This window comes from Uranotaenia lowii, chromosome 3 (assembly GCF_029784155.1).
Source record: "Uranotaenia lowii strain MFRU-FL chromosome 3, ASM2978415v1, whole genome shotgun sequence".
In the NCBI taxonomy this organism is placed as follows: Eukaryota; Metazoa; Arthropoda; class Insecta; order Diptera; family Culicidae; genus Uranotaenia; species Uranotaenia lowii.
This window is the reverse complement of record NC_073693.1, coordinates 336,430,794-336,680,055: the sequence shown is the minus strand read 5'-3', so window position 1 is coordinate 336,680,055 and position 249,262 is coordinate 336,430,794. Positions and strand designations below refer to the sequence as shown.

Here is a 249,262-nt window from a genome sequence, read left to right as displayed (position 1 = left end):
TATGGCAAAGTCCGAATATTTACATTGGAATTGCACGGTCTTCAGGGTTGCAGCTGCTCAAACAAAGCACGGGAGATCAAACAAAAAATCCCACAAGAAAGCTCGTCCAAATTTATCTTGTATACCGAAAGGCTCGAAACACTATGTAGGTATAGAGCAAGAATGAATCTTCCTGTCCCGTCCGAATGACAGGTAAGTCGGTGACGAACGAAGAAGAGAGCATGTTTGTTTGCAAACTTGGTGATGTTTGTTGACCTGATATCACCAGAATCACACATTGGGCTCAATTCAGCTCAGCTCAACATCATCATCGTTGTCTTGTACGGCCATCAACATTAGTCGCAACATAATTATAGGCATTGTCATTTTCGGCGCACACCTTCTTCGATCAATTTGATTTGGCGTCTCGATTTCAGTATCGATGCATTAGTTGAATAAAAGCTGGTTGCATATCTTTGAATGATGTTTGATGAGCGTTAAAACAATAAGTAGACACTTTTGAGATCCAATCCTCAGTTATTTCTCCAGTGGTTGTGAAAACTGGATCATTGTTCTTTATTTTATTATTGACAGTTTTTTAACATATTTTGACGGTCGCCATAGAAAAAAAGTGAATCGCGTTTCATTACAATTTTAATTTTCATTTTCATTCCAAAGGTGTGGTGTTCCAAGCAAGATAAAAACGAATGCATGGAGAAACGCATAGCTGAATTAACGTGAGTTTGTAAAACGGCTACAGTAACTATTAAAATAATTCAGGTTCAAGTTAATTCAGCTGTTCCACTAGAATGTTTAGTCTAGTCAACCAAGTATATGATATTTTAAAACTTGCGTGCACTTTTCGTACATTACAGGAATTGATCATCTAATGTTCAGACTGTCTTTAACCCTTTAATGCATAGTGTTGTTTTAAAACAACACTAACCAAAATCCTAATATCTCGGAAACGCGAAGATAGTTTTGAGTGATATATTCACACAAAATAATTTTGAGATTAAAAGAAATCAGCCGATGGTATTTTTTATTACGATATTTTAATGTATGTGAGAGATATTGAACAAAGTATGTGGGAAAAATGTAAAAATCAAATTTATTAATTTAAAAAAAAAAATACTTTTTAGAAAAATGCTACTTTTTCTTCAAATTTGCAAATTCTAACAAATTTTTGTCATCTTAACCAATCACAAACACCTTCTTGCACTTAATTAACAAGGTTTTGAAGAAATTTGCAACATCGTAATGAAATGAATCAAGAATTTCAAAAATTATTTTTCAATTTTGAAGGGCCATTACTTTTATAATACTAAAAACAACGACTCCAAACCTGTACAGTTAAGTTAGGAAAAATACTCCCGGCACATGAAAACTTTTTAAGTAAATTGCCTTAATAAAAGCCTTTGTAAATTAAAAAAAATAACCTGTACAGTAGGGTGGCCCAAAATTGGACTTTGTCTGGGATTTTGGGGGCTCATGCTCCAAATGATAGCTTAGGGTGTAAGAAACAATATTTTATATGGCGGCGACTCAGAAAAATGATGTTTAGAGGTCGCACTGGTTCGATTTTTGGAAAAAGGCAATTTTTTCGACATTTTGTCCTAATTACATTTTCAGATCTTCAAAACGTATCAAACATGTGTCTCTAATATTTTTCAAATTTTCTTTATAATATAAGCTTTAAAGTAAAAATTAATTGGGACTGTTTTGGACACTCAATTTGTATGAATGGTTTTTTAAATTACTCAATACTATGAATTTTTGTGAAAAAAAAATTTCAATCCACAAAAAAGTGTACTTTGGATTAACATTTTCAATCAACATTAAATTCAAAAGATGCGCAACGTTATGATGTGCAACTTTGCAGAAGAAAATGTATAGCTATTACTTGTCGATAAAAAGTTATTCAAGTTTTTCTGAGTGGAAAAGTCACTTATCTCAAACGTTTGCTAAGAATTGCTCTATATTATGATGTGGATGAGTTTCGAACAATCTAAACTTCTGATATCAAACTTTTTCACCCTTTTATCGATCCTTCAATCAGCAGTAACAATCATAACTAATTTCTACATTTTTATTTTAAATTTATTTAGTGTGGTTGTAGCCATAACACATTCACCAAACCGTCACACGAACTTCAATCAATAAAATATCAAGAAACTTGGAATGGTTCTTTATGGTGATTTAAGGATCGATAAAAGGATGAAAAAAATTGATATCAGGAATTTATTTGGTTCTTAGATTGCTCGAAATTCATCCACATCATAATATAAGCAATTCTTAGCTCTGTGTTCTTAGCAAAAATTTGAAAATTGTGACTTTTTCCACAGTGAAACTTGAATAACTTTGAAACGACAAGTCAAAGCTATACATTTTCTTCTGCAAAGTTGCACATCATAACGTCGCGCATCATTTGAATTCAATATAGATTAAAAACCTTAATCCAAAGAACACTTTTTTGTTTATTTTACCAATTTTTTTTACAAAAAATCATAGTATTGCGTAATTTAAAAAAAATTATACATACAAATTGAGAGTCCAAAACAGTCTAAATAAATTTTTATTTTAAAACATATATTAAAAAGAAAATTTAAAAAAATATAAGAGACATATGTTTGATATTTTTCAAGATCTGAAAATGTAATTGAGACAAAATGTCGAAAAAAGGGCCTTTTTCCCAAAATCGAACCAGTGCGACCTCTAAACATCATTTTTTTGAGTCGCCGCCATATAAAATATTATTTCTTACACCCTAAGCTATCATTTGAAGCTTGAGTTCTCAAAATCCCAGACAAAGTTCCATTTTGGGCCACCCAACTGTACAGTAATAAAAATCATGTTTAAAAGTTCCGCAAACGCAATTTTTGAAGAAAGAACACTTTTTAAAGATTTGATTTTAAATCAATCACGGGTCCAAACATTTTCACTAAACTTATACATCTATACATTAATAACTACACGTAAAAAAAAATAATCACTTTTGGATCAAAATTTGAAATCAGCAAGCTATTTTCAGAAAAGAAATTTTTTATATCCAAAAATTTTGTATTCAACTGACTAAAATGTGTACCTAGCGTAAGTTTTTTTGAAAATCAATGCCATTAAAAGATGCGGATTTTTGTGCACTTAAACTCTGCTGAACAAAGTATGTTATTTGTATCATTGTGTGAAGAGCTACTGACGGTTCAATCCTTATTAAAAATTATTATTTCATTTTCAATTTTTACTTCTTAAATACCTACTTGAAAATCAAAACATTTGCAAAAAAATACTAAGATGATTTTTATGGAATCATCAAAAATCATATGCCACATTTGAGTTGAATCTGATAACGGGAAGGGACTGCACTGAATCTCAAGTGTGAAAGGGATTCGAAGACATTATGTTCTGAAAAAGCATAAAATACTGGTTTTTCATCAAATACTTTTTCTTTACCAATCGATTCCTTGTTTATGTTAATTTCATTAAAATTAAAACCAAGACTAACATTTCATCTGAAAATTGAAACTCGATTGGACTTAAAACAAAAAAGTTATGGTGGTTCAAAGATTGTGTTTTGGTCGTAAATTGTCATATGAAACACAATGAGTAAAATGTACTCATTGCGTGATGTTTCACATCCTAATCTATCATTTGAAGGGTGAGCCCCCAGATTTCCATACATTATGCAATTTTGGGACACCCTACTGTACAGTTCTGTTATTCGAATTAAAATATTGTTATTACGCTGAATCAATAACTGCTATTCTCTTAAAAAAAAAGTCATGCATTAAAGGGTTAAAGTTGGTGTGTACTTATGCTGAACTGAAAACTGGGAAAATATCCACTTGTAAAATCCATACGAGATACGCAGATACATTGATGGAGACACAGATACAGATAAGTATACTTTTTATTTCGGGAGCATGATAAGGGTGAATATCCTCCACACAGTAACTTATTAATTAAGAAATTCTTCAACTTAAAAACTGTACAATAAATATCAAAAATTAGTTCATTTTAGCGTTCATCATCGACTCAAATCAGTATATAGTATTTCGCTTTGCAGAGAAGATGCTGACAAAATATGGCTATTGTGTGATGGACGACGAAACGTATATAAAAGTCGATTTTAAAATTCCGAGGTTGGAGTTTTTCACAGGCAAGAGCAAGTTCGATGTGGACGACAAACTTATGAAGAAGAAAATGTTGAAGTTCAGCTCTATCTCGTTTGGCTGGCCATCTGCTCTAGCGGACTGACAAGCAGTGATGCTACATAAAAATCGGTATTTCCAAGCCCTAAAAAATCGATATTCGGTAAAAATATTCAAAAATCGGTGTTTTCGGTAATACCATTTATTTTCGAAGCTTTTGAATCGAGTTTAAGACATGGTTCTGAAGTCTTTGCCAATCGTGTCAGTGAACCAGTTTGACCTTCTAAGTGACAATGAATCCGAAGGGGAGGATCCATGTGAAGGAACATCAACTGGGCCATTTTCCAAAAATAATGTTTCACAGGCTCCAAAAAGGAAACGCATCACTAAAACACAAACCAGAGTAGCTGCCAGCACACTTAATACCAGGGTTGGCATAATTCAACGGTCAACGGTAAAATGGTCCTTCAAACTCATTTGACTGTTCCTTAACGACCAGTCACTTCTTTTGCCAGTCATTCATTCCACAGTCATTTGAAGCTAAAATAATAACCTAGTCAAGCAATCACATTTCAACGAACGATGACGAAAAAGAAACGCATTTATTATTATTGTTACTCCTGCCAGCAAGCCCGTTTTCAGTTTTTTATTGCTATTGTTGCTCTCTGTCAGCAAGTCGTTCAATTAGTTGTACCTGCCGGCAGCAGCCGATCGAGAATGTGTAGGAGCTTCGCCAGTCGCATGACGGAGAAATGTTGATTGTTGTCGTGCTTTATCCGTCATGCGAGTAGTGAGGCTCCGTCAATTGAGTAAGGTGCCGGTCGTTTGATGAAAAAAAAACTAGTCGGGTCAAGCGTGACGGGCGAAATTTACCAACCCTGGATATCACCTAGAAACCTTACAGGGTCCGGTGATTGAACTGCTACATTACTTCAACAGTAATTATTTTGTTGCACATGATACAGTATTAAACGACCCCTCGTTTCTTTGTTTACATTAAGTCTTTTTTTACATTTGTGATCAGGTGTTATCGAAAAAAAGGATCTCAAACAGAAACGTAGCGCTGTGGTTCCTTGTACCTAGCTGGCAAACGGCAGAAGGACATAGTTCGTGAGCAGTCCGATATAAGTGTGTGCAGAAGTTTTGTATACCGTACAGTTAAAAGATAGCTGGAGACCAGAAGTGCCAAAAAACGGTACGGTTGGTGACGCCGACCTGCCATGGCGAAGATCGTCAAGAAGCGCCTTAAGAGAAATTCTCGTCGTAGTGCCACTAAATTGGCAGAGGATTTCAACATATCGGGTCGAAGTCTCCGTCGGATCCTGAAAGATTAACTTCAGACCAAGCCCTACAAGATCCAAAAGGTTCAAAACCTTACGGTGAAGTAGAAACAAGAACGGGTAAAAAGAGCGAAGGCGCTGCTGAAGAGGGCCGCGGAAGGAAGGTTGAAGAATATCGTGTTTACCGGCGAGAAACTCTTCACCGTACAGCAGTTCGTGAATAAGCAGAACGACAGATTTTGGTTGTCAGACAGATCACGAAGCCGTGCCGACTTGCTGACGGCCACCCGGTGACAGAAACAGCATCGGCGATGGTTGGGCCGGAATCACCCGTGATGGCCGGACTCCGCTGGTTTTTGTCCCTGAAGGAGTGAAGATCAACCAAAATACATCTCGGGAACTAGTTCTACAGTATGTCGTCAAACCGTGGGCACGTCGACATTTTGGTTCCAGAGACTGGGTTTTTCAACAGTACTCAGCGCTCGGCTCACAAAGCGAAGAAAACCCAACTTTGGATTGCGCAACATTATCCAGGGTTCATTTCGAGCTCCGAGTGGCCGGCGAGCTCGCCAGACCTGAACCCTATGGACTTCGCTGTTTGGAGCATGTTGGAGGCTGAAGTCTGCTCTAAGAAACATGAAGGTTTGGAGGTCCTGAAGCGACATCTCGTGGCAGCCTGGGATAAAATACCACAATAACACATGCGGGCCTCATACGATGCGTTCCTCGACCCTCTGCGGCATGTAGTTAAACTCAAGGGCGAACAAGTCGAACTTTACCAGTGACTTTTGAAAAAGTAAATTGTTTTCAAGAGAAATTTAATGAATTTGAAATAAAAAGTTGTTGTTTTGATAAATTTATATGTTAATTTCAATGTAGCACTTCAATTGCCGGACCCTGTATATTTGGTTCATGTATGAGGAAAGATATGAATTTCTTCGCGGTTTATACACTTTTTTCCCCATTGTTCAATGTATGCGTCAATATTCCTATTTCACGATCCAACGTTAGACACCAGAAATCCAACTCCCGTCTCATGAAAAATCCTGGTGCAAATTTTCATCTCAATCCGATTAAAAGAACGCCAATATCACGAAAACTGTGAACAGTTAAAATGAACGACCCCTCTTGGCGACCCAAAATTTGATAGCCGAAAACAATTGCCCATCCCTCCAAACCCCCATGCGCAAATTTTCACCTCAATCAGATTGTCAAAATTATTAAAGTTGTCAAAATTGTCATAATTGTCAAAGTTGTAAAAATTGTCAAAATAGTCAAAATTGACAAAATTGTCAAAATTGTCAAAATTGTCAAAATTGTCAAAAATGTCAAAATTGTCAAAATTGTCAAAATTGTCAAAATTGTCAAAATTGTCAAAATTGTCAAAATTGTCAAAATTGTCAAAATTGTCAAAATTGTCAAAATTGTCAAAATTGTCAAAATTGTCAAAATTGTCAAAATTGTCAAAATTGTCGAAATTGTCAGAATTGTCGAAATTTTCAAAATTGTCAAAATTGTCAAAATTGTCAAAATTGTCAAAATTGTCAAAATTGTCAAAATTGTCAAAATTGTCAAAATTGTCAAAATTGTCAAAATTGTCAAAATTGTCAAAATTGTCGAAATTTTCAAAATTGTCAAAATTGTCAAAATTGTCAAAATTGTCAAAATTGTCAAAATTGTCAAAATTGTCAAAATTGTCAAAATTGTCAAAATTGTCAAAATTGTCAAAATTGTCAAAATTGTCAAAATTGTCAAAATTGTCAAAATTGTCAAAATTGTCAAAATTGTCAAAATTGTCAAAATTGTCAAAATTGTCAAAATTGTCAAAATTGTCAAAATTGTCAAAATTGTCAAAATTGTCAAAATTGTCAAAATTGTCAAAATTGTCAAAATTGTCAAAATTGTCAAAATTGTCAAAATTGTCAAAATTGTCGAAATTTTCAAAATTGTCAAAATTGTCAAAATTGTCAAAATTGTCAAAATTGTCAAAATTGTCAAAATTGTCAAAATTGTCAAAATTGTCAAAATTGTCAAAATTGTCAAAATTGTAAAAATTGTCAAAATTGTCAAAATTGTCAAAATTGTCAAAATTGTCAAAATTGTCAAAATTGTCAAAATTGTCAAAATTGTCAAAATTGTCAAAATTGTCAAAATTGTCAAAATTGTCAAAATTGTCAAAATTGTCAAAATTGTCAAAATTGTCAAAATTGTCAAAATTGTCAAAATTGTCAAAATTGTCAAAATTGTCAAAATTGTCAAAATTGTCAAAATTGTCAAAATTGTCAAAATTGTCAAAATTGTCAAAATTGTCAAAATTGTCAAAATTGTCAAAATTGTCAAAATTGTCAAAATTGTCAAAATTGTCAAAATTGTCAAAATTGTCAAAATTGTCAAAATTGTCAAAATTGTCAAAATTGTCAAAATTGTCAAAATTGTCAAAATTGTCAAAATTGTCAAAATTGTCGAAATTGTCAGAATTGTCGAAATTTTCAAAATTGTCAAAATTGTCAAAATTGTCAAAATTTTCAAAATTTTCAAAATTGTCAAAATTGTCAAAATTGTCAAAATTGTCAAAATTGTCAAAATTGTCAAAATTGTCGAAATTTTCGAAATTTTCAAAATTGTCAAAATTGTCAAAATTGTCAAAATTGTCAAAATTGTCAAAATTGTCAAAATTGTCAAAATTGTCAAAATTGTCAAAATTGTCAAAATTGTCAAAATTGTCAAAATTGTCAAAATTGTCAAAATTGTCAAAATTGTCAAAATTGTCAAAATTGTCAAAATTGTCAAAATTGTCAAAATTGTCAAAATTGTCAAAATTGTCAAAATTGTCAAAATTGTCCAAATTGTCAAAATTGTCAAAATTGTCAAAATTGTCAAAATTGTCAAAATTGTCAAAATTGTCAAAATTGTCGAAATTTTCAAAATTGTCAAAATTGTCAAAATTGTCAAAATTGTCAAAATTGTCAAAATTGTCAAAATTGTCAAAATTGTCAAAATTGTCAAAATTGTCAAAATTGTCAAAATTGTCAAAATTGTCAAAATTGTCAAAATTGTCAAAATTGTCAAAATTGTCAAAATTGTCAAAATTGTCAAAATTGTCAAAATTGTCAAAATTGTCAAAATTGTCAAAATTGTCAAAATTGTCAAAATTGTCAAAATTGCCAAAATTGTCAAAATTGTCAAAATTGTCAAAATTGTCAAAATTGTCAAAATTGTCAAAATTGTCAAAATTGTCAAAATTGTCAAAATTGTCAAAATTGTCAAAATTGTCAAAATTGTCAAAATTGTCAAAATTGTCAAAATTGTCAAAATTGTCAAAATTGTCAAAATTGTCAAAATTGTCAAAATTGTCAAAATTGTCAAAATTGTCAAAATTGTCAAAATTGTCAAAATTGTCAAAATTGTCAAAATTGTCAAAATTGTCAAAATTGTCAAAATTGTCAAAATTGTCAAAATTGTCAAAATTGTCAAAATTGTCAAAATTGTCAAAATTGTCAAAATTGTCAAAATTGTCAAAATTGTCGAAATTGTCAGAATTGTCGAAATTTTCAAAATTGTCAAAATTGTCAAAATTTTCAAAATTGTCAAAATTGTCAAAATTGTCAAAATTGTCAAAATTGTCAAAATTGTCAAAATTGTCAAAATTGTCAAAATTGTCAAAATTGTCAAAATTGTCAAAATTGTCAAAATTGTCAAAATTGTCGAAATTTTCGAAATTTTCGAAATTGTCAAAATTGTCAAAATTGTCAAAATTGTCAAAATTGTCAAAATTGTCAAAATTGTCAAAATTGTCAAAATTGTCAAAATTGTCAAAATTGTCAAAATTGTCAAAATTGTCAAAATTGTCAAAATTGTCAAAATTGTCAAAATTGTCAAAATTGTCAAAATTGTCAAAATTGTCAAAATTGTCAAAATTGTCAAAATTGTCAAAATTGTCAAAATTGTCAAAATTGTCAAAATTGTCAAAATTGTCAAAATTGTCAAAATTGTCAAAATTGTCAAAATTGTCAAAATTGTCAAAATTGTCAAAATTGTCAAAATTGTCAAAATTGTCCAAATTGTCAAAATTGTCAAAATTGTCAAAATTGTCAAAATTGTCAAAATTGTCAAAATTGTCAAAATTGTCAAAATTGTCAAAATTGTCGAAATTTTCAAAATTGTCAAAATTGTCAAAATTGTCAAAATTGTCAAAATTGTCAAAATTGTCAAAATTGTCAAAATTGTCAAAATTGTCAAAATTGTCAAAATTGTCGAAATTTTCAAAATTGTCAAAATTGTCAAAATTGTCAAAATTGTCAAAATTGTCAAAATTGTCAAAATTGTCAAAATTGTCAAAATTGTCAAAATTGTCAAAATTGTCAAAATTGTCAAAATTGTCAAAATTGTCAAAATTGTCAAAATTGTCAAAATTGTCAAAATTGTCAAAATTGTCAAAATTGTCAAAATTGTCAAAATTGTCAAAATTGTCAAAATTGTCAAAATTGTCAAAATTGTCAAAATTGTCAAAATTGTCAAAATTGTCAAAATTGTCAAAATTGTCAAAATTGTCAAAATTGTCAAAATTGTCAAAATTGTCAAAATTGTCAAAATTGTCAAAATTGTCAAAATTGTCAAAATTGTCAAAATTGTCAAAATTGTCAAAATTGTCAAAATTGTCAAAATTGTCAAAATTGTCAAAATTGTCAAAATTGTCAAAATTGTCAAAATTGTCAAAATTGTCAAAATTGTCAAAATTGTCAAAATTGTCAAAATTGTCAAAATTGTCAAAATTGTCAAAATTGTCAAAATTGTCAAAATTGTCAAAATTGTCAAAATTGTCAAAATTGTCAAAATTGTCAAAATTGTCAAAATTTTTAAAATTGTCAAAATTGTCAAAATTGTCAAAATTGTCAAAATTGTCAAAATTGTCAAAATTGTCAAAATTGTCAAAATTGTCAAAATTGTCAAAATTGTCAAAATTGTCAAAATTGTCAAAATTGTTAAAATTGTCAAATTGTCTAAAATGTCAAAATTGTCAAAATTGTCAAAATTGTCAAAATTGTCAAAATTGTCAAAATTGTCAAATTTGTCAAAATTGTCAAAATTGTCAAAATTGTCAAAATTGTCAAAATTGTCAAAATTGTCAAAATTGTCAAAATTGTCAAAATTGTCAAAATTGTCAAAATTGTCAAAATTGTCAAAATTGTCAAAATTGTCAAAATTGTCAAAATTGTCAAAATTGTCAAAATTGTCAAAATTGTCAAAATTGTCAAAATTGTCAAAATTGTCAAAATTGTCAAAATTGTCAAAATTGTCAAAATTGTCAAAATTGTCAAAATTGTCAAAATTGTCAAAATTGTCAAAATTGTCAAAATTGTCAAAATTGTCAAAATTGTCAAAATTGTCAAAATTGTCAAAATTGTCAAAATTGTCAAAATTGTCAAAATTGTCAAAATTGTCAAAATTGTCAAAATTGTCAAAATTGTCAAAATTGTCAAAATTGTCAAAATTGTCAAAATTGTCAAAATTGTCAAAATTGTCAAAATTGTCAAAATTGTCAAAATTGTCAAAATTGTCAAAATTGTCAAAATTGTCAAAATTGTCAAAATTGTCAAAATTGTCAAAATTGTCAAAATTGTCAAAATTGTCAAAATTGTCAAAATTGTTAAAATTGTCAAAATTGTCTAAAATGTCAAAATTGTCAAAATTGTCAAAATTGTCAAATTTGTCAAAATTGTCAAAATTGTCAAAATTGTCAAATTTGTCAAAATTGTCAAAATTGTCAAAATTGTCAAAATTGTCAAAATTGTCAAAATTGTCAAAATTGTCAAAATTGTCAAAATTGTCAAAATTGTCAAAATTGTCAAAATTGTCAAAATTGTCAAAATTGTCAAAATTGTCAAAATTGTCAAAATTGTCAAAATTGTCAAAATTGTCAAAATTGTCAAAATTGTCAAAATTGTCAAAATTGTCAAAATTGTCAAAATTGTCAAAATTGTCAAAATTGTCAAAATTGTCAAAATTGTCAAAATTGTCAAAATTGTCAAAATTGTCAAAATTGTCAAAATTGTCAAAATTGTCAAAATTGTCAAAATTGTCAAAATTGTCAAAATTGTCAAAATTGTCAAAATTGTCAAAATTGTCAAAATTGTCAAAATTGTCAAAATTGTCAAAATTGTCAAAATTGTCAAAATTGTCAAAATTGTCAAAATTGTCAAAATTGTCAAAATTGTCAAAATTGTCAAAATTGTCAGAATTGTCAAAATTGTCAAAATTGTCAAAATTGTCAAAATTTTTAAAATTGTCAAAATTGTCAAAATTGTCAAAATTGTCAAAATTGTCAAAATTGTCAAAATTGTCAAAATTGTCAAAATTGTCAAAATTGTCAAAATTGTCAAAATTGTCAAAATTGTCAAAATTGTCAAAATTGTCAAAATTGTTAAAATTTTCAAAATGTCTAAAATGTCAAAAATTGTCAAAATTGTCAAAATTGTCAAAATTGTCAAAATTGTCAAAATTGTCAAAATTGTCAAAATTGTCAAATTGTCAAAATTGTCAAAATTGTCAAAATTGTCAAAATTGTCAAAATTGTCAAATTGTCAAAATTGTCAAAATTGTCAAAATTGTCAAAATTGTCAAAATTGTCAAAATTGTCAAAATTGTCAAAATTTTTAAATTGTCAAAATTGTCAAAATTGTCAAAATTGTCAAAATTGTCAAAATTGTCAAAATTGTCAAAATTGTCAAAATTGTCAAAATTGTCAAAATTGTTAAAATTGTCAAAATTGTCAAAATTGTCTAAAATGTCAAAATTGTCAAAATTGTCAAAATTGTCAAAATTGTCAAAATTGTCAAAATTGTCAAAATTGTCAAAATTGTCAAAATTGTCAAAATTGTTAAAATTGTCAAATTGTCTAAAATGTCAAAATTGTCAAAATTCTCAAAATTGTCAAAATTGTCAAAATTGTCAAAATTGTCAAAATTGTCAAAATTGTCAAAATTGTCAAAATTGTCAAAATTGTCAAAATTGTCAAAATTGTCAAAATTGTCAAAATTGTCAAAATTGTCAAAATTGTCAGAATTGTCAAAATTGTCAAAATTGTCAAAATTGTCAAAATTTTTAAAATTGTCAAAATTGTCAAAATTGTCAAAATTGTCAAAATTGTCAAAATTGCCAAAATTGTCAAAATTGTCAAAATTGTCAAAATTGTCAAAATTGTCAAAATTGTCCAAATTGTCAAAATTGTCAAAATTGTCAAAATTGTCAAAATTGTCAAAATTGTCAAAATTGTCAAAATTGTCGAAATTTTCAAAATTGTCAAAATTGTCAAAATTGTCAAAATTGTCAAAATTGTCAAAATTGTCAAAATTGTCAAAATTGTCAAAATTGTCAAAATTGTCAAAATTGTCAAAATTGTCAAAATTGTCAAAATTGTCAAAATTTTCAAAATTGTCAAAATTGTCAAAATTGTCAAAATTGTCAAAATTGTCAAAATTGTCAAAATTGTCAAAATTGTCAAAATTGTCAAAATTGTCAAAATTGTCAAAATTGTCAAAATTGTCAAAATTGTCAAAATTGTCAAAATTGTCAAAATTGTCAAAATTGTCAAAATTGTCAAAATTGTCAAAATTGTCAAAATTGTCAAAATTGTCAAAATTGTCAAAATTGTCAAAATTGTCAAAATTGTCAAAATTGTCAAAATTGTCAAAATTGTCAAAATTGTCAAAATTGTCAAAATTGTCAAAATTGTCAAAATTGTCAAAATTGTCAAAATTGTCAAAATTGTCAAAATTGTCAAAATTGTCAAAATTGTCAAAATTGTCAAAATTGTCAAAATTGTCAAAATTGTCAAAATTGTCAAAATTGTCAAAATTGTCAAAATTGTCAAAATTGTCAAAATTGTCAAAATTGTCAAAATTGTCAAAATTGTCAAAATTGTCAAAATTGTCAAAATTGTCAAATTGTCAAAATTGTCAAAATTGTCAAAATTGTCAAAATTGTCAAAATTGTCAAAATTGTCAAAATTGTCAAAATTGTCAAAATTGTCAAAATTGTCAAAATTGTCAAAATTGTCAAAATTGTCAAAATTTTTAAAATTGTCAAAATTGTCAAAATTGTCAAAATTGTCAAAATTGTCAAAATTGTCAAAATTGTCAAAATTGTCAAAATTGTCAAAATTGTCAAAATTGTCAAAATTGTCAAAATTGTCAAAATTGTCAAAATTGTTAAAATTGTCAAAATTGTCTAAAATGTCAAAATTGTCAAAATTGTCAAAATTGTCAAAATTGTCAAAATTGTCAAAATTGTCAAATTGTCAAAATTGTCAAAATTGTCAAAATTGTCAAAATTGTCAAAATTGTCAAATTTGTCAAAATTGTCAAAATTGTCAAAATTGTCAAATTGTCAAAATTGTCAAAATTGTCAAAATTGTCAAAATTGTCAAAATTGTCAAAATTGTCAAAATTGTCAAAATTGTCAAAATTGTCAAAATTGTCAAAATTGTCAAAATTGTCAAAATTGTCAAAATTTTCAAAATTTTCAAAATTGTCAAAATTGTCAAAATTGTCAAAATTGTCAAAATTGTCAAAATTGTCAAAATTGTCAAAATTGTCAAAATTGTCAAAATTGTCAAAATTGTCAAAATTGTCAAAATTGTCAAAATTGTCAAAATTGTCAAAATTGTCAAAATTGTCAAAATTGTCAAAATTGTCAAAATTGTCAAAATTGTCAAAATTGTCAAAATTGTCAAAATTGTCAAAATTGTCAAAATTGTCAAAATTGTCAAAATTGTCAAAATTGTCAAAATTGTCAAAATTGTCAAAATTGTCAAAATTGTCAAAATTGTCAAAATTGTCAAAATTGTCAAAATTGTCAAAATTGTCAAAATTGTCAAAATTGTCAAAATTGTCAAAATTGTCAAAATTGTCAAAATTGTCAAAATTGTCAAAATTGTCAAAATTGTCAAAATTGTCAAAATTGTCAAAATTGTCAAAATTGTCAAAATTGTCAAAATTGTCAAAATTGTCAAAATTGTCAAAATTGTCAAAATTGTCAAAATTGTCAAAATTGTCAAAATTGTCAAAATTGTCAAAATTGTCAAAATTGTCAAAATTGTCAAAATTGTCAAAATTGTCAAAATTGTCAAAATTGTCAAAATTGTCAAAATTGTCAAAATTGTCAAAATTGTCAAAATTGTCAAAATTGTCAAAATTGTCAAAATTGTCAAAATTGTCAAAATTGTCAAAATTGTCAAAATTGTCAAAATTGTCAAAATTGTCAAAATTGTCAAAATTGTCAAAATTGTCAAAATTGTCAAAATTGTCAAAATTGTCAAAATTGTTAAAATTGTCAAAATTGTCTAAAATGTCAAAATTGTCAAAATTGTCAAAATTGTCAAAATTGTCAAAATTGTCAAAATTGTCAAAATTGTCAAAATTGTCAAAATTGTCAAAATTGTCAAAATTGTCAAAATTGTCAAAATTGTCAAAATTGTCAAATTTGTCAAAATTGTCAAAATTGTCAAAATTGTCAAAATTGTCAAAATTGTCAAAATTGTCAAAATTGTCAAAATTGTCAAAATTGTCAAAATTGTCAAAATTGTCAAAATTGTCAAAATTGTCAAAATTGTCAAAATTGTCAAAATTGTCAAAATTGTCAAAATTGTCAAAATTGTCAAAATTGTCAAAATTGTCAAAATTGTCAAAATTGTCAAAATTGTCAAAATTGTCAAAATTGTCAAAATTGTCAAAATTGTCAAAATTGTCAAAATTGTCAAAATTGTCAAAATTGTCAAAATTGTCAAAATTGTCAAAATTGTCAAAATTGTCAAAATTGTCAAAATTGTCAAAATTGTCAAAATTGTCAAAATTGTCAAAATTGTCAAAATTGTCAAAATTGTCAAAATTGTCAAAATTGTCAAAATTGTCAAAATTGTCAAAATTGTCAAAATTGTCAAAATTGTCAAAATTGTCAAAATTGTCAAAATTGTCAAAATTGTCAAAATTTTCAAAATTTTTAAAATTGTCAAAATTGTCAAAATTGTCAAAATTGTCAAAATTGTCAAAATTGTCAAAATTGTCAAAATTGTCAAAATTGTCAAAATTGTCAAAATTGTCAAAATTGTCAAAATTGTCAAAATTGTTAAAATTGTCAAAATTGTCAAAATTGTCAAAATTGTCAAAATTGTTAAAATTGTCAAAATTGTCTAAAATGTCAAAATTGTCAAAATTGTCAAAATTGTCAAAATTGTCAAAATTGTCAAAATTGTCAAAATTGTCAAAATTGTCAAAATTGTCAAAATTGTCAAAATTGTCAAAATTGTCAAAATTGTCAAAATTGTCAAAATTGTCAAAATTGTCAAAATTGTCAAAATTGTCAAAATTGTCAAATTTGTCAAAATTGTCAAAATTGTCAAAATTGTCAAAATTGTCAAAATTGTCAAAATTGTCAAAATTGTCAAAATTGTCAAAATTGTCAAAATTGTCAAAATTGTCAAAATTGTCAAAATTGTCAAAATTGTCAAAATTGTCAAAATTGTCAAAATTGTCAAAATTGTCAAAATTGTCAAAATTGTCAAAATTGTCAAAATTGTCAAAATTGTCAAAATTGTCAAAATTGTCAAAATTGTCAAAATTGTCAAAATTGTCAAAATTGTCAAAATTGTCAAAATTGTCAAAATTGTCAAAATTGTCCAAATTGTCAAAATTGTCAAAATTGTCAAAATTGTCAAAATTGTCAAAATTGTCAAAATTGTCAAAATTGTCAAAATTGTCAAAATTGTCGAAATTTTCAAAATTGTCAAAATTGTCAAAATTGTCAAAATTGTCAAAATTGTCAAAATTGTCAAAATTGTCAAAATTGTCAAAATTGTCAAAATTGTCAAAATTGTCAAAATTGTCAAAATTGTCAAAATTGTCAAAATTGTCAAAATTGTCAAAATTGTCAAAATTGTCAAAATTGTCAAAATTGTCAAAATTGTCAAAATTGTCAAAATTTTTAAAATTGTCAAAATTGTCAAAATTGTCAAAATTGTCAAAATTGTCAAAATTGTCAAAATTGTCAAAATTGTCAAAATTGTCAAAATTGTCAAAATTGTCAAAATTGTCAAAATTGTCAAAATTGTCAAAATTGTTAAAATTGTCAAATTGTCTAAAATGTCAAAATTGTCAAAATTGTCAAAATTGTCAAAATTGTCAAAATTGTCAAAATTGTCAAAATTGTCAAATTGTCAAAATTGTCAAAATTGTCAAAATTGTCAAAATTGTCAAAATTGTCAAAATTGTCAAAATTGTCAAAATTGTCAAAATTGTCAAAATTGTCAAAATTGTCAAAATTGTCAAAATTGTCAAAATTGTCAAAATTGTCAAAATTGTCAAAATTGTCAAAATTGTCAAAATTGTCAAAATTGTCAAAATTGTCAAAATTGTCAAATTGTCAAAATTGTCAAAATTGTCAAAATTGTCAAAATTGTCAAAATTGTCAAAATTGTCAAAATTGTCAAAATTGTCAAAATTGTCAAAATTGTCAAAATTGTCAAAATTGTCAAAATTGTCAAAATTGTCAAAATTGTCAAAATTGTCAAAATTGTCAAAATTGTCAAAATTGTCAAAATTGTCAAAATTGTCAAAATTGTCAAAATTGTCAAAATTGTCAAAATTGTCAAAATTGTCAAAATTGTCAAAATTGTCAAAATTGTCAAAATTGTCAAAATTGTCAAAATTGTCAAAATTGTCAAAATTGTCAAAATTGTCAAAATTGTTAAAATTGTCAAAATTGTCTAAAATGTCAAAATTGTCAAAATTGTCAAAAATTGTCAAATTTGTCAAAATTGTCAAAATTGTCAAATTTGTCAAAATTGTCAAAATTGTCAAAATTGTCAAAATTGTCAAAATTGTCAAAATTGTCAAAATTGTCAAAATTGTCAAAATTGTCAAAATTGTCAAAATTGTCAAAATTGTCAAAATTGTCAAAATTGTCAAAATTGTCAAAATTGTCAAAATTGTCAAAATTGTCAAAATTGTCAAAATTGTCAAAATTGTCAAAATTGTCAAAATTGTCAAAATTGTCAAAATTGTCAAAATTGTCAAAACTGTCAAAATTGTCAAAATTGTCAAAATTGTCAAAATTGTCAAAATTGTCAAAATTGTCAAAATTGTCAAAATTGTCAAAATTGTCAAAATTGTCAAAATTGTCAAAATTGTCAAAATTGTCAAAATTGTCAAAATTGTCAAAATTGTCAAAATTGTCAAAATTGTCAAAATTGTCAAAATTGTCAAAATTGTCAAAATTGTCAAAATTGTCAAAATTGTCAAAATTGTCAAAATTGTCAAAATTGTCAAAATTGTCAAAATTGTCAAAATTGTCAAATTGTCAAAATTGTCAAAATTGTCAAAATTGTCAAAATTGTCAAAATTGTCAAAATTGTCAAAATTGTCAAATTGTCAAAATTGTCAGAATTGTCAAAATTGTCAAAATTGTCAAAATTGTCAAAATTTTTAAAATTGTCAAAATTGTCAAAATTGTCAAAATTGTCAAAATTGTCAAAATTGTCAAAATTGTCAAAATTGTCAAAATTGTCAAAATTGTCAAAATTGTCAAAATTGTCAAAATTGTCAAAATTGTCAAAATTGTCAAAATTGTTAAAATTGTCAAAATGTCTAAAATGTCAAAATTGTCAAAATTGTCAAAATTGTCAAAATTGTCAAAATTGTCAAAATTGTCAAAATTGTCAAAATTGTCAAAATTGTCAAAATTGTCAAAATTGTCAAAATTGTCAAAATTGTCAAAATTGTCAAAATTGTCAAAATTGTCAAAATTGTCAAAATTGTCAAAATTGTCAAAATTGTCAAAATTGTCAAAATTGTCAAAATTTTTAAATTGTCAAAATTGTCAAAATTGTCAAAATTGTCAAAATTGTCAAAATTGTCAAAATTGTCAAAATTGTCAAAATTGTCAAAATTGTCAAAATTGTTAAAATTGTCAAAATTGTCAAAATTGTCTAAAATGTCAAAATTGTCAAAATTGTCAAAATTGTCAAAATTGTCAAAATTGTCAAAATTGTCAAAATTGTCAAAATTGTCAAAATTGTTAAAATTGTCAAAATTGTCTAAAATGTCAAAATTGTCAAAATTCTCAAAATTGTCAAAATTGTCAAAATTGTCAAAATTGTCAAAATTGTCAAAATTGTCAAAATTGTCAAAATTGTCAAAATTGTCAAAATTGTCAAAATTGTCAAAATTGTCAAAATTGTCAAAATTGTCAAAATTGTCAAAATTGTCAAAATTGTCAGAATTGTCAAAATTGTCAAAATTGTCAAAATTGTCAAAATTTTTAAAATTGTCAAAATTGTCAAAATTGTCAAAATTGTCAAAATTGTCAAAATTGCCAAAATTGTCAAAATTGTCAAAATTGTCAAAATTGTCAAAATTGTCAAAATTGTCCAAATTGTCAAAATTGTCAAAATTGTCAAAATTGTCAAAATTGTCAAAATTGTCAAAATTGTCAAAATTGTCAAAATTGTCAAAATTGTCGAAATTTTCAAAATTGTCAAAATTGTCAAAATTGTCAAAATTGTCAAAATTGTCAAAATTGTCAAAATTGTCAAAATTGTCAAAATTGTCAAAATTGTCAAAATTGTCAAAATTGTCAAAATTGTCAAAATTTTCAAAATTGTCAAAATTGTCAAAATTGTCAAAATTGTCAAAATTGTCAAAATTGTCAAAATTGTCAAAATTGTCAAAATTGTCAAAATTGTCAAAATTGTCAAAATTGTCAAAATTGTCAAAATTGTCAAAATTGTCAAAATTGTCAAAATTGTCAAAATTGTCAAAATTGTCAAAATTGTCAAAATTGTCAAAATTGTCAAAATTGTCAAAATTGTCAAAATTGTCAAAATTGTCAAAATTGTCAAAATTGTCAAAATTGTCAAAATTGTCAAATTGTCAAAATTGTCAAAATTGTCAAAATTGTCAAAATTGTCAAAATTGTCAAAATTGTCAAAATTGTCAAAATTGTCAAAATTGTCAAAATTGTCAAAATTGTCAAAATTGTCAAAATTGTCAAAATTGTCAAAATTGTCAAAATTGTCAAAATTGTCAAAATTGTCAAAATTGTCAAAATTGTCAAAATTGTCAAAATTGTCAAAATTGTCAAAATTGTCAAAATTGTCAAAATTGTCAAAATTGTCAAAATTGTCAAAATTGTCAAAATTGTCAAAATTGTCAAAATTGTCAAAATTGTCAAAATTGTCAAAATTGTCAAAATTGTCAAAATTGTCAAAATTTTTAAAATTGTCAAAATTGTCAAAATTGTCAAAATTGTCAAAATTGTCAAAATTGTCAAAATTGTCAAAATTGTCAAAATTGTCAAAATTGTCAAAATTGTCAAAATTGTCAAAATTGTCAAAATTGTCAAAATTGTCAAAATTGTCAAAATTGTTAAAATTGTCAAAATTGTCTAAAATGTCAAAATTGTCAAAATTGTCAAAATTGTCAAAATTGTCAAAATTGTCAAAATTGTCAAAATTGTCAAAATTGTCAAAATTGTCAAAATTGTCAAAATTGTCAAAATTGTCAAATTGTCAAAATTGTCAAAATTGTCAAAATTGTCAAAATTGTCAAAATTGTCAAAATTGTCAAAATTGTCAAAATTGTCAAAATTGTCAAAATTGTCAAAATTGTCAAAATTGTCAAAATTGTCAAAATTGTCAAAATTGTCAAAATTGTCAAATAATTGTCAAAATTGTCAAAATTGTCAAAATTTTCAAAATTGTCAAAATTGTCAAAATTGTCAAAATTGTCAAAATTGTCAAAATTGTCAAAATTGTCAAAATTGTCAAAATTGTCAAAATTGTCAAAATTGTCAAAATTGTCAAAATTGTCAAAATTGTCAAAATTGTCAAAATTGTCAAAATTGTCAAAATTGTCAAAATTGTCAAAATTGTCAAAATTGTCAAAATTGTCAAAATTGTCAAAATTGTCAAAATTGTCAAAATTGTCAAAATTGTCAAAATTGTCAAAATTGTCAAAATTGTCAAAATTGTCAAAATTGTCAAAATTGTCAAAATTGTCAAAATTGTCAAAATTGTCAAATTGTCAAAATTGTCAAAATTGTCAAAATTGTCAAAATTGTCAAAATTGTCAAAATTGTCAAAATTGTCAAAATTGTCAAAATTGTCAAAATTGTCAAAATTGTCAAAATTGTCAAAATTGTCAAAATTGTCAAAATTGTCAAAATTGTCAAAATTGTCAAAATTGTCAAAATTGTCAAAATTGTCAAAATTGTCAAAATTGTCAAAATTGTCAAAATTTTAAAATTGTCAAAATTGTCAAAATTGTCAAAATTGTCAAAATTGTCAAAATTGTCAAAATTGTCAAAATTGTCAAAATTGTCAAAATTGTCAAAATTGTCAAAATTGTCAAAATTGTCAAAATTGTCAAAATTGTCAAAATTGTCAAAATTGTTAAAATTGTCAAAATTGTCTAAAATGTCAAAATTGTCAAAATTGTCAAAATTGTCAAAATTGTCAAAATTGTCAAAATTGTCAAAATTGTCAAAATTGTCAAAATTGTCAAAATTGTCAAAATTGTCAAAATTGTCAAAATTGTCAAAATTGTCAAAATTGTCAAAATTGTCAAATTTGTCAAAATTGTCAAAATTGTCAAAATTGTCAAAATTGTCAAAATTGTCAAAATTGTCAAAATTGTCAAAATTGTCAAAATTGTCAAAATTGTCAAAATTGTCAAAATTGTCAAAATTGTCAAAATTGTCAAAATTGTCAAAATTGTCAAAATTGTCAAAATTGTCAAAATTGTCAAAATTGTCAAAATTGTCAAAATTGTCAAAATTGTCAAAATTGTCAAAATTGTCAAAATTGTCAAAATTGTCAAATTGTCAAAATTGTCAAAATTGTCAAAATTGTCAAAATTGTCAAAATTGTCAAAATTGTCAAAATTGTCAAAATTGTCAAAATTGTCAAAATTGTCAAAATTTTCAAAATTTTTAAAATTGTCAAAATTGTCAAAATTGTCAAAATTGTCAAAATTGTCAAAATTGTCAAAATTGTCAAAATTGTCAAAATTGTCAAAATTGTCAAAATTGTCAAAATTGTTAAAATTGTCAAAATTGTCAAAATTGTCAAAATTGTCAAAATTGTTAAAATTGTTAAAATTGTCAAAATTGTCAAAATTGTCAAAATTGTCAAAATTGTCAAAATTGTCAAAATTGTCAAAATTGTCAAAATTGTCAAAATTGTCAAAATTGTCAAAATTGTCAAAATTGTCAAAATTGTCAAAATTGTCAAAATTGTCAAAATTGTCAAAATTGTCAAAATTGTCAAAATTGTCAAATTTGTCAAAATTGTCAAAATTGTCAAAATTGTCAAAATTGTCAAAATTGTCAAAATTGTCAAAATTGTCAAAATTGTCAAAATTGTCAAAATTGTCAAAATTGTCAAAATTGTCAAAATTGTCAAAATTGTCAAAATTGTCAAAATTGTCAAAATTGTCAAAATTGTCAAAATTGTCAAAATTGTCAAAATTGTCAAAATTGTCAAAATTGTCAAAATTGTCAAAATTGTCAAAATTGTCAAAATTGTCAAAATTGTCAAAATTGTCAAAATTGTCAAAATTGTCAAAATTGTCAAAATTGTCAAAATTGTCAAAATTGTCAAAATTGTCAAAATTGTCAAAATTGTCAAAATTGTCAAAATTGTCAAAATTGTCAAAATTGTCAAAATTGTCAAAATTGTCAAAATTGTCAAAATTGTCAAAATTGTCAAAATTGTCAAAATTGCCAAAATTGTCAAAATTGTCAAAATTGTCAAAATTGTCAAAATTGTCAAAATTGTCAAAATTGTCAAAATTGTCAAAATTGTCAAAATTGTCAAAATTATTGTCAAAATTGTCAAAATTGTCAAAATTGTCAAAATTGTCAAAATTGTCAAAATTGTCAAAATTGTCAAAATTGTCAAAATTGTCAAAATTGTCAGAATTGTCAAAATTGTCAAAATTGTCAAAATTTTTAAAATTGTCAAAATTGTCAAAATTGTCAAAATTGTCAAAATTGTCAAAATTATCAAAATTGTCAAAATTGTCAAAATTGTCAAAATTGTCAAAATTGTCAAAATTGTCAAAATTGTCAAAATTGTCAAAATTGTCAAAATTGTTAAAATTGTCAAAATTGTCTAAAATGTCAAAATTGTCAAAATTGTTAAAATTGTCAAAATTGTCAAAATTGTCAAAATTGTCAAAATTGTCAAAATTGTCAAAATTGTCAAATTTGTCAAAATTGTCAAAATTGTCAAAATTGTCAAAATTGTCAAAATTGTCAAAATTGTCAAAATTGTCAAAATTGTCAAAATTGTCAAAATTGTCAAAATTGTCAAAATTGTCAAAATTGTCAAAATTGTCAAAATTGTCAAAATTGTCAAAATTGTCAAAATTGTCAAAATTGTCAAAATTTTTAAAATTGTCAAAGTTGTCAAAATTGTCAAAATTGTCAAAATTGTCGAAGTTGTCAATAGCGCGTTTATTGTACAGAATTTTGAAACAGACATTGGACTTTTGCAACCACTTATATGGGTGTACTCTAAAGATTTTTCACCTGCCTACATTCATCAGTTTTACAAAACCTTTATTTGGAGATTAAGGTCCCATCGGATTCAATGAATTGAGGCAACTGTTAGATCACATACAAACGGACCGTACTGTCTTTTTTGAGCCAGAACGTCACTTCCCCTTTGATTTCAATGGATTTTTGGTACCAAAACGTAAGTTTGGTACTAAAATGTCAGTATGGAAATTTTATTCTTTTTCAGCTCTAGGATCGCCACCGTATTTCTACGCCTCTGTTCTAATTCGCTTTTCTCCTCGGTTGATTCCCGACAACAATCAGTGCGCCCTCGAGTTCTTCAACCCTTTATCATTTCGAAGGAACCACAAGAGAAGCAGAAAAAAAATCCGTTGCCAACCAGCACCGGGAAAGGATTTGAACTTATCCTTCAGCAGCAGCACCTTTTCATCCGCAGTTTGATTTAATCCCTCCCGAAATGTGCCCCTCGGGCTATTTGGTTGGGCAACACCGCGCGTCAATAGTTAGCTAGTTGGTCCCGGGAGTTTTCCCGGGATGGCGCAACCAAAGCGCTTCTAAGTACCACACCCACTCTCTTCTTTGGATCATCTTTAAGCTGGACCAGAAAAGTAAGGGGGAATGAACATTTGGGAAGGAACGGGTTTGTTGGGTTGTGATTAGAGGAAGCCCGTTTCCGGGCAAATACATCGCATCGAATTCGGTGAACGGATATGCCCTCCGGTGGTATTTAGTAGATGTGCTATTTGGAGGATCGGAAATTTGTTAATCTTTAATGAAAGTCACACAAATACGGCGTTGAGGGAGACAGCTTTTGGTAGGAACCTGAACGGGAAAACTTAATTGGCCCGTGATTGATGCTTAAATATTTTACTCAACTCTATTAACTTTTCTGTTAATTTTCACTGGTTCAGACAAAAATTTAAATTTATCATCTGATTTTGATGATACACAAATTATAAAGGAAACGTCATTTTTAATTTCAGCAAATGTCCAGCATAATGGAGAAAATGATCATTTAATTTTGGCAATTATTAAACCACAAACAATGCCCATTAAATAACTGTTGCCGGACACATATCCGCTTGAAATTAACGAAAAAAGCGCTCCAATATTGAACATTAAAAATATACCCATGAAAGAAAACGACAATCGGATGAGTCCGGCCGACGATGATCCGCGTGGGTTTTTTAATTGTCAGTTCATTGTGCTTGTTGTCCTTCCACACTGTTTCAAACTTAATGGTTCTCATTTTATTCTGTGTACACATCCGATGGACCAAAATGTCAATCAGCATCTGAACAGAGGAAAACCTACACGCCAAACACACTTTAATGAGTTGTACGATACTGGAAAATATTTTGTCTTGTTTTCACATTTTTTGTTTTCTTGTTTTGGACTTTGATTAATATTATTTCAAACAATTTTTATTCTTCAAAATCCTCAACTTTGTTGACTTCATCTTTGTGTGTAAGATTTTCAATTTCGCTAATCACAGTTTAACTTGATGTAACATCCGAAGAAAAAAAAACCGGAACACTTTCAACAATAATTCCAGTAATGCTTGCAATAAAACTCAAGTGCCACAAGTGCTGCAAGCGGAAAAGCGATTCAAACACAAAACATTTCGCAGTCCAGCAAAGGCTGAGTTTTTTGTGGAATCATCAACAGCTGCAAAAAATTCGGGATTGATTCTGGTCGCCGGAAGCATTCTTTTCCCGGAAAAATCTGGCTGATCCCAGCAGATCGTGGAATGATTGGGAAATTAGTTCATCTTCGTTGTGGCACGTAGAGTTCAACATGAAAGAATCTGGTAGTATACATTAATTATACAAGTCGATAAGGTTTGCAGTTAATTTGAGATACACCTTTATGGTTTGAAATAATCTTAACTGTGCAACATATACATAGTTGATTTATTATTTGTATGTTTGTAAAATATTATAGAAAATATGAAAAAAATACTAACATCAAGTTGATTTGTTTATTGAAGTGGTTTCCCTTTTCAACAGATTTGGAATTTAAACAAAATCCTTCTGCATTAGATTTAATCAATTTGGGGTAATTTTTGAATTTCTCAAATCCTAGGGTCTGAAATGCTGCGTTTTGGTTCAAAGCTCAACCATGATTTTTATTTTTTAAATCAAAGGTTTGTTTATTAAAGCATTTTACTTATAAAATATCATTTTGCTCCATGGATGCAAGAAATTGAAGAAAAACTCCACAAACATAAAGGAACCCTGTGTTGGATCCCGGGTCATGTAGGTATCGATGGAAATAGCAAAGCTGACTAATTAGCTGAAAAAGGTAGAAACGGTCCGAAAATGTCAACTGAGACTCCAGCACCCGACATCATTACATGGATAAGATCGGAGATAAGGCTTAAATGGGAAAATGATTGGCTAGGTAACCGGCATCCTTTCTTGAGAAGAATCAAATCTACCACTTTACGCTGGATAGATAGAAACATCCTCCTTGAACAACGTGCTCTGACTAGACTCCGAATTGGACGGAAGGAAGGGGAACGTCTAGGGTTCAACTATCGAAAAAATTTTCATCTAAGTTCGCTGGTGGCTTCCTGTAGCTGAGGTTCCGGTAGCTACTAGGTGATCGTCTTCCTGGCCAGCCTTCTGGTAGAGCTAGTCGGACCCATCGCATGAGAGGGTGCTCTATTAATTAAAGGGTGATACGGTCAAAATTTGGTCAACATCAACTTGAAGTATTTCTTTCAATTTTGCATTTAAAAAACTTGAAACACCCCTCATTTTGAAGGTGTGTGTGTGTGTTGCTCCTATTTTGATTTTGGAATTCACTCTTCAGTTGTCAAAATGCCGTCCTAGGAAGAAGAGCAGCGTATGAAAATTTTGCTCGCGCATCGCGAAAATCCGAGCTACTCGCACGCAAAGCTGGCAAAATCGCTAAAAGTTGCCAAATCAACCGTTACAAATATAATTGAAGTGTTTGGAGAACGTTTGTCGACAGCCAGGAAGTCTGGATCGGGGGGAAATCGAAAACAGGAAGCCGCTGAGACGACTAAGAGAGTTGCCTGTAGTTTCAAGCGAAACCCTAACCTCTCTCTCCGAGATGCCGCAAACAACCGTGCATCGAGCCAAAAACGAGCCGGTCTATCAACTTACAAGAAGGTCGTGACTTCAAATCGCGATGAAAAACAAAATACGACGGCCAAAGCGCGATCCTGGAGGCTGTACACGACGATGCTGACGAAATTTGACTGCGTGGTAATGGACGACGAAACCTACGTCAAAGCCGACTACAAGCAGCTTCCGGGATAGGAGTTTTATACGGCAAAAGGAAGGGGAAAGGTAGCATATATTTTTAAACACATGAAACTGTGAAAGCTCGCGAAGAAATATCTGGTTTGGCAAGCAATCTGTACCTTGTTACGTAGTGGATATTTTACCTCTTTAGTTTCAATAGTCGCGAATATTACTACTAGCACTTTTGCGCCATCTGCGAATGCAGATGTGCTAGCAGCCAAGATACTTTGCCCGGACTCTTACCCCAGGGGGGGACAATTTGTTTTCGCGCTCTACAGAGGGAAGAAGCAAACTGGCAATATCGTTGAGAATAGAGGTCGGCTCTTTGAAAATCAATGCAAGCGCATTTCAATCCCAAAGATCTCAAAGGATTCAATAAAGTACAACGACTTACCAACGAATTGCCAACTACGTCTTCCGGGTGTCCAAACATAGGCCGTCGGATTGCCTCTTCAGTCAGACAGGGGGTTAGTTTTGAGCCACCACACTTCCGTCGACTTCCGACACTTTTACGAAGGCTAACGATTTTCAACTCGAAATGTACTACTGCGACAATTCGAACCACGGCGATTTTCTACTTCGGTTACAACTCCAACTAACTACGACTCTTTAGCAACATCCGTCTCATAACAAGGTTCCAGGGATAGAGAGCTGGCTCATGTCTTGCCAGCTTTCAGGAAAACTTTTTCCACCGCCCTTCTTCTGAGGTTTTTCCTTGAACCCAATGCCCAGACAAATGCAAAAAAGACGCGCGAGTAGTTTAAACATTTTTATTTTTGGTGGTCGTAGTCGACCATCCCTTAGTTAGCCATTGCGCTTTAAGGACGCCCTTTCGATCTTAGGTCAAGAAGCGTCGCTTACACTAAGTAAATCTAGATCTTCAAAAAGTTTCACTAAAATTACTAACGATCTTGCCAATAAGCTTCGGGAGCATTTGTTGCCACGCAACAACCTGTGGCTTGAAAAACAGCATTTTCATAGCTTCCGGGACTTTCAACCAAGAAATTTTCGTGAAAGAGTGTTTGAATAAACGTCTGCTGCCTTTTGGCCGGATTTAGCATCTTGTCATTACGGTAAAAAGGCCATGGAGTGGTACGCCGCCAACAACGTGCGGGTGGTTCCCAAGGACAAGAACCCTCCCAACACGCCAGAGCTCCGCCCAATTGAGAAATACTGGGCTATTGTCAAGCGGAACCTAAAGAAGACCAAAAAAAACTGCTAAGGACGAGTACCAGTTAAAGGCAAACTGGCTTTCTGCGGCAAAGAAGGTGGACAAGGAGGCTGTACAAAATCTGATGACAGGGGTTAAGCGTAAGGCCCGGCAATTTGGATTTGGAAAAACGGAAGCCAAACCTAATATGTTCCTAATTAAGCTTGAAAAAGAAATTTAATTTGATTTTTTAAATAAACTAGCTGACCCGGTAAACTTCGTTTTACCTTCTAAAGTATAAATCGTAATAAATGTTTAATTTCATCTACACGTCCTTAACTGCATTGTGCTCGCCAATAGATTCTTATGGAAATCGTAACAAATAAAGTTTAATTTGTATTGGGACCCCCTATCATCAAAAGTGAGATCCTTGAAACTATTATACAAACCATCTCTGACCCAAAAAACCCTCGGATACCAAATTTCACTTCATTCCGACCGACCATTCATACGTGATGTTATCACAAAGAAAACGCCTCCATTTTTATATATAAGAAGATGTGATGAAGAGATAACTTTGTATGGGGACCCCCCTTTCATAAAAAGGGAGATTCTTGAAAGTATTATACAAACCATCTCTGACCCAAAAAACCCTCGGATACCAAATTTCACTTCATTCCGACCGACCATTCATACGTGATGTTATCACAAAGAAAACGCCTCCATTTTTATATATAAGATGTGAAGAGATAATTTTGTATGGGGACCCCCCTTTCATAAAAAGTGAGATTCTTGAAAGTATTATACAAACCATCTCTGACCCAAAAAACCCTCGGATACCAAATTTCACTTCATTCCGACCGACCATTCATACGTGATGTTATCACAAAGAAAACGCCTCCATTTTTATATATAAGAAGATGTGAAGAAGAGATAACTTTGTATGGGGACCCCCCTATCATAAAAAGTGAGATTCTTGAAAGTATTATACAAACCATCTCTGACCCAAAAAACCCTCGGATACCAAATTTCACTTCATTCCGACCGACCATTCATACGTGATGTTATCACAAAGAAAACGCCTCCATTTTTATATATAAGAAGATGTGAAGAAGAGATAACTTTGTATGGGGACCCCCCTTTCATAAAAAGTGAGATTCTTGAAACTATTATACAAACCATCTCTGACCCAAAAAACCCTCGGATACCAAATTTCACTTCATTCCGACCGACCATTCATACGTGATGTTATCACAAAGAAAACGCCTCCATTTTTATATATAAGAAGATGTGAAGAAGAGATAACTTTGTATGGGGACCCCCCTTTTATAAAAAGTGAGATTCTTGAAAGTATTATACAAACCATCTCTGACCCAAAAAACCCTCGGATACCAAATTTCACTTCATTCCGACCGACCATTCATACGTGATGTTATCACAAAGAAAACGCCTCCATTTTTATATATAAGACAATTTCAGCGATTTGAACGCGTTTCACCTTGACCAAATTTTGACCGTATCACCCATTAATGTTGAAGGGTAAATGCATAAATCAATCGCTGTCAAAAATTTGATAAAAACTTATTTAGTTAAAAATTTAATTATATTATATATATTATTATTTAATTATATGTAATCTAGTTTGTAATCTAATATGATCTATATGTAATCGCACGCTTCATTAAAATGGAGGTTATGGCTTCATTCGAGAGGGAATATAGGGTAAAACCGACCATAATTCCCTTTTCAGATACTCGCGCTGCGTCCAAACAGCCTTCATTCGATTTCTTGAAAAAAAAAGTACGTAAGATAAATCTCAAAGTATCAAAAAGTAGCACACACAACCTTTAATTGATTCCTCGGATAAAAAAATCACACGAGATACGTCATAGTTCCTAGTCCAAATCAGTGTGTTTCTGGATTGTTTACAAAATATAGGAGAATTAGAGTTTTAAAAAGGCACTTAACTTCCGATTTTAAGCTCGTGTGGCGCCTGAAACTTTGTCAAATCGATTCTCTGGACGTTTTTAATAAAGGAAAGTATATTTTCATAGATTTTGGTTGATGTAGGACGGAAGATTTTGAATTTCTTCGCGGTATATATATGGGGAAAATCATTCTGCGATGGTTGAAAATTCAATGTTAACAAATGTGTGATGCGAAACAATTATATTCCAGCATGTGGAAACGAGATTTACTAGGTGCCATTTTGATTTGCGTTTTGTTGCATCTTAACCGAGATAGGTAACTGAAATATGAACCAATTTATTTAAAAGAAATTTGGTTGATGTTTCTAAAAACATCATGTCACGACAGTGTTGGTACTAAAATTTAATAAAACCAATATAAGATTTGAAGGTGATATCGTTAAGCCAATGCGTCATACTAGGTGAAGTTTTTAAAGGCATCGAAAAATGTAAAAATTTAGACATTTTTTATGCTGTAATTTTTTTATGAGAATCAAAAACTTAAGAATACTATCTTAAGATGTGAGTGACTCTATCATCAACCATCACTAGATAATAACTAGATTACATATAATTAATTTGAAAATGGAATGAGAACTGTAGTTTACAAACGTTGCACCCAGCCCTGGTGAAGCATTATTTGACATCATCACGAAAATGGTCTGAATAAAAAAAAATCCAAGGCCATTTACAATTAAAATATATCTCATTGAACTCTAGGGATCATTTGAACCCAAAGATAACATTTTTGAAAATTTGTTCTAAAAAAGATAGTGTTTATCAATGCTCTGAAAATATGACGTTATGAGGTTCCCATTATTCTCCCACAATTGACAAATTTGATTATTTTGTTTATAATTTTATTTGACATGTTCTCCAAAAGGTTTTAGTAATGCAATTGTTCACAGCAAAAGCCATACTTCATGTACGTGCCGTTATTTCTCAAAATTTTAACACCTGCTCGTAAAAAGCGGTTCTTATTTATGTGGCAAAAATAACGAAACTTAAATGACATATAGAAACTACGTATGTATATGTAACATCCCAGAGAAATTATATTTTGCAAATAATATTCACTTTTTAACAAAAAATGGCGATGTGATAGTATTCTAAAAAAAACCCAATTAACGCACAGAAAAATATTCTTTATTAAACATAATTGGAATCACACTCACACAAATTTTGGCAGGCCAGATTTTTCAAATATGAAATAAAAAGGAACCGAACTTCTTTGAGCGAGCGAAATCCTTAAAAGCAACAGGCAGGAGGCGGGAGTTGGGAAACAGCTCATCTCCTTGGGATTAAAATCGGAAGAAATGTTTGATGGGGTCTTGCTTGAGGAGAAACAGGAGGCTCTGGGAGGCTTTCCTTGGAAAAGTAATAAAGGATAAACCCGTCATCGGTCTTCGCTAACGAGCTCTTCCCAAGTCCAAGTTAGAGAGGCCGTCTTGCTCTCGGGCTTGAGCGCTCGAATTGTTGCTGGGATGCGGCCATTTTGCGCTTCGCGTGGGTTGAGTATTTATATTTTGCTGCTGCTTTTGCTTTTCCTAATGATTGGATAAATCGACGTCGTCGTCGTCGTCGTCTTGGTCTTCGGAGGCATAAGTCGATGATGATTATAGATAGAACAACACGATGATTATGATGACTTTAACAACGATGGCGATGGCTGCTTTTTAGTTGAGCTCCTTCCAGTAATGCCGCTCGAGGATTTCAGTCGCGTAAGCTGGTCCACATTTCGGTAATAGCGATGGTTGCCGTTTGGTTCCCCGAAAAAGTCCTCGAAACTATCAAGGGGCTGTGAATGTCAAGAAAAGGAGTGGGATAATGACAAGAATGGAAAACAGATTACATATTTGATACTAAGTCTTGGGTGTTATATTTCAACAAGCGTTGATTTGCGTATTTCATAAACTATTAGAAAATTAAATGAAAACAATTTTTCAAAGCAGAAGAACGCCGAGTTTAGAATAATTAACAAAAATGATAAAAATTACAATAAAGACAAAAATTACAAAAACGACAAAAACGACAAAAATGACAAAAATGACAAAAATGACAAAAATGACAAAAATGACAAAAATGACAAAAATGACAAAAATGACAAAAATGACAAAAATGACAAAAATGACAAAAATGACAAAAATGACAAAAATGACAAAAATGACAAAAATGACAAAAATGACAAAAATGACAAAAATGACAAAAATGACAAAAATGACAAAAATGACAAAAATGACAAAAATGACAAAAATGACAAAAATGACAAAAATGACAAAAATGACAAAAATGACAAAAATGACAAAAATGACAAAAATGACAAAAATGACAAAAATGACAAAAATGACAAAAATGACAAAAATGACAAAAATGACAAAAATGACAAAAATGACAAAAATGACAAAAATGACAAAAATGACAAAAATGACAAAAATGACAAAAATGACAAAAATGACAAAAATGACAAAAATGACAAAAATGACAAAAATGACAAAAATGACAAAAATGACAAAAATGACAAAAATGACAAAAATGACAAAAATGTCAAAAATGACAAAAAATTGACAAAAATGACAAAAATGACAAAAATGACAAAAATGACAAAAATGACAAAAATGACAAAAATGACAAAAATGACAAAAATGACAAAAATGACAAAAATGATAAAAATGACAAAAATGACAAAAATGACAAAAATGACAAAAATGACAAAAATGACAAAAATGACAAAAATGACAAAAATGACAAAAATGACAAAAATGACAAAAATGACAAAAATGACAAAAATGACAAAAATGACAAAAATGACAAAAATGACAAAAATGACAAAAATGACAAAAATGACAAAAATGACAAAAATGACAAAAATGACAAAAATGACAAAAATGACAAAAATGACAAAAATGACAAAAATGACAAAAATTACAAAAATTACAAAAATGACAAAAATGACAAAAATGACAAAAATTACAAAAATGACAAAAATGACAAAAATGACAAAAATTACAAAAATGACAAAAATAACAAAAATTACGAAAATGACAAAAATGACAAAAATGACAATAATGACTATAATGACAATAATGACAAAAAAGACAAAAATGACAAAAATGACAGAAATTACAAAAATGACAAAAATGACAAAAATGACAAAAATGACAAAAATGACAAAAATGACAAAAATGACAAAAATTAAAAAAATTACAAAAATTACATAAATTACAAAAAAAGACAAAAATTACAAAAAATTACAAAAATTACAAAAATTACATAAATTACAAAAAAATACAAAAATTACAAAAAAATACAAAAATTACAAGAATTACAAAAATTATAAAAATGACAAAAATTTCAAAAATGACAAAAATTACAAAAATTACAAAACTTACAAAAATTACAAAAATTACAAAAATTTCAAAAATTACAAAAATTACAAAAATTACAAAAATTACAAAAATTACAAAAATTTCAAAAATTACAAAAATTACAAAAATGACAAAAATTACAAAAATTACAAAAATTTCAAAAATGACAAAAATGACAAAAATGACAAAAATGACAAAAATTACAAAAATTACAAAAATTACAAAAATTACAAAAATTACAAAAATTACAAAAATTACAAAAATTACAAAAATTACAAAAATTACAAAAATTACAAAAATTACAAAAATTATAAAAATTACAAAAATTACAAAAATTACAAAAATTACAGAAATTACATAAATTACAAAAATTACAAAAATTACAAAAATTAAAAAAATTACAAAAATTAATTTTCGCAGATATTTGCCTCATGGAGGTTGAAATTTTCAATTTGATATGTTTTCGAGTAGTTCCTTTTTTCCAATATTTGCTTTGATTCTATAGACCTTAAAGCTTTCAGCTTTCAATTCAGCTTAAAATTCTAGGTGAAAATTTCGGAACCCTCTAAAGCTGTTCGCAAAATGTCCGCTTTTGATGATGAATCATCATCAATTTTACACTACTGACTTGATCTCTCTTGTTTCCCAACCGATTTTATCATAATTCATAGTTATTTAAATCTCATTACGTAACTCGAAAATGTTTTTCAGACAATATTCAGCTACAACACTTCAGTTTTCCATTATTCAATGTCTATAAAAATTAAAAAAAAAACATGCTTCTTAAAAAAAGACTGTAGGTCAGCTAAGGAATACTAAAGAAAAATCACTTAGATTCCAAGAAAGCTGAAGTTAGAAGCTATACGTTGCACACAAGGAAATATTTTTTTGAAATTTTTCAAGATCATGGCCACAAAAAATATGAAAAATTGGTGTAGAAACCGTACTTTTCAATGACCATCTCAGATTTCTCAGATTTTCTCAGGAAAAGTATCGCAGTGCTAATGGATTTACACCATCAGAATTGGTGTGAAATTTCCTTCTTGGAGAATTTAAATTTATTGCTAAAATATTGCGTAAATATACTAAAAAACCAGTGCTAAGTTGAGTTTAAGTGCAAGAATAAATGAGAAATTGCAAATTGACAAAAAGTTCGGGAAACAGCTTCTTTTGTTTGAAAATTCGTCAATCATTCTGTGTTTCGTATTTTAAAAATCAAAAGATGCAAAAATGTGCCATATTTTGTTAATTTTTTGATCCTCCTTTCAAAATTTATCTGGTCTTACTTAAACTTTTTTGACGATTCATTGAAAAGTACGGTTTTAACACCAACTTTTTACATTTTTTATGGTCATGATCTTTAAAAAAAGATCCTTATGTGCAACGTACATATATAGCTCAGCTTATTTGGACACTTAGTGATTTTTTTGAGCATTTCGTAGCTGATCTACATGCCGAAGCATGATTTTTCGGATTTTTTTTTTCTTTGACTTTGAATAGCGGAAAACTGACGTGTTGTAGGTGAATAATGTTTACAAACATATTTGAGTAACATTATGAGGTTTCTAAAACTACATATATTTTTTAATTGGTTGAGAAGCACGAAAGACATAGCGGTTTGAAGCAAGGATTGTCGAATTAACACTCAAGGTGTGATTAGGGATCCTTTTTCCCGAGCATTCAGGGTGCGTCCATAAAAAAGTGATAACGCAAAATTAATGATTTCAAGAATTCATTGAACACAGAAATCAGTGAAAATTTCATCAGCCAAAATAGAGAACATAATACAAAACTTACTGACATTCACAACTGAGTGATTAATGCTAACTATTTGAGATTACTTATAACTAATACACTTATGTATGTCCATCAGTGTATCTATGTCTATTTCGTACTACAAATTATTCCACTTACATTACTGGAAAACTCGTCCCCCGATGGAAACGCACCGGACGGCGGCGTCCAACCGTTACCCCAATCGTTACTGTACGCAGCAGCTACCGGGTAACTTAGAAGGTTACTCAATGCTGTGAAAGAGGTGAATAAAAAATGCGCCTATCGTTATGCAATTGCTCATCTCGAATGAAAACTCACAGCAACTCACCTGCGTGGTAACTGACGAAATTCGCCGGAATGACGTTGAGGGTGCTCGGTTTGAAGCCTCCCTGCAGCTGGGGTGGGCTGAGCCGGTGCCGTGGCGTTCCGTAGCTGGAAACGATGCTGGAAGCTTGGTGTAAACTGACCGGATGTTTGTGGGTCACTGCCAGCGTCGGTTTCAGCTTGCTCCTCAGATTCGAGTAGTCAAAGTTGAACACCGCATGGTTCGGTATCCGGAGTTCCTTAATAACTGGCGCTGCAATTGTGGCTGACGACGTCTGCTGATGCGGATGTGGATGATGTACCGGATATTGATGAAGAAATCCCTGGTGTTTCTCCAGTGGCATCGGAACGACATAGGTGCTGTCTACTGTGGCAATTGAATTGTGACTGAATTCTCCTTCTGGTGACGTATAGCGACCATCAGGTGTTTGGGCCACCAAAAATGTTGGCCTGGCTGATCGATGCGGATGAGGATAGACCTGGTGATGGCGCTGCTCCAGGAGAATTCCATCCGGGACAGCAATCCCATCCTTCTGGAGCCGGTTCAAGGCCAACCGATCGGTGTGGAAAGCCGAATCTGGGATTTTGCCTCCTGCATGAGGCAGGACTTGCTCCCGGAAAAGTTGTCTTTTCTGGGAAGAGAAATTTAAAACGTGGACACGAAATTCAGTGATAAGTAACAGGTTCAAGGCGAGAATTGCGTTACCCTTATTTTATGCGCCATTCCATGGTGTTTACTGAGCACGATCGATATGAGCATCATGTATAAGTAGTGCTTCATTTTGGAGGATTTGTATTAATGCGGCATCGGTAGGTTAGATCAAGTGGTACGTAGCGACTCCGTCTGGAAATAAAAACAGAAAAATGAGCGTCGTGACTACAGCATGGCAATAATTCGCGAAAATATTTTTTTCTGAGCATACTATTTATTCCATTTTCCGCTAATGTATGTAGCACTAGACTGAGTCGATTTGAGGTAAATATTTTAATATCTCAAACCATGGGATCTAATAATCATAGTTTTGGTCCAAAACTTATCCATGATTTTTGCAGAATTTTTAAGTAAGGTCTACATGAGTAAATTTGAACTTTTAGGTTTTTATGCGGAAATTGAAAATTTAATACTGAAAAATCAACATCATCTGGAGCCGAGCCTGCTGATGGTTGTTGTGCCAATTTATAAATTCTCTACAGGAAATTTTCTGCTTAACAACTTTGTCGAAGACCGTAACTTCGTGTCTTATAAAACAAAAAAGTTAATAGGTATTTAATGCTGGTATGTCTTCTGGCAATGAAAAATAATAAATAAAGTTGACATCACTTCTGGGTGCCTAGCGAGATCTTGCATGACTACTTTTCATGCAATATTTCGCTAGGCTCCAGCAGTAATATTAATTGAATTTATTGTTTATCAATGCGAAAAGGCATACCCTGTTAAACAGCTAATTTTATTTTTGTCTTAAAAGATACGAAATTTCGGTCTTCAACAAAGTTGTTCAGCGGAAAATTTCCTTCAGAGTATTTATAAATTGACACAAAAACCATCAGCAGGCTCGGTTTCACAGAAGAAACAGAAATGATGTTAATTTTTCAGAACAATATATTCAATTTTCGCATACAAACCTAAAAGTTCAAGTTTACTCATGTAAACGTTATTATAAAAATCGCCAAAAAATCATGGATGAGATTTTAATAGTGGAAACTTTCAACAAATTTCATATTTTTCATCTTTTATACAACTAATAAATCCTTCTATTAAACATTTCACTACATCTACATCACATCAATCTATTCACTACGCGAAAATTTAGATATGAAAATAACACAAGAGAACATTTTTTTTCTTTCTTAAATAATTGATTTTGGAAGATTTTGATGTCCTGAATTTAAATCATTTGTCAGATTTAGTCTATTATCTCTAGTTATATGACGATGAAAAGTTTTTCAAATAGTCAATTTTAAGTGAAATCAATCACTGAAAACTGATAAACCATTAAACCTACATGAAAAACAAAAACTGATTATAGTTCTTTTTACAATCTTGCAATGAAATTTACATTTCTTTTTAATTTTTAATGATATTATTACAATTATTTCGAACATCACTTAAGAAAATTATGGAGTATGTGAATGGAAAGATATAAATTTAGTTTTGTTTAAGAATGCAGAACTATTTGAATTATATTTGAAAAAAATATTTTGAATTGAATTTCATAAAGAGCTTTTAAATTTCATCAAAATTCCCTTATTTTGCGGAATTAAGGAAATAAACAAAAAAAATCTATATTGATTGTTTTTGATTTTTTTATTGAACTTTTACCTTTTCTTGGAAAATATCTCAATAACAAGAGCTGATAGAAAAAAAAACAAATTGCACACTTCACCCCTATATCAGTGGCATTTTATGACTTGTGCAGTTTATGTCATTTGAATAGATATCAAGTAGGTAGTTTAAAATTATCAGTTTATGAATTATTTAAACAGTCTTATTTTGCCATTATAAATAAAACACTCATTTTGGAAGCAGAAAATGAAAAAGTAAATCGTCAAGTTATCTACAATATTTTTCCAGAGCTTCTCCATATTAGCACGATGCTCACAAAAAAAAGTATTGATTCTGATTCTGCAACTGTAAGTTAGAAAAATCAAACACTTCAAACAATTGTTTGTAAATGAATGATATGAATATAAAACAGATTGTTAAACTCTGATAATTAATCATTTTCTGAATTGTCTGTATTGTGATTCGAAAATATTGTATAATAATATTCAATTCTTTTTTCCATTTTTAAATTAACAAATATGAGTTTATTCTAAAATTAGATTATCGAATATATATTCTGAAGTTAGAAGCGATTGGAACTTTTTTTTTTAATTGTTTTTTGCTTGAACTAAAAGCTGTCATACTAGATTTTGAGTTATGTTTGAACTTAAACGAATGATATAGGAACAATTTGCAACATTCAATTGAAAAAAGTGAAGTGATAAAAGTGAAAACCATTTTTATTTCTTTAAACACGTCATTTTAACATTTGCTGTGGGATTTTTAAATAAAAAAAAAACGGATGAAAGATTCATTCTAAGGATTTTTTGGATTTTCTACTTAAAATCTGAAGCTGGATTTCATCACAAATTTTTGACTATCATTGTGTGGACAAGAAAATTCAAACATCAGCTCATATGGGTATGAAAATGCTTAACACACAATCCTTTCATTTGATTTATTTTTGCTGAATCTGGAAGAAATCTGGAAAAGAATTTTAAAAACTTTACATAATTATTTATATTTGATTTTTGTATAGCAATTTCTATATTTCATGCGGTCATCCATTATATGAATTACTGATGTGATGGATTTAAAACGGAATAAAATCAAGTCGGATCCAAAATTTAAACTATGATTTTTTATTTTAATAATGTTATTTATTTTGAGAACCTTTTTTTCTTAATCAAATCGTAATCGTAATCAAAAATTCTTTGTAAACGCTTGTGAACCAGTTGAAACCATAGTGCACAAATACTCGGAATGTATGAGAGTGAGAGACGCCTGGCTACTAGTTCAAGAAAAAATCAAAACAGAGATCAACAGCTGGACAATCCCACAATTCCATGAGCTTCAAAGACCTGAACTTACAAACACAAATGATCGGAAAAAGCAGTAGTTCTCAAACTGTTTAGTAACTTCGTAAATTTCATCAATCAGTTTTCAGAAGATGTTGATGTAGATGAACTTTCGTTTTATTTAGAAATTGATATGTAATAAGACTATGTAAATACTTCACTATCATTAAACAATAATATAAATTTAAAAAAAATTATAGTATTGCATTAAATGGGTTTTGGTCACCATTTCTTTTATCTTTTCTATTCTCGGCTGATTTTTCTCGGTGATGTTAAAATCCTATACAAAGAATTTTGCCGAAATGTTCGCGAGCCAGGTTTTAGGAATTATTCGATCATGTAGAACTGTTTTTTTTTATTTCCACATCTAATTTTTTTCAAATAACTAAATTAAATATGAAATTTCTGTTTCGGGTCAACTCATAAACTTTGCACGTTATCTAGTCGATTTGGCCCACGTTTCCCCACAGTTTTTCAAAATCCAAAAAAAAATCCTTTTTTAAAACAGCATTAATACATTTTAAAAATCGAAAAAAGTAGTCTTATGATACCTTAAAATTAGATAATTGTTCTCGACTGGTAAAACTGTATGAACGGGAAAATATTTCGGCTTTTTCAGGCAATTCACGGATCCAAAACACCTTCTCTTCTTATTCCAGCGTTTCGTTCTTTATTTGAACTTTTCCACAGGAATCTACAACAAACATTACAATCTCTTAATGAACTAATTGACAACATAGAACAGTAGAAAACTTACAGAAAGTTGTGTTTCTTCATCTGGAGGATCAATTACAATTAAATTCACAAACAATAATTGGACACTTACCTTTAAAATGTAGAAAACCTTTCCATTTTTTTTCTTTTTATCTTTCATAATAAGGACGTTATGAAGCAAAGAAAAAAAAAAGTGGCCCAAAATACCCCACTTTCCCCAACTTAGTTAACATTTTTGTTTTTTTTTTCATTAGAGGATAGAAATTTTTGATGAAAACTTCAAATAAATAGGGTAAATGATCTTGAGCGGAACTAAATGGTTAAATTCGACGCAACTCGGAACAGTTGATCAAGCGATATGGCTATGGGTTATATCCGAACGATTTTTTTTTCAGTTCAGCGGATAGATCTTAGTTTCTGCTTTCTAATGATGATTTTTAGAATATTTTAAAGTAAATCCTAATAACTCTAGAGCTGTTTTACTGAAGTAAGAATTCTGATCTTGAGCGGAACTACGCTGATCTTGAGCGGAACTAAAATATGATCTTTAGCGGAACCATTTTCTTCTCTCAACATCTTTAATAGCTCTAATTCCTAATACTTGTGTAACTGTGACAACTTGAATTAAATTTCATCTTTGAAGATTTTAAAGTTAAAAAATTAATGTTTTTACGTAAAAAAAGATACGTTCAAAAGCTCATTATTCATGATAATTTGGGTCATTTTTATATTTTAGTTGGGAAAAATCAGTTTACGTTGAAAATCTTTTCATTCTTTTCTAATTCAAAGTAAGAAACCTTAATTTTATATTGACAAAAAAAAATATAATTATTGAAATACATTCGGAATTCAAAAATTCTGTGAAATCTGTAAATATTTCAAAATTTCGTGCTCTGTGACACAGATGCTGTGATAAGTTTCCTCAATATTCTGTGAAATAACAGATTTTTCTGTGATTTCGGCACCTAGCTCTAAGCAACTCATTCATAGTATAAAGTTTATTATAAACACCAGTTTCTTATGAATCACGATAAAATTTATTTATATTAAAAATTTATGGAAAGATTTATTATTTAGCTCAATTGATAAAACAATTATTTCTCAAACCGATTTCCAGTTCGAGTTCAAGTGTAAAATCAAAAACAAAGGAATCGGATAGGTTTTCAATACCAGGCCACCAATTGTGGAGTATTATAAAATAACTAACCAGGTGTGCTTTGCTACACTTTGTAAAACTGAAGTAATGTGTGTAAAAAACAATTTGAATTTTTGTTTATAAGTTAGTATATCGTTTTCAATTGGAATTTGAACATCTTAAACAATCTCTTTAAATGCAAGCTATATACTTCTTAAAGTACGAATAGTAATGGTAATGAATATTGATTCTTATTCTGAAATAATGACTTAACTTAATTGGCTTCATTAGTTCACGTATGAAAGCCTTCCTCCTTCTTCCCGTCGTCCCTCTGAAAAAAAAGAATCAATACACATTTCTTGTGCCCCAAAAAATTAAACTTTTTGTGTGCTTTGTTTGGTACGCTGTGACACCAATTAGTTAATTTTTGTTCTATTGGAACATAATTTTACATCTTTTCTTTATCTAAAGCTGATATAATAAGAAATATACAAAAGTGCTGCATACATTCAGGGGTAAAAACCACGTGGGAGACATTAGGTATAAGGCAGCGCACCTAGCGGTTAATTTCGGAAGCTAGTAGTTCCGCTCAAGATCAAAGATGGTTCCACTCAAGATCATATTTTACTTTCAAAAACTACGCCATTAATTGATATTTTGATGGAAAACTTGTTACAAAAACCCGAATAATGCTTTTTTATGAGTTTTTCTACCATTTTATTCATTAAGAATCAGTTTATAACGTTCAAGGGTGACATAAATTGACGTTCAAAGTCAGCGTAGATTGATGAAAATTGCAGCAGAAATGCGTATGTTTTTAAATCTTCTTCTAACATTATTTCAGTTAATAAATTTTAGCCAAAATGTCAATGCTTGTATGAAAAGATCTTGAAAAAGAGTTTTTTCGTCATTTCGATAAGATTCATAAACAATCTTTGCCTAGATCTTAGGAAAAGTAAATGGTTCCGCTCAAGATCAGATTTCGACTAGTTCCGCTCAAGATCATTTACCCTAGGTATAAGAATTATTTTATTGTGATAACGGCTTACAATATAGATACCGTCACCAAGGAAAATATAAATAGAGCTAATTTCTTTTGAAAATGTGCCAAAGTAATCATCTTAACAAGTTTTTTTTTAGTGTGAAAACTTTGTTAATTTTTTGATATTCTAAAGTTTTAATTTTTCTTCTCAATTGAAATCGCCTTGTCAGTTTCGTTTATTTAAATTAGGGACCTGAATGGGCTTTCTGAAACATTCATCAAAAAATAAACCAAGAAATTTGAAATTGAAGATTATTTGAAAATTATCAAAAGGAATGAACAATTTTAAACCTTACAGTTTGAAAATTCTAGTGTTTCTATTTAAATAATTTTACGAGAAATAAAATACACAATCTAAAAAATAAATAAGAAAAAAATTGTCGCTTTTTCTATGTTATACATATGCATCTATGGCAAATTTGTAACCTAATGAATGGAATAATTACAATATTGAAAAGAAAGATTATAAAGTTAAACTGTCAGTGGAAGTTATAAGCTTCTGAAGTGCTAACTGGAAAATCTAACTGCAATTTGAATTTCTCACTATAAAAGCAATTCAACACTTAAAGGCCCATCGAATTTTTTACTTCTTAGAAGGACGAACATATTTTGATCCATTAAAAATGGTAGAAGTTTTTTTTCAATTGAAGAAATTTGCAAATCTCGTGATAGGACCATACCAAGGTTGCGGAGATCACAGATAAATCTATAATTTTATAGAATTTTGAGCTAATTTTCATTACAGAATCTGTGTCATGGAACATAGAGTTTTGGAAATATTCACAGATTTCACAGAATTTTAAAATTTTGGATGTGTTTTTCAAAATTAAAATTTTTGAGTCAAAATAAATTTTGGATTATTATCTTTGAATTTGAAAAATATGATAAAATTGGTAATAATAATTGATTATTCTTAAGTAAAATAAAAAAAAAAGACGCAATTTGAAATGAATTTTGAACAAAACAAATGGAAAAAGCATCACAGAAAACCGTCACAGAATTTTTGGTTGAAACCACAGAAAGTCAGATTTTTTTTTTGCAAGAGTTTTTGGAGTCGGATGGTTTCTAAAATACTTTCAGAGCGCTCCAACTTTAAGGAGGGGGGTGCTCCCATACTAAATTAATAACAATATGACACAATTTGAATATTTTTCATAAACTACTGAACCGATCAACGTGCAATTTAGTGTGCAGCGGTTTTCTTAAAAAAAAAACAAACGAACACACACACATATAGGATCTCAGTGAAACTTCATGATTCTTTGAAGAGATCTAAATTCTACTTAAGACTAAGCGTACATCTTTCAAGCATCTAACTACTGCTAACACCACCAACCCACAGAAAGAGTACTATGTTTGCCGTGATCAAGACTTGATCTCATGACCTCTGGCTTAGAAGACTTGCACGCTATCCTCTAGGCCACGGTCTGCGGTCTACATCTACGTCTTAAGACTGGGAATGGTTTTTATATTACTTTCTAACCTCTTCGAATCCAAAAAGAGGGGGCTCCCATACAAAATCAACAGAAATTTGACAAAATTCAGACAATTTTCGGAAACTACTAAACTGATCAACGTGAAATTTGGTGTGTAGCCGTTTTCAAGACCGAGAACGTGTTTCATACTACTTTCAAACCTCTCCAAATTCGAAAAAAAGGGGCTTCCATACAAAATTAACAGAAATATGACAAATTTCAAACAATTTTCGGAAGCTACTGAACCGACCAACGTGAAATTTGGTGTGTAGCCGTATTCAAGACCGGGAATGGTGTTTATACTACTTTCTAACCTTTTCAAATCCTTCCATACAAAATGAACAGAAATTTGACAAAATTCGGAGAATTTTCGGAAACTACTAAACTGATTAACGTGAAATTTGGTGTGTAGCCGTTTTCAAGACCTGGAATGATTTTGAAAATACTTTCAAACTCTTCAAAAATTCAAAAAGGAGGGGGCTCGCATACAAGATTAACAAATTTTGACAAAGTAAAACAAACGTCGAAGGATTTTTGTGAAAAATTGAAAAACGTAAGCTATTTGACATAATGATAGAATTTAACGAATTGACAAATAAATTTTAACAAAATTTGGTGATATATTGAAATGATAGACGCTTCCTATATTCATTAATGAAAGCTCTTATTTTTAATAAATATAACATACATAGCATCATCAAAACCAAAGTTTAACTGTTTTTTATAAAATTTGGCATACTTTTTAATTTTGTACAAATTTCCTTCTATTGAAATACTCCTCCTACGTCAAAAAGGGGCGTTTTTTTATTTTAAGGGTTTATTTGTTGTATTGATGATCTCTCTTATTTTTTTTCTTAAGGGTGACTCCTGCAATTTACAAAGCTTCAAGTTACGTTGATACTCAAGACATTCTAGAACCTTATATGACATGAAAAATAGTTCGATTTTGAATTATGTTTAAATTTAATTTAAAAAAAGTTTATTTCAATTATAATAATTTTACTGATCCTAATTTTATCCATGAAAGAGTATTGCTAGTGTAAAATAAAAACTCAAAATAACTTGTATTATTTTTAAAATGCTCGTAATTTTTATAAGTTTCATGCGATCTTGATGGTATCTTCAACAAAGTTTCTAATAATAATAAGATTTACAACTTTTGTGAAGACACTAAGTCTCTAAACTAATGATTTTTAGAAATTATTTTTTTATTTCCCTTCCAGATGAAAAATCACTATTACTTTCAAAAATTGTATAGATCATCAAAAAATATGAAAATGTTGAAGACATCAAATGTCAATCGTTTACCGTTTGTAAGCAAATAATTTTGATCGTTTTTTAGGTGCACCCCTGTGTACGGCGGATCGGCGGCAATCTCAGATTTACGAACTTCGACGGCTTTGTGTCGCCTTGCCCCCTCGTTGGTTGCGTCTTTGCCGCAAAATAAAAATATTGTACAAACCCAATATTTGTGGAAAAAAATCTTTTTGTTTTTCAAACTTCAGTTTGGAATAATATATTAAATTAAGTGACAAATTGTTATTTAGGCCAAAACTTTTCAGGGAAATAGTTCATTCTGGTGAAAAATTTTCTGGGAAATGGTTTACCCTGGCGTAAAACTTTCTGGGTTCATTCTGGGGAAAAAATCTGGTAAGGTGGTTTTCTGATGATTGAAATACTGGGCAAACATTTTCGGGGAAATTGAGTAAAACTCTTTTTCTTAATAGAGTGAAAGTTGCTTTTTTTTAATTTAACAATAACTGGTGAAACCAATAATTTTTTGGACTTCCTCAATATGGTGTCCCAACAACTTTAAAACTTTAGATGCACATGCGGTATGATTATCTGTCGACGGACACCCAGTTAGTTTTTAGAATCCATTGAAGGTGAAAAGTGTTGGCAGATGCCCCAGTTGACAGTATCACAAATAAAAATTAAAATTCTCGAAATTTATCACGACGGTAGGTAAAACGATCAAAAAATTTCAATTACCGATATAAAAACCTTCAAAAAAAGAACAGGCTTAAAAGCGGACTAAAATTGTGTGATCTGTGCCACAGAGATTGGTTAACAAGGGTTGGAAGAGCTTGAAGAAAAAAAAATGGACTAACTGAATCTTCTCTGCAAATTCATCAATGTCCAACGATTTTGTCTCGAAAATTAAGGGGACCTATGTAAAAATTGCAACAGTGATGATTTGTTGTAACATTTATCGATGTTTTTCATCATATTTTGTGTTTATTGCATGGAATTGGAGGAAGTGCTTCCATATTCTAATGTCATCTTAACAGGTTTAAAACTTATTTGAAGCTAAAAAATCTCTCGAGGTAGGTGTTTCTAAAATTTTATAAATACAGACCCCGTTCAATTTTGGCAACACGCCCGTACATTTTGTGTTGCCAAAATCGAATGTTGCCAAAATCGATCGGTTTTTTTTCTCATCGTGTATTTCAGTTATTTTTACACAATAACAATTATTATTATCAAAAACGTTGGTTTTAGTCAGTTTCCAACCATTTGTAGTCATTTTTAAATTTTTTCATCATGTTTTTGATTCATTTTGCACTTTTCTAGTTTTGTTTATAATGTTTGTTTTCTTTTGTCATATTTGCTGTTTTTGTCAATCTTCATCATTTTTTAGTTGTTTTTTTATCATATTCGGTCTTTTGTTTGAATTTGTTGTTTAACTTTTTGAATTTTTTATCTTTTTGTCATTTTTGAGTACTTTATCAAATTTAAAAAAAATCTTTGATTTTTAATGTTGCATTTTATCATTATTTCAGAACATAAAAAGGTATTTTGGATGTTTGTCTAAATTAAATTGCGCCTGGCCGAAAACTAAAAAGTATTGTGGTTTTTTTTTTTCAAAACCGTTCGATTTTGGCACATGTGCCAAAATCGGATGTTGTCAAAATCGAATGTTGCCAAAGTCGAAGGTTGCCAAAAACGAACGGGGTCTGTATATACAAGGATCCCCTTACTAAACGAATCAAAGTTCTCCCACTAGAAGGTACCCTTAAATGATTTATTAACTATTTGCTCCTGGTCGAAACTATGTGTTAAATCGTTCTCTTATAGTGAAATTTGGAAAAACAACACTCTAAAAACTCTCTTCAAAATTCCATACGGTAATCTCACAAATGACGTCAGAACAAACGTGTGTAAGCAAAGTTGTAAACTTTGATGTACTACAGCAAAGTCAATGTGTCATTTCACTAATGAAGACAGATGATGGCGCTGAGCTGATATCTCACCCAGCACCAGGGCAGGGACACTCTTCTCCGCAGTTCAATCGACGACGTTGAATGTGTTTTCTATTCCCTTCTCCCCTAAGACTTGGAGAATCGAGTAAGATAATACTTGTGTAACAGAAAGCGTAGCTCTGACTCCTACACTCTATATGGATGGAAGACGAATTAAATCAGCACCGTTAACAAAGACCGAGTGACGAGCTCGCCCTTTCTCTTTTCGCCCATCCAACCCGCCCCCGGAACCGGAAACTGTCCTTTTCAAAATCAACAATTACCGGGACAGGTCTGGGGAGAAGTATCATACAAACATTCCAACCGGAGAGAGTGCTCTTGCCCAAAACAAGTGTAGGACTTCCTCAAAATGTGAATCCAAGTGAAGTCCTCAGAGCGGAAGGGAAAGAGTTGTTCGAGGGAGGACTGTTGTGAGACTGAAGAATAATTGACTTTTGTGATTGCCACTCTGACTTGTTCCCATGCTGATGATTCTTGTTTCTTGTGTTCTTTGCTCTTTCGAATCTCCTGTCCCCCACGATTTCCCCTTTTTGCAAGGATGCTCGAGAAAGCTAGCAAAGCAACAAAACATAACGGAAATGTCCGATGGTAAACTACAAATCCTTAGTAGAACCAGGAAACTGAAAAACTCAAAAGGACTCAACTTATCCACAAAAAGATACCGAAAAAAGGTACCCACATACTCTTGAGAACCCATTTTGGTCAGAAGGACATCATTGGATCGCTGCATACTCTCCATTATAAGGCGCTCTGTGTGCATGTGTGTTGTTTTCTGTATGTGTGTCTGTGCATGGATGTATGTTATCATATGTGTTTTGCTGTTCTTGGTGGTCGCCACGTTGTAATTGAATTTCCTCCCAACCTTTTTTTTTTCTTCTTCATCATGTTACCCAATGACTGTTCCAGAGCAAGGGTTTTTCAGGACAGAATTTAATTATTCACTACACTGAACAAACTCTCTTCGCTCGGTCGAGTGGAGGTGCAAGATGTCCGGGAAACTTGCATCCTTTTTCCCCTTTTTAGTTTTTTTTTCTTCTTTCTGTTGGTTACTCGACGACGACGACGACCCAAGTCCAAGTGCAAGTTTTGTGTCCAACTAGTACCTACACAAAACCCACTTCTGGTGCTCTGAATGGCCTAATTGTGAAGAGTTGTGTGTTGACTCGCATATAAACCTACTTGCTTGCGAGTATTTTGCCTTGAGAACCAAAATCGGACCAAGGATCTGCAACAACCACGAACATTGACGTGTGGAAGCTACCAAGGCTTGTTAGAATGCTGGCTGACAATTTTTGCATCGGTAATTTCCCGGGCAGCGGAGATGTGTTCTAATTTGCCAAATCTCTGGCCTAGAAAATGTGTTCAAGAGTCCAAGTTCCGCCTTGCTGCCTTTATCTTAGTTCACTACACTTTCATATCCTTATTCTAAAATCTAAGTTCCGAATCCTGAGTTCCATGATTTCCACAAATTAACCAATTTGAATACTTCTCGAAGAATTATTTAAGATCATTCTAAAAATTAAATATCACATAGAACTCAAAGTTTATAATCTAAAGCGGAAAAGGCGGCGATACAAATTAAACTGATTTACACTAAGGATCTTAATGGAAAATGAATTTCCTTTTTAGAGATACATGTTTAAGAACAAATTAATAATTTATATAAAAACCAGCTGACCCGGATTGCTTTGCTACACCTTCCGAAAAAATGTAATTTGTAAAAATTTATTCAAATTTTGATTTTTGTATCGATTATTGAACTTCAGCAATATAATTTAGAAGCAACAACTTTAAAATGGTGGCTGCGAATACAACTAGTAGTAATCATAAAGAACGTCCGTTCAATACAACTACAAATATTCAATCAACTGACACTTGTCATTTGTCGTTCTTCGATTTACTTTGAAATATGCCTTTTCGAAACACACGCAAACTAATACAGCTTCTAAATCAGATATGCGTGGATTAACTAATACTGGTATAGTATTACCCTGTAAGCAGATCCCTGCAACGTTACACGATTTGTCTATGTATCGTGTGACCAACATCTTTTAAATATGTGCTCGTGAATCCCGTTTTTAAGCTTTTTTTCCTCAGATTTAAGCTTTTTTTGCCTTGAGAGCATAGGAGACGAAAGCTCAAATCTGAAGAAAAAAGCTTAAATCTGTCAAAAAAGGGGAAATCTGAGGGGAAATCTGAGAGATGTACTCCATACGGTTTGTATAGCATTGCCGGGAAGTGCCTGTAAGCTGTTCCTTGTTATATGTTCAGAGAAACCGTTTATCCGTCTAATTTATTTTTTTATTGTAGCTCTCCAACACAATGATAATAATCAGAATGTATTTTTTTACTCATTTTGTATGCAACCATCTCTTGTTCTCTTCATCCTCTTTCTCGCCTACTCTTAAATTTTTCATTTCTCTACAGAGCTTTAAATATGTTTATCTGTGATTTCTCGACTGAAGTGAATACGCAACGAGCAACGAGAAACCTTCTAATGGCAAATGATTAGGCAGTAGAAAAGGGCCAAACAACATAATCATGATCTATCTAAATCTAATAGCAGACAAGATTTCATATCCACTAGTTGTTCATATTTCTCAACTGTCCATGGTTCGATGTTGAATTCAGGTTTCATGTTTAGCTTCAGATATAATTTTCAAAATAAGGATCAAGGCTCAAGACTTATTTTCAACTTTTAAGTCAGATTATGACTCAATTTCAACATGCGATTTAAGACTTTTCGATTATCGAACTTTCAATTTAATAAGCAGATTGTGAGTGAGGATGCAAATCAAAATTCTGCCTTAAATTCAATTACAACACTCAAGTTTCGAAGTCAGATTTTCATGAAATTTCATCAACGAATTCCTGGATCAGTTCTTGAGAGATAAACAAATTTTCAGCTCAGAATCCTGATTTATGCCCTAAAAATCAAACTTCAAATTAAATAATACTAGCTTATTTTACCCGGCCTTGCTCGGGTTCACAAAAAATATAGATCAAAATGAGTCGTTTGATTTTTCGAAATGTTGGAAGCTTTATATTCATCATTTTAAGAAATTTGGCTCATGTTTGGCCACGTATGTTTTGTAAGTCTTTTGAAAGTTTTTATTGAGATTATTCACAGTGTTTATCGATTTAATTTTTTTTTTTTGAAGAAGCATATAGTTTTGAGGATTATCAATAGCATTTCAAAAAAATTTTCTTTCCCTTTCCCTATCACGAACAACTTTTTTTTAACCCACCTTTTTTCTAAGTAGCTCGATTAGATTTGGCGTTTTATTTTTTTAAATGCATATGATAAAATAATTTTCTATCTTTCCCATCCTCCATTCGATGAAAATCTTTTTTGGAGATTATCCCACTTTTCAAGATGGATTTTCTACTGTACACATTTGTACAATGGTATATTTAAGTTTTATTCACTCAAAAATTTCCAGAAAACACTTTCGAACCTTGTTGAACTATGTTTAAGACTCACTTTGCATGTTTTTAATTGTATGTGTGCTTTTTTCGCTTTTTAATTGAACACTGTTTTATGATTAGTTTTTCTTAAATGTAGAAAGTTTTACTAAAAGTTTCTTGAAGTTATCAAAAATAAATCATCTTTGAACCGAAATTACCATTTAAAGGTTATGGAAATGGTCTTATTTGAGTTCTATTAAAGTTTTTTTTTATCCTCGAACACAATCATTCTATTAATTATTTTGAAGAGTGATCAATGTTAAAATTCTTTGATATCATTTGTTTGAACTCGCATTACTAAACGATTTTTTTTTTCCAAATTGGATGGTAGAATTGAACACATTGATGGCCAAAAATAAATCAAAAGTTATAAATTGGTCCATGAAATAGAATTGTATAAAGCTTAAAACCTCAGATTTAATCATCTAATAAAATTTCTACTCCCCCGTTTAAATTTCCCGGCGGCTATCAAAGCATTGAAATTGCAGCCTTCAACGTATAACTCTGAATCTTATTAATTTTTCTTTCTTTATAAGGAATCCTAAAAATATGAAAATGGTTGGTTCTTAAAGGCTGGGATCTATGAAAACGCTGTTCATTAGTTTTTCAGCCTCCAGTCCAAATAGTTATTCACTGTTCACTTTTCAGTTCACTGTGTATCCTTGTAGACTTTCAAAACCCCCGGGCGGCGGTAGGGAACACTTGAAAACCACTGAAATTCTAGTCAATATATTCCTAAAAGGGTAATTGTATTTTTCAATCCTTAATTAAGGCTCATTATTGCAATCAAATACCTCGTACCAGTACCACGTGCTTAGAACAGAAGAAGGAAAAAAACCCGCCAAAAACTTCGCTATGAATTTTTAAATCGCTAGCAGGCTTTGATTTGCTATCCAGTACACGTGAACTCTGGATGGTCGTTTCTAATGCCCAGCCCATGGTGATTAGACTGGCCCAAATTTGTATTGGATGATTTTTACAACATTTTTTTCAACGCGGCACCCCCTAGAGTGGTGCTTTTAGGTGAAAAAATGACTTTCTGAAAGTTTCAGGTCATTTGGCCTAAGCACGAGCTGGCGCAAAGGACTTGAAATTTGTATGAAGATTTTCGGCAAAATGTATGAAAAATCGACATACCTTCACTCTTTGTATTCTAAAATGTGTTTCCAGTATGCTAGGAAGCTCAGAATTTCAGGAATTGTAGTTCAAACAATGACAAAAAAGTTTGTAAAAGATTGTGACGCGATACGAGTTGACTGTGATGAGTTATCCGCAATTGAATGTGTGATCTTTTTCGCATTTCATCGATATACCGTGAACGGTGTATATGTGGATTATTAGTACTAACTTGATCGCTTTGTCACACAGTGAGAATAACAGATAGAAAGTTTGTATCCTCGACAAAGTTGTAGCTCATTTGATAACAAATATCTTTGCAAAAAGTTAGAAGAAAGGTTTGAAAAACTATGAACTGCTGCATTGTGTGACGATGCTATCAAGTGAGTGCGATTATTAGCCCATACACCGTTAACGATATATCAAAGAAATGCGAAAAAAAAATCACACATTCAATTGGGGATAACTCATTTCAGTCAACTCGTATCGCGTCACAATCTTGTATAAACTTGTTTGTCATTGTTTGAACTACAATTCCTGAAATTCTGAGCTTTCTAGCATACTGGAAACACATTTTAGAATACAAAGAGTTAAGGTATGTCGATTTTTCATACATGTTGCCAAAAATCTTCATACAAATTTCAAGTCTTTTGCGCCAGCTCGTGCTTCGGCCAAATGACCTGAAACTTTCAGAAAGTCATTTTTTCCCCTAAAGGCACCATGCTAAGGGTTGCCGCGTGGAATATAAGGATTTTTTTGGTTATGGGCCAGTCTAATGGTGATGGTGAAAACATCCCCGCCAAAGGAAACGAAAAACGGTTGGCAAAATGGGTGCCATGACTTTTGATTCGTGTGAATAAAAACGAAAGTTGTATGGGAGGGTCCCTTTTCTTAGGTGGGAGGGGCTCAAAACTATTACTAAAACCTTACCATGGTCCAAACACATAACTGTACCAAATTTCAGGCTGATCGGTTAAGCGGTGTGGATTTGTATAAGGTGCATACAAACAAACATATATAGTCCAACTCATCTTTATATATTAGATTTAAAATATAGCTTCAAAACTCAAATCCAATTCGATTTTTTGATTAAGATTTAATGTCAGCATCTGATCATAATACAACATTCAATTTAAAATTTTAAAACCATTAAAATTTCGTTTTCATAAGCAGATTTTCAATCGAAATCCAGTATCAAACCTCTTAATAAAAATCCATTCCTACACTCATCATTGGGCTTGTGATATAGCTCAATTGGCAAGTCAGTTGCTTCCTGAGCCGATGTTCGTGAGTTCGAGCTTAAGAGTAAACATCGATTACAGTTGTACCGGATAAGTTTTCAATGACTGGACGCCAACTACATCGTTGATAAAAGTCGCGAATAACATAAATATGTTAAAACGACTATAACCGAAACAAACGTATAAAAAAAAATTATACTCTCTTATTTTGAGGTCAGATATTCACAAAATTTTATTATCGAAACTCCGGATCGGTTTCAGATAGGCAAACACATTTTAGCTTTGAACTCAAATTTATGACATCATCAAACTTTAAATTTTATCCCTATTTTAATTTTTTTTTTTAATGTAGTAAAAACTCACATCTAATTCACTTCTTTTATAACAATTTCAAATCAAATTTTGATCATATTTCAACATTCAATTTCAGGCTCTCAGACCAAAAACTTACGGTTGAACAAACAGGTTTAAAATTAATAACCAAGATCAAACCTCTGAAACAGAATCAGATAGGCTTCAGGTGTTGTGTCAGATTTCTAGCTCAAAATTCACATTCAGTATCATTTCTGAAATATAATTTAATTCTTATAGTAATACGTTAAATTTAAATTCTGTTAATATTTCAACACCCAGTTTCAAATTTTCAGATCAACAACTTTCTTTTCATAAACACTTTTAATAGATCCAATATCAAACCTCTGTCTATATATCAAATTCAAACTTTCGTCATCGTTTTCATCAAATTTCATCAATGCATACCAAAATTAGTTCCAAGGAGAAAAACCGATTTCTATCAAATTCAAATTTTCGTCATCGTTTACATCAATTCATCATCGAGTTTCAGATGGATGAACAGACTGCTAGCTCAAAATTCAAATTTATGACATAGTCAAACCTCCTTCTAGTTGAAAAAAAAAATTAATTATTGAATCCAAACTAAAATCCAATTCAATGTCGTTTCATTCAATTTCAGACTCTAATATCATCGAACTTTCATTTTCATAAGTAGAACTGTAATCAAGCTCCAATATCAAACCTCTGAACAAAATTCAATTTTTATTTTACAATCATTTTCAGATTTTCATTTAATTTAATCACCAAATTTCAAAAAAATAAATTTTTGTTTGAGAAATAAAAAGATTTTTACTTCAGAATTCAATTAATAACATATACAAACTTGTAACTTTGTGCCGATTTTAATTTTTTTTTTTCAAATGAAGCATCAAATCTCATAAACAATTAAAACTTCATACTCAGATTCAATGTTATATTCTGATCATACAGTGAGCGAAATAAGAATAGCACCACTATGTGTTTTGCTTGTTAAAATATGAATGTTTGAAAATCACCAAAATTTTCTTCTATAAATTGTTTTGAATTGTTTAACGGATAAATCAAGCATAAGTTTACTTTTTTTGGACGTTGCAATTGGCGTTGAGGACCAAAACTATGGAAAAAGGGTGCGAAATAAGAATAGAACCACTTGTGTTTTTTCAACAAAAACAAGATTATTTCTAAAAATTGACTGTGTAAAAGTGAATAATAATGCTTCTACAAATTATCTGAATGGTTTACTGCATTCTAAGGAGTTTTCTAGAATTACAAAGATTTTCGAAGGTTTTAAAATAGTGTTTTAAGAGACGCTCTTCTAAAACTAAGGAATTTGATATTTGAGCTGTAATTCTTTACCAAACTACTTACTTTCTTCATTAAAATGACGTGAAATGATGAATCAAACATGTTCGGTTTATTTTAAATCAGAAAAAAACAGGTTGGTATTCATAAACTTAGATTTTTTTTTCAATAAACATCACTTTTTCCAGTTTCAAGTCATAGATGGCAGCACTATCGTGCCGTTAATACCAAATTAAGTCTCAATATTGATTTTCCAGGTTTATTTAGGCCCATATTCATCATTTCGATGTAGTTTTCCAACACAGTTTTGCTGGAGTTCACGCTGCAGAAATCTTTTCCGGATTTGCAATAACAAACACCAGCACAAGAATATAAAACCGCCAACATTCCTGCACATCTCAACTTCCGATTCAATTTCAAATCATACCAATAATACTGCTAGTTATCTGGTTCATCAAGCTCCATCGGAAAGTACAAAATTATTTTGATTATCGGTCCAAGAAATTCCCTTTTATGGGTTCATGATGAAATTCTTATTTTTTGATATTGTGATCTTAGAATTTCCAAGGCGGTCACACGATACCAAGTACTTATTTCTTGACCAAAATCATCCAGCACACCTGAATTAATCCCAGATATTCAAAAATGAGCATCAATTCGGTTTAATTGCAAGATAGTGCTGCCATCTACGACTTGAAACTAGAGAAATAGCGTTCGACTATTTAAAAACATTAGTATTTTTGAATTTGAAGCCTGTTTTTTTTATTCAAATTCAGCATCAAATCTATGTTTCGTCAATTTGCATCATACTTATGAATGATAATGAAGAAATAAAGCAGTTTGATAAAATATTATAGCTCAAGTATCAAATTCCTAAACGCTAGAGGAGCATCTCTTGAAACCCCCTTTTAAAACCTTTGAAAATCTTCGAAATTCTAGAAAACTCCTTAAAACACAGTTATCTATTCAGATAATTCGTAGAAGCATTATTATTCACTTTTCTACAGTCAATTTTTAGAAATAATCTTGTTTTTGTTGAAAAAACACAAGTGGTTCTATTCTTATTTCGCACCCTTTTTCCATAGTTTTGGTCCTCAACGCCAATTGCAACGTCCAAAAAAAGTAAACTTATGCTTGATTTATCCGTTAAACAATTCAAAACAATTTATAGAACAAAGTTTTGGTGATTTTCAAACATTCATATTTTAACAAGCAAAACACATAGTGGTGCTATTCTTATTTCGCTCACTGTATTCCAATTTCAGACACTTACATCCAGGGCCGTAGGAAGAGCCGACTTATGGGAGGGGTTTGGGTGACTGATTTTTACCTATGATTTTTTGCTCAACAACACACGAATAAAAAAAATTCAAACAAACTATGTTTCTAACTATATGATTATTCATTTCAAAGTAGTATGTATGTATGTATGTATGTAGATAATCCACCATGGGTGCACGGATTCACCGCAGTTTCGCCAACGTATGCGCTAAATTGCATTCTTTAGATTATAAGTTTGACGAATCTCCAATGCAAATTAACACATACCCGACACCATGGCTTCGTGTGAACTGTCATGTAATGAATGTATTTCGTGTATGTGTATGTCTTATTTGTAGAACGAGCAAACAGTTTCGCAACCGTATAAAATTCATAACATTCTCAGTGTTATGAATCTACGACAGGTATTCCGCATGCGTGTAGATACCTCCCCAGCTGGCAACAGATTGAACGGTCTTATATAATATAAACAATCAATTAAATAGTTATACAACAGAATAACCTTACCTTTACACCCATATTACCTCAAGAAAAACTTTAAGCTTACCTTTAGCTGTGACTGACCTTATTCAGTATCATAATCATATCTATTTCCATCTGATATTACCTAATAACCTCACTTTTTCTTTTTTGGATTATTTTTTTTGTACTCGAAGTAGCCCAAGTTGTTTTCCCCCAATCGACTTATCGAACCTAAAGAACCTTGTTCCGAATATTCCCACTTGATGCTATTTTCCTCGTTTTGCACATTTTCCCTTTCTACAGTAGATTCCCAACTCTTAACCCAACCAATTAGAATTTTTCACCAAACTTCATCTCCAGGGACAGATTTTATTTTCACCACTCTCCTCACCCGGTCGCAATCTGCTGGCTCTCTCAGATCTAATAAGGCGCTCTTTTAAATTCCACCTCTCCTCACTCTATTCCCACCCACCCGAATCACCGTTTTCCCACACCATTCTTCTCTCGGCCGATTTTCACTAAACTTCTTCGATCGAAGCAAGCTGGGTTTTCCCTCCACACATTCTCTTTCGCCCACTTCTTTCTGATTCGGCCGGTCGACCATAAACCACTTTTCTCTTGGTCGATTCCCGCTTTCCACTGCATTTTCTCAGTCTCTTTCTCTCTTCCACTTACTTCTTTCCAACCCATTTTAGAACTCCCTATTCACTGCAGGAGAAAACACTTCGATTCCGCGTTGCTTCAGCCTTCTTAATCTTTTTTTGGCTGCGCTAGGCACTTATAATCCACCTCCCGCACCTTTTTAACTCCTAAAACTTATATTTTTCTCAGCATTTTCTATTACATCACCGCTTTTTTCACTTTATCACCTTAAAATTGCATTTGGCCTTGATTATTCATTTCAAAGTAGTCATTATTAAATAGTTTTCGTATGAAATCGTTACTTGAGAGAAGACACGAATGCCACAAGGATGGTAAAGTGCCATTAAAAAACCTTTAAAGAAAAGTTACTTTAGATCATCATTTTTTTTTAATGAAACGTCTAGAAACAAAATATTAAATTTGCTTTTGTCGATGATTGAAATTTTTGAATTTGTTTAAAAGTCTTGTAGATGGAAGTTATTTGATATAAGGAAAAATAAGTTCATTTCAGGGTAACCTTCAATTTCTTAAAAAAAACTTATTCTATACTCAAATCAAACTAGCCCAATCTTCTAAACTCTTTTGCAAATTCCAAGATTCTAACTTTTGATGACAAATTTAACAATAAACAGTTAAAGATAAAAAAAATTGGATCAAATTTGCTTGATGCTAACTTGAACTAAATTTATGATTTTAGTTTGAAGGTTGGCTTAAAAAACAGTAATATTTTTTATGTTAAACCAATAGACCGAGAAAATAAAGAATTTTGTGCAGAATTTTTAGGAGAAGATCAGGTAAATGTTTCAACAGAAAATATTCTTCGTAAAGAATCCGTTCCATAATAAAAATTCTGTGGATGATTTTTTTAAAATACAATTTGGATATTTTGCATGAATCAAAATTTAGAAAATTAACAAAAAATCTTCTTCATATTTGTGATTTTCAGCCTCATTGTGTGTACGAACTAATTCTGATCAAAAATTTGAAATCTTGAAATTGAATTGACAAGCAGATTTTTAAGTTCATGTTCTCTTGAATTTCACAATAAATTTATGTTGATTGAAAAACTCACTAACAAGCTGATCATTTTTTTTTATTTTAAATCTGAATTCAAAAACTGAAAATTGAACTTTGAATCTGTTTTCGAATTTCTAGACGATTTCTGAAAGGTACAAAAATACGATTTCCAAATCTTGATTCCAGATAAGAATTTTATGAGCCAAGTTCAAGAGCCCTCATTCTGTTTAATCACTGGTTTAATCTTAATTCATTATTTCAATTATTTATTTCTAATCTGTTTTCGGAATCTGATTTGAAATGTGAATCTGAATCTGAGTTTTAAATTTTCGATCGCCACTTAGAAGCTTTAAATGTTTATATTTTGTTTTAGAATAAAGTTTAAGAACTTCGAATTTGAATAAAACCAAATTATTCTTTTTTTTAATATTCGGAAAACTATTACCAAAATGAACTGAAATTCAAGAGTTCTAAACTTGATAGCGAATCAGAAATTATTTTCTTAAAAAAAAAATTTTGATTATGGGAATATGAAACCAGAACCTCTAAAATAAGTATAATTTCAAATTTAATATTCTGACCTGAATTTCTACGATAAGGTTGCCAGATTACCCGGTTTAAACCGGATTGGCCCGGATATTTAAAAGAATTTCTATGATATGGTTGCCCGGATTTCATTCAAAAAGCCCGGATTTTGCCCGGGTTTGTTCTCATTCTCATTATTTAATCAAATACAAAAAAAAAAAACAAATTTTGTTGAAATTTTTTTTATTTATTAGTCCAAAATTTTTCAGCAAGTTTCAATAAAATAGTCATGAAAGGTTTTTTTTAAGTTCTTTATTCTAAATTTACCAATTGCCCGGTATTGCCTGGGTTTTGGTCGACAATTTTGAAATCAACTACCCGGATTTTGCCAGGTTTTTATATAAAACAGCCCGTATTTGTCTGGTTGGGATACGTGCTGAATAAAATCTGACAATCTTATTCTGTGAACAAGCGAGAAAATTTTGAAAAACTGTAGCAGAATTTTGAACTTGGGATGAGTTTTTGAGGTTTTTGCATTAGTTTTTAGTCCAGATAATTACTCTTGAATATCTTTGCTCTATTATCATAATTTGATTATAAATTTAAAATTTTGAATGTAGAGTAGCATATCTCGCTTGCTTTTTGGACACTCATGGGGGGAGGGGGGGGTTTAACTACAAACCCCCACCCCCTCCCCGTTCCTACGGCCATGCTCACATCATAAAACTTATATAGGAATAAGCAGATTTATGTTTCAGATCCATATCAAACCTCTTCATCAAATTCTTTTTTTTCACTCAGATCTTATTTTAATCATATTTCCATGTTTCTGTTTCGATTTTTTTTAATCATTTTTGATCTCTTGTTCTCTAAAATAATATTTAACGAAACTTCATCACCAAACTTTATTTTTCAAGATCTGAAATTTGAATTCTGTTTTTAAAGCTCCATGGTTACTTAAATAATGACAAAATTTATAGTTTACTCCTATGGATTCTCCACCATCTCCTAATTCCAAAATGAGAAAGGCTCACGAACTTCCATGAAACATTTGTCACATTTATTTGATAAACTTTCGAGTTGTGTCAACAATTCGTTCGCAAAACCCTCTTTTATAGAATATGGTCCTTCTGTTTTTAAAGTTGTCTTTTCATACAAAAAAAACTTATTTGGGGGCCCGTCCATCTTTTCCTATTCCGTCCCCAACTGTTTGAAGGAGGAAGGCAGATTTACCCGCATCGAGGTTAAATAAATTTTTAAATTGATATAGAAGCTTCTCATAGTGGAATTCATTTCATATTGTACATTATGGAAAAAGAATTTTGAACACCAGTCAATAGGGTAAATTAAAACAATTTTTGGAATATTTTCCTGATATTCTACCTTCCAGTGCCCGAAAAGCTATAGATGGTGTATTTTTTAAGCTGAGAAAATGAGCTGTAGAAATACAAAAAAAAACGTCGAAGAAGATTTTCAATAACCATTTTCAAACAGCCCTTCGAATCAGTTTGAATCAGTTTGAAGTAAAATCATGTTAAAAAATGTTTTGCAATTGGCCAAACTTGCAGATATGAGACAGTACAATTTGAAGTGTTTCCAAAAAGCACTTGTCATGTATGAAAACTGTCGATTTTTACAATGCAAATTTAACTCTATTTTTCTTTATATATTCAAGGAAAAATGCATATACGCTTGGACCCAATGAATCAATCAAACAATCGGTTCTGAAATAAGAATTTTTTTTTTAATTTGATAGTTATTCAACAGAGTCACATAAATTTTCTCTGCTTTGTCGTATAGGACATACATATGTCCATATTTAACTCACTTGCGTTTCCATTCTAAATTAAGTGATATATTTTAAGATTTAAACTTAAGGGCTTTATCTGTTATAATTTTATTTATTGAAAAGCAGATTTTTAGAAATTTAATCTGTTCAGGCTACGATGGATTTATGCATTCATTTTTTTTTGGAATTTTTCATGTGAACATCATTCAAAAGTAAAAAAAAACTTCTTTCTATAGCTAAGTTATTAAAGAAATGGGACAGTTAGGAATGCGTGTATCTGAAAAACCATTTGTTTGATTGAAAAATTGTCTATGAAGAAAATAAAAGTAATCTTATGATAATTCATGAAAAATGTAAAAAAAGCATATTGATCATTTTTTGTAAGAAATTTTTATGCTTTATTCTTAGTATTTCCCATCGGTCGGCAATCTTGGTATTGATTCGATTTTCCCACTTATATTTCGTCAAATTTGTACTTTGGGTGGCTGCATCCTCCTCCTTCAATTTTCTTTAGTTTTTGGGTCAATGCTTTTCTTTTGCACTTAGAACTTTTGTAGACTCAGCTGTTTCAAAATTTAGAAAACTTGATTATTTTTGTGCCTCTAAAAACGTTTCTACTGGAATGTCTGCTGGCAAAATTTGACAAAATCTAAGCAAAACCATCATGAGATTGAACTTCAACTACTTAGAGTATTTTTTTTTAGCTATTAAAACAGCTGAAATCAAAGTTTTTGTTTTGAAAATTGTTGTTTTTTTCTACAGGAGCATAGCCTTGGCAAATCACATATTTTTTTACAAATCAATCAGCAAATACATACTTCAATCTTCATCAGAAAAGTTACATGATTCAACCGATGGAATTTGTTTAAAATAGGGTTTTTCATAAGTTTTGTCGTTCATCAGAAATCACGTGTCTCATTGCCTCAGTACCAGCTATTCAGCTCACGATCTCAGCTTTCATTACGTCGTATAAAACATCTTAGGAATTCACAGAAAACTGCTGCAAAAGTTATCAAAACAACTTCAAAATTTGTATTTCACATATAGAATATGTTGTCCAGGCTACAAATATTCTAAATGGAAAGAAGTTGCCACTAGTTTATGTCAGTTTTTGTATTTTTTTTTCATAAAACTGTTTGTTTATATTTTGTTTCATACGACGTAATGAAAGCTCACGCGAGAAATATAATTACTGCGGACAATTGATACAACTTTTTGCTATGAATATTTTATAAAAACCTTTTGTCATGCATACAGAATATTCTGAAAATAAATTCGTGAACAGCTATTCAGGCATTTCTGAGAAGAAGTCAGATTTAACACCGTTACAGGACAATTTTATTAATACTGAAACTAATAGAATAAGTTAAAGCCCAAATCGAACAACAACTAACGCATGAATGTGACAAAAATATTTGATCTTGCTTTGTTCGTAATGTTTAAGGAATTAATTATTCTTTGAATATTTGATGTAATTTGATTCTGGTATTTTTAACCAGTAGATTTGTTAGTTCATCAGTTTAATTTTGGCAATTCAATTGAGATATGTACTGGCGAGCAAATGCCATTTTCAAATGTCTGCCTTGAAGAAATTTGCAAACCTTCGCGAGTTTGTAAACTCTGTTTGCTCGAGAAGCTGAGTTAAGTACCGACAACTGGTTACACGACGTGTGCCGCTCTAAAGTTGTCGCACCCACAACTTATCAACATTCGCGACGCTGCATCTCGCAAATGTGCCGCTGATGATGATAGCCCATGGCATGTTGTGTTAAATGCAACATGCAGTGTTGCTAGTTTCGAAAACATTGGTAAAATTGACTGTAAGCAATCATTTATTGTTACGAATTCGAATTAGTGTTAACCAAAAGTTTAAACACTGCACAACTTTTTTTTATTCTGAAATATTAAGGTGCTAATTATCCAAAACGGTCTAAACTTTAGCAGCATTGCTTGTCTCGTGCCAAAGCAAGCAGAAGTAGTTTGGCAGTATCTTGGTTAGTAGGTACGTTGTGGAATTACTTGGTGGCACTTTCTGGTTGTCAACAGTCACTCTTCGCTATCTTTCTGTCCCTATTCCTTCTCGCGGGGACTGGCGGATAACATTTGGCCCCTGTTCTCAAGCAACCTCCCGCTAAATGGTGGTAAGTTCAGATATGCATTGTTGGGGAACAATATTTTCCCAACGTGTCAAACAATAAATTAAACTATGTATGTGCAGATCACATGGAAATGTCGTCACTCCATGAAACTGTTTTGTGGGAACGTCTTTTGGTACTAAGTTCATACTTAACTACCTAAGATTACACAACGATCGAGTTTTAAAATGTAATTTCGAACAAATCATTCCTATTTGTAGCGAAAAAATTGTTTGATTGTATTCTTACCCACCACAGAAATAGTTGAATATCAGCTAAAAGTTTGCGAAAATTTTCCTTCGTGAGCAAGACTTGAGCTATAGTATAGTATAGTAGCTAGATTATAGTATAGTATAGTATAGTATAGTATAGTATAGTATAGTATAGTATAGTATAGTATAGTATAGTATAGTATACTATAGTATAGTACGTAATTTACACGAGGATTTATATTTTTCAACTATAAAACTATTCTTTATAATTGTTATAATTCTCCCAATTTCACTGTTTGAAGAAAAAATTACCATTTTCAAATTATGCTATATTTGAAATTGAGAAACATCTCAAATTGAACCCTCATCTCGAGCGTAAGCTTCTTACCTGTTGTTGAGCGTTTGTGAATAATTGGACCCTTGTATCCTAATCCGCTTTGAAGCAATCACAAGGCATCGTTCTTCCGTTCATTGTGTTTTTGAACGATTAGATGCCCAAAATCAGGAAGAATCATCCGAGCTTCTCGTTTGCTTATCACCGAACCAATTGCGCCAAACCCCTCTAGCAGGAGTTATGTTCGTTCTCAGGCCCGGAATTCAGCCTGAGGTCGGTTGAATTCGAACAACCGTTGTTGCCTTCTGAGGGGGTGTTATCTCGACACAAAATACCATTCACTAATTAAACTACAACCCAGGCAGAAAAGAAGGCGATTAAATATCCTCCAATCAAAGTTTATACACCTGTAAAATGAAGTAGCCCCAGTAACGGGATTAATTTTCCACCCCAGCTAACGTGCTAATTAATGAGCCGAAATTGGCGAGGCACGCGGCTGCTGAAAACTTACCTATCAAATGGCCCCTAAATAGCACCCTTTCTCTACCAATATCGAAGTTGATCTTTAAACTTGGCCGATGCTAATTTGCTTGATTATTACGGCATAAAAGAAACACAATTTGTATGTCTAATTCAAGCAGAAATTTCATCTCCGTTCTTGCAGAAGCAAACTGGTGCTTGTCTCTTCCAAAAAATCAAAAAAGAATCTCGAGCGACAAAGGAAATGAAAATCATGACTACTAATACTATGATTTTGCAGATCAGTTGAGTCAGTCCATCAACCGTGTCCTAATACCTCCTTAGAAGGGAGACGAATGCGAGTCGTCCGTGTGCCACTTATCGAGCTTCAGCTCGATGGTTGCTTGCTGATAGTAATTTTTTTCTCCCTCCTGTTGGATTTGTTCTTCCGAATCTGGTCCCTAGTGCCAGAGATAGCAGCAGCAAAACGTCGGTCTGCTGGCTGCCAACAAACAAACATGAACGCCTGAAATTCGGCAACCCACCCACAACTCCACCTGGCAGCACGCACGCACGAATCCCGCAGCAGCACCAGAATTAACCGGAACCCCATCAGCTCGTGTGAGCGAGTTCTTCATTTCCTTCTCATGGGAAAATCATCAGCCGTGCGTTTCTACACCGGTTTGTCTTCATATCAAATCATGTGTGATGGCCTTCCAGGAAGTGAGTGGAAGATGTTGCCTCTAGCTAGGACGTGACGAAGGTGAAAATATCTTAAATTTTCCAGATAATTCAAACATGTTGACAAACATGTTCGAAGAAAAAATACGATTACCATAAATATGCTAAAAAGTGCTATGATTCAATGAAGTTCAATTTCGAAGACTATTTTTCCAAATAACACGTAAGAGCCTGACGTTAAAAAAGATTATTTAAACTTCAAAGATGGTTGAAATTCAAACAACTATTACATGCCAACCTCTGATCCGATTTTTACAAATTCAAACTTGTTTAATTATATGAAATAGGTATCTTGTTTTAACTTGTAGCACTTTATTTTTCTCTACGTTCAAAAGGTTTTGAGAAAACATTATTTACAATATTGAGGCAACTTAAAAAAAATGGCCAGTATTTTATCTCGGTATTTCAACGGTAGAATTTGTCATAAGAAATTGGTTAAAATGCTAAATATGCCTAGAAAATACATACTTTTAAACATGTTTTTTACTATTGAATCTTCAATAGTTCATAAATAAAAAAAACCGATTTAATACTCTCGACAATGAATTGTAGACTTTCTAACAGTTTGTTAATTATGTGTGGATCATCATCAATTAATAAATCATTAAGAAAAAAAGGTAGTTTTCTTAATTCTGAATCATCAAATTATGATTAAAGAATTTCTAACGCAGTAAATCTAAAATTATTTGGAAATATAAAAATTTGAAATTGTATGTCGGATAAAAGTATATGATAATTATCAATAATTTCATATAAATAACTTTAATTGAGACTAATTGATACTTATTAAATTACTGGATCCTGGAATATCCTGTATGATCCCGTTTCTATGATTTTTTTTAAATAGGTATCATCTTAATGAACTCTTTTAAGAATTACGGTTTATGGTACCCTTAAAATAAAAATTAAGAACACAATTGGAAAAAGATGGCCAGTCTTGTACTTCAAATCATTTCGTTTGTCCATCAATGACGTTTGTCCGGATTGATCTCCGAAATGAAATGCACCTACGGCCGTTTGACGAAATGGCTGACAAGACAACATATCTAATCAATGCATTTCGAGGGTGATACGCTTTGAACATAAGGCAAAAAAAAAATTTATGAATTAACAAACTAAAAAAAAAATTAAAAATTCATACAAGCTTTGATACATTTTGATGTAATATTTGCCTTTTAAAAATTATACGAAAAGAAGCTCAAAACAAAAAGTTGGATGGTTTTTGTTTCTTATTCAAATGAACCATAAAAGTAAAACAATTTTCAGCTTTTCTGATGGTTTCATAATGATGGGAAAGTGGAATAAGAGAGTGTTTTTGTATGCCCCCATCATGTTTGTAAAATGCCGCTACCCTTAAATAAAAATTTAAATAGAATAATTATATGATTTTTATCATTAAAACTTTAAATCTAAGCTCTAATTAACATCTTAAGAGCAAATTGAAGATCTCAAAACAGATATGATTAAATTTATCTTAGGAATCAAATTCCTCCATATGATGGCTACCGTAAATTTTGTTTATTCCATAAAGTTATAAAAGACATAGATTTTTATAAAACTTCAGCTTTTGCTTTTGCCAAAAAACAGAAATTTTACCTTAAACATAAATAGGCGCGTTTAGCCCGCACAGTTTGAAAATCGTCAATTTTGACAACAATTATAAAAAAATCAATTTCTCAAAAACGGAAGGAGATTTCAACAAAAAAAAATACTCCAATGTATGGAGAAGAGATGTCTGCTTATGTGTATATAGTTTTTGTACACATATTCGATGTAATGTTTGATTAAATCAGTTTTTTGCTTAATTGGCGCAAATATTCCGCTCCTCCCCTATATTGAAAACATAATTGGGTAAAATGCAACCATTCAGGGTAAAGTAGGGTCCAATAATCAATCGAATTATCAAGTGATTTTTAATATTTTGATAATTTGGCAATGTTGCAAGTTTTGACAATAATCTCATTCTGCCGATTAAAATTTTTTGTCTTAAGTAAAGTTTTCAATTTTGTAATTTTTACCTATTGAAATATTATTGACAAGTATGTCATTTTAAAATTTTATTTCAATTTTATCAGTTTTGTAAACTGCACAGTTTTTTTAAATTGACAAATTTGAAGAAATTGAAACAAAACAAAAAAAAATGTAGAAATAAGCTTAATCGGCAAAAAGATACAAATTTAAAAAAAATCATAAATGACATAAAAACTTACAAATAAAAAATAATGACATAATAGACGAAACTGACAAAATTGAAAAAATTGACAAAATTGACAAAATTGACAAAATTGACAAAATTGACAAAATTGACAAAATTGACAAAATTGACAAAATTGACAAAATTGACAAAATTGACAAAATTGACAAAATTGACAAAATTGACAAAATTGACAAAATTGACAAAATTGACAAAATTGACAAAATTGACAAAATTGACAAAATTGACAAAATTGACAAAATTGACAAAATTGACAAAATTGACAAAATTGACAAAATTGACAAAATTGACAAAATTGACAAAATTGACAAAATTGACGAAATTGACGAAATTGACAAAATTGACAAAATTGACAAAATTAACAAAATTGACAAAATTGACAAAATTGACAAAATTGACAAAATTGACAAAATTGACAAAATTGACAAAATTGACAAAATTGACAAAATTGACAAAATTGACAAAATTGACAAAATTGACAAAATTGACAAAATTGACAAAATTGACAAAATTGACAAAATTGACAAAATTGACAAAATTGACAAAATTGACAAAATTGACAAAATTGACAAAATTGACAAAATTGACAAAATTGACAAAATTGACAAAATTGACAAAATTGTCAAAATTGACAAAATTGACAAAATTGACAAAATTGACAAAATTGACAAAGTTGACAAAATTGACAAAATTGACAAAATTGACAAAATTCACAAAATTGACAAAATTGACAAAACTGACAAAATTGACAAAACTGACAAAATTGACAAAATTGACAAAGTTGACAAAATTGACAAAATTGACAAAATTGACAAAATTGACAAAATTGACAAAATTGACAAAATTGACAAAATTGACAAAATTGACAAAATTGACAAAATTGACAAAATTGACAAAATTGACAAAATTGACAAAATTGACAAAATTGACAAAATTGACAAAATTGACAAAATTGACAAAATTGACAAATTTGATAAAATTGACAAAATTGACAAAATTGACAAAATTGACAAAATTGACAAAATTGACAAAATTGACAAAATTGACAAAATTGACAAAATTGACAAAATTGACAAAATTGACAAAATTGACAAAATTGACAAAATTGACAAAATTGACAAAATTGACAAAATTGACAAAATTGACAAAATTGACAAAATTGACAAAATTGACAAAATTGACAAAATTGACAAAATTGACAAAATTGACAAAATTGACAAAATTGACAAAATTGACAACATTGACAAAATTGACAAAATTGACAAAATTGACAAAATTGACAAAATTGACAAAATTGACAAAATTGACAAAATTGACAAAATTGACAAAATTGACAAAATTGACAAAATTGACAAAATTGACAAAATTGACAAAATTGACAAAATTGACAAAATTGACAACATTGACAAAATTGACAAAATTGACAAAATTGACAAAATTGACAAAATTGACAAAATTGACAAAAGTGACAAAATTGACAAAATTGACAAAATTGACAAAATTCACAAAATTGACAAAATTGACAAAATTGACAAAAGTGACAAAATTGACAAAATTGACAAATATTACAAAATTGACAAAATTGACAAAATTGACAAAATTGACAAAATTGACAAAATTGACAAAATTGACAAAATTGACAAAATTGACAAAATTGACAAAATTGACAAAATTGACAAAATTGACAAAATTGACAAAATTGACAAAATTGACAAAATTGACAAAATTGACAAAATTGACAAAATTGACAAAATTGACAAAATTGACAAAATTGACAAAATTGACAAAATTGACAAAATTGACAAAATTGACAAAATTGACAAAATTGACAAAATTGACAAAATTGACAAAATTGACAAAATTGACAAAATTGACAAAATTGACAAAATTGACAAAATTGAAAAAATTGACAAAATTTGTAAAAATTGACAAATTGACAAAATCGACAAGTTGGAAAAAATTGACAAAATTGACAAAATTGACATAGTTGACAAAATTGACAAAATTGACAAAATTGACAAAATTGACAAAATTAACAAAATTGACAAAATTGACAAAATTGACAAAATTGACAAAATTGACAAAATTGACAAAATTGACAAAATAGACAAAAATGACAAAATTGACAAAACGGACAAAATCGACAAAATCGACATTTTTGTCATTTTTGTCATTTTTGTCATTTTTGTCATTTTTGTAATTTTTGTAATTTTTGTAATTTTTGTCATTTTTGTCATTTTTGTCATTTTTGTCATTTTTGTCATTTTTGTCATTTTTGTCATTTTTGTCATTTTTGTCATTTTTGTCATTTTTTTCATTTTTGTCATTTTTGTCATTTTTGTCATTTTTGTCATTTTTGTCATTTTTGTCATTTTTGTCATTTTTGTCATTTTTGTCATTTTTGTCATTTTTGTCATTTTTGTCATTTTTGTCATTTTTGTCATTTTTGTCATTTTTGTCATTTTTGTCATTTTTGTCATTTTTGTCATTTTTGTCATTTTTGTCATTTTTGTCATTTTTGTCATTTTTGTCATTTTTGTCATTTTTGTCATTTTTGTCATTTTTGTCATTTTTGTCATTTTTGTCATTTTTGTCATTTTTGTCATTTTTGTCATTTTTGTCATTTTGGTCATTTTTGTGAATTCTTTCAATTTTTTTTTTATCAGTTTGTAATGTTCGTCAAATTGTTCTTATTTTTCAAGCATGTCAATTTGGTCAAATTTTCAAATTGTATCTTTTTATTTTTTGCCAGTTTTTTTTTCTTTTTGTTAATTTGTATAATTTTTCCATGCCAGGTCATCGGTCATTTTGTCGGTTCGTTTTTTTTCTCAATTTTTTCTATTGTTAATTTAGTCAATTCCGTAATATTTTTTTTTTTCAATTTTTGTCGATTTTGTCATTTTTCATAATTTTTTAATTTAGTCGATTTCTAGAAATTTGTAAATCTCATATTTTTTTGACAATTTTTCTCATCTTTGTCAAATGTGTTGTTTTTGATGATTTTTTAAAATCTGTCAAGTTTAATAAAAACATCATTGAATTTTTTAGCCTGAGAGTTTATTGACCATTTTGCATTTGAGTGCATTTTGCGTGGGCCTTAACTTTATCAAACAATGCTCGATTCTAGATGCCAGATGAATCTTCGACGTTTTGTAATTACGAAAAAATATTAAATTAAAGGTGAAAGTCTTTGATGAATTTAAATTTTATTTCACTATGACTTTCTCTTTTACAAATCTGTAAAAAAAAACAAGTAGAATCAGTTTTTAGGGCTCCTTCTAGAATATCAAAAAAAAATTTCAGAAAAATAACAATGAGTTTCAAAAACTTGTATTTTTCTTGCCACTGAAAATCCACCTGTTTTCTGTACACTAAAGCAACAAACTTGAAGGTTTTGTCTGGAATCAATATTTGAGCTGTACATTGGACTGGAAAAACGTTAAGAATTATTTAGATTTTTATAGATTAAGTCAAGTGTCGCATTCCATTTATGAAACGGCACTGAAATGTCTGCTCTCATGTAAGAACTGTTTGCACATTTTTCGTAAAATAACTCTCGGGACGAATGAGTAGCATTTGTCCAAATTTTTCCTGACGTTCGTTCTCAGGAAAAAGCTTCCTGAGCACGAACGGCATGTGAAATGATGAGATAGTGAACATCGTCCGGTTTCCGTATCGTTTTCCTCTTCTCAGAGGAAAGATGCGACTTGCAATCGCTATCGTAGCATACAATGTGAGAATCAAGTCGCTATGATTGACTCATTCAACTTCGGGACAGTACCCCTTGGCTGGCTTGGCTGAAAACAAATGAAATGAAAATAAAAGTTCTAATGAAATAATCAAATAATCAGAATTGTCACGATTGTCATCATGTCGAAAGCACCACACCCCTACATCAGTGTGATAGATTGAAGAAAAAAATTCATTTTTTCAATAATGAAAATCAATATAATTGTGCAGCCCAGTTTCGTAAAAACGTCGAGAACAAACGGTACAAAAATTCACACTAATCCACACAAATACACAGAAACTCGTCAAGCTGATTCGATAGGTACCTATAAACAGCCTATCTAAGAGCCATAATAAATGATCTCCCAAATCGACCGATCACTATATCTTTATGTAAAAAAAGGCAACAAAAAATATTTAGCGTTTCAAAGACCTGTTCAAAGAAGTAAAAACTTGATAACTTTGAAATAAAAATTCAGCATCTAAAGGAGATGAAAGAGGTACATGAGAGAGTTTAAAAAAAATCTATTTAGGTTTTGCAACAAAATATTTAAAATACATTATAAGCCAAATCCTATTAAGCTTGGCGACACTTGTCTTTATTGGAAGCTCATAACAAGCTTGTGGCTTTTAATTGTGTAAGGTTTTGAAATTAAAATTGGAAAAACGTTAAATTAGATACTGAAAACGCAGCTGTTTCGAATGGGTTTACAATACTGAACTTTCCGAGCTGATATAAATTTTTCTTGCAGGTGTAGACAAGCATGAATGTAAGCAGTAAGCATAATCAGCTATGCATATTTTAAGTGCATATCAGGTGTACTTTAATGATTTTCAATATTCTTTTTACTGAGAATCAATATTTATGTAATGAAGGAAATAACAATATTTGTTAAAATGAATCTCAGTGGAAGAATATTCCTTTTAAGAGAGCCATTTACTTGTATCAGTGGGAATTTATTATTTCGAATAAAAAAAAAGCTCATATCTCAGGCCGGCCACAGATCAATCTCATCTTTGATGCTTTTAATAAATTTTTAGAAGTAGTTTTGTTCACCCTGATGAGAAAAATATGAAATTTAACTTAACGTGAATTATGATAGAAAAAAATCGTTTTTCTAGGTTGTCACTTAATTTTGGTGAGAATTGCTCAAATTAAAAGAACTTTTTTTTATGTTTTTCATTTATTCTTAATTTGAAAAATAAGTCGCTTACTATTGAAAATGATTGCTTAAAATATTAATACATGATTAGTACATGATCCCAACTTATTTCATTTGTAGGTACTAACAAGATGTAGGAAGCAATTCAAATGACAAATAAACAGCTGCTAGAGTATTTCTCTATCTCAATTACCTCACCGATCTGGTTACAGTTTGAAATGCCTTTCGAGCCAACCGTTTTGAATTACTACATCGTGTAACTCAAGAAAATGTCGGAAGACCGGCCTGCCCCAAAGGCACACCGACACGCCCCGATTTCGATTTGTCAAGCAAGAAAGCCGGCCTCTTCTCTTGGCATAGCAAAAATAAAGCCGTTCAATGATGCTTATCTGAATAGAAGTAGATTCACTGCTCCTCCAAACTCCCCTCCCCATTTCCTTTGGCCTTTTCCAACTAAAAACGAGACGGTTCGATTCAAATCATCCAAAGATAGTATCAGAGCTCGATATTTGCACCGATTTCGGAGGAAATGGATTCGTTACCAGAGACCCGGGAAAGAAATTTATCCCCTCTACCCATCTACCCTTATCCACTCTCGTTTAGACGAGCTATATTGGATTTAGATCATCCCGGAATATTGTTTTAGGTGAAAGGAAATCTACGCATCGCAAATTACCTGAACGGCAGTCGTCGTCGATTGATTGGATGCAGGTCGTCCCTGGCGACTAGAACGATCTCCGGCAAGGTTGATGAACCCAAATTCTGGAAAAAGATAGAAAACTCATCTACTTTAGAAGATTGTCTACTAGCTATTACATTACGTGTAATGTTTACTTCACTTCAGTAGGTACCCTTTATGAAAAATTATATTTCAACTAGCTTACCCGCGAAACTTCGTTTTATCTTTAAATTTATAAATCGTTTTAAATGTTTAACTTCTCTATATGTACTGAGCTTCATCGTGCTCGTGAATCAATTTTAATGGAAATTCTGTTAAAATTGTTCAATTTGTGTCCCATTTTAAGTTGATATTTTATAAAAAAAAACCCCCTTACGATTGTATCCCATTTACCCGAAAACCATTGCCCAGAATGATTTTTTCCCAGAATGACAAATACCCGAAATCAAACCCCAGAATGAACCATTTCCCAGAAAAAAATTCCCCAGAATGCACCATTTACCAGAAATTTTTTTCCCAGAATGGACTATTTCCCAGAATTTTTTTCCCCAGAATGGAACATTTACCAGAATGGCACAAATCCCAGATTTTTTCCCCTAGCATTTTTATTTGTTTTTTTTTCTAATGAATTCTTGTATATTTCATATGATTCGAAATTAATTTTTTCAAAATGATTTTTTAAATGAAACTACGACTTTGAAATTTTTCAACTAAATTTATTTTAGAACCAATATTGTGTTTTGTTTATGGTTTGGGTACTTTAATTGATTCAATGCTTACCATGGTCCTTTAAAAAACCGTTTTGGTATCCGACTCCTCACGCTGCGCGTTCGAACTTGAAAGACGTAGGCTAAGGGATCACCCCTAGCTTTCACGCAGACCTAGGAAGCCCCGGCAGACCTAGACCAATATCTTAGGGCCGCCGCTTCCGACGGCGGGTCGGCGGCCTCCTCGGATTTGGGAGCTTCGGCGGCTTTGTGCCGCCTCAGCCTCTTCATCCTCGTTGGTTGCGGCTTTACCGCAAAAGAATAAAGTTTTGAAACCCCATTTTTTGTAACAATCCCTTTTTTTTAAATAATTTCTAGTAAAGATAAATGTTTTCAATTTTCTGGGAAATGGTTCTTCTGGCGAAAAAAATTCTGGTACATGGTTCATTCTGGTGAAAAAATTTCTGGGAAATGGTACATTCTGGCGAAAATTTTTCTGGGGAATGGTTCGTCTGGGGAAAAAAATTCTGGGGAATGGTTCTTTCTGGCGATTGGAATTCTGGGGATTTTTCATTCTGGGCAATGGTTTTCGGGTAAATGGAGTACAACCCCCCCCCCCCCCCCCCCCCTTACATAAAAAGTAAGATTCTTGAAAGTATTATACAAACCATCTCTGACGCAAAAAATCCTCGGATACCAAATTTCACTTCATTCCGATCGCCTGTCCTGCTAAATAATCGAACATGAGAATCTCGTAAACTTAAATGTCGCAAAACATTTAAAATTCGTTTATTACAGCTCCCACCCAGGCCCGTGCGAAGGATCTGTCCATCGGAGGGGAGGGGGGGGGAGTTCTTTTGAAATTCAAATTTAGCTAGAGATAATAACAATACCAATATGCACACTAAAGTATCAAATTGATTCCTAATAAATCCATTATTTTACTCCAGACCATCACACAAACTTGAAAAAATCATAAATTTTACTGAAACGATTCAAAATAAATCAGAATCAAAGTTCCAAATCGAGTTTTTTCCAGTAAGCTTTCTGAAATGTTCTACATATTCTATTTTATTTTTATATGTTTTAAAAGGATTTTCCTTGTCGTTCGCCCTCTGTATCAAGGAATTGATTACATTTCATTTTAATATTCAAAATTATCCTAGAACTTTCAAAAAAATTTAAGTATATATTTTCGACAAATTTCTCTGTTATATCTTAAAGTTGGAATATTATTGTATTCTGGAACGAATGGAGCACCATGATGCACGCCGAAAATCATCGGCTTTGATGAGTTTTGATTGATTTTTTGATTCTGATTCGATTAACTTTGAGTGAAACCCATTAACTGATCTACAAATCCACAGGAATGGAAAAAACTGGTTCTGAAGTTGTTTATTCAACTTTATTTGATTCAGGAAAAATATTTTAATGATGATGATGAATTATCCAAAAATGTTAAAATTCAAAAGTTTTTGAAAATATGGAAATACAAATATTTCTGAACGAAGTTTCAAGAAAGGTTTAACACAGTTATAAAAATCTGAAAAAACGTTTAGATTTAAAAAAATATATCAAATTCAATTTAGTAAAAGCTTTTTTTAAAAAAAACTTGAAAATAAACTAATGTTTTATAGAATTGGAAAAAGTATACAAATAGATAATTTCTTTAAAATTTTTCGCTGTAATCAAAATTACTTGCGGTCTTGGGGAAAGGTGATAAAAACCTTCATTTTGAAATTTCCTTGATTCACCTTCCCTTTTCCGTTCGCTAAATTTGTTTTCGATCGTTTTGATTAGTAAATTGATTTCGTTCCCTTGGTTACATATCTCAACCGATATTCATGTTTCAGATTAATTGTTTAAGAAATTTATTCAAAATTTTGATTATTTAAAATTTAAATCTTATTGACTTAGCAAATGACCAATAGGAAACTTTTAACAGAAAACCTCCAAAAATAGGCATCATATTGAAATTCCCACATCTGTTGAGTACTGCCTGGCGTATAAAAATTATTTTATAAGTTTTGAAATTAGAAAACAAAACTTCTCAATCAAATTTAAACATTGGACCGCTGCAAAAAATTACTTTTTGCTCCATAGGTTTTTTCGATGCCTTTTGGGTCACCAAGAATCAGTGTAAAATTTGAGATGATTTGCTTTGTTCCTGAGTTAGCTTAACGCGTTTCAATTCTGTATAAAAATTGGTATGGAATGAAAAAATTTTGCACATTAAATCATCCAGAAAATTCAAATAAGCTTAAAATGAAGTTGGTCTTTAACTTTTGGTTTTGACTATTCTTAAGCTTCATTTTTTGCTTACATGAAAAGCAGCTAAGAATTTCATGGAAAAAGTTATAACCATTTCAAAATAAAAAATCTGAATCCATTGAAAAGTATTAAAAAATGGCAGACTTTACTCGCTAGAGCTGTTAATAATTGCATGAAAAGTTTTTGCAAAGGCATTATAAATCCTTAAATTCTCTAGCAATGCAAAGCAGTTTGTTCAGATTTTTTAATTTCATCCTACTGTTACACAGCTTTCAAACAAGCAGTTAAAAAACGATATAATTAATTAAATGAGTTATGAAAGCAAAAATTTTATTTATTATTGAATATCTTTTCTGGGGTACAATTTAGGTTGGTGTTTTATTCACATGAAATGTACTGCAAGAACCAAGGAACATTTTTCATTCAAAGTTATATTTTTTGAAACTTTCAGAACATCTCTGTCGATTTTTGAATGAAAAAATTTGTTTCTCCATACAAATTACCATACAAAATTAAAACTCGTTGCGCTAATTCAGGACTGGATGGATCGCTTCCAAAATTATTATTATTTTTTCTGGGAGCAAAACCAACCGAAAAAAGTTATGGGAGGTGTAAAAATTTAAGAATTTTAAATTTCCATTCAAAGCTTGCAGCGGTCAAATCTGCCCACTCTTTATAACCCAATGATTGATTAAAATTTCTACAATCAATTGATATGCTTTTTATGAGGTTTTTCAAAAATCTGAAGAAACGTTATCCGAATTTACTAAATGACGTCGGAATACTACCAAATTTTCAAACGATTTGTAGCAAGCAAGTTAGCAGCTTCACAACCCCCTGGGAGAACTTATATCGAACAAAATCGATTGCATATGTCGTGCTCTCACTTCCATCTGTACCGTTGAGCCGTCAACACGTACGCCGGAGCATCGTATCGTTGCAGTGTACCTGCAGGAACATTTTACATTATTTATTTTTTCCTTACCTGTATTTCAATCAGCACTTTTCAGTGCTAAAATAATTTTCATTTTCTTTTATTCATATTTTCTCTTTTCTTTCCAGCATGGGGAAGTCATCGGCTGGCTCAAGGGCCGGTAGGAAACGGATTGCCGAACCTAATTCAGGTCCATCGCCCAAAAAAGTTGAAATTTCCAATTCATTCGATGTCCTTCATAACATCGGTGATGAGGAAATATTCATATTTAATTCTGATAAGAGTAATAAGAAAACTTCTTCTTCTTATACTCTTAAAAACGTAAAGATTCCACCAATAACGGTCACGATTCCTAACTTCAATGCCTTTCGAAAAGAAATCGTCACTTCCGTCAAGGATGTGAAGATTTCTTTTCAGATCGGTCGAAGGGGAACTGCTCGTATATTGGCGGAATCTTTTAATGAATTTCAAAAAATTTTAACTTATTTGAATAATAAAAAACACCAATTTTTTACGTTCGACACTAGAAGTGATCGTCCTTTTAAAGTTGAACTTCGGGGTCTCACCGGCGATCAGACACCGGATGAGATCACAAATGAATTAAATTCTTTGTTAGGTTTTTCTCCAATTCAAGTAATTCAAATGAGGAAAAGAACCAACACGAATAATACCAGTAGTGTTGGTTTTGCTCCTGAACTTTATTTAATCCATTTTAAAAAGGATCAGGTTAATAATTTAAAAATTCTGGAAAAGGCTCGTCTTATGTTTCATTGTCGAGTAAAATTTGAACCTTTTCGTAAATCTACTACCAATTTTTTACAAAATATTACGCAATGTCGTCGTTGTCAAGCTTTTTGTCACGGCACTAAAAATTGTAGAATGAATGCCAGATGCATGTTTTGCGGCTCATTCGATCATGAAAAATCTAAATGCCTTTTTGGTGGTGATAAGCCAAAAACAGAATTTTTTAAGTGTGCGAATTGCGCAGGTAATCATTCCTCGAATTCTCTAGACTGTCCCATCAGGGCAAAAATTATTGCTTCTAGGAAAAATCCCAAAGTTTCCAGAAAAGTTTCTTCTCCTCCTTCCTCTTTTTCGTCTTCACACGTCGGGCCGGCAAACAACCTGCCTGTTCGCATTCAGCCTCGGTCTACATTGGAATCACGTCTGGGTAATACCCGAAGTGATTTTAATGTTACCTGTGCTGAATCTGCGCCCCAGACTCGTTGTTTATCGTTCTCAGAGGTGGTTGAAAATGGGTTTCCCTCTTCAGGTTTAACTAATAAAAATGGGAATAAACCAAGTCTCAACGTTCATGCGAAGGCTTGGGAAAATCCCCGAAATTCAAATACTTGTTCTTCTCCTTCATTTTCTGATCCTAACAATTTTGTTGATTTGGGTGAGATAACTGAGGAAAAATTAAAATTTTTGCATCAAAATTTAATGGAAATGATCCAACTTATGTTGAAAGCAAATTCAATGTTTGAAGCTTTTCAAACTTCTTTTAATTATGCTAACAAAATTATTATGACTTTACGATTCCCTCATGGATCCAAATAGATGTTTAAATATTATGAATTGGAACGCTAGATCTTTGCTGGCTAACCAAGATGAATTCTTTTTATTTTTGAAAACTCAAAACATACATATTGCTGCCATCACTGAAACTTTTTTAAAGCCAGACAATAACTTGAAAAGCAATGCTTTCTTTAAAATTTTACGGAATGATCGACTTGATCGACAAGGTGGGGGTGTAGCTATTGTCATTGTACGGACGCAGGCTTCCGTTATTGTTGTCCCAGGAATTGGGTCCCAAACGGCGTCGAAGGATTCGGAATAGCAGGAACAACTTTGGTCATCAACTTGACCAGCGATGGCGGAGCAGAACAAAGGCCGATAAGCGAAGCGAAATTTTCGGTTGGAGACACGTCCGTTCGCGCGAATAGGTTTTGAAAAGTGATCTTTATTGAAGCATAAATACATACATGTCACTTACGAGCTATTGTTTGAATTCACGATTCACTTTTTCGTCAAGATTTTTCTCACTCTTAGAACTATATGGTGTGAGTGTGCAGTGTTGTCAATTCAATGTTTTGTGTTGTGTGTTGTGTGAAATTGTGTTCGGTGAAATTCATGTTTTATGTGTACTATTTACAAGATATTTCTTCCCTTATAACTATTTCACTTAACATTCGTATTTTATAGCGTTTTTTCGTATTTCGTTTGTAATTCATTGATGTCTTCGTATTTTATCGTAATTTATTGTTGTGGACCGCTGTTCATTGTGACTGCGCCGGAACATGCCGCCCCCCTTGTTCATTTCAACAGCATCTCGATTGGAAGGAACGGCTATCACGATGTGTACTGCGATGGAACCCACGATGATTACTCGTCGTTGTCGTCGTCGGAACCAATCTCGCTGTTCGGAGCCAAAAGTTGAGCAGCGGCCGGAAGTATGGATGGAGCCTGAAGATCAATTGTGGGAGATGGTTGGGGAGTGCAGCTCGGAGCGGAAGGCTGACGCTCGGATTCCGTGACTGTGGAGGCTTCGCAATGTGGGAGAGGGCACATTTTGCGGATTGAGCAACGGCGGATTTGGTTTCCATCACACAGCACGTCTGCAACTCTGCCACACGCATCGTCGCCAACAATCGTCTTCAGGACTCGAGCGATGGGCCATTTCGTAGGAGGCAAGTTGTTGTCTTCGACCAGAACCATGTCACCGACGGCTAGATTCGGGTGTTTACCGCCATTTTTGGAGACGCTGTAGAGTGGGCAAGTATTCGACGTACCAGCGATCCCAAAGCGTTTGGAGAACACGCTGTTGGTCTTGCCAGCGGGACAGGTGATTGGAGGGTAGTGAGGTAAGGTTTGGTTCGGGAAGAGCTAGGATTGGACCACCGATTAGGAAATGGCCTGGAGTTAGGGCCTCGAGGTCTGTGGGATCGTTGGAACGGGGAGTAAGCGGCCGGGAGTTGAGGCACGCTTCGATTTGTGCGACCGTAGTGGTCATTTCCTCTTGCGTCTGAAGGACATCAAGAGTCACGCGATGTAGGTGATGTTTCACGGACTTGACGCAAGCTTCCCACAACCCTCCAAAGGTGGGTGAGCGTGGTGGGGTAAAATGGAAAGCGATTCCCATTCGGGATGTTGTTCTGGCAATCTCGGACTGATGCCGTTGCGACAGGAAGAGAACACGAAGTTCTTCCAGTTGGTTCTTGGCGCCGACGAAATTCGTGGCGTTGTCGCAGTAGATTTCTGATGGACGTCGTCTCCGGGAGCAGAACCGTTTTAGCGCTGCGATGAAAGCGTCGGATGTAAGGCTCATTACCAGTTCGAGGTGTGCGGCCTTGGTAACCATGCAAACGAAGACGCAAATGTAGGATTTGATTGGGCCCTGTTTGCGAGGAGGTTTCAAGTACACTGGACCCATGAAATCGACTCCGGTGCTGGTGAATGGAAGCGATGGTGTAACGCGTACAGCAGGAAGATGTGCCATAACTTGCTGAGCGAATCTCGGTTTGTTGCGGAAACAGACGATGCATTGGTGGACTGTATTACGGGCTTTATTTGGACCATCTATTGGCCAGTAACGACGACGAACTGCTGCCAATAGATGCGAAGGTCCAGCGTGAAGCGTTTCTTCATGGGCGTCGAGGAAGATAAGATCCGTGATGAAATGCTTCTTCGGAATGAGAAACGGATATTTTCGGTCGAATGGAATTGGAGCGTTCTTGAGGCGACCTCCCACACGAATCAACTGTTCATTTTGGTCCATGAACAGGCGAAGTTTCAGCAACGGAGATTTCTGTGAAACGGTCGAGCCTTGCCGTAAACGTTTGTGATCTTCAGCGAACTCTTCGAGCTGCACGCATTGCAGAAGTGACAGCTCTGCCGAACGAATCTCGGAGGGTACCAGAAATCCCACGGTGCGTGCATGTTCCAATAACTTACAGTTGTTCATGGAACGCTTGCAAAGGGCGATGATTCGAAGTAGGCGGTAGTAGCTATCAAAATAGCCCAACGTTTCTCGGGTCCAGGACTCTTGGTGAGTGCAAACTGCGGAAATAGGAACGGATTTCCTTTTCTCGGTGTCTACTTCTGGCGGCGGCTGGGTTTTCCAGGAATACGCGGACGCAGGCCAATGTTGAGGAGGACGAAGCAGCCATTTTGGACCATTCCACCACAATTCATTGCCAACGATGGATTCTGGAGTCAAACCACGCGAAATGTGGTCAGCCGGATTGTCTTCAGTAGGCACATGCAGCCACGTAGCGGTCTCAGTTAACTGCTGAATCTGCGAAACCCGATTGGCAACGAAGGAATTCCAATTCGATGGATCACGCGAAATCCAGTGCAGTGTGATTGTAGAATCCGACCACAGAAACCGGGGACATTGGAGTTGAAGGCTCTCCAGCAGTTGATTCTGTAGATTGGCCAAACGAAGACTAGCACACAACTCCAGACGTGCGAGGGTAGGTCTACGCTTCTCAGTTGGGGCAACCCTGGATTTTGCTGTCATCAGGCGGACAGTGACTGCACCCGATGCGGATATCGAACGAAGGTAGATGCAGGCACCGTATGCACGCAGCGAAGCATCAACAAACCCATGAAGCTCTAAAGTGGCTAGCTTCTCCGTCAACACGAAGCGAGGAATCGAAAGCTGCGACAAAATCGGGAGCTGCGATGATATCTCCATCCACTGGTCGGAAATACTTGTGGGAACCGGATCATCCCAGCCTAACTGCATTTCCCAAAGGAGCTGGATCAGCATTTTCGCACGAACAATCACCGGACCAACTAACCCAAGCGGATCGAACAAGCTGCAGATATGCGACAGGATATTTCGCTTGGTCGAAGGGACGTCTGGCCATTCAGGAACTTTGAACAGAAGCTCATCGGAGGTAAGCTTCCAAAATAAGCCGAGTGCTTTGATTGGAGACGAACGATCAAGTTCCAAAACGGAGGCCTGTTCTCGAAGCTCTGCTGGAAACTGCTCAACTACTTCTGGAACATTGGATGCGTATTTACAGAGAGGAAAACCACAGGAATTCAGCATCAGAGACGTTTCTCGTGTAGCTGTGACTGCTTCCTCCACTGTATCGAACCCACGCATAACGTCGTCAACGTAGAAACCTTGTTTGACTACGGGAACTGCTTTCGGAAAATTCTGGGCTTCATCGTCGGCTATTTGCTGCAGACATCGTGTTGCTAGGTACGGTGCGGTGGTGGTGCCATAGGTGACCGTCGTGAGCTCGTACGTACGAAGTGGTTCCGAAGAAGATTCACGCCAGAGAATCCGCTGATAAGCCCGATCTTCCTCTGCTACCCAGATTTGGCGGTACATTTTCGTCACGTCAGCTGTTACGACAACAGGATGCATCCGAAACCGTAGAATGATCGAAATCATGTCATCCTGAACAGTTGGACCCTTCAGCAGCAAATCGTTGAGGCTAAAACCCGAAGTGGTTTTGCAGGAACCGTCGAACACTACTCGCAGCTTCGTAGAAGAACTGTCCGGCTTGAAAACAGCATGATGTGGCAAATAGAAATGGCGACCCGGAGCATCCTCGACAGCATCAACCAAATTCATATGTCCAAGCGCAAGATATTCGGACATAAACGAAGAATATTGTGCCTTGAGATCGGAATTCTGCTCAAGACGTTTTTCGAGGCAGTAGAATCGACGAGTGGCGATAGCACGCGAATTTCCCAGCTGACCGATAAGTTCCGGTTTTTTGGGCAGGCTAACGATGTAACGTCCGGAATCATCCCTGCGAGTTGTTGATTCGAAGTGGTTCTCACAAAGGCGCTCCTCAACTGACAACGTAGAATTTGTCTGGCACATTTCAAGCTCCCAAAATCTGCTAACGCTCTGCTCAAGATCGTGGAACGTCGACAGGTTACAATGGACCCGAACTTCATCAGCATTGGAACCGCTGTCGTGAAAACCGGATACGAGCCAACCAAACACCGAATTCTGGAGCATTGGTTTTCCGTCGCCAAGTTTGGAGTGACCGCTTCGCAAGAGCTCGAAGAAAACCCGTGCACCAATCACCATATCGATGGGACCACGCGTAACAAACGATGGATCGGCGAGACGAATATTCTCCGGGATGGCCCAGTCGTTGACATCGATGGTGCAAGTTGGAAGATCGCTAGTCACTTTATCCATCACAATAAACTCCAGCGGAACTCGGAAGTTGTTGAACCGTGAGGCAACCGTAGCGACAGTCGAAAACAGCGACACTGCAGAAATATTTCCACCAATGCCAGCGATCTCTGTGTTACCAGGAGTCTTCCGCGAATTTAGAAGACGACGAAACCTTTCAGTCATGAGATTCGGCTGCGAAGCGCTATCAAGCAGAACTCGAGCGAGGAACGAAGTACCCTTTGGACCGAGGACTTTGACAACAGCAGTGGCGAGAAATACTTGGTTCGAAGGGGAGAGGTCGAGACGTTTGGTCCCCGAGTGCGTATTGACGGAGAGGCTGAGAGGAACAGGAACAGGAAGCGAACTATCGACACCAGCGAAATTGGAAACGGAAGGCTGCTTCGGAACTTGATTTGTGCCGGATCCTCTTGCTTTATCCACATCTGGATTGTGTAGTAGCGTGTGATGCTTGGTTCCGCATACTCGGCAGGCTCCGTACTTGCAGGTAGCGAACGAATGCTTTCCAAAGAGGCAGTTGACACACAATCCAGATTTTTTCACGATCGCAGCACGTTGAGTAACCGGCATGTTTTTGAACTGCTCGCAGAAATACAAACGATGTCCCTTCCCGCACGCCGCACAGTTGTCGTTGGATTTGACGTCGGTAGCAGCATTCACGCTCTGGAGATTGGGTCTGGAGTCACGCACTGGTCGATCGGACTGCAACGTCTCTAGCTCCATCACGTACTCACGGATAAACTTGATCAGCTCGTCGTACGTCGGCATCTTTTTTTTATCCGCTGCTCGCTGCCACTCGCGAAGCGTGTTGTGATCCAGCCGCGCTGACACCATGTGCACCAGAAGTGAACTCCAGCCTTTCGTGTTCTCGCCCTGCTTCTCCAAAACTCCTAAGTTGTTCTCGAAGTCGCCGACCAAACTTGTCAATTCCCGTGGACATTCCTTGCGCACCTTTTCCACTTTGAACAACGCCTCAATGTGACTGCGTACCAGGATGTTCAAGTTCTGATACCGATCAGTCAACATTTTCAGCGCCACTGAATAATTGTTACCCGTTACAGACATTTTCTCAACAAGTTTCAATGCCTCTCCTCGAAGAGTCGACTTGAGGTAGTGAAACTTCTGCACATCTGATAACTCTGCGTTGTTATGTACTAACGAGTCGTACGTGTCGTAGTACGAAAACCACCGTAAAATACTGCCACTGAATTCCGGCAGTTTAATATCCGGCAACTTCAGAGCCCGAAAAGAATGACCCGATGAACCTGACAATGGTGCTGGCGTGCGGGGTACCTCTAGCGATGCGTAAAACGCTTTAAGCGTGAAGTAATCCTCCTCAAAAGCAGCCATATCCTTGGGGAAATCTATCTCAGTATTTTCCCCCTCCTCAAGGCTCTCAAGATTCAATGAGGCTTGGCAAAATTTCTTATAATTACTCTCAAGAGCATTTTTTCTAGCTAAAGCTTGCTCAACTTGCGTATTCGGATCGAAATTTTGCATGAAATTCATGGCTCGTTCCATTGAATCTCGAGCCTGGCGATAAATCACCAAGTTTTTCTTAAACTCCACTTCTTTCTTCATCGCTTAGCGGAAAAAATTCAAAAAAAACCGCAAAATACCGAAAAAATATTTTTTTTTTGTTTTCAAATATTTTCCAGTGGTACTGAGAGGGTTAAATTACCCGAAAAATCGATAATCGCAATCGATTCGCAAAAATTCAAAAATAAAAAAACTTTCAAAAATATTTTTGAATTAGGCACTTTTTGTGCTACTGGGATTTGAAGGGTTAATAGTGAGCTCCAAATTGATCTTCTATGGCCTACAGCAATGGCCGACGGACAATATTCGATGATTAAAAAATATCCGAAACATGCACCAATTGTGCTAACTTTTCACTTGGAACCGTTTCCGGCGAAAGAATAGTGGGCATATGACTTACCGGACCGGTCCAACCTACGGTTTGTTGATGTTGACAAATCGGAAAAAAATCACCCGGGAAGTTTCCGAAAAATTCCAACTCGATCCGTTCAACGTCGATTATCGTGTAAAAGCCTCAATTACGCACTCGGGACCGATGACCAACCCCCCTGGAAGTCGAAAAAAGCGTAAGTAATTGTGTATACGAAACTACCACAAGTACTGAAACGATGATTCCTTTCAGGATTGCTGGTTGTTCCGCGGTAATTGATTGCTGCTGCTGCTGGTGCTGATGAGCAAATTAATTGCTTCTGCTGCTGCTTATCGAGGTGCACTTTCTGCTGCTGTTGCTGGTGGTGAACGCCGAAGATGATTCCCCAGGCCTGGCAGGTACGTGCGCGATTCAATCCGGGATGAAGGACCATGTACGGACGCAGGCTTCCGTTATTGTTGTCCCAGGAATTGGGTCCCAAACGGCGTCGAAGGATTCGGAATAGCAGGAACAACTTTGGTCATCAACTTGACCAGCGATGGCGGAGCAGAACAAAGGCCGATAAGCGAAGCGAAATTTTCGGTTGGAGACACGTCCGTTCGCGCGAATAGGTTTTGAAAAGTGATCTTTATTGAAGCATAAATACATACATGTCACTTACGAGCTATTGTTTGAATTCACGATTCACTTTTTCGTCAAGATTTTTCTCACTCTTAGAACTATATGGTGTGAGTGTGCAGTGTTGTCAATTCAATGTTTTGTGTTGTGTGTTGTGTGAAATTGTGTTCGGTGAAATTCATGTTTTATGTGTACTATTTACAAGATATTTCTTCCCTTATAACTATTTCACTTAACATTCGTATTTTATAGCGTTTTTTCGTATTTCGTTTGAAATTCATTGATGTCTTCGTATTTTATCGTAATTTATTGTTGTGGACCGCTGTTCATTGTGACTGCGCCGGAACAGTCATCAATAGTCGTCTCAAATTTAGACTTCTTCCTTCTTTCAATACAAAAGTCTTAGAAACAATTGGTATTGAATTAGAAACTTCTATGGGGAAAATTATAATTGTTGCCGCATACTTGCCTTTTCAATGCAGCGGTGAACAGAAAAATTTTTTGAAGGGAGATTTACAAAAACTCACCAGGAATAAATCTAAATTTTTTATTATTGGTGACTTTAATGCAAAACACCGATCTTGGAATAATGTTTCATCAAATTCTAATGGGAATATTTTGTTAATGATTGCTCTGCAGGTTATTATACTGTTGAATATCCTAATGGGCATACTTGTTTTTCTTCAATTAGAAATCCCTCCACAATTGATTTGGTTCTAACGGATTTAGGCGAGCATTGTAGTCAATTAGTTACTCATGCGGACCTCGATTCAGACCACCTTCCAGTAACTTTCTCTTTATCCCAAAGTCCCATTGAAAGCCCTTTAAAATCAACTTTTAATTTTCAAAAGGCTAACTGGGAGCGATATATGAATTTTATTGAACGTAATTTAGATGTAAACGTTCCACTGAATTCAATAGAAGATATTGATTTGGCTATAGAAAATTTGACAACTTCAATAGTCAATGCTAAAGCCGCTTCAATACCTAAAGTTAAACATAAATTTAATCAACCTTTAATTGATGATGATCTTCAGTTTTTGATACGACTGAAAAACATTCGTCGACGCCAATATCAACGTACTAGGGATCCTTATTTAAAATTTATTTATTGCGACCTTCAAAAAGAGATCAAACGTCGTTTAAATTTCATTCGTAATGAAAATTTTGCTAAAGCAGTAGAGGACATAAAACCCTACTCAAAGCCATTTTGGAAATTAACTAAAATTCTGAAAAAGCCCCAGAAGCCAATTCCTACTTTGAAAGATGGGGATAAACTTCTTTTAACTAATTCAGAAAAAGCTCAAAAATTAGCCCAACAATTTGAGTCTGCTCATGATTTTAATTTAAACGTTGTTAGTCCTATTGACGCTCAAATTTCCCTAGAATTTGATGACATTCTTTCAAAGCAAAATGTGTTTGAAAGTTCTTGTGAGACAAATATTGATGAACTTAAATTGATTTTCAAAAAATTTAAAAATATGAAAGCTCCGGGGGAAGATGGGATTTTTTAGTTAAAATCTTCAACAAATGTTTTCACTTGGCTTATCTATATATATAAAAATGAATGTTTGTCTGTCTGTCTGTTCCCTATAGACTCGGAAACTACTGAACCGATCATCGTCAAAACTGGCATCTGAGGGTTTTTGAGGCCGGGGATGGTTTCTGTAATAGTCAAAACCCCATCCGACTTAAGGAAGGGGGGGCTTCCATACAAAATTTGTAGTTTTTCGAAACAAATTAAAGTCATGACATCCATTTTCTTGAGATTTTTTTTTCCTTTGGGGGGTTTGTTTTTCGTCTCCAAGGTCGAGGCGTCGCAAAAGGAAAGTAACCCAGGCATAGCATACTGATCAGTAGGAATATTTTGGCGCGTATTTCTCAACCGAGCATATTTTCTTTGAGGGGTTTGTTTTTCGTCTCCATGGGCGAGCAAACGTCGTCGCAAGAGGATAGTAACCAAAGCACACTGTTCATTGATTGCTGGAAAATTTAACAATAAGGCGCCTGTTTCTCAAACACGTGGGGGCGATATGCAACCTAGATGTGTTTTTTTCTTGATCATTTGATTTGTACACAGCACGTGGTAATAAATGACGCCTAGATGTGACACGGATTGGTAATTTATCAATCGAATCAAAACCAATTGAAACATTTGCAAAAATACTTCCATATTTAGTTCGTGTTGTTTCATTCAAGGAACATTAGAAATTGTAACTTCGGCCCAAATACACAACTGAAACGAATTTAGAAATGAAAATGGAGCTTTATATTTTAAATAATTCTGAAAAACCCATCGTACTTTTTCCTTACATACCAATTCAAGTACGTACTTAACATGAAAAGTGTTTTTGTGTTACATGGCTGCATAAAAGAGACTTTTGATCCGCTTCGTTTTTAAAAAGCGAGACTTTAGAACTGATATTCAACTGGACGCAACATTTTAAACTGTTAAAAACAATATTCCCTCCTGTCAACTTACACGGTGGGGCAATGGCAAACGTCGAACTTTTAAGAAATTCATCTTCAAAATGATTCAATATGTTGGAAAGAAGGGGTATTCCGAATGTTGAAAATGAAGCGGATATTGAAATTTTTTAAATGTCTTTGTAAATGAAGGGTATTCCCTTTGAACAGCATTCTTTAAAAGTGGAGTAACAAACATAAATTTGTACTGCAGGAATACTGCAGATATATCAGTGAAACTTGATAGAACAAAAAACAGGAAAACGTATTAAATCAATTTGAAAGCCATTACTCTGACGCATCTGTAAATAAGCTTTGTCTTGACACTTGCCCCAAAATCCGGGACAAATGTAAACTAAGAAATTTGTTTTTGACAACATTTTTGAATATTTGACTTTCAAAGAGAAAATGAAAAAAAAAATGCTGAGAACTTATTTAGTGGTACAACTCATATTTTTTAAAATATTTATATTTTTTGTATTTTTAATTTAAAAAAAAAGAAATTTGCACTGTATTTAATACATAACTATAATTTAATATATTTTCCATTACCATGATAAGTGCTGTTTAGGAAAACTTCAAGCTATAATGTCTCATGTCCACAAGTTTGGAATATGGCGAAACATTTTTTTAACATTATTTTGGCGCAAAAAGGATAGAAATTCAAACTGCTTCGTAGGCGAGGATGGTGAAAAAAGCTGTTTGAAAATGGTTAATAAAAATCCTTTTCATCATTTTTTTTTTAAATTTCTATAGCTTATTTTTTCAACTCCAAAAAATATCCCATCTAAAGCTTATCAGGAGCTGGAAGTGATCATAACACAGAATATTAGGAATATACTTAAAAAACTGTCTCGATTCACGCTATTCATCGGTTTTTAAAATTCTATCTCCATAAAGTACAATTTGAAATAAATTCCAATATGCGAATATTTTTCTTTAAATTAGTAATTTATGTAAACTCGAGCCGGTTAAATTTGGCTACCTTTTTCGAGCAGTGGGAGAAAAATTGGAAAAGATGGGGAGCTCCCATGTAAATTTAATACAAAGAGCTTTTCAAAGAAGGGACCATATTTAAAAAGGTTTTTTTGGGTACAGAGTACAAATTTCAGATCTTGAAAAACGAGTTTAGAGATAAAGTTTCAGTAAATAATATATACCATCTTTGAATTGCAATTCAGAATTACAGCTGCAGCTCTGATTTCAAAGTTGTTGGTTCTGAAATATGATAGGGTAATGATTTAAAAAAAATGCTCTCTAAAATCTAAATTTGAATAAATTTTTACAAATTACATTTTTTCGGAAGGTGTAGCAAAGCACAACGGGTCAGCTAGTTTTCCCAATAAATGGAAAAATGCCAAAGTAACTCCAATTTTGAAACCTGGAAAAAGTGCTTCAGAGCCTTCAAGTTATCGACCAATTAGTTTGCTTCCTTCTTTAAGTAAACTATTTGAGAGAGTTATTTTGAATAGAATGATGATTCACATTAATCAGAATTCTATTTTCCCTGATGAACAATTTGGTTTTCGTCATGGACATTCTACTACACATCAACTTTTGAGTGTAACTAATATGATTAACGCTAGCAAATCTGAGGGTTATTCAACTGGTGTTGCTCTTCTTGATATTGAAAAAGCTTTTGACAGTGTTTGGCACAAAGGTTTAGTAGCTAAATTAGCTCGATTTGATTTTCCTGTATATCTCACCAAAATTATTCAAAATTATTTGACTAGCCGAACCTTACAAGTAAGCTATCAAAATTCATGCTCTGAAAGGACTCCCATTAGAGCTGGAGTCCCTCAGGGCAGTATACTTGGGCCAATTTTATACAATATTTTTACTTCTGATCTTCCTGATGTACCAGAAGGAAAAGGTAGAAGATTATTTCTGCCGCTCATAGCAAGTCCGTCCCATTTGCGTTTTCATCATTTTTCAGTTTATCTCTGGAAACACTTTAGTTTCATCTGTAGTTTCAAGAGAAAACTTTTTTTTTAGTACTTTGTTCTGATGAACATCGAAAAAAACCTCAAGAAATTTTGTCCCATTGAACAAATGATCGCAAGTCGGTCCCATATGGCATAAATCATCGCAAGTCGGTCCCACAGCCATAAGGGCCCAGCAAATGATTTTCATCATAATCAAAACAAAAAAATAATCCTTATAAAGCGAAAATCTTTCATTGGCCGTAGCAGTGACAGATTCTGTTGATTACTTTGATAAAAAACGCATACAAGTGCCGAATTAGCGTTGGACTTTTTACGATTTTTCAATGCCATTTTTCTCACTTCAACAAAAACGCAAATGGGACGGACTTGCTATGAGCGGCAGATTTGCTGATGATACTTTGCTTTCAGTCAAAGGTCGAAATTTACGGGTGGTATGCAGTAGATTGCAACAAAATTTAAATTCCTTTTTGAATTACTTGAAAATGTGGAAAATTTCTCCTAACGCTTCCAAAACTCAACTTATTTTATTTCCCCATAAGCCAAGAGCAAATTTTTTAAAACCTAATGAAAATCATTCCATAACTTTTAAGGGGGTTTCATTAGAATGGTCTGATCACGTGAAGTACTTGGGACTCACACTTGATCGGAATCTTACTTTTAAAAATCACATTGAAGATATTCAATCTAAATGTAATAAATACACTAAATCTCTTTATTCTCTCATCAACAGGAAATCCAGGTTGTGTCTGCGAAACAAGATGTTGATCTACAAACAGGTCTTTCGACCAGCGATAATGTATGCAGTTCCGATTTGGTCTAGCTGCTGCACGACGAGGAAGAAAGCCATCCAGAGGATTCAGAACAAGGTTCTGAAAATGATTTTGCGGCTTCCACTTTGGCACAGCACCGAAGATCTTCATCGGATTGCAGGCATAGAATCGATCGGAGAGATGGCCAACAAAATCATCTCCAACTTCAGAGGCAAATCGATGCAGTCTTCCATCGCAGAGATTCGTTCTCTTTACAATTAAGTTAGTTTTTAGGATTTAGGATTAAGTTTATACATCTTTTTTTTTGCTTAACAGGATATTCTCCTATAAATCAAATTATTTATTGCTAAAGCAAATTTAAATCAAATGAACAATGTTTAATATTAACTGTATCAAAGAGTTGAACTGATCATAATTGATCTGAACACTTTAATTTAACTTTAATAATGTAACTTAAATGTAATGATTAAAAGACTAATAAAGACATATTAAAAAAAAAAAAAATATGTCGTGCTCTCAAAATCTGCTTTCCTTTAGCAAACTGAAGGAATCACCTGCATGGCTACGTAAGGTGGTTTGTGCTGATACGTAAAAATATTTTAACAAAATTCATAGCTTAGTCTTTGTTTTCATAATTTTGATTGTTTTTCAGCTTTTCAAAGTTACTGAGCCCTATATCATGCATCAAAATATTATGCAAAGGAAAATTAAAAAATAGAAGTTTTTTTCCAGACGAAATTTTATAGATTCAGAAACTAAAATAAATTTCTTAAACAATGATTCTAAAATCATGAAATCCGTTAACACAGGAATGAGCAACCCGCGGCCCGCGAAGCTTTTTTCAAATTTTTATGTCTTAGCTTTTTTCTAGAATTGTTAGGAAAATTTATATGACTTGACCAAAAATGCACTTGTTTGCATTTGCCCCACAATCATTCAGATTGTTAACTTTTTTCTGGCATTTTAAGCATTTATTATGTTTTGTTCAAGGCATTAATGCAATATTCTTAATTGGCATAACGTAATATTGGAGTCTGTTTGGGCAGACCATTTCGGATGGTAAAAAATACCAATCTCGTCGACGTTCAAAATAGAAAGAGGCATTTCATTTTATTCATGCCAAATATTATAGTTTTTGGCGCCCTCTTCATATTATTTCATAAATTATGATAAAATGGCAACACTATACAATGAAATTATAGTAAAATATCGAGGGATTTTGAAAAACTTTCAAAATTATTTGAATTCATGGTGAGCAATGTACGAGATTGGTCATTTTATTTTTCATTCAGGATTCATTTTTCTTAATTTTAACTCCTACCTCTTCTGAAAGCAAAACCCATTAAAGTGAGTGGGGAGAGAAGACAAAAATCATGATCAAAGGAATTCCGATGTCCGTTAGTGAAGTCATTATTTTAGTTTCAATCGAAAATAATGTTGTTTGATAAAAATATGCTCAGCTGATAGTTTTTTTTAACTATTCTATCCAATTTGGCAAAAAGGCTTGTTCTGTTAGCGTTCAAATATGTACTGGCAAACAATTTAAAATCAACCTTGTGAAAATTTGTTTATTTCTTAATATTGACGAAAATAACGAAAGTTTAATAGTAAATACCGAGTGAGCGATTTTAGACTTTTTATCAACATGAATCAGCCGGCATCAAAGTTACCGACAAAAAAATTTTGTTTTTTTTTAATAAAAAACAATATCTGAAATTCTGTTATTCGACCCAAGAGGTCTTTGACGATTATCTGTGATGCTTTTTTCAGAAATTTGACATAACATTTATAACAAAAATTGATAAATTAAGTCATTTCACTTATCATTTGCATTCCATACTACCAAAGTCATAATATAGCTTGAGAAATCCTATTCCAATGATGTTGAATATAATTTAAAAATATAAAATTCTGGATAAAAATTCTAGAATTAAGCATATACAGTTGCGTTCAAAAAAGAATGAAATCGCATTAAGCTGCGCACCCACTTCCAACTTTGACAAGCTGCCATTTTTTTCTCGGTTTATATTTATTCATGAAAATTTCACACAATCTAGTTCAACTATCCAACTAACACTCTACAAAATTTGAAGTCTTTTCAATGACAAGAAACAAAGATAAACAAAAAAACAAAGCTTTTCCCGTAAAAAAGGGAAATTTGGAATTGCTTCACTAAATTTGCTGTATCTTTGAAAATTTTCATCGAAAAATCTTGAAATTTGGTCCAAAGATGTAAAAATATTTGATCTAATATCAGGCAAAGTTTCGTCAAAATCGATGAAAGTGATCAAAAATGGTGCCGGGTTGAAGATGAGGTTCATTATCGCCTAGCAGACGATTTCATTCTTTTTTGGACGGATGTTTGTATGGAACAATCGTAATCTATGTATTCTTGGTTTTTTCTTCCACAAAACCAACATTTATTACAAAGAATGTTGTAAATTGATAGGAACTTTATCCTTGCTTTGTTAAGAAATAGAAATTGTTCCAACAGAGCTGGTATTGAAACAAAAGAGCGAATAGAATGTTCGCTTTAATTGTGGATCAAATTTGTTTATCGGTATAATTAGCAGGTCATTTCTGAAACTCTGTTTTTCTTATTTTGAACCCTGTTGAAACATTTTCTCTTTCGAAACAAAGTACGAATGAAGTTTTTAGCAATTTACAACATTTTTTTCGTGATGACTTTTGGTTTTGTGAAAGAAAAAACCAAAAATACATGGATTACGATGTTTTCCATACAAACATCCGTCCAAAAAAGAATGAAATCGTCTGCTAGGCGATAATGAACCTCATTTTCATTCCGGCATCATTTTTGATCACGTTCATAGATTTTGACGAAACTTGGCCTGATATTAGATCAAACATTTTTACATCTTTGGACCAAATTTCAAGATTTTTCGATGAAAATTTTCAAAGATACAGCAAATTTAGTGAAGCAATTCCAAATTTCCCTTTTTTACGGGAAAAGCTGTATCTTTGTTTCTTGTCATTGAAAAGACTTCAAATTTTGTAGAGTGTTAGTTGGATAGTTGAACTAGATTGTGTGAAATTTTCATGAAAAAATATAAACCGAGAGAGAAATGGCAGCTTGTCAAAGTTGGAAGTGGGTGCGCAGCTTAATGCGATTTCATTCTTTTTTGAACGCAACTGTATATTAAGCATAAGAGTTGAAAGTTGCCTAAAATATGTGAAGTAGTGCATTTTTCTGTGATTTCGACAACCTTGCTCAATCTTTCAATGCAATGATCCAATACAGAACATCAATTTAGAAACGCAGCTTTTACAGTTGGAGAAAAAAAATCAAGGCTTTGAAAACAAGTTTTAATTGTTTAAAAAAATCATAGAAAGTCAATTAGAGATGCAACGTCCAACGCTATAAAGACGGTGATTTCTTTGAATATTTATTTTTCACACTCTTAGTTATCACTGTGCTAAGCTTCAGAAGATTTTTATATAGAAGTGATGAAGAATAGTACCATCGGTTTTAACAAAAATGTTGTAGGAACGAATGTTCGTCAAGAAGTACGATTAAAAAAATGAGAGAATTTAAACATGACAAAGATTTAGTTACCTTTTCAATATCGGGTACTTGAAAAGTCTCAATTTCTCTTTTTAAGCACGTGAATTCGTTTTATCTTTTCTTTTTCAGATTTGATTTGCCAAAAATTTGTAGTTATAAAAAATGACGTGAAGCTCTGCTAATTATTGAAAAAAATGTTATTTTAAGTGCGGGACAAGATTTCAAAAGGTTCAAAAGGTTACTCACCTCTGCGTTAACATATGTCATCAGGGGATCGCGCGCAAACTCTCGGGTCATATTGACCCGAACGACAAATGTGTAACTTTTTTTCGGCATGCCAGTTGGGTTTTTCAAAAGGTTATGTAACTCGTGGTTTTAGTAGGATGTTCCAAATTTCATATTTTCCATTTTTTTTTTCCAAAAGAGTTATGACGATTTTAACGTTTGCTCATATTGACCCGAACGGCGAGGGTAGTTTAAACATTTTAAAGTTATGTCAGAAAAGTGCCGAATTTTTCTTAATACTTTTTACCTATTTTCAAAAGTTTTAGCCACCAATCAAAACTAGCTCGAAAATTCTTTGCAGCTCAGGAAAATGTAAAATTTGTGACCTAGTGTAATTTATCAAAACTCATTTGAATAGAGAGTTGAGCATTTCTGACTACAAAAATCACAAAATAAAATTGAGGCCGAAATTGGTTTTTAGAAGAATATTTCATATCAGCATAGAAGATGTATTGATATATCCGATTTCTTTTTTGTTAAAGTGATTAGAAAAAAAGTCTTGGCTAAACTTGTTTAAATGCACTTTTTAATAAAATCCAATATTAAAAAAGAGTTTTTGTGTGTCAAGCTTTGAGTTTCAATATAAAAGGTTAGTCAAATTACAATTCGAACTGCAGTTTTAAAATTAGTTTCAGTTCGTGATCGTCATGTAGTGTCGTAAAATAAAATAACGTAGAGCGATAATAGGATTTAATAGCGCAGGCGGAGTCAATTTTCTGACATGTTTGTTTACGCTTATTTTTAGAGAACTTTTAAGACCAAGTAATTTCACGTTTCTACGGTAAATTCATTTCTTGAACTGAAATTTTTCTTGGAAAAAATCGCCATGAGACTGGAGGGAGGGGGGAAGGGGGGGATTTAAACCACTGAAACTCCTCCCGTTCGCACGGCCATCGTTTTATTCGCAAACCAGACCTTTATTTTTCACATTGCACATATTCTTTTTTTTTTGTTTTTCCAGTCAACTAAGAGAATATTAATTGTGGGCGAATCAATTTGTTGGATGCAATGGAAAAAATAAAAAAAAAACTGTTTTTTTAGATTACACCAACAGTCTTCTAAAGGTCCAATAAAAACACTTTAAAAGCCCCAGCCAGATAAGAAAAACTTTTCACTTGTTAAAGTTGCACCCATCCATCCATCAGTAGTGGCATCAAACGACTACATACACAGACGGATACGTGATAAGCAAATTTGCACGCTGCCGGGTGACGAAGGTGGTGCAGTCTTCTAACTAGCAAATTGTGAGAATTTTGCTACCGAACGAAGTTCACCCTGCATCCGCCAGCATGTTTGCACCCAAGCAGCAGCAGCATACACAACATCACATGGCTGGCGAGATGTGTTGTTTGTGCGCGCAAAACATAATTTGTATCTTCCTGCCATCATCGCGATCTACCGGAGTTTTGTACCGGGGAGCACAAAATTTATCTGTTCATGTAGAATGTAGACGCTCGCTCCGGTTAGTTAGTTGGCGCTGTTGATTAAACCCATTCTAGCGACCCGGACAGAAGCCCCGGTGTTTGGATTCCGAGAGACCAGAGCCAGCAGGAACCCAAATCTGCGGTTTTGCTGTACCGTTCTCCGACCGCAAGGTTGTCCGTTTTGTGACACCGAGTCCCCACGTCCGGTTTCCCTCCCCGGAGTTTGGCTTCACACCTCAATGCTGTTAATCAATTTCAACAGGTATCACCCGAATTATGAACCATTACCGGGTTGTCACCCGTTGTCACATTTTTGCGGAATATTCATCACCCCAAAATCTGGGCCCCTCCGGATTGAAGCCGAGGCGTGATGACAACCCTCGCGGCGCAGGAAACCCAAGGCCACACCAAAGTCCTAAATAGGGTAGCCGTTTAATCCGCTTTTGATGATGAGGAAACCAAGATGAAACCCCATTATCCCATTTTCGGGTTTGCGCTTGAAGGATCCACTACTGGAGCTTGGCCACCCACAGCTATTAGTGAGGCTTGCTCTTCGAGGATTCAAGCCAATTGCTACTTTGGAAACACCTTCAGTTTGCTCATAATTGGAGATTTAATGTGATTAAAATTAACAAAAAACTTGAGCTGAGTAGTTTCATCGGGATAGAATATGCAAGAATCCAGTCCAATTCTTGACTTTTAAATTCTCTTTTCATATTAAAATGTGGAGAAAATGCTCTTAGAATGCCTGTTCATAATTACCCCGATATAGATGTTAACCCCGATGTGTTTGGGATAATTACTCAAGGCAACAAAATTTACATTTTTCATAGGTGTAAAGAATTAAAGAGCTGATCTTGACTTCTTTACGAGCAATGAATTGAAGCTCCTTTAAGAAATCATTTGAAAATAAGTATTGATTCGCTTAAATTTGTGCACTTTTTTTGAGTATAAAAATAATATATTTATTTCAAAAATTTAGGTTTTGAATAAGTTTTCCGTTTTTCAAAGTCTAAGAAAAAATCTAAAAAACATGCTTAAGGAAAAAGACTGCGAAGAAGCTACGAAATGCTAAAAAAAATTAACTAAGTGTCCAAGAAAGCTGCAGTTAAAAGCTTTACGTTTTGCATAATTACATATTTTTGTTTTTTGTTAGATCATGACCACCAAAAATGTAAAAAAGTACTTGTGAATCAATGAACCGTGAAAATTGTTTAAGTCACATCAGATAAATTTTGAAAAGACGATTGAAAAGTTGACGTTATTTGACACAACTTCGCATCTTTAGATTTTCAAAGTATGAAACACAGAGTTTTTGACAAATTTTCAAAGGCCTAGCTGTTTTTTCAACCTTTTGTCAATCTACGATTTCTCAGATTTTCTTGCACTCAAATTCAACTTTGCACTGGATTTGAAGTATATTAGAATTATATTAGAAGTATATAAGATTTTCAAAATAAATTTATAGTTACCAGCAATTCACTTTTATACCGGTGCTTGTTACACTAGTGCTGCAATACTTTACACAAATATGATAAAAATAAAGCTACATGTAAATCCAGAAAATTTACGCGCTCGTATGCGTTTTTGCGTGTATTTGCTCACTTGTTGGTATCGAAACTAGACAAAATTAGGTAGATTCAGCGTATTCGTGCAGATAGAAATGAGTGTAGGCAACGTTCAACGCCAAAATACTCAACTGTTACGACACACCCTATGGTTAGGTCGTTTTTGGAGCCAACCTCGTCGAAATACTCCATATGGCGTTCGCTGCAAATATGGCGACTGCTCGGCGGACGAATAACTTGCCTCTGAACTAAAGTATTCAGACAGGATTTTTTCTGATTTAATTTACAAAAAAAATGAAAGTGTGAATCAATGAACTTTCGAAATTTTGTTTTTTTCTTGATTCATCCTAGATCACAAAAAAATCTCGACCGGAGCACCAACAACTTTGTTCGGTCGTTAATTTTTCGACAATAAGAGGAAACTAATGAACATTTCTCCCTTTTTAACTGAGAGAGAAAAAAAGTGTTTACCTCTTGAACGTGCTGATTGTAAACAGAGATGCCAATGTGGCTGATTTTTCAGTATTTGCCTAATTTTTGAGGATTCTGCCTGATAACCTGAAAAGCCGCGTTTTTCCTGATTTTTGGAAATAAGCCAGATTTTGCCTGATTTTTTGGTTTTCACACAAAATTTTCACATATCCGTTCAAAATTCAATAGAAATTCAGCGCTTGCTCGTCGTCACTCAAGTCTTGCACTCAATAACTTCACATTCTATTGGATTCAAATCTTCAAAAATTTATCAATGTTTTATAGCTAGTTTTGGAATATTTTGGCGCCCTGAACTCGAAGTTCTTGTCAGATTATGTCTATCGCATCTAGTTTTACTGATAAGGCTTTAAAGAAAAACAATTTTATGATGAATCAATCATTGATATCTGTATATTATTTTTTACTGCAAAGCGCTTTAACTTATGCTTCGAAAAATATCTTTAATACATTTTGGTTAAAAAATTTCACTTGAATTTAATTTTAACAGAGCGGAGAAAAATTAAAAAAAATTATAACTTCAAATAACAAGTGGTATCCGGGAAAATAGATTATGCATAAAAAACATTCATTTTTCATTCTACAGTTTTGCTGAAAAAGTGCATTTTTTAATGAATTTTTAACCTATTTTTATAAGTTCTTTCGAAAACAGAGCTGGTAGAAAAAACACATAATTGCATCTACTTGAATTACGGCTCCAAATTAGTCAAAACTTATGTATTTTCAAATTTTTGGCACCTCGGGAAACTTGAATTTTATTGCCTTGTGTTATCGCACCTTGACATTTTCAAAAGATATGTGACTTCATAGGTAATAGTACTTGAAAGTAAATTAAAATTCATTCAAATTACAATATTTATCTTCGATGTTGCGAAACTGCTTATAAAAAGCTAACCGTTTTACGGGAAAACATGTCATCTTTTCGCCCAACAATCAGCCAATTGCATAATGTTTAAAATAATAAGTAAAGAAACGAAATGAATGATCGATTTGTGATTCAAAGTCATCAATTTAGGGAAATGTACTTTTTATCATAAGCATTTGACTAGAGGATTAATGACTGGAAAATATGATTGTCGTATGAAATATTCGTTCACATTTCTATAGAATCGGAATTATTGTTTCAAGTTTATAGAACTATTCATGCGCATATTTTTCTACGAAAACTTTTGAAATTTGCCACAATGAAGCTTAACTTCGCGAGAACTACTATGAAGATTTTTTGCAAAAGGCTTTGATTAGTATCTCAAATATTAAATTTTGAATAAAACAAGATCAAAAAGAAAAATTTCGAATCAACTGCTGAATCACATATGACATATTTGATTTATCGAGACAGAATCTAAGAGCCATTGAGTTACAGCATTTAAAATTCCATACCCGAATAAAAGGTTGCAAAATTTGAATGCCACTCGGTGCTAATTTTAAGCTAAAAATACGCTGAAGACAGTACACCTTCAAAGAAGATATGATTGGAAAAGCACTATTGACAAACAGACTCGAGCTCCCAATCAAGTGCAGGAAAGCTAATTTCGAGATAACACGCTTTAAAGTTGTTGTGGTTTACCCTTTTCCATATATTTTTCGAAAATTTGTATTTTTGTTCCGAAAGTAAAAGTATGTAAACAAAATTCTAAAAATCTGCAAAAATCACCAAATACAGATTGGAATATGAAAAATCGTTTGGAATTATTAACTCAAAATCAATCATTTTTGCACTATAGATAAGATAGTACAGATAATACCTTTTTTGATCTGAGTGCCCCATATGCAATGCGATTGCGCTGGGAGGACCGATGGGAGCCAGCGGTGAGAAAACTTGTGAGTGCCGGTCCGGCATAGAATCTTATGCCGATAATTCCACCTCCAAGGAAGGTCATTATTAGAATAAAGTCTGATTTGTGGTTTTAGCTTCCGTCAGCATGTGTCTGATATTCAACGGAAATTCAAAGATGACCCATCTGCATTCAAGTTTTACGTGAAAATTAAAAAAGTGTAATGTGACTTAATCATTCGTTGAATCTAACATACCACAATCGCACTTCTAATAACTATTTCAACTATGCACTGATTTTTTATAATTCACCTTTGTATGGCACAAAGAACTAAACAACTCTAACCAGCAATTCAGGGTTTTTCCAATCGAAGTTAGGAAGGCACTCCTTGATATCAATGATCGAAAGGGAGCCGGATCAGACGGCCTGAATCCCTGGCGCATCTAGAGCGCATACTGTTTTATAAGTCATTGGAAACTTCTACTGTACCCATACTTTGTAAAACTGCAGCTCTTTCATTTATGCACAAATCTGGTAACATTCATCTTATTGAAAACTATTGAGGCATATCAATTATAAACTTCCATAAAATGACCTAGCAAACATGAAATCGTATAGAAATGATAATTTAAACAGTTTACAATTGTGTTGCGAATCGCAAACCCAACTGCATAGTGAAAAGATCGTATAAAATGTCGCCTGAATTCAGTTTATATCGGATATGATAGAAAGTCCGCCATGTTCGCCAAATTTTGAAATGACTTTGCTAACGCGCTGGCTTCAAGTGAGAAAATCATTGCCATGTTCTCTCTGCAACCAGCAGTGCTTCCAGATGACTAAAAATCAGATGGGAATTAAATAATACTGACCAGTGAGAGAACTGGAAAATATTGTCACTGGCAACCATTTAAAGGCTATGAGAGCAAAATCTTGCGCTCTCTTGCATTCTCCCTATAAGTACGACTAAGGTATCGGATAACGTCAAATTGGTGTAGTTTTCGTCGCTTTAGAAAGGAATGAAACTTATGTATGCTTCCACTTTGGTAGGTAAATGCTGTTTGTTCAACTTCCATACGATCATTCTATGTATGTATATGACACGTACATATAGCAAAACATCATAAGAATAAAGCTACAAAAATTTTTGCAGGGGCGCTCCATTTCGTCACATATCCTAGCAGAATGTCAACATGATTTCCGTAAAAAGAGGTCAACGCTAACTAACTTGATGGTGTATGTTCCGTTCTTCAGCAGATCTCTCTCTGATAAGAAACAAGTTGACACAATTTACGTTGATTCTGCCAAAGCGTTCGATTGGTTGCCTAACAAACTACTTATCGGTAAGCTCGACATAATCGTATTTTCCAAATGGTTGGTCATGGGCTTAGCGTAATACCTTCAAGACCGAACCTCATCCGCAAGGCAAGGTCGTATCAAGTCTTCAACTTTCGCAGTTCCTTCTGGAGTTCCCCAAGGAAGCGACTTGTACCCATTGCTATTTAATTTTAATATGAACGATCTTTGTGTACTAATTGATACGGAAATAATACTCTATGCCGACGATTTGAAGTTGTACTGCACCATCACAGATTATGAAGACTGTGTTTCACTTCAATAAGACCTCGGTAAACTCATTAACTGGTGCCGAGAGAATGCAACGGAGGTAAATCTAAGAAAAAGTAAAATATTGACTTTTACCAGGGGCAGAACAGAGATAACGCAGCGATGTGATTCTGTGCTTGAGAAGGTCGAATCTACAAATGATCTTGGCGTGATTCTGGACAAATCGATCATATTAAAGGATCACCCAGTTTTGGCCGTGGCTACAGATAATACATCGTAACCCACTCAAAAAGCGTTAGTGATACCACTACTCTAAAAGTACTCTTATGTTCCCTCGTCCGTTCTGTTCTAGATTATAACATCCAAATTTGAGCTCCTACATCAAAAGGCGGTATGAAGTTACTAGAATTTGTCCAGAAACATCTCCTGAAATATAGGGGAGAATGAGGATACTTGATCCCTGGGGATACTTGATTCCTTAGCTATATCTCCAAACTGGAATGTCGTACAAAGATCAAATGTTCTAGAAAAATGTGCCAAATGGAACAAAACAGCAATGGTTGAAGCTCAAACAATTTTAACAAAATAAGTTTTTGGGTTATTGAACTTTGTTTGAAAAAATTTCACAATATGTGACTAGAAGATCTTTTTTCATCATTTTAAAATGTTCCCAACATGGAAATATTATAACAAAAATATTTATTCCAATACGTCAATCTTTCGAGTGTAAAATCAACTTCAAAATACAATATTTCCAAAGCGATGGAAAACTCCCAACTTTTTTTCAGATAAAGTTTCCTAAAATGTTGATTTTGGGTACAATTGATCCCTAATATATTCGTACAAATGATCCCAGTATATTCTTCTTCTCAATGGATCGTGGTCATTGCTGATTACGAGATTACTAATATTTATCCAATAGCTAATATTTATCCATCAATTATCTGAAGAAAAGGGCTAAAATAATTGATTTTCTCTTGTTTATAAAAAATTGCGCCCGTAAGTATGCAATGTCATAAAGGTTTAGAATAAGCTATAGATTTTTTTTTCTGACAATTATAGATTGTGAAATGAGAACAAACATGACCAAAATAGTCAATTAACATTCTATCTTGGGGTTTTGTTTGATTTTTTTCATGGATTAGGCTTCCTAGGGTGGTCTAACCGGTTTTACCGAAACCAGTAAAACCGGTAAAACCGTCCATTTTCCAATACCGGAAATACCGACTATTGAGACGGTAAAAAACCGGTATTTCCGGTAAATTTTTCATTATTCTTTTGGATTGAAATAAAATTGACACAGCTAAATGTTTTTTTTACCAAATATGTATGAGTGCAAATTCTTCAATTTTGTTCAGTCAGCTTCAAAATCTAAGCTCAATAAACCTTACTGCAAGGTTTATGTGAGATTTGATTATTGCTAAAACTTGTCGATGTATCTTTTTGGATTAAAGCTATAGTGGCGTTCAAAAGAGCATTGACAAGCTTCCATCTCTCTCTAAGAAGATATTTTTTCATGAAACTTTACACATTTCAGCTCAGCTATCGAACTAACGCTTTACAACATTTAAAAACTTTTAAAGTGTACAATGACTGCAAAAAGTATAACTACAAGAAATTTAAGATTGCTTTACAATAATCACTGTTATTTTCATTGAAGATGGAATTTGGTCAAAAGATGCAAAAATGATTTATCCATAAACTGCCCAAGTTAATCAAAATCGTTCCAAGCGATGCCGGGCTTACACAAATTTAAAATTTAAATGCAAAAATGTTGAAAACTGATAAAAAACTTCATACTTTGTTTTAAAACATTAAATTTTTCAACAGAGTCAGCAGCTAAACACATGTTCAAATGTTTGTAAGAAATTTATCTTATTTTTATTTTTATTTACATAGTATACCGTCTCACGACATAACAAGGAATTTATCTATCAATATTTTCAAGGTAATTGATGGAATTCTGTTGTTTTTATATTTAACGCTGTTGAAGCCTTTTCTTTTTCCAGACAAAGCAGTAACAAAGTTTTTATAAATTTGCAACAGTATTATAATAAAACGCGTATGGATCAGATCCAAAAAAAACTATATTTATTGATGAATTTTGACTGGATTTTGAATAGATTTTTATTCCTATTTGTTCGTTTGAATGTTAGAAAGGCAAACTGAATGCGATCACGACCTAAGTTGCGGGGAAAACATTTGTATTTTGGACAACAAAAATCTGAAATTCTGTGAGTCAACCAGAAACTTTGTCACTGAGTGTTGTGTTTTGCCCAATTATTTTTTACCGTAAAATCTTTTTGCATATCAAAATATGTATGTTTTGTATATAATTTTCATGAAATTTGTAAAATCTGTTCTTAAATCTGAATACGGTATAACAGAGTACAGGACATAAATTCGTTGAAAATTATATGAAACTTCTATAATTTCTGCAACCTCACAGCGAAATTATAATAATGAAATGAAGATGATAAATATTTTGATTATCATGAGGATGATGATAGATTTATGACAAAGGGATAATTTAAAGACACAAACCATATTTTTCAATCAAAAATGTTGCTAAATCATTTTCGTTATAAATTTTGAGGATTTTTTGCCATTACTACTGCAATTAGACGAAACTTTTTCATGAATACGATATGCTTTTAAAAATACCGGTTTTACCGGTTTTATCGGTTTTATAAATTACGAATACCGAAATACCGGATTTGAAAAAAAAACCGGTAAATCCGACCACCCTAGCCGGCTTCCTGAATAAGGGATCAAGTCTCTCTTAACTTCAAAAATATCGCAATTTTTTACTCTCACGAAAATGCTTCTAGTTCATCTAAGGGTTCAATTATCGTTCTAATTTTAGGAGCATAAAAACTTGAAATTACACGCTGTCAGAAAATTGAAAATAGCGCGAGTTGCTAATTTTTTCCAAAAAGATATGGTGAAAATAAGAAAAGGGGTTCAAGTATCCCTACTCTCCCCTACACTTCCAAACTTACCTTGGAACGAACTTCAACGGCTTCCTTCTTACGACGATCGATGCGGAATTCTGAAAAAAGGAAAAATCGGATGTCGTGTATTACTTCTCCGGCTTATATTCATGTTTTATATAATATCTGTAAACATCGACAGTATCAACCTCATCGAAATGATAGCATTCCATGTTCCTTCCCATGCACTGTGCAATAACGAACCATTAAAAATATGAACAACGGACGAAATTAATTTTGCTACCTCTAAAATTTTCTTTGCAATTTAACATTTTAGTCAAAAATTCTGATAATAAATATTTTTTATCAATATTTTCGAAGTTTTCATTTACCTATTTTTAAAGAAATCTCAACACATCTAAGCTAGGGCTACCATATCCCGCAACACCAAAAAATGTACATCGGTATCATTTACCCCAAAAAAGTCAGGAAAAATTATATACAATATGTGGTATCCGACTCTTAGGGTTACCATATCCTGCAATGCTAAAAAAAAAGTACAATGATAAAAAAAAATTCCAAAAGAGTAAGATAAACTCTGAAAGAATCAAAATTGAACATATTTATTCAAAGTCATTCAAATGCTGTCAATTTATTGGGAGTAAAAGGATGCTCGGATTTATCTAAAATCTAAGCAAAATTCTATAACTACACTTTTTCACATAATGCATGATTTTCTGAGCTTGTTCCATCGAAAGACACGTGCAAACATTTTTTAGAAATAAAAATTTGAACTGAATACCGCTAACTTTTTCTCTAGAATTTTCATGAGAAAAGCATGGATTTTGGTCAGATATGCCCGGATATTACTCGGGTTTTTAACTAAAATTTTTATAATCCAATGCCCAAATTTTGCAAGGGTTTTGGGTAGAAATTCCTGGATTTGCTCGACCCAAAAACGCTTATAAAATATTCTGGAAAACTTAGGTATGACGTATATGATAATTATAAATTATCTTAAAAGCTTTTTTCAACTAATGAACAGAGAAAAGTCAGGGTCTGAATATTCCAATTTGGATTATTCGAAGCCAAAGTTTTATTAGATGTTATGATGACAAACCACACTAAACCCTATAAAAAAATTGGTTTCAAAATGAGATTTAAGGCGCGTATATTTCCTTTGCCCAAACTATATGTTAAATTTGTGCGCAACTAAGCATTTGAGTATAATGCTTTTGTGCTCTTTGACAACTGTGCGGGGGCTTATTGCATACTCAAAGGCGCTTTTTGCGCTCTCTGCAGATAACGATTCACATATGCCTTTATAAATACGGGATATTTAGGTAAGGAAATTCAAATTTTTGTAAGTTGTATTTCTTGTATAAAATATGGTAAACAGATTTCAACTTTATGAGTAAATAGCTCTAATTAAAAAAGAGTACATTCCGTAAAATTTCACAAAAACGAGAGTACGCCCATTTTTCGTTCGATCGAGAAAGAGTACATCTACTCTTGAAAGAGTCTGTATGGTAACCCTAATCTAAGCATAAAAACGTAACATTTTAAGTTTTTAGGAAAATTCTTTAAGCTAAAACTTGATAATTTTATTCGTATATTTTGTTTGCAAATTTTCTAAAATATGGTTGTTCTAGACAACCTGATTGATTTTTTTCCTGAATAGTGCGTTAGGTAGAGAAGAGTCTTTTTTAAAATAAGGCAAATTTTCAGAGACACTGATTTTTTTCTTTTTAAAAATACAAAAAATACCTCGTGTAAAATTATTCAAAGATTAGACTATCTACTTGCAAGGACAAGGAGTTATCTTCCCGTAGCTTGCATGCTTCAATATAATCTTGAGATTTGTATTTGTTTTAAAATTCATAAATTTGGCCTAAAACTTAACTTCTTTCAATTTTTTTTTCATATCTCGAGATACGGCTGACGAATACCACTTAGCGAAAAAGTGATCGCAGGTCAAATTGTTCACTCATAGTCGATGTTAAAATTACTACAAAAATTTGCTCAAATAATGCCACACTAAGCGAGAGTGACACATTTTAAGAAGTTTAGCACCCGGAAACCGCATGTGCGGGAGAGCTGCCTTCCGGGTCCGGTGTTGGTCCAGCCTCTGAAGGGCATTTCTATCAACCCAAGCTCTAAGCCTATCCGAAGGGTTTCCATCTCAGGACCAGCAAGAACCAGCAGGACCGAACCGCATTCACTAACCGCATACCCTCTTAAAGGAGCACGGCCGACGGACGCTGACGACGGCCAGGTGTAAGTGTGATGGATTGGAAAACCGCAGCTGAGGAGAGAAACTCCCCTTTTTCCTCCTTCTGCTTATCCACCGGAAACATCGGATATTCAAACATGCTTCTGTAGTTAGTTGCTTCCGAGAAAAGGATTTAGGATGATAAGTTCAGCGAGAGGTCCAATTTCCTGGTAAAACACTTTGATTGTTGTTGAGAGTGGTTAAATTTAGTTAAATATGTCTAAAATATCTGAATTTTCTGTCAGCCTAAATTTAGGCAAATAAAGTTTTCTCCAATGAGAAGAACTCTATCAAGTTCCATAGCAATAAATACTGTTTAATTAAGATTCTAGAAGCCTTTGTAAAAACTTTGAACGAAATTCTATATTTAAACCGATTTCATAACATCTCAAGGAGAAATAATACTTCAAATATGAAAACTTTGAAATTTGGCTCACGAAATGATGATCAACGCGTTAAACCATCGAACTTTTGGCCCCGGTGAACGAACAGGTTAAATCGCCACCGGTCATTCCGAAACAATTCGGCCACGGAAATAGCTTTTCTCGGAAAAACCCACTCTCCATTTCCTCCCGGATCGGAATGAAATCATTCTAGCGAATGGTTTAATCTTAGAAGTGCTGCTCCTCCGACGGACGGAGATAATCGAAAAGATGGCACTTAACATAAAATTTTCATATCTTAACCGCTTCCAATGAACTGCGAGCGAGGCAACACTTTTCGAGACATAATTCGGTTGTCTCTAGCTCTAGGATCCGTTCGCTTTGCTCGATTTGCCAGTTTGATCGTGTTCTATCCCGGGCCAAGCCATTTTCCACCAGGGGGGAAAACCCAAGTGCTTATATTTCTTCTAGTGGCTCACCAGATAACGCGCAATAGCCAAGGCTCCCGGTTCCAGTTCCGTTCCCGGTTCCAAGAGCCCCGCCAAGAATTATGTCTCAATAAATATTTCCTCACCAGGAGGCGAAAAATCCCATTTCCGCTTGGTCAAAGCCAAATGGGCGACGATGTTGTTGCAAACCGGAACAAAGAAAACGATCGTCCTTCTGTTGGGTTCCGAAGACAAGAACGACGACGAAGGCTGGAAGTCTGCTCCGATGGCCGCCTTCATCGACCATAAGACATGGAAGAATGGGGAACAAGACTGCATGGAAAAAAAAACACCGTTCAGGATTCTAGCAACACTTTTTTTCTGGTCTTGCTTCTCAATTGCTTAGCTCCTTTGGGAGGTGTGCGATGATCTTAACCAGCTACCGGAAAAGAGCAGCAGCTAACCAGAATATTATTATCGCCCCATTGCCTGCTGCTTCATGAACTCCAGTTCTCCCTAAGCATCAGGCTTTAGAAGGGGTCACAAATCTGGGGGAGAACCTGACGTGTATCTGCCGCGTTGTGCTTCGTTATCCTGGCCAAGCAAGCCCGGCCAGAGCTATTTATTAACGCTATCAAGCGAAAATCGTTCAACCAAAGACCGACGACGACGGCAACGTCTGGGGTTCACGGAATGAATTAACAAGAAGGTGCGGACGGATGAGGGTGTACGGGATTAACCCTGGTGATGTAGTCGCCTTGAAGGGAGTTATTATTATTTTAATAATTGAATTACGATTCAATTATTAAGTTAAGAGCTATGCCATTAGAAATTTTTTACTCCGTATTTTCCTCGGGGCTGTAGTTTTTTTCCCAAAATATTTTAGTCACACTCTTAAAAATCTCTGCTTTCCTACCGAATCCATCTTTTCCAGCGGATCAAAATCCATGCCAAAACTAAAAAGGTCTATAAAGCTGTTCAGTCCGACAAGCGGACTGAGAATGGACGCGAGAGTGCCGCACCGAGAGAGCAAAACGGTTGCTCTCACTGAAAGCGAGATGTTTGCGCCTGGAAGGTTCTACGCGGTTCCATCTAGCGCAAGCACGTGTTTGTGTGCTTGCTCGTCAGCCTATTTAAGGGCGCATTCTTCAATGCGCCTCGAGTCAGTCGTTATCAAATCGTCAGACCGTCAAGAAGGACGGTAGTTTAAAAAGTGTATATAATTTGTAAATAGTAGAAGTAGAGAAATAAAATTAGTATATAAGTCAAGAAAGAGTGTCTTGTGCTTCTTCGCTGCTTTGCTCCGACGCCTTGCTCCCGGATCCAGCTGCCACAATCGGCTCTTTTCAGAGCCCCCATCCAGAAAGAGTTTTGGATCTCGGTCAATTAGGCGATCGAGATCCCTCCGAGCCTCGGCAGCCAGGCAGCGTCATGAGGACCTGCCTCCACTGATGGGACAACCATGCGTGGTTGTCTCTTCAGGTCCAATCCCACGAGGGGAGCGGACCATCAGTGGTAGTTTTCCCGAGCGCTCACATTGTCCCGGCCTTGGCCCCCAGGCAGACAGTCTGCGGACCTGCCTCCACTGTTTGGCAGCCATCAGGGGTTGTCAAAGCCCAATCCCAGGAGGGGGAAGGGCAAGCAGTGGTAGTTTTGCCAAGCGCCGCACCCACAGTCCACCAATGGCTTTTCATGGCCACAACAAAAGCTATAAAGCTATAAAACTTTCCGATCAAATCAGTCTTTTCCATCGGATCTAAATTCATTTCCAAACAATCAACAGCAGGAGCCTTAAGAATCTGCGCTTCCCGAGCGATTCTGTCTTTACCACCGGATCCAAATTCAATCCAAAACAATCAACAGCAGCAGCCTTAAAATCTTTGCTCTTCCATAGAATCCGTCTTTTCCACTGGATCCAAATGCATGACAAAACAATCAGCTGCAGCAGCCTTTAAAATCTGCGCTTCTACTCGAATCAGTCTGTTTCACCGGATTTGAATTTCATTTCAAAATCCAAATTTTCAATCAACAGCAGCAGCTTTAAAAAACTGCGCTCTTCGATTGAATCCGTCTTTTCCGCCGGATCCGAATTCATTCCAAAACAATCATCTACAGGATCCAAATTCATTCGAAAGCAATAGAAGCAGCCTTAAAATCTGCGCTTGCCCATTGGATTCATCTTTTTCACCGGATTTTAATCCATTACAAAACAGTCAAATACAACAGCCATAATAATCTACAATTTTCCATTAAGTTCATTTTTTTGCCTCTGAATCCTAATTGGTTCCAAAGCAATAACCAGCAACTGCGCTTTTGGATCAAATCCATTTTTTCGCCGGATCCAAATTTATAACATAACAATCAACAGCAGCAGTCTTAAGAATCTGCACTTTCCGATCGAATTGCTCTTTGCAAAAAGATCCAAAATAATTCCTAAACATTCGGTATTAGCAGTTTCAAAAATCTGCGCTCCCTGTGCCAATCCCTCCTTCCACCGGAGGGCAAATCATCGTACCAGCTTCCTTAAAAATTTTCCATCCATGGGCTTATTCTACCAGCTACGCCATTGTCGTGATTGTAATACGATTCTTAAGGGAGGGATTCTGAATCTAATTGAATATTTTGAACCACACACACTCCAACACAATCCTCATGATAGATAAGCTAAGGCAAAAATCCGCTCTCATAGAGCACTGTATAGAAAGCAAACATAGATTCAACCTTTCAAATACCATAATCCTAGACAACACACTACGCCATAGAAATCTGGAGTTTTTGGAGATGTTCTACATCTACACAACCAAAAATGCCATAAACAAACGTACCGATGTTGATAATCTCAACACTGCGTACGCAGCTATATTCGACAAATTGAACGAACACAACTAACAAAATTTCAGAAGCTCTCAAAATGAACACAGGGAACAAAATGAATCTATCATCACAGATGAAAGCTCAAACGTTTCACAGTTGTTTTGTGACCACCATAGATAACGATATCAAACCGTTTCTGTAAGAAATTAATCTATGTTTTTTTCAAATTTAAATTCAAACTTCATATAATGTGTTCATATAAAATCTGACCCCACAGCATGTGCCAACTACCGATCGACCAACAAACCGACAATATACTTAACTTAAGCTCCATAACAAAGAACATACACATTATTGTAAGTAGGACCGCTCAACAATATGATAGTTTATAACAAAACTGTTTTCACCTAATTCTAATTATTGTAATAAAAATTGTAGTTTCCCTGAAGATGGTGCCAACAAAGCACCGAAACGTTGGATAGATAATAAATTAATGTTCGGATTAATCAGACTGCTTTACTAATTTGAAAATCATGTAATAAATTAGTTCCGCGAAGTGCTGCGTGACGTGGTTGGTTTGAAAATGTTCCTTCCCTGTTCGGTATCCCAAGGATTGTATGATTCTACAGAAAGCGCTTAACAATTTTTCAGAGTATTGCATCCATTTTGGTTTGAAAATCAATGCCTCAACATACAGCGTGATTATTTTTTCTAGGAAAACGAGCAACAAAGTGCACGATTATTGTCTTGAAAACAACTGTTCCGTAACAAAAAATCCTCAGTTATAGATTTAGGCGTAGAGTTGGATGCAGAGCTTAGTTTTTTTTAACATGTCGAACAGTTCGTTGCCAAAGCAAATTCCAGGAGGATTTGTCACGGGTTGGACAATCCTTAAACTATCGTCTCAATTTATGATGGACTTATCCGAACCACTATCAAATACGCCAATATTGTATGGCAGCCATAAAATAACGTTCATAAGAACAGAATTAAAAGAGCTAAAAAAAATTTCAAAGACCAGGTAATCGAGGTTTTAGTATGATGGTTGGTTTGGACTCTCTAGAAAATCCCAGGAAATCAATCGACGTGTTGATTTTTAAAGGATTTGATCTGTAGAAAATGTTTTTCGCCGTATTTGTTGTCACAGATTTCTCCTAATGATGGACGTAGCAGACGTAATACCACTGACCATACAGACTGGACACTCGATTTCGTTTTCTGGATAATTTTTCCAACAGTGCGCAATGTCGATTCCAGAGTGCGCATCGATCAATTTGAAGAAATGCTATCCCAGTTAGGAAATGTCACCCAACTTTAAAAATAAAACACGCAATTTCTACGATAAAATCGGGCTAAACAGGACAATTTTTCCTACAGGGCATTTTATGTTAAATTTTTCAGGTTCGCCACCTGCCGTCGGTATTGCGAACCTGCAAAATCTGACATCAAAAAATTAGACAGAAAATGGTTGAATTTTTGTTCTAAGTGTCATGTCAGTGTGGTCAGTGGTAATACTACGCTCGCAATGAAGCAATAGATATAAAGAATGTTGGCGCTTTAAAACGCAAATGCAATTGTTATGAAACGGAATATCAATTCGGAATCAAAACGCAATCAAAGTAGACCTAAATTAGTTTTTTCATAAAAATGTAAACACCATCAAAGATAAAAGGCTAAATTCTAGGATCTTTTAATAAAGTTGAGGAGATTGTAATTTGGCAACGACCGCAAAATGAACGTAGTATTTCGACAATTTTTTCTTGTCATAAAGTGTCCATGTGACATAGTCTCAAAATGACAATATCTGAACATGTGACATAATCCAACCAAGTAACATAATTAAACCATGTGACATAATCTGATACTGAAACATAATATGACCATTCAATATAATCTAACTATGTGCAACAGATTCTGAACATGTAACAACATCTGACCATGCAATATAATTGTATCATGCAACAGAATTCAACTTTAGAATATAATTGGGCCGTACGTCATAATCTGACCATGCCAAATTATCTTACCAGGCAACATTATCTGACCATTTGACATAATCAGACCAAGCAACATCAAAAACCATGCAACATAATCCAACCTTACATCACAATCTGGCCATGTTACATTATCAGACCGTGCTACATGATATTTTCATGCAACATAATTCGTCTTTTCAAGAAAATCAGAGCATGCAACTGACTGTTGACATATGGGGATTTTTTTTTATTATCTGACGGGTTTGCGCCGGGGGTCTTCAGATTTTCCCGAAAATTGAAAATTTGGTTCATTTTTGCGACTTAAAAACACATGTATTTTTTCAGATTTCTAACATTTTTATTTTTTGAGTTAGCTTCGGTTAGATTTTTTTGTAAATAAAAAATAACCATTTTTCAAAGCTACATAACTCTGTTGTTTCTCAACGGAAATTATAAAATAGCACATCAAAATGCATTGAAATTTTATCAGCTTACCAAATAGAATAGTTGAAAAAAATTAAATAATGATCTTCAACATGAAAAGTTGTAAATAAACTTTAAATGGCGTCTAAAAGTACCGGCTGCACCACCGAATATTTTGCAAAAAATACCATTGTATAGCTCGATTCATGATGCAACTTTCATCTGAAGACACCAAAGTGGGCCATCAACACCTTGAAGAGTTATGAAAGAAATAATGACAATAAATCTCTTTTTTTGCATCGAAAACAAACAATGGTCGAACAACTGCACTCACATATGGAGATAGCAAGCACTTCTAACAACATGGAAACAAAAGAACTTACCAAAGCAGGTAAAAAACACTACTTTATCGTCCTTTTCAGACTGCCCTTACTCGCATAACAGTCCCATATGAATTTTCGTCATTTTAGGTCAACATACGGCTTCAACATAAAAGACTAAAAAAAGGGGTTTTGTTCTAGAAATTTCGAAAAAAAATATCAATTCGTGGCTGTCCTATATGAAATATACCTGAATAACAGTCTCATATGTGAAATACCACGGATTTGGTTACTTTTCAATGTTTCTTTCGGCGAAATAGTCTTTGGTTTATTGCTTTGAATCATTTAACCATTTTTTTAACTCACTTGATGTCGAATGATGCACACTAGTTTTCGAAGGCAGGTCTGACTTTCTTAGGAATGACTTCCTGAGCGAAAAACTATCGGATGCAATCAAAAATCGTAAAAAGATTCAACTTACAATGTGGAATTCATGATATTTTTTTTTGCAAAAGTATGTTTCTTTTTCTGAAAATTGCATTTAGAAGTTCAAAAATGATCAAATTTAAGTCTTAGAAAGTAGCTTGGTGAGAAACATATATTTTGTATGGGACTGTTATGCTAGTAGATTCGTAAAAGGTTTCAAATATAGTCGATTAACAGTCCCATAATGAATAAAAATGGTGCTCTCGACCTTACCAATAACCCAATTTCGAAAATTTCAGGCCTAACGATTTATTATGACAACCTAGAAACGATTTTCGTTTATGCTGAAAGTGGTGGTCACAATTTAAAAATATATTCCAAAACAGAAGAAGCTGATTGTTTCGCTTGCTTATTTTTGTATATGGGACTGTTATGAAAGAAGGGGCGGTAGATTGTTGCAGCTTAACTGACTTCATGTTATATCCAAAAATCTAATAACGTATTCGTTTATACCCAGTTTTGCACCAGGTCACAACAAGTTATGCACATTTTACTATCATTTTTAGAAGTTTATGCGCTAAGTTTTACATCCGTAATTCCCCAGATTTCATTTAAAATGGACGGTGGAACACTGAAGATTCGTGTGTGAGCGATCGAGGTATCAAAACACTGACGACGAATTATGTTCGTTCTAGTATGGTAAACCTCAAAACTGGGCAAATGTAGAAAACGAATGCGGTTTAAGTATCATATTTTCATCATTTTACAGCCTGGGCTGGCCATACTGAGCTCTTTGATTATTTCTACAACATTTGTGCCACTTTCTCATACTTTTTTGATCAATGGGAAAGGATTTTGGTGTCCAGTGCTTTTTTGAATCACATTTTTGTGATCCCAAACACAAGAACTGAACCTTCTACTATTGGCATTGATTATGCTTCACAATGATCTTTGATCGAAAAATCAATAAGTTATATAGTATATGACCAGGTTGTAAAAGCAACATTCCCATTATAAGTTTTATCACTTAAACAATACGATACTCAGAATTTTGGTTAAAATTCAAAGTCAGTTTTGCTGCGAACACTCTACAAAGCACGAAAAAGTAGTGTTTTTTACCTGCTTTGGTAAGTTCTTTTGTTTCCATGTTGTTAGAAGTGCTTGCTATCTCCATATGTGAGTGCAGTTGTTCGACCATTGTTTGTTTTCGATGCAAAAAAAGAGATTTATTGTCATTATTTCTTTCATAACTCTTCAAGGTGTTGATGGCCCACTTTGGTGTCTTCAGATGAAAGTTGCATCATGAATCGAGCTATACAATGGTATTTTTTGCAAAATATTCGGTGGTGCAGCCGGTACTTTTAGACGCCATTTAAAGTTTATTTACAACTTTTCATGTTGAAGGTCATTATTTAATTTTTTTCAACTATTCTATTTGGTAAGCTGATAAAATTTCAATGCATTTTGATGTGCTATTTTATAATTTCCGTTGAGAAACAACAGAGTTATGTAGCTTTGAAAAATGGTTATTTTTTATTTACAAAAAAATCTAACCGAAGCTAACTCAAAAAATAAAAATGTTAGAAACCTGAAAAAATACATGTGTTTTTAAGTCGCAAAAATGAACCAAATTTTCAATTTTGGGGAAAATCTGAAGACCCCCGGCGCAAATTGTCAGATAATAAAAAAAAATCCCCATATTCTGACCCTTCAACATAATCCAACCATGTGACATAATCAAAATATGCAACATAATCCGACCATGTGACCGAGTCGACCGACGAGCTTTTTCAACCCATCAAAATTAATATTGTGCGGCGGATATTGGAAACAAGCATCCTGTGAAGCGCTTTCCAAATATGTAGCTTCCCAGCGGGTAAAAGATTCTTTGCGATATCTACAAGTTTTTCGTTCGTTACCGGTTTGAAGTCGTGGACTTCAGAGTCGTGCTGAAATATTTATTCATCCAATAACTGAACGATGAAAATTCGACTTTGCTACGAGAAATGCGAATGTTTTTTTTTTTTTTTTGAAAATGGTCTTTAATTAAATATGTGAATTTGTTTTGAAAATTAACCAATTTTATTAAATAATTTGGTAAGGAACCCACGAGAACCAACCAACATTTTTACATGCATTTAGATCAGAATCACAACTGTCACTTCTCGAAAATTGAGGCCAAACTGCTCGCAAGCAAGTAATTGCAATTTGAAAAATGTAAAATTTCAACCTTTTTTTACGTTTTAACAGAAAAAATCTGCGAAACGAAAAAGTTTTTCACTAGAATATCTCATTGAAGGCTATTCCAATTGAATACTGTGGAAATTTGAGGTATTGTATAGCTAAAAACAAAAATAGGTGAATAAACTGCAAGGTTTCCTTAAATTATTATTTTTGCAAGGTAAGTACTCTACATAAAGCTTTCCAATGTTCTACAAAGTTAATATGAAAGGTATAATGAACATTTTTGTAGAAAAAACATGACTGTATCTTGCTTCTGTAAAAAGTTAGATTTTGGTGCCACCTTGCGGAGAAAAATAGAACTTATTCAAATCCATTAATAAATAGCGCAAATATAGACGAGTAACTTTGTCGAAGACACTGATGAGCTACAACGAACCCTCTGGCCTGCAGTCAATTTTGACCGCAAAAGTGTGGTTCCTGGTCCACTGTTAGTCGTAGGGGGCGCTGCGGAAAAAAATGTGCCACGATCTCCTTCAATTTTTCCGGATACTGCGCTCTTTGGTACAATGCACTGTACCAATTTTCCTTGCTTATTCTAATAGCTTGCTTGAAAGCTACCCTGGCTGATTGATGAAAGGCACTCCTTGTTTCTTGCCCCCTGGACTCGCCGCCTGGCTTTCGAACAAATAGCGCAAAGTTCGCATAAAATCGCATAGGAAATGATATTTAGCTCAAGTCGTTAACAATTTTACTGCAAATCGCAATTCCTACCAAATAAGTTAACATTCGTTAAAATGGTCACTTAAAGTCGGTATAAGTCGGATATGGTAGAAGCACTGATAAACAGATATAACACTGCACTACATTTCCATCAACTACAGGTTCGTGTCTTAACTGCTTAGTTAGTGTTTAATACACTGGTTGTGATGGCGCCAGCATCCAAAAATCACTCCACGTGTTCTAATGACACGTAGAAAAATATATTGAAATTTCATTATCGACCAAGCATTTTTAGCCTGCTTCAGTTTTTCTGCGTTGAAAAGTATAAGTTGCTATGGTAGGGTTGCCATCCGTCCTGCAAAAGCGGGACATGTCCCGCTTTTTTGTTGAATGTCCCGCCGTCCCGCTTTTTTATGAAAAGCTTTTACAAAGTCCACTGACTAAAACTAAAAAAAAAACTTTATCCTCAATTTCAATTCATTGATTCAACTTTTAAAATCCCTAAAGTAACAGTAAGATTCTGATTCAGTTAAGCGTTCTAGGAGCAACACAGAAAAAAATTCTGAATCCTTAACAACACTGAAATTGAAAACCTGTATCATTACATGACGTGGAACACGATTTATTGATGTAAATTTACAAATTAAAAAAAGTTGAATCCTTAACAGCACTGAATTCGTATGAAACAAATATTACTTGACACGGAACGCGATTATTTGATGTAAATTTACATCACATATGATGTAAATAAAAAGAAGCATCACATACGACGGAATTTTCAGTGCGAATTAAATATTACACGTCTTTAATATTTTACATGTCTTTAAATTTTACACGTCTTTTGAAGTTTACAGGCGTGGCATATTCAACTCGCACTGAAAATCCCATCATATGTGATGCTTCGTTTTTGTTACATCATATGTGATGTAATAGAAATAGAAATTTCTTAAAATTACACGACATGGAATGTGATGAGGACATTGAATTTCAATTTAATAGGATCAGACAAATTTAAACAAAGTGTCAAGTCAAAGTCGTGCACCAAAAAGTATTTTTTAAGCAGTTTTCCCGTGATTAAAGTTCCCAGAGATCTTCGTGAAGCAGGAAGCGGTTCTGGTAGCAGCTCCAAGTTATTCAACTTTGGATCCGGTCTTCGAGAAAAAATAAAAGTGTGAATGGTACTCCTAATATAAAAAATTGTGAGATTAAAAAAAATCATCGTCACCAAATGAAATAAATTGAATTAATAACAAAAAGGTTTTATTTTTATTATGACATGAGATAATTCCATTATTGAATCATAAATACCGATAAATAAAACAAAACAGATTCCAACTGGAAAGTTTTTCTTCCAATATTCAGTGGTTTTATAATTTACATCATTTTTATTTTACATGTTGCCATATTTTACATCATTTTTTATTTTACACGTTGCAACATTTCACTGGTGTGATTTCCTACTAGCACTGAAAACTCCGGCATATATGATGCTTCTTTTTATTAACATCACATGTGATGTGATTTTACAGATTTTTTTCGTTGTGTGAAGTTCAACCAATGCAATAAATAACTTTGAAGAAAATATTGTTTATGTTGCTTCCAAATGATTATAGATCTTGATATTTTGACAGAATCTTACTTAAATTGCCTTTTAACACACACCACATTTTCGGCTCAATTGTCCAATATAAACAATGATAGAAATTTTCTAGAGTTTTCAAATTTTTAAATCAAATTAGAAATATATTTGTTATTGCATAAAGGTTTCTAACGTGATATCAAATTAGCCGTTTACATGTAGGACATGAATTATTTCTCTCAAATAACGTGGTAATTTGCGAGAACCGTGGAAAATGACCGGAAAAACCGGAAAAATCGAAGTCAGTCAGGAAAATTGACCCAGCAAACATAAAATCGTATTAAAAATGATAACTCAAGTCATAAAAAATGTTACTGCAAATCGTAATTCCAACTAACGCAAATAAATGGTCGTAAAAATCGTTACTCGAAGTCGGATTAAATGGTTTAAATCGGATATGAAAAATTTGTGCTCCCTTGCATTCTTCCAGTATGTATCTATAAGGTGTCGGATATCGCCCGAATCGTATACTCTTATCGCTTTAGCCAGAAATTGAAAATATGTATGTATATTGCCTCCACTTTGGTAGGTAAATGCTATTTTTTCGTGTTTCATACGATCTTTCGTATGTATATGAAACGTATAAGAAATTTATTGAGAAATATACCTACAAAAATGTTTGCTGGGGAGCAAAATCAATCCGCGTTAAAAAAAACCTCAGTGTACTTTCTATGAATAACTTTGGCTGATGGTATACGTATAAGTTTGGCAATATAATTAAGATTTTTTAAGAATTTCTAAAATGTCCCACTTTTTTCGGCTGTGTCCCGCTTTTTTGTCGTGAAATGTCCCGCTTTTTTCTGAAAGTATCTGGCAAGCCAATGCTATGGTGTTCAATTTGTGTTAAATATTTTTTTCTTCCAGTGAAAAAGGTCCCGATGGTTGAAATGTACTGGATTCATTGAGCTCTGAAATTTGAGAAACAAAATTTCAAACATACCTTCATATGAAAATCAACTCTTCATATTAAAAAAAAATGATTCTAATCATTAGGATGGTAAAATTTAAGAAATTTAAAAATAAGAATAGTAAAATTTAAAAAATTAATTCATGAGAGCATTGAAATAAAAGTACATACTGAATTTTTGAAGAAATTTTTTTAGCAAATGTATAAAAGTCTAAGATTTAAAGATTTTCAAAGCAAAAATGTTCTTCATCTAATCAAGAAAAAAAATCAGAGTTTTTTAAAAAAGGATCTTCCAGTGAACGATTTAATTTAGGTATTTTATTAGAAAATATACTTTTTGGATCATCTGAAATTTCTTCAAATTTCCCTTTGGATAAAATTTTCAAAAGATCTTACAGATCAAATCAATTAGAAAGGAATTGATCCGATACGTTGAAACTAAAATTAAGTTATTGTTATCATTACATGATCGGGAAACGAAACTTCAGGAGTGATGCCCAAGCAACATTTCAGGTTTTATAACCGGCTACAAGACCAACTTTAAGTTTCATAAGAGGCCTGGAGAATCTCATAAAACAATCAGTGTTACTTGGGATGAGCTAGTTGTCAATCGCGATCAATAATTTTCTCCTACGCAGGAGTAGTTATATCAGCTTATCAGTGATAAAAGTCAGATAGTTTGCAGATTCTCAAGACGATTTTCGATTCACCTTTTTTGTTCTCCCTGAAACCAGTATTGTAACAAGATTGAAAAAAATCAGATGGTGTATTTCAAAGTATTGTCTAACAAGAGAAGCAGCAAATATTGTTGCTGGCAACAGTTTGCGTGAATTGAGAACTAAAACTTGCGCTGTCTTGTATTCATTCAGTTGGTATGTACGAATAAGGTGTCGAATATCGTCCAATTCGTATCAATATTATCGCTTAGCTAGAAGGAATAAATATTTTGGGTGAGTGAGCCTTCTTTGGTCCTATAGCCCACTTTGGTCCTAAAATGCCTAAAGTTGGAAATAATTCATTTCGCTTTCATAGATTCAAGACACTCCTATGCAAACAATGAACTCTCATTCTTCCTCAATCCTATGATACCGTTTTTTGCCATAAAAAGTTATTCTTATAACATTTCCAACGTTTTTAATAATGTAGCTTCTCTTCTGTGATAAAACAGACAGCTCAGTTAGTGGGGCGCATTTTGAGAAAAACAGAGCGAATAAGGAAACATCACGTTCTTCAACTGTCCAAGCCAAAGTTCAAAAGAAAACCACTATCACTGAGACGAACATGATTTATACTACCCATTTCACTTAAAACATAAGAAAATCTATGGTAAATCCGGAAAATTTCTAAGGGGTCCAGCAGAATACGATACTTTTGACCATGATGTTGCATTTTTAGAACTAACATTACTCAAACTTCGTTTCAATAACAACCATTCATCCATTAAGGTGCAAATCTTAAGTTGGGGCATAATTTAGAACTTTTAGTGACCATTTCTAACATTTTTTGTCAGATCTATGCAATACTTTTTCCAGATAATGTTTGATTTAAAATTCAACTTTCAATCAATTTTTAGGGTAAAATCAAGCTGCTTATAAGTATTTTTGATCCGGGTCTAATTGAAGGAACCAGTTCAGTACCAAAACAGGAACAATGGGTTCAAAGTTGGAAATGTTGAACATTTATATCTTTGTAAATCTTTCAATCATGGTAACACCTATGTTCGAAATTCTCATTGAAAAATGCAGATAAGATAATAAACTATAACTGAGCTTTCTGTAAAATTTGAAACTCTCGTCCATTCATGAGAAACTAATGAATTTAGGAAAACTACCGCTTAAAGGGTCCAAAGTAGGGCAACTAACCCTACATATGTATGTTGCCTCCACTTTGGTAGATAAGTAGATGCTGCTTTTGTTACTTGTATACGATCATTGTTTAATGTATATGAAACGTACACGCAAAATCATTTAGAAATTAATCCTACGAGATTTCTCACGTAAATTAAGCTTTTGATGCATCCCATCGATTCTGCCTGCGTCTTATAGTAACAACATTGATTCCATCTAACCAACACATGAAATTCACGTAAAGTCGAAGTGGATGACTAAAAGCCCCTTTAGATCATTTTTCCTTGAGCGTTTTGTGTCAACAGTCCTGAAACAGCTGACCCAGGATGTTTATTTCCGGTAAAAGTCCCACCTTGGGAAAATGTTGATAACATTTTCCGCACCCGCAGTATTCGCAACACCAGAATACTGGTCCAATTTTTGCAAAAATTGGAGAAAAAGAACTGATTAACAACACAGGCTTCTCAGCTTATTTTGCAGCCGGAAAATGGAAAACCTGGACAATAAGAGTACCCAAGTAACACCGATTGTTTTATAAGACTCCCCAAGCCCCTTATGAAACCGAAACTTGGTCTAGTAGCCTGCTATGATACTTTATTTGTTACTTGGGTAGATAAGTAGTTTCTAATTTCCTTTATTTTGATGGTAGCTCTACCGTTTTAGGAGGAAATTATCTGCTCGACCTCCATCTTAGTCATCGATTCATTATTCGGTTTCCAGAATTAGGGATGCCAGCGAGAGCAGTAAAGGTTAGAAGTATTTTTTTCTTTATTTGACTTGTTCTCATTTCCCGTGAAAATTAGAAAAAAAGGAAAACTAATTGTTGACATTTTTTGTAAATTCTAACGAATTTTAAGGCAAAAAAAGGGGAAGGAAATAGCCAAGGATGAGGTACTTCGTTTCTGCCGACGAGATCTGGGCCAGGTTAAAACCTTACATGAAAATACGATTGGCGATACGAATAATTTTCAGTTTTGTTTATTTTTTCAGGGCTTTACTAATTATGCTGTCAATCTGGAATTTCAAAAGGTTTTTAATTAGCAACATCATCCATTACAACAAAAATTAAAATTAAAATGAAATCGAAATAAACATCTAATTATGTTGACTACATAACCACTTTAATTGTATTTCTAATTCGGCTAGATACAATCTTGAATAACAATAACATTTTTTTTTTTTTTTTAATGTCCAAACTTGATTCCAACAACCGTAAGATGAAATGATGGGAATAGAAATAGACAAAGAAAAATGATTATGACACTCAACCAGTATAATATTCATACGCCAGGTTGGTCTCCTGTAGTAGAATGTCAATACATGGGCCCCGGAGAGGCGCAAGATGTGGGTTCAAGTCCTACCGGGAGACAAGGCGAATTTTTTTTCGCATGTTTTTCAACATCGATTTTCTCTTATCTAGTCCCTGAAATTTCATCTAAGTTGGATTCATTTCTCTACAATAACATTAATTTTTCGCGTATTTACGAAGTACAAATTATTTTTCGTGTATAAAAAAGTTGTTGAAAAATATACCTACAAAAATGTTTGCTGGGAAACATCGAACACAGTTTGTACCGGTTAAGTTTTTCGATGATTGTCTGCCAAATGCATTGTTTATAGAAAGTCTCGAATGACTGAAAGATGTTAAAACGACTATGAATGGAAACAAGAAAAATAGTTCTAAAGAATTATTTCTCAAACCTTTCTTTAAAAACAATGCATTTTCACAATTGCATAGAAATGAGTGTTTTCCAAAAAGTCCATTAGTGTTAATTGATTCTCCCCGGCTCGGCTCTGCAAGAAAAGTATTAGATGCAGAAGGAATTAAGCAAGCAATCTTCCCGTGGCCCCAGGCAGCGGTAGGTATTTGTTTTATTTTTTGCTATTGCTGTTGTTGTTGTCAGATCCGCCTCCACTCTCTTCAGGGGAAAACAGCCGGAGAAAATACCTTCACAAGCACTCCGAAAGCCTCCTGTTGTACTTATTTTCCCACTTGCTGATGCTAACTGCTTGCTGATTTTTCTTGCCATATATCGTTTCGGCTCTTCTTCCCCGCTTCTCCCGCTTTCGGATAAATAAGAGCAAACTGTTTTAAACTCCAATAACACTTAACGACCGTATCTGGCCAAACCGAGAACGGGCCCATAAAGCACCCCCTGGAACCCCCGGGAAAGCGTAGGAAGTGTCCTCTCGGCTTTCTTTCCCTTTTCACTTTGTCCCCTCGTTCGGAAATGCTACAACGTCAGCTAGCAGCTCCTATCTCGGGCTAAGGATCCTTCCTTCGGAAAAAGAAAATACCATTCTCAAGCGTCTTTTGGCAGATGTAGGTTAGTTCCAACATTTCACCTGAAGGTGGCATCATTGCACACATAGACACAAACATTCGAACAGCGATCCGGAGCAAATGTTTAGGATTTTCTATTGCAACAATGGCAAGCCCGGACCCGGAAGTTCGAGGAAGAGCAATGGGTACGGTACAACATCCGGTCGGTTCTGATTTCGGAAATGTACGAAAAGAAACAATTCCATCCGGCAGTATAGAGGAGCAATACCGAGTAGAGCTCACTTTCCATAATGTTCCACTTTACAGTTATGATCCAAGGAATGAAAAACAGTACCAAAATACTGCTGGCAGCATCCCATTACTTTGGATTGTTGCAACGCCTCTCGTGTGTCTTCTGTCGGTGTGAAGCTGCAAAGATCCAGTTCCTAAAACAAACTGCAGTTGTCCGTCCTTGCATACGTTCGTTAGATTGCAGTTGCACTTTGCGAAAGAAAATAATAATATCAAAGTACCGACCTACATGCTGCATTTTTTACGGAAACAAACGCTCAATTGAATTTGGCTCTGATGTTATGGAAAAAAAAACATACACCTAGACAGGTGATTCTAGCTTACCAGGTTTCTGTTTTATTTAAATTCATTCTCCTAAAACGAAAGCGATCGACCTTAAAAAGCTTAACGATTTCTTTTTAAAGGAAGGAGGATTGCAATCATTTGTTGTGATCGTTTAAGTTAATGAGTTTTATTGCTGGGCTTTTTGTTTCAGCCAGTATGGTCCTCCCTCACTTTCTTGATAATGTCATCAATATTATGTAACTTAAGAAAAAGATCAACTCTTTTTTTATTTCCACTTCTGAACTTGCTTAGAATAAATAAATGAATTATGAAATTTCAGTTTTGGGTCAACTCATAAACTTTGCACAGCATCTGGTCCATTTATGTCATTTTTGTCATTTTTGTCATTTTTGTCATTTTTGTCATTTTTGTCATTTTTTTCATTTTTGTCACTTTTGTCATTTTTGTCATTTTTGTCATTTTTGTCATTTTTGTCATTTTTGTCATTTTTGTCATTTTTGTCATTTTTGTCATTTTTGTCATTTTTGTCATTTTTGTCATTTTTGTCATTTTTGTCATTTTTGTCATTTTTGTCATTTTTGTCATTTTTGTCATTTTTGTCATTTTTGTCATTTTTGTCATTTTTGTCATTTTTGTCATTTTTGTCATTTTTGTCATTTTTGTCATTTTTGTCATTTTTGTCATTTTTGTCATTTTTGTCATTTTTGTCATTTTTGTCATTTTTGTCATTTTTGTCATTTTTGTCATTTTTGTCATTTTTGTCATTTTTGTCATTTTTGTCATTTTTGTCATTTTTGTCATTTTTGTCATTTTTGTCATTTTTGTCATTTTTGTCATTTTTGTCATTTTTGTCATTTTTGTCATTTTTGTCATTTTTGTCATTTTTGTCATTTTTGTCATTTTTGTCATTTTTGTCATTTTTGTCATTTTTGTCATTTTTGTCATTTTTGTCATTTTTGTCATTTTTGTCATTTTTGTCATTTTTGTCATTTTTGTCATTTTTGTCATTTTTGTCATTTTTGTCATTTTTGTCATTTTTGTCATTTTTGTCATTTTTGTCATTTTTGTCATTTTTGTCATTTTTGTCATTTTTGTCATTTTTGTCATTTTTGTCATTTTTGTCATTTTTGTCATTTTTGTCATTTTTGTCATTTTTGTCATTTTTGTCATTTTTGTCATTTTTGTCATTTTTGTCATTTTTGTCATTTTTGTCATTTTTGTCATTTTTGTCATTTTTGTCATTTTTGTCATTTTTGTCATTTTTGTCATTTTTGTCATTTTTGTCATTTTTGTCATTTTTGTCATTTTTGTCATTTTTGTCATTTTTGTCATTTTTGTCATTTTTGTCATTTTTGTCATTTTTGTCATTTTTGTCATTTTTGTCATTTTTGTCATTTTTGTCATTTTTGTCATTTTTGTCATTTTTGTCATTTTTGTCATTTTTGTCATTTTTGTCATTTTTGTCATTTTTGTCATTTTTGTCATTTTTGTCATTTTTGTCATTTTTGTCATTTTTGTCATTTTTGTCATTTTTGTCATTTTTGTCATTTTTGTCATTTTTGTCATTTTTGTCATTTTTGTCATTTTTGTCATTTTTGTCATTTTTGTCATTTTTGTCATTTTTGTCATTTTTGTCATTTTTGTCATTTTTGTCATTTTTGTCATTTTTGTCATTTTTGTCATTTTTGTCATTTTTGTCATTTTTGTCATTTTTGTCATTTTTGTCATTTTTGTCATTTTTGTCATTTTTGTCATTTTTGTCATTTTTGTCATTTTTGTCATTTTTGTCATTTTTGTCATTTTTGTCATTTTTGTCATTTTTGTCATTTTTGTCATTTTTGTCATTTTTGTCATTTTTGTCATTTTTGTCATTTTTGTCATTTTTGTCATTTTTGTCATTTTTGTCATTTTTGTCATTTTTGTCATTTTTGTCATTTTTGTCATTTTTGTCATTTTTGTCATTTTTGTCATTTTTGTCATTTTTGTCATTTTTGTCATTTTTGTCATTTTTGTCATTTTTGTCATTTTTGTCATTTTTGTCATTTTTGTCATTTTTGTCATTTTTGTCATTTTTGTCATTTTTGTCATTTTTGTCATTTTTGTCATTTTTGTCATTTTTGTCATTTTTGTCATTTTTGTCATTTTTGTCATTTTTGTCATTTTTGTCATTTTTGTCATTTTTGTCATTTTTGTCATTTTTGTCATTTTTGTCATTTTTGTCATTTTTGTCATTTTTGTCATTTTTGTCATTTTTGTCATTTTTGTCATTTTTGTCATTTTTGTCATTTTTGTCATTTTTGTCATTTTTGTCATTTTTGTCATTTTTGTCATTTTTGTCATTTTTGTCATTTTTGTCATTTTTGTCATTTTTTTCATTTTTGTCACTTTTGTCATTTTTGTCATTTTTGTCATTTTTGTCATTTTTGTCATTTTTGTCATTTTTGTCATTTTTGTCATTTTTGTCATTTTTGTCATTTTTGTCATTTTTGTCATTTTTGTCATTTTTGTCATTTTTGTCATTTTTGTCATTTTTGTCATTTTTGTCATTTTTGTCATTTTTGTCATTTTTGTCATTTTTGTCATTTTTGTCATTTTTGTCATTTTTGTCATTTTTGTCATTTTTGTCATTTTTGTCATTTTTGTCATTTTTGTCATTTTTGTCATTTTTGTCATTTTTTTTCATTTTTGTCACTTTTGTCATTTTTGTCATTTTTGTCATTTTTGTCATTTTTGTCATTTTTGTCATTTTTGTCATTTTTGTCATTTTTGTCATTTTTGTCATTTTTGTCATTTTTGTCATTTTTGTCATTTTTGTCATTTTTGTCATTTTTGTCATTTTTGTCATTTTTGTCATTTTTGTCATTTTTGTCATTTTTGTCATTTTTGTCATTTTTGTCATTTTTGTCATTTTTGTCATTTTTGTCATTTTTGTCATTTTTGTCATTTTTGTCATTTTTGTCATTTTTGTCATTTTTGTCATTTTTGTCATTTTTGTCATTTTTGTCATTTTTGTCATTTTTGTCATTTTTGTCATTTTTGTCATTTTTGTCATTTTTGTCATTTTTGTCATTTTTGTCATTTTTGTCATTTTTGTCATTTTTGTCATTTTTGTCATTTTTGTCATTTTTGTCATTTTTGTCATTTTTGTCATTTTTGTCATTTTTGTCATTTTTGTCATTTTTGTCATTTTTGTCATTTTTGTCATTTTTGTCATTTTTGTCATTTTTGTCATTTTTGTCATTTTTGTCATTTTTGTCATTTTTGTCATTTTTGTCATTTTTGTCATTTTTGTCATTTTTGTCATTTTTGTCATTTTTGTCATTTTTGTCATTTTTGTCATTTTTGTCATTTTTGTCATTTTTGTCATTTTTGTCATTTTTGTCATTTTTGTCATTTTTGTCATTTTTGTCATTTTTGTCATTTTTGTCATTTTTGTCATTTTTGTCATTTTTGTCATTTTTGTCATTTTTGTCATTTTTGTCATTTTTTTCATTTTTGTCACTTTTGTCATTTTTGTCATTTTTGTCATTTTTGTCATTTTTGTCATTTTTGTCATTTTTGTCATTTTTGTCATTTTTGTCATTTTTGTCATTTTTGTCATTTTTGTCATTTTTGTCATTTTTGTCATTTTTGTCATTTTTGTCATTTTTGTCATTTTTGTCATTTTTGTCATTTTTGTCATTTTTGTCATTTTTGTCATTTTTGTCATTTTTGTCATTTTTGTCATTTTTGTCATTTTTGTCATTTTTGTCATTTTTGTCATTTTTGTCATTTTTGTCATTTTTGTCATTTTTGTCATTTTTGTCATTTTTGTCATTTTTGTCATTTTTGTCATTTTTGTCATTTTTGTCATTTTTGTCATTTTTGTCATTTTTGTCATTTTTGTCATTTTTGTCATTTTTGTCATTTTTGTCATTTTTGTCATTTTTGTCATTTTTGTCATTTTTGTCATTTTTGTCATTTTTGTCATTTTTGTCATTTTTGTCATTTTTGTCATTTTTGTCATTTTTGTCATTTTTGTCATTTTTGTCATTTTTGTCATTTTTGTCATTTTTGTCATTTTTGTCATTTTTGTCATTTTTGTCATTTTTGTCATTTTTTTCATTTTTGTCACTTTTGTCATTTTTGTCATTTTTGTCATTTTTGTCATTTTTGTCATTTTTGTCATTTTTGTCATTTTTGTCATTTTTGTCATTTTTGTCATTTTTGTCATTTTTGTCATTTTTGTCATTTTTGTCATTTTTGTCATTTTTGTCATTTTTGTCATTTTTGTCATTTTTGTCATTTTTGTCATTTTTGTCATTTTTGTCATTTTTGTCATTTTTGTCATTTTTGTCATTTTTGCCATTTTTGTCATTTTTGTCATTTTTGTCATTTTTGTCATTTTTGTCATTTTTGTCATTTTTGTCATTTTTGTCATTTTTGTCATTTTTGTCATTTTTGTCATTTTTGTCATTTTTGTCATTTTTGTCATTTTTGTCATTTTTGTCATTTTTGTCATTTTTGTCATTTTTGTCATTTTTGTCATTTTTGTCATTTTTGTCATTTTTGTCATTTTTGTCATTTTTGTCATTTTTGTCATTTTTGTCATTTTTGTCATTTTTGTCATTTTTGTCATTTTTGTCATTTTTGTCATTTTTGTCATTTTTGTCATTTTTGTCATTTTTGTCATTTTTGTCATTTTTGTCATTTTTGTCATTTTTGTCATTTTTTTCATTTTTTTCATTTTTGTCACTTTTGTCATTTTTGTCATTTTTGTCATTTTTGTCATTTTTGTCATTTTTGTCATTTTTGTCATTTTTGTCATTTTTGTCATTTTTGTCATTTTTGTCATTTTTGTCATTTTTGTCATTTTTGTCATTTTTGTCATTTTTGTCATTTTTGTCATTTTTGTCATTTTTGTCATTTTTGTCATTTTTGTCATTTTTGTCATTTTTGTCATTTTTGTCATTTTTGTCATTTTTGTCATTTTTGTCATTTTTGTCATTTTTGTCATTTTTGTCATTTTTGTCATTTTTGTCATTTTTGTCATTTTTGTCATTTTTGTCATTTTTGTCATTTTTGTCATTTTTGTCATTTTTGTCATTTTTGTCATTTTTGTCATTTTTGTCATTTTTGTCATTTTTGTCATTTTTGTCATTTTTGTCATTTTTGTCATTTTTGTCATTTTTGTCATTTTTGTCATTTTTGTCATTTTTGTCATTTTTGTCATTTTTGTCATTTTTGTCATTTTTGTCATTTTTGTCATTTTTGTCTTTTTTGTCATTTTTGTCATTTTTGTCATTTTTGTCATTTTTGTCATTTTTGTCATTTTTGTCATTTTTGTCATTTTTGTCATTTTTGTCATTTTTGTCATTTTTGTCATTTTTGTCATTTTTGTCATTTTTGTCATTTTTGTCATTTTTGTCATTTTTGTCATTTTTGTCATTTTTGTCATTTTTGTCATTTTTGTCATTTTTGTCATTTTTGTCATTTTTGTCATTTTTGTCATTTTTGTCATTTTTGTCATTTTTGTCATTTTTTTAAATTTTTTTAAATTTTTCTGTTATTCTATGTTTAAACATAATGATGGGCTCTGATATGCAAAATCCTTACAAAGGAAATCTTCAACAAAATTAATCGTCAGTGCATCGGAAATATAAACTCGAAGAAACGAGTTTCCTTATCTTCATGAACTTTACATGAGGAAGTTATGCAATTCCCAAAAACCATCAGGGTCATTCAGACAAAACAGCAACAAACCATCATTTGTTCTCATCCTCACTGTGTTTCGTAAGGCTCTTTTGCCTTCAAAAAAGCCGGTTCATGCACTTGGGTTCCGAACATTTTTCATCATTTCCATCCGGGAAAAACGAGTAAAGCAAAGTGAGAGAGACAAAAGACAAAACTTCGCTGTCTCTCTCGCTCTTTGGCACCCATCTAAGCTGCACTGAAAAATCTCTTCCCCCAAATTACATCTCCCAGTTTCCCTCTGAGTAGTGCCATGCCACACTGATTGCTGGTGAATGTGTGAAAAACAACCGGAAGAAGAAAGTGGATCCCTCTATGAATAGTTGAAATCCAAGTCACACATAATGGCACTTGGGTTTCCGCTTTTCATCCCTTTAATTTACTTCGCCTTATCCTGTAGGACTCGTCTCATCCTCAATCTCAGTTTTCCCTGCTTCTGCACCACAATGACGATGGTTTGTCGTTTCTTGCTGGATGCAGCCGGTTTAGTAATTTTTTTTTCGGTGTTGCTGTTGTTGTCACACAATGTGTGTGTTGTTGCCATTCAGATAATCACCTCCTCTGTTTGGCCCTCTGTCATTTCCATTCCTCAAACGAATACATTCACAAAGTCATGCATACGATAATGCACTGCTGGAAGATGGGCTGCAGTTGTGTTAATTGGGTCACATGAAAAAAAGGGTTGAAACATCATTTTATGAGATTACCATTTTTTTAATGTATATTAAGTTTTTTACAAAAATAACTAGCTGATTCCGAACAAATGCCGTTTGGTTTTCAACTTTTAATATACGTTTATTGAATAGTTTGTATTTGAATGATAATCGGGAATTCATAAAAAGTTTATCTTAAGCTTGCCAGATTGCAGGTTTAAATCGGATTTGCTCGGAAGTTTGATATAAATTCTGGGAAAGATCCAGTTTTTTCTGTCCGTATTTATTCTCTCTATTAGCAAAATCAATTGAAAATAACTCAGATTAGATATTGCCTGGATTTGATATAAATAGCCCGGATTTGCCCGTCCTGGACAGGTTTTGGGGAAAATTCTGGTAACCTTATTTTATACGTTTTTCCCCCTTTTCTTGTCATCTGGAACTAAATTTGACATCAGGATTCAATTGACCGTGTCATAACACCTCTGAACTCGATACAAAATCACGCAATTATTGCAAAAAATATTGAAGAGTCAACATGGACGATTCCTTTTTCTCGTGGGTGATTTGTCAATCGTTGCACATCTAAGCACATGATTTTGCTTTTTATGCTGTATGTCAGTCATTTCAACCGAATTCACTCGATTGCATTAATACAGGATTGGTCAACAAGATCCAAAAGTTCAATTGTTCCAAAAAAGTGACATGTAAATTAAAAAAAAAACCATTTATTTAAAACAGCTTGTCTGTGCCCGATAATGCACAGGCAAATTTAATGTCGTGTCTAATGTTGTCCAATATTTTCCTATGGTTGCACATTTTAAAAACCTTCTAAAGGTCCAGCCACTATGTTGCCAAAGAGGCTGATATTTTTTACGAAAACTTATTATGAGAACTTCTATTTCAAATTAAATCCAATTTGATTTTGATTTGAAATTCGTTTATTTGGAAGGGTGCCGTGCGCTATACCGGTTAAGCGCACTTTTATCGATAGTAATATGTTACAGATTATATACAAGATTTTTTTTAACTGTTAACATCAAATATCCTTTAAAAGGCCTGTCAGCGTTAAAAATTTCATTACTTTGTATCCAATTTGAAGACGGCCCCTTTTGAAAGGGGTCTTCCATATAAACCCTCCTTGCACAATGGGAAAATCTAAAAAAAAATCGGTTCCAAAATTGAAAAAACACGAAAACGCCGGATTGAGAATAGCATTTATCACACCTGAAATTTCTTCAAAACCTCAAATCTGCCGCTGAATTTAACCGGAGCCATCTGATCGAAGTGTTATTTGACCTCATTTGCCCAGTATTGAGATTTTTTCTTTATAATTATGTCCTACCAACATAAAATTTAGGGTCATGAAAATTCCTTAGAACTAACTGAAAGGTATTTAAAATTTTGTTTTAAAGTGTCTATTTACAGGTGAAAGGATAAAAGGACGCAATATGTTTGCCCCTCTTTAACCCTATAAAGAAGATGGGATTTTATAAAATAATTGCTTTAGGACTTTTTTGGAAGTTGATCAATTTTTACATGAGCTCAAAAACGAAACTCAACCACGCAGAAAGTTTCAGATCGTTCGTCTGATTTATTGAATATATATCTTTTCAAAAAAATTTTTATTTTGAATATCTTTTTCTCGAAAGTGAGATTATTTTCAATAAATGTAAACTCTGTAGCATTTCACCAATCTTCGAGAAACGATCATTTCATTTTCAAATCTTTCCCAACAATTTTCCGGCTAAAGAACCGTTTTGATCAAATTAAGTTTCACGAAGTTATGACTGTTTATTTTTCTGAATAATAAGGGCAAAATTAAGCTTCACTCAAATGTCTCTGGTCTAACTCGACGGCAGATTTGAATTTCTGAGAAAATTGCACATGATAAGTTATATTCCGGGTCTACCAATCTTCGACTTCGAGTTTTTTGGGATTTCGGGTCGAATTTCTCCTACTGTACAATATTTTGGCAATATTAAAGCTATGATTATTTAATATCTGGACACTTCATTTCGGTGATAGCTATGTACATTACTATAGATCGGATATGTAAAACTTTACCAGCGTTGTGTTGATTAAGAACAGGATTATCTTGTCTATTTTTGTCAGAATTTTAAGTTAATGTGTTTGAGATATTTACGATGCAAAAGGACATAGTCAAAATAATGTTGCACAAATTTGAGCCTTTTGCGCATTTTGAGCCTTGAAAATTCTTCATTGTCGACTTGAAAACTCATGAACTGTTGATTTTTTCTGATATTTTTTTGGACCAAAAGTCTAAGAAGTATGTATAAGGAGCCACTTTAGGATCCACACCAAGTTCAAACCAAGCATCAGAGTGGAACCCTTGATCTTAAATATCGTAAAAAGTATATGGGGATAACTGAATGCAGACCCCTTAAATAATGAAATAAATCCATTTCCGGCAGGCAAAAAGTGATGCCTGACTAGTAGACACCATGTAAATTACTAATAGTGAGCAGTTCAATAGATCGCAATCTGTGCAACCGTTTTTTACGCAATGTGACAGATGTGTTCTGATGGACGAAGAAATTTATGTTAAAACCGGATTTAAGAGATTAAATTCTTCGAGATCCCTTCTCATGAAAAGGTTCCAACTAAATTCCATTTGCTTTTTTCAGATGAGTTTGTGAAAAATAATATGATTTTGCAAAGGTTTTACTTCTGTGGTTGAAATAATAGATCAATACATAACTTAAAAACGTGTGCAAAGATAAAAACGAAAGTTTATGAAAAAATAAGAGCATTTCTTGAAATCATAGATAATTTTTTTTTATATTTTTACATTAAATGTCATATAACCACCTTCATTTCCTCCATAGAAAATTTTTCGATCAAATGAATAGTTTTTAAAATACACACGTTTGTAACTGTCAGGATTCTAAAAAATCAAAGCCTTAATATCAAAAGCAAGGAGTTCGTTGTTGACATGAAATAGAGTTCTCCAAGATTTGTCGTCTTGAAATTTGAGAAATGGGGTTTTTAAGAACAATCAATAGATTCTTTGCTTAAAATGTTGTGTGAATGGTCGAGATAAAGGATTTAAAAATAAACCTGATAAAAAAGTAGTCACTCAAAGCCAAAGCAGTTAAAGTGACATTGACACTTTTCAGACATTGTAAGTTGCTCGACATTTTAATATATACTAGATATGTTTTTCCACGAGCCTAATAGTCTTACAACTTCAATTTAATATTTGAAGAAAGAAAAAATATATTCATGGAAATATGAAGTGTCTTTAAATAAGGAGTGTATTCGAAAAAAATGCAAAATTTTGTTTTGTGAATAACTTTTGAATGCATGGATGTAAATTGATTAAATTTCCAGCGAAGTAACCCGTTTATGTAATGTTTGCATGTGCATTTTTTGTGATGCTCTCTCAAGTGGTTTTTGAGATAGCATCCAATGAAGAAATGTTTCGACCATAATTTTATGGCAACACGTGCGCCATCTATACTGCGTACAATGAACCACCCTGCTTTCAAATCAAAGCAATTTTTATCACGCTTTCTTTTTCGTGAAGCTTACCCTTCAAAACATCACTAAATTTTTAATTCGATCGAAGTTATAACAAATTTAGCCGATTGTCCTCCTTCGGCACAAAAACAACATTTTTGATTTTTTTATCACTCCACCACCGCTTTTGCATAATGGCACGATTCCAGATTCATCTTAAAAAGATTTTAAATTTTGTGGGACCTTTTGAAGTGCTTTGCAGGTAAAACGGTCGCATTTGGAGCCAGTCTTTTTTTTTTTTTTGTATTTTTAGTCTATCGCCGTGCCAATCGTTATGAAATGAATTATTTTTAGTTTCCACAGTTCGTTAGTCTTCTCCTTTTTTTTCTCCTTTTTTTATTTCCGGGAAATACAGGCGTGACTTGTCAACGAAAAGTTCCTGGTTGGAAACCTGCCAGGTGACCGCTAAATGGTTCATTTTGCTATCCATTACGAAATTTTTCAAAATATTTCCCCATAAGTGGTCCGAATATTTTACGCACGATTTGACCACCGTATTTAGTTTATTTTACTGGTGGGCAGCATTTCTACCTTGTGGAAATGAAGTTATTCCTGTTTATAAGTCAGTTAGACGAACCAGTCAGAAAAATTGGAACTTTTAATCACTTTCTCTATTCATCGTTTCGGATTGAGATTGAAAAGACCCTCACATTCCTCTCACTTCAAGGAATCAATCATTTTCATTTTATTCAAATTTTGGCTCATTATTGGATGCTTTAGGACTTCTTAAACGATTTACGATATGAATTTTGGTCTAATAGTTGATTTTCAGCTGTTTTTGGGTATTCCACTGAGACTTTTCTGGGTTTTTCCTGCTTCAGAAATTTTGTCAATGAACTTCAGTATTGGACGCTTTCTCAAAAACCACTCGCCAAATTGTCACCAAATTTTGTACACGTTCACAATACATTACCAGATAGCTTCACTGAAAATTTTATCAATTTGCATCCGAGTGCATGGATGCAAATTGATAAAATTTTCAGTGATTTGTGATTCATAAAACAAAGTTTTGCATTTTTATCGAATACACTTCTTAAAGAGGGAGAAAGAGCCGCCGCCAATGGAGATATCCGATTACTTTATGACATTTCTCGCCGCCTCAGTGGTGCAAGGACTAATGCAAGAATACCGCTAAAAGACCGAGCAGGTCAGTTATTGACCGATCGAACAGATCAGCTCAAACGATGGACTGAGAACTTCGAACAACTCTTCCGAGTCACGAATAGCGATGGCCAACAAAACCCGCAGCTCGAAGCGCCAACAGTAAGTCGCATTAATGGCGTCAATTCGGAAGCGCCCACGCTGGCTGAAATAGAAGCGGCAGTCAAAAACATGAAATCCAACAAAGCACCTGGGATCGATTGCATCCCTGCTGAAATGCTGAAAGCCGACCCTGCCCTATCAGCACAAATGTTGCACCGTCTTTTCGCTGACATCTAGGATACTGCAACATTCCCGGCCGACTGGATGCAGGGTATCCTCGTAAAGGTCCCGAAGAAAGGAGACCTGACAGAGTGCGGTAACTGGCGAGGCATAACGTTGATCTGTACAACCCTCAAAGTACTCTGCAAAGTGATTCTGAACAGGATCCAGGAGAAAATCGACGCTACACTCCGACGGCAACAAGCTGGATTCCGATCCGGACGATCATGTGTGGACCACATCACAACGCTACGAATCATACTGGAACAAATCAACGAATTCCAGGACTCTCTTCTGCTGGTGTTTGTTGATTTCGAAAAAGCATTCGACCGACTTAACCATGAAAACATCTGGGCGTCTCTAAGGCGACGAGGGGTCCCAGAGAAACTAGTCCTTCTCATCGAAGCACAGTATGAGGCATTTTCGTGTAAGGTCTTGCACGACGGTGTCTTGTCCGAACCAATCCCGGTAACTGCTGGAGTGAGACAAGGATGTATCTTATCACCGCTACTTTTCCTCATCGTAATGGATGAGATTCTGACTGGATCGATCGACTGTGCACCGAACCGAGGATTGCCATGGAATCCTTTAACAATGGAGCAACTGAACGACCTTGACCTGGCTGACGATATTGTTTTGCTCGCCCAAACACAACCGGACATGCAGAGCAAACTCTACGACCTCACCCAAAGCTCCAAGGCAGCAGGTCTCAAAATCAATGTCGGAAAAACCAAGTCGATGGAGATCAATACAGGAAATCCCTCCAGTTTCATAGTAGCTGGGCAACAAGTTGAGAAAGTGGAGTGCTTCCAGTATCTTGGTAGCCAGATAACGCCTGATGGTGGTACCAGGAAAGACATCGAAACCCGGATCAGAAAGGCCCGATTTGCGTTTGCGAGTCTCCGAAACATCTGGCGGTCACGTCAGATCTCTCTACGAACAAAAATCCGAATCTTCAACTCAAACGTCAAATCCGTATTGCTGTACGGGTGCGAAACTTGGTGCACATATGCGGTGACGACGCGAAAACTGCAAGTATTTGTAAACCGCTGCCTGCGGAACATCATCCGCGCTTGGTGGCCTGGCAACTGGATCTCGAATGAGGAACTTCATCGCCGGTGTCATCAAAGGGCGCTAGAAATCGAGATTCGGGAACGTAAGTGGAGATGGATTGGGCACACGCTGCGGAAAGATGAAAACGAGATTTGCAGAGAGGCGCTAGATTGGAATTCAGAAGGTCATCGAAGAAGAGGCAGGCCCAGAAACTCGTGGCGGCGAAGCCTAGCCGCTGAAATCCGAACTGTCGACGAGAATCTTGACTGGGACCAAGTGAAGACGCTGGCTCCGGATCGTCAACAGTGGAGGTCTTTTACCACGGCCCTATGCACCGGAGGATCGGCGCGGGATCATTAAGTAAGTAAACACTTCTTAAAGGTTGAATTATTTAAAATCAGCATTGAGAGCTTAAAATATTAAAATTCTGAGTGGAAATTTGTTGATTAGAGTACAGAAATTACTTAAATTAATAGTTAAATGTAAATATCCACTTATTCAGCAAAAAAACATGTCATATTAAAAGACAATCCCAGATTTTTTTTCAGTTGCATGTAATCATTGAACGTGTTCAATTTTGTATGTAAATTTGTATGGAAGAAGAAATTTTTCATATGAAACCATCCAGGAAATTCGAATAAGCTTGAAATGAAGTTTGCCTTTGATTAGATATTGATTTTACCTATTCTTAAGCTTCATTTTTGGCCGACATTAGAAGAAGCAAATTATTTCACCAAAAAAAAAAGGAATTCCTTTGAAATTATTGTAAAATTGCAGGCTATGCTTGCTGGAGCTTTTAATAATTTCATGACACATTTTTGCGAAGGCTTTATAAATCAACAAACTCATTGGTAATGCCAATCAGTTGATTGCAATTTTTTGTTTTCATCTTAAGGCTGAACAGCTTTCAAACTTGCAATAAAAAACACAATTTTTTTTTTTAAATTTTATGTATGACATTGAATATTATTTCTGGGGTACAAGTTAGGTTTGTTTTTTGTTCACATGAAATGTATTACAAGAACCAAAAAATATTTCAAAATCGAAAATTTAAGTTTTTAAAACTTTCAGTACATCTCTGATGATTTTTGGATGAAATTTTTCATTTCCCGTACAGATAAAAACACGTTGCGCACGTTTATTACTCAATTAACTGCTTCCAAAAATTTTATTGCTATTTTTGGCAGTAAAAACAACCAAACAAAGTTTTTGGAGGTATACAAACTAATAAATTTGAAATTTCCATACAAATCTTGCTAAGGACTTATATACAACAATGGAGCAAGAGGAGATTGAGCGGACCAATTGTTGCACGATTTGATATTTTCTCTGGTTATGTATGGATCGTAATTTCTTTTTCCTAAATCATGCTGATAGTCCAACGAACGTTTCGTAAAGAAAACCTATCCGAAAAATGTTTTGTTCTTAAGCAAAAAATTATTTGTCGTAGAAGGAATCTTAAGATTTTGTTTATCAATTAGCGCAAAAATCGCGAGAAAAAAACAAGAAAAATTTAAACTGTCGTTACATGCATATTTAACAGCAGAAAATATCATTAAACGCCTCATTTCATCATTAAACTTTCCAATTAATAGGATTCAGTATTATTTTCGGGAAAAACGTTTAAAAAAACCGCTGAAATATTAATAATTTCAGTCATTCCGTGCCACAAAGGGTAAGGGGACAACGAATGACAAATCACTCTAGAATGACTTTTTTTATTTATCTGTTAGTTGTCATTTTATCAAAGGATGACGCTAGTGATATCAATCTCGTTTAAAGACTAATTACTATAGGAAGGACAAAGTTTACCCGTTCATGTGATGCATCTCAAGTTAAAGTAAAATGCAAACAAACATTAGAAAGAAGAATAATCCCCCCCAGGACGCTTGGATTCAAGTGGCTTCCCCTTACTGTCTTCGTTTTAAACATTTCTCGTCTGAAGTCTGTTATAGGGAGACTTTTTTTTCCTCTTACCATTCTATATTATTGTTACACGCCCGTTTGTCTGATGTTGCATAGTAGCTACTGTTCTCAGCACACAGCCAGTTTTGTTCCACACTTTGTTATTGTACATTGCGCTAGTTATCTTTTCTCTACCGCTCGCTGTTTTTATCTTGAAAGCGCAGCTTTTTATTTATCAACCAAACAATGCTCGCTCATTCTCGTTTGAAGTTGTCAGAGGAGCTACTTTTATTTTGTACAAATGTGGCCTTTTTTCCCTTTTTGTAGTTTCCCCGGAAGTAAGACAGAATAATGAAAATAATAGTTCCGCATTCGTTGGATGTTTATCAGAAATAATGCAGAAATTAAGGAGTTAAACAAATGACAATAAAATGATTTGCTATTTCTCACAATAATTTTTAAAAAATTGGTTTAGATCCGGTAAGCAGAGAGTGATGTGATTTGACAAATTTTGAATTTCAGAACATCCTATAGTTTAAAAAATTACAAACTTTTTTTCTCTATCCTACCGTTTTGCAGTCTTCAGTACAGTTGTTGTCAGAGAATTTTCCTGTAAGCTTTAAATGGGTCATTCTATAACAAGAGATCATATCTATGAAACCTTTTAGTTTGTCTGCGCTTTTAGATTTTGCTCAAAATCAGTAGAATGGCTAATTGAAATGTAAATTTGAGAAAATATCGAAGTTTTGGGTGAATCGGACAACCCCCCTTCGATCGTGAGCCCCCTTTTTCTTTTCAAAAAATATGAAAAGATTTCTAGCATATGGAAATTTGGTCAACAACAAAAGGTAAATTACCTAGTATAAAACCATCTAGGGCAATTCAGAGCCCTTCGTAGTTCAATGACTTATAGCTGTGTTGTTTCTTTTCTTTCCAAGTTTCTGAACAATACGTAAATAGCCCACAAGAAAGACCGAACGATTGACAATGACAACCGATAGATAGAAGCTGTGTAGAATGGCTTCAACATCGTCAATTCATGAACCATATTTACTTAGACAGCTTCGGCTAACAATCGGTACCTGAACCCATTCTTGAGACAATTCTGACCTCGGGTCATTCAGTAGTAGCAAACTGAAAACTGTTACATTGTCATTCCTTCACAGTTCCCACAATACGATGTTTGATGTTTGGAGTAAAATGGGACAAAATACCTCCAGTTATATAAAGCTTTGAAGGTATTTTAGTCTGAGATGGGCATCATGGCCCAAAAGACCCCTCGACAGATATGATTTGTTGTAGCTCTTTCTACCCATGGATATGTGTTTATGGATGTACTGTACTGAATGTATCTCCAAATCGTCACCTGGAGCCGATTTTGGGTCAAGCCCTAGCAATTGCAAGGCGTTCGTCTGAACTAACGACTGGTGACTAATGCTAGACCAACAAACACCTCCAATGTTTACCAATTGGGTGTCCTTTTGTGTTTGGCGAGGAGGAAAGAGCCGATTCATGCCTGTTATGCTGCTTCCAAACTTCCATGCTTCTGATTTGCTGCCATGAATAATGGATTCTCCCCCTCAACATGTCTATTGCTAAGTACCTTCGTACGTCTGAACGGTGTTATTGTTTATTTGCTTCATTCAGCTGGAGAATTGTGTGTAAACAGCGCAAGCCTACCGAAGTATGTTGCTAGGTGAGACAATTGAATGCAATTTTGATTGGGTTCTGTAGAGATGGACATTTTTTGGATTTTTTTCTTAGAAAAACGATGTGAAAAATGGGAATTTAATGGAGTTCAAACTTCTAAGAAGGCGGTTTGCTATACAATTTTTGGATTGTTTATATTGTTAACAAAAATGACAGAAATGACAAAAATGACAAAAATAACAAAAATGACAAAAATGACAAAAATGACAAAAATGACAAAAATGACAAAAATGACAAAAATGACAAAAATGACAAAAATTACAAAAATGACAAAAATGACAAAAATGACAAAAATGACAAAAATGACAAAAATGACAAAAATGACAAAAATGACAAAAATGACAAAAATGACAAAAATGACAAAAATGACAAAAATGACAAAAATGACAAAAATGACAAAAATGACAAAAATGACAAAAATGACAAAAATGACAAAAATGACAAAAATGACAAAAATGACAAAAATGACAAAAATGACAAAAATGACAAAAATGACAAAAATGACAAAAATGACAAAAATGACAAAAATTACAAAAATGACAAAAATGACAAAAATGACAAAATGACAAAAATGACAAAAATGACAAAAATGACAAAAATGACAAAAATGACAAAAATGACAAAAATGACAAAAATGACAAAAATGACAAAAATGACAAAAATGACAAAAATGACAAAAATGACAAAAATGACAAAGATGACAAAAATGACAAAAATTAAAAAAATGACAAATATGACAAAAATGACAAAAATGACAAAAATGACAAAAATGACAAAAATGACAAAAATGACAAAAATGACAGAAATGACAAATATGACAAAAATGACAAAAATGACAAAAATTACAAAAATTACAAAAATGACAAAACTACAAAAATTACAAAAATTACAAAAATTACAAAAATTACAAAAATTACAAAAATTACAAAAATTACAAAAATTACTAAAATGACAAATATGAGAAAAATTACAAAATTCGCAAAGAATTACAAAAATGGCAAAAATGATTTTTAATATGATATTTTTGCTTAAACAATGCATGGATAAATTAAATTTTTGGACAATTGTGAATTGTTCACACCAATAGTTTTCCGTATTAGATAATAACTTTTGAAAATATGCTCAAAATTCTTTAAAATTGTTAGTTGCATTTTTATAATGAAAGCTTCAGTGGCGAAATAGGAATCTTACTTCCGAAGATTGTCAAAATATTTGAAATTATTCACTAATCTAGTAGATTCAGCTTATTTGATTTGAGCATCGAATAAATTTGTTTTAAGATTTTTTTTTTAATTTCTTCAAATTCAAAGCTGATATGAAATTAGCTAAATCTACCGAACTCCTGAACAAATTCAAAAAAATTTTACCGTCGATCAAAAATAATCAAAGTTTCAAAGAAAAAATATGAGATTTCAATTTTGCGGTACAAATCTGATACTTGCTTACTTGATCCAAATTAAATGTTTTATTTTGTAATTTGGCTCAGAGAAAACTGCAATATATTATGTACAAAACACTAAGAAACCACAAGTTTTCTTAGTGTTTTGTCTTGTGTTCCCTGCAAAATTTTTACCTTTGAATTACATGCCTCTTTTTTAACTAATTTTATTTTAAAAAATAATCAATTTTTAAGTAAAATCATGTGGATAATTTGGTTTTTTATTTTACAAAACATGTTTAATAAACTCAAAACTATATGTTTGAAAATTTCAGCAGAATTATGACATTGAATCAAAATTTAAATTTTTGAATTGAATCTACTAGTTTGTGATTTCTTACGATTTGTGTCCTCAACATACTTTTTTTAAATTTTCTTTTTTGATTTTCAGGACCGAAACCTCAAGATAATAATTCCTCGATATTTTTATCTTGATTATAAATCTTTTTAAAGAGCTTAAATTTAGAATGTTTGTTCTGAATCTGAGTTCCGAACTTTAAATTAAAAATTTATAATTTTGAATCCCTTTCTGAATATCTATATTATTTTAAAAATGTACAAAATCGCGATATTTTAATCTTAATTCAAGATCAGAATAATATACATTTAAATGCATAACTAAACATTAAGTTAAAACATAAATATGAGCCAATAACTGGAATTCATTTCATAGCCTTCTATTATTAATTTGAATTCTGGTATCTTAGGACTCAATCTGAGCTCACTATTTCTGTTATTTATTCCGAATCCGATTAATGAATCTGAATTAAAAAAAAAACAAATTTTGAATGATGAATTTTGTATTTTCTAATTCTAGATCGACATTTTTAAGGTTTGTTTTGTTTGAATTCTTCACACCAAATAATGTTAAGAACTTCGAATCTGAATATGAAACAAACACTCAGAATGATTTCTAATTTTCTGTTTTCCATAATCGGAATAATCGGAAAATTTTTGTATATAGTAATAGAAAATTCATATGAGTTTTTAAAATCATGAATTAAATTTTGAATCAAATTTTAAATCAAATTTGAACCAGTATTTCAAAAAAAGCTTTTCGTTCTATTTTTTCTAATGATGATTCTTACTGAAAATTAAGAACCCAAAACACAAAACAAAACTACAGTTTTGATTTCGGTATTATGAAACCAGAACCTCCGAAATGAGTTTAATCTCATTTAAAATAAAATAATAAGCTGAATTTCAGTCATCAAGATAGAAAATTTTGAGAAATTGAACCAGACTTCTGAGCCTAGGATCAGATTTTGAGGGTTTCGCATAAGTTTTGAAACAAGGTTGGTACTCTTGAATAAGCGTACTCAATTATTGAAATTTGATATAGAATTTGAAATTATGAGTGTAGAGTACGAAACATCGCTTACTTTTTCTTGGACCTCATGGCGGGCGTGTGCGGGGCTGCTTAACACAAAATTTTCCAATGACATTCGAGAAGATCTCATTGACATTAACGGTCATCCCAAAAAATGTTAAACAACTGGAGAAAAAATTATTCAGTTTTGCAATGACAGTTGCTCAAAAAATTTCCATCGATTTATTCATATCGATAACATTTTAAACTTGCAACAGTCGAAAATTCTGTTGGTCCTCTGACTATCGTAAAGACATTTTTGAATTTTAAATTGCGTGACTGTCATGGAAAAATTTAAAAAATGTCATGATTTTGACGCTCATGAAGTTCATTGGCCACGGCCAATCTGGCCGGTTCCGGAATTTGAAAAATCTAAATGATCAGATTTTAACTTGCGACACGTGAATACAAAGCTCTTAATCTGCTCATGATGGGAAATAAATTGATTAAACTTTAACGGCTTTATCTGACTTATTTTTTGTTTAAGAAATGATGGAGTCCAGAACATTGATTTCGACTTAAAGTTCAGAGGAAAAAAATTTTACTTTATGTTGCTTTAAATTTTTCATATTTTCAGGGTTTTTTTATATTAATTTATTTTACAGAGTCATAGAGATGGTAAAACGACAATAATCGAAAAAAAAAGAAAAAAAATGTATCCATTTACGGATTTCAACAAAAAATAACCTGTATATTTACTGTACGAGTATGTCCACGTGGACATAACTCAAACCGTTACCCCCTGTCCGCGAAAAAGCGTGAAAATTTGCAAACCTCCGCCCCAATCTGAGTTTTTCACGTGGTGTGTGGGTGGCCCCTTTCTAGAAAAAGTTGCCAGCACTTTGATATGACTTTTCAACTGAGTTCTCTAACCACTTTTCCTATCAATTCCCATCATGTATAGATCAAGAGCTTTCTATTTAAGTGTCGCAAGGTAAAATCTGATCATTTTGATTTTTCTGATTCCGGAACCGGTCAGATTGTGAATGTGGACTGGGCGCATGGGCAAAGTCTCACTTCCAAAATTCTCCTGAATAAAGCTAACGAGGAACCGTTTTAACTGTCGCGACATTCATTTTGGTAACATTTCATTGAGATTGTGAAGAATGAGATTGTGATATGAATGTTACGATTATTATTCTGTGACATTCAGCATGTTAATTGTCGCCATAACATTTGCTAATATGAATAGCGTCGAAGCAACGACCAACTTTCATCTGCTTAGCTTAACTTTAACAAGTGCAAGTTGCGAAATTCATCCGAAATGTTATTTGACATTTTCTCGAGGGAATTTCTTTGCGATGACTATGCGACGGTCGTTTTCGTACTGATGAATGTCACTCTAAGCTTCGGAAAAATGTCAAATGACATTCGGACAATTATCATCCCTGGTAGTAAGTCAATAGTCCATAGTTAGGAATCATAAATTACCAACATAAATAAACCACAATCGAAAGTTAGAAACTATAATTCTGGAATCTGAAGTCAGAAATCAAATGTCTCCAAATGCGTGATGTTAAATGGAATAAAAACAGAAACCAAAGGAAAATATGTAAATTGAGATTTAGACAAGAGGCTTTCAATTGGACATAAATTGCCCCCCAAAAGAAAATTCTCGAATACATAATCACTTGTTTCAATTGTTTGCATTGTTCTAAGAGGGGTTGTTTATCGCCTACACATTAGAAAACCTGATGATTGTTTTCCCAAATTCTAAAGCCCTTGGCATGCACACAAAAGCTATTAGCACCTGTCATTTTTCGTTCCCTCCATGGTTGAAACTCTTGGCAGAAATTCTATAGCCGCAGCCCGATCCTTTTTGCTTTTTGCTGGCTGAAGAAACTGTAGAAATAATGGTACCTTTTCGAAACAAATGAAAATAATCAACTACAATGAAGACCAACAAAAGGGGACGTGCAGAGAAATATACGAGCAAAATTTGCTAAATAAAACACTACACTTGCTAGCTGGGCGTGGGATTGTGCAATGCTTTCTGTTGGATTCCATCTTTTTTTTTATCTCGCTCTTGCTGCCTTCGCCTAGAATCTACTACTCACTATTGCATCTGTGAGGACCCTACAGAGGTGTTAGAAAACGAAACGTTACACCATGGCAGCCTTTCTTGACCTTTTTTATTTGTTTCGAGAAAAGGAAACAGGAGAGTCCGGGAGCTTTCCATTGATAGAACAAAAACGGAATGACTGCCTTTCATCACTGCGAAAAAAAGGGTGTTCCAAAATCTGCAATGATCTATAGGGATTTGAATTCTGAACGAATCTTTCTATCTTTACTCATCAAATCAAGGACCATTAACTTTGAATTGGAACCTGTAATTCAATGATCATACAAAAATTCTAAACTTATTTTCAAGATTTTTCGAACCATCCTAACTAACCTTTACCAAGCTGTTTCCAGAGCACTTTTCTTTCTGGAAAATGATATGAACTGAGTCGGGCTGCCGTGCTTGAAGTGTGAACTTAATCCAGTTTTCCCATCTTTAGAATTTCTAGATTTGTCGAGAAGTCACAATACGGGAACCAAGATTCAATGGCAGCTGCAGAGATCCCGGATCCGGATATGTATTTCACATCGACCAACATCAGATATGGCATTCAATTTCAAATATATTCTGATTTCTCCACAAAAGACATTTTTGAACATTTTTCTGCAGTTATTCCAATGAAATCAATTTCAGTTGTGCTCATGCATTCTGTTTTTTTATGGAATGAAAAAGAAACGGAAGCTTGGTAGAATAGCACTTCGATGTTGAGGATATTTTTTTCCGCTTATATGGCGACCGTCAAAAATCGAAATAATCACACATCGGTTCTTGAAAGAACCACTGTGATTTCAAGAACCTATTTAAAAATACACTGAAGAAAGATAACCCGAAGAGAAATTGAAGAATATGGTTATTTTTGTGTTATACTTTTGTAACTCTCAACCACTAATGGAAAACTGAAAAATTGTAATCGAATATTGGCTGAGGGTCATTTTTGTCATTTTTCTCATTTTTGTCATTTTTGTCATTTTTGTCATTTTTGTCATTTTTGTCATTTTTGTCATTTTTGTCATTTTTGTCATTTTTGTCATTTTTGTCATTTTTGTCATTTTTGTCATTTTTGTCATTTTTGTCATTTTTGTCATTTTTGTCATTTTTGTCATTTTTGTCATTTTTGTCATTTTTGTCATTTTTGTCATTTTTGTCATTTTTGTCATTTTTGTCATTTTTGTCATTTTTGTCATTTTTGTCATTTTTGTCATTTTTGTCATTTTTGTCATTTTTGTCATTTTTGTCATTTTTGTCATTTTTGTCATTTTTGTCATTTTTGTCATTTTTGTCATTTTTGTCATTTTTGTCATTTTTGTCATTTTTGTCATTTTTGTCATTTTTGTCATTTTTGTCATTTTTGTCATTTTTGTCATTTTTGTCATTTTTGTCATTTTTGTCATTTTTGTCATTTTTGTCATTTTTGTCATTTTTGTCATTTTTGTCATTTTTGTCATTTTTGTCATTTTTGTCATTTTTGTCATTTTTGTCATTTTTGTCATTTTTGTCATTTTTGTCATTTTTGTCATTTTTGTCATTTTTGTCATTTTTGTCATTTTTGTCATTTTTGTCATTTTTGTCATTTTTGTCATTTTTGTCATTTTTGTCATTTTTGTCATTTTTGTCATTTTTGTCATTTTTGTCATTTTTGTCATTTTTGTCATTTTTGTCATTTTTGTCATTTTTGTCATTTTTGTCATTTTTGTCATTTTTGTCATTTTTGTCATTTTTGTCATTTTTGTCATTTTTGTCATTTTTGTCATTTTTGTCATTTTTGTCATTTTTGTCATTTTTGTCATTTTTGTCATTTTTGTCATTTTTGTCATTTTTGTCATTTTTGTCATTTTTGTCATTTTTGTCATTTTTGTCATTTTTGTCATTTTTGTCATTTTTGTCATTTTTGTCATTTTTGTCATTTTTGTCATTTTTGTCATTTTTGTCATTTTTGTCATTTTTGTCATTTTTGTCATTTTTGTCATTTTTGTCATTTTTGTCATTTTTGTCATTTTTGTCATTTTTGTCATTTTTGTCATTTTTGTCATTTTTGTCATTTTTGTCATTTTTGTCATTTTTGTCATTTTTGTCATTTTTGTCATTTTTGTCATTTTTGTCATTTTTGTCATTTTTGTCATTTTTGTCATTTTTGTCATTTTTGTCATTTTTGTCATTTTTGTCATTTTTGTCATTTTTGTCATTTTTGTCATTTTTGTCATTTTTGTCATTTTTGTCATTTTTGTCATTTTTGTCATTTTTGTCATTTTTGTCATTTTTGTCATTTTTGTCATTTTTGTCATTTTTGTCATTTTTGTCATTTTTGTCATTTTTGTCATTTTTGTCATTTTTGTCATTTTTGTCATTTTTGTCATTTTTGTCATTTTTGTCATTTTTGTCATTTTTGTCATTTTTGTCATTTTTGTCATTTTTGTCATTTTTGTCATTTTTGTCATTTTTGTCATTTTTGTCATTTTTGTCATTTTTGTCATTTTTGTCATTTTTGTCATTTTTGTCATTTTTGTCATTTTTGTCATTTTTGTCATTTTTGTCATTTTTGTCATTTTTGTCATTTTTGTCATTTTTGTCATTTTTGTCATTTTTGTCATTTTTGTCATTTTTGTCATTTTTGTCATTTTTGTCATTTTTGTCATTTTTGTCATTTTTGTCATTTTTGTCATTTTTGTCATTTTTGTCATTTTTGTCATTTTTGTCATTTTTGTCATTTTTGTCATTTTTGTCATTTTTGTCATTTTTGTCATTTTTGTCATTTTTGTCATTTTTGTCATTTTTGTCATTTTTGTCATTTTTGTCATTTTTGTCATTTTTGTCATTTTTGTCATTTTTGTCATTTTTGTCATTTTTGTCATTTTTGTCATTTTTGTCATTTTTGTCATTTTTGTCATTTTTGTCATTTTTGTCATTTTTGTCATTTTTGTCATTTTTGTCATTTTTGTCATTTTTGTCATTTTTGTCATTTTTGTCATTTTTGTCATTTTTGTCATTTTTGTCATTTTTGTCATTTTTGTCATTTTTGTCATTTTTGTCATTTTTGTCATTTTTGTCATTTTTGTCATTTTTGTCATTTTTGTCATTTTTGTCATTTTTGTCATTTTTGTCATTTTTGTCATTTTTGTCATTTTTGTCATTTTTGTCATTTTTGTCATTTTTGTCATTTTTGTCATTTTTGTCATTTTTGTCATTTTTGTCATTTTTGTCATTTTTGTCATTTTTGTCATTTTTGTCATTTTTGTCATTTTTGTCATTTTTGTCATTTTTGTCATTTTTGTCATTTTTGTCATTTTTGTCATTTTTGTCATTTTTGTCATTTTTGTCATTTTTGTCATTTTTGTCATTTTTGTCATTTTTGTCATTTTTGTCATTTTTGTCATTTTTGTCATTTTTGTCATTTTTGTCATTTTTGTCATTTTTGTCATTTTTGTCATTTTTGTCATTTTTGTCATTTTTGTCATTTTTGTCATTTTTGTCATTTTTGTCATTTTTGTCATTTTTGTCATTTTTGTCATTTTTGTCATTTTTGTCATTTTTGTCATTTTTGTCATTTTTGTCATTTTTGTCATTTTTGTCATTTTTGTCATTTTTGTCATTTTTGTCATTTTTGTCATTTTTGTCATTTTTGTCATTTTTGTCATTTTTGTCATTTTTGTCATTTTTGTCATTTTTGTCATTTTTGTCATTTTTGTCATTTTTGTCATTTTTGTCATTTTTGTCATTTTTGTCATTTTTGTCATTTTTGTCATTTTTGTCATTTTTGTCATTTTTGTCATTTTTGTCATTTTTGTCATTTTTGTCATTTTTGTCATTTTTGTCATTTTTGTCATTTTTGTCATTTTTGTCATTTTTGTCATTTTTGTCATTTTTGTCATTTTTGTCATTTTTGTCTTTCTTGTTTTTTTTATTCCTGACTTTTTGCTTTAAATTCTTACTTAAAACTCCATACTTAAATTTTCTAACTTTTTGCAAAGTTTTCTATTTATTTTAATAATTGAAGCATTTTAAACGGCTGCTTCGAGCCAAACGAGTTTCTTTAAATTGAATGTAAAATTTCTTATTGCTTTACTTTGAAGTGAATTGCCCCCCTACGCAGAAAACACGTGTGCGTGTGAAGACGTAAACATTTATCGACAACACTTTTAATGGCTTCCAGTGACCCGACGACGCGTGTCGGTTTATCTTCTTTTGCGCCGGTTTTTTTTTCCTTTTTAAAGATTGTCCCCTTTCAGATGGGTGTGCTGCTGATGAAGAAGGTAAAAAGAAGGCAAATATGTGTGAACGTCTCCAAAAGGTTGTTTATCAATGTTCCTTCAAAGCGCTCTGCTCCTCCAAGATGACAGGGGAACTCGACACAGGAATTTTTTCTTCGTCTTCATCGTCGGCTTCTCGCTTCATACAAACCGGAAACCAAACCTCTCTATGGGGTGGGTCTTTTGCACCCACTCTCGATATTGATAGCGCCTGGGACGACTCTGATGTTACTTCCGATCTTCTGGTTGGGTTCGGGAGTTAGAAGAAGAAGAAGGAAAAGGCAACGATGGCACCCACAGGACCGGAATATCTTCTCCGATGGCATCAACCCGTCTCGATGGATGATTTATTTATGAATCACTTAGAACAGATGTTCGATATAAACGGTTTCCTGGGTGTTTTTTCCTTCCGATGTTTCCGGTTTCTTATCAAAATTGTTTGGGTGTTTTTTTTTTTACTTCGACTCTTTCGATGCCATTTTTCATGTTTACGAGATGACAACATTTATTTTTTTGATAACATCATAAGGGTCAATGCATTTGAAGTACTTTTATATACTTATCATGTTGATTTTGTCCTTTTCCAGTTGAAAACATGATGTCCAGATATCGTATATATTATGATGGATTTATTCCAAGCAACCAAAAGTCACATATTTACTTGAATGAAGGCTTTAAAGTTACACATTGGCTGACTAAGAGCCATCAACTGCCCAATTCCCTTGAGTATTGATAACATTTGCGCGAATGGATGGAAATTTATAAAATTTTCAATGCTATTATTTAGTAACGTAATGTTCACATGTGCAAAATTTTGTGGCGATCGCTCTAGTAGTTTTTGAGATAGTGTCTTATGAATAAGTTTATTGACTAAAATTTTTGAGCAACATTTGCGCCATCTATATTGCACACTATGAACTACCGTTTTTCCCAATCAAAGCAATTTTTGTTGACGTTCTTAATTTCCTGGAGTTTGACCTTCAAAATAATATATTTTTTTCTATTTTATCGAAGCTATGACAAGCTAAGAAGATTGTCCACCTTTTGCAAGAAAACAACATTATTAACTTTTTATAACTCCATCACAGTTTTCGGTTAATGGCAGGAATCGAGATCCAACCAAAACAGCGTTTAAACTTTCAAAACCTTCGGAAATGGAAACCATGGAAGAAAAACGGTTGCTTTTTAAAGAATGTTTTAGTATATTTGGCTGTTTATAATGTACCATTTATCGATTTGTTGTATCCACAAATCGTCAGAACTAGATGTAATTATTTTCTTCATAAGAAGTTTGTTTTTCAATTTTGAGTTTTTGTTTTGAAAACTTAATCTTCTTGGATGCCTATTAATCTAAATTGAAATTTAATAAAATCATTGTCCATCTATCGATTTTAATTGTTATTCGGCCTTAACACATGGCCTTAGTTTATCAATTATTAGCATTTGTAAATATTCTGAAGGTGTTTTGTATCCTTTGTGATCAAGAAAACTCGTTAAAATCGCCAAAAATAGAGACTGATCAATCTTACCCTAGAGCATCAATTTCTAAACAAAAAGGAAATCATTTTTTAAATCAAACTTAAAGTAGTCTAATAAATTTCTTCAACCATGTTTTACGTTCAAAGGAGTCCAGTACTGGTTATAAAAATATGAAATATGTCATATTTCCCTTAACAGAAAAAATGCCTGAAAAACATTAAAAAAAGTGATCAACCTTGCCCCGTTTTACGATACTTTGAATCATTGTACGAACTGCTCATAGATAAATGAAAAACTAAGATCGATTCAAAAACGAATATTTAAAATTATAATTATAGGGGAGAGTGAGGATACTTGATCCCTGGGGATACTTGATTCCTTAGCTATATCTCGAAACTGGAATGTCCTACAAAGATCAAATGTTCAAGAAAAATGTGCCGAATGGAGCAAAACAACTATGCTAAAAGCTCAAAAAATTTTAACAAAATAATTGTTTGAGTAATTGAACTTTGTTTGAAAAATTTCACGAAATGTGACTTGAAGATCTTTTTTCATCACATTAAAATATTCCTTATATGGAAAAATTATAATCAATATATTTGTTCCAAAATATAAATCGTTTGAGCGTAATATGAACTTCATAATACCATATTTTCACAGTAATAGAAAAATCTCAACTTTTTTCAGAAAAAGTTTTCTAAAATGTTGTTTATGGGTACAATTGATCCCTAGAGTTAAAAACGGCATAATCTTCTTCTGAATCGATCGTGATCATTGCTGATTACGAAATTACTAATATTTATCCAATAACTAATATTTATCCGGCAGTTGTCTGAAGAAAAGGGGTAATATAATTAATTTTCTCATAGTTATAGAAAATAGCGCCTTCAAGTATGCAAGGTCTTTAGCGTTGAAACAATGTTATAGAATTTTCTTCCTCCAACAGCTATAAATTGTGAAATGAGACCAAACATGATCAAAATAGTCAATTTACATTCTATCTTGAGGTTCTGTTTTTCTTTCCAAGGATTAGGGCTTCCTGAATAAAGATCAAGTCTCCTGCAATAGAGGATCAAGTCTTCCTTAACTTCAAAAATATCGTAATTTTTTTACACCCTCGGAAATGCTTCTAGTTCATCTACGGCAGGGGTCGGGAAACTTTTTGAATCATTACCCCAAAACATTTTTATTTAAGTTGATCTTCATATTATGCCCTCCATAAACCATTATGTAATTTTGAAAAGAAAACAATAACGAAAAAATTAATTCAAACTTCATTTATTATGTTTATTGATAAAAAAAAAAACCTAGTGATACATAACGATGATAACAGTAATAGAAGACATATAACAAATTGAATTGAATTGAGGGTTAAAAATTTGGGGTACTGTAACAAATAAAACAAAATTATCATTTTAATAGTAGTAGTAATAAAAATAACAATGATAGTTGTACAAACAATAATTTTATTTTAAAAAAATGGAAAAAACCACCTTCTACGTTTTGGAGAAATAATGTTGTTTCATATTCCAAATAATTGCTTCAAAATTGGGACTTTTTGATGTAAGGGCGATTTGAATACAGTCTTTGGCGTTTGATGGATTCTTGTTCTTCGTTTTTATGTTAATAAGAGTGGAAAAGTCTTGTTCGCATAAATATGTTGTTCCAAAGGCAGTAATTAACCGCCTCTTCATGTGCAATTTTGAAAGCCTTTGCAGCTTTTGACATCCAAAAAGACGACAGATTTGGTTTGTTCTCAAATTGAATGCGTGTTTCCGTATTATACCGAAGTTCGAGGATTGTTTCCAAGGGGCTGAAAGAGAAGGAAATTTCCGAACTGACATTTCAGTACCGCACTGACGTTTTTGTACCAAAATGCCACTGAAATCAAAGGGGAACTGACGTTCTGGTTCCAAAAAGTCGGTACGGTCCGTTTGTATGTGATTTGACAGTTGCTTCAGTCCTTTGATTGTTTCGGCCAAACCTGAAGGTTCTTCTGCTATCGTAGCAATTTCACAATTAATAGGATCTGCAATTTCTGCCGCTGAGATGATATCAATGTTTTTTCCTTGCATTTTTTGTTCAATATTTTTATACCTTCAAAAATGTCCGTTAAATAAGCGAGATATGCAACAAAGGAAGAGTTTTTGAACTTATCTGCAAGAATATTTTTTTTTACCAATCATAAAAATTTCGACTTCATTTTTGAGAGTCTAAATATGTATTTTTGAAACCATATATGAGTTATCAAACAATATCAAAGTTTGTTTTTTTTTCAACATTTTGTATTAGGAAACTTCAAATATGGATAATAATTTCTATACTTGTTCACACCGTTTATTAATTCTGTCTTATTGTAATCGAATATCATCGGTTTGATCATTCTTCAAATTCATTGTTGACTATCTTTATGGAGAATTATGAAAATCTGTACCAATCTGTATATTATTTGAAAATCTGTACGTACAAAATCTGTACCGAAAATAAGTAAAAAAATCTGTACTTTTAAGACAAAATCTATTCATGTGGCAACTATGCATCATACGTTGAGTGTTCACCCTGGGGGAGGAAGACTAAAATTTGCTATATCGTTTTCTGTATCGTTTTTTTTACTGTTCGGCAAAAAGCCAGCAATTGTTGTAAAGATTTGTAATCGTTCAAATTTCAACTTTAGATGATCAGTTTCATGTAGCGAGTCATGTAACTCAGTTGTTTAGCTGCTAAATTTAGATTTAGCAAGTTTTAGAACAACCATTAATCAAACTATTTTTATTTATCAACAATTCAAAACTTCAACGAAATTTGAGCGACTTAATACGCCTTATCATGCAAGAATTTGCCAGAGCAAAACAAAACCTAATTAAATCATTGTTTTATGCAAAACAAGTGCTTTTCAGCATCAAACAAGTTTTAATAAAAATCACTAAATAAGAAAATAAAATTTTGAACCTTCGCACTGGTCGGTAGATTGATTAGAGAAATTTGACGTTTGAAATATTTTTTTCTTTTTTTTTATTCAGCCTTCCTCCCCCAGTGTTCACCGTTCGCTCCAAACACCAACGCAGTTCAACGGATTGTGTTTTTCGGAAAGAATACGTATGAAAGGGAGTTGTTTGAATGAATGAATGTATATGTATTGTGACCGTAAATACTGAGCGAGCTCTCAAAGGGAAATATTTACTTCTGCATATGTCGCTAAATTCTTTACTTTCGAAATAAAACCAACAAATTCATAAAATTGCAAAATGAAAATATACACTTTTCACTTACAAGATATTAACTGTTACCCCCAAAAATTTCACTTTTACCCCATTTGGGGTAATTTACCCCGGTTCCCCGACCGCTGATCTACGGGTTCAAGTATTGTTCTAATTTTTGGAGCATAGAAACTTGAAGTTACACACTGTCAGAAAATGTAAATGGGTGCGAGTTGTTAAAATTTTCCAAAAAGATATGGTGAAAATAAGAAAAGGAAATCAAGTATCCCCACTCTCCCCTACTTAAAAAATTTTAACTGCAAAAAAAATTAATTTTGCTTATATTCAATTCCTTAGGCCCTTGCACTATTCTTCTTTAATTTTTTTTTCTTTAAACATTACCATTGTATAGGGTTTCTAGCCTTTTGTCCTTGGCTGGCTTACTCTTGGAAAATGTCCCAATTTTTGAAATATCAAAAAATTTTCTCATAATTCAACCAAAACTATAAATTTACTAAGAGAAAATGATGAACTGTCACATTAATCAAGAAGGGTGTTTGTTTGCGAGCCTTAAAAAAAAAGATATTTCAAGATTTTGAAATAACATTTTTACTTACATTGGAATTTTTCAAAAACAAACCATGTTTTTCCCAATTTGAAACCCAACATGTAGGTTTTTGAACGTAGAAAAAACTTTTGGGATATTTTGATTTAAGACTTAGTTATTGATGATTATGTGGAAAAATTTCATGTTGATCAAAGCTACCCCGTTTTACGGTAGCTACATTAAAGCTTAGGCACAATTTTCCCGTTTATTTAGATAACGTGCCGTTTAAATAAATCCTACCGCTTTTTGAACATTAAAGCAAGTATACTCAACCAATATTGACCACAGTCATTTTTTCCATACAAAGAAAAAGCGACAGCATCAGTATCCTCTAGCGGACAAAATGGAAGTTTTAATTCAAAAAATTTGTGTAACTTGGGATGGCGTTTATTACGGATACGACTTAGTCAGAGATGCCAGCCATAATAATAAAAATAAGTTTTATACCTATTCTTACACCACGAAAATTTCAGAAACTAGGAATAAATAAAATGATAAAAAAATGTTTTAATTTATCATTTATCAAAGCTCTATCATAAATATAACAAAAAAAATTATAAACATCGAACATGAAGAGACCGTGGCAAAAATTTCTTTTTGATTTATTTATTTATTTATTAAGTCTTTGCAGACATTTAGAGATGTTTACACATAACAAAACGATACTATCTTATTCTAATTTTGAACACAGCCTTAGAAATATTAAAATCAAAGTTACTTACTATTTCATTGAAACGAGCACAACATGTATCCAAAGGGTTGTTTTGTCCGTATCGGGTTCGTTTAGTAGTAAGTCTGAGGAACTCCAGCGTCCGAGTTAATCTTACAGGAGCGTTAAACGGAAGTAACGACAACAATTCTGGACAGTCCACATTATTCTGTAGAATATCGAAGATAAAAAGCCGTTGTAGGAAAATGCGCCTTGTCGGTAGATTCAGCAACAAGCAGCGCTGTTCGTACGGCGGGCGGTTTAAGGCGTCGTTCCATGGTATCTGGCGCAGAGCGTATCTGGGGAAGCATCGTTGTACTCTTTCGATCCGGTTTGCCTGTAAAACCTGGTATGGAGCCCAGATTTGCACTCCGTACCCGTACAATAAAGTGCTTTTAGGCTGTAGTAGTCGTTGAAAAATTGCGTGTTTCGTCGTATGAAGCCAAGAACCGCAAAGCCCTTAGTTGTAGTCGAGATATGCTGCGAGAAAGTGAGCTTGGTGTCCAAAATTATGCCAAGGTCCTTGACGATGGAATTGCGGCTTAAAGTAGTCGATGACATTTTGTACTCGAAGTTCAAAGGTTGACGTTTACGAGTGAAAAATATGACACTACATTTGGAAATATTAGGAGCCATACCATTCTGATGACACCACGTTAGAATTGAATCGATGTCTTTTTGGAGAGCACAGCAGTCAACTAGTGAAGCTATGGTACGAAAAATCTTCAGATCGTCGGCGTACAACAACTTATCCGATTCAATGACAGCGCATAGATCGTTGATAATAAGAACGAAGATCAAAGGTCCCAGATGACTTCCTTGTGGAACTCCAGAAGTGATTCGAAAAGGCGTCGAGTTCACGTTGTTTAGTCGTACGTAAGCTGTCCGGTCTACGAGATAAGAGTTGATCCATTTGGAAAGCCAATCAGGTAGTCCTATCCGACGCATTTTTTCGATGACAAATTTGTGCGGTACTCTATCAAAAGCCTTGCTCAAGTCTACATAAACTGCATAACTTGTTGACGTTTATCCAGCCTAGTAACCAACTTCGAAACGTACGTCATAAGATTGGTGGTCGTAGATTTTTAGTGTACAAAAGAAAATCAAAAAGCTAACAATTAAACATTACGAGGCAAATTTGCAATAGTGGTGCATGACGTGAAAAGACGTAAGCAAGTTTTCAAGTGAGATCAAGCGCATCGAATTTTATTTTATTTTTATTTACATAGTATTCCGTCTCACGACATAACTTGACGAACATAATTCCTAAAATTCACTCGGTCCATGGCAACCGTTCTCCAATTTTTCGGGCAACCCACGTCCGCCAGATCACGCTCCACTTGGTCTAACCACCTCGCTCGTTGCACATCGAAAGTTCTGTTAATTTCGAAGTATTTATTATGATTGTGGATTTAAAAAACTTAAGACAGTCTTTCGAATAACTTGAAAAGTGTGTAGTAATAATCATACTTGCGCTTGAAAATTCCGAAAGCCTGGTGAGAATTTAGGATTGGAAATATCGGTATAACATTCTATGCCGGACTGGCATTAACACGCTTTCTAATAACTGGCATTGTGCTCCCAGTGCAACCCAATTGCATATTTCTGATAGAAATCAAATAAAAAATATCCCATATCCTATTACAAGACAAAGCAGGATGGAAACAATCAACCAGCAAGGATATTGTCGAATGATGAACCGAGCGCTGTGTGTATATGTAAAACGGCTTTAGAAAATAAACATTCCTTGTTTCCAACCGACGACAAAAAACCACCAGCAAAGATGTGCATGTGTATGTCAACTGGCCGGTAATAAAAAACAGTTTCTAGTTTCCTATTCCCATCCAATTCCTCTGTTACTCATCCCTTTTCCATCGGAGATAATGCAGACATTTTTTTTTGGGAATCGGCGGTGGCAGAGGGACTATTACAATAGCTTTCGTTCGCTAACCGACTCTGATGGTGTACTGAGTAAGACATCGGACTGGGAAGTCGAAATGAGAAGTTTGTGAGATTTTTGTGGGATGAATTATCCAATAGGGTAAAAATCCCATAAAATGCTTTTCTTGATTCGTTTGAATGTAGTGGTCATGCATCATTTTGATTGAAAGGTCGACTCTTTATGCCAGTAGTGCCTTTTTAATCATATCATCAATGATTACTTACTTACTTACTTAATGATCCCGCGCCGATCCTCCGGTGCATAGGGCCGTGGTAAAAGACCTCCACTGTTGACGATCCGGAGCCAGCGTCTTCACCTGGTCCCAGTCAAGATTCTCGTCGACAGTTCGGATTTCAGCGGCTAGGCTTCGCCGCCACGAATTTCTGGGTCTGCCTCTTCTTCGATGACCTTCTGGATTCCAATCTAGCGCCTCTCTGCAAATCTCGTTTTCATCTCTTCGCAGCGTGTGCCCAATCCATCTCCACTTACGTTCCCGAATCTCGATTTCTAGCGCCCTTTGATGACACCGGCGATGTAGTTCCTCATTTGAGATCCAGTTGCCAGGCCACCAAGCGCGGATGATATTCCGCAGGCAGCGGTTTACAAATACTTGCAGTTTTCGCGTCGTTACCGCATATGTGCACCAAGTTTCGCACCCGTACAGCAATACGGATTTGACGTTTGAGTTGAAGATTCGGATTTTCGTTCGTAGAGAGATCTGACGTGACCGCCAGATGTTTCGGAGACTCGCAAACGCAAATCGGGCCTTTCTGATCCGGGTTTCTATGTCTTTTCTGGTACCACCATCAGGCATTATCTGGCTACCAAGATACTGGAAGCACTCCACTTTCTCAACTTGTTGCCCAGCTACCATGAAACTGGAGGGATTTTCTGTGTTGATCTCCATCGACTTGGTCTTTCCGACATTGACTTTGAGACCTGCTGCCTTGGAACTTTCGGTGAGGTCGTCGAGTTTGCTCTGCATATCTGGTTGTGTTTGGGCGAGCAAAACAATATCGTCAGCCAGGTCAAGGTCGTTCAGTTGCTCCATTGTTGAAGGATTGCACGGCAATCCTCGGTTCGGTGCACAGTCAATCGATCCAATCAGAATCTCATCCATTACGATTAGAATAAGTAGCGGTGATAAGATACATCCTACTACAGCAGTTACAGGGATTGGTTCGGACAAGACACCGTCGTGCAAGACCTTGCACGAAAATGCCTCGTATTGTGCTTCGATGAGATGGACTAGTTTCTCTGGTACTCCTCTTCGCCTTAGAGCCGCCCAGATGTTTTCATGGTTAAGTCGGTCGAATGCTTTTTCGAAATCAACGAACACCAGCAGAAGAGAGTCCTGGAATTCGTTGATTTGTTCCAGTATGATTCGTAGTGTTGCGATGTGGTCCACACATGATCGTCCGGATCGGAATCCAGCTTGTTGCCGTCGGAGTGTAGCGTCGATTTTCTCCTGGATCCTGTTCAGGATCACCTTGCAGAGTACTTTGAGGGTTGTACAGATCAACGTTATGCCTCGCCAGTTACCGCACTCTGTCAGGTCTCCTTTCTTCGGGACCTTTACGAGGATACCCTGCATCCAGTCGGCCGGGAATGTTGCAGTATCCCAGATGTCAGCGAAAAGACGGTGCAACATTTGTGCTGATAGGGAATTGTCGTACTAGGTTCCTAATTCCGTCGTACAAGGTGACCAAAATTGTCTTAATTTATTCCACCCTCTTCAGAAATACATTTAAAATTTTGCGGTTGCGGTTCATGCAATTGGCATTAGCTTACATCGAACGGATCATCCGCACAGGATAACAGCAGAAGTTTTTTCAAGTAACCAGTCGCAATAAGCCATGAAACTAGGATAGCTTTATTGTAAACAGGTCTACCATTGCTTGGCTAATGCATCTGCAGGCAGCAAAATATTATACCTTATATTCAATTATACCGAAATTGTCTCAAACTATTCCTCCCTCATGAGGTATAGATTTGAAATTTTGCGGTTGCGGTTCATGCAAATGCTATTATTTACTTCGCACGGATCAACGCGGATAACTGCAAAGTTCGAATGAGATCTAAGTTGCAATAAAATGGTCTTGCCAAGAAATCTCAAGGTAGCGTTACTGTATCTAGGTACCATTGCTTGGCTAATGCAATTGCAGGCAGCACAATATTAGACCTTACAAATTGAATCCACCCTGCAAATGTATTTTCTACCAACACACTCTCCAACGGACAGAGAAACTACCCATATTTAAAGAACATCAACATTTTTAATAGAACTATATGTTTTTCGACGTAATGAGACTGAATAGTGAGACATTTGAGGAGAGGCAGAATCACATTTGCGTTTTGTCAACATTATTTTTTATTTATTTACATAGTATTCCGTCTCACGACATAACTTGACGAACATAATTCCTAAAATTCACTCGGTTCATAGCAACCGTTCTCCAATTTCTCGGGCACCCCACGTTCGCCAGATCACGCTCCACTTGGTCTAACCACCTAGCTCGTTGCGCCCCCGCTCGTCTTGTTCCTACCGGATTCGTAGCGAACACCTGTTTTGCAGGACAGTCGTCCGGCATTCTCACAACATGTCCTGAGGCGCGCGAGCTCGTGGTTCATCCTTCGCCTCCACACTCCGTTCTCCTGTGCGTTTTGTCAACATGTGTAGTCTTATACATGTGGGAACCCTGCGAAGGATATCGAAACAAAGCAACACCACGTTGATGCGTGTAATGCGCATTAGACTGGTTCAGCTCATCTATTCGAGTTTTTTTTACGAGCGATAAAGCTTTTCGACTTTTTCACTCAAACTGTAATATGTCAAAAATGACAGAACATCTTTTGTTGAAAATTCACTGAGAATTTATAAAAAATGAAGCAAACATGAGTCAAGTTTTAAAACTTATTTGGTAGGAATCAGCATAAAAAGGGGTTCGATTTTGTTTTATTTTGAACGACTTTATGTACAAAAAATCATATCTTCCTGTTTTTTTTTATCCAAATTTGTATTGAGATCCAAACCAGAGACTCGTGAACTCTTATTTCAAAGTTTAAATTATTCATTCCTCTAAATTCTCTAGTCATTTTGAACTTCAACGGGAGTTTTTTGCATCGATTTTCCATGCATCGTCAAAGTTCAATAGAAATCGAGGTTATCGGTCCAGGAATTGTTTTTTTTTCCTCGAGTAGTTATTGATTCCCATTTAGAGAATTTCTGAAAACTGGAGAAGTTTAAGTTTTAGTTTTCAAGGATCTCTCAGTAAACATTCTGTAGAGCAAATCGTTAGGTCGTATTTAAGATATTGCAGTTTGAATGAAAGAAGTTGAAAAAGTCTAATTTTCGTATAACTGATATATCTAATGTTTCAAATACTTGAGAGAGGTTTAGTGTCATCAGATAATCGAACCAAAAATAATCAAATCCTAAAATATAAAATTATGAAGAAACAATGTCATTGGTGTTGAACGTTAGAAATGTGTAAAGTTGGAGATATTCTTGCGTGCACTCAAACGTCTATTAAATTATGCACTGTACTGGTAGTAAATAATTTTTAAAACACCAACCACTAGCTTAAAAAAGCCATCAATTCTATGTTCACTTAAAACCATGCATTATAAGCAATGCTGAATACATTCAAGTAATTTATTAATATAAAAAGACTTTTTGCACTTATCTCCCAGCGCATCTAGTCCCTAGTTTCAAAATTACTATATTGTGTTGTGATTACTTAGAAATCAATTATGTTCATTCTTTATGAGTCCGACTGTGATCAGCAAAAAATAGTATAAATGAACCGGTCTAATTCCAATTCTTGCAAATCGGTTTCCTATTCCTGTCGCAATATTAAGACGAATTATGGGGGCCGAGCGATTCGATTTCAATCGAATATTGACAAATTTATATAGTTCAGATTAGTTTGAAAGCATTTTTCTAATTTTATTTCAACACTTTTCTGTTAAATTTGATGATTTTGATTGTTATATGCATTGACAGGAAACGTTAAAACAAAGAAACACGTTGGAGGGATCACTAAGTTCGTCTTTCAATATGGCGGAGTGTGCCAATAATTAATTTCACTTCGAGATTTCAAAATCAAATATTTCAAAAAATATTTTTAAAAGTGACAAATTTGTGATAGAAAATAAATTCACAGACGTAAGTTTATCATGTGCAGTAGCCTATTAAAGTGGAAAGTGATTTTTCGGCTCTAAAACATGCATTCATGAATTAAGACGAATAAGAGGGATACGACGGAGGAGGGTACACCTACCCTAGTTGGTTAACATTTTGCATTTAAATTAAGTTTAAAGTTTCTACTTCGAGTCTTATCATCATATCATATCACATCATCAAATCATATCATGATGAAAATGATGCATGATCTAAAAAAGGAAAATTCAACAATTTAAAAAACGGAAAGATATCATCACAAATATTTTTGACATAACAGCTGAATGTGTACAAAAAGAAAAAAAAAAAGGGCAACACTGCCAAAGTGAAGTGTAGTAAATTGTTTTCACGGAAGATTTTTTCTCAAAATTTTGTCCGAAAATTACTTTTTTCCATAGCTAGTGTTGGATTTTTGCATAGTTCTTTTAAGTTTTCATAGCTACAAAGTGAAATTCAGTGATAAAAATTGATAGAAAATGATAAAACACGATTTGCAAAAATGACCGACTATAATGAAGCTGGGACTACGCCCTCCGGACAACTCCTGGGATATAAGATTGACGGTTCCATGTCGAAGAAGCGAAGAAGTATCGGAATGGATTTCAAGATAAGTTATAACTATGTTTATTTTAGTAGATTAATTCAGCTTTTTTTATCATAAATTTGCCTTTAGTCTACACTCAACGAAAACGACACATTGGGGCTATGTGTCAGCCTATATAGATTTTTGCAATTTGTCTCCCAATTAAAACATATGTGCCACACATATATTTTAGGAAATATTTCAGTCCTATGCGAAACATGAACATTATGAAATTTCACACATAGATGTTATATGTGTGAAATATTCTTTTGAAAATCGCCTTAAAGTAGGCAGCAAATTTTTAAATCTAGATTTATTTCTTAACTACTTTGCGGCGTTTAGAGATGCAGTCACTTGTGATATTTTTGTTTGCATGTTGTTGACATTCGTGTGGATTAAGTTTATTTGAACAAAAAATGTTTGAAAAGTAACAAAATATTTCACCATAATTCACGTCTTACTGCTTCTGTCCTTTATCGTTGGCCCATCGTCCGAACTGCCTGTTTCAATCTTCTTTTAAAATGCGAGCCAGAAAATTGATATTTTTTAACTAATAGCAATTACGCATACATTTTTTTACATGTATCAGTAAAATGATATTCTGGACTTACCTGCGTTTTGCTATCGTTAAAGAGCCGATCGCTCTTCAAGCCAATGGTGCAATCATGATGTGTAGCATAGTTACATTGATGAAAAAAGATTGAATTTTGCTTTAAAAAAATTGCATGCTTCTACACAGCAGCACTTCTTTTTTTCCCAATTGCAGCCATTTTGAACGTGTGAAATTTTTCAAAGATGACAACTATAAGGGCTATGTGTCAACTAATGATCTTCATATTTTTTCCAGTACAAGCTAAAATTCAAACATAAATTTTATTATTATCATATGATTGAAGAAATCGAAGCACGTATGTGTGAAGAAACATATGCTCTAAGTGTGTATTTTTTGCAGTGTAGAATTCATATAATCTAAATTTTCAAGCGCTTCCAGGAATTCAATGAAATATTTCACCAAGAACGAAATATTTCAGCCAGAGCATGTGTATTATGCAAACTTGTATGCAATACCGTGCTAGAAAAAGCTCATGTAAGCGCTGTCAGCTAAAATGACTGAGAAAGCTTTCTGGATTACAGTGGTGTATTTTGGTTTTTGTGACACTATTAATAGAAAAATGTACTTTTTAAATGATTTCAATATTTTTTGATATTGATTAACAGAAATAGCAAACAAAAAAGACATAAAATGTTCAAATATAAAATTTAATAAATTAATTAAGAGTCGTCATAATATCTTGGATAATTTTGGACTTCAATTTGTAAAATAACACAGATTGTTGAGTCATGTTGAGCACAATTCTAAGACAGACAGGGAATTATATTTTGTTCATAGCATGCCATGAACTGATTCAAATTGCATAGAAGTTACCAGAAAAAAAGCTCAAGTTGCATTCTTATTTCGAAGAAATTGATTTGGTATATATTAAGGCGCTTCAGTCGTAGGAAAAGCAGAGAATGATAGAAAAAAAGTACTTTGTTTTTGTGGCACTTTCCTTTAAAACTAAATTTCATGTCGCTGCGTGCATATATGAATTGTTTAAAATATTATAGTATCTTATCACTAGGTAAAATGTCATCACCATTATTTATGTCTCTTAGAAAAACAAATTAATAAAATATTTCAAGAACTACCTCACCATTTATCATATATAAATTCAAATACTACGTTTTCTGTATTAAAATGCTTCATACTATAATATAATATTCCCATACTTTATTTAACACTATGTTCGAGGTTATTACAAATCTATTTGATTGTTTGTATTTTTATTATTTAGGATAAACACTTCAAGGCACTATGTACCACCGCAATCTACCAATAACATACATAAATGTATCTAGGTGTTGTTTTCAGTTATCTTCGATTTCAATCATCGGTTATGGACCTGAATTAAATTTATTTTTTAAGTTAATGATTCTTAGTTGGATCCCGCCGACAAGATTTAAATAAGCAGAACCTGAACGGCGTAACATTTTGAAAGTAAATTTTTTGGAGAACTGTACATCGGCGTCTATTAATTATTTTTAATCTTTTTTCAGCTTCCAAACACTTCGACCAGAATTTGATTAATTATTTTTTTATGCTTTCTGCGATTTTCATTTTTATCCTTATATTCATCTTTACTTCAACCACAATAAAAACATCAAGTCTTAATACTAAATGTTAAGTTTATATAAAAACATTTCAATACAATTTATTTCAGTGTCATCATAAATAAATGAATTAAATTACGAAGAAACTCTAAAAAAAATTCTCTCATTATCATCATATAGACGATTTTGAAATAAAATTGACAAAAAAATTGTTTCAGTATCATCGCCAGAACGAGCATCTCATCAGATTGTTTGAATAATAGTTATTCATATTGATTTCTTTATTTATTGTCGTTATTAATTGTATCATATGGTTGTAGTTGGTCCTTGATATTTTGACAATTTTGTTACAAAAGTGAGTGTTTTGAATTAAATATTTGTTTTTATCAGATTTCCAGATGACGCTTGGATACAAAGTGACCATTATTGAAGCATGGTGATCTCAAACCAGTACAAAATTTAATACTGTTTTCCTTTTGTTTACTACCAAATTGATAAATTTATAATTTAATTAACTTTTTCATCTAGTTTTAATTTCAAGTATTCTGATTTGAACCTAAACTTTATTCACTAAACTTTGATATTTTGTCAGTTTTGAGAGCGGGCTACTACATTGTATTCCAAATATGTATACAGGCACTGCTCAGGTTTTTCACAAAGGGTAGATAAATATTCGCTAGAAATCAAAACTAGAATTTATAGAATTTGAGTAAACAGATTTTTTTTCAGGTTACCTAGCGGCATCTTGAAATACTTGTTTTAATTGAGGCCCTCAGGATCAGAGGGATGCAAGTCCAAAATTTATTAACCATGTTTTTTTTTCCAGAAAAATACGATTTCTATATTACAGTTTCCAACTCTTACGACCGTTGTTAAATTATTTTTTTAATACTTATTATTTATCTTCATCTATACCATGATAGTAACTATAACTGAAATCATAAACTAAATACATGTCCATCTTTTATTGGACGTATTAGGGTGCTAAGTTTATATAATTTGGCGATTATATTTATGAAGTTCCTAGATATGTCAACAATAAAAGATGGAAAGACTAATCATAATTACATGACCCATTTGGTCATGCGGCTATGATTGGGCGGGGCTTATTGGCAATGAAAGTAGCCTCGGGATGTGCAGGTGCCATTCTGAAATGGGTTACTGGAATTTCAATAGAGCTAACACCACCAGCACCCGCGATTGAAAAATTTTAATCAAATGGATTAATATTGGCTCTTTTGCATAACATACCTGCCAGCTCAGGGGGTCGTTGGATGGATTATACATACATACATACATACAACAGCTGAATGTGTACAAAAAAACTTAATTTAATTTACCATATTTGTTGAAACCTGCAAAAAGATTACATGTATGCTTGAAAAATATCTAAAATTCAATTTTGTTTAAAACTTCTTAAAAAATTTATTAATGAGTAAAAACACATAAAACTTCCATAATTTTTTTTCGCAAAACTCAAAATTAATTGAAGTCTTGAGGAAGGTTGATAACAAATTTAAAACTTTTAATTTATAATTATATGTTTTTGATTTCAGTTTTTGTAAAAAAAAGTGCAGAAATTTCTCGAACACTTTTTACTTATTTCAAAAGTCATTTCAATAAAAAAATCTAATAGAAATATTGCATATTCAGGGTACCCAAATTAGTGTCGTAGATCGAAATGTGTCAAGCCAAGGGTGATTTAAGACTGAATTTCCGCCGGAGGCGAAAAAAGTTTCTAACTTGCTTGTTAAAACTTATTTTCAAATACATTTAAGATCAAGTAATTTTCTGTAACTATGGTGAAAATTTTACTTGGAAAAAATCTTCATGGGGGGGGGGTTAAACCCCATAGCCCCCCCCCCCCTCCCCCCGCGTTTGCACGGCCTTGGTCATCATCATTTTGATTGAAAGGTCGATTCTTTATGCCAGTAGTGCCTTTTCAATTATATCATCAATGATTGATCAGTGCATTTGAGACACCGAGATTTGCATAATGGGCATTGGATTTCTCTAACCGCAACTATGGTTGTGAAGACATGTTTGTATTTCAATGTATTTTTTTTTCCAATTCACCTTAGAACGGTAAATACTTTCCCCAAATCATCAGCGCTCTGATTCCATCCAATCAAGAAAGTTCAATAATTTCAGGCTGATTTCGGTTGATGGGCGCCATTCGATAAAAAGGAAGGAACGCGGCGATGATTATGTATCCACCACTGATACACGCCTCGCCACGTTAATTAATTACTCCACCACCAAATTTCCATCCCGAAATTGATACCAGCCGAATGCAGGTCATGAATTCGAACGAGGCTCTGCTGCGCTGCTAGCCGTAAACTTAAGTGACCGTTAAGCCCCAAACGATTATTCCCGGAAGTTCTACCAAGTTTCATCCTTCTGCTAATATTGTAGGTAATCGTCGTCGTCATCCTTTCTGATTCGATTGAGTGGATCATCGCCCAAAAGACGACCCGTCGAAACGTCGAACGTAATTTCGATAAAACACTCGGCGTGCGTTCATTAAAATGATCATTTCTAATCCTAGGTTTCAACCCACTCACTTTCCGTAGGAAGGTGTTCCGGTGTTGTTTGGCCCAAGTGTCAAGTTCCTTTGAACATCGACGAAGCTCCTAGACTTGGCTGAGTTTTCTATCTATATTGAGAACACTGTCATTTCCCGAGGGTGGAAAAGCCCGGCTGGCAGAGCATGTGTCTGCTGATGGAATCCAGAGAATCGGCTCCATTTCCTCGATTCCATTCAACCGATACACATTATCATTATCGCATCGTTTGTTTTTATCCTCCTGGAGCCATCTTTCCGAGGAGGGTGGTTCCCATTTTCGTTTAATGGCCGGGCCGTTATCATATCGTTGCGGTTGAGTTTATTTTCTAGAGAAAGGAGGAAATGTTTCCACTTCTGATTAAATAAAGTTGACCTGAACAACAAAAGCGCGCCCTGTCGGCGTGGATGGATTGCGAACTTCCGGTGATAATAAAACAGCCAAACACCCGCCGAGCAGTAAATCAGGAATCGTAATCAGCAGCGGGAGTTCTCTTCAATAATATTGGAGCAGCAACAATTTCCGGAGCGTAAAAAAGCACAACACGTTTTAGGAAAAATGGCTAACGGAACGTTATGCATCAGCAACTGAAGTCGCGGCAGCTGCAAAAAAGGTACTTCAGTGAGACCCTCGTTCGTAATAAACTGCATTTGCCCGAGTCGATGAAGATGAAAGATCAAAGAGGAAACTGTGTTTCCGCCGTCTGGGCACAGCTTCCGCTCCGGTTGGCCATTGTCCAAGGTACCCGGATGTGCCGGTTAATTGGTTGGTACCTGTGCCACCATCTGGCGGGTGAAATTTATCTTGTTGCTTGCTGTATCGGCATGCTTTGAAGCAAACGTCGAGTAACGATTTCAAAGGATTTGGTTCAACGCAAGTGCTTGTCACCTCTTTTTCCAAGGAAAATGTTACACCTTAATTAAAATTCTGAGAATCCGTTTTATTTATGATACACCTATTGAAGTTGGAAGAGAAGAATAATTTTGCTGTACGGGCATATCAAGTGGTTTATTTTTACAATAAACATATCTGATACGACTTTTTTTTGTAATGTTATGTAACCAAATATCTGATAATTAAAATTATGGATTTTAATCTTTTTTCAAAGCGTTGTATAATTGAAACTTGAATATCTAGGCGAAATCTTAATCCTATAGGTGATAAACAAATCCTGACGAATGATGCGAGTTTAGAAGCCTTTGGCTGGTAAATGGTGGATAATGTGCAACACGAGACCTCATAGTGGTCATATCACCTCTTATTCACAACTCCTATCTCTACCTCCCCGTGGTGCCGGCTGGGATGCGAGTAACCCCGGTGGATGCTTTGGTCGCATGCAGACTGAGAAGGTGGCGGCACGCGTCTATTCCCCAGGTCAGGGGCGGCGTGCAACAACAACCGAGCGTCTGTTCTCCAGGTCAGGGGCGGCTCAAACAGCGTCTGTCTTGCAGCAAGCGGCTGAATTTATGAAATGCGGCTCCCGCCAGCTAAGTCCAAGATGGCAGCCCCATCGCGGGATAGGGACTTTAGGCTAACAACCTGCTGCTCCCGATTTGAAATTGTTACGGAATCCGAAAGAAATGACCGACCTGGAACTTTGGCGACGACTTTTAGCATGAAAACACGGACACGAATTGGAACTTGGAATGTTTTAACCCTTGCCCAACACGGCAAACTGGAACAACTTACTAGAGAGGCTAGCCGTCTCAACCTTGAAATTCTGGGACTGAGCGAAGTCCGTTGGCCTAACACTGGAGAACACAAGACACAGTCTGGGCAAGTTCTGCTTTACTCTGGCATACGAGGAGAACATGCTACTCGGGAACGAGGAGTTGGTTTCCTGTTAAGCCTGCAGGCCTACGCGGCCCTCATTAGATGGGAGAAAGAGCAGTTTTACAGTCAACTGAACAGCGTGGTTGAGAGAATTCCGAAGGGTAACATTCAAATCCATTTGGGCGACTTCAACGCAAAGATTAGCTCCGACAATCAGGACCTTGAGCGCATCATGGGGCGCCATGGCCTAGGACAGATGAGCGAAAACGGAGAGCTGTTTGTAGAATTTTGTTGCAACAACAACATGGTGATCGGTGGATCGCTCTTCCCCCATCGACCAGCACATAAGGTCACTTGGGTATCCCGAGATGGCCGAACAGAAAATCAAATTGACCACATCTGCATCAGCCGAAAATGGAGAAGGAGCCTTCTTGATGTCCGCAACAAACGAAGCGCAGACATTGCATCTGACCATCACCTCGTCCTTGGCGAGATACGACTGAGAGTTGCGCGTGTCCAACGGCGCGAGGAGAAAGTCGGGTGTCGATACGACGTCCGCCGGTTGGAGAATCCAGAGGTAAAAAGGGCATACGTTGAACAGCTAGAATCCCTAGCCTCGGAGCTGCCGACAGACGGAACAGTCGAAGAACAGTGGTGTGGAATCAAGAATGCCTTTATCACGACGAGTTAGCGATGGCCAACAGAACCCGCAGCTCGAAGCGCCAACAGTAAATCGCATAAATGGCGTCAACTCGGAAGCGCCTTCGCTGGCTGGCATAACTTTGATCTGTACAACCCTCAAAGTACTCTGCAAAGTGATCCTGAACAGGATCCAGGAGAAAATCGAAGCTACACTCCGACGGCAACAAGCTGGATTCCGATCCGGACGATCATGTGTGGACCACATCGCAACGCTACGAATCATACTGGAACAAATCAACGAATTCCAGGACTCTCTTCTGCTGGTGTTCGTTGATTTCGAAAATGCATTCGACCGACTTAACCATGAAAACATCTGGGCGGCTCTAAGGCGACGAGGGGTCCCAGAGAAACTAGTCCATCTCATCGAAGCACAATACGAGGCATTTTCGTGCAAGGTCTTGCACGATGGTGTCTTGTCCGGTAACTGCTGGAGTGAGATAAGGATGTATCTTATCACCGCTACTTATTCTCATCGTAATTAATGAGATTCTGACTGGATCGATTGACTGTGCACCGAACCGAGGATTGCCGTGGAATCCTTCAACAATGGAGCAACTGAACGACCTTGACCTGGCTGATGATATTGTATTGCTCGCCCAAACACAACCGGATATGCAGAGCAAACTCGACGACCTCACCGAAAGTTCCAAGGCAGCAGGTCTCAAAGTCAATGTCGGAAAGACCTAGTCGATGGAGATCAACACAGGAAATCCCTCTAGTTTCATGGTAGCTGGGCAACAGGTTGAGAAAGTGGAGTGCTTCCAGTATCTTGGTAGCCAGATAACGCCTGATGGTGGTACCAGGAAAGACATCGAAACCCGGATCAGAAAGGCCCGATTTGCATTTGCGAGTCTTCGAAACATCTGGCGGTCACGCCAGATCTCTCTACGAACGAAAATCCGAATCTTCAACTCAAACGTCAAATCCGTATTGCTGTACGGGTGCGAAACTTGGTGCACATATGCGGTGACGACGCGAAAACTACAAGTATTTGTAAACCGCTGCCTGCGGAATATCATCCGCGCTTGGTGGCCCGGCAACTGGATCTCAAATGAGGAACTACATCGCCGGTGTCATCAAAGGGCGCTAGAAATCGAGATTCGGGAACGTAAGTGGAGATGGATTGGGCACACGCTGCGAAAAGATGAAAACGAGAGGCACTTGACTGGAATCCAGATGGGCATCGAAGAAGAGGCAGGCCCAAAAGCTCGTTGCGGCGAAGTCTAGCCGCTGAAATCCGCACAGTTGACGAGAACCTTGGCTGGCAGCAAGTGAAGACGCTGGCTACAGATCGCCAGCAGTGGAGATCTTTTATCTCAGCCCTATGCGCCGGTCAATCGGCGCTGGACCCTTACGTAGGTAGGTAGGTATAATCGAAATAAGAACTATGACGCTGCCTACATTTAAGAGCAAAAATAATTATAATTGCTAAATAGTTTGAGCTTCAAAATGCAAATGAAATTTTAAAGTTAACGATTTGATAGGGTTCTTATCCATTTGTCCAATACGGGCTTACCCTTGGAAAATGTCCTTATTTTTTAAACATCAAAAATTAATCATTAAATGACAATAAAAAATAGCACTTTAACTGTTCATATACAAAAAAAAGTTGTTCTTTCACATTAAACAACTCGTTTGCTTCTAAATGCTTTTTGGTATCATCAGGAGAGCTGTATGTTTGCGAGCCTTGAAAAAATATATATTTTGAGATTTTGAAATTAGATTTTTTAATAACAGGAAAAAATTTCAAATGCAAACTAAATTTTGCCTTTTTGATACTCTATTAATGGGCTTTCAAACGTAAAAAACAGTTTTCAAAAATTCAAACCATAGACTGAGTAATTGATGATAATGTGGAAAAGTTTATTGTTGCACAAATTTACCCCGGTGATCAAAGTTACCCCGTTTTACGGTACTAAATTATGAATTGCTAAGTTTCATAAACAGTTTTTAAGTACAGAGTCTAGATCAGACTTGAGAATCATAGTTAATATTCCGAAGTTTTCCAATTGAGATATCTGATTCAGATATAAGTTATTTGAATTAAACAAAACATAATCACACCTATTGCTCTCATCCATTTCCAAGAAAGAGAACTTAGAATCCGCTGTTATTACATTGAGCTGCCTGAAAAATTTTAACAACTTAATTTGGAAATTCCGCAACAGCGATTCCTACAAGAAATTCATAGCTATTTTCAAAGTTAACGGTTCAATTGATTTTTAATGATGCAAATGTACAATTTTGACACGAAAGGGTAATAAGTTCTGATGGAGGATTCATCAATTTTTTTTTAGAAAAGTGTTGAAAGTATAAAAATAATGAATGCTAATAACTTCAAGATGAACAAAAATTTCGCTCAAAAAAGTTTTCCTTTAAATTTTTTGAGTTTTCTCCATAAATAGTAAGTAAGTTTCGATACCTTCATGAAATTGATAAAAAAATATTTTAATCCTTATTCTAAGATTCTTTCCATTAACCGTCGTTAAAGACTTCACGGGAAAATTATAAGTGAATTTGATAATAAACATAAAGAAATATTGTTTGAGGGGCATCTAATCAAAAATAAACAATCAATTAATCAATGAAAAATTCAAAATTTTAAAATCATCTTCACTTGGCGCTTTACTGAGTGAACTGAGGAAATTGTGTTTCAAAACTTCAAATAACAGACAAAAGTCCAAAGTTGTGTTGAAAAAAAAAATCGGTCATGCTTTCTCTTAACCATTTATTTTCATGACAAAGTAATGTCTAATTCGAACTTAATATTTTAAATTTTAATAATACACTGGATTCTTTTTTTATTTTAAACGATTTTACAGGCTCTAGACATTCCCGCTTTTTTCACTACTCTTGGGTGGTAAATTGATTCGGACGTTGCTTTCCGATAGAAGCATGCTCCGGATTGGCCATTTAGAGACTCTGCAGGAGTTCCAGAACAACCGTGGCTTAAAACTCAAAACAAATCAATTCAAAACAAATCTTTGAGCTTTCCGATTTCACTCAAATCACCTCAGAATGGTGTACCTGGTTGGCAATGATCGATTTACAGTCCAAGTTGGCCACTTTACTTGAAAAGAGCGATGAATCTTGCCCGATTGTTTAAAACTTTTAACAATCGATTTCCTTTTTTTTGCACGCACACAAAAATTGTTTGAAAAAATTATCCTGTGTATTAGAAACAACAAAACTAGGTTTGCCGGGTCAGCTGGTATCAACCTTCTAGTGCCCAACTCCGTCTTTTGACGGGATCCACTAAAATCGGCATAAAACCAAAGCCAATCATAAATTTTTACTTACTTTTTGCGCTGAATGCTTCAAAATATGTTAATCAAACAATTCATGGCAATAAAAATTGTTTAACAAGCAGTTGTCAAAAGTTACAGGCAAAAGAAGGTTTGAAACATCTAAAAATTGGAAATTGACCTATTTCCGGAAAGTCAACAGTTTTCTGCTAGTCTCATAAATGCTTAGTCCATGCGATTTTCGATCTGAAAAATGTTTATCAGTTAGATTAAAAAGTTACCACTATTTTGATTGGGTTTTTTTTTTATAAAAATAGTATCCTAAATAAGTTAGGAAGCAGAGATAAAACATAAGCCCTGTGTAAATGCGGGGTTGGAAAACAACGACAACATTTCGAAAAATTTGTACAATATTCAACTTGTACGAAACAATTTGAAATATCTCAGTTATTTGCGGAAAAACTTCAACAAAAATTATATAGAGCTATGTGTCAGCAGAGGTGCAAATGAACGTTCAGCGCAAACGTCGTCGAGAAAAAGTCGCAAGCTGATTATTTCTTGAAAAGGTTAAGATCAGCTACGACGCCTAACTTGTGGTTGGAAAAAATGAACGCATCGCAACGACGCTGTGGCACGATTGGTTCAAATGACTGCATCTCTTAAGTTCATTCCGATGCTTTGCGAACAGTTCGCCTACTGATTTTAAGGCGACGTCAACCGAAGGATCCGTTCGTTTGAATTCATCGGGGATAAGTTCAAACAACCTTATCGAGATAGGGTCGTTTGAACGTTCAATTGAATGTTCACTTTTGAACGTTCAATTGAATGTTCGTCTGATGCGTTCGGCAGCCTAAGGCAAGACGCCGAGCCGTGTTTGGATGGGATGGATTATTGATATGGTGCATTGCTTGCGTGTGATGTTCGGTCGTCGCTCGACGATAGAGGGTGTCGGGTGTCTTGTAGCGCGCGGACGACTTGGTAAAGAGAATGAGGCGCAGCTACAGTTTCATTTAACGGTGCAATTTTACTGAATAAAATGCAAACCGCCCAACTACGGTTGGGCTTGTAAGGCTTGTAAGAGATTTTTTATTCTTTTTCATTCCATGTTAGGTTCAGAACTGAAGCAAACCGTCAAGACCCGCGAAATTTAATTCAAATTTTCAGATATCAGATTCAGATTTCAGATTTTAGATTTAGATTCCAGATTCAGATTTCAGATTCAGATTTCAGATTCAGATTTCAGATTCAGATTTCAGATTCAGATTTCAGATTCAGATTTCAGATTCAGATTTCAGATTCAGATTTCAGATTCAGATTTCAGATTCAGATTTCAGATTCAGATTTTAGATTCAGATTTCAGATTCAGATTTCAGATTTTAGATTTAGATTCCAGATTCAGATTTCAGATTCAGATTTCAGATTCAGATTTCAGATTCAGATTTCAGATTCAGATTTCAGATTCAGATTTCAGATTCAGATTTCAGATTCAGATTTCAGATTCAGATTTCAGATTCAGATTTTAGATTCAGATTTCAGATTCAGATTTCAGATTTTAGATTTAGATTCCAGATTCAGATTTCAGATTCAGATTTCAGATTCAGATTTCAGATTCAGATTTCAGATTCAGATTTCAGATTCAGATTTCAGATTCAGATTTCAGATTCAGATTTCAGATTCAGATTTCAGATTCAGATTTCAGATTCAGATTTCAGATTCAGATTTCAGATTCAGATTTCAGATTCAGATTTCAGATTCAGATTTCAGATTCAGATTTCAGATTCAGATTTCAGATTCAGATTTCAGATTCAGATTTCAGATTCAGATTTCAGATTCAGATTTCAGATTCAGATTTCAGATTCAGATTTCAGATTCAAATTTCACAGTGTCAGTGTTCATATGTTTCACATTTTATTAAAAAATGGTTGAAGTGTTTGAGAACTACAACCGGAAAAGTACTGAAAGTCTAGTTCCTTAGCCCCTGTGCTTATGCAATTTTTGAAAAAATTGTTAGAAATTTTTCCTCATCAATCAAGTTTTTCGCAGAACAAAAGTTGTTTTTTATCATGAAACTTAGCTTCTGCAAATTTTTCAACGAAAAAAATGGGGTTCTAGAGGATTAACATGAGAACAATCTAGACACGAATGACATAATGTTTGTAAGGTGTCAAAAATGAAACCTTAGAAAAAAAAAAACAATCCGCAGTAGAAAGTATCTTTTCTTAATTAATTCTCAGTTTAACATTGAAAATTTAATGCAAACATTTTACCTAATACTCTACTGAAAATCAAGGTTGGAAACATAGTTCCTGAAAAGTTTTAGTTATTTTGGAACTTTGAATTTACGGGTTTAATTTTATTCAATCCAAAAACTTTTATTTTTGATCAAACGTTTCGATGTTGGTTAACACCTTCATCAGGGATCAAATTAGTTGATTCTGAATTGCCTTAGTAAAAGTGTATGGCCCGTATGTTTTGTGGTGGAGGTTCAATTCAAAATAGAAATTTGAAATTTTTTAACATTGAACACAAATGTACTGATTTGTGTTTAGTGTTAAAAAAATTTCGATTATAGTCATTTTAACATCTTAATGTCATTCGCGCCTTATATCAACGATTCAGTTAGCGGGCAGTCATTAAAAACTTATCCGGTACAACTGTGATCGATTTTTAATCTTGGGCTCGAACTCGCGGACATCAGCTCAGGAAGCAACTGACTTGCCAACTGAGCTATATCACAAGCCCTTAAGAAAATTTTAAATTTCTAATTTGAATTGAGGCTCCACCACAACACACCCGGGCAATTCGCTTCCGCTTAGGCAATTCAGAATCAACTATCTTGATCCCTGATGGAAATGTTAACCAACACCGAAACGTTGAATCAAAAATAAAAATTTAAGGACTCATAAAATTGGACTGATTTGCCGTTAATTTAAAAAACCAAAACATACAGTCCAAAACTGAAAAATCAATGTTATTTTAAAATATTTAGATATTAAATTTAATTTATGAAATTAGAGATTTCTTGAAAGGGTTATGAGCTCGAATTTCAATCATCAGATTTTAGCTCACCAGTTTCTGTTCAGAATTTATATTTAGTCTTGCATGATTCCAAACAAAACGTAGATCAAATTTTCAATAACTCCGTTTAAATTTCTTTAATAACGACAGGTCAGTTAACTCAAACCGTAACAGATACTTAGAAGAAAATACAGTGCAACAATCACTTTTTTATAAGGTCCTTCTTCATCGATCCATCCATCAATGTGGTCGATGCCATTCCGGGGCGAAAAAACAAAAGGCAGCAGTCGGTGTGGTGTGGCAACATTTCAATCAATTTCAATTTTCCACTTGGCTCAATCATCACGCAATTCTGAGTCTCGCTATGAGAATGGGGCAGGAGCAGCTTTGAACCAAGTGGCCTGTCTCCTTGATCCTCGAGCCTCGTCGTGGTCCTTCGGTCGGTTTCCAATTATTTGCCAGCAACCTTCCCCCGTTCGTTGTTCATCATAATCACGACGACGACGACAACGATTGGGATGAGGAAAATTCATGAGAAGTTGCTAGGGGGGAAAAATCTGCTGGGGAATTGCTTTTCCTTGGGATTTGATACTTGGACGTTTGACAATCGATAAAATGGGTAGGGGGTTTTTGGGGGGTGATTGAAAACTTACCTTCAAATGCTGTTTCTTCTTGCTTTTGATTTTTCTTTTCCGATCAATTGAATTGATGGTTCAATTGAGGATTGGTGGGTTTAGTTGTGACGCGAGTACCCTTAATGTTGGTGGTTTTAGAATGAACACGTAACGTTTGAATTACTGTGGTATTCACTAAGTTGCACAGTTGTACACTTAAGCACACAAAGCATCACTCGGATGGTCCCTTGTCGAATGTAGATCAATCGCTCGAGGGTACCGAATCGTGCTCCACTTGGGATTAACGATCCCCGTTTTTTCTTCCCAACTTTGAAAACTGTGTCCCATTCACTTTAGATGCGGAGTGAAAACTATGTTTCTATTCTTTACCTTCTTTATGCACCAGGCATCACCTTCAAGAGGAGTGCAATTCTCACGGTCGCCAAGTAACCCAATCACTGCCAATTACAGACTCTGCATTGGAAAAATCATAAACCACGACCGAGGACAAACGACCAATTGTCAACCACCAACCAGCTGGCGTTAATCCGTGGGACCAAAAACGTCCACCCAAAGCCGATTAGCATAGAAACAAACTCTCACATACGCCCCCGCAATTATCAAAAAACTGACTGGAAAACGTCTTGCTTCAAAGAAACCGTAACGACAAATAATCCGATTTGCCAAAGTGTCGCGTGCTTTTTTTTTTCAAGATAAGACCACCACCTGTCCGAACCGAAAAAATGTCCAAAAAGCTGGATCAAACCCGAAAGCCCGACTTGATCGCACGCCGTCCAAAGTGGATCTGCCAAATCCGTAGCAGAAGCACCTACCACGAGAAGACTCATCTCATCATCATCGTCATCGTAATCCTCCGTTCTGTTTTGTTTACTTTTTTTTCCTCCAGCCTTTCGAATTCCATTTGTTTTGGAACCGTCCGCTACCGATCGATCATCGAGGCGCCTTCTCGAGACACCCCCTTGAGAGTTGCGCCAAAGTTAGAGGAAACGCGAAAATGAGCGAGATCTCTCCCCGCGAATAAATCGAGAAGCTGGGAGACTGCACCTGATCGAGTGATCACGCGACGAACCCCACGAAAAGCTGTTTTTATTATTGATCGCTCTCTCACAAAAGAAAAAGAGAGAAGAGGTCACTTCAAAAGTTGGCAACACTGTTGTTGCCCTCAGTTTCTGAAGTTTTCTGTAAGTAAACAAGAAAAAGCTGATCAAGCCGGCAAACTCCAAAGAGAGAGATTGAGAAAAAGAAAAACAAACGCGAAGCACGTGCTAAAATCACACTGAGTATGATTTATGGTTACGGTCTGTCGGTTGCATTTCCACTTGAAGGTACTTTTGGGAGAAGAGTGAGAGTAAAAATTTCCACATCGAAGAGATTTAAAATTAAAGAGTTGGAACTGTGAGAGATGAAAAAACAAAACAGACATGAGCAGATCAAAGGGTAAACAATTTATATTGAACAACTTCGAAATCACAAGGCTAGAAGTAAAAAAAAAATGCAAATCTGGTGCCAGGCAGCGCAATGATGCAGCAAAATTGCAAACCTACCAACCCAGCTTCCAATCTATCTGTCGATGATAAATATTGCAAATGCCGCACAGCCGGCCTTTTTATCATTGTTTGTTTGCAGTTTTGTTTACATGTTTTTTTTCGAGTTAATGTTGTTCTTCTGGTACGAGCATTTCGTGGTGACATTAGATTAATGTTGTACCTGGTATGCAAATTACCTGAAACGATGTGTGTTATGCCACTTTAATGACGATTGCTTAATTTTTGCAGAGGAATTTTGAGGTAACGCGTAATCAGATCGTGGTAGTGATAAAGTTTCTTTAAATAAACTCAACAGTTCCCAAAAGTACTGTTAGACATCATCAATGGAACAAAAAAGTTACGAAAAGTTTTTTTTTATTTTAAATGTTTAGTTCGGAAGTGAAATATCATAATATTTTAATTGATTGGTTTTACACTCTTCATATAAAATTTTTTGAAGGATTCAAAACTAACGTGTTTATTGATAAAAATAGGGTTTTTTTTATCTGCACTGTATTAAAGTTTATATGTACTTACAAACAATTTTAAACGGTCGCCATATTAACAGAAATGTACTGAATTTTGTAGCCCATATGCATATCTTATATGAACAGGGTGTCAACCTGATAAACTTTGTTTATTGCATAGAACTGAAACCATTTAGTGTTTATGATCGAAATCAATTTCAATATCATGTATAATAAAGTTGCCAGAATTTTTCCAGCACGTATTCGGGCTGGATAAATCCGGGCTTTTTTATCTCAAAACCTGACAAAATTTCAGAAACAATTTTAACAAATCGGAACAAAAATCGATCATTTTCAATGAAATCCGGGCAATCGGGCCGGACCGGACTCTTCCAAATTTTAAATTTAATATCCAGGCAAACAACCGTGAGAAAACTGGGCAATCTGGAAACCTAAATCAATAAGTAGTAGAATTACAAACTGAGTACTTGAGTTCAAATTCATCACCTTGGTGTTTGATTACAGCCCGTTGACGCTTTTCGGCATTTTTGCTAGCCGCATGCAAGAATTAGTGACAGAGTTGTAAAGCTAGCTTTTGTCTCTTTGGGTCTCAATCACAAACAGATTTTTCTTTTAATTGTGACAGATTTCGTATACAATCTGTAAATTGATTTGGTTGTGTTAGTTTATTTTGAATTATACTTAACCCTTTAATGCATAGTGTAGTTTTAAAACAACACTAATCAAAATCCAAATATCTCGAAAACGCATTGATATTTTTGAGTCATGTATTCACAAAAAATATTCTGGAGTTAAAAAGAAATTACCTTCTGGTATTTTTATTACGATATTTCAATGTATGTGTGAGCTATCGAACAAAGTATGCGGAAAAATTGCGAAAATCAATTTTATTTATTTTCAAAAAAAATTGTTTTTGGGAAATCGCTGTTATTTCTTCAGATTTGCAAATTTAAACAATTTTTTCAATCTCAATCTATCACAAAAACCTTCCTGCACCCAATTAACAAGGTTTTCATGAAATTAACAAAACCGTTTTGAAATGAACTGAGAATTTCAAAAATTATTTTTCAACTTTTATGGGCCATAACTTGGTTTTGTTATTCGAATTAAAATTTTATTATTTCACTGAATCAATAACTGTAATTCTCATTTAAAAAAGTCATGAATTAAAGGGTTAAAAGCATGGCAATTTTCGGAAATCTTCAAAATGTTTTGTCTAAAAAACTTTGCAAAAAAATCATTCGAATAGAATCTGTGTTAAAAATGGAGTCACAGATTTGATCATAGATTTTTGGAATGAAAAAAAACAGAATCCTAAATCCTAATCCACACTCGGCAACTTGGACTGCGATTTCGGTTGCTGAGACTTGTTTATGTTTACATCTATGTTGCAGAAGGTCTCCCATACTTTCCGAGAGACTTGTGACGTGCATCTCATCAAATATAAACATAAACAAGTCTAAGCAACCAAAATCGCAGTTCATGTTGCCGAGTGTGGACGAAGCTTAACAAGCTAAGGAAACTTTTATCGCAAGTTCTGATTTGTTGATCTAAATTCTGCAATTTTTCATTATTAAATATTAGAAGTTATTCGATGTCTACTTAAATAGTCGTAATTCAGTTGTTGGAACTAATGTTAAATTTTTAGACTTGTTTGTACCGTCGATATTTGAGCAGTAATCAATTCAATTCCACAATTTTATCAATAAAAGTTTCAAATTTACTTTATCAAGAAATAATACTATTAATTATAATTCCTTAAATGCTCTCTCCCCTAATTTACAGTAATTAATGGCTAATTCAATCGTTAAAGTTTTATTTTTTATTAGTTCTTGAGATTTAAAGCAATTTTGAATGAATTTTGTGTATTGATTGGCTACAATTGATAGATTATACATTAGGCTTTTCGGTCTTCTGAGCTTAGTTATAACACTATTTAAACATGCTTCTTTGAACTTTTTGAAATAAAATTGCAATCAAATGTCAAAAATTTACGGTTTTACAACGATTTAAATTAGCAATTTTTAAAGATATTTTAAAAATTATATGAGGCATTGAGCTCGAGAATTAAGCAAACGGAGGCATTGAGAAAAAACACTTTGAAAACCACTGATCTAGACTAAGCTTGCCAGATTGCACTGTTTTATCCGGACTTGCCGAATATTAAGTATGATATTTAGGAACAATCCAACCCGGATTTTCTCACTTTATAAAACGAACAAAAAACTCAAACCGAGTACCTCAAAATTTTAAGACAACTTTTGTCCTAAATTATAGTCATGAACAGTTTTGTCGAAGCCTAAAATACAATTAAAAATCTGCTGATGAGTTTTGATAATAATATAATGTTTCAAATGTTTTTCTTCTTGATTTTTATTGGAAAGTGGCAGAGGCTAAGAATGCCCATTCCCGGGAATCCCGATCGGAAACCCCAGGGAATGTAAAATATTCGAGATTTTCCGAATCCCGGGGAACGATCGTAAATCCACTGATAAGCTGATAAAACTCCCTCTGCGTAGGAGAAAATTATTCATCGCCCAGAGCTCCTGGCGCCAACTAGCTCCTCATTCCCTAAGCTTCATTTCCCGATCATGTAATGATACCAATAGCTAAATTTCGGTTTTTCGTAGATCATTCAATTTTCAATTGACAATTGAAAATATTTTTTTTTAAGAGAGTTATGTAACTCAGAAAGTTTAAATGTTAGTTTTAATGTATCAGATTAATTCCATTCGTATTGAAGAAGAGTCTTTGGAAATATACCCAAAGGGGAAATTTGTAGAAATTTCAGATGATCTAAAAAGTATTTTCTCTAATAAAAGGTCTAGACTAAATCGTTCACCAGATCTCTTTTTAAAAAAATACGCTTTTTTCCTCAATAAGATAAAGATCATTTTTGCTTTGAAAGTCTTTAAATCTATAACTTCAATTTATTTGCTAAAATTAACTCTTATAAACTGTTGAACTTTTAATTCAATTATGTTATGACATCATTATAAATTTTACTATTCTATTAATTGGAATTTTTTTTTTAATATGAAGAATTGATTTTCATATGTTGGCAAGTTTCAAATTTTGTTCCTCAAATTTCAAAGCTCAATGAATCTAGTACATTTCAACCATCAGGACCTTTTTTCACTGGGAGAAAAACATAACACAAATTGAACCCCACAGCAACTTATACTTTTACATGCAGAAAAATTGAAGCAGGCTAAAAATTCTTGGTAGATAATTAATTTTCTATATATTTTTCTGCGTGTCACTAGAACACGTGGAGTAAATTTTTAATGATAGCGCCATCACTTCCAGTGTATTAATCATTTACTAAGCAGTTAGGTAAGACACGAACCTTTGGTTGATGGAAATGTGGTGTTATATCAGTGGTAAATCTCGGGAATTATCGCACAAAAAAAGTGTTAAACCTGCTGCTGATGATGTAGATAAATAGACACTTATACTGTACAAAAGCTTCTAAAACTAATACAACTCCTTCAATTCATAACTTTTTTCTTCCGGTGCTGACTTTTTGGCCTCATCGCGACTTTTAAACCGTATGATGCACATTAGACTGCCCCAAATTTGTATGGGAAATTCAAAACCTGTGAAATGTTATGCGCTGCAGGCTTAAATAGGCTAGGCTAGGCCTAGTACAAGATCTCATGCCAAATTTGGGCCAGATCGGATCACGGGAGGGGGTCGCTCAACGAGCCTAAAGTTTGTATGGAATTTTGAGAGATTTTGTTCGGGAGAAAAATGAAAAACCAGTTTTTCATCAATAACTTTGGTTCCCGTCGGCCGAAAACAGTTTTTCTTATAGCCTAAATTATGAAAAACATTTCATCAGAAGACTGCATTTCGATAAGAGTTAGGATAAAAAAGTTATAAGGCTTCAAAAATGGGCTAACTGTTTTAAGGATGGTATTCATCACTGTTAATGAGTCGGGGTGGTCAAACATATTGACATTGCACATCCATGTAAAACATGGATCACTACAAATCTGGACGCATTAAAACGGGTCTATCTCGGAGCTATGTAAACGAAATCAAAATGTATTGAACTTAGAATGTAGGGTTTTTATTGCACTTTAAAGGAAAAATAATAAAAAAATATATTCCGATGTTTTTTTGATGAATTTTCGAACTTTCCGTCGAGTACCACTCATTATAATTTGAACACCCTATTCGCTGACCTCAGCGGCCATTTTGTTCCACAATCTCTTCATCTCTGTTGCAGCCCGAGTCGTCCTCCCATTCTCCTTTATCTTCCGCTTGACAATTGCCCAAAATTTTTCGATAGTGCGAAATTGAGGGCAGTGTGGCGGGTTGATGTCCTTTTTGACAAAATCTACCAGTTGGCTCCATACCACTGTAGTACCTTTTTGCTGTAATGGCAGGTTGCAAAATCTGGTGAAAACTTTACTGGTCCTTTGTGAGATCTAATGTACGAAAAAAAAAAACGTTTTTGATGCACTCCTCTTTGTATATTTCGGAGTCCATGGTATTGTTTTTCACAAAACCCGGGGTTTTTTATCCGCAGCTGCAAATACCTTGCCAGATCAAACACTTTCTTGCAAACTTATCTACAAAAACGAATTCAAACTTGCCGGGGACATCACCCCGACCAGTGCAGTGCACCACTGCAGTGGCTTTATAAAAATATTGGCCTGGAAGCTGCCCAAAACCCATCTTTACGTACGTTTCGTCATTCATGAGGAAGCATCCGTCGAACTTCGTTGCAATCTTGTTGTATAACTTCCGGGCACGTCCTTTGGCTACTAAATTCTGCTTCAATGTCCGGTTTGGTTGCTTATTGGCCCGATAGGATCGTATTCCTCCGCGCAGACGAATCCTTCTGACGTTACGCCGGTCGGCGTTGAATTTCTTGGCGATGTCGTAGTCCGACTACCTTGTGTTTGCCTTAATCGTTCTCAACACCTTCAAATGCAGTTTCCGATACTTAATTCAACTATGACGCTTGGTATGAACCTGCCGATCGATGGTATGCATCTCACGGAAACGTTTGAGAACGCTACAAGCGGTTGATTTGACCATTTTTAACGATTTCGCGATTTTTGAACCCGACCTCGTCGTGTTTTTGACTTGAGTATCCAAAATTAATTTTCGTCTCGCGGCATCGATCACGTGTGACTTTTTTGAAACTGAACGAATCGTAATGAAATTTTCAGCACTGATAGAGGAAACATTTCCCAACAAAGTACTGTCAAAAAATTACAGATCCGACAACTAGGAGCGCTATGGTATAATAAACAGTGCGTCCAGAATTTTGCCGAAACGTTCGCGAGCCAGGTTTTTAAATCTATTCGATCATTCACAATTTTAAAATTACAGTTTTGGGTCTACTCATAAACTTTGCATGTTATTTGGTCAATTTGGATCCGGTGGCCACACGATAAAAATTTAAAAAAATATTGCTGTTTTAAAACCAGTAAAAATTTGGGACAAATAACATATTGAACATTTTAAAAAATTGCCTAATGGTAGATTAAAAATATAGAAAACCATACCACTTTTAATTTTTATTTTATCTTTTATTATAAAGAAGTAATGGAACATAGAAAAAAAAAACTGGCCCATAACTACCCCTTTCCCCCTTACTGAATTTCGTAGCTCATTTTCATGTCTTTTTTATACAGGGTGGCAACGTGAAAGTGCATAAAACTCAAACCATTTGTTATTTATATTCGTAATCCTGGCAAAATTCGGGCATCTGATTTCAAAATTGTCGACCTGAAATCCGGGCAATTAAGCTTCCTGTTCAGTAGTAAATCAGACAGCTCATATAGTGGGACGCGTTTTAAGAAATGAGAGTGAATAAGTAAAAATCACGTTTTTTGCTGTCCAACCCAAATTTTAAAGGAACCATTAATTTCACTGTGAAGAGTATGAACTATACTACCTATTTTTCCTAAGATAAATGAAAATCAATGGAAAACCCGAAGAAATTGTAAAGGGTCCAAATATAGGAGACTTTCGACTTTGATGTTCCATTTTTAGACCAGACATTACCAAAACTTTAGTGGAATAAATACCAAACAAATCGACAAATGTGCGAATTTTCAATTACGACCTAATTCAGAACCAAATGCAAAATGAATCATGCAAATAAACTTCAAGTAAGTAAACACAAAAATGTTTCAGCTTTTGTTTTGATGAATGTTCATAACAGAAAAGTAAGTGTTTTTAATCGTTAAAAAGCTGTAATACTTTTTATGAAAATATTTGATTAGAGATAAGGGGATATTTTTTTATTATCTGACGGGTTTGCGCCGGGGGTCTTCAGATTTTTCCCAAAATTGAAAATTTGGTTCATTTTTGCGACTTAAAAACACATGTATTTTTTCAGATTTCTAACATTTTTATTTTTTGAGTTAGCTTCGGTTAGATTTTTTTGTAAATAAAAAATAACCATTTTTCAAAGCTACATAACTCTGTTGTTTCTCAACGGAAATTATAAAATAGCACATCAAAATGCATTGAAATTTTATCAGCTTTCCAAATAGAATAGTTGAAAAAAATTAAATAATGACCTTCAACATGAAAAGTTGTAAATAAACTTTAAATGGCGTCTAAAAGTACCGTCTGCACCACCGAATATTTTGCAAAAAATACCATTGTGTAGCTCGATTTATGATGCAACTTTCATCTGAAGACACCAAAGTGGGCCATTAACACCTTGAAGAGTTATGGAAGAAGTAATGACAATAAATCTCTTTTTTTGCATCGAAAACAAACAATGGTCGAACAACTGCACTCACATATGGAGATAGCAAGCACTTCTAACAACATGGAAACAAAAGAACTTATCAAAGCCGGTAAAAAACACTATTTTTTCGTCATTTTCAGACTGTCCCTACTCGCATAACAGTCCCATATGAATTTTCGTCATTTTAGGTAAACATAAGGCTTCAACATAAAAGAGGTTTTGTTCTAGAAATTTCGAAAAAAAATATCAATTCGTGGCTGTCCTATATGAAATATACCTGAATAACAGTCCCATATGTGAAATACCACGGATTTGGTTACTTTTCAATGTTTCTCTCGGCGAAATAGTCTTTGGTTTATTGCTTTGAATCATTTAAACATTTTTTTAACTCACTTGATGTCGAATGATGCACACTAGTTTTCGAAGGCAGGTCTGAATTTCTTAGGAATGACTTCCTGAGCGAAAAACTATCGGATGCAATCAAAAATCGTAAAAAGATTAAACTTACAATGTGGAATTCATGATATTTTTTTGCAAAAGTATGTTTCTTTTTCTGACAATTGCATTTAGAAGTTCAAAAATGATCAAATTTAAGTCTTAGAAAGTAGCTTGGTGAGAAAAATATATTTTGTAAGGGACTGTCATGCTAGTAGATTCGAAAAAGGTTTCAAATATGACCGATTAACAGTCCCATAATGAAAAAAAAATGGTGCTCTCGACCTTACCAATAACCTAATTTCGAAAATTTCAGGTCTAACTATTTATTATGATAACCTAGAAACGATTTTCGTTTATGCTGAAAGTGGTGGTCACAATTTAAAAATATATTCCAAAACAGAAAAAGCTGATTGTCTCGCTTGCTTATTTTTGTATATGGGACTGTTATGAAAGAAGGGGCGGTAGATTGTTGCAGCTTAACTGACTTCATATTATATCCAAAAATCTATTAACGTATTCGTTTATACCCAGTTTTGCACCAGGTCACAACAAGTTATGCACATTTTACTGTCATTTTAAGAAGTTTATGCGCTAAGTTTGCATCCGTAATTCCCCAGATTTGATTTAAAATGGACGGTGGAACACTGAGGATTCGTGTGTGAGCGATCGAGGTAGCAAAACACTGACGACGAATTATGTTCGTTCTAGTATGGTAAACCTCAAAACTGAGCGAATGTAGAAAACGAATACGGTAAAAGTATCATATTTTCATCATTTTACAGCCTGGGCTGGCCATACTGAGCTCTTTGATTATAATCAACATTTGTGCCACTTTCTCATACTTTTTTGATCAATGGGAAAGGATTTTGGTGCCCAGTGCTTAGCTCCCGATATAAAAACTATGTAAAGCACGTCTATATTTCATTTTTTTAATCACATTTTTGTGATCCCAAACACAGGGACTGAACCTTCTACTATTGGCATTGATTATGCTTCACAATGATCTATGATCGAAAAATTAATAAGTTACATAGTATATGACCAGGTTGTAAAAGCAACATTCCCATTATTAGTTATATCACTTAAACAATACGATACTCAGAATTTTGGTTAAAATTTAAAGTCAGTTTTGCTGCAAACACTCTACAAAGCACGAAAAAGTAGTGTTTTTTACCTGCTTTGGTAAGTTCTTTTGTTTCCATGTTGTTAGAAGTGCTTGCTATCTCCATATGTTAGTGCAGTTGTTCGACCATTGTTTGTTTTCGATGCAAAAAAAGAGATTTATTGTCATTATTTCTTTCATAACTCTTCAAGGTGTTAATGGCCCACTTTGGTGTCTTCAGATGAAAGTTGCATCATAAATCGAGCTACACAATGGTATTTTTTGCAAAATACTCGATGGTGCAGACGGTACTTTTAGACGCCATTTAAAGTTTATTTACAACTTTTCATGTTGAAGGTCATTATTTAATTTTTTTCAACTATTCTATTTGGAAAGCTGATAAAATTTCAATGCATTTTGATGTGCTATTTTATAATTTCCGTTGAGAAACAACAGAGTTATGTAGCTTTGAAAAATGGTTATTTTTTATTTACAAAAAAATCTAACCGAAGCTAACTCAAAAAATAAAAATGTTAGAAATCTGAAAAAATACATGTGTTTTTAAGTCGCAAAAATGAACCAAATTTTCAATTTTGGGAAAAATCTGAAGACCCCCGGCGCAAATTGTCAGATAATAAAAAAAAATCCCCATAACACTTTTAATAAATTTGATCATTTATTTTCGAAAATCATACTTTTCATACTTTTCATAGAAATTTCAGTTAAAGGTCCAATGAAAGGTACCAGAACAGTACCAAAATAGGAACAGTAGGTTCCAAGATGGATATTTTGATCATCAATATCTTTGCAAAACTTTCAATAATGGCGAAACCTATGTTGAAAAATCTCATTGAAGCTTGCAGATAAGATCATGAACTATAAAAAAATTCTTGAAAGATATAAACCTCCCGTTTATTTATGAAAAAAACACGATGCTTAAAGAGTCCAAAGTAGGGCAACTAACCCTACTAGAGTTCAAATTTATCGCCTTGGTGTTTGATAACGGTCTGTAGACGTATTTTGGCGTTTTTTCCAGTCGCATGCAAGATTTTGTGACAGAGTTGTTGAGCAAATCTTTGTCTCTGCCGATCTCAAACACAGACAGATTTTTCTTTTAATTGTGAAAGATTTCGTATACGATCTGTAAATTGATCTGGTTTTGTAAGCTTATTTTGAGCTCAACTTAAAAACATATATTTTAATGGCAAAGCTCGAAAATCTTTAGAGTGTTTTGACTTAAAAAATAAGCAAAAACGATTTCCACTAGAATCTGTGTAAAAAATGAGGTCACAGATTTGTTCATAGATTTTTGGAATGAAAAAATAACAGAATCTCAACAAGCTAAGGGATTTTTTATGATAAGTTCTGATTTGTTGATCTAATTTTCAGAATCAAGTTGTTGAAACTTATGTTAAATTTTAAGACATGTGAATACCGCCGATAAATTGAATAGTAATCAAATCAATTCTACAGTTCCACAAATAAAGTTTCTAATTTACTCTATCAAGAACAAATAGTATTTATTATTATCTTTTATATGCAATTTCACCAAATAAACAGTAATTGTCGGTTAATTCAATCCGTAAAGAATTTTGTATACCAAAATTTATAAAGTTGTTTAAGTATTTTTTTTAAATGAAGAGTTAATCACCGTAAATTTTATTTTGTGAAATTATTTTATCGGCTATATCGGTGAAATTTATATTCTTTGAGAAAGAATATTTAAGAATTGAAAGATTATAGACGGATAGAAGATTAGAATAAGATGAAAGATGTTGAAATTGAGCGGCAGGGTAATTTTAATTTGAAAACTTTTCATCACATTTCATCGATTTGTTCCTCACGGTGCGTTGAGAAAAAAAAAAGTTTGAATCCCACCAGATTACCCGGATTCATTTAGTGTACAATTTAGGAACGGCCCAGTCCGGCCCGGAAGCCCAGATTTTGTTGAAAAATGTCTGGATCTTCTCATTCTATTAACAAAAGCTTACAAATTAAATAACTAACATTTTACCAGTTTTTAAAAGTTATCTCGAAAACTTGAGCTAACAAAATAAAATTAATATTTGGATTCTGCGCCCCCAAAATTGTGAATTTTGTTGTCTTGTGTTATCTGTGATGCTATTTTAAGAAATTTCATAGGCAAATTGGGCCTAACATCGATTAAATTGAGTCAAATTGAGTCACATTTTACTTGAAAATAAGCAATTCACATCAGGCCCGTGCGAAGGACCCGTCCATGCGGGGAGGGGGGTGGGTTTTGAAATTCAAATTTTACTAGAAATAATAGCAACATGAAAAATGCATAGTAAATACAAAAATTTATTTTATTTGTATTTAACTATTCAAAATAAATAAAAATCAATGATTTAAATCAGTGTTTTTTCTGGTAAGTTATTGAAGAGAAATTCAATATGATAATCCTTATTCAGAACAAAAAGTTTAGGTCAATATTTTCGAAATACCAGAAGACAAATGCAAATCAAAATTAAGAATAAAATCGGAATTTAAAGCTACAGACAAAGAATTCATAAAATATACATCAAATATAACACCAGTTTTAAAAACAAATTTAATCCCGACTCTTAAAAAAATTTTAGATCAGGTCAGAAACAAACCATGATTTAAATAATATTTAATCAAGACTTGAACTGTGAATTTTCGATAAAAAAAATCATTTTAAACTTATGAGAAATTATTGAAAACACACAGATAGTGATTATATTTAATCGGATGAAAATGAAAATATCAGCCAGTGATCAAAGAAAGAGATGAAGTGCAATTTACAATTATTTAAAAAAGTTCACGTTTGATTGAAGTTCACAATAATAAATTTCTCAATTTAAAATACAACATATTCAATTCATCATCTCTGACAATCTACAGGTGTGGTGGATTTCTTGAATGATCAAATACGAAACTTATAAAAATATAAAAAATAAGGAATTCCAAGAGGTGTTGTAAATATTGAGAGAACAAAGCATTTATTAAATTTGTATTTGCTTATTGAAATCAACTCTTAAAGTTACTATTTAGAATAGGACTTGTGATATAGCTCAGTTGGCAAGTCTGTTGTCTCCTGAGCCGAAGTCCGCGAGTTCGAGCCCAATAGTAAACATCGACCGGATGTTGTACCGGATAACTTTTTCAAGAACGAAAAAAGTTACTATTTAGAATCGTTTTTCGTACATTTCATAAATGACTAGCTGATCCCGTACGAACTTCGTTCCGCTTTAAATCATTGGTACGTCAAAATGAGTTTAGAAAATGAATTCGAAACATTCAATCGACGATTTTGGGGAAAAAAATCAACAGTGTTTAAAGTCGCTACTATTACTATTACTTGAAATTCAAATTAAACGGTTGATTGGCTTTTTATTAAAATTTATGTGAGAGTGTTTTCTTCTCGATCGGTTGCAAAATCTAGACATTATGGCAGAAACATGTACTATTTGTTTGTGTGCACGACTCTTTTGCTTGACCTTCACACTTAAATTGGTATCAATTAACTGCCTCCAACAAAACACTGAACTTTTAATGAAACCCTCTTTTTCTGTCCCATGGCCCGAAATTCGATCATTGAAACCAATTTTACGTTCCTCAAAACTCCCTTGTGCTATTTTTTCTTTTCAAATTATATGTAAAATAACGTCAGGAACTTGAAAACAGTGATCAGTGAATATAGACGCCCCTTTCACCGACCCTTGACACGGAACATGCTACCTGGAGTCAATTGCTCATAGTTTATAACCCTCATCTGAACATTTTCATCTCAATCCGATGCATGATCACGACAATATCGCGAAAACAGTGAGCAACTAACATGTACGGCCTTTTTTTTACCACGGTTCAAAACTTGACACCTGAAATCAATTATCTTTCCTGTTAAACTCCCATGTGCCAATTTTCATTACAATTCTATGCACAATCAAGAGAACATCGTAAAAACTGTGAACAGATAATAACCCCTTTTGCCGACCCCTGAGTCAAGATTTGAAACCTGAAAGCAAAAGAGCGTCCCTCAAAACTCCTATCTCAATCCAATGTAGCATAACGTCAAAATCGCAAAAAACATTAAAGTTGGGTATGGACGACTCCTTCAGCCAACCCCTGACCCTAAATTTGATAACTGTAATCGATTGTTCGTCTCTTAAAACACTCATGTGCAAATTTTCATCACAATCCGATGTATAATAACGCCAATATCGCAAAAACATTAATCAGATGATATGGACGACCCCTTTGGCCGACCCCTTACCCTAAATTTGATAACTGTAATCGAATGTTCGTCTCTTAAAACACTCATGTGCAAATTTTCATTACAATCCAATGTAAAATAAAGCCAATATCGCAAAAACATTAATCAGTGGATATGGACGACCCCTTTTGCCGACCTCAAACCCTAAATTTGATAACTGTAATCGATTGCTCGTCTCTCAAAACACTCATGTGCAAATTTTCATTACAATCCGATGTATAATAACGCCAATATCGTAAAAACATTAATCAGTGAATATGGACGACCCCTTTGGTCAACCCCTGACCCTAAATTTGATACCTGTAATCGATTGTTCGTCTCTCAAAACACTCATGTGCAAATTTTCATCACAATCCGATGTATAATAAAGCCAATATCGCAAAAACATTAATCAGTGGATATGGACGACCCCTTTTGCCGACCTCAAACCCTAAATTTGATAACTGTAATCGATTGCTCGTCTCTCAAAACACTCATGTGCACATTTTCATCACAATCCGACGGAAAATAACGTAAATATCGCGAAAACAATATTTGTCTTGTATGGACGACCCCCTCCAGAAGGGGTCATCCGAAAATCTGAAAACATTTTTCATCTTTCCTGATCCTAATGAGCATCCATGCCAAATTTCAGATCTCTAGCTCTTAAGACGGCTGAGTCTATAGGGGACAAACAAACAAACAAACAAACAAACAAACAAACAAACAAACAAACAAACATACAGATAATTGCTTTTTATATATATAGACTAGCTGATCCCATACGAACTCCGTTTCGCTTTCAACTTGTTGTATGAATACGCCAATTGTCAAGCATTTTCCAGATGCACTTCCGAAATCATTGTTGTTATTATTGCAAAAATATTGGACGTTCACTTTTCTGTCGTATGCTACTAAATTTTAAATCAGAAATCAATTGAACGTGCCAAAAAACCCCCGTGTATGAATTTCGACTCGACAGTTTCAAAACAACGCAATTATTGCCAAAAAGTTAAACCTCTTTCGGTGGCCTCTTATACAATCTTTGATATCTGAAATTAATTTCCTTCCCTCAAAACTCCCGTGCGCAAACTTTCAAAGAAATCTTTTGCATAGTAACGTCAATATTGCTTAAAGCAGTAAAAAACTAATGGACGACTCCTGTCGTAGACCCCTGGCAAAACATATGACATCTATAATCGATTGTCCGTCCCTGAAAACTACCGTGTGCCAATTTTCATCCCAATCCGATGCATGTATGGTAACGACGATATTGCAACAATATTGAAACGTTAATATGGACGCCCACCTTTTGCCGGCCCCTTACACTAAATTCAATACCTGAAATTGATTGCCTCAAAACTCTCGTGTACAAATTTTCATCCCAATCCTTCATCCTTTCATGAAAAACATTTTTTACAACCATCATTTTTTAGGAAGCTTGAATAGATTTGGCTGAATAGTTTTATCTTCAAAAGATTAAACTGCTTTTTTATTATTTCCATCCCTTATCTAATGAAAATATCTGTTGAAGATTATCCCACTTTTCAATATGGATGATCTCCCTGTAAAATGGTATATTTAAGTTTCATTTAATTAGAAATTTCTTAAAAAAACCTCCGAACTTTGTTGAAGCATGTTGAAAACTCTCTTTGCATGTTTTCAATTGCATGTGAGTATTTTTTCGCTTTTCAATTTCGCCCTGCTTAATTATTAGTTTACCTTAAATGTTGAAAGTTCAACTAATAGCTTTTAGAAGTTATCGAAAGCAAATCATCCCGAAAACACCATTTTTAAATTATGAAAAAGGTTTTTTTTAGTTCTGTTTTTTTCATGGACACAAACATCCCATTAATAGATCAATGATAACTCAAAAGTTAGAAATTGGCCAGTGAAATCAAATTGTATAAAACTCAAAACCTCAAATTTAATTATCTTATCAATTTTCTAATCCCCCATTAACATTCCAATTGGAGCGTTAAAATCACAGCCTTGAACTTATAACTCTGAATCTAAAAAAAAATTCTTTCTCTATGAGGAATTCCAAAAATATAAAAATCGTTGATCCTCAAAGCCCCCCAGCGGCGGTAAAGAGCACTTTGAAAGCCACTTCTATTCAAGTCAATATATTCCTACAGGCTAGTTTTATTTTCCAATCAAAATGTAGGCTTATAATTGCATCCAAATACCTCGTACCGGTAGCATGTGCTTTGAACAGTAGAAGGAACAAAAAACACCCGCCAAAATTTTCACTTTCAAATTTTTAATGCTGAGCAAGCTTTGATTTGCTATCCAGTACATGTGAGCTCTGGATAGTCGTTTCTAATAGCCTGCCTATGGTGATGGTAAAAATAATCCCGCCAACGAAACGAACGGAAACGAAAGTCGGTTCAAAAATGGGTGCCATGACTTTTGGTTCGTGGGAATAAAACCGTTGCCCCTTCAAAAGGGGTCATCCGAAAATCTAAAACCATTTTTCATCATTCCTGGTCCTAATGAGCATCCATGCCAAATTTCAGCTCTCTAGCTCTTAAGGCAGCTGAGCCTATTGAAGACAAACATACAAACAAACAAACGGAAATTACTTTTTATATATATAGAAGATAGATAGATGATCAATTCTAAAAAGATGATTTATTATAATAAAAATAAAGAAAAACATATTAAACTGATGAACTAACAAATCTACATTAAAGTAAAAACTGATTCTAATTTTATTTATTACACTGTTTCAATAAGGAAATAATATTTTGATGATGATGATGATGACGATGAATGATCTATAAAGTTAAATTCTTCATATTTTGAAGTTTGGAAAAATAAGTATTTTTGACATTTCTGAAGAAAGTTTAAAAAGAGGTTTTATTTTATTTAATAAATTTGTTGGAGTCTGCAAAACGATATGATTTTTGCTTATAAAATATTTCAAAATCAATTTAGTTAACACTTACTGAAAAATTCTATAAAATTCTATGATTTTACAGAATCGGAAAAATTAAACAAAAAGAAAACATTTCTAGTTTTTTCGCAGAAGTATAATTTAATTGCGGTCTTGAAGATAGTTGATACACTTAAAGCTTATTTTTATTTTATTTATTTTTTTGTTATGCTTCAAAGTTTGGTCAGAAACGCGCAGAATAAACTATTTTTATTTTTTCCTAAGAGTAATGGATGAAATTGTTAAGATAATCTTCTTAATAAATACTAATTTTAAAGACGAGGTAGGGATTTTGTGTGTCAAGATTTAAGTTTCAATACAGAAGGCTTATAAAATTATCGATCGAAATTGACAATCAAACATAATTTTCAGTTCTTGAACGACATGTAGTGTCGTAGAATAAAATGTCTAAGTTTACGAGTGATATAGGACTGAATACCGCGAGGCGAGAAAATTTTCTGACATGTTTATTAACACTTATTTTTAAACACCTTTTGGTATCAAGTTATTTCACATTTCTACTGTAAATTCATTTTATGAACAGAAAATTTTACTTTACTTTTAGGACTCAACACCTCAGTGCAATAATTTCATAGGGAATTTTAAATTAAAAAAAAACACCATTTATAGAAAAAAAATGAGGCTTCACGACAAAGTTTAAATAAATTGTGAAAAAACTTTTTTGAACATTGACACAACAAAAATCGCTATGGCCAAGCTCGAAAAATATCATCGCATCGGTGCAAACAAAATTAGGATTTTTTCAGAAAACGGTCAAAATCTTTTTACAAACCATAGAAAGACTATCAAATTTTTAACGTTTTTAATGAATAAAAGGGAATAAAATGATGATTCCTTTTTGTAAAAAAAAGAATATTTGCTAAACATTTCAAATTAATTACAACATTTAAATTATTGAAAAATGATCAAGATTTAATGATGAACCTGTTCAATTTCGGATGATTTGATCATTTTATATTTAAAAATACATGTTTATGCAAGTACATGAATTCGTTTTATTTACGCTTTTACAGTTTAGTTTTTTTTACAATATTTTCGTTATAAAAAATTACGTTGTAAGATTTACTATTTGAGAACGGCGCAATTTGAGTTAAGCTCTACTTAAATCTACTCGAACTTTATGACATTTCTCGTCCAGTTCGTGCAAATCATTAGCGGGCACGAGGAATCTTCAGTCAGAATTGAAGCGACACATTCCAATTGACTGATTAATGTCCGCAGATAATGTTCCGCGTTCCCGCGCTCGTTCATCCGGATGAACTTTGACCGTCAACCGGAGGATGTTTGCAGCATCGATTGGCCATCGCCACAGGAGGTAGGATTCATGGCCATTTGACAGATGTGTAACTTTCGGGTCCCTTTTTTTGAGGAATACTCTCGATGGCAAAACGTGACCTCCTACCGAAAAAATACTCCAAGAGCCATTGCGGGGTACGAATTTTAACAGACGATGCCAATTATAAGTCCGTCTGTGTCGATCATTCCGATTGATTTTCAACTCAGGTCAATGGAGATGATCCGCGAACGATATTTGAAGCTGCAGCAAAAAAAAAACCTAAATACAAATTACCAAGAACTCATCAGAACTTCAGAGCGTTCTCCATTCGTGGAATGTTGTTCAAACAACGGAGATCGATTCCGTTTAAATGAATTGTGGGCAAACGGCTGACGATGTGTGAAAGGAAAAACCACGACCTTGTCAATTGCGCTCATTCGAGTCTCTTCTCTCCATCGATTTGGTCAGAACGGAGATGTTCCGTTTCCTACGGTCAATAACAGACTTGTGGTCAACAGAAGAAGAAGCAAACCGATTGATGAAATAACAACGAATGGACAGATAGAGAGCAAAAAATAAAAATCTCCACGTTCGAGTGCTGTGCAATTTTTTATGCCACTTCACCCGGAGGTTGAAAATGTTGAAAAATGACACTCGTCTAGGAAACTGAATTAGCTTACCTACACTACGCGGCGCAGACATCGTCAGGTTTACTTTTATTTTATTCTTTTTTTTCGTTGACTACTCTCAGTTTCATCTGCGTACCGAAGACGATTACGCGCCTCACAGATTGTCTTCCTCCATTCAGAAATTTGTTCCGGATTTTATTGTACTTCTACCTTTGATTTTTTTTTTCTCCTGCTGCTGCTTCAACATCGAACAAACAGCAGCCAACATCGAAGACGACAGCGCAACCAGAGTAGAGCTTTTCAATTTGCATTTGCGCCAGTACCTACCAGTAGTAGCTAGTTTATTAGTTCAGCTATTTTAAGTCGTTCAGTAAGTGGAAAACCGTTTCCTAGCTAAACAGACCTCTTCTGGCGACGTTGTTGTCGCTGCCTTTTAGTTGTTTCGTACCGAAACCAACTAAGAGCCATCCCTCTGTTGGCCGTTGAGTCCCTGCTGAGCCTCGCCCGTTGAAGAGGCAAATCAGGGAGGGTCACAAGGCGTTCACTGTTATCTATCGTTCAGTCAGGGTCGAATTCGAGGGAAAGCAACGTGGGAAAAATTTTCCAAGCCAAAATTGTTGACGACTGCGATCAAATCAAGTCAAAGTATGTACAAAGAGAACAAACAGGACTGATGATATCCAGTTTTATAAGAAACTGCGAGAATTCATTCGTTTTCACCCTCTATCTTTTTTAAAAACCACGAAAAGAGTTTAAAATATATTTCTTCAAGAGGTTCTAAGGAAATTTCATTACACTCATAGAACGGAAATCATATGGACATCGCATTACCCTAAAAATTTGTGGTTCAAGGTTTTCAAATATTTTTAAGAACACTTGCAAATTAAAGATGTCAACCCGTGCGAAGGACCCGCCATGGGAGGGGTTTTCGAAAGTCAAATTTAGCTAGAAGCAACAACAATACCAAGAATGCACGATGAGTAAGGACCATTTTTCAACTATTGCGCAACACACAAACTCGATAAAATATAAATTTAACTGATTTGTTTCAAAATTAATCAGAATAAAAATTTTAAATCATTGTTTTTTCCTTCTTCTAAGTTAAAGATTTCGTTCAAAATAAATCGTAAGCAGTCTAGTTTTCACATTTCAAATCAATGTTTCCGAAACACCAGGAAACGAATAAAAATGAAAATTTCGAATACGAATCAAAACCAGAATTTAAATCTTTGGGTAAAAGAATCAGTGCACAGAAATAGAATACATGAAATATAACATCTGATTTAAAAATCAAACATGTATACTAAATAAAAAAAAATCAATTCAATAATTTATAATGATTTTATATTTTTCATCATATTTGTTTACATTTCTTTTCTTAATTTTCAATTGAAAGGTCGATTGAAAATTCCACGTTGAATTCGAAAAAAAATCACCACGATTTGAAATGTGAATTCTCGATTAGGATATAAAATGAATATCCATTTTTAACTAGGGAGAATTTATTCAAAACATAGGTTTGTTGATTGCGTTTAATTTCATAACATAAAAGTGACCAAAGTCTGAGATTATATTCTTATATTCATATTTTTTTTAGTTACCAAAGGAAAAGGCTAAAAAAGTTAGTTTTAGTTTGTTTTTTATATTTTTTTTATATTTTCAATTCAACATGTTCAATTCATTATTGTAACTTTCAAATAACAAAGTATAGGTTGAGAAATTTAATTTCTTGAATAATCAATAAGAAAGTGATAGAAATAAAAATAAGGAAAATTTAATTTTGTTGAAAATATTGAAAGCACAAAGCAAATACTAGTTCAGTTAACATTGCGAATTATAATAAAGCTTTTCAATTGCTTTTCCGAAACATCTTTCCAAATTCCAAGCTCTAAATATGTTCGCACTTTCAGGTTATTAGGTTCTGGAATGGACAAAAGGAACAAACAATGTTTTTCATAGGCATTAAAAATCAAAATATATATACTTCCAAGAAAAACACAAAAGTTTTAAAATGAAAATCAAAGACAAGCTAATTAAAAAACTATAGTTACAATATTATTATATTTATATAATATTTACTGGCGCTATAAAATTCGGAAGATTTATTTGAAAATTCATACCAAATATGTAGGTGGAAAAGATTACATTTTATTATTATGTGCAAGAGGTTTTATTTTCAATAAAAACGTCTTTCCACTTCAAAAACAATTTTTTTTTAAATTAAATTGGCAATGGAACAGCCTTTTCAGGCTCATGTTTCAATAACTGATTTGTAATATTTTGGCGTCATGGACTCTAATCTTTTGTCAAACTTTGTCTATCACCTCTAGTTTGGGCGATAGGACATGAAGATGTTTTAAATTGATTATTATTTTTTCCATAGTTTTCCGTCTTGCGTTGAAGTATAAAAAAATCAGATTTGTGTGTAATCAATCATTGTCAACTGATGAAACAATAAATCTACATGAAAAACAAAAACCGATTCCAGTGGCTCAAAACCGCTAATCTACATATCGCTAATTAATCTGCTAACTTTTGGTTAACGATCTCATTTCCTTGCTGAATTTTTCCTGAGCTATCGGATTAGAAAGTCTCGCTAATTTTCAGTTCTGCTAACTAAAGAATGTTAAACTGATCTATGAAACGAATAAATCATAGTTTCATTATGATTCAGATTAAAACCTTGATTTCGACAATTTAAACTTTTTTTAAAGATTGATTCCAGAAGTTCGAGTTAATTTTTTTACTGCAATCATAGAAAAAAAACTAAACATCTTTTCGAGTTGTCTTCACCTTTGGAGTAAGTACCGTATTTTCACCTTCATTAAGTATAGATAACGGAAAAAAGAGAAATTAGTTTTGGACAAAACACAACATCTGCTTAAAAAAAATTTGCTTTGATTAATGGAGAAAGGGAAATTTCATGGATGAGTGAATTTTGTTGAAAATTGGTTCAAATTAGGTCTATGTTATCGATCGTTAGTGATGTTAAATATTCCATTATTTAGTGGCTTTTTTAGTTCTTGGATTTCAAGCAAACAACTTTCTTTTGGAAGTGCCCGACGTTTCGACGATTTTATGCTTGTTTTTGTGAAATTTCGTTTTATTTTTTCAATGCTCAGGTGTCTTCCCTGCTCTTGTTTTGATCGGGAAAAAATAGTCAATAATAGAATAGTCAAGCAAGCTAAGCTAAGCTAAGCTAAAAAATAGTCAATATTGATTTAAATGTTTTTCCCTTTGTCTTTTCTAAATGAAATCGTGGACTGGCGAAGATGAATTGGACAGAAATAATCCGTAAACTGCATCTTTCTGTTCCATTTTGCAGTATCACCTTTCTTATCAACAAAATGTTTAAAAATAATTCAAAATTTGTATTTTTAAATCTTTTTTTTATTTTTGGTTAGCGATTGGCTATTAGCGTTTTTGCAGAGATCGATCACTTTTACGCACCATTAAGTGGTTTCAATGAGCAATCGCTAGTGATTTTTACCGAGTTTGTGGAATTCTTCAAATTTTAGAGATAAAATGATCTCAAAATTATCTGACACAATAAAAATAAAAATAAAAAACAAAGATTCTGTGTAATGTTTTACAGTTTTGTCAAAAATGTGCAGAAATTTCTTAAGTGATTTTTATCTTTTTCTTTAAAGTTATTCAAAAACAAAAACTGAAAAAAAAAATCTAAATGTATATCTCGATTAAGTACACCTAAACTAATCAAAATTTACTCTTAAATTTCCTGCATCTCGAAAAAATGTTTAATTTGTTGCATTGCGAAACTTATCGAAGCCCTATTGAATATGGAGATGAATATTTAATAGAACTTAAAACACAGATAAAAATTGAGTCTGAAATAGTTTTCAAGAAATAAGGAAACAGCGTGTGGCAAACATCATTTTCTTCTACACTGCTTTGTTTATTTAAATACGGTTTAAACCAACTTGGTCAATCGCCCTCGCAGAATGTTTGTAAATTTCAAATTAGTAAGCTAGTCATTATCAAGTACTTTTACACTTTTCAGGAAATTTAGTTGTTTGTCTCCGTTCATATTGTCGTTGTTGGGTCAAGATTTTATTTATTGATTTTCTTTGTTTGAAAATAACCGTGCAGACTAATATCTTTTAAACCACGCTTACTTCGATTTTTAAAACAAAATTGAAGAATTTCGTTCCGGTCCGCTTGACCGGACTTAGTCGAAAAAAAACGGACTATGCCTGGGATAATGCACTTTATTAGTAAAATCATTTTTTAAATTTGGCGTTCAAATATTAAATGTTTTTATAAAAATAAATTTCTTTACAAAAATGAACTATTTCGTTGATATGTAGAATACGATTTGAAATCTACCGATATGATTCGATTAAAAAATAATTAGTTTTTTTTTTCTTTATTTTTATCGAATATTGTCTAGGTTTGCCCAGGTTTTAGGTTGAAAATTTTGAAATCAATTCCCGAGTTTTGAAAGGTTTTAAAATAAAATAACTAAAGGAAAATAATCTGGCAACCTTATTCTACATTCTTATGTGATATCAGACACGGGTGGTTTATAGAATGTGTTGTAGGTCATTATTATTATTCTTTTTTTTTTAAGAGCTTCAAAATCGAAAACTTCGTGAGCCTAATGCAAAGTCAGTCAAGGCCAGTTTGACTCTATCTCTAACGTAGAGTGATACTTCCAAAACATTAGGGAGGTCAAAAATAGTTTAAAACAAAGGGCTCAAGCTTCATATAACAATTGAGGGTGTAAAAAATAAACTTCTATACAGCGACAATTCAGAATATTATGTCTAGAGAAACACATACTTTATATAATTTTTACTGTAAAAGCTTTTTATCAATATAGTTAAAAAAAATTAAAACTTTGATGAAGAAAGTATAATGTTGTTTTTAACTGTTTCAAAGTAATTTGAATCTTTAAAGTTTCATTTACGTGCAGAAACTTACAATATTTAACTTGTTTCGTGAAAATATGATATGTTCTTGAAAAACTGATAATTCTAGTCATATTAAAGGACTTTTTCAAAAATAATGTATAAAATACTTTGCATATTTTAGTTATGACTTTTTTTATCAAACTCATGGAAATAGCGTCACAGAAAAGAGATGTTTTCGGTAAAACACTAAAATGCAGAATTTATTTAGACAAAAACACAGAATTTTTATCGGAAATATTGGTTGAAAACTGTCTAAAAAACTTTTCCAAAACCTGGATAAAAAATAAACATAAATTTTTCACACTGTTTCCTCAAGATCTCAAAATTCTGTGTTGGAAAAATTGGTTTTATCTATTCTCAAAAATCGAATCATTACAACTCCTGAACATATTTTTTCTGAGGTGCCGCCATACTAAAGTTTGTATCTTACATCTGCCCAAAACTATAGCTAGGAGGTTAAGACCTACAATTCCATAAATAGGTATAGCAATTTTGAGCAACCCAACTGTAGAAATGAGAGGACAAATGTACATAAAAAAATTATGGAAAAATATAAAACAAATATGTGACACACTGAAAGAAAAGTTTCAAAATGTAAACAAAAACATAACTCAGTCAATGGTCTGATCTTGTGAGTGTAAGGATTGTTCAGTGAAATTTTTGCATTGAGATCCGGAATTATCGTCAATCCACGACACCAACCAAAAATTCTGGTTTCCATTTTGATGTAAGTAATCCATGATCCATTAACTGTAGAAAAGCCAGGAATACATGAAGATATTTACAAAAAAAAATGGTGTAAGACAACAAATTGTCAAAGGCTTTTGTAAAAAACTAATATCAAATTTAAATATTCGTTCAAATAGCCTTTGCAAGGTTGAATCTGAATGAACATATCGGTTGGGGTGCTGGGGTACCTTGGGTGGACCGTATGTTCCTTGGGTGATTCTGGATGGTGAATTGGTAGGGCTTCCTTCAGGTAAGTGCTCGATCCGTACGGGGGCGGGGTTTTATCGGTGCCAATCCCGCAATGAAAATCCATGGGTTTAACAATCACACAATTTATTTATCACAACTTTATTTGGGTTTTGGTACTATTTATTCACAACACATTATTTAGGAAAAATCAACGCTGAACTTTAACATTTATTAACTACAATTTAACATGACTACATCTAACGATCATCTATTCGAATGGCGAATCTACTTATAACTTTAACAATACAAAAATGGTGTTGTTGGTAAGGGACAAAATAATACAATTTGATACATTTTCGTTTTCTATCTCATCAGACAGGTGCAGCGATCAGCTGCTAATTAGAGATGTTGACAATTCCCAAATGAATCTCCCTTAATCGTCCGTCTCCCTCAGTGACTCAGTGTTGTAAGAAGGGTCTTCGATACGCTCTCTAGTAACCCAACAATATCTAACCCCAATTTAGCGGTTCGACGAATAATTCCCAGTGGCTTTCTGTTCCATGCAGATCGGTCTATGTTCCCAACTTCAGTAGCCGTGCACAAGTTAAAATCCTTGTTCCTAAAATTTGTAAAACCATAAGATATTGGCTAAACCATTGGAAAATCGATGGAAAGCATCTTAAAAATGGGTCATTGGTCGTTTTATAAGGCATTGCTTTGAAACGCTCGTGTTAACTGATGTACCTAAACTAACTTAACAGGAATTTTGTTTGAACGAAATGGATATCGTTTTCATGTAGATGGGATCATCAAAATTGGGTTAAAAAAACGTAAGTTTTCATTATGACGCTGGAAAGAATCCTCAGAAATCTAATGTTGTATTTTTAATACTACTGATAGAGCTAGGAAATTTTAAGTTCCACATTGAAACACTAGTTGTCATCTAAAAAAAACAAGTAAATATGAAATATAACTTAAAATTTTGTACCAATTTCAAACTTGATATATAAAAATATTGAATAAGAATAACAATTTCATAATATAAGTGAAAAAACTGAATTTTAACGCTAACAGCTTATTTTAATATTTAAGATACCTAATGCCGGTGTTCTTCAAAGTTCTAGTAAATTTGTGTTAAATTTCAACTTTCAACTAATCCTGAATATTTCATATCAGACTTCGCAGTCATTTGCATCAATTTTGACCTAATAAATATAGGTAATGTTTAAAAAATATTATATCATCTGGTAGGAAAAATCCAACCCTTGTTTCCAGTGAACCAGCAGCAGTACCGATGAATAAGGCCACTCTTCTCAGATTGCGGAAAACGGGGGTGGAATGCAATCGCTCGAGCACCTGTTGTTACTGGAAGGAAGCAAGGTAGGTATTTTTGCGAGCCATGGCACACGACCCAGACCAGACCCCAACGATAACGACGAGGGAGGACCAGCTAAAGAGGGAGGCCCGCGGAAAACTGGGGTTTTATTCAAATTAGAGCCACCGTTATCTCGTTTCTTCGAATGGACTATAGGAGCTAAATTTTTCCCGATTGTCGCGCGCTATTCTATTCAAATTTGATAATGGGCGCCCACCCGCACTCGGTAACAATATTTCGGGGAGGCAGAGCATCAAGTCTTGGACCGCCAATGGTTATGAAACGCAACCAGCGTAACTAAATATAGACATGAACATTGTGTGGAGTTGTTTTCCTGTGGACTATATCTAACTCTAAATACCGAGATTAAATAACGTGTTTTTAATGAAAAATTTGTTTGAATGATTTTCCTTAAATCTTCATCTAACGAATTTTATACCAAAAAAAATCAGTCCAATACAAGATTACCATTGCGGAAATAAACACTTGGAGAAGCGTGAAATCGACTGAAGATTGGTGTTCAATCTGGCCGCCAAATATGTCAATCGATGAACCATGAAAACAAACAGCCACCTGTCATTACTTGTGCTTGGTTTTTGTTTCATTCAGTTAAGTTAATTTTCAATTAAACGGTTGTCGTAGAGCGGTTATTCCGTGAAATCATGAAGGTTGACTTCAAAATCTGTATGTGCTGTATATATAACTGTATAGGCTGCTGTATATATAACTGTATTCGTATCTCTCATGACAATAGTTTCTAACTCAAAAACTAGCCAGCTTATAGATGCTTTTTGTTAGATTTTTTTATACTTATAAAAAATTTAAAAAATCTTGTTTGCCTGAATTTAAAACGGATTGAAAAACTCTGATAGTTTTTTTTTAATTTCTTTGAACCATTTTTCTAAATTGTGATTCGAAATATCGTATATCAATTGGTTTCAATTTTAAAAATTCTTGTTATTTTTTTATGTTGGTTATCCACCATGGGTACACGAATTCTGGGATTCGAACCCATAATTTTTCTTGAGGATACCGGGAATCGAACCCAGTACGTCTGGCAATTCATGCTTTCATACTTGATTTTTAAATTTTGTTGAACTGAAGCGAATGAAAGAGTTACAAATTTACAGAAAATAATTTATGAAAATAGTGTAAAATGTTTTTTTATATTAATATAACAAAATAAGAAATTAAAGGTTTGTTCATGATAGTCAACACTATTCTTTAATGAAGAATCTTAATTAATTGCAATTGAAGTAACCAAAGTGTCTGATTCAGAGTGTATATTACTTAAAATCTGACGCTGGATTTGTACTTGAAATGTTAATCATTATTGTGTGGATGAGCTTGGATATAATTAGTGTGATTATTTAAATCCAGCCGTTTTGGTCTCAAAAAGATCTTTCGACATGATTCAATTGCCTTGTCGCGGAGAAAATAGTCGACTGTAGATTGTAACCCAGGCACATGATTGGTGCTTTTGTTTAAAAATGATTTTGGAAGATTTTTGAGTCTTCTTGAATCTTGAATTTTTCCAGATTTTTTCAATCACCTCTTGATTTGGGGACATGGCGTTTAGAAGTTTTAAAATTAATCTGTTTAGAATGGAATCAATCATCGACAGCTGATGAAGTATATATTCTACATTAAATTATCCTTCATTCATTCAACAACACAGATTATAGGTGAAATGCAACAAAGTGGTTAATTCTCAAAAAAAAACGTTACAGATTTTGTCCAGATAGATAATTTAGACTTCCAACGCAAAATAGAAAAAAAGTGTATAAACCGTGAAGAAATTCAATATTTTCAATGTGTTTCTCTTTCTTCAGAATCGAATGAAGCCTATTTGAGCTATCACACGCATTGGGGAATGGAGCTATGGCTGTTTTTACCCACTATTCCCCTACATTTTTTCATTTTTTTTTTCGAAGAATCAAAGGTAGGCTATTTGAGCCACTGCACACTCATCAAACGTTTATTAGATCATTTAATATTTGTTTACCGTTTTTAGTAATTTTTCATAATATTCTTTTAGAAATATTCAAAAATTCATTTGACATGATAGATAAACCAGGTTAAAAAAGTAATAACATTTAAAAAACCAAGATTTTTTTTATTTGTCTTTAAAAGTGAAATAATTATTGAAAATATTCGAAAAATAACACAAATTTTACTGAACTTTGAACTTTAAAAAAAAAAAAGTTCTAGGTGACTTTTGTGGAGAAAAAACTATCAATATTTTCAAAACTTCAAACTTAAAAATATCAAAATAGGGTTAGTTGCCCTACTTTCGACCCATAAAGCGGTGGTTTTTAAATAATCAGGTTTTTCTCATAAATGAACGGGAGGTTTAAATCTTTCAGAAATTTGAGATCTAGTTTAAGATCTTTTCCGCAAGTTTCAATGAGAATTTTCAACATAGGTTTCATCGTTATAGAAAGATTTGAAAAGATATGGATGATCAAAATTTCCAATTTTGAACCTACTGTTCCTATTTTGGTACTGAACTGGTTCCATTCATTGGACCTATTATAAAAATTCCTATAAAAGTTTGATATTTCAAAAAATAATAAAAAGAATCCATTAGGAATGTGATTTTCAAGCAAATAATATTATAGAAAAATATTACAGCTTTTTAACGATTAGAAACATCTAAATTTCTGTTATGAAAATTTCAAACTCTTTCACTCCTCATCAGCTCTATCAGCATAACAATAGCTGAAACATTTTTATGTACACTTACTTGTAGTTAATTTACGTAAAGCTGCAAAAAATTTTAGAAATGTTCAATATTGCTTCTGAATTACGCCCCAATTAAAAATTCAAACCTTCATTGATTTTTGGTATTCACTCAACGATTCGGTGATGTCAGGTCTAAAAATTGAACATCAAAGTCAAAAGTTTCCTATTTTTGGACCCTTAACAAATTTTCCGGATTTTCCATATATTTTCTTTTATTTTAGGAAAAATAGGTATTATGGTTCATGTTCTTCACAATGAAAGTATTTTCCCTTTAAACTTTGGCTTGGACAGTAAAAAATTGAGATTTTTCTTTATTCACTGTAATTTCTCAAAACACGCCTTACTAATTAAGTTCTCTGATTTATCACTGATGAAGAGGTACATTTTTAAAAATGTTGAAAATTTTATCAGAAAGACATTTTATAGCAAAAAACTGTATGGTAGGATTCAGGAAGAATAAGAGTTTATTGTATGCATAGAAGAATCTTTATCCTTTGCTATCAAAATGAGTGGTTTACATTTTTTGGCAATTTAGGACTAAAGTAGGCTCTAGGTCCAAAGAAGAAGCACTCACCCTATATAATCATCGATTTTTATCTAAAATACTCAAAATTATTTAACATCCCTCTACTGAAGTTCTCCATTTCTAATTTTCATTTTAAGTAACATAAGAATGTTTTATTCAAATAGTTCACTTAGTTGCGCTAGCTAAACTATTTGTTCAGATGTCAAAAAAAATTACCGGTACATGGTGCTAAATTTATTCAAGAATCAAATAAACATTGGCATAAAAGTAACCAATATAACTTAAACTTTGAGTTTTGGCCAGGTTTTAAGTGAAATACTCCTGTGTGAACATGTAAGGGAATTTAGGGTAAAAACGGCTATGACTCTATTTTCTGATGCTTGCGGTGCTTAAAATAGCCTTAATTCGATTTTTCGGAAAAAAAATCACACAAGATAAGTCTAATTTGGTTCAAAATTGGGTTAGAAAGACTTTCCAAAAACATTACGTAAGAATCAATAAATGTAGAATTTTATAAACAAAATCCAAAGCAAACAATAATTGTAAACCAATTTACTCAGTTTTAAATTGCATTCCTATAAGCTATTGTTTATTCACATTCAAGGAATTAAAGTTATTTTTTAAAGTAGATACACCATAAATATCAAATTTTATACACGATTTACCAAACAATGTGTCCCAAAAACTTTTTGATTTCACATTGTAATGTGTAAGAAGTAAGAGCATGTTCGTTTGTTAATAACGTAATTGTATTTAAAAATATATTTTTCATAAATTCTCCTTACGTTTCGTATCTAAAATTCTTTAACTTTTACCGCATTCTTTGTTATTCTAGTTATGATTTCTCAACTTTTAAATTTCGCAAAAATTTTATGTTGGTTTAATATTTTCTCCAATTTTTTTGCAATTTTCTATTGCTGATAATCTTTATACACTCCACTGATTTCACTTTTGAAATTTCATGTGAGGTTTTCAAGATAATATGTGTTGTTTTGATATACAATACCATACAATTTTTTTATGGAACAAAATCTAAATTGAAAGCGTAAGATCATTCTTGAGGAGGAGAGGGGTTTGTGAGAAATCTTACTTTTTCTAACAGAGAGGGTTTGAAAAATTCAAAATTGTGCTTAGGTAATTAGTTAACGGCCCCTTAGTGTTTAAGATTTTTAGTTAAGTTAAGAAATCTGTTGTGATTTTCTTAATAAGTTTAAACAAAATTTATGAACCAACTCAATCAAAAGAAATAATGTGGATTTGGAAATTCTTATTTTTATTTCAACTTCAAATGATCATAAGCATTTTATTATGGACTATAAGTTTTGTAGTAGTATTTTGATTGTGATTCTGAATTCATGATTTCCCTTCAATTTTTAAAATTTCTTGAAATACCGTAAACTGGGGGAACTTCGATCACTTTTTTCATTCATTTTTGAATATTTTGGAAGGGGTTGCTTTTTCGTAATACCTAAAAGTTTTAAAACACTTACTGAGGTGAGGAGTATAAAACATGATCATTGATTGCAGTAAGTTCAAACGACAGTGGTGGTTATAATTTAATGTGTGTTACAAAACCAGATTTCGATTTTCGGGGTAACTTTAATCACTATATTTTTAACGTATCTCAACATCTTCAAAATTATTGTTATGGTGTCATTAAGCAAAGAAGGCATAAACACAAATAACGGTATTTTTTGCGAGGACTCAACTGATTTTTTCAACGTTTTTTTTTCAATACATTTATAATCAAAAGATGGACAAGGTTGCTGCATACATCTAGGGGTAAAAATTATAAAAAATTCTCAATATTGATGAAATTATATTCGGCAAATCAGTCCAGTTTCTTATAAAATTTATTTTAATCCTACGTTTCGGTGTCGTATAACACCTTCATCAGGGATCCTACAATTTGTGTGGTTTAAAAAGTGTAATGATTTGTGTTTTAAAAGCTTATACTTAGTCCTACTTACAAAATGGTCAATCTTATTGTGCTTTCGTAAAAGCGTATTGTCCGGTCTATTTTTTGTTGGATTCCACTGTAAATATATATAATTTTGTGATTTTGTTGTTCAAAGTGTTATAAAATCTATCTTACGTAGTTAAATTTAAAATTTCAAATTTTCTACACACAAAACACTTATCAGTACTTTTAGGCGGTATGATTGCTATAACATAGTTTCTTCTTGCGGTGTTTTATGACTATCGGTATTTTTGGCGTTTGCTTTCTTTATGGCAATCGGTATTTTTGACATATGGTTTTTTATAATTGTGTTTGTGTAGTATATCTAATACTGAGGCAAAGATAGTGTTGAGATTGTTTACATCTGTGCGTTGGTTGACTGTATTGTTGGTGTTAAATATGTGACACATCTCTAGAAAGTTTAGAGTGTGTTTGTTGAAACTACTATCCAGTACGATAGTTTTTTCAAGGTTGAATGTGTGCCCTGTCTCTAAAATGTGTTCGATGAGAGCTGTATTGTCTTTCTCTTTCTGTCTATTGGTTGCTGTGGTGTTGTTTACATTTCTGTCCTGTTTTGTTGCTAGTACTTTCATGTTGCTGCGATGTCCTGAGAGTCGTTGGTCAAGCGTATTCTTGGTGAGTCCAATGTATACGCATGGACAGGGCTCTTCACATGGGATCTGGTAAACAACATTGGATTTCTCTCCGATCCTCTTTGGGTCTTTCACACGTGTGTGTAGATCTCCTACTGTTAGGTTTCTCCAGCTGGCGATTCTGACGTTGGGGTAGTCGGTGGCTAGACATTGGATGAGTCGTTCGGTGAGCAGTGGAATATAGGGCACCGAACGATAAACTATTTCTGTGCTGGATATGTTGTCGGATGATTCTTTATTTTCAGGTGGATGGATGGCTTTCGGGATATCGGAATGGCTGGTTTCTGGATCGGATGCTGAATCTGCTAGTGGATTGTGGTGTAGTGTTGTGATGATCGGAGTTTGAATGGAATCTGGCTGATGAAGTGCTGAATTGTTGGTGGATGATTGGTTCTGGCCGGTGTTATTGTGTGGTTTGGATGATTGATCGAGGTTGATGGTTGAGCTGGTTGGTGATTTATTGGAGTTTGGATTGATGTGGTCGGTGAGCAGGAGATGATGGTTGATGTTTGGTTCGTTGGTTCGTTGCTGTGATTTTCGTTGCTGTATTTTCTTGTTTGTGTTTATCATTCTGTTGATCAGTTTTGTAGGGTAGTTGTTTTGAGTGAGATATTTCCGTATTATTTGGAAAATATCTTGATTTTCATCGTTCCTAGATAGGAAAGCTATTCGTTCGATGAAGTTATTGGCGACGTTGAGCTTATGCTTAAGTTGGTGGCAGGAGTGCCAGTTTAGCATTCGTCCGGAAGCTATGGGCTTTATGAACCATTCTGTTTTAAGTTTTTGATTTGTACCACGCACTACGACCATATTCAAGTATGGGAGGCGGTTTTCATGTTCGATTTCTATTGTAAATTGCAGTCGTTCTTCTTGTGAATTGAAAATATGTAGGACTTCTTCACAACTGTTTTGCGGTATGGCCATGAATAAGTCATCGACGTATTTGCGTATGATCGGAACAGGAAATGGTAGATTTTTAAGCGCCTTTGCGATGATGGTATCGAGAACCAATTCGGACAATATTGGGCTAATAGGGCTGCCCATAGCAGTGCCATATTCCTGAATGAAATATTTGTTACCATATTGGAAATATGCTGCGTCCATTAAGAACTCAATGATTTCCAGGAATAAATCGAGGTTGATATTCGTATCTATTTCGGACCAATGTTGAATTATGTTGCTTGTGACTAATCTTCGGGGGACGTTGGTAAAGAGTGGCCAACGTTGGTAAAGAGTGTACCAACGTCCCCGGTGGACTCTGGATCGGACATAAACGTCATCAATACGGAAGCATGGACAGCTCTGAAACAGCAAAGTGTAAAGGTTGTCAATATGCAGAAGGGATCGGAACAGGTTATCAAAGGTTACGGGAGCGACATACCACTTAAGGTTATGGGAACTTTCGAAACTGAGGTAACAATTGGTGAAAAATCAGTTTTCGCTAAGTTTTTTGTCGTAGACGGAGGCCAGCGCTGTCTCTTAGGAGATGCAACAGCGAAGAATCTCGGGATTCTGAAAATTGGTGTGGATATCAACCAGTTGGAAAGACGAGAAGTTGCGTTTGGAAAAATTAAGGATGTGCAGGTCCAAATACACATGGACCCTTCTTTCAAGCCAGTATTTCAGCCGGTACGCCGTGTACCCATTCCGTATGAGGCAGCTGTAAATGCCAAACTCGACGAGCTTCTAGGAAAAGACATCATTGAGGTGAATATTGTCAACAATTATTTCTTCTAATATGGTAATGAGTTAATGTTTAAAATCAACCTGAAATGATCTGAAAAAAAAAAAAATAATAAAAAAATCAAACAAAAACAAAGGTTTTTATTTATCGATTTCTATTGAGTTCTCTGCTGATTAAGTTGTTTTCAATGTTTTCAGGTGAAAACAGGCCCTACAACGTGGGTGTCTCCTTTGGTGGTAGTGGGAAAAGCCAATGGTGAACCTCGTGTGTGCCTACACAGCAAAAAAAAATGTAACGCTGGATGATGTAATTTCTGGAGACGACGTAGTGTTAGGGCTTTCTGTTGTTATAATACATCTAAACGACGTACGCGAATGCGAACATGTCGTGTAGTGTAATATCACAACCTTCTATGTGATATCGCATCAAGTAGTCAATGTTTTCCTTAATTGACGTTCAAATGTTATTCATTTCAAAAAGTAAGAAACGGATTACGGACCTCAGCTGTATTTGTTTGGCTTGTAAGTACAACCAATTTTTTTAAAAAATATAAGCAAAACCATAGCTTCAAATATAATTTGATTATTTTTCATTTTTAGGCAGATTCGGCAGGTTTGCATTTGCGGTACAAAATAATTCTATAATTAACAAACAGCCGGGTACATCAAGAAAATGTAATATTAGGTACCATTTGCGACTCAAGTTATGTGCAGGTATTTGATGTAATATCACAACACTTTTTTTGCTGTGTAGATTTAAGAAGGGTAAATGAGGCGGTGATAAGGGAAAGATTCCCAATGCCAGTTGTAGACGAATTGTTGGCTCGAATAGGAACAGGTAAAGTCTTGCGAATAATTATCATTTTGAGAAGTGCTTCAATTGATTATAATATAACGTTAATGAAACAGGGAAAGTTCGCAGCAAACTGGACATTCGTGATGCATTCCTTCAAACGGAGCTTGCACCCGAATCCCGGGACATCACGACGTTTATTACCAGCCGTGGCCTTTTTAGGTTCAAAAGGCTCCCGTTTGGCCTGGTATCGGCACCAGAGATTTTTCAGAAGGTCATGGATGAGATTTTATCAGGATGCGAGGGAACAGTTTGCTATCTCGATGATATTTATGTCGAGGGAAAGGATGTCCCGAGCAGACTTTTATAGCAAAATTATACCTAATTGTGCTATCATGCCTTGAAACTAAAATGAGGTATCATTTTGCCCGAATAAAGGTGGTACAATGCCAAAATTTGGGTCTCACTTTTCATATATGGATACCTCAATAATGTCAAGTGTAGGTTTCACTGAAACCTTAATGATACCTCGTTTAACCACCGTCTCAAAACACGTTTTGAGAGCATAATGATGCCACTTTTTGGCTATGATTGCATCCAAAATTTGCCATCGCTGTGCTTTCAAAATTTCTTTCAAAAGGCTTGCAAAACGAGGTATTATTTACTTGTCGGGGAAACCAAAATATGGCATACATATGCTATTAGCATATGAAATTGAGGTACCCTAATTTTCGCATTTTACCACCTATATTAGGGCAAAAGGATCCCAAATATTGCTAACAAGGCATGATAGCAAAAATTTACATAAGTCAGCTATCAAAGATTGCGTTGTGGGAAATTAAATCGCAATGAATTACTGAAATCACCTGTATTGGGATGAATCGAGAATATCTGAAAAAATAAATCGCCTTTATTTATGCAATTCTCCGACATTACACTAGCTACAAGAAATAAGTATGCATACCATGAAAAAATCGCATTAACTTATGCATTGTGTATAATACTTACATATATCATAAGAACATAGTGTCGGTAAATTTCTACCTAGTGTGTTTATTTTAATAGCAATATTTTTAGGAGTTCACAAACCTTCTGAGATTTTAGGTTATCGACAAATTAAAAATCAGAAAATATTGTAAAGCAGAAATATTTACATTGGAAATATGTTTTTGGAAAATAAAAAAATCATTACATTATTCAGGTACCATTATGTGGGGCTTGAATTTAGATTTTAAAAATTGTATTGTTTTTAAAACTATCGTATAAACTATGCTTTTAGTACATGAAAAATTAGCGTTAAATGTTGATATCGTAGTACCTTTAATATGACAAACTGATAACAAATTTCGCTAACAAGGCATGATAGCAAAATCTAGTTAAATTTAGTCATACAAAACTTTTAAACATGCCAAAAAGTTTCTAATTTTCTTATGGTCATGAATTCACTGGTTAGATTGAGGTGTTACAACAAACAGTATATATCAAAGTAAAATAAAAATCACCTTAGCTTATGCAACTAAAAGCGTCATTTACACTGAAAGCTATTCGATGAATTTAAAATCGCCTTAACTTATGCAACCACAGGGAAAGGGAAAACGTAAACGCGTTGTTTTTTTTGCTTTTCAGCATTTGAATGTATAATCGTACTGCTAGCCGGAAAAAGTTAAGTACCAAGTCTAAAATGTTCATATAAAACAGCTTCATTCACAATTTAAGCTTTTTCCTAAATGTGTTAATTGAAAAATGTAATACAAGCATATTTATCTACAGACAATAAATATAATTCAGTCTAATTGAATGTAAAAATTTAAATATGTAATAAAACGGTTCAAACTTTCCCGAAAATAGCTCTTACTTTTCTCCAAAGAATTCATACCTTTCTTTGGTTGCCTCCTTTAGTTGTGGGTCATCATCGAACCACAGATACATTGGAATGACTGTCTTATATGGTGCTTGTGACGGTATCGCTCATAGGAAATAAAGCAGATGACCAAATAATTTAATGAATAGAATTGAGTTGGTTTGTACATATTGCAATTCACCTGATTTGAGTAGGTTCATAGTTCTCTTATCAGTTGTGATAAATAAACACAGAGCTTTTTTGTTATATTTTAAAAAGATTCATGACATTTGTCATCAAATTTCAACATTTTCAAAAAACTTAGCTTGAGAATTACCTACGAAAGTTGTTGGCAGTTCAAAGCGTCAAGACAAGAGAGACCTGCGACGAATTGCAGGAATCAAAACAACACAACCTTTGTCTAGCTTGGACTTAGCTATAGACCATGAGTGGCCAAAACTTTCACTAAAACAGTTTTTTTAGGACAGCAGAAAACGTATTTGTTAATGAAAATTTCGCAACATGAATCCGCCTGTGGTCTCATAAGGTACATTGAAAAAAAAATAAATGTCTTTAAAAGTCGAACATTATTTAGCCCATGGACCACAAGGTTTGATACTGTTTGAGACCCCCGGAAGTATGCAAACTATTTATACTAAAAGACACAAACAGTCCACAAGCGGATTTCTGATGCGAAATTGTAATAGGGAAATACGTTTTCTGATGTTCGCCTTACTTAAAAAAACGCTTTTCTGGTGAAAATTTTGGCCACCATGCTTTAGACAATAAGTTGTAAAGTTTTGGTGTCTGCAACTAATATGTTGTCTTTGAAAAGTTGTTACTGTATCAATGTCACCTCAAAAAATGGAAGATATTACAATCGTAAAGGCTACCAGCCTAATATGGACTAAGCTTGAGAGGTTCGAGAAATGATACAGGAACCAAAAGCGCATGTCACATCGCCTAACGTGTAGCTTAGTAGAAATAAATTTATAAGTCCTAATAACGAAATAATAAAATAACTTCTTCTATGTTAAGTCTCACTCATTAGGCGAAGTTAGGTGCGAAGTTAATTTATAAGTACTAATTAAGAACTTATGAACTACATGGGACGCATTGAGAAAGTAACAACTTCCAAAATTGGGTTGACAAATTTAAGCTTTTAAATTCTTGGCAATCTATTTGCTGGTATTGCAAACTCAACAATGCCTGTAGTAACGATTGGCTATCCATAGTAACAGTGAGGTCTGAGAGCGATTAATTACGTACCTGTAACAACGCATATTGATTCCGGATCTGTTGTGAAAACCAGCCAAGTTGGAAACCCCTTTGTAGGATGCAACGGCTCCGGGCGGAGCATGCACACATCCCGTAGTCACATCGTAGCTAGCGGACTTCCGTCATCGATGAGTTCGAAGAAACTAAAGAAAACCCGTGTTAATTTTGCATAGTTACAAAATATCGGAATTACCTCTAGGAAATATAGCAAGTATTGATGTTTTCGCGATCGAAAACATTCGCGGACGATCGAAAACATTTTCAGTGCACTTCCAAAAGTAAACATCACGAGCTTGTTTTCTTTTATTTGTTATTGTTTCCATCCACGTTTGGATCGGTGACATTGAATATATGGCTAAGAGTACTGTTGTTGTCTTTCAAAAGAAAAATAAGTTCGGTAGAATAAAATCAATTTTAGAACGTACCGCAAATGTGTTGATTTTGTTTTCACTAGGCAGTTTGTATTGATTATTGGGTTTCAAACAATTATGAATGATGGTGTAATGAATTGTTAGATTTATTAAGAACGATCTTATCGTGAATGTTTTGGTTTTTATATTTAAAGCACAGATGAATTTGAAGGAAGTTTTAAACAGTGCTGGTGAAAATAAAAGTTAAACACTTCAATTCAAAATTTTATTTTTAAACAACACTTACTTAAATGGCATTGAAATAATACCCAATTTAAAAAATTATCAACCTGTTATTAGTTATGTTTTTCAAATAAAAATGAGAATGCAGTGCATCAGGAATTGATTGCGCGTTTAAAAAAACGAAATGCTTGAAGCGTTGAATTGCAAAGTTGGTCGTTCCGTGTTTTAAGTTTCCGAAAATTTTATATTTGATGAAGAAGTGAATATTCTACATTGTTGTTTTATTTTTGTTGTAAGAATGTTTTACTGTAAGCATGAAATTTGGAGAATCGTGTTTATTCTTTGTTAAAAACGATAATTTTGTGATAACATTTGCAATTGTTGGAAATAGACATTATGAGTTCAAAATTGAATAAATATTCGAGTTTTACCAAAGTTTGCGTACATTGATTCATAAGCATGAAGAGAAATTGTTCTCCAAAAAATTATGAAGTTTTTAACTCTCTAAATAGTGTAAAAAACATTTTTTTTTTAGTTTTATAAGGCCGAAACAAGTTTCAAGTTTTTTCCTTCGCAGTTGGAACATCGTGAGGAAGGCTAGCACCCAGGAAGCCCCGCCCCCCTTTAATTTAATAAGGAGGATAATAAAAAAATAATGGTAAATACTGTAAAATTGGAAGAAATTGCATGAAAGCTTGTTTGCAATAAAATTGCGTACTATATCATTGCACTTAACCTGTAAATAAAGTCATTTTTTATCGAAAAATTCAATAAAATCAATACTACAAAAGGTGATGAACTCTCATCTTCCACAATTTATTTTTGCTCTTGTAATCTTTCGGATATTTAATGAGTATTCGAAATTTCCATAAAATATTTCGAATTTATTTTATTCCCCCCTTCAGGTTTTTTGGAAATTTCGATGAAGCGAGGGGTAACAAAAGAAGAAATGGGTATTTGTTTCGGCCCAATTGCAACTTATGCCAAAAAGTAACGATTTAAAAAAAATTGCTTGTTTTTGTATAAAATAAATATTTTGTTTAAGAAATTTTTTGGTTTTTAAAACTGCAAATTGTTTTTTTGACGCAATAGAATTGTTTTAAATGATTTACAACACAACCGCGTATGCGCACCGAGAGCAACTTTTTGCTATTGTGTCACCTTAATTCGAAACAAATTATACTACATTTTGCTAGCACCTTAATGATACCAACTTTTTCTATCGCTGAAAAATTAACACTCAAAATGCGCACACTAATCCGGTTACGGACAAATTTGCTGTTTGTGTTCATGAACGGAACTGCAGTTCGATTCAATTTTGAGCACCTATTTAAATCTAAATTTCACCACAGGAAAATGAAAACCAAAACATGCTATCATTTTGATATCACTTTTCTGCTCTATCGTTATAAATGAAACCTTAATGATGCCTTGTTTTGTTATCATAGAAAAAAAACCAAACAGTGCTTTCATATTGGTCTCATTGCCTTATTTAGGTATTGACTTAGCATCATATTTCGATATATTGATGCTTCAATGAAACCTAATTTTGCCATCACAAAAAAATTGATATTTAATTATGCTATCATTTTGGCATTGATAGCTCATTTTGGTTGCTGTTTGCTATCGATTTAGGCATCAAAGTCAGCTCGGGGTAGAAGAACATGACATTCGACTCAAGATAGTCTTCGATAGGCTGACTAAACGGGGAGTTGTTTTGAATATGCAGAAATGCATAATCAGAGTATCGGAACTGCAATTTTTGGGACACGTCATCAGCCCAAATGGGATTCGACCATCACCCTCTAAGGTAGAGGCACTGTTATCTTTTCGACAGCCTGAAAACGTATCTGAAATCAAGAGCTTTCTCGGGCTGGCTAACTATCTTAATAAATTCATACCTAATCTAGCAGCCGTGGACGAACCACTCCGAAGACTTTTACATCAAACAGCTAAATTTTCGTGGGGTCAGGAACAGCAACATGCATTTGATGTCATTAAGCAGGCGCTGACGAAGGATAACAATCTAGGGTACTACAATTGCAAGGACGTGACATCGGTGATTGCAGATGCAGGTCCTACTGCCTTAGGTGCTGCTCTTATCCAGACCAACAACCAGGGTGAACATCGCGTGATTTGCTTCGCCTCCAAGTCGCTGACCGAGACAGAGAGGAGATATTGCCAGACGGAAAAAGAGGCATTGGCGTTAGTTTGGAGTGTCGAAAGGTTCCAAATGTACCTCCTTGGAAAATCGTTCGATCTAATAACGGACTGCAAAGCGCTATTATATCTCTTTAATCCCAGATCCAAACCATGTGCGAGAATTGAAAGGTGGGTTCTTCGTCTTCAAGGATTCCAGTACAATGTCAAGCATATACCCGGACATAAGAACATAGTAGACGCGCTCTCCAGGTTATCCACTCTCAAACCAGTACCGTTCGACGTTGCTGAGGAGCTTTTTGTTAACGGAGTTGGACAGGCCGCAGCTTCAACTGCAGCTATACGTTGGGAGGAAGTAGATCGTACCTCCGAGCAGGATGAAGAAATTATGCAGATTTTTGAGTCTATTAGCAGTGGTCGTTTATTTGAACTTCCGATGGAATATCGCGTCGTGGGAAGAGAGCTTTGTCGCGTAGGGAATGTGCTGATGCGGGGTGATCGCGTGGTTGTTCCTAAGAGGTTGAGAGAACAAGTGTTGAGTCTGGCTCACGAAGGCCATCCGGGCACTAGGATGATGAAGAGTCACCTTCGGTCTTCGGTATGGTGGCCTAAGCTAGACTCTGATGTCGAAGCGTATGTGAAACAATGTAGAGGGTGCTTACTCACATCAGCTCCGGACGCCCCGGAACCAATGAGAAGACGAGAGCTACCATCTGCTCCGTGGGAGGATATAGCAATCGATTTTTTAGGGCCGTTGCCCGAGGGGCAGTTTCTACTTGTTGTGGTAGATTACTACAGCAGATACTACGAAGTTTGTGAAATGGCAACTATCACAGCTGAAGACACCATAAAGGAGTTAGTGACCATTTTCAGCCGACATGGAATACCGGTTACACTAACTGCAGACAACGCTCCACAACTTAGCGAGGATTGTGAACTTTTCTCCAAGTTTTGCAAAGATTTCGGTATTCTACTAATAAACACAATTCCCTACTGGCCTCAAATGAATGGGGAAGTGGAGCGCCAGAATAGAACCATTTTGAAACGTTTGCAGATCGCTCAGGAGCTAGGCCAGGATTGGCGCAGGGAACTTCAAAAGTTTCTTCTCACTTATCGAGCTGCATCCCATTCTACGACCGGTCGCTCACCAGCAGAGCTGCTATTTGGCAGGAAAATACGCACAAAACTTCCACTCATGGTATCAAGCCGGGACGATGAGGAATTAAGGGATCGCGACGCTATGGTTAAGCAGAAAGGAAAGGAATACAGCGACAAACACAGGAACGCACAGGAGAGCGAAGTGTCAGTAGGAGATCGGATATTGATGAAAAGATTCAAGAAGGACAACAAGCTGAGCACACCATTTAGCAATGAAGAATATGTGGTGCTAACCAAAACGGGTTCTGATACTACAGTGAAATCTACGGTATCCGGGAAGGAGTACAGGAGAAATACTTCTCATCTCAAAAAGATACCGAAAAGAATGGACAAAGAGGCGCATGACGACAGTACAACTGAGAGGACTTCGATGATGAGAACATCTGCGGAAACTGATGACCCTGGTGCAGCTGATCATGTAAATACAAATGCAGAACATGAAAGAAAACGGATGCGCAAGGAACCGGCTTGGTTTCAAACGTACGTGCCGCATTAGTTCAGGATGTTTTGAGGGGGATGTAGGGGCGCACCCCGAACAACACATACAACTATACAACGAATGATGGTACCTGTTCAAGATTATCCATCCTGAAAGAACGGAGAACTGTCAAGTGTCACGAGCGGGAAAGGGGATTCGGTTTTAGTGCGTGCGAGGTTTTGGACGTGTTTTATGAAGCAGTGAAAATAAAGAGGTTTTTTGATAATCGGAATTCAATAGTGTGGCAAGTTCTTATTTTATTGTTCGGAATACCTTTACACTATCGTGTTGGCGTATTTTTCATTGAATATTTGATTTTTCTACTGGTGAATGTAGTCCATAAATAGCACTTTTTCGGCTATGATCTTGGCCATCATCAGGGATATGGATAGTGAACTGTTTGTCAAATGGTGGGATCTTGGCTAATTCTATTGTTTTTTTCCTACCAATCAGAGTAAATTGAATAATTAACAATAAAGTTTCGGTTGTTTTTATATTGTTTGTCTTCTAGCGCTCACTTCTTGTTGCTGAGAAGCCGAAACGTCTTATAACTATATAGACATATTTTTTTGTCTTTGTTTAAAAATGCAAAGCATTATTAAAGTTGTTTGATTGTGATAACGATTCAAAATGGCGCAAAGTCTAATACAACAAAACTCATTTTCTTTCAAAAACGTTCCAAAATAATCATTTTTACAAGAAATATTGTTTTCTGTGTGTGAGAGGCAATGGAACTATAAAAATGTGTTTGAAGATGATTTAAAAGTTATCATAAGAAATAAAGAAATTTCAATTTTTCATTTTAATGTTTTTAATTACGAGATATAGCTATGGGATTCAGTATCCTCATTCTCCCTTATGCATAGGTATAGTAAGAAGCGACCGATATTTCACAATTTCGAACCAATCAACCCTTGCCTCCAATGAATGTTTGCTAGAGTAGAGCTAAGGGTAGGTACATCTGTTGCACTCATCTCATCGCTCGCTCGCCGGGTTAAAGTTAGTTGAAAGCACTAATTTGCGTACCCACTTTCATGCCTACAGTTGCAGTGCATTGGATTGGATGCGGCCCCGGCGTCATTGGATGCTGGAAAATGTACTAGCTTTAAGCAACCGAAGGGGGGAGACGGTTCGACTTTGTGCTGGACCTATGGTTGATGCAGCTGCTTGTATCTTCAGTCAGAGTGGCTTCAAGCGAGTCATTTCGAGCGAGACCCAATGTTGTGGTGTCAGTGTCGCGTAGAGTTGCTAGGCTGCCGGCTTTCAGGAGGAGAGAGGGTTTCGTCTCCGTGAACCTTCTATAGTTTCAATTTGTTTCACAGATGAGTTTTCGTTGTCCAGAGCACGAGGAACCCCAAAGGCAAATCCAAAGTCTCGTTTCGACGACGACGATGTCGTTGTTCGACTTTGACTATGTTGCAATCAATTCCGTTCGCGCGGAAAAGCATTCGAATCGATACCTACTCTGTACTCTTCTGCCCGGTTTAAACCCTCTTCATCACCCCAATGCTGCTTCTACTAAATATTGCTGGAATTGACGCCATTCGACGCCAAACGAAGCGACTGAGCGAGCGAGCCTCCTCAGCTCACACCGTCAGCCCTGGCTCGAGACAAACGTTTCAATCTGCGACAATTGATTGATTGTGGTCACGCGCTTGGCCACCACCAGCTATCGTTCTATAGAGATAGTATCCTCTATAAGTACTAATCCGTCCATCTATCCATCTATCTATCCATTCATCCGAACGTCCCTCCATGGGTGGTGAATGAGAAGGGTGAGAAGGGTGTTCTCGCAAAGTGACAGCTCAGCCTAGGCCTAGTGGGTCCCCAATGGTGAAGTTGTTTGTGATCACCGCAGAGCAGGAATTACGCCTCGTTCAAATTGGATCTTGATGGAAGGTTTTGGGTGCGATGGCTTGCCTTATTTATGGCACTGCTAGTGAATTATGACAACTGCCACTTAATGACATGTAAGTGTATCTAGGAGAAGCCTACACACGGTAACGCTGAGAAAAGCCATGAGCAGCCCTTCAGTGACAGAGGGCTCGCTTGCTAGATACATGTTAAAGGAAGTGCCGTCATGGATTTGTCACAGTTTTAAATTGGAACGACCATGTCAACGTTGCTCATCGCGCACGAACGTATCCTGGGGCGATGGTGTTTTACTTTAAGACAATTGCTTAATTGAGTTCATCCTTCCCTTCGATGAGTATTCGTGCTTAAGCTGAATATGAAATTTTTGAAACCATGAATATCAGTAAGACCCATTCCAAGCACCCCTCAATTGGACAACCGATTTTTATTTTTCTCTATTAAAAATGAATTGCACACCATGAGAAAGGTTATTTCTAGAGCTTCATTTTCCATCAAAAGATTTTCAGTTACCTTTATAAAGAGTTGAAGACGTTATCGTTGAAATTTGAAAATTTTATTATGAAACTAAATTGATTTCAACAACTATTCTTGATTTGAAACATAACTTTGTCAAAACCTTAGCTGTGTCAAAAAAAATATTGCAAAATGATGATGAATAAGCCATATTTTAAGCCCGATATGAATTAACGAATAATCACTGCAAGTTTACGCCCTAGAATCGGTGATGAAGGAATTTATTTTTAATTGTTGTGGCGACATGAAAATTCTACTTTTTTTCAATTCATGATTCCTTTAAACATCACAAAATGTCGAAAATTGGACGTTTTTTTCAAACTTTTTGAGAACAGTTCAATGCTATTTTCAACTGAATCAAAGCAATCGAAAGATTCCTTTTAATTCAACCACGGTAAATGAAAAGTTCATATACCGGTATTTCGATAGCAACTTACAACCTTCTTCAGTGAACGTTTTCAATCGAACTGTGGCCCGCGAGACCATTATGTGCGGCCCGCGAAGCTTTTTTTTCAAATGTCTATGCCTTATCTTTTTTCTACAATGGATAGTTAGGAAAATTTCAGATTGTTAACTTTTTTCTGGCATTTTAAGCGTTTATTATGTTCTGTTAAAGGCTTAAATGCAATATTGTTTATTGGTATAACGTTATATTGGAATGTTTTTTTTATTCAGCATATGTTTTTCCTTATTATTAAATTAGTACCACTTTAAGAGCAAAATCCATTCAAGTGAGTCGGAAGAACAGCCAAAAATCGGAACCTACACATAGTCAAAGGCAGTGTTCGGCATCGCTAACTGAAAAAATAGCGCCGCTAATTAGATCGCTAACTCATTCAAAGTTAGCGGTCGCTAATAAAATACGCAAAATGTGCCGAAAAAGTTATCTCTTTAAGTTTAAAACGCTAATCGCTAATCACTTACTGTTGACCAACATAAAGGCCGGAACAAATATCTAATTATTCTTTTGTCACGCCGCTCCCCACTTCGATTTTTCCATCTCCTTCCTCAAGGGGGAATAAATAATGTTTCAAACACAAATTTAATTTGAAATTAGATAAATTGATCGAATTTTCAAACAATTATATGAGCAAAACAAAAACTGTCAAAGATGGGAATGTTAACAACTCTCTGTGTTCTACTATTTAAAAAAATCGAATTTTCGAACAATTACAACAGCAAAAGAACATAATGTGGAAGATGGGAGATATCTCTTTTTTTTTAATTAAAATTTTAATTAAAAATTTACTAGATTTATCAGTTTTGTGCAAAGTAGATAGTGTGCAATTTCGTGGCAAATAATCTTTTGTGCAATTCATTTAATTTTGTTTTTTTTTTTTGCATTATTTTGCATTATCATCATTAAAAGTCTTTAAACTGTTCTCCTCTGTTTTATACTTGCAGGAGCATTGTTAAAAGTAAAAATATATACAATTTGTATTTGAACTTAAAACGAAGGCTTCAATGGTAATTTTATCTTATTTTTATATGAACTGATCTGTAAAATCTCTTAAAAACTGTATTGTGAAAAGTAAATATCTCAACCATTTGAAAACAAATGTTATTTTCTTCTGTAAAAGTTGCGAAAAAAAAGTGGTAAAAGGGAGAAAAATAACACTAAATACATATTTTCTCTAACTCGAGTACACATTCCTTCAACTGATCCAATCAAGCAATCAGGATGATGCCCAATGTCACCTTAATTTGATAAATAACAAACAAAATTATTCTGTCACTAATAATGTTAGAGATTGATACAAATATATGAAAGTTAGCGGTCTTCAATTAGCGGAACCTAAAAATAGCGGAACTTTTTAATTCACTAGACCAATCTAAACTTAGCGGCAAAATTAAACCGCCAACAAAAAGTTAGCGGACTAACTAGCGAATAGCGGATTAGCGCTTTTGTGCCGAACACTGGTCAAAGGAATTTCGAAGTCAGTTAAGTGAAGTCATTACCTATTTTTATTTCAAGCAAAAATATAAAGTTGGATGATAAAAAAATATGCTCAGCAGATTTTTTTTAAATTTTCTATCCAATTCGGCAAAAAGCTTGTTCTGTCAGCATTCAAATGCTGGAAAAAACAAACCAAAAACTTGTGATGTACGTGTGAAAATTACGAAAGTTAAATAATAAAGCCTGGGTGAACGACTTTAGATTGTTTATCAACATGGATTAACCCACAAAAATTATAAGTTCTTGATAAAAACAATTGATATCTGAAATTCTATGATTCCAATCAAAATATCTTTGACGATTATCTGTGGTGCTTTTTTTTAGAAATTTTAAAGAAAATTTATCATATATATCGATAAATTGAGTTATTTCACTTATAATTCGCATTCCACATTACCAGAGTCAAAATATAGCTTTAAAGATCCTATCGCAATGATATCTAAATAAGATTAAAAATGATAAATAAGTGGATAAAAATTCTAAAATCAAGAATGAAGCTTTGAATATAGTTGCCTAAAAATACGTGAAATTGAACATACCGAACTTTAACTTAATCGAACGAGTTTTTTAACGTTTGTAGGAAAAAATCTAGGCTTTTAGGACAAGTTTTAATGGTGAAAAAAAAATCACAGAAAGTCAAATAGCGATTCAACGTGCAACGCTAAGAAGACTGTGATTTCTTTAAAACTGTCCCCCTTATTCTGCGCCGCGCGTGAGGTGACGATAGTCGATTCGAGTCGGAGTCACGTGAGTCTTGTCACCTTATTCCCAAATCCGATGTGACAGAGCATACGATCGGTCACTCACGGTGACTACTAGATTAGGATAAGAACTCAAAAAGTTCATTCTTAAAGACGTTTCTCACCTAAATCGACTACTGGAATCAGGTGACTCGACTATCGTCACCTCACGCGCGGCGCAGAATAAGGGTACCCCCTGCACACTTTTAGTTTTCACTGTGGTAAGCTCCAAAATATTTTTGAATGGAAGTGATTTAAACAAGAATGTTGTAAGAACGAATGTTCGCCAAGAAGTACTATTAAAAAATTGAGAAAATTCCAAAATGACAAAGATTTAGCAAGGTACCTTTTCAATACCGGGCATTTGAAAAGCCGTGTTAAATTACTGTTTTTTCAGATTTGCTTTCGCCAAAAAATTGTAGTTGTGAAAAATGATGTGAAGTTCTGATAATTATCACAAAAAAAATATTTTAAGTGCGACCCGCCGACAAGATTAAAAATTTAAATTGGCCCACTGGTTCAAAAAGTGGCTCACCCCTGTTTTAAACCGTCTATAATGAAAACATAAAAAATTGCACTTGTTGAAAACTCGATTCGAGTATAAACTAACGATCATTAAAATGAAATCCTCTTCGATTTTATAAAAGCATATTTTTGAATTATAAAGCAGGTAGTTATATGTGATTTGATTAAAAATCATGCAAAATGATCAGGTTCCTAGTAATATATTCATATTAGAATTTAAAAAAAACCGGCTAATAGATTCTATTGCTTGCTGGCATTATGTCATACAAAGTAAATATCCGTGAAATGAATGCAATGAGATTCTAAAAATATGTAAACATGGTAATCTTTATAGATTAACATTTTATATCAAACAAATTCATAAGACTTTCAAAGTAAATAAATTTCTTAAAAAATTATTTTAAAAATACTGTCTTAAACTGAAATTTCCACCTGATAGAGTGATACTAGAAAATTCAAATCGAATCCCATATTCACATAAAATCCACCAAATGAGACTTTTAACTGAATAACAAAATAATTCAAATTCAAATATTTAATAGCACAAGGTCCCATGCAAAATTTAGGCCAGATTATACTACGGAGAGGAATTGCGCAACAAACCTGAGTTTGTATGGAATTATGTGGATTTTATCCGGAATGAACAAAAAAAAAAACGGTTTTCACCAATAATTTTGTTATTTATCAACCGAGTGTACTTATAATTTGATTGTTTTTGAAGGATTAATTTTGACAATATTTCGTCTTCATTTCGATAATCATAGAACAGTTTCACAAACGGGTGCATAAGCGTCGATAGAGAACCTTTCATGTTTTTTTCGTTAATTGACCTTCCAGAAGCTGATTTTTAAAACTCAATATACCTACTTAATATAATATCACAAAATTTGGTCAAGGGAAAACGCGTGTAAATCGGTGGAATCATTTATTTAAAAAATGAAATTAAATTTCTTTTTCAAGTATAGATAGTATAAAATTCGGGAAAATATAGTTAGGCTTCCGCTTTTCCAAATCCGAATTGCCTGGCCTTACGCTTAACCCCTGCCATCAGATTTTGTACAGCCATCTTGTCCACCTTCTTCGCCGCAGAAAGCCAGTTTGCCTTGAATTGCTGCTCGTCCTTAGCAGCTTTTTTGGTCTTCTTTAGGTTTAGGAACTTTGACAGTTTCATGTGCTTGAAAATATCTGCTAACTTCCCCCTTCCTTTTGCCGTATAAAACTCCTGTCCCGGAAGCTGCTTGTAGTCGGCTTTGACGTAGGTTTCGTCGTCCATTACCACGCAGTAAAACTTCGTCAGCATTGTCGTGTGCAGCCTCCGGGATTGCGCTTTGGCCATCGTATTTTGTTTATAATCGCGATTTGGAGTCACTACCTTCTTGAAAGTCGATAGTCCGGCTGGTTTTTTGGCTCGATGCACGGTTGTAGACGATACACCTAGCTTATTTGCGGCATCTCGGAGAGAGAGAGGTTAGGGTTTCGCTTAAAACTACCGGCAACTCTTTTTGTCGTCTCAGCGGCTTCCGGTTTTCGATATGCCTCCGATCCAGACTTCCTGGCTGTCGACAAACGTTCTCCAAACACTTTACATTTGTAATGGTTGATTTGGCAACTTTTAGCTCGGATTTTCGCGATGCGCGAGCAAAATTTTGCTGCTCTTTTTCTTTGGACGGCATTGTGACAACTGAAGAGTGAATTACAAAATCAAAAAAGGAGCAACATTCTACACACACACACCTTCAAAATGAGGGGTGATCAGGTTTTTCAAGGGCAAAATTGAAAGAAATACGTCAAGTTGATGTTGACCAACTTTTGACCGTATCACTCTTTAAATGGGATCTTGGGATGAAATATTTGTCATAATTAAAACTTCGTGGAAAACTATAATGAAAATAAATCGCCGCTAAAGACTTAAGAATATGGTTCAAAACTGGGTTTTCAAGTTCCTTTCAAACAAAATTTTTCATAATTTCATTACATAAATTTTAAGCTCATTGCGCCATCTCTTTCCAAGGTCCGATCCCCAAATTTGGCATTGGACTATGTGCTAGGCCTAGAATTAATTTTAACCTAGAATCAATTTTTAACCAGAAAAAATATCTAAAGTGGAGAGTTACTAACACACAGACAAAATTAAAGGTTTAATAAAAATCGAGCAAGTGATACAAAAAAAATAATGATTCAATAGTAAAAATATTAGTTCGAATTATCAAAATTTACCTCATACATGCAGTTGCGTTCAAAAAAGAATAAAATCGCGCAGAACAGCACATAAACTTCCAACTTTGACAGAATACCATTTCTCTCACAGTTGATATGTTTTCAATGAAACTTTCACACAAGCTTGATACACTTAAATACTATTTATTTCATAAATTTTGAACATTTCGCGGGCATCAGGAAGAGAGATACTTTACTACTACTTACTTTTTAGTAAAATTAGGAAAAACTGAGATTGTCTCACAAAATAAGCTGTGAGAGGGTCCCGATCAACGCGATCTAAAGTTGAAGCAGTTCAAATATGGGGTTGATTTCGGGGTAACCGGCGGAAATTTAATTTTGATGCCAAATTTATATCGAGGTAAAAATATTTTGGTCTAAAGTCGGCTTTCTAGAACTCGATAATGTAAATTTAACTAAAGTCAGCTTATTTGGACAGTTCAGCTGAAAATGACAAAAATTAAGTTAATTAATTTGAGTTCGTTTTGCAAGTTTTATCTTATCTAGAGTATCTAGTGATCTAGTGACATCTAGTGTTATACCGTAAAATAAAATCGAACTTTCCCCCTCTTTGCTAATTTTTGAAATACTTAAGTCAACAGAATAGGTCAGTTTTTTAGGCCAATCTATCAATTTATATGGTCAGCTTGCGAAATTTTACATAACCCATTTGGCTGCATCCTTATCAAGGTTGCCGATATCACAGAAAATTCTGTAATTTCACAGAATTTTGAGCAAATTTTCTTCACAAAATCTGTGTCACAGAACACAGAATTTTGAAATATTTACGGATTTTACATAATTTTCCGTAATGTTAATGGATATACAAAAGAATAATTTTTTGTCCAATATAAAATATAGATTTCTTACTTTGAATTAGAAAAGTATAATAAGATTTGTAATGTTAATTGATTTTTCCATACAATAAAGTAATACAGACTCAATTTATCATGAATTTTTTTATTAAATTAAAGGAAATAGCATCCCAGAAAACCATCATAGAAATTTTGGATAAAATCACAGAATCTCAGAATTTGTTTACTTCAAAACATAGAATTCTTTTCGGCAACCTTGATCCTAATACCCATTAATCAGTAGAAATTAAAAAAAAAATAACAACAACAAACATAATCAGAATTTCTATTACCTATGTGTTAGTATAGGGTTGCCAGATTGTCCGGTTTAATCCGGGCTTGCCCGAATGTTTGATACAAAGTTTGAGAACAGTCCGGCCTAGCCCGGTTGCCCGGATTTCATTGAAAAATGCCCGGATTTTGCCCGGATTTTTTCACTTTATTTGGCAAATCACACAAAAATAAATTAAATTGTGTTTTAATTTTTTTATTTAGCCATCGAAACAACAATTTCTGAGCGGATTTTGCAAAAATAATCAAGAAAGGATTTTTTGAAACCTTAAATACGATTTAAAATCTGTTTATGAATCTTGATGAGAATGTTTTTTTGTTTTTTTTTATCTTAATTTTTGTTGAGTGATTTCTAGGTTTTGACAAAATTTGCCCGGATATTGCCCGGTCGTCAATTTAGAAATGAAGTGCCCGGTATTGCCAAGTTTTTATAGAAAATTGCCCGGATTGTCCGGCCCGGTTACGTGCTGAAAAAATTCTGGCAACCTTATGTTAGTATATTTGTATTCCAGCATAAAATTTAAAATATTCGATGAAGTTTTTCAACAAGAATAACAACAAGTTTTTCTGAAGATGGCTGAAACAATCCAGTAGGCCAAAACGTAAAGAAATTGTTATTATTTGACTCGACAATCATCGAAAAATATCAACTTAAAAAGATAACAACTATTGGCGGTGATCAAAACTCGTAAACATCAAGAATAATAGGGTTTTAAAAATGAATAATTGGTGAAATAAAAAAAAAACAATTTATCAAGTTTTTTTAATATGATTAAAAGATTCAACATAAAAAAAATTGTTTAAAAAAATATGAACGAGCTAAGAATAATTTTTTTTGACATCTGGCAAACTTCATAAGAACAACGCTTTAACGAAATTTCTGACAAAAATTGTCAAAACTTTTGCTAAAGCAATTCAATTATGAAGCTTTTTTGCTGCATTGACCGACCTCTATGCCTTCCTCAGTTTTCTTCTTTTGAATTACTAAAGCTGCTTAAACATTCATTAGGGTAGTCACAAAGACGATGTTATATAGAAACTTAGTATGAAAATTGAAAAAAAGAATTAAAAATTTACGAAAAAAAAATTTAAGGTGACAAAAAATTTGGATAGCCAACTATAAGAAATGACGAAAGCACTAATAAACACAAATGCAAAAAGTGTGATTTGCTTTTTTTTTATTTTTATTTTTATAATTTCTGCAGTGTTTGTAGCTTTTTGTAATTGTAATTTTTTGAAACTTTTTATAATTTCAATCATTTGTATTGATGTTTTTGTTTTTTTTTTTGTAATATTTGAAGTTTTTGTAAATTTTGTAAATTTTGTAAATTTAGAAATTTTGTAAATTTTGAATTACATATTTTTATATTTTGAGTTTTTTTGTGATGTGTATTGTAATTTTTATAATTTTTGTAATTTTTCGATACTTCAGTAATATCCCGTCAAAAGGTGCATAATGCAGAGTTAGATGCAACATTTGTGTATACATATATACACTTGTTCAATTTTTATTTTAATATAGTATTATAAAGTAACCATGATAACAAAATGATCATGACATAGTTTCTCACATCGTGAGATAGTTTCTTAAAGATTTTGGTTCTAATAGAAAATTAAAAAAAAATCAATCAATAGATGTGAACTTTACCCGGATTATGACGGATTGACTAAATGACAATGGCAATACGCGTTTGTTAATTACAAACTTTCATCCATCCAACCAATAATTTTCATGATTTCAGCTAGTAGATGTTTTTGTAGTATTTTTTACCCCTAATTGTATGAAGCACCCTTATGCTTTTTATTTAAAAACATTATTGACAGAAAAAATGCAAAATTAAATTCGAACAAAACCGAAAATTACTGCAATTGGTGATTTTTGCGTTATGACATCACGATTATCTATATCAAAAACCCTAATCATGAAACTTTTGATGTATAAAACTCGGTTTACAGCTCGAGTGAAAATAAACATTAAAGAATTTTATTTTATCAATAACTCAAGAACGCTACACAACAAGCATGTATAACATAATGGAATCGATAGGGAATGGTTGAAAAAGTAAATTTCAGCCGTACTTGTTCCTTAAAACCTTCTAGAACTGTTTTTTTTTTTTCGATTTCCCCCGGTTTAACCGCGAAAATTTCAACATGGCGGGGGAATCGGAGTTAAAAACCATTCGAAGAGGTTATAATGAACCAGTCCGGCTGGAATATCATCCTTCAACCATTCTCCTATCAAGTCCACTATGTTACAAAACCTAGCTCCATCTCTTTTTAAATTATTAACGAAATGTGAATTGTCACGTTCATTTTCACGTGACGTGTAAATGGACCTTAAGCGGTATAATTATACGTGAACGTTAAATTTATAGAAGCCATTGAAGTTGAAAAATGTTGTATAATGCCACAGTTGACGGTATACTTTAATTTTTTTTCTGACATTATTGTTTATTAATTAATTGTTTGTATTTTTTGTAATTTTTTGTAGTTTTTGTTTTCTTTATTTTTATATTGTTATGATTGTAGTAATTACTGGTTTTTTGCTGTTGTCATTTTTGATATTTTTATTTTATTTTTTGAGACATTCCGAGTGAAGTCCCGGGTTGTCCAAAAAGGACGTTTCTGTCTATTTACATTTCTATAACTCAACAGCTTCACGATTTACACATTTCTTCAAATGAATAAATAAAGATATTCTCGATGTCATAAACAACAGTAAAATGATGACAAAACTTATAGGTTTTTTGCTGAATGAAGACAATAGCATATTATACCTTTGAAATTAGTTTTCAATCGCATAAAATGAAAAGATAAAAAAGACAGGAAGTTCGATTTTTCAAATCTTAGTTCTTCTAAATGATCTCAATTTTTGTTTTATTTATATTCATCACACATCATCCACAGTCATACACATGTCACTCAATTATTGCTCATTAAGAGCGTTCACTGTTTAACGTAAGGAACAGCAGACTCTTAAGGGGGGGGTAGGGTCTAACACTTTCAAAAAATCGATTTTTTTATTATTTTATTTTCTTATTGTAAAACATTTCAAGAATGTTGTGTCAAATTTTCAAGTCAATTGAAGCAAAACTGTAGAAGTTATAGGCCTTTATCTCCTCCTATCTAATACTGCAAGAAAGCAAGAGCAGAAACTTCAAACGCGTTTTTCTCGAAAGCACATTTTTAAAGTCCGTGGACATCGTCATTCGAAAACTACTTATCCGATTCTTTTCAAATTTGGAATATATTTTCTACATATAAAATACCAGACCCCAACGTTTTTCTTTTTTGTTTTTTTTTACTTTGGGGAGATTTTACAGGTGAAAAATGGCGGATTTTTTCGTGAAAAATCAAAGTTTTTACTTCAAACAGCCACAAAAACTTCATAAAATTTTTTTTAAGTCAAATAAAAACGTTGGGGTCCAGAAAAACATCTATTAAAAATATTTTGCTCTGATTTTTTGACTTCAGAAGATTCTGTGCTGAGATACAGTGTCCACCGCAAATCCTGTTTTCTAAAAGGCATCCTCGAAAGTGCTCCGTCACCGACTCATTTTTCAATATTTTTCTACGAAAAAATTACTAAATGTTCTTTTAACAATGCTTTGTATAATGCAAAAAATTTGAATACATTTGTTTGAACGATAGCTCTAGAAAAAAATCGTGAAAATGGTGTTTATTTTATACCCGTTAGACCCTACCCCCCCCTTAAGCAAACCACATCCAGAGCAAGGTTAAGCGTAGCTCTTGTGGCATCGTATTTCAGTAGACGGTGGTTCAGGTTGGCGGAACTAGGCTCCCTCATAAATACACAAAGGTCCGCGGTCATATGCATGCAACCTGCGCATGTTTCAGTTCTTTGGTACCTTCTTTAAGCCTCCCGCATATTTAATGATGCTCCAAAAAAGGTAACTTAAGCAGAGCGCAAATAAAAAAAATCGAAATAATCCGTTGGTGATGAATCTTTGACCTGATCGCGGCTGCGTTGGTGGTCTTCGGTGTTACTCTCTGCTCAATGAGTAGCGGATATTTATCACCGAGATGATCTTTTCTTGTTTTTGAATCCCATCCAGAACCCAATGTGTGAGACAAAAAATATATGCAAAAAACATTCATGGGACAATTGGAATTCCAAGATGCGGGACCCAACATTGTACTATCGGAGATCTTCATCATCGCGAGCGATATTTAAAGTGCCCGGAATGTGAATGGCTAGCCTTCAATGATTTTGCATTTGAGTAATTGTGACATGCGCAGGTCTCTAATGAGATTGTTGTAGGTTCCATAGGACGCGGCGTGATGTGGCAAGAAGTGACTATGACCCGTCAATCAATCAACCGATGGACATGATTTACTTTGGGACTGCAAAGGTGCTCTTGAGAGCTCATTATGCCACTTGATTTTTAATAACCTTTGAATGAACCCGACCTTCCGTGACCAATTGCATGAAGTTACATTATTCAAGTTATTTCGTAACATTGCTGCTTGTAGAAATTACTTTTATTTCCATATAATCACAATGACCGCGGAGCTCATTAATCAAAAATTCCTCCTTTCATCTCGTGCCCAGAAATGTCTCTTCATACTTAAGTGGCAAACGAAGAAGAATCAACACCTCAAACTTCTCAACACCCAATAATCAGCAGCACATGGCGCGTCGTCAAAACGTTCATAAAATGTTATTAAAATAATAATAACGAAGCCGGGCGCGATGAGGTTGACGATAATCGTTAGCCATTACATTTCAATCTGATGAGTTTGTTGATGTCCACCAGGTTGAGAGACACAGCCAGACAACTCGTAGAGCCACGAGACGCCCGCCGTCCGCCTGTTTGTTGGCATCGGTTCAGAAAATGCGGATAATGTTGCGAACCGCGAAAAATTTTATTCTCTCATTCACCTACAGAAGAGATCCGCGGAAAGCTACACTGATGTGCTGCACTTGGGAAACGATGCCGTTCCGCCTTCCCCCTTCATTCACAAACTTCGTTCTCCGGAGGTTATATGAGAAAACTTCACCTTGGTTTGAAGGTGGACGGCGAGAAGAATAAATGAATTGATGAGTACGGGACCAATTATCGGGTTCTGATTTGCGGGTGGATATTTGAATTTCAAATTTAGCTACCGCTAAACTTAGTCAGAGGAGGATACATGCTCTATAATGCCCCATCTAACCATTCCGTCCATTCTGTCCATCTGTCCATTCCGAATAAAAAACAAGTGAATTCGTTTAAGGAAAGTTTTTCCTACAAATGCCAATAGTATTTATTATTTAAATTCATTTAGCTGCTTCAAAAACTTAAATTTCAACAACCTTATCAAAAGCCATTGAACTAAACTGTGTTGCGAATTCTCGCCGGTGTATATTCAAATCGCGCCAAACTTCCGTGATATGCCGAAGCGACGTACATCTATTTTTTACGATTTTAACTTTTTGATTCTATTTAATGCGTTTTCATACGAGCTTTTTAATGGTTTAATTTTTTTTTCCAAAAAAATTAAACCATTTTTGAAATATTTGAGAACAACGAAACGGCAGATCTGCTATTTATATGCCGTTGTGACGTTTATCCAATCATTTATGGAAGAAGTACAGAAAAAAAATTGGAAATCAAATAATTTCAAGTGATATTCTTAAAGTTTGAAACATGATTATCTCTTTATAACCCTCCCACATCTAAATAAGGGGGCTCTCATATAAAATAACGATAAGGTCTGTGACTAATGAGGATTTGTTTTTGAAATAAAAAATCAATGTGAAATTTTTACATATTTTTATAATTACTCGCGTAAGAAAGTATTCTACATGAACTCAACTTTGGATAATCTTAGAAATATAAAAAAAAGTCCATACTTCATATTGACGACTACAGTTTGTGGCCTTTAACAAAACATTGTTTTGCACAAACTTGTGTATCCATATGATGATGTGTTTTTGTGTCAATGCAATTTATTTCAATTACCGAAGCAACGTTATATGCATGTCATTTTTTATTTAAGAATAATAATCATCAAAGGTTTTCAAATTATTGAACATGAAAAACTCACTTTATGAACCAGATTAGCAGATTCCGTACGAGATCCGTTCCGCTCTTTCTTTTGAATACGTAATGAGAAGTTTACACTCAAATAAATTTAGAAATTATTTTTACGGGATTTTTCACGTGAACTGATATTTTGTTACATCATATCGATTCAACGTGAATCTTGTAGTAACCAGAGTGCTTCCCTGGTAGTAACTACTTTACCTTTACATAATTGTCTCATGAATTTCGAGTAAAATCTAAGTAGAAGAATTATTAAGCATTAAGAAAAGTCATATTTTTATAATTGATGATCATTATGGTCAACGGTCCAATTTTTCTAAGCCCGATTTATTTTGAACCATTGATTTGATTTGATTTTGCTAATGATTAGCACTCATACAGTGCATTCATACCGCAATAACGAAATATCAACACGGTTAGCGCATCGATGGAACCATTGCGCGCAATAGAGAAGCTTTTTGATGCTTAACGTACGCCATATTTTGCCCGTCCGGGTTATACGTGTTCACAAGATGTAAACTTCAGACCAACCAGATTTCATTGTATAGGTTAAGGTAGTGCCACCTCTATCCCGGTCCTACTTCTACTAAATAATGAATTGAAATGTTGCGGGGTAAAGTATGGTGTACGTTAATAAGTTTTCCACGCAAAAATGCTCTTTCGCTCTTTTCAACATCTGTAAATTTTCTCTTCACTTTTCTATTCATCTTAATAAATTTTCAATTCAGATATTCTTTCTCCAAGATTATAAATTTCATCGATATGCTGAAAAAATAACAATAAAAATTGAAATTAACTTATGATGTTTAAATTAAAACTACGTTAAAGCTAGGAAACGTTACGGATTGCACTTTTAAACATTGTTTTGGAAACATTGAAGTGAAACAAGTGTGACACATCGTTGAAGACTTGACAACATCGATTAAGCAGGTGGTTTTGTCCAAAAACTGTTCTGCTTCTAGGTAGCCAAAAGGTGGTTTGGTTACGCAAACGGCGGGCTGGGGCGTGCAAACTCAAGCTTTGGAGCAATTGTGGACAGTCAACAGAGTTTGTCAGGATATCGTATACAAACATTCGCTGCAAATATGTTCTTCTTTGGCTTAGAGACGGTGTAGACAAAAGAGCACACCTTTGTGGGTAGGGCGGTAGCCTTACAGGGGCAGTTGTCGCAACGCATAATGAAGAAATTTTCTCTGAATTAGTTCAATTCGTTCGATATGGACAGAGGGGTAGGGTGCCCAAACTGGTGCCGCATACTCCAAGACACTTCGCACCAAAGAGCAGAACACTGTCTTGAGAGCGTATGGGTTCTCAAAGCTCAAAGTATTTCGTCGCAGGAATCCAAACAAAGCGCTTTAGCTGTTGTTGTCGCGATATGCTGATTAAACGAAAGCTTCTGATCAAAAGTTACTCCAAGATCCTTAATAAAGACAACTCTTCATTCCATATTTTCCACACCATGCGAGAAGTCTGTTAAAATCTACTTGAAGCGCAGCGCAGTCCACTCTTGAGTCAACGATCCGGTAGATTTTCAAATTATCTGCGAACAGCAGTTTTGTCGATTGGAGGACGGTTGCTAGGTCGTTTATGAAAATCACGAAGATAAGTGGTCCTAAGTGACTACCTTGCGGAACACTAGACGGCATATAAAACATAGTGGAGTGAATTCCACGGATATTTACGAAGCCTTGACGATTAAGCAGGTAAGAGTGCAACCATTTGCTTACCCATTCAGCGAAACCATAGCGTTTAATTTTCTCCATCACGACCATATGAGGTACTTTGTCGAAGGCCTTGGCAAAGTCGACGTATATTGAGTCCACTTGCTGTTTTTATCAGTTGCGGTATGCAGGTCACTGGCATAGCACATCAAGTTGGTCAACGTTGATCTCTTCCGGATAAACCCGTGCTGGACTTCGGCAAGTATCGGAGTAACTGCTGAATAGAGCCTTTCGTACATCAAAACTTCGAGCACTTTTGAGAAACAGCAGAGCATTGAAATTGGCCGGTAGTTCTCCACACGATGCGCATTCCCAGACTTAAGAATCGGCGATAAAGAAGCCATTTTCCATGGCTAGGAAAATCACCTTCAGAGATCGATCGGTTGAAAATTAAACAAAGCGGTGTTGCAAGAGGAACAGCTAAATCGAAACCAATGACGGAATGTCATCTGGACCTGGACCTTTCGATGGATCGAGCGAAATGAGAACGTTCGGCACTTCCTGATCGGTAAATAGAGGTTGCGGCAGCCTGACGTCATAGTTTGTTCCAGAGTTCCAAAATATTTATCAGCGCAATCAGGATTAGACGAGCTATAAACGCTGCTGAAGAATTCCGAAAATAAATCAGCCGATTCCCTGATGCTACACCATGAAACGATACAAAAAATGGAACCGTATTTTTCAGGCGGCGGCTGTTCATAAATTTCCAAAAACTCGATGGATCTTGCTTTACGTTGCATTCGATGTTGATTATGTATCGTTTAAATTTAATAGAATTTTGATAAAGCTACATTCACGGAACAAAGTTTAAAGAAGATATTTATCGATGTTCCCTCGATGTATAGGGCCCTATGTATTATGTTGCATTGACAGTTGTATTTTTCTATTAAGGCGACATCCATAAATCTCCTATTAAAGTTAAGTAACGTTGAACACCCTCCTATTTTTTTATTTTGATTTTCGAAGGTTTGAAAAAAGTTTCAACATAATAATTTTCAACGTTCGTCAAAGTATGTTTGAGCAACTTATCGGATTGGCTTGCTTTTTTTTCATCCCTGGTGTCGTGTAGAAAAACGAGGTAGAATTTTTTCTTCCGAGGAGGTGAAGGAGTTGTCGGTTGAAAAATTATGGTCATTTTTCATTCAAAATGAATAAAAAGTAAAAAAATCATTTTCGATTGTTAGTTCAGCCCGAAAAAATCTTCCTTTACTATTTTTAAATTTTGTTTGGTCATTTTGTTGTTCCTTCCTGTCAAAACGTCTTTTGATATTAGTGTGTTTTCGATCTTCGGTTGTGTAAGTTTCTGCCGTGATATGCCGAAGAGAAGTATGTAGGGGAACATGCCCTATTATGCGCCACCTAAGCGAATCGCTTATTTTCTATGTATTCCACGTACAAATTGTGTTAAAAATGGGTGTAATCGTTGAAGAAAAGTGTTTTCTACAAATGCCTATGATTTTTTATTACTCAAATTACTATAGTTGCTTCAAAAACTTGATTTTAAAAACCATATTCAAAGCCACAGAACAAAACGGTGTTGCAAATACGCGCCGCTGTGTATTCAATAAGCGCCTAGCAGCCGAACACACCCGAAAGCAGCCGAAGACCGAAAACACACCAATACTTACAGACACTTTTACTGAAAAGAAAATCAAAATGGACTAAACAAAATAAAAAAAAAAATAAAATTAGATTTTTTGGGCTGAATTAACGCTCAAAATATGGTTTTTAACTATTTGTTCATTTTCAATGAAAATTGGCCTTTTTGAAAAATTAATGCTATTTTCAGCCTACTACGATTGGCGCGTTATAACGAGCGCATGGGCCGTGATAGAACATACCCATAAAACGCATACCTTAGCGAGTTCAGTATGATTTTTAAGCATAAAATCATAGTTTAGATTCTCCTCTATCGATGTGTCAGAAAATGTTGTCTTATTCGTGTTTCTCTGCTTGGTGACACCTTATTGAAAGTGTTTTAAAACTTAGATCGATATGAAGAAAAACCTAAATTGTGAAATTATCACGACACAGGGGCATTTTAAGGAAAAATTCATACTTGCCATGACCAATCACAGCATTTAAAACAAATTGGTTATATTTTGCAGGCTAAAAATGTTTCAGATTCTTCAAAACAAAGGTGGCGCGTATTAGCCACATGGGGCATTATATGAACTTTTCCCCTATATCCATTTTTCGTTTCGCCAATGAAAGCGAGAGATCTTTGTGTACAATTTATTTAAAGATTTTTAAAAAATTTAGCCATTTGCATTACAACTCATTTTGCGTACAAATGCTTCCAATATCTACTCGCTTCAATCTTTCAACAATCACTCAATCGTTCTTATGGAGGTACACTGTGCAACATTTTTGGGCTATTTGGTGGAAAAAACTTCCATCTTGATTAATTTTGAAGTTTACTAAAAACTTTAAACTCCTTCAAATGATTGAGTTTGAAAATTCAACATGGTTGTTTCTTGTTTCTCGGAAAATGTTCACATGAATATGTGGCTTCCACTTAAGGATAATTTATTTGAAGTTTATATTTCGTACACCCGTTCTTTAATAAAATTATTTTATCGGCTATACTTATCGGTGAAATTTTATATTCTTTGAAAAAAAAATAATGATGAATTGAAAGATTATAGACGGATAGAAGATTAGAATAAAATGAAAGATGTCGAAAATGAGCGGAAGGATAATTTTAATTTGAATAACTTTTCATCACATTTCATCTTTTTGTTCCTCACGGGTCTACTACCTTGCAGTGTGCGAATGACCCTTCCAAATTTTATTTTTATGTCTTCTAATAAAGTAATACGACAATTTTTCGGCCTAGAAAAAAATTTAAAAAATTTCTAAAGAAAAATTATTTTTAGCAATTTTGTAAATATGAGCCAACGGATAGAGATTTTGAGCCCTAACTGCTAGAGTATCCTACCCGGGATTTCCTGACGAGGAATTCACGGGAATAAAAAAAAATCCGAGAATTTCTGAATCCCGGGAAACGCTTAAATATCCCGGAAATTCCCAAAGCCAATAAAAAGTTCCAAACTACTAAAAAATTGCACGACCTAAACTGGAAAAATGGATCAGATTGAGCAAGGAAATGATAGTTCTACCTTGATATATGGCTTAGACATAAACTTTTTTATGGGCATTCTACTAATTGTTCTACAATTAATTTAAATGTAACTAAATGCACGACATCGTTGAAGTTGTGAAAACTACACTCTCTGTGGTATTCAATATATGGAAACAATAGTATTAGAAGTGTTTTTTTTAAATCCCTAATATAACAAAAACTCAAAAATCTCCAAAAATTACACATATTAACAGCTAAAAATTATCAAATTTTCCGTTGTAGTTTCGATTATAGTCTTTTTAACATCTTTATGTCATTCGCGATTTATATCAACGATGCAGTTGGCGGACAGTCATTGAAAACTTATCCGGTACAACTGTGATCGATGTTTACTATTGGGCTCACTCACTGGGGTTTACTCACATCGGCTCAGTAAGCAACTGACTTGCCAACTGAGCTTTATCACAAGCCCATAAAAATTTATCAAATCTGTTTCTTTGGTTTTCAACGCAACATTTAATGTGGGTGCTGGACTGGTAGAAAGTGGTAGTTTTTTTAACGGCTTGATTGAAGGTTTAATTTTTTTCCCAGTTTTTTTTATTCTAAATCATTTTTTGCTTATCGACGATGTTTTACATGATCAACCTTACTAAACTTTATTGAAATAAATAGGTATATTATACAAACACTTATGAAAATTTCGCTTATACATCCCATATTCTTTGTATAACGCCTAGAAAATTCCAAACGATTATTTCTTTCATTTTTTTTACGTAGACTTACGCCTTACGGCAACACTGTAAGGGTGTTAAGTTTTGCTAATATTTCCACGAGCTAAGTGTATCAGAGACATAAGAAACTTGCAAAAATACGCTCATTAAACAGCAAAAAGTTGCACAAACAACAGCGAGAAATTAAAAAAAAAATCAGTAAACGACTTTTGTCCATTGTTTTTTTTCACCAAGAGTGATGAAGTGAGAAAAGAGAGAGAAGAGTTAGAAGAGAGAAGCAAGGCGTGTGACGTGGAAAGTGAGACGTAAGATTTTAAACCTCCAGGCAAATCGTTTTCCAAACTTTAAAAGTGTTTACTACTTTCAGATTTTTTTTCTCTTATCTAAAACCTATCGTCCATCCGGTTTAACGACCTTTCGGTTCGGATTTCATATTTTCTGCTTATATCATTTTAGCCGATTTACTTGTTTGTGTACCAGATTTGATAAAAAATATTTGAAAATCGCTCGAAATGTGTGTAATATTGACTTTGTATTGAAGCCCCACATTATAAAGTCGAAGGGGTCATTTAATAAAATAAATCATCACGTTTTTTTAATCACTTTAAAGTCCATCGTCAAAAAAGTCGATCCTAAAAAATCAAACAGCTGTAACTCGCCAATCACTGACCCGAATTTAAAAATATGGACTTGTTGACTTAGAAGTGTCTTTTTTAAATTTTTAGAATTAAATTTTACTCTAAGTTTAAAAAATTTAGAAACGTTTTGAAGTGTCGAGGCTATATAAGAAAAATATAACTACCACTTCTTTACCTTGAATTTCAATGATTAATTTTATTGTAGAAAATTAGTAAAAAATGCGAGAATGCCTCGAGTTTTCAACTTTTAGATCGTGTTATAACTTTTAAATTTTTAAGGTTCATAAGTTTTACAAAAATCGTGCAAACGAAGCAGTTTGGAAGCCAAAAATTCTTACTCATTTTCATCGCCATGTAGGAGAGAACTATTTGAAACGCACCAGTCAGTTCAATCAAAACACGCTTATTGCCCAGCGTCACCCACTTTAAAATACGCCTAACATTGTAAAGTCAAAACATCAAAACGGAATTATAGTTTTCATCCAAAATAGTCTCCGAGCTTTACCAAATTCTTCACTGTGCTCTAGCCGAAATGACATCTCCAGTTCATGTTCTGGCTTTTCGAAGTTGGACATATTTTACCATGGGTGACGCTTTGCGACGAACGTATTTCAATTGAACTGCCTTCACTCGATTATCTGAAGGGATGTCAAGTTACGGTCTTAGACATGTTTGTTTTTCAGTAAACATTTTCCAAGTGAAGACCTCAGGGTTTGAGAAATTGGAGAATGACCCTAAATCGACTCAGTCTCCTCTACAAGGTGCTTCTGTAAATAATAAGACATCCACGTCGTGCTATATCGACCATATGTATCCACCAGATTTCATTTCACTTTAAGGTTGTTAACCACGGCACAGATATAATTTGCACGTGTTGGCGCATTACGATAATTATACATATTGCTTTCCACCGTCAACCCTGCAATGGTACCTTTACAATGTCAATCACAAGAGTCAGGTTGATTTGATGAGAGACCCCAAGATGTGATGTATCTATCGCTCACAATTCAGTGTCCTTTGTGGAAATCACGTCACGAGACGACCTACCGCATCGTTTCCAATTTGCTCTACATATGTACATACATACACTGCCGGCCAAAAGTTTGGGATCACCCGCTAAAAAACATGCAAATTTTGATCGTTCATATCTCAGCCGTCTTAGGACATATTGCAAATCTTCTGATCTCATTTGAAAGATAATGAGCATTATCTATTTCGGAGGTAATTTTCCCATAAATAATGTTGTAGTTTTGCACCTAAAACTTAACCTAAAGTTAGAACTTTATATTTTTAAACTGTGACCCAAAGATGGGTCTTGACTCAAACATTCAGTCAGCGAAACTTTTTTTTTTGTAGAGAAATGAATCCAACTTAGATGAAATTTCAGGGACTAGATATGGGAAAATTGATGTTGAAAAACATGCGAAAAAATACATGGGCCCCGGAGAGGCGCAAGATGTGGGTTCAAGTCTCACCGGGAGACAAGGCGAATTTTTTTCGCATGTTTTTCAACATCAATTTTCCCATATCTAGTCCCTGAAATTTCATCTAAGTTGGATTCATTTCTCTACAAAAAAAAAGTTTCGCTGACTGAATGTTTGAGTCAAGACCCATCTTTGGGTCACAGTTTAAAAATAGAAAATAAGGCGGTGCCAAACACCGAATTTGGTTGGATATCCAAATACGGCAAACGCATCATTTCTCATCATAACTGACAACCCGTGCAGTATATGAGAAGGCAATGCAAATCTTGCCGTGCCTAAAATATCCAAATTTGAGTCCAACTACCATAAGATGAAAAGATGGGAATAGATATAGACCAAGAAAAATGATTATGATCACATGGGAGAACTATTCCCTTCATTCCGATAGACATCGACACTCAACCAGTATAATATTCATACGCCAGGTTGGTCTCCTGTAGTAGAATGTTAATACATGGGCCCCGGAGAGGCGCAAGATGTGGGTTCAAGTCTCACCGGGAGACAAGGCGAATTTTTTTCGCATGTTTTTCAACATCAATTTTCCCATATCTAGTCCCTGAAATTTCATCTAAGTTGGATTCATTTCTCTACAAAAATAAAGTTAGAACATTTTCAAAAAATCGCACTAAGTATTCAAAGCCGATCATCTCGCGATAGGCTGAACCAAATTTCAAAATTTGAGTTGCATTAGAATCCGTATTCAATACTTCTCAAAACACAATCAAAAAATTGTGTGCAAAAATTTAAGAATGTACTATTAATTAATAAAATAGACACTTAAGTTATCGTCCAAAAGTTTGGGATCACCCCTCAGTATGGTGTATCGGCCAAAAACATGCAAATTTATCTCATTCATATCTTTCTCATCTAACATCGTATTGCAGATCTGAAGGGTGCATTTGAAAGCTTAGGAATTGTTGTTTTTTCATAAATTAATACAAAAATTATATTTTAAAGTGATAACCATAAAAAAATTACCCAAAATTAATTGATTTTTGAAAATTCACACTTATGATTGTGAATTTTTTATGGTTATCACTTTAAAATATAATTTTTGTATTAATTTATGAAAAAACAACAATTTCTAAGCTTTCAAATGCACCCTTCAGATCTGCAATACGATGTTAGATGAGAAAGATATGAATGAGATAAATTTGCATGTTTTTAAAAGAATGATCCCAAACTTTTGGCCGATGCACCATACTAGGGGTGATCCCAAACTTTTGGACGATAACTTAAGTGTCTATTTTATTAATTAATAGTATATTCTTTAATTTTTGCACACAATTTTTTGATCGTGTTTTGAGAAGTATACAATAAGGATTCTAATGCAACTCAAATTTTGAAATTTGGTTCACCCTATCGCGAGATGATCGGTTTTGAATACTGAGTGCGATTTTTTGAAAATGTTCTAACTTTAGGTTAAGTTTTAGGTGCAAAACTACAACATTATTTATGGGAAAATTACCTCCGAAATAGCTAATGCTCATTATCTTTCAAATGAGATCGGAAGATTTGCAATATGTCCTAAAACGGCTGAGATATGAACGTTCCAAATTTGCATGTTTTTTAGCGGGTGATCCCAAACTTTTGGCCGGCAGTGTATATGCTCTCCTAGGGCAATTTAAGGTACAAATGCAATGGTGTAAAGCGGCAGGTGAGAAGCTGTAATTATTTCTTTTTAAAAACCTAGTCGCTACGAAATGTTCAAACATTGATGAAGGGATGCCATGAATCGATTGAAATAATTATTGTTTGCATTAATAATGTATATACATGTCTCTCAAAACAACCATGAATGGATGATGGAAAATCTTCATAAAATTGACGTATCATAAAATTAGCAAAAAAAAGTCCCCAGTTAAGCATTAAACTGTAACTGATTACCGTCCTCAACTCCACCAAATCCCCACAAATCAAATTTCCGACCCACGTCACAATGATCAACGGCGGCCTTTCCCTGAGGCGCGCTCACGTTGATGCAATCTTTATTTTCCTCAATGACCTGACGCTCGCTGAAGCTGATTAACTTTTACCTGTAGCTCTTCCAGCCAGCCACTTCGCTTGATATCATTTTTCCTCCGAAGCGTCAAATAAATCAGGATTGATTATGGACCAAATTACCCAAAACAGAGGACGCTGGGGGGAACCATGATGATTAGTTCTATTTGGGTCCATTTGGGTGTTCATTTCTTTTTCGCCTTCTATTTTTTTTTGTTTCTCCTCTGTTGATCATCAAAAACTAACAAACTGCCGCCCATTCATCACGGGAAATTTTCAAGCAAGCTAAACAGACGGAGAGATAAATCGCGGTTCTCTTGCCCACCTGGTTCGGCCATTAAGCTGGGGGTATAATCATGATCTGCAATTTCGATTGGGTAGAAATGAATGCACCTGAGCGGCGAATTTTGAAACATTGTACTGACTTGGTTGCAAGAGTGAGGTAAAAGAGTGTGATTTAATCAATAATGTCACCAACTCTTAGGAAATAAATAGCTTTTCATTTTGCTTTCAACGTGCTTCAGACTCAAAAAGCAAAAGTGATATGACTTTGTTATACTGCCAAAATTTTGAGAAGCCAATTATTACCAAGGTTTTTTTAACCACAGAAAATATTCATTGAATTCAACACTATCTGTTTATCAAAATGCTCCACATTTTGATTACTGAGCATCAAAAGTTTCCTAAATCAAAGATACAAAAAAGCTTCAAAATGAAAAAAAACGTCAATGTATGCGTAAGCTCTATTAAAAATTAACCACCATAAAAAAAGTGGAAAAAATAAAAAAAAATTAATAAATAATTATTTTAAAAAAATGGAAAAAATTAAAAAAAAAACCTACAAAAATGACATAAAATCCAAAAAAGACAAAAAATCTAAAATAACATAAATTTTAAAAACATACAAAACTGACAAAAATGAGCAAAAAGACAAAAATGACAAGAAGGACAATAATGACAAGAAAGACAAAAATGACAAAAATGACAAAAATGACAAAAATGACAAAAATGACAAAAATGACAAAAATGACAAAAATGACAAAAATGACAAAAATGACAAAAATGACAAAAATGACAAAAATGACAAAAATGACAAGATTGGAAAAAATGACAAAAATGACAAAAATGACAAAAGTGACAAAATGACAAAAATGAAAATTAAGCCAAAAATGACATAGATGACAAAAATGACAGTTTGAAAAATTAAGATTTGAATTTTCGATTTTGTGATTTTTCAATTTAATGAGAAAGGCATTGGTCTAACCTTAAGACGTACAACTTTTTTTTTCCACTAATTGAACTAAGATTTTATTGATTGAAAAAACTCAGTGGAAACCTTAATGAACTTTCGTTCCTCTAAAAGGTTTCTATAGTAAATAGCTTACAAAGAAATCAACTTAATGTGGGTCACACTCTGCTTAACGAAATCGAGGTCAGTCTTCAAAAGGTCTAAAGCTTGGGTGGCCAAACAGAGGACTGCAGACTTCAAGGAGCCAAAGTTTATTTGCTTTGAAAACTGTAAAAAATGTTGTGTGGCCTGTTAACTAATCTCAATACTAAAATTTGTACCACTATGTTGAAAATGCTCGCCACTCATGGTTTAAGTAAAAGCTTCAATCAGCAATTGTTGTTTCTATTAGCTCAATGTGTCAAAAAGAGTAAAGATTTGATAGATTTATCTTCGGCCTCCTAGCTACGTCTTAATTCTTAGCTCCTGAGCCCACCTATGTATGGAGGAGTAATTAAAACTTTTCATCTAGCCCAATGAAAAACAGAGCGATACGTTTTCATAGCCGTTCATTAATTGCTTTATTTACGATTGGACTTGAAAACGGTGTTTTTTTTATGCGGTTTTCTTATCTCCTCGATTGTTGTGGATTGTTTTTTTTCGAACCTCTGGGGTTTGTGATAAGATCACTCGATTCAGCGTTTCTGATAAAGGTCATAAAAAGAAACGCCTCGGTCTGTTTGTCTGCAAAAAAAATGCCACATTCGTCAAGGATTTGTGTTTGATGAAGTTGTTTCTCGACGAATCGGATATTGTTTTCTGCAGAATTTTATCGCTTTGGATTTGAACCTTGCGTAGCTTTACTTGCAATTTTTAATTGTATATTTAAAACCCACAATACACATATGTTTGATCCGATGATTGATGCATTTGAACACAAATTTGATAGTTTTAACTTGCTTTATTTGCTTTTTCACCATCTTAAATACAATGCTTTGAAGGCAAAATCCTAAGTTTACTTAAGAAAAAAAAAATTCTGTGATTTTTTTTTTTTTCATATAAAAAAATAATGCCAACCGTTTGACGATATCTTATTTACGAAATTCAGTACAGAATTACTTTAAAACCATCGTTCGATGAAATCGATACCCTGGATCATGACCCTCAATAATAATGCTGTTACAGACGCTTAGTTGCTTACCCATAGACATGGATTGTGAAAACGTTAAAACAACACAACGGAATAACGACTGACTCTACATCGGAATAAGTACATCCCGTTTGGACGTCATCTTTTTCGGGGCCACACGATCAGATCTTTGATCGAAAACACGATTCACTTACTCAGATGGTCAGCGAGCAGTCAGCTTGAGCGTTTATAAATTGGTAGAAAATTATGAAAATTAATTTACGGTTCATGTTTCCCCAGTTAAACTGCCACGGGATGCCCCCAGTCGAATGATGGGTTGTGGAATTTAAGCCCACCACAGAGCGTTGTGGATCATCAAATTGAATTGAAAAAGTGAATGGTTCAGAAGCCCAAAGGTAGTACAACCTACTAAAATGCACTCAATTTCAACTGGACTGTAGCTCTGGAGGTTCATTCATTGTTGCCTGTGCGGTCTGTTGCTGAGGCTCCTAATTCGGAAGGTCGCAGACCTAGTTGGATGTGTTAATGTATGGTTTCTGTATGTAGGTCTGTTTGATGTGAACGATCGTTTACCGTGTGTAATTTAAGACTTCAATGTTACATAGGACCTTGTAAACGATTTGAGCAATAATTAGCTCATTTTGATTGGAAACAGATCCCCATAAATAAATAAATCAATAACAACAACAACATGAAACAAATGCAAAGACTTTAATACAAATAGAGTAAAATCAAAAACTGTTATTTAAACCGCTGAAATTGTCATATTTTCATGTAATTAAAAGCCAAATTCGTTTTTATTTAGTTTGCAAAGTTTTAACAACTTTGTCTTTATGATTTGGTAGCATGAGCCACATCCATATCTCGGATGTGTGTTGAAATAACAATCTCAATCCGACAGTCCTTTTTCTCATTTTTGGTCTTTCTCCTTTTTCTTTTTTCTCCTTTTCCTCTTTCACCAACTTCAGACTGGTACAGAATACTACAAGACGTGTGCCGATTAGGTAACGCTTTCAAAGTAACTCGCGCCCGCCACAGCATCCACTCCCGTAGGATTTATAACCACCAAGGCATTAAGGCCGATTAAGACTACTAAACTAGAATACCGTAACGAACACCACGGATGGATTTTCCACATCCTTTTGCTGCAGGAATGATCGTAGCTAAGTATACGCGAGGCCTTTTAAGTCCCATCACCCGTATGAGTCCAGATTAGGGCTATACCGTGCCCTAAGATCGCCTTGCTTTTGAATTGTATCTTACGAGGCCCAAGATTATCCTTTAGATTGTCATGTTAAGTTGACTATCTCTTTCTCCGTCAATCATCTTTTCTTATTTTTAGATCGCGCATCATTTGTGAGATTTTGCCGACTTTAGCACGCCACGAATATTCGTTGCGACATGAACTTGAAACGAACTTAGGGCAGAAAAAGATACCATGTTCTGCCGATTCCTCCGTTTCTACGCATTCCTTGCAATATGACAAGTTGATAAGTTTAAACTGATGAAGGTAGCACCCATGAACCGAAAATAATTGCATCAGGTAGAAGTTGACCTCTCCAAACTTCCGATTTACCCAGTCTGAAAGTTGCGGGATTAGCATATGCTTCCATCTTCTATTGTTCGATGCGTCCCATTTCTCCTGCCACTTGAGCATTGGTGCTGCTCGTTGAGCTTCACGCACTCCTCTATCAGCTCTTGCTTCGTATGCACAGGAAACTCGCATGGCTGTCAGCCGATGTGTGCTCCGTAATTCGGATCTTTTCCGCTCTACCTCTATAGCGGAGCTCCAGGCCGCTCCTCCGTTTCGTAGTTTCGACAGTGCTCCTCTCGCAAGAAGACGTCTAATGCTAATCTTTGGACCATGGCAGTTCGGCATAATCCAGCCAATGAATCGATGACTTTCGATGCACTTTCACAACAGCATTTGCCATGCGCACCAAAACTTAAGCGATTGTCGTCTATCTATTACCGCTGCTGTTTCGAAGATGTGCTGTGTCCTTCAACAGTAATCTCCATTTGCGGCACAATTCTTCTGTTGATTACTAGCAGAGCTTCGGCTTTATGGTGACCTATCTGATGCTTAGCTTTCTCCATCCAGATGCCAACCCTTTCTACGGACACTTCTCGATTGTTTCGCTCGTGATCATGAGCAGGATATCGTCGCAAATCCGACAATCTGCGTGCCGGCTGATAGTTTTAGCGTTAATTTCACATTATACATGACATTCCAAAGCACAGGTCCGAGTATAAAACCCTGTGGAAAAGCCTCTGTTAGGGCAGGAGATCGTAACCCGAGTTCGGTTTCGTACGTCATAGCTTCCCAGCTGGCATTGTTGAAGGCATTCTTAACATCGATCGTCACGATGGTGCAGTGACGAACATCTGTCCGTTTCTTTCAATCCAACATCCAACGTAGATCTCCCTTTCCGAACACCGAACTGTCTGTCCGACAGTCTACTCTCGCCTTATGTGTAGATAGTTAGTCTGTTGCATATAATCATTTCCAGTAGCTTACCAAAGGTCTGTACGATGATGGATGCCATGGGTATTTCTCTGGTTTCGGTAGTAGCACCAACTTCGCCGTTTTCCAAAAAATTTAGAAAGATCCCTCGTCAAAACACTTTTGCAGTACCACTCCGAAAGTATCTGGAATGATCTGAATGGACCTTCAACCCTGCATTTGGGATTCCGTCCGGACCATGAGACTTATTCTCGACAAGACTTTCAGCGATAGTCACAAGTTCCTCGTTCGTTACTGGCTCGATGGCGTGGGCTCCCGCGTCTTACGGAGTTAGTGGCCAGCCAGCCACTGCGTCGGGCCATGCTGCGGGAAAAGATGTGCAACGAACTCTTTCAATTGCCCAGGACACTTCTCGGTCGGCGACTTGGCCAACCGAATCTCGCCAGTACAACTCTGAAGGGCTTGACCCTATGAGTTGTCATCTAAGCTCAGGGTTAAGGCTCTGTAACAATTCTCTTGTTCTAATAGATCACTTGAGTGCCACCCTGACTGCTCGATAAAGGCACCTCTCATTTTTCTATCGGTTTCGTTTCTCGTTCGTCGTGCCGACTCAAGCTCGTACTAGCTGCTTTTATACAGGCTTGCCTTTGCCTTAATACATATCGGGCATTCCAAACGCTCACAAGCACTCGTACATACTAAAAGTAATCATACTCAATGCTTGGTTTGTTAGTTTTAGCCATTTTTAATACTGGGTATTGATTAAAAGTTTTTATTCGTTTTTTTTTTTATTTTGATTTGCCTTTTCTTTCCTATAAGTTTATTTATTTTTATCAGAAATAAAATAGGTAAACGCATGTGTTACCAAAGTTTTCCAAAAAAAAATTTCCTGTTGGACTTGAATAGGATGAGTCAGTACCTACAGATTATTTCACAAAACATTGCTTCTAAGCGGGAAATAAGTAAAATGATGGTAGAAACTGCTCTAGGATACTAACATTTATCACTGACCGAATCTACATTTTTTTCAGCCCAAAATATGCACCTAGCTCAATAAGTCAATCAAACGCAAGCAATTTGCGAATTGTGAGCCTATATTTAAGTGCTTTTATATTTCACCAATTTTGTCATTTTTGTCTTTTTTGTCATTTTTGTCTTTTTTGTCTTTTTTTTTCTTTTTCATTTTTGTCATTTTTGTCGCTTTTGAGAATTTTTATTTTTTCGTAGGTGATGGAAAGAATTAGAGAAACATGAGCTATCAAAGAACGAAAGAACATAAGCCGTAAATATCATGAATTTTACGAAAAAGATACAACGGCTCACCGGCATCCAGAGTCGATGGGTGGGGTTAGAGAAACAAGAGAGATGAACTTTTAGGTTTGTTTGGGAAAATTGAATATTTTGTACTGAAAAATCTACATCATTTTTGTTTCTTCTGTGGAACAGAGCCTGCTAATGGCTTTTGTGCCAATTTATGAATTCTTTCAAGGAAATTTTCCGCTGAACAAATTTGTAGAATGTCATAACTTCGTATGTTTTTAGACAAAAATGTATAAAAAGATACGATGTTATGCTATTCTTATTGATTATTTATGTCATTTTTGTAATTTTTGTCGTTTTTGTCATTTTTGTCATTTTTGTCATTTTTGTCATTTTTGTCATTTTTGTCATTTTTGTCATTTTTGTCATTTTTGTCATTTTTGTCATTTTTGTCATTTTTGTCATTTTTGTCATTTTTGTCATTTTTGTCATTTTTGTCATTTTTGTCATTTTTGTCATTTTTGTCATTTTTGTCATTTTTGTCATTTTTGTCATTTTTGTCATTTTTGTCATTTTTGTCATTTTTGTCATTTTTGTCATTTTTGTCATTTTTGTCATTTTTGTCATTTTTGTCATTTTTGTCATTTTTGTCATTTTTGTCATTTTTGTCATTTTTGTCATTTTTGTCATTTTTGTCATTTTTGTCATTTTTGTCATTTTTGTCATTTTTGTCATTTTTGTCATTTTTGTCATTTTTGTCATTTTTGTCATTTTTGTCATTTTTGTCATTTTTGTCATTTTTGTCATTTTTGTCATTTTTGTCATTTTTGTCATTTTTGTCATTTTTGTCATTTTTGTCATTTTTGTCATTTTTGTCATTTTTGTCATTTTTGTCATTTTTGTCATTTTTGTCATTTTTGTCATTTTTGTCATTTTTGTCATTTTTGTCATTTTTGTCATTTTTGTCATTTTTGTCATTTTTGTCATTTTTGTCATTTTTGTCATTTTTGTCATTTTTGTCATTTTTGTCATTTTTGTCATTTTTGTCATTTTTGTCATTTTTGTCATTTTTGTCATTTTTGTCATTTTTGTCATTTTTGTCATTTTTGTCATTTTTGTCATTTTTGTCATTTTTGTCATTTTTGTCATTTTTGTCATTTTTGTCATTTTTGTCATTTTTGTCATTTGTGTCATTTGTGTCATTTTGGTCATTTTTGTCATTTTTGTCATTTTTGTTATTTTTGTCATTTTTGTCATTTTTATCATTTTTGTCATTTTTGTCATTTTTGTCATTTTTGTCATTTTTGTCATTTTTGTCATTTTTGTCATTTTTGTCATTTTTGTCATTTTTGTCATTTTTGTCATTTTTGTCATTTTTGTCATTTTTGTCATTTTTGTCATTTTTGTCATTTTTGTCATTTTTGTCATTTTTGTCATTTTTGTCATTTTTGTCATTTTTGTCATTTTTGTCATTTTTGTCATTTTTGTCATTTTTGTCATTTTTGTCATTTTTGTCATTTTTGTCATTTTTGTCATTTTTGTCATTTTTGTCATTTTTGTCATTTTTGTCATTTTTGTCATTTTTGTCATTTTTGTCATTTTTATCAATCTGATAAGATTTTCCAGAATTGTAAGAAAACTCAATCACTCAAAATCGAGGTGTTTATTTTTCATCGAGTTAAATTGTCATAAATTGTATTTCTAAAATTTGATTCATAGTTTAGTTTTATGGAAAAAAAGTGAAACTTTTTATTTTTAAATTGTTCAGTTTTCAAAATGGTTGTGAAATATTGACACAGGAATGATCTACAAATAAATCCATGAAGGTGAGTCGCCTGAGCGCAATGAAAATTGGGCACTCAACTACAAACGACATGCATCACCAATTCTTACCAGAAGCCGTCGGAGGTGGAATTTTTTCAATAATGCATATTATACGACGCAGTTATATCCACACGTTTTCACTGACAAATTGTAAATAAAGAAATTTATATTTTTAGATTTTATTTGCAACTTCCCTGATGGTGAATTCGCTAGGAGTTAAAACTGCCATAGAACTTTTTTGAAGATGGTTGTACACAGTTTTTGAAAATCAAAATTCTCTGAGAAAATTTTGAAATTAGTGATATTCCGAAATAAATAGACCAAAGATATAAATATAAAAAAATGAATTATAAATCATTGGAAAGAGATAATAGTTCCTATTTTTTTTCGGAGTGACTCGTTTTTGGTATTTTTAACTGAACTCGTAAATGTATCGTCTTTCGACTCTGTCAAAAAGTGTTCACAACCATTGCAGATGCCATAAACTGAGAGACCGCAGAAGAACAACAGCTAAATTTTGAGCACAGCAAATAGTAAATAAATAAATTTAAAGGTTGTCGACAGTTGAGCTTGTTATCGAGATCGGTTCGATGCGGTGCCAATAATAGCGACGACTGAGTGAGGTGCCAAAAGGCGTTATTTTGTTGCCAGCGAATAATGGTAGATGTAGTTTATTTTCCGACAGTTTCCTAACACCTCCCCTCTTCATTGGGTTCGTTTTCCGTTGAAGAACAAATCTCTTAAGCTCAATTGTGCGGGGAACTAGAAGGATTTAGCTGGGATT

General features: G+C 33.5%; 3 protein-coding genes and 1 long non-coding RNA gene across 4 annotated transcripts; 2 read left to right on the top strand and 2 right to left on the bottom strand.

The window, feature by feature from the left end:
• Positions 1-30,503: 30,503 nt before the first annotated feature.
• Positions 30,504-174,163, bottom strand: LOC129755610 (uncharacterized). The gene is made up of 7 exons (XM_055752197.1): positions 173,416-174,163; positions 102,351-102,400; positions 70,926-71,011; positions 35,542-35,679; positions 34,840-35,467; positions 34,650-34,762; positions 30,504-31,168 (listed from the first exon to the last, which is right to left on the bottom strand). The coding sequence occupies exons 4-7, from the start codon at positions 35,614-35,616 to the stop codon at positions 31,010-31,012; spliced, it is 975 nt and encodes a 324-aa protein (XP_055608172.1). The 5' UTR covers positions 35,617-35,679; positions 70,926-71,011; positions 102,351-102,400; positions 173,416-174,163; the 3' UTR covers positions 30,504-31,009.
• Positions 77,584-82,362, bottom strand: LOC129753858 (uncharacterized). Its single transcript, XM_055749708.1, has one exon. The coding sequence runs from the start codon at positions 82,360-82,362 to the stop codon at positions 77,584-77,586; it is 4,779 nt and encodes a 1,592-aa protein (XP_055605683.1).
• LOC129755612 (uncharacterized) lies at positions 82,974-83,584 on the top strand. Its single transcript, XR_008739291.1, has 2 exons — positions 82,974-83,117; positions 83,174-83,584. It is a non-coding gene; the product is annotated as an uncharacterized LOC129755612 (long non-coding RNA).
• A 32,640-nt stretch (positions 174,164-206,803) lies between the features above and the next one.
• On the top strand, positions 206,804-207,624 carry LOC129753857 (uncharacterized). Its single transcript, XM_055749707.1, has 2 exons — positions 206,804-206,855; positions 207,101-207,624. Exons 1-2 carry the CDS (start codon positions 206,804-206,806, stop codon positions 207,622-207,624), a joined length of 576 nt encoding a protein of 191 aa, XP_055605682.1.
• The last annotated feature ends 41,638 nt before the right edge of the window (positions 207,625-249,262 follow it).

Excerpts from the sequence above, each read along its gene's own strand:
- LOC129755610 (XM_055752197.1), bottom strand. The coding sequence starts at position 35,616 with ATGAAGCACTACTTATACATGATGCTCATATCGATCGTGCTCAGTAAA. Across the intron at positions 35,468-35,541 it reads GAATGGCGCATAAAATAAGG|AAAAGACAACTTTTCCGGGA; the intron begins GTAACGCAATTC and ends TTCTCTTCCCAG. Across the intron at positions 34,763-34,839 it reads TTTCGTCAGTTACCACGCAG|CATTGAGTAACCTTCTAAGT; the intron begins GTGAGTTGCTGT and ends CCTCTTTCACAG.
- LOC129753858 (XM_055749708.1), bottom strand. The coding sequence starts at position 82,362 with ATGGCTGCTTTTGAGGAGGATTACTTCACGCTTAAAGCGTTTTACGCA.
- LOC129753857 (XM_055749707.1), top strand. The coding sequence starts at position 206,804 with ATGGCCATGAATAAGTCATCGACGTATTTGCGTATGATCGGAACAGGA. Across the intron at positions 206,856-207,100 it reads TATGATCGGAACAGGAAATG|AGTGGCCAACGTTGGTAAAG; the intron begins GTAGATTTTTAA and ends ACGTTGGTAAAG.